Below are 266,382 nucleotides of genomic sequence, written 5' to 3'. Positions count from 1 at the left end.
TGCTGACTCTGTAAACCACAGAGTGTGCTGTAAAGCACTGTAAAGCAGTACATAAGTGTAAGTTCACTTTCAGGTTATGCAATAGTGAAATGTTTTCCTCTTTTTTCTCTCTTCTATTTTGTGTCCAGATATACAACTGAAAATTAACTAGGTTATGGATGTATTTAACTAGACTGAATAGGATCTGATATTGGATAAGAACTAAATGAAATGTAGTGATATGTATATACATACATTCATACTATGCTATTTCTTTTCAGGGTAGATAGCATTATGCAAGCTGCAGAAAAGAAACAACCAAAGAATGTAAAGGCATTTCTTAAATTAGCTAAATTGGCATTCATTATATTTCTCTGCCAACCCAGTGGTGGTGAGATTCTGGCAGTGGCCCAATATATTATTTACAAATTGCTAGATGCGGACAACGGAACCTGGATTACTCCCAAAGCTGACATGTAAAGCTGTATATACCAATAAAAAAGAATTATCTGTAGCCCAGGGTTAAACTGTGGGGTTCTTGGTGTTCTCTTGTTTTCTTGCAGATAATGCATTGCCACGCTAAGTAACATAACACCAATTATTATTTTATTAATTATTAAATTTATTTGCAACCCATCTCATTTTGAAGCAACTGTTGGCCTCCTACAGCATAAAAACATTAAACTCATCATCATCAGAAATAAATATTTCCTATCTGAATAAAATGACATTGTAATCAAAATAAAATCATAGGCACATGATGGGACAGGAAGGAGCCTGATGGGGGAGGTGACAATGGCTCTTAACCACCATTGGGGTCCCAAGCCATCTGGCAGAGTCAAGTCTTAAGAGTCTTAGGTCAGACAGGTGGAGCCAATTTCACCTCGGGGGGGGGGGAGATATCTCAAAGAGCAAGAGCAACAATGATGTTACCTAGTTTGGTAATGAAATGTCTGCAGGAAAACAACCAAGCTCGGAGAACACCAATGACCTCAAAAACTATGTGTAGTATTCCAAAAAGCAACACTCCACGAGTTCAGTTCCCAGTAGGGGATTTGAACCCCACAGAGTAATAGTTGGCTGTCTTCGTAGGATGAATCAAACGAGAATGAAAGCAGTCATGTATTGCTTTCTCTTGTTAACGGGTGATCTGAAAATAGAAATGTATCAATCCATTGTCACAATCAGGTCATTGTCATCTTAAGATTGATGCCCACCACTGACCTTTGTGGGAAGGGATGTGGTGGACCAGAGGTGGATTCCCAGTTCGGCCTCGATCAAGTGAACCAGTAGTAGCGGTGGCAGGAAGCTCTGCCCATGCACCCGGATTGCACGTGCCCAAACTGGTAGTAGACCTAGTAAATTGGCCTGTTCTAACCACTTTTGAGTTTCCAAAGGACACCTGAGAAGTTGCCTAGCAGGCAGTTCTGTTGATTTTGTTTTTTATAAAGATTTTTTTTTAATAAACACAAACAGGCAAAACACAAAAAAACCACAAAACCATCTTCCATTACAAATTGTAGAAAGTGTGTCGATTGGTTACAAAAACTGCCATGCATCCCTTCCACAGTCATCACCTACAATTCATAGCAAATCATATATTTTAAATCAAATATATTTATATATATTACTATCATACCTCAACCTTCATTTGACTATAATTGTTTTTACGTCCTTTTATATAAAATATTCCAGATTTAAAGCAAAACCACATAATGGCATTCCATTAGCTCTTCCCAATATCATCCAGTAACATTACGTCTTTATAACATGTTCTAAATAAAAATTGGTTATATTTAATAACAGAGTTTCTAAACCTCCTTTCGTAATCACTATTTGCAATTTATATCAAATTTCCTCATCAAACCAATACATACATACATACATACATACATACATACATACATATATATATATATATATGCATTATCATCAATTATTTAACTATCCATTATCACTTCATTTTATACATAATGCTCTAAATTTAACTAAATTTGACTTAATTTTTTATTATAAGCTTTCATTACATCAACCTGTGTCTTTCCAGTAATAGTGCAGTCTTATGTCTCTTACCATTTGTGGCATTAGTATTCTGGTTATTTCCTTAGTAAGTTTTGTATGGACTTCTCTTCACAACTTATTGCTTATTGCATATCTTGTATAAGCTCGAAACCCTCCATCTGCTTCTTCGATCAGCTTATCTTTGGTTATCACTAGTTCTGACAAAATTTCTCTCCTTACTCCATCAATTCTTCTCTCTTTTCTTCTATACTTTGAAGTCTGGGGTAGAGCTCCAGTCCATCTATCTCCCCTTTCCATATTCCACTCTTTCCATTTCCAACCACCTCAGTTCACTGTCAGTATCAACAATTTTCTTGTCTCTTTTTTATTTTTTCCTTCAGTTTTTAGAACTCTGACCTCCACTTTCTTCATTTGATGAACATCCTCAATTTTTCCATCAAATTTTACTGTTCTACGATCTATGTTCTCCAATCTCTTCTCAATTTTCTCTGTTACTTCTAATAATTTTTGAATTTCAAACATAATCTTTTGCAATGTTAAGGTTTCTTTTTCATGTTGCGCCATTCTTCCAACTTGTAAACACTGCCACTCTGGCATTGTAAACTTTTTATTAAATTTAAAGCAAGTTCATTTATAATCTTTCCAGACAAGGCTTTGTTTTCATTCCACTCCAGCTGTCAATAAAGCTCCCGAAGAGCACCTGTATAAACAACTCATGGTGTTCTCACTATCACTCTCTGTAAACAAGCTAAGGAACCTTGAAATGTAAAGTCAAATGGTCAAAGAGAAAAAAGAAAAGACAATATTTCCAAGCATTCCAAGCCTCCAGCCTCCAAATGGCAATGTTACTTCCTTTCCCTCTGTTTTTGCAGCCCTCTTTGTATTCCTTTTATATCTTCTTTATATTCCAGGCTTAAAGAAAAGAAAATTCTTAAATGGAGCAAAAAAGATCCCATCCAATCCAGAATTATAAAAATAAGGAAAAAGATTTTAATCCATAGGTATTAAAAAGAAAGAATATAAAAAGTAGTAGAAGAAAAACTAATCCGTTCAATTTAAAGAATAGGAAACATTTGCAAAAGTTCCATCCGTAAAAGAATTTTTTTAAAAAAAGGATAACACACTGCCTAATGTAGCTTAATTTCTCCTTGTTCTCTTCTGTTTTCAAATTTAATTTCGCTTTAATTTTTTTTTTGGGGGGGGGATAGTCTCTTTTATAATAATAATATTTCCTCACCAGATGGACACACTTTCTCTTTCCGTTTTCCTCCCGTTCCGGAGCTGTCCCAACTTCAGCAGCTTCAATGGCTGTGCTTCTGTCGCCGATAAAAAGTGATTCTCCTGGATCAATCAGGGACTTTGCGGTGTTCCTGAGATCAGCAGGATGTACTCTTCCCTGTCACCATCTCTTCGGGATGGTTTAGGTCCAAAAGGACTGTCTAGCGGCAAAAGTATCGACTGCGATCTTGGAGCTCCAAGATCGCACGTCGTGTCGTTGCAACGTCAGCTCCTCAGTTCTGTTGATTTTTATTGATTGGATTTAATTTGATTTGCTAAGGCTGTCCAATTCCAACCACCACCTCCTTTTCTCATAAGGCTGAAACATGCCTTTCTATTTTCTATACATTTTCTAATTACAAGGAAAGAACTTTGCTTCACCTTATATTGCTGTTTAATAACAGCACAGACTAACCCACTTCATTGAGCACTCTTCTTATTGATTTTATTTTTTATTACAATTTAATTACATGGCAACCAACTCCAGAACAAACTTGGATATTAAAAAGATAGGAAACAATAAGAAAGAAAAAATTTGCAACCAGAAAAACCACATTCTGTGTATCATAAAATGTAATGAACGGGCTCCATCAGTATGTTATCCAACACCTGGGAGAATAGCCAATTCCTTTTAAAGACCATCAAGTCATCATCAGGGTGGAAGCCATGTATCTGACTGAATTAATGGCTCTGTGTTTTCTAGGGAATTTAACTAAATTTGTTCAGTGAAAAGATCTGTCACAGCTTCTAAGCTTTCCTGGAGCAGAGGTTCTTGCAAACTGTCAAACATTGCTTAGGATGTACACTGTTCCTGTAGCTCATGGTTAACCCCATATTTGGTATATAAAAGAACTCAACTTCGTCTGGTACTTCCTGTTAAAAATCCAAGCTATAGAAAAGCATTTGCCTATAACTGGCAAATGTTATCAGTTTTTGAGCTTTATTATAATCTTCCTCAGTGAAACTAGTACTAGTACTCTGCTAACCTGGGACCCACAGGAAGGAAGAAAGAAAGGAAGGACAGAAGGAAGGAAAAGTACAGAAGGCATGTTGCTCAGATCCCCTTTCATCTAACTATACAACAGCTTTACCTATGTACATTTGATATATATAAATGGCAAATAAATTTATAAGTACTATTTCCCTTCATAAATGCAAAATTGAAGGATGTGAAGGCTTAAACAGAAGTTTCTAGACTACTTCACCTCCACTGCTGCAGTAGATATATTAAATTCAGCTGGAATATGAAATTCTGTGTCATCTCATTCAAAAGCAATCATTTCTTCTCCTTATCTGTGGCAAATTAACACAGAGCACTTTTCTTTCAACAACACTTTTAATTGCACTTAAAAATTTGACATCTGCAAGGTGCATTTTAGTGCGTTGTATCTTCTTCAAACCTAGCCTGTGTGGTCACTTTATGATTTAGGGGACCATACAAACCCAGAAAATAGGATTGAGTGAACTTTGGTTAACATGACATGAATAAACATTTTGTATTAGCACAGCTATTAAATTATTATGATCTGCCTTTACATTGTGAATGCTTTTCTAGCAAAAGTAGACTAAGATAAATATATAAATAAAAAAGAAATTGATGTTTTTTTTCTTTTAAATGAAGGCAGTGAAAGAAAATAATGGTATAATAATGTCAGAAAAAATTGTCATATTGTTACTATGATATTTTCTAATATTCCATATATTTTAGAGCTTAGGTATGGAATATAGAATTGTCAGTCATCTTGATGGATCTTCCAAAATGCTGTCAGAATTCTCTGAAACAATGTTAAGGCACAATTTTTCCTATACATTATTTTTATTTAAGTAGAAAAAAGATTGATGACTTTCAGGAAGATGTGAAAAAAAAGTACAAACGTTAATTTTATGACAGCAAAACAACAAATTATTTCCCGATAGCTTCCCCTCTCAAGATTTGTTACATTATAAGTCCCATCACTCAGAGTTTGGATGTAATGTTCACATGATTTAAAAATTACTCCTAGTGTAAGTGGTTTAAGAGCTATGAATGAGTGCTCTGAATCTTGTTCATAATATTGCATGCTAATTTGCTGTCAATAAGATTTGCAGGTATGTTTTGGGAAATATGGAGAAGAAATGAAAACATTTAGCTGGAGGTATAGCTTGGAGATAATTGCATAAGGTATTCTGTGGAAATATATGGGAACTACTGCATTGGCCTTAGGGCCAGTCACTCTCAGCCCAATTCACCTTGCAGGGTTGTTATGGGGAAAATAGAAGGAGGAAGATGTGTTGGATGTGTTTGTCTTTAATTGTTAGGACATAAATAAATAGGCTATCTATTGTTAGGTTTTTATTTCCTTCAAAATAACTTAGACTCTTTCAGCTAAAATTGCAGCCCTCTACCCATGCAAATGTATTTTGTATTGAATGAAGAAGTACAATAATGTTGATGTCAGGAAGACATTTTGCAGAAGAAACTGGGAATAAATCATACCATTTGATACTGTGACAGAGAGAAAAATTGACTCAGCCGTAGCTGGATGACTGAGGAAGTCCATGACGTAAGGAAACAGGTGAGGGAATACTACAAGTAGTCCTAAGAATCAGCTCACTTTTGTGGCCTAACAATGTTGATAGTACTGAATAACTAGAGTTAATCATGTACAGATTAAAAAGGGGCTGAACAAGAATTTGCAAAAACTAAAAGAGAAGTCCATCCCCCTTGCATGTGTACTATATAAAGGAACTGTGGTTGGGTCAAAACACTAAAATTGGGGAAGTTTTGTGTTAGATGAAAAGAAGACCACAAAATGCGAACATTTGCAAAAATAGACTTGATATAAGTATTAGGTTACCTATGATTTGGGTGAAGAAGAAGAATGGGAACTGCTGATGGCAAATTAAGGTGAAAGAACGGGAAATAATTTATTCCTCCTGATAACAAGGAAAGGCATCCAGATTTGACCCAGGCACTTAATTTAACAGTTTGGATTCAAACTTCAGTAAGTGCCAGGCTCAGGCACCTGTATGTGTGATAATAGGTGCAGAAGGATCTTGACTTGAACATTGGGTCCTATCTAACAAAATGAGGTTCAATGGCGAGAAAAGTAAGTTTCTACAATTAGGCAAGAACAACTAAATGCACAAATATAGAATAGGCGTAGAGGTGGGCATCACATAATATAACAATCGGTTTGCCCAGCAGCGAAAAGGTGAGCGTGCGCATATGCGCCGCCTTAAAAACATGGTGATTACATAGGATGGGATAGCGCCGGGGTGGGTGAGTGGGCCCAGCCGCTGGTCGGAACTACTGGTTCGCCCGAACTGGTCTGAACCGGCAGCAGCCCACCTCTGAATAGGTGGTTTCTTCTTAGTAGTAGTAAGTACGAGAGGGAGTCCTAGTGGACAATCACTTAAATAAGAGCCAACAGGGTCCGGCAGCTGCCAAAAAAAGCCGACGGAGTCTTAGGTTGCCTTAACAGAGGGATAGAATCAAGATCATAAGTGTTAATACACACTTGTAATATTGTATATAGTTTTGGTTACCACGCTATAAAAAGATGTGGAAGTGTGTAAAAAGATTCTGGGAAATGGAGTTTAGTAAAAAAAATTCACACTTACTGAGACAAATGATTGTCAAGGGGGCCAAAGCATGGCAAAACAGATAAATAAATTATACGGGTTATACGTTACATGTTGTAATACAGTAAGTCATAAAGTCCTTTTTTAATTTGGGATAGATGAAAATTGATATTGCAAAGCAAGTTTTATGACTTTGCTTGCATTTCAACCTCTGCCAACTATAGAGTAAATTACAAATAAGCAAACCATAGCTTAATGAAATGTGTGGACTCATCATTATGAAATGGGAGGTTGGACTTTGATGTAAATGTACATAAATGTATACCTATGCAGAAGAACTGTACTTTAAAATAAGATACAAAATGATCCATTGGAAACTATGGAAGGCATCTTAAATATAACACGAACTTTCAAAGAAGTTACTTTGCAATAACTATTTAAGGATTTTTCTTGACTTTGAATCAAATTTTGCCTCTAATTCACAGCAGTAATCATCTCAAGCATGTTTTGATGACTGAACATAAACCAAATACTTTTGAGTCAATGTCTGAAACTAAACCCATATTATATGTGTACAGGTAGTCCTTGACTTACAACAGTTCATTTAGTGACTGTTCAAGCTTACAGTGGCACTGAAAAAAGTGATTTATGACCATTTTTCACACATGACATTTCCAGCATCCCCATGATCATGTGATCAAAATTCAGAGGTTTGGGTGCTGGTTCATATTTATGACCATTACTGTGTCCCAAGATCCTGTGTGATCCCCTTTTGTGACCTTCTGACAAGCAAAGTCAATGGAGAAGGCTAATTCACTTAACAACCAGGTTACTAATTTAACAGCTGCAGTGATTCACTTAACAAAAGTTGCAAGAAAAGTCACAAAATGGGACAAAACTCACTTAACAATTTTTTCACTTAGCAACATAAATTCTGGGCTCAGTTTTGGTCATATGTCAAGGACTACCTATATTAAAAACTAAGGATTATTTTTAAAGGTTATACTAATAACCTTTATGGCGCATCAAGAACATGGTAATAATGGCGCAACAGTGGTTGCTACTGTTGCTACTAATTTGAAAAATGTCAAATTAGTTTGAAAGTTTTTAAAGTTAAAATAGATTCATTAAAATATTTTATTTTAATTCTACTGGACATTTTAAGGAATGTAATTGAAATGATAGATATCAGATTTCTTTTTGTTGGCAATGTTAAAAAAATAGGAGTTATTGATTTGTATGGTTTGGTCTTGTGAATTATTGACTTCTTTGGGGAAGAATAGTTTAATATTTTAAGAACACTTTAGATTTTTTTGTGTTAGATGGATTTTTTTCACCCCCTTCCGTATAGACAGTCTTGGATCAAGATAAACTTGGATAAGATTTTGAAGCCTAATCTTTAGGAGGTGCAGAATTTGAGATGGGTAGCAGACTGATTAGTATCAAAAAAGTGTGAATTAACAGCTTAATAAAATATTGGTCATTACTGACATACTCAGGCCTATTTATTTCAGTAAAGTTAAATGCCTAACTGTTTTTATATGTACACTTACTATAAAGCATCCCGAACCGTAATATTCAGAAGACTTTTGTAAGTATGGGTGATGGATTGAGAAAGAGAAGGGTTATATACATAGATAATGGAAAACCAATGTTTTCTTATCTGCTCAGAGTAATTCTATTTAGCTTCTGCAACAGGAAATTTCAATCTTTTGGGAACAGTAGCATTTCTAGAGAACGTTGAGAACATTGTGGAGATTCTCACAAGGATTTGCCATGGAGAATTTGACCAGTCACAAAACTGACTTTTATTAAGCCCAATTGCTAAGATTATTCACTGCCACCTATTCAGACAAGTGCATTCTGTTTGGAAAAGTTTAAAAACTTTCTCTTATAATTTTCATTCATCTCTCTCTGTTCAAAATACTGTGGCTTCCTTCCAGGCCGAGTATTTCTTCTTAAAATAAATTGAAGAAAGGAACAAAGAATAAATGCGTCTCCTGTTGTCTGTCCTATAAGTAATGGAAAATTGCTTTGCTAGTTTCAAAGAAATCCACTCTAAATTCCTTAAATTCGGTATGTCACTTTTGCCGTACTTTATAGTATACATTGCTTACACCACAGCAACTTAATTAGTAATTTTATAGAGTATTCACAGGGAAGGAAAGAAATCCTTTCAGCTTGAATGCAAGAGACTCTGAGGCACCATGAGTATAATACAGTGCTGAGCATTTCAGTTTAATCAGCAAGGCGTGCTTGGATCTTGTATAAATAATTATTTCTGGATGGATATAGATCCCTCTCAAAGGAGGGTCCCATTCAGCTAAGTCATGCAAACTTGGCGGAATGAGAAGTTCTGTTTCCTTCCTAACTCAATAAAGTCATGATTAGTAAGGAAAGAACAAGAAAGGATTATTTTGAATGAGTATCAAATAATTGAAAATAACCAAGGTCATGGGGATAAAGGGGTAAACAGAGATTAAAATGGTAGCACATATGACCAAAACCAAAGCATACAGCAATTATAAATGAGAACATGATTTTATTAAAAAAGCATAATTCATTATTATTATTATTATTATTACAAAGCCAACTAGACCTTTAGACCACATCTGGCATTTTTATCCATCTAGTGACCTCCCTGAAGACCTGGGATAGGCAAATTATTCTGGTATACTATCAGACATGAAGAATCAGGACTACACCTTTACTCAAGTAACAATCAGCACTAAATTGGCCCTAGATAAGAGTCAATGGAATTCGGAGGAGGGGTTGGACGTGGATCACTTGTGACAATGTAACAACTCTAGATTGATTCCTCTCTTGACACTGCTCATAGGAACTGCCTCTTCTACTACTACATTGTACTGAGAATGAAGTTGCTGTATTTGGAAAACAATGGTGAATTGAACTAAAAATTATTGAGTTAATCCAGTTTTCTGAGTTTATTTTTAAATTTATTTTAAAGATAGCTTAATGCAGTGCTTCTCAAATAGTGGGGCGGGCCCCCCAGGGGGGGCGCGAGGCTCCGTAAAGGGGGGCTCAGCTCAAATTATTTTATATATTTTTGTTTTGCAGGTTAAAGTTTTTTTTAATATTGTGTTCCTTTAAATCCTGTGCTCCTTTAAATCTTTTCTGCTACAGTTAATAAAGCTATTCTTTGTTGTAAATTGATCCACATTTCTTTCTTTTTTTATTCTCTTATACGTTAATAAGGATACAGTGTTATGCAGAGGTGTACTTATAACAATTTTATAGACAAATGATACTATTTACAGTTGCGCGGGGGGCGCGAAATGTTTTCTTCTTCCTAGGGGGGGCATGACAGAAAATAATTGAGAAGCACTGGCTTAATGGGAGACATGATAGAGAGTGGACAAACACACAAGGATTGGAGTAACAATGATTGCTCATCTTGCTGACTCCTACCTGTAGATCATACGCTGACTACCTTGAACACCAGTTGCTGAGGTCTAGAAATGGAGGAAAACAATTGATCTATCACAGGATCTAATCTGGGTCGGTCGCTGGGACCATAGGTTTGCCAGGTCAGATCCTGCAACATTATTCTGGGATACCTATATTTGCCTTCATTATCACCTCTAGCCAGGGACTGACTAGAGATAGGTGGCTGCTTTGTGGCACAGAACGTTGGATTAGATGGCCTGATTTAAACAGATCTCTTTTTATAATTTTAATTTACTGAATAAGTTCATTGAACTCTAGTTAGGGTGTTGGACTGTAGGAATGAGAGGTAAGGCTACGTAAAGGCATGCGTAGGAAATTACCATGATCTCAGTAGCTGGCTATCTTGGAAACCTACAAGCTCACCTAATTAGCAGAACCAGATGCGGGAATAAGGGAAAGGTGATGCACAGCCGGTTATCTTTAGCCCATTAATTCACCTAGCAAAGACATGAGTCAATTTTGGCCTGAATAGCATTCTTGATTCACTAGGGAAGATTTGGGGGAGTAAACCGAAAGCAATGTGTTGTTACTCTGTTCTTTGCTTGTAAAAACTTTATAAAAGCCAAATAAACTCTGCGAAAGGCAGACAGATATTTTGGACACAAACTGCGTGATTGATTTCTGAAACCTACATTGGACTACACTTAAATCTACCTTTAACCATGGAAACTCACTGGGTGATTTTGGATCAGTTGCTAAGACAACCCAATTCTCAAAGTAGTAGTTACAGCACAACCCAATTCACAGAGTAGCAGTTGTAGTAAAGATCATAAAAGAGTATACCATCTTCAGCTCTTGGAGAAATGATGGGTTTATGAATCTAACAAACAAACAAACAAGCATAAAGTAGTACGACTTGTCAAATTTATATAAAACACTAAATCACAAACTAGCTAGCTACGTTTTGGTCACAAACAGTATGTTGCATGAGATTGCCAGTGTCCATGCTTTTCCGATCCTCTTAGAATTTTAAAAAGATCTTGATTTGTTGATTTTACTTAAGTGTGTTAAGATAATGCAACCAATTATAACAGATTCAGTATCTTGTACTTAACAAAATCATTGGTATCTGCATGAGGTGACAAAATCATTGGTATCTACATGAGGTGACACATGTCTCACAATGCCATCACACAAATACTGTGACTCATATGCTTCCATCGGACACAAGTGCACAATGATGGGAATTGTGTAATTATGTCACCATGGGCATGCCATCATTTTGACATGATCTTGGTTTGCTGCAGATGTCCATTATCTAACCTAGGACAAATCAGCCGCCTGAATTTCTTCCCAACCGTTCCATCAATAGTGAAAAATACTCTATATCTGGACTGGAGGGAAGGAAGTCAGAAAACACAAAGACCAAAGCAGCTATAAGACATGCTACTACAGCTAAAAATAAAAAAAGTGTTAAGTTATTATCAAAAATGAGCAGCAGTGCCTAGTTACATTATGAGAGATGCAAGTGTGACTTTGAACATTTGCATTTGTCCCTCGATAACTTACCATTTGGTTGGTGGCAAGACGACCAGAACTGGCATCAGCAGGTTTTCATGTGTTTGTCTTTAGGCAATGGGAAATTGCTGGCAGGAGCAGTGTTTGCCTTTCTTTCTTTCTAGGGAAAAATCAAAAGAGTTAGATCAAAGCCTATAGTGCTGACTCTTCTTGCTGAGTTTGGCACTGTTAGGAGTCTGCTTTAGTACTATTGATATAACAATGCTTGCAGGCTTTAGTAGCATAAAAGATGACAAATGCTGGAAGGTCAGAATCATTGGAATGATTCTCTCTATTAATTCAAACGTTTAACACTATTTTGCAAGTTGTATATTTAAGAATCTTAAAAATTTACCATAATTGATAATTATGCACCCCAATGGTTGCAAGAAAGTTTTGGAGTTATTAATACAGTTAAAATTTTGATATCAAGGTTCTGTAACTGTAGACTAGAAGGGTGCTGTTGTTTAAAGCAACAAAAATAAATAAATAAAGGTAATTCTCAACTTATGACCACAACTGAGCCCAAAATTTATGTTGTTAAGTGAGAAATTTGTTAAGTGAGTTTTGCCCTGTTTTACGACTTTTCTTGCCACATTTTGTTAAGTGAATTGCTGCAATTAGTAATCTGGTTGTGAAGTGAATCTGATTTTCCCATTGAGTTGCAAAAGGTGATCACATGACATAGGGCACTGCAATTATCATAAACATGAGTCAGCTTTCAAGGAATGTAAAACACATGACGATGGGGATGGTCATAAGTGTGAAAAATAGTTATAAGTCACAGTACCGTTGTAACTTTGAACAGCCGTTAAGGGAACTGTTGCAAGTCGAGAACTACCTGTAAGACTTATGGAGAAGAACACTGAGTAGGGACCATAGACCAGGGGTGTCAAATTCACGTTGTCACGTTGTCACATGATGTATTGGGACTTTCCCCCCTTTCGCTAAAACGGGCATGGGTGTGGCCAGTGTGTAACATGGCCAGCCTGTGGGCCGGGAGTTTGACTGCCCTATCATAGACCATAATAACAAAATAAGCTGCTAAAGTGGACAGTCAAATTAGACATCTAAAAACTGAAGGGCCTCTTTCCCCAAAAAGTAAAGGTACAGAAATGAAACCTGGGAGCTAGAAAAATATAAAAATATGAACTGTGAATATGCAGAAAAAGTGACTCGTGGGATAGAAATCCAGCCAGGCTTGATACTATGATAAGGAAGGAGAAAGGAAGAATGCACACTAGGTAACGTATCATTCAAACATAGCCATAGTCAGTTGGAAAAACATTGGAAACATGTGTTTCATAGAAAACAAACGGATAAAGTTTATTGAATCTCAACAGAATACAAACTACTAATTGGAACCAAATGCATTGCTCAAGCTAGAAAATCCATCTTATAAAAGGCCATCCTTTTCTCAAAGGACTTCAATGTATAGTCCTTTGAAATTAATTCATTACCTGGAGATCACCTGGAAATTAGTTTCTCCAGGAACATTGTCCAAGTTAATCCTGTTCAATTAATTCTTGACTCAGACATCACCTTTCTCTCAACCAATCACCTCAGTCATAATTTCATCACTTTCTTCTCTCTCTCCTGTCTTTTCCCTATTACTCATCTGTAATATCTTATAGTACCACCCAACCATTGCTATGTAATGCCAGTCATAATTAGTGATATAGATGGTTGATTCTGTAAGACACTGTAAATATGAGCTAATGTGAAAATGGCCCATTTCTCTCTCGCTCTCTTTACACAAATAAACTTTTTCTCTACAAATATTATACCATCACAACACAATGGCCCTTTTCACAAAGTCGTTGGGGGTTTATTTATTCGTATTTTTACAAAAAGCTTGAGGCAGAAAACACACACAAAACCAACAAACGGTATACAAAGTGATGCCTTCAACCAACTGTATAAGTCCATCTGAAGGTGTCACCCTGTATCTTTCTTTGGTTCATCTTTTTGGATCCTTTGCTGGTTGTTAATATCAATATGAGCAGGTGGTACCTACTTGCAGCTTGGTAGACTTGAGAGAAGTGCAACTCCAGAATTTCTAGGCCTTTTCTTATTGACATTTGGCTTGCACACAATGCCAACAAGGATCTTGTTCATCTTTTGCAAGACCTTGACAAGGAATGCTGCTACCCCTAGGAGTTGACAATGTTGATAAAACAAAGACTGTTTTTTTTCAAAAATACCAAGGTCATATGTACCATAGTGTCTGCATGTGCCATTTTGCCAACCTCTGACTCCTGTGGTGAGCCTCAAAATCTTTCTGTGAAGTGGTCTAAATAAAGGATTTTGGTTAGGTGGCCTGATTCATACCAGGACTCCATGTACCTCATCGGAGAAGCGAAAACCTTTGGATGCTCAGCTCAGAGCTCCCACTAGGTACTAAGCCAAACCCAAGCAAATCATTTAGCACACATTAGCTGAGCTATTGTAGCTATGTAATAAATGGGTTAGATTGCTGGCTTTAAAATCTTATGTATATTGTATGCTTTTATATTTTTCTCTATTGGCGCACAACCCCTTATCCTACCAGGTAATCTTTAGGAGAAAAATGAAATCTCTAACGGTGACATTGAGTTCTGATGGCATCAATTTGTGTAGAAATGTCTACAAAATCTAGAAGATTTTTTAACATAATTGTATGGCAATTCAATGCTATGTCAGGGTTCCAAATTTAAATCAGAGTCTGAGGCAAAGAATTCCTCAAAGTTCCAATTTATTAAAAGAGCCATGTTGGCACATCTGGGAAAAACTCGAATCTGAAAGCTTCCAGGTTTTCCCCACCCAGTGGAAAGTTCAAGATCCTGCCCCAACATGCACAAGTTCTTCACATGGTCCAATCTTCCACTGCCACGAAGACAGATTCCTCCCATCCAGTTCGGGCCAGGTGCAGAGATAAAGATGACCTTGAGTTTCTAAGAAGAATGTTATTATGGCTACATATCATTCAACTCTGTATAATCCCCCCTCCCATTTTCCCATAATAGAAACTAGACAGTAGAAAGTGTGGCAGGTCTGAAGTCCAAAAGAAAAGATGGCTTGCAGACACGACATGCTACATATTAAAATTGTATAATAGCATATATTATAAACAACTTCAACAAGCAGGAACAAGGCAATAGAGATAATAGAAGTTGAATAATTCTCCCCCAGCGTCATAGAAAGGTTAGCTGTGACAAATATAATTGGAAGACCAAACATGCAAGAAAAATACCTGCCGTGAAGTTCCCCAGTCATTTTTAATTTCCCCCAATATCTGTCTTCCACACGTTATAACAGTTATTAGTTGAATTATTGTTATTTAACAAGTAAATTCTAAAGTGCTTGCATGAAGGTTTGAATTAATAACGCCTGATATTTATCCACTTAGAGAGCTGCATCAACACTAAATCTTACACTGAACAATACAAGCAACCTTTTTAAAAACTTGTTTTACTTAATTAACAGCAAGGTGCTACTCTGTTTTGTCTTCTTGCTTCAGAATTGTGGCATATTACTGTACTTATTTAAATACATATAGCCTTTCTTTATAAGAGACCCTGTGGCTCAGTGGCTAAGACGCTGAGCTTGTCAATCAGAAAGATCGGAAGTTCGGCGGTTCAAATCTCTAGAGCTGCGTAACAGGGTGAGCTCCTGCTACTTGTCCCAGCTTCTGCCAACCTAGCAATTCAAAAGCATGTAAAAAATGCAAGTAGAAAAATAGGGAACACTTTGATGGGAAGTTAACAGCGTTCTGTGCACCTTCGGTGTTTGGTCATGTTGGCCATATGACCACGGAGACGTCTTTGGACAACGCTGGGTCTTTGGCTTCAAAATGGAGATGAGCACTGCGCCCTAGAGTTGGGAACGACTAGCACATATGTGTGAGGGGAACTTTCACCTTTACTTTTAGCCTTCCTTTGTAGAAAAAAAAATGCAACTAGAAATCTATCTGGTATCTAATAATGCCAGCTTTTAAAGAATCTGTGAAGATTCCATACATTCATTTAATTTTTCCTCTGAATGCATAGGTACTCCTCGACTTACCACAGTTCATTTACTGACCATTCAAAGTTATAAGGACAGTGAAAACAAAGGGAGTTAAAACTGGTTTTCACACTTACGACTTTTGCAGCATCCCCTTGGTCACGTGATCAAAATTCAGACGCTTGGCAACTGGCTCATATATATGATGGGCGCAGTGTCTAGAGATCATGCGATCTGTTACTATTAGATAAATCTTTTTTGGCATCTACTCGGGGCTAACATATATGGCAGCAAGCTGGGGAAATTAATTCAAGGTAACGAAGTGGTAGCAAGATGTTTAGAAGCTGGTATTCCAATATTCACCTAATAGGTAGACAACAGAGAAATAGAAAAGCATTCTGAAGAGAGGTATTTGAGATATTCTGAATTTTCTAATCTAAATCAACATCACTCTGAACCAGCTGTCAACGTCTAACCCTTAGCCTGGAGCTGTTATTCAGTTATTCAAATACTTTTGACTCTTTATGCCCCAAAGAATATCATTTCAAAAGGGATCTGTCAGTAAGGGCTTGAGTTCTTGTAAATTTATGTTTTTGCATTATCAATGATAGCACCTCTTTTTCAATTGCCTTTGTTTTTTCCACACATCAAGTATGAGATCAATCAAGTTGGCCACGACCACCCCATCACATGACCACCTACCCCCCCCCTAACAGTGTGAGGGACTGTGTTCAAAAAGTTTGAGGACCCCTGTTTTAGACCATTCTCTGGAGAAATATGAGCAGAGGTCATGATTTTTACTATTTGCAGGATGCATCCCGCATAATCAAATTGTAAAGTTATTTTAACATTAATCTAATTAAACTGACTCATACACCTATTGTGTGCCTTGATTAATTTGTCTGCATTCCACTTCAAATTTGCATTTGTGTCTGCATATGTTAATATACTAAAGATGATATTTTATAACTATTTATACATTATAGTTCACACATACACACATCCATTTCTGCCATAAAAGTCGCTAGGATCATCCTAGGTGATCATGCTGTATTTCAGTTTGGAGTTTGGGCTTGTCATGGACTAATAATTCCTCAGCTGACCATTTAGTGAATGGCATTCATTCACACTATAGCATTAGTGAAAAAGGATGTGCCAATCTAAACATTTGGTAGTATCAAAAGTCACTTAGAGATAAAGGAGGAACAAAATAGGAATACTATCACTATTCCAATCCTGTCAGAAATAATAAGAATTACTTACAAGTGGAGGTAATGCCATTTACTATATCCAGGTTGAAAACTACACTGAAAGGAGTCCAGATAATTTGCTTCCTCCAGGACCTTCTGAAGCTGCAAGTATTTCTCCCAAGGACAAAATTTTTTACCATATACTGGATGAAGCAATGTTTCTTGAAGATGGAATAGATCACCCTCTCCTTGAATGCAGACAGGACTACATTCTCACTGAAGATGAATTTGCCACTGTCTGCAGTAGGCCCAACTACATGTCTTTTTTCAGATTGATTAGAAAAACGTCCAGCCAGGGAGAATATATAGCTGTACGGATTGAACCAGCTTAGTTTCATCAAAACTGATGTATCCATGTACTTCCCTGGAGCCATGGAACATTGCTTTCTTGCATTCTCATTTCTGAATCCTTCCTAGAGCACCACAGTCTGAATGCATTTGAATAATTTAAGTTTTGGTCGCCACAATGTAAAAAAGATGTGGAGACTCTAGAAAGAGTGCAGAGAAGAGCAACAAAGATGATTAGGGGACTGGAGGCTAAAACATATGAGGAACTGTTGCAGGAACTGGGTATGTCTAGTTTAATGAAAAGAAGGATTAGGGGAGACATGATAGCAGTGTTCCAATTATCTCAGGGTTGCCACAAAGAAGAGGGAGCCAAACTATTCTCCAAGGCACCTGAGGGTAGAACAAGAAGCAATGGGTGGAAACTAATCAAGGAGAGAAGCAACTTAGAACTGAGGAGAAATTTCCTGACAGATAGAACAATTAATCAGTGAAACGGCTTGCCTCCAGAAGTTGTGAATGCCCCAAGATTGGAAGTCTTTAAGAAGATGTTGGATAGCCATTTGTCTGAAATAGTATTTTCCTACCTAGGCAGGGGGTTGGACTAGAAGACCTCCAAGGTCCCTTCCAACTCTGCTATTGCATTGTTTGTAATTAGATCAAGTTTAATAGTGCTCATGCCTAAATTTCAAAGCCGCTCTACATGATAAATATATGGTTGTTTCCTTGAATTTAAAGAGAAAAGATTTTCAAATTAAGTGTTCGCTGGTGTCCGACATCAGGTAGTAACTTAGAAAAATCACAGTAGTCCTTAGCACGAGTCAAATGCCAGCATCTTCAGAAGATATTAATATCTTCTTAAAAGGATGTTTGTAAATAATGGCTTCCTTCATTCTTCATGCTAAGCCATAGTATAGATTGTTTTTGGCTTAATGTGATATGTAAATAATTTAGCTGTATCTGTAAAACAGGCCACTACTTCTTGCTCAAAAATCATTTTTTTCCTTAAAAAGAATCCTAAGTTGTCATTGTGGTTGATATCTGCTATTTAAAATGTTTTGAGTACTTTGTCATGGTTATTTATTGTTTGTTTGGATATGCAATCTTTCTGTGTTTGTTGCCCCAGGTGACTTCTATGAAATATGTAAAATCCATGTATTACAAGAATTATGTAATTCCCAGAGCCTTTTACAAATAAAATGTTACAAGTATTAGTAAACAGCAAACAGCAGACAGGATGACCTCTTTTCCAAGTACCATGGTGAGGACTCCATATTCATAACTATAACTATAAAAGCTCTGTGTTGTATACCTAGAGTAGAAACAAAGTATCTGCAAAAATTTGGATGAGCTGCAAAAATTTGGATGTCCACAGGATGGCAAGAAAGAGCCAAAACTCTTCCCTCTTGGCTGCAATCTGTATTTATGGATTTAGGTCTTCTTCAATGGCTGTGAAAATTGGCCTCCTAAAGTTCAAGATTGTGAAAATTACTTTATTTTTCAGAGTATAAGACACACTGAAGTATAAGGCACATCAAAGTTTTGAAGAGGCAAATTAAAAAAAAAAGTTTTTGCACTCTGCAAATCTCCCAAAAATGGCCCGTTTTTCGCAAAAATGGGCCCGTTTTTTGTAAAAAAAAAAAGGATATGAATAGCCCTTAGGAAGCTTGTAGAATGCTCCTGATGGGGTGGGGGGAAATAAGCAAAAAATGGCTCATTTTTCGCAAAAACAGGCCCATTTTTTGTCATAAAAAGGGCATGGATAGCCTTTAGGAAGCTTATAGAGTGTTCCTGGAGGCTGGGGAGGCAAAATTGAGCAAAAAATGGCCCACTTTCTGCTCATTTCTGCCCTCCCCAGCCCCCAGGAGCTCTCTGAAAGCTGTCTAAAAGCTATGCACGGCCATTTTGTTGAAGGGGTGGGGTTTAGGGAGGCAAAAAAATGCTGTATTCAGTGTATAAGATCCACCCAGATTTTCACACTCTGTTTTTGAAGGGAAAAGGTGCGTCTTATACTCCGAAAAATATGGTAGATGTTTTTGACCATTTTGGACTCTGTTGTACTCTTGATATCAAATTTCTGAAAAGGAGAACAGCAAAAAAAATTCAAAGCAGTAGTCAACCTGAATTTAATAAAAAGCAGACAGCAAAAATGTGAACAGGCCCATGATGGCGAACATATGGTGAACCGGCAAACTTTTTCAGGCACCGAACCGGTAGTAATGCCGGCAGGAATCCACCCCTGACAGGGACCCAATAGTGACAGTGGTAATCAAACCCAGTATCAGCAATCCTGGATCATACATCTATGAATGAATCAGTTTAAAGATGCATTGGGGAGATGTTCAATTTAAATGCAAGATGGCAGACTATATTACAAAAATAATCCTGAAACACACATATATACATCCAAGTTGTCATATATATTCCATATTCCATATGCAGTTTAAGAATCCATTGATTTATACCAAGGTTTTTAAAAGCAATTCTGACCAATCCCCATTTAAAAAATGAAACAGGACATATATGTTTTTCAGTTTAGATAATCATAATTTTATCTAGGTGGTCACAAAGTGTTGACATAGACTTGACCCCACATTATCAGTCATTTAAATCATAATTTATATACACATAAATTCATGTAAGAGAAATATGGCTCTTCTAACAAAATTGTAATATTGGGTTACACAAGTATATACATACTACTATCAGGTGGTTCTAAACTAGATGATACTCATATACGAGGTATCCCTCCTCCATAAACGAGAGGTAGTATATGGATAAGAATGACAATTTTGAATAGTCATTCCAAAAATTTCTCTATGTGCTTCTTTGATAACTGTAGTCCATGATACCAATATTTTCATTATATCACAAATATTCAAAATGTGATTAACAAGAAAGTTAATTTACAAGCCATTGTACTTGAAGATAAAACTATTCCTCACCCCCTCCCCGATTTATACACCATTTTACGTTGCAAGAGTTTAAGATAATATTCATAGTCCACATCTTCTACTGGCCCTCACATTAATTTGGTTTGATGAGATAGGCTGGACTGGTGAATGACCTTCAATCAACTAGTAAGAGCTTCTATGATGGACAAACTAGTATTTCTAGTTGTAGGCTAACACTTTAACAATTGTACCCTACTGATTCTTTAAAATGAGTATTTTAAATCTGTCCAAATATGATGGCTAGAGACTAATGTGCTGTGAAAATACCAGTATTAGATTATCAGGGCCCCGTTGAAGATACACAAATTTTGGAAAGGTTTGTGAGAATTATATGCAATATTTAGTTTTTAATGAACAGCTATCCCTTCTTGAAAGAAGAATCTACAAGATTTAAAATTATAATAATAAAACCCCTGTGCAATCCTTGAGAACTGTAAGAATGGGGGGACGGGACCCACCTTTCCTAATTAAGACCGTTTCAAGGAACAATATCTCATCAAGAAGCCTGGGAAATATAATTAAGGTTATGAACTGCCACATGAATACAAAAGACCTTATTTTTTAGTTTTTCAAACCACACATGAATGTTATGACTTCGGTTTTTGTCTGCCTGCATTTAGATAACTCTGAGCAATGGATGAGTCATTTCTTTTCATGTGTGAATTAGTGCTATTGTGTTCCATAATCTGTTCTCAAAGATGAAGTCTTCCTAGCTTGCTTTAAAGTTGTATATCTGTGTGATATAGTCTCTCTAGGCGAGCTTTCAAAATGAAGAGCCTTTCTTTCAGAGCTTCCAACAGAACATTTCATTGCTCCACTTAGGAAAAAAAAAAGGAGAGAGAAGAGTAGATTTTTTACAGCTTTGTTGGAGCCAGAAATCCAGCAGCTTCCAGTATTAGATGTACCAAGACAACACCATAGAATTATGGAATTGGAAAAAGTCTCTAGAATCATCTAGTCCAGGGGTGGTCAAACTCATGGCTGTGGGCCAGATGCATAATGTGCTGGCCACACCCATGCCCGGTTTAGCGAAGGGGGAAAAAGTTGCGATATGTCATGTGATGACGCTTTGACAATGCGAGTTTGACACCCTTGATCTAGCCCAACCCTCTGCAGTATGCAGAAAATCCAACCAAACTATCCTCAAGAATAGTGTCTCCTTAAAAACCTCCAGAGATGGGGAACTTAGAGCTGTAGGTAGACTATTCTACTACTGCACAGATCTCATTGTCAGGAAATTTTTTTTATTAAGACAAAATTTAGCTGCAACCCAAGAGCCGTTATTTCTAGCCCGAATTATGTAGAATGATACAGTAATTTGGACAAAACATACCTACAAATAAAAATACATACAATCTTTCCCAAAAAGAATTGTGATAAATCTAGATGATGATGCAGGCCACGTATCTGCTGATGTTGTTCTTCTCGCTACAGTCTGCTTTGCACGCTGCTTTCTTTTTTCGTTTCAGCCGGTGCTTCCATAACTAGATAGTGGAGGAATATCAAAAATAGAAACAAGCAGCTCTTAATTTTGGCACATTAACTTCCTATAGCAGGGGTGTCAAACTCAAGGCCTGTGGGGCTATCCTGGTCTACCCAGTCTGAAGAGGAAACATGCTAACAGTTTGGCAAGTGACGTCATCCCCCCAGTTGGCCACACCCAACCTGTTGCCCCCCCCGCCAAGGTCAATCACAGCCCTGATGTGGCCCTTAATGAAACGGAGTTTGACACTTGTTCTATAGCATGTCAAGATGAGGAAAGTAAACTAGCCACTTGGTTCAGCAGAAAGGATGTGAGAAGAACCAAAAGATTGAAGTATTTGGCTTCTGGAGAAAGAATAGTTCCTCAGGTGGAGGCGGAGTCAAAAGGGGCATTCACCCCACTACAACCCACTGCTGTGCAGCCACAGAAGCAGCACTACTAAATTGTTGTCACAGCACTTCTTCTGAACCACAAATACCCTCCCACTCCCACCCAGCCAATCATTTGGGCAGAGAACCGGTTGTTAAATTATTTGAACCCCACCACTGATCTCACCCCAATGGGATTGACCTGCCCCCCTTGTGCTAGTAGAAGGGCATGCTGTGGCCCCTGTCAGCCAAGGAAATCCAGCTGGCAGGGTCCAGGAGAAGAGCCTTTTCTGCTATCCCTCCCTCCCTTTGGCACATTGAACTCCTGGAGGTAAGTTCTGCCACCATCATCTTGACCTTCTGAAAGGGCCTTAAAACCTGACTCCTGCCAATTGGCCCGTGGCCTTAGATTGGCATGTGCCATTCTGGAAGTGGTTAGTGGATTCAATCAAAAATCCCACGTCCACCTCATTTTATAGTTCCATATTGTAGCTAATTCTCTGCATTTATTGTGTTTGATATTTTACAATATTGTTTTATCACGTTGTAAGGTGTCCAAAGTCAATGTGACGGTGAGATGGGTAGCATGCAAATTTAATAAATATTTTAAAATAAATTAAAAATGATCTCCTGCACACTTGCATCCTGTTTGTCAGGTAACCTGATAGTTCTAAAGTTCCCAGGGATATTTGCTTATCTGCATCGTACCAGAGATGAGCAACTGATGGTTTTTTTTTTTTTTTTACCTGACAGTTAATGCTTGAATGGAGATGAAGCAAACTCAGGGGAAATCATCAATAACTTCTTCAATTTGTTCAACATTAAAACAGTAAAGAGAAAATCATTCTCCAGCCTAATTATGGAGGCAAAATCGAGCCCAGCAATAATAGAGCAATTTATGCTCGTATAGGTTTCTGATAGATCGGAGATTGGAGGATAGAACTTTTTAACGTGGCCATTTTGCTGCGCCCATAGTGAAAGATAGTGGGTTTAACAGGTTCAACAACATTTGAAAGGGCAGGTGATGTATCTTCCTAAGTATATATTAAATCTGAAAGTCGAAGGAAGATATAATGAAGTGTCTACCATTGTATATAGTGTGTTTTATCAATAATGCTTGGAAGGTCTGTGAATATTCCCCTCACAAAGATTACTTTAATGGAAATGATAATTCTGGAAAAAAAAAACATTAAGCGAAGTCATTACCAAACCAATTTTCCTGATTATTCAGGGAAGGTTTTGATTTGCAGTGAAATTATATTCATCTATTATTAATCTAACCTAGAAGTAATGTATTACAGTACTGAGTGGAGCTGAAAGGAATTGACTTCTGAGACATGCTCATGATTGTGCATAGATTCAGTTGCAGTGGCGTCCTCCAGAGAATCTACTAATTCCCTAAACTTAAATTGGATCACTTTATAGATCAAAGGCCAATGTGATCTGCTTGATGATTGGTGATAGATCAGTTTCCTCCTAAAACTTTTATTTATGCTTTCATTAGTGAGTAGAAATATATATTCCTGCTATCTACCATACTTCAGTATGGTACTGCCTCAATACCCCCCCTCAATAGTAGAGCAAGAGTGTATATTTGTATCAGGCAGCTTCAAGAAGAGATGGGTATTTAAAGAGACAATGGCAGGAGAAGAAAAACTATCTCCAAAATCTAAGAGAAAAAAAATTCTTTTGCTACAGCCAATAGTGTGCTGTTGATTCTACATGTTTGTATTTAATTTTATGATTCACATCCAACAGATTAGAATGTAGATGTCTTCTGATTCAGTGGTGGCTTCCGGATCCCGTTGCAACCGGTATGCTGTGACGGGGCCGGGTGTCCACCTCAGGCACGTGTGCTGCGTGCGCATGCGCACATTACCAGCCTGCAACGCCCCAGCTGCTCATCGGAGGTCACGCAGGTGCCATACGCTGTGCACGCGTGCACAATTGGCCTGTTTCCCTCAAATGTGGCAAGGAACGTGGCCAGGTGAGTGAACCCAATGAGCCACCATTCCGGTACAGTAGCCACTGCTCCCAGCTGCCACCAGTACAGCCATACCGGGCTGTACCACCCGGAACCCACCACTGTTCTGATTTACTCATTTGTATTTTGAGTTAATTTTGGTTAAAGGCAATAATGAGAAGTGGATAAAAAGCTTGCATCCTTTTCAGCTGCAGAGAAATATGCCAAATGTATTCTGAGTGGAAAGGCAGCCAGTGTAGGCATTTTAAATGTCAGATTCTATAGACTTTCACTGAAGAGGTGGAGGTCTTCATACATTTTTACTATGCAGACTGCCTTTTAATCAAAAGAATGAGTCACTGGAGCCTCCTACTCTTCATTCACAATTGTCAATATGATACTGTGATTTTTCACAAGTGCAGAACTTCTCTTGGAAACAGGCATTTCTTTACATTTTCAAAATCTGCCATTGATTTTATAGCAATTATGAACAAATGTACAAAGCTTGAAGCAAATAAAAAAGCAGCCACCATAAGCTCAGAATATTTGGATGGCCTAACTACAAATGAAACAATTTCAGGTTTGGACATAATATACCCAGATATAATTTATCAGCAACATTCCTACTTTCTTGGTGGTGTTGTAAGACTGGGAAGACCTAACTGAATCATGCCTAGATAATTACAACTATATTGTATTAGAATAATTTTTTCCTAGTTACTCTCCATGGATGTACTGGGCAGACTCGCCCTTCCTTGATAAAACTCATTTCTCAGCAAAGGGTCTATTCTGAATAAAAAGAAATAGCTTCGAAGTTGAGCTCAACTGCTAGTGACTTCATGACATATTCATATAGTTTTCTTTGCAACCACACAATATATATATATATATATATATATATATATATATATATATATATATATATATATATATATATATATATATATATATATATATATATATATATATATATATATATATATATATATATATATATATACTTTATATTTTTTTATATTTATAATATAATAAATATATTATATTTATATATTTTTATATTTAAAATATCTTCATATTTTATGGTAGTCTTCCATCCAAGTAACCTTGAAGATCACTCAAAATGAACCAACTGTTATAAGAATTCCTATCTGGCACAAGATAGTGTATAATCCACACACACAGGCCATTCCTAGGGAGTGCCATGTCAAAAGTTTAATTAATACATATATTTACTTATAGTGTTTATAGGCTATGCTTCAAATGGCTTCTGGAGGTTTCCAATATAATACATAAACACATAGCACAATAAAACAAAACAAACAAAAATATATCAGAAGATCTGAATAATGGCAACAACTGTTGCACGTCAATTATTCTGGAACCAAAACCATTTTGCTAGCTTTCTTAAATACAAGCTGGGAAAGGCACTATAGAACTGGATTAGTGGTTGGAGATGATTATTCCAAATAGAAAAAGACATCTCTTAGTGCCTCTTCCACCAAATTAATGTTTCAAAGGTACTTTAAGCATCTCTAGTTGCTGATTTTATTCAAAGGAATCCATTTTAAAGGGAGCGGGGTCAAAATGTTCACTTTGAAATGGACTTGAAGAGTACTAGAAGATAATGTAGTGTGCTCAAAATGATGCATGATTAAGCACTCATCTGTCAGTCTGCGGGCCACAACATTTTGCAACATGTATAGTTTCTAATTAAACTTCAAAGGCAGCCCTGTATACAGGTGGCCCTGTTGCAGTAGTCTATCTTAGCAGCGATAAGGTGTAAGTAACTGTTGCCATGCTCTCCTGTTCTGGAAAGCCTGCAACTGGCACATCAGCCAAACTTGCAAAGGCTGTCAGTGGCAATCATATCCAACACTCTGGTTGCTTCTGAATTTTAGTTCTTGACTAAATACTTGGCATAATTGCCTGCCAGGTTGCCGGGAGAATCCCCAACAGCCACAGGGTACATGAGTTACTAAGAATTGGCCATTTGAACCCTGTAGAGATAATCATTGACAAACAGCTTCATTCAATCCAAAGGATGATTATGGCGAAGGATGATGGTGAGGATGATTAGGTTTGGAGAATGCCTCACTCTAAAATAACTCTTGCTGGTTTACAGTTATATCCCATATACAAGCGCACTCCATCAAAAACTAAGTAGCCAAGATTTTAAAGACTTTCAGAACTTCACCAAGGTGGGAGTTTCATGGATCTCAGGGATTAGGGGATATCATTCCAGAAAGAAGACTCCTTAAAACATTCTCCATCTTCAGATTGTACATTAACAACTCTGAGGTGAAAATAACATATATGGCTGATTGTATGAGCCAGGTTTGAAATTTCATGGGATAAGTTGATTGCTTTCATAGAGGCCATGAATTCCTCACCCTTCCCAGAACAACCTTTCTGCCTAGGAAGGGAAATTGAAAGCCCCAAATAGTCAGGAAAATTACAAAATCAGCCCAGCAATAAGATCCTGGTATTAAGGAAGGGATACTGCGATGTAACAGTGTATCTGCAATAATATTTGAACTTCAAGCTTTGTTAAAAACAGCAACAAAGCACAGAAATAACGGAGACTTAAAAATAATTGGTAATGGTAACAGATCTGTATTATAGATCGTTCAATTGGAACATCTAAAGTAGCCTTTATTGGAGAGCCTTTACATATTTTGAGCATTAGAAGAAAACAAAAGTAAATTCTTCCTTTTAAAAATTTCCTGCCTTTAATTATTCAATGCTCTCCCCTGTAGTCTACGGTACTATGAATAGGACAGTTACAACTGAACATGCTGATCACTGATTTCAAGACACAGCCATACATTACAAACCACAACAATTTATTTGCAATAGATTTATTATAAAATGTTAATCCAAACATCAAAATACATTATGACTTAATACAATATTGTATGTGAAACCTAGATGACTCAGATCTTATGCAAAGTCATTGCTTATTTTACCATGGTTGATAAATACTGGTAATCGTTTTCTATTATAGTAAGCCAAATGCCATAATAAACAATCAATAGCTAATTTCACAGAACACTTTAAGTTAAAATCAAATAAAACATATTACTAATGTGGTCAAGTGAGATACATATGCCATGGCATGGTTTGATTTTGGCTTAGTGTCTCATGTGATCCAGCCATTGTGGCTGGTAGACAGTAGTTTAGGCAAGAGACGTGGCAGTCAGTTTGCTATTGTATTTCTAGAATTAACTATTTTTGTCTCTTTATAATTTGTTGGGTATCTAAAATCCTTCATCAGTCTGCTTAGAATTTGAAAGCAATGACTGATTCCATGGTAATGTTCCCCATTTTATTAAAATAGCTTAATATGTTTTCTGTTTTTCTTGTAGAGCAGAAATGGACACCAGTGGATTAGCCATCTGGATCATAATGACTTTTGAAGCAGTTCACGATGACAAACGTTGAATGTCTTGTTATGCAAGCATAAAATAAGCCATGTTGTAAAATAGATTATTTAATTATGAATGCAAGCACAGAGGTAATTATGGTAAGCCAAGGTGTTTTTCGGGAAATTTATTGGTTTTATTAGCAGAAATTTAGGAAAGATTAGTTGATAACCAAATAAACAGTATGAATTCAAGTCATAGAACTAAAAACAACAATAACCCCAAGACTTAATTAAAAGCAGGCTCAGACTTCATTTAATTCATATTTGCGTCCATTCTTGCCACACTGTGTAATGATTTACATCCCCCCCCCCCTATCATTTCATATGTATTTAAAACATTTTAAATTATGGCTTCAGATATTAAACTATATCATAGGCACCCTACTATTACTGCAAAGAAACAGGGAAGAATTAATTGCTCTAAGTATTGATTGAAAACAATAGGAATAGATACCACCTACCACTGTGCTCATAATATTAAATGAAGTAATTTTTCCCCATTATATTAAAAAGTGACATTAAATAGATGGTGGATTTTTTTTCAATAGTGACCCTAAAGGCAGCTAGCCGGCAATCTTCCTATTGCTTTTATGAAGGCTAATCTTATTTTGAAGATTGCTATTTAATTACCAGTGAGAGAATCAGCATGGCATTGTGGTTATAATGTCTGTGGGAGACCTGTTTTCAAAACTCGGCTTGACCATTAAACTCACTGGTTCAGTACCGATCCCTTCCCCAGGATGACAATAAAATAAGTGAGAAGGAGAAAGTGAAGTATGCATATAAATTAGTTTCCGGGTAGACTATAGGAAACTAAATAAAAGATATCTAATGCTGGATGCTTTTCTTGAGAGGCAGTGGAAAGAAAAGGTGCACCAAAACGTGCTTTTAATTTAACATTTCACAGCTTAGTTGTGCAAATATGCTTTTAAAGTAAATGCTGAAGGTTAAAGCTGTCTTTCCCCACCCCTCCAACAGCCCAGATTTAAAGAAAAGTATGGACCTATTCCTCTTGAAGTGGAGTCATAACTGAGTACTAGAAGTTTAAATTTTAAATCAAAACAAAGAAACTGCAGCTGTAATCCTAAAGACATTTATTTTATTTATTATTCGTATTTATAGACCGCCCCCTCTCCCAAAAGGGACTCGGGGCGGTGTACAGTCATTAAAATGCGTTATAAAATACATACATAAAACAGTTAAATAATTAAATACGTAGGTGGAGGAGGTTGCAAGACTGTATATAGAATAATAAATATAGTACATTAAAAGCTCTAATAGCCCAGGAGTTAAAAAATTACCCAAAATTACCCATTAAAATATATCCACCAAGAGGTAAAAACTAAGAATGTGCCAGGCCAGCTAATCGAAACAGGTGAGTCTTTAATTTTTGACGGAAGGAACGGAAGTCAGTGGTAGTTCTAATGTCGGGGGGGAGGTCATTCCAGAGGGTTGGGCCCATCACAGAGAAGGTCCTACCCCTAGGCGTCGCCCGCTGGCACTGCCTAGTGGACGGCACCAGTAGTAGTCCCTCCCTGTGAGAGCGGATTGGTCGTAGGGATGTGTGCGGGAGGATACGATCCCGCAGGTAACTGGGTCCTGTGCCATGGAGCGCTTTAAAGATGGTAATCAATACCTTGAAACGCACCCGAAAAACCACAGGTAGCCAGTGCAGCTCGCGCAGGAAAGGTGTCACGTGGGAGTATCTTGAGCTCCCCATAATCACCCGCGCGGCTGCGTTCTGGACTAGCTGTAGTCTTCGGATGCGTCCCAAGGGAAGCCCCATGTAGAGGGCATTGCAGTAGTCCAGGCGAGACGTCACCAGCGCATGAGTGACCGTGCGTAGGGCATCCCGGTCCAGTAGGGGGCGCAATTGACGCACCAGGCGAACCTGGTGGAACGCCCCCCTTGCCACGGCTGCCACATGGTCATCCATAGTCAGCCGGGCATCTAGGAGGACGCCCAAATTGCACGCCCGCTCCACAGGGGGGAGTTGTTCACCCCCTATGGCCAGCGATGGAGTTAGCTGGCTGAACCGGGGTGCCGGTAGCCACAGCCACTCAGTCTTGGAGGGGTTGAGTTTGAGTCTGTTGTCCCCCATCCAGACCCCGACGGCTTCCAAACACCGGGACATCACTTCGACAGCCTCGTTGGGGTGGTTTGGGGTTGAGATGTACAGCTGCGTATCATCAGCGTACAGATGGTATTCAACCCCAAAACCACGGATGATCTCCCCCAGCGGCTTCACATATGCGTTGAACAGGAGGGGCGAGAGGACTGACCCCAGCGGCACCCCACAAGAGAGTGGCCTCAGGGTCGACCTCGGCCCCCCTGTCAACACACATTGCGTCCGATCAGAGAGGTAGGAGCCGAACCACCGTAGAACGGTGCCTCCGACTCCCATCCCCCCCAGCCGGCGCAATAGGATACCATGGTCGATGGTATCAAAAGCCGCTGAGAGGTCTAATAGGACCAGGATAGAGGAACAACCTCTATCTCTGGCCCTCCAGAGATCATCAACCAACGCGACCAAGGCTGTCTCCGTGCTGTGCCCGGGTCGGAAACCGGACTGGCGTGAGTCTAGATATTCGGATTCGTCGAGGTGTTGCGGAAATTGCTGCGCCACCACATTCTCAACAACCTTCGCCAAAAAGGGAAGGTTGGAGACTGGACGGTAATTAGCTAGTTCCGTTGGGTCCAGTGAAGGCTTCTTGAGCAGGGGCCTCACCACCGCCTCTTTCAAGGCAGTTGGCAAGGATCCCTCACCCAACGAAGCGTTCACCAGGCCCAGAAGCCAGCCTCGTGTCGTCTCCCAGGATGCCAGTACCAGCCAGGAGGGACACGGGTCCATTGAACATGTGGTGGGTCGCAGCCGTCCACGTAACCTGTCCAAATCCTCGGGGGCAACAGAGTCAAACTCCTCCCAGAGTGGTCTCACAAGGCTCGCTGTTGACGGCTTGTCCGGTCCACTGAAGGGGGCCCATCCGCTCCGGCTTTGTCCTGCAGATATTCCCCAAACTCCTCTGCTCTTCCCTGCAGGGGTGCCCCCCGCGTCCTCTGTGATAGGAGGGAGCGGGTCACCCGAAACAGGGCGGCAGGGCGGTTATCGGCGGACGCAATAAGGGCGGCACAATGTCTACGTTTGGCCGCCCTTAATGCCACAAGGTAAGTCCGCAAGTAGGCTCTTACCTGTGCTCGATCAGATTCGGAGCGTGAGGACCTCCACCTGCTCTCTAGACGTCTCCTGTGGCGTTTCATCACCCTCAGCTCCTCGGTAAACCAAGGAGCCCGGGTGGATCGCTGCCGCAGGAGACGTCGCAAAGGCGCAACCCGGTCCAAGGCCCCAGCCGCCGCCCTATTCCAGGCGGCCGCTAGGTCCTCCGACCGGGAGCGGGTCGGGGCTATAGGTATTGGCCCAAGCTCCGTCTGTAATCTATCCGGTTCCATCAGGTGCCTGGGGCGGTACCAGCTTAGACAGTCTGGTTCCGCCTCCTCGCGGTGGGAGGTAGCGCCAGGGAAGTTCAGCCAGAGAGATGAGTGATCAGACCATGACAGGGGCGTGATGACTAAATCCCCCATTCCCAGATCACTCGTCCACTGCTCAGATATGAAAACAAGGTCCAGTGTGTGACCACCTTCGTGAGTGGGGTCCTGAACTAATTGGGTCAGGTCCATGGCCGTCATGGAGGCCATGAACTCCCGAGCCACCTCAGAAGCCTCTCCCGTCGACGGCAAGTTGAAATCCCCCATAACCAGAAGCTTGGGGGTCTCAACTGCCGTTTCCGAGATCAGCTCGAGGAGCTCGGGCAGGGCTGCTGATGCATAGCGAGGAGCCAAGTATACAATCAGCAAGCCCCACTGCCTCCCTGGACCCCATTTCACACCAAGGGACTCACACCCGGGTATCTGAGGAACAGTGAACTCTCTCTGTTGGCAACCCCTCCATTAAATTCTGAGAGATTTAGTTCTAAATAAACAAGTGTATGGTTTTATTGAAATGTATGTATTTATTTATAAAATTTATTTATAAATGTATTTGTTAAAATAAAATTTAAATTGATTACATAAAAATTTGAATGCAAAATTAATAAAAGGTAAGCTGAATTTATGGCCAAACTGCATGCAATGCCAGTATATCTGTTTACAGCAGGGGTGTCCAAACTTGGCAACTTTAAGACTTGTGGACTTCAACTCCCAGAATTCCCCAGCCAGCTGGCTGGGGAATTCTGGGAGTTGAAGTCCACAAGTCTTAAAGTTGCCAAGTTTGGACACCCCTGGTTTACAGGGATTGTGCTCACTCAGTGATTTCTAAGCCCAACATATTGTTTGAACCTAGGAAACTAAACTATTCTGAGCCAAGAGCAGGACCATTCTAACCCCAAAGTGAATTGTTAACTAGAATGCTTCTGGCTGATGGCCCAATGTTGACTAGGGTCACTAATTCACTAAGGATGTGAGACTACAAATGCAAACTGTCACTGGCAAGATCTAGCAGTCGCAGGATATGACTTCTTAAACCCTCGACTGCAGCAGCTGGGAAATAGCCAAAGGCCAATAGACATTACTCTCACGGCACAACAATCATAGGATATAGGTAGTCCTCGATTTACGACCACATTTGATCCCAAAATTTATGTTTCTAAGGGAGAAATTTGTTAACTGAATTCCCCCCCCCCCCATTTTACGACTTTTCTTACCACATTTGTTAAGTGAATCATTGCAGTTAAGTCGGGGAACATCACTGTTAAGTGAATCTTGCTTCTCTGCCTGTCAGAAGGGTGCAAAAGGTGATTGCGTGACTCCAGGACACTGCAACCGTCATAAAAATACAAACCAGTTGTCAGACATCTGAATGTAAATCACCTGACCATTGAGGATGCTGCCACGGTCATAAGTGTGAAAAATAGTCATAAGTGTGAATAGTAGTCATAGGTCAGTAACATTGCTTAGTGAATTTGGCTTCTTCATTGACTCTGCCTGTCAGAAGGGAGCAAAAGGTGATCACATCACCCCAGGACACTGCAACCGTCATAAATACGAACCAGGTATCAAACATGCAAATATAAATTATGTGACCATGAGGATGCTGCCATGGTCATAAGTGTGAAAATCATCGTAAATCGGTAACATGGCTAAGGGAATCTGGCTTCCCCATTGACTCTGCCTATCAGAAGGTTGGCAAAAGTGATCACACGACCACAACCACCTTAAAAATACATACCAGTTGTCAAACATCCAAATGTAACCATTGCCTGACTAGGTGGCTCAGTGGCTCAAACGCTGAGCTTGTCGTTTGGTGGTTCGAATCCCTAGTACAGGTCTCCTGTGTGAGCAGGGGGTTGGACTAGATGACCTCCAAGGTCCCTTCCGACTATGTTACTGTTTACTAAATCACGGGGACGCTGCCACGGTGAAAAAATAGTCACGAGTCCCCTTTCTTTCGGCGCCGTTGTCACTGCGAACGGTCACCGAAGGATTTGTTGCAAGACGAGGCCTTTGTTAGTAAGACGGTAAGCTTCCAGCAGCATCTATGAGCTAGGGCGACGTGAGAGGCCGCCTGTCACCGTCGACTAATCTCCCCACAAAAAAAGGAGCGCGAAGGCAGCCGGCGGGCAGCGGGCCTTTCCGAGCGAGGAAGCCCTGACCGGGGAGGGGGGAGGAGGGGGGGCGAAACTAACCGTCTCGAGGGGGCGGGGCTCGTTTTCGGCCTGGTGGCCCGGCGGCACGTCGGGCGCGCGGTAGCCATGGCGACGGCTGCGCCTGCCACCCGCGAGCCGGCAGCATGTATGACCGGAGTCCCCGCTCCTTCCCTCTGACGGTGGGCTGCACGAGCCCCCACCTGGGCCCCGGCTGCTACGACTTGCCTTCCCAGAACAGGCAGATCCGAGGTGAGCGGCGGGAAGGCGGGGAAACGAGCCTTGCCCTTCCCTCCCGCCCCTCCGCGCGTCTCTCTAATAACATGGCAATTGTGTAGTGTAGCCGTGGAGGGTGGGTGGGATGATGGCTGAAGAGGAGTGGGCTTTGCTACCATCAACCTGGCCTTGGGAGCTTTAAAGGCCAGCAACGCGACGTCTGTTCCCAAACGACAGTAGCTATTCACTAAAACGGGGGTCCCCAAACTTGGCAACTTTAAGACTTGTGGACTTCAACTCCCAGAATTCTGGGAGTTGAAGTCCACAAGTTTTAAAGTTGCTAAGTTTCAAGACTTCTGCACTAAAATCTGCCCAGTCCTTAACTTTTAGACAAAGGGGTTCCTGGGAGTTGAAGTCCACAAGTCTTAAAGTTGCCAAGTTTCAAGATTTCTGCACTAAAATGTGCCCAGACCTTAATTTTCAGATAAAGGGTTTTTTGGATCTTTAGACTGGGGAGTAATTTCCACTACACCTGCCATGAATTTAGAGCAGTGTTTCTCAAACTTGGCAACTTTAAAAGCTTGGATTTCAAGTCCCAGAATTTCCTGGCTGGGATATACAGGTAGTCCGTGACTTACGATTGCAATTTATTTTATTTTTATTTATTTATTTAGTTTGTCACTCATGTACAAGATAACAGGAGTAAGAATAAACATGAATAAGAACAGAGGAAATGGGGACAAATAAATGGGCACAGTAGGACAGGGGCCTTAGGCACGCTGGTGCGCTTATGCACTCCCCTTACAGACCTCTTAGGAATGGGGTGAGGTCAACAGTAGACAGTTGAAGGTTAAAGTTATGGGGGTTTGAGGATGTAACAACAGAATCAGGTACTGCAAATATTGTACCCAACAGTTCATTTTTCTTTTTAAATTATAATCTTTCATTATAATCTTATTCAATGATTTTCATGCCAATCAAATTCTACATAAAGAGAACATCATTCTCCAGCCTAATTATGGAGGCAAAATTGAGACTAACAATAATAGAGCAATTTATGCTTGTATAGGTTTCTGATAGATCACAGACTGGTGGATAGAATTTTTAACATGGCCATTTTGCTGTGCCCGTTGTGAAAGATAATGGGTTGAACAATAAGTTCAACAACATTTGAAAGGGCATGAGATGTATCTTAATATCTAAGTATATATTAAATCTGAAAGTCAAAGGAAAATATAATGAAATGTCTACCATTGTATATAGCATGTTTTATCAATAATGCTTGGAAGGTCTGTGAATATTCCCCTTATTATTGGAGGCACAGCACATAATGGTGGTTACATATTAGGTCTGGCTTTTGTTTTGAGGCAGTTTCAATATGATTCGAAACATTAACATCAGTCCATTGCTGTGATTGATGCCGTTCACACTTGCCTTTATTTTCACTGGCATCACGCCTTTCTGCAGGAAGATAGTCTGTCTGATCGGCCCTCCTCAAGAGATCGATGGATCCAGTGAGATCTCAGAGACAGCCTGAGGTTATCCTGAGAATCAAGCAGGCAATTTGGCTAAGGTCTTACCTGCTGTTTGGATTGATGGGAGACTGGGATCTTGGGCCATATCACCTCTATGCAGTATCAGTGTGCTGATCTCAAGGTGCACATTGATCTACTGAGTAGTTTCAGGAAATGAAGGCTTCCTCCATTGTAGCGAATTATTGCCCATGGTGATAAGAACAGCACAACTTCAATATTTCTCCACCATGATTGTGTCCAATTCCCTAGTTTTGGATGACCCTGTCCCGGCTGTGTCCCAAGGTCTGCTCTGAAGAATATTCTGGGAATCTGGTGGATAAATTTGCTCAGATCCAACCTGGTGCCTTGGGCCCAGTCTTGTGATACAATCTGGAATGAGTTTGAACCAGTGTGCCTCGAGGAGGTAGACAGGGTTCTTTGTGCAATCAGGTTGACAGTCTGTTATTAAACCTGGTATCCTCCTGGATCATGAAAGTGGTCAGGGAAGCTGACCTTTGCTTGCATCCTTACTATCGTATTGACATCCTTAAGGGAGAGGATGATTCATCCTGTCTTGGAGAAAGTCATGTAGGGCTTTATGGATCATAATCACTAGCCTGAATTATACCTGGAACATTGGAACCCAGTGCAGTTCACAAGGTGTGCTTCTTATGTTCCATTTTCTCCCTGTAGCTTTCCCCTTAGAATTAGCGCTCTGAAAGATCCTCAGCTCTTTATCCTCAATAACATCTTAGGGGGCATGAGATTCCCATCCAGCCTGAGGGGCCACCATCCATCATTATATCATCAATCTGTTCATTAGGTTTTCTTAATAAAATGCAGGTGTGGTTTGATGCTGCTTTCCCCTATCCTGTATGAAATGATTTTTTTTTTATATTGTCACCAAAATGACATTGTGCTTCCATTATCTTCACATATTTCTGCTGCTCAGAAAGAACCTCCTTGCTTTGTTGAGCAGCTGGGATGACCTTCACACCTTGGGCGATAGCAATAGCACTTAGACTTATATACTGTTTTACAGTGCTTTACCGCCCTCTCTAAGCAGTTTACAGAGTCAGCCTATTACCCCCGACAATTTGGGTCCTCATTTTACATGGAAGGCTGAGTCAGCCTTGAGCCTGGTGAGATTTGAATTTCCAAATTGCAGGCAGCAGAAGTAGCCTGCAGTACTGCACTCTAACCATTGTGCCACCGGGGCTCATCATGACCCTTCTGACATTATATAATCTTGGCATACATTATTCGCTCATCCCTCCCAGGAGCATTCCCTTACCACATGAGGCAGCATAGCAGAACTTGGCGGGGGGGGGGGAGGGGGGAAGGGAGGTCTCCTTCATATTAATATTATTCACAGCTGAATAAAAAAACGGGAAAAATCTTTAAAATGTATATATGACTTGTTTTCTCTTCAGGTGGCTATGCTCCATTTCTTTCCCTGGCAAGTCGTGGGCTTGAAGTTATTTCTCAAAATGATGAGGATGATCTTCCGGGGCCAGGAACCTATGAGATTCATAAAATACAGGTAGAGCTATATCAATAAACCTGATATAAAAGATATAAGATACCAAGGAATAGTGAATGGATTTATGATATAGATAAAAACTTACATTTCTTCAAAAATATTTTTAATCCAGTTTTTCTATTTCTGTTCTAAATTAGTGATTTGTTTGGAGTGACAGTTCTAAACACAAACAATTAGTGGAGTTGTAAAATTATTTTATTTTCTACTTTCAATTTCTCACTCCTTTCTAAAACAATTGCCAAATTATTCTAAAGTTTTTTTCTCTATTACTAGGCGACTGGACTAAATGCAGTGATGGATATTAGAATTTGTAAAAGAATGGAGTGCCAAGAACTTTAGAGGAATGTACATCTATTACACTCTGAATCATCTTACTTTTTATACTCTTGAACTGCACTAACTTATGGCTATAAAATCCATGCTAATTTTTTTTTGAATGTTTTGTTTTAGTTACTAATCTTAAACTTTTCACTTAAATACCTCAGTGACAACAGTTCAATCAATTTGGCAACGTGTTACATTCAGTCTTATAATTTATTTATCTAAACAGAATATTATTATTTTAATTCACAAGATAATAAAGGGAAGATGGGAGTTGTTTGATTCATCTTTCATTTTTAAAAGCTTCACTGCAAAGCATTATTTAGCATTTATGAAACATGTATCAGCATAATTTTTGAAATATTCTATTGGCAAGCAATACCTCAAAGGCATTCATTTTAAACCAAGGCAGGGAAAACTCAGGTTCTAGTCCTGCCTTGGGCATAGAAAGCAGCTGGGTGACTTGGGATTAGTCACCAGAGTCTCTCTCAGCCCTTGGAAGACAGGAAAGAGAAAGCACATCTGAAAAATGTTGCCGATTAAAACTCTATGAAATTCACTATGTGCTCCCCAGAAGTTACTGACAAAAATACACACACAAACACACAGACAGAAACAGAATGTTTATACTCTCTTGTAGAAAAAAGAATTTAATATAATTGTTAATAAAATTATTCTTAAGTTTTGAATAACATTTTCTTGTTTTTCTTTTAAAATCTATTAAATATTGATCCATTTTGAAATTGTTGGTTGCTGTATTTTTGCTTAATGAATATTTAGAACCAGAGGATATTTAGGTTTAAAGTTGTATACAAAACAGATTTAAATGTGATTGCTTTCTCCAATTTAAAGAATAATATTAGTGCACAAATCCAAAATCAGAATTATTTTTTCTCACTAGGTATTGAATATCTTGGTGCAATGTTGTAAGTATGACTTTTTAACAGCCTGCACTAAATGCCAAGCGGTTTGCATACTAAAATGGCACTATAAAAATAGCTGGGCTGTAAAAACTTAGGAACTCTTTATTTTAAACATCTTTGTATTCTTTACTATAAGCTTATCATTACTATGAAACTACAGGTAGATAATAGAAATTCAATTAGACAATACCAAATACAAATAATGCATATAACAATAAGTAGCAGAATTACTAAGTAATAATTATAACTGTTATGGCTGACAATTAAAGACTGTCAATTTTGAGACTCAAACGCTATGTCACAAGGTGAGTTTCCTATTTCCCCCAGCTCCTGTCCACTTAGCAGTTCAAAAGCATGCAAATGTGAATAGATGAATAGGTACCACTTTGTAGAATGCATTCTCTGCCCATTGGCATATAATCATGCTGCCTACATGACCATAGAAATGTTTTCAGACAATACTGGCTCCCTAAGAACTGGACATGAGCATCTCCCCCCTCCTCAAAATCAGAAACAACTGGACAGGGAAAACCTTTGCCTTGAATTAGAATTGTAAGCTGCCCAGAGTTACTTGGTTGAGTTGGGTGGCTATAGATATTGAAGAAATATTAAATAAATAAAACTCAGTGTCCTGAACTAGCCACAAACCAATTCACAAGTACAAGGCTTCAGTGTTAAAAGCACTTGGGATTAAAAACAGCAGCTGCAGTATCTATTGCAAAAACATTTTTTTAATAACCAGAATTTTTTATTAGCTTCAAAAAACTGACAGAGGGAGAATTAAATAGACTTTGTATAGAAGCTATTCCTAAACGCATTGATGAACGCATTGTCCTTTATCTTCCGGTTCCTACTGAATAAGGGAACATAGATCAGATAAGATCCTGATCAGTACATATGGTATGGCGTGCATGAAAGAGAGAATGATTTTCTAGTTACTGACCATTTTTTATCTTTTAGCACTAAGAAAAAGCTCCTTTTTCGATCAGGAGATAAAACCCTCAATTTTTAGTTAGGCATGTAGGCAAAATATTTAATAATTTTAACTTTTATGTAGATGGAACCTGTGAGATTGGTTTTTGATTTATTGCATTGTGTGAATCCAATCTATTGTATTCATTTAAAAAGTCATGGCAACAGTGGGGTTGCATGATTTCTGAACAACACAATCTTCTTTCTTCTTTGATGAGTTTGATTTGTGTAAGCCACATGATAGGACCTATGTTTTTATTCTTGGTTAAGTTCATAGAGAGTACAGTATAACCAGTGATTACTGTTGCATCATGGATGATTTTCCTGTTTTGTTTTTTTTAACTCCAGAAAACTATTAAAGGAGGCAAAAGTCCTCAAAACAAGGAAAAGCGTTTCCAATTTACGATTAGTGATACACCTGGTCCTGGAACATACTGCCAACCTCCTTTACTGAGTCCAGAAGATAATAAGACAAAAAGACAATTGAAAACGCCTTCTGCACGGGTACGGCAACATAAAACTGAATATTGTTATTTTTTATATGATCAGTTGACTCTGATAGTAACTGCTACGTAAATGTTTTCTGTAATCAGGTACTTTCTGAAAAAAAGTCTTGTAAAAAACAATACATTCTGGACATTTCTGTGTTGTTGAAGTTGCAAATGTAAGGATTTTGAAGCTGGTATTATATGGAAATGTGTTATTAGCTATGTAGATATTTGTATGATTTTTGTTCATCTCTTGCACACATTTTTGAGGGCAATGGGCTGAAAAAATTATTATTTTATTTCTGTAGTGGTTACCAATATTTCTGTTCCAACCACCAATTTTATATGGCGGCAGTATGGTTTTTTTGTATGGTGAGATTTTTGCTCTGACAATTTTCTTAGAGAAAAATAAATGGATTCCCCTTCACTGAAAATTTGCTATCCAAACATGAGCCTCTATTTCAGGGTGGTGTGTTTATGGCTGCCACTTTCTTCTTGAAGGGTTTTCTGAGAATCTCGGGCAATTTTTGGCAGACGTATAATTTCTTTCCTATAAAAACTACTTCTAAAACTAAAACACAATTTCTCTGCATTAGGGATGTGCAAGCTGGGAATCTAGTGAAGGCAAACATTTTTGATGTAGATAGACCAAAGAAAGAATTGTTTCAAGAATGCCTGAAAAAAGCTGGATAAAATGTTTTGCAAAGATTTTTAAAAAATTAATAAAACAATTGAAACTCATCGCCTAGAAAATTGCAAAACAAGGTATTTTTGGCTTGGAAATGAAATTACTCATATTTTTCAGAGTATAAGACACACTTTTCCCCCTCTTAAAAGAGGCTGAAAATTTGGGTGCGTCTTATATGCCAAATGTAGCCCCGCCCACCTGCCGGCCCCTACCCTTTGGCCTCCACTTGTCCTCTTCCTGGCTGCAGAGATTGCCACCCACAATGACTTGTGTTTTTGGCCTCTGCACGTTGCACTAAAAGTCTACCCGGAACAGCTGCTGCCTTCTCTTATCCCTTCCCCGCTTTGCCTGCTTTAGTCACTGGAGCTCCCTCTGAGGATCAGCTGTGCTTTTAAAGCTGTTTTTCAGCTCAAACAAGAGCTAAGCGATCTTCTATGCTCTGCCTGCTTTTCTAATTGCTGTTCCCTCCGACAATCAGTTGTGCTTTAGAAGGACAGCCCCCTCCATCCCAACCTCAAAACCAGAGAGCGAACTAATGTGCTGAAGCTTATGCCCCACCATTCCCAATCTCAAAACTGGCGAGCGAATTAATTTGCTGAAGCTGACCAGACTTAAGGACTAGCCAGATGAATACCTGGTAGGCAGAATCCCTCCTCCCCTATTTTCCTCAAAAACTATCGCTACTTTCAGGTTAATCCTTCTCCTTCATCAGCAATTTCTTGATTTCATGGCATTGGAAAGGAGGTTCAGAATGGAATGGAGAATGAGTGGCTGACTTTTTATCAGATCCTGGATGAAGGAAATCCATCCTGGTCCTTTTAGACATCTCAGGGGCCTTTGATATGATTGAATATAGTATCTGTTTAAATAGTTTGCAGGAGTCAGGGACTGGAGCTCTAGGTTGCAGCAGTTCTACTTTCTTCCTTAGTAGATAGTTCCAATCAGTGGTGTTGAAGCAGGAGTATGGGATGCTGTGGTGTAGGGAGATTCTCCGTCATCTCTTTTTTTAACATTTATATGAAGCTACCAAGAGAGGTCATTCAAAGTTTGAGGGTCAATATCATTAATATGCTCATGATACTCATGATACTCCAGTATCCCAGTCAGAATGGTGATCCATTTGAGATTTTATCCCAGTGCCTCAAGGCTGGGAGGTTTAAACTAAATCCCAGCAAGACAGAGTTCCTGTTTGTTTGGAGTTCTAAAGAGGAAATCTGTTATTTGTGTTTCTTTTGGACTCATAAATGCTGATAAAAAGAAACATGTGGAAGTCATAGAGAGGGGAACTTCCCAGCTTTGGCTGGTATACAGTTGTAACCCTACTTGGTTTGGGAGGAACTCTACAGAGGTCTTCATTCCATGTCTGGTTAAAGTTTGGTTTAGTTAATTTAATTTAATTTTGTTCTTTTATTCATCTTGGAACTTTTATTACTGTATATTTTGTCTTGTAAGCCACCAGGAATCCTTAGGTTGTTTATATGTGGGAAAAACAAACAGTAGGTAATTTATGAAAGATAGATCAATGGAATGCAATCAAGAGAGCCAGTTTTATATGTAAATGTTCTCAGACAAAGAAAGCAGTAAATTTATGTATTTTACAAAGGCTTTCCGGAACTGGTATGTTTTAGCGGTAAGAGACCTCATCTCCAGTTTTCCAAGCTAATTTCCAAGTGCTAAATTCAGGGCACAACAAGATAGTAATAAGGCTGCCTTAAAGAATGAAGAAAGTGGTAAGATACAGAAAATTTGTGTATGCCCATGTAATAGAGCAACCATAACACATGCGGCTGTGACAATGATCAAAATAGCTAATCTAATTTTAAAATTTTTTAAAAAATGCTTGATTTTGAACCAGTTGGGAGGTAATTAAACAGTGAACTCTCTGAAAATCTGGAACATAAAGCATTAAATGAAAGATATTATTGAAATGGAGAATGAGAGAAGACATTCAGCATGGTCATCAAAGGTGAAGTGTCAGGTTTACTGTTCAGAAACTCAGTTACTAGCCTTTAAAAGGAAACACAAAAGCTAAGCTCTGTAATAAGCAGATTTGTTGTTTTATTGTGCCACCAAGACAGTGTTGAGTCTTGATAACTCTCTAGTTTTGGCAAGATTTCAGAAGTGGTTTGCCATTACCTTCTTTCTAGAACTGAGTAAGAGAGTGAATGACCCACAGTCATTCAGCTGGGTTTGTACTTAAAGCAGGAATAGAACTCACAATCTCCTAATATGAAAAAAAAAACCCAAGTTCACCTATAATGTTTTCCGTGGTTACTCTTGCCAACTAACACATAAAATTCCCAATTCTTTCCAGCAGTGGCAATAGAACTTGTGCATTTTCTATAGCTCTTTCCATGGAATAGATAAACCATTGGTTTCAGCTAAGAAAATTCCTCACTATCCAAGGAATCACTTGGGCAAAAGAAGCATTAGACAAAAAATAATTCCATCCTTTGATAGAAAGAATGGTATTAAAAGAGATTACTACCAATTGATCTTTCAAAAATCTGCAAAAATATATTTCAAATTCATTAAGAACATGTTCTTCCTTAAATTGGGCTGTTGAGGTTCAGAAACTGTGGATGAAATGAAATGGAAAATAAATGATATTTTTATATTAAAGGACTATAGTTCAAAACCAAATATACCCTGTTCTCTTTGTGATGAAGTTCAGTTGTGTAAATTGATGTTCCTTTGTAAAATAAATTCCAATCTTGTATTATCGAAAGAAGAAAATATTTGTAGCTCAGGGTTCAACTGTGGGCGCTCTCTGAATCTGGCATGCCACGAAAGTGAGCACCAAGTACTGTACCTCACAATCTTGTATTATGATTTATGGTTAGAACAATGTGTTGTAAAGGAATTAATAATACTGTGTTTATTTCCATAGAAAATTGCAGGCTGTATCAAATATTTTCGAAAGTCAGAGGCTCCATCTATTCCTTCCCAAGGGCAAGCATTTGGTTATGAAGAGGCTGAAGATGGGACACTTATAAAATTTAACCAGCCTGTAAGAGACAATACTTTGGGACCAGCATACTATCAATCAGTATATGTAAGTAATTTTAAAAGATGGGACACTGTTCTTGGCCCTGTACGATTATAAAGTTATTACTCAGAGCTTCTAGAACCCAAGAGTTCTAAACTACCCCAGTTTAGGGCAATCCCTATCAGGAACAAAATTTATGTTAAACTAGAAATAAGTGATTTTCTTAATTCTTATTATCCAATGCATTTGTCAAGCGAGATTATAGGGTTCTTTCTATTTATGATATTTTACTTTTCATTGGGAATCTCAGTAGCTTTGGGCAATTAATCAGTTAAAGTATCGCTGAGTTTTAGTGCTTGCAGTGTTTAGCTTGAAGTGACCTCTCCAAGGTCCTGAAACTATTTGCTTCTTACAGTACTGTGTGGCTTCACTACTAAATCTTGGGCATTCCTTTATATTTATTTATACATGCAGTCCTTGACTTATAACCATTTGTTTAGTGACTGTTTGAAGTTACAGTGGCAATGAAAAAATGACATGACCGCTTTTCACACTTATGACTGTTGCCGCATCCCCACGGCCACGTGATCAAAATTTGGATGCTTTGCAACTGCCATGTATTTATGATGGTTGAAGTGTCTCAGGGTCATGTGATCTCCTTTTGCAGCCTTCTGGGGAGGCCAGATTCATTAAAAAACTATGTTACTAATTAAACAGCTACAGTGAATCATTTAACAACTATGACAAAAGAGGTCATAAAATGAGGCAAAATGTATCTAGCAACTGTGTTACTTAGCCATGGACATTTTGGATTCAATTATGGTTGCAAATCAAGGAGTACTTGTAATCTAGGGTTTTGTTCACAGATTGGATTCTCTCTGTTTTTTTAGGTTCCAATCATCTTTTTTTAGCCGATGACAATCCCACTTGTTCTCAGTAAAATCATTAGCTCTTCACTAAATCTGAGATATTTGCCCTCTGAGTTGTTACATTTCTGTGCTTTTTTCAATCTACCCTTGATCAGTTGTATACATAGACACATGGTTATTTTTGCTTAGCTATGACTTGGATATTGTAGTCAGGCATGAGATCATTTATGTATAGCATTGCTTTATGTTACTTTGTTTTAATCAGTAGTTATTAATTCAATTAATATTAATGTATTTTCTGTCCCCGTCTTAGTCTTTTTTGGCATGTTTCTGGCATATTATAGATATACATACACATTTAAATATACACATACTTACAACCATGTATCACTGGCACAAATTCATAGTGAGCTGGTAGTAGAAATCTTTATATCTTAATTTCAAGTAATATTAGCAAGTATAGGTTGACAATGTGGGGAAGATAGGAGTTTTATCTGTGTGGGTTTCTCTCTCTCTCTGTCTCTCTTTCTGTCTCTGTCTGTGTGTGTGTGTGTGTGTGTGTGTGTGTGTGAGTGCCAGTGATGGGTTGCAGGCGGTATGCCCCAGTACGGGTGTACTGGTGCCTGCCGGGAGCACCGGGCACAGTTCCGGTATGGTGGTCCCATACACCCGCCTGCCATCCTTACTTGTATTTGAGCTCTTCGGTGCTTCCGCGCATAGAGAGTACGGTGCCTGCGCAACGCTCTGCCAAGCAGCTGGAGTGTCACGGAGGCGTCGCAGGAGGTAAGGATGCCTGTGCATGTGTGCATGCGTGCTGCATGCGTTCATGTGGACGCTGGGCCCCATTGCACCGTACCGGTTGCAACGGGATCCAGAACCCACCACTGGTGCTTGTGTGCATTCTTGTCTACTTTTCCATTTTAGGAAGGATTCACTTAAATTCTGAACCATTTTTCTAGCTATCTCTGTAGAAATGCCCTCTGTACATAAATAAATGCTCAGAAGACTTGTCAAAGGCCTTGAAGTCTTGTCAGAAGCTTTGAAGCATCCATGACAAATGTTCAAGCAACTGCAACTGTTTCATGGATTCGAGAAATGGACCCAGGAGGGTCACTTTGCTCACTGAATTATTTTCATGGAGCTAGTTATTTCTATGTGTAATGAAACAATTTAAAAAAAGGTTTGTAGATATTTCATTGTATATAATCGCTTTTAATATTTACATCTTTTTACATTAGAATCTAGATAATATAGAATATATATTTACTTACTAAATGTATATGCTTCGATATTTTCTTAGATATAAATCTATGTTTTTTATTCAATAAAAGATTTTACTCTAAAAGCACACATATTGCACCTTCAGCACTTTGTGGAAGTCTTGAGGCAACTGCAAAATAATCTTTCACAAGCTACATCTTTAACAATAGAGAACAATAATGCAACCTTTGTGCTTAACTAAAATAAATATGCTGTCAATATAATACTGCTTGTAATTCTATGAGCTGTAGGTGAAAAGTAGTAGTGTTTTGTTATTCTGTTTCTGTTGCCTACTGTCAAATCAGTCCCAAAAGGTCCTCTTTTGAAAGGAGGACCTTTTAAAAGACTAACCACCAACAGAACTTCATGTTGCCTACAACTTCAATCTTAAGCGTCTATGGAGGTTCTCATTCATCCAGGTCGCGGTTCTCCCAAAGGTGCTTTTTCAAGAGGTAACTGGTTTTTCTGGTTTTTCTTTGAAGATGTTTTACTTCTCATCCAAGAAGCTTCTTCAGCTCCGACTAGATGATGGGGAATGGAAGGATTTGCACTCCTTGCAGGCAGCTGGTCGTTTGCATTCTTAGATCTTAAGCTATTCAACCTCATTCTTACTAAGCTGCAGCCCATACAAGATGACTCTGCCCTTTCTCAGATACTGGGTGGAAGGCCCATATTTGCACACAATCACCAAATCTGAAGCAGGTTCTCAAAAGCCACACCTTACAGCAGGACAAATGCCAATATGGGAACCAGATCCTATAAAACCCAGAGGTCCACTTTGCCCTCACAACAGCACCATTACAGGCCCCAGCAAGTACACAGGATTAGAAGAATATTCTTCTGCTCGTCCTCCAATGTAATAAGTACCATCGCTGGCCAGCAATGGATTCTGCACAGGACAGGTGGGACAAATTTTTCATAAAAGAATTAACGTGCACAAGTTTGACATCAGGATTGAAACCAATTCTAAAGTAATATCAGAACATTTGATATTGAGTTTCCCAAGTGCTCCATGGCAAATTGTTTAGAAAAGAATATCATAGTACCATTGAGCAAGAAATTGTTTAACTTCCATAAATCAGAAGTTTTGAGCAATCTTTGAAAGTCTCAACTGGTGTTTTAATGCATTACAATTGTAACTTGCAATACATAATCAAACTGCCACACCAATCTAGTCCTCTGTGCATATGATGAAGTGAGTTGCAGCTCTCTAAGGCTTATACCTTTTAATAACATATATTGCCTACATACAAAAATCCGCCTCTTAATTTTAAATTTTCAGGCAGTGCATTAGAGGGCAGCAGAGTCATTCGATGGAGCTGCATGAATTTGGGACTGTAAAGCATTTTGCTATGAAAAATTGCCTGCATTAGATATTGCAAAAGAAAAAAAACAAATCTTTAAGCTTTTAAAAAGATTAAGGATATCTTATTAAGAATTAAATGAACTACAGTTGATTCTATTCCTGCATCCGTGTTTTATTTTGTATTTATGAATTATTTATGTTCCTGGCTTTATTTACAAAAATGATTTGTTTATTTATTATGATATTTCATAGTTATCATTGAGTATTTCTCCTGATTGGAACGTTTATGCCCAGGTTTCATCTTGTTTATTGCCACTCCTTGGTTTTACTGCAGAATGGGAAGAATTATGGTTGCAGAATATGGAGTGGAAAAAGCTGCTACGATAAGGACAGGACTGCTTTGTCTTGAAAATCGTACATTTTATAAAAATGATGGGCTACAGAGCCTAAATAGATACTGTGGAGTTTCATGAGGAAAGAGAAGAAATAGAACATGCACTTAGTTATTTGTTCTAGAGTAAGTTGTTTCAGTTGAATTGTTGCTAGTTTTTTTAAAAAAGCAGAACATACTGTAACCTGTCCTCAAATCTGCTAGATTTTAGTTATTAATTCAAGGAAGGCAAAAGTCTAAAATCTGCTAAAGCATCTATGATTTTTTTTTTGTTGTTGATTATGAAGTCAAACACCAAAAACCAATTCCTGATTTCCATCCAAATTATTGCATAACACCCAAAATAGACATAGGTAATTGTATCTGGATTCCTCCTCCTCCTCCTCCTCCTCCTCCCCTCTCAGGACAGATTTGTCAACAAACTGGTCAAAAATATAAATAGGACAGCCATTCATTTGTACTTCAACTGTGTCTGGGTTTAATATGCCTGAAGCACAATGAATTTTACTTGGACCAGGAAGAGCTATAGTTAAATCCTTATCAACCATAGGGCACAATAAATGAGTTTGGGACAATGACTTTCTATCAACCAATCCTATTTCACAAGGGTGTTTGCAACTGTTCTGGCCCAAGGGGGAAAAATACAAATAGGTCATGAAGGTGAGATTGTCCTCGTGCCAAATCTAGTATAGTATCATATAATATTTTGATTTATTCTTTCATTGTAGGCAGGGAACATCATACTGTTATGAGTATTCCAAACCAGTATTAAGAGAAAAGCATAGAATGCAAGGCTTTTTGTTTTTTTTACCATATTGGAAGACTACCTGACACCCAGAATCATTTTTGGCAGTTATATAAATTTAATGCCCACATAGTTCCAGAATGATAATAGGAGACCTGCTTCAATTTTCTTTATTAGTATATTCTACCCAATGCACCTTGTATTTGTTTTGGAGAATTGTCTATGCAGCTATGACAATGATTCAAAGTGTTTGCAGTGCTTTCATGTTTCTGAAAGCTTCCTTTCCAAGCATTTTTAAATATGATAAATACTTATTTCCACCTGAGGCAGTATGGGATGTAATCTGAAATCTGTGTAGTCTATCTAACATATTCATGCTAGGAATTCTGACACTGATTAATTACCTAATGTTCGGAACATGCTGGGAAATACCTGGGCTGCTGCTGTAGCACTGAAAAGACAGTCCATTAGTATCAGAATTAATGCACTCTGGGACTTTTAATTCTTCATGGAATCTATTTCCATATTTAATTACTGGAAAGTCGTGGAAAAAAGTTCTAAAGCACCTTCATCCATTTTTATTGTCAACGGGAGTGTCGATTAGCAATTCTTCAAGTTATATTGCAATGTTCACTTAAAATAATGCACCTCCTTGCTGAGTTTGCTTCAATTAAATCATATTTTATTTGCTAATGACATAGCAAGACGGCAGCGACCTTGAAGTTGGGATTGTCAAGATTTCTTGGCAAAAGAGGATGATGATTGAGAGTAGAGAGGGCATCCATTTATTCTGCAGTCTGTTTTAAAAGGTTTTTTTTTTTTTAAAATTCCATTAGGAATTAGGATTTTCTGTGAGTAATGCACAGGTTAGTGAGTTAAGTAAGAGTCAATTTTATATTGTTTTTAATGCTAAGATTAACCTGGGTATAGGAAGGGAAATAATTATAGTCAATTTATTGAGTCTGAGAAAGAATAGCTCGTAGTCAGAGTGCCTCTTAAAATTGCTTTCAGAACTCAATTGCTAAATATGCTTTTTGTAAATGTCACGAAGAGATATTGACTGAAATGTTCTTTCATAGATACCAAATTTAGTTATTGGATTTTTTTAGGGTTTGTAATGAAACAAAATACCTTTTGTGCATATTTTCATAACTGCAGAAAAAAACTTATAGAATCAACTCTTTAACATCAACCCTTTTTTCAGCAAAAGCTGAAGCAACATTTCACAGCAAACAAATGTACAAAAAGCAAATAATATATAATCCATGTTTTTTAAAAAATCTTTGATACTATATCTGCTGCCAGAGAATTGCTGTTAGTCTTCTGCTACAGCAAAAAGATACTAAATAAAAGATTTATAGGACCCCAGTGCTAATACAGATATGATCACACATGCTTTCTTAAATGTTCATTCATTAAAAGCATAAGTACAAGAAGTACACATAACTTTGTACAGTATTTTTTTAGGGGGAATAATAATGTAAAGAAATGAATATAGAAGGTACACAAGTTGAGTGTGCCTTTATTCATTTTTCCCCATTTAGGCACAGTTTTGTAATTGTTATATAGTTGTACTGAGTGAGTGAATTATTGAGATGTACTTTTTCTAAAGAGACACACGGTGGCTGAGTGGCGAAGGTGCTGAGCTTGTTGATCAGAAGGTCGGCAGTTCAATGGTGCGAATCCCTAGCACTGCGTAAAGGAGTGAGCTCCCATCACTTGTCCCAGCTTCTGCAAACCTAGCAGTTCGAAACCACATAAAAATGCCAGTAGAAAAATAGGGACCACTTTTGGTGGAAAGTTAACAGCACTCTGTGCACCTTTGGCGTTGAGTCATGCTGGCCACATGACCACAGAGATTTCTTCGGACAGCACTGCCCCCTAGAGCCGGGAACGACTAGCATGCATGTGTGGGGAAGAACTTTACCTTTACCTTTTACTTTTTCTAAATTCATAATAAAAAACTTCTTACATGTGGAAAATATGAGCTAAAGAGGAGCAATCTTACCTAGGATAAGGAAATAGATCTTCGTCTTTTGTTTGTTTGTTACAAAGACCATTGTGTTTTTCTTCAGGAGGATGGGTTTTAAGGTTGTGTCACATATTGCCTATAGAGCTGCAAAAAAAGTACAGTACTGCTAACATAACTATGGGGAGCTTTGCCTGCTATTTCCACCAGCCTGATTATCACTCTTATCAGGTGATTTTGGCAGAATAAATTTGCTATTTGCCCATTATCATTAGCTGTTTGAAATTAATTACTTGTTCTCCAGCCAGTGATTGCCCTGCTGCTACTTATTTCTTTTTCAATCCGCCTTTTGCAACTGAGTTCTTCGAAAGAGGAAGTGTCCTCTCTTCACCTACGTATGCGGACACATTGCATGCACAAAATCTTCCCCCACACCCTAAAATAAGCATTGCCGTAGAGGAAACATGAAGTATTTTTCTCTTCAGGAAGGTAGGCACAACAAAATTTGAGGAAGCTCCAAAGAAGGTGCCTTTCCTTTCTATTGCCCTTGCTTCTAGTTTTGCCGCTATTTCATTCTGGGATTCCATGTTGCTGCAATGAGAACAAATATCCTAAAATAGCCTTCACTGACAGTATATATATATTTTTATAAGAAAACACATGTTGATTGACATCTCTTGCTACTGTTGCCAAAAATGGGTTTGGAAAATCTAGCCTGCATTTGTAGTGATACGAGCACTTTTGAGTGAGTTTCCTTGTTAGCAGCCCTTGCTGAAATGGCTACACGAACATAAGACATCTCGAGCTTTGTATTCATTTGAAATAAGTTCCTTTAAACTCAGTGGGACTTATTTTTAGACACACAATGTTGTTGTGTCCTGCCAGCGGCCAGCAGAGAGGATGGGGTGGAACATGGGCCAGTCCTCGAATCTGGGGAAGGCTCTGATGGGGCCAGGGCTGTCTGACAGTTATTGGCTGCCTTCGGAGTCAGACATCAGTGAGGCAGGAGAACAGCTGGAGCCTGTTCCCAGTGTGTACATGCTCAGAGTTGCCAGACGAAGGGAACAGCTAAGGAACAAGGGTCGACTGGGGAGTAAGGCCCCAGGGGATGGTGAATGGCCCCGCCCACAATGAATAAAAGAGGAGCGAAAGGGGGGTGGAGTTTGCAGGAGACAATTAGTTCGCTTAATTGGTTCGTGACTCTCCAAGGCACTTTGTCAAATTTTGAAGATCAGCTCTCCAAGCCAGATAAGGCCTGTGACTGTAAACCCTCCCTTGAAAGACTTTGCTGGATGTGAATGAGAGGAATTCACAGTAACTTAATAAAAAGGGTCTTTTGTTGGGATAAAGAATCTGCTTCGTGGTTTGGAGAAGCCTAGGTCAGAACAAACATTAGAACTGCCTATTTGGTGACCCATACAATTAATTCTAAATCTTGTTTTCTGTTCAGATTTGAATAAAGCAAGCCAAAACAGAAGGGGGTCATGATAATATCATTCAGTGTAGAGTAATATATGGCTCTTCATATATGAGTGGGCTGTAAGAGTTTTAATACATCTTGGTAATACAAGTAATCCTTGAGTTATGACCACAATTGAGACCAAAATTTATGTTGCTAAGTGAGACATTTGTTAAGTGATTTTTGTCCCATTTTAGGTCCTTTCTTGCCACAATTGTTAAGGGAAGCACAGATGTTGTTAAGTTAGTAACACGATTGTGAAGTGAATCTGGCTTCCCCATTGACACTACTTGCCAGAAGGTCACAAAAGTTGGTTACATGACCTCCTGCGACACTGAAACTATCATAAATATGAGTCAGTTGCCAAGGATCTAAATTTTGACCATGTAACCATGGGATTGCTGCAATGGTCGTAAGTGTGACAAACGTCATAAGTCACTTTTTCCAGTACCATTGTAACTGATGGGACACTAAATGAACTGTTGTATGTGGAGGGCTCTCTATTTACTGCTTATTTGGAATTTTCTTAGATTTGTGAATATACCTTTTAGAAACCACTGGGTGGTGCTCTAATTCCATTCCTATAACACAATTGTATTTTGTGTTCTTTTTTCTAGTTTTGCAAATAGTTACAAACTACTTCATATGTAGCACTGCCATGTACACAGAAAGCAGTTGTCTATGTTCAGATTTATTCAACTGATTCACTGATCCAAAGAAAAAAAGCGTTGGCAGATATTTTCTGCTTTATCTATTATAAATGTATTTCTACCACGTCTGTGCTTATAACAATGACTGGTTTTATATATGCATCAATTCAATTTACTGAGAAGAAAAATATAGTAGTTGCAGGATATGAATTAATAAATGTGTATTTTTGGATTTGTTCGTGTACATAAAATGCAAATTTTCAGTTTTGGGCAGTGGCACGGATTATTCATTTGTGTCTGAATTATGCAGTATATTGATTAATTTTAATATTGCCTACAATTACTGAACTTATACTATGAAGTATGTAGCTCAAACCTTACTTATGTCTTGTGGGGAAAAAAATGAGAATAAACTCTGTATTTATTTTCTTTCAGAATGAAACCTACCCAACTTTGAAATATAAAGGAGTGCATTTTGGCAGTTTGAGAGAAAAGCGTCTTGAATTTAAGCCACATGAGGGCCCTGGACCTGCAGACTATGATATCATGCCGTATGTAATTCAACTGGTGCTTTGGATCATATTTGCTTATTGTAATACTGTAATCAACAAATGTGTAATTCGGGGTGGGAGTAGGTGGGAGAAAACGGGGAGGACACAATTGCCTTTTGAGGGTTGTTTGGAGGCCCTATTCCAAAACCAGGATAATGAAAAGTGAAAAGTTGAATAATTCTAATTATATAGTTCACAGACTCCTAAAATCGAAGTAATTTAAAGGAAGGAAGCTCATCAGTTCCCCAGTAATTGGTTCTGTTGTTGAACTAATCTTAACATTATAACATATTTTCCCTAAGTTCAACAAGAATGACTCTTGCTTATCTCCATTGTATTTTGTCTTGCTCCTCCCCTGTGTGTGTGTGTGAGAGAGGGGGGGGGGGAGAGACAGACAGGCAGACAGGAAGGACAGACGGAGAGAGAAAGGGGGAAGAGAGAGAGGGGAGAGAGTGAGAGCGCAGATCTTGGTCTTTTTCTATTTCCAACACTTTCAGGTTTTTTAAAGGTTCTTTCCTAATCTCCCTGCTGATTTCCATATGTTAAATACACCCAGAAGTCTCTCCTTTGAGCCCTTGTTCTTAGTCTTTTAAATCATGATAGACATATGAGTTGGAAAATCTTTTTCAGGTCTCTCACATTTATATCTACAGCTTACAACGGTTAGATGTAGTCTTGAGGTTTCAAGTTATGCACTTCTCATTCAACCATGCCCCTCATCAGCTTGAAGATAAGCAGCTTCTAAACTTTCCTCTCCCCTCCCTCTCTTTTTTCATGCCACACAATTAAATGGTTCTCAATGGTTGCATCATCTCTCTTGTCTCCAATGATCTTAATATTAACTATTGTTTGTTTCAAAGAAGCCAAACTTCGTTATTATCACCTGCTACTATATACTGTCAATTTAGTACTCTGCAAAGTAGCATGTTCTAAGAAATGATAGAAGGCAGGAAATTTGTTACTTATTCATGTTGTCTGTAGATAATGTTAACTTGTCAGCCCATCTGTTTTTTTTATGATCAGTGTTACTGATAGTTATCTCCTTAGGTCCCTAGACTAAATCTGCTTTTCGATATGTGTATGAAACCCCTTCTAGTCAGAATTTAAAGAAAACCGAAAGGTGATTTTTCTCGATTACTTTAAGTTCTGAAGGTCATCTTGCACATGAAGATAAGATATTTGAGTGTTGAAATATGCTGATTCCTCTATCATACAATACAATAGCAGAGTTGGAAGGGACCTTGGAGGTCTTCTAGTCTAACCCCCTGCCTAGGCAGGAAACCCTATACCGTTTCAGACAAATGGCTATCCAACATCTTCTTAAAGACTTCCAGTGTTGGGGCATTCACAACTTCTGGAGGCAAGCTGTTCCACTGATTAATTGTTCTAACTATCAGGAAATTTCTCCTCAGTTCTAAGTTGCTTTTTTCCTTGATTAGTTTCCACCCATTGCTTCTTGTTCTACCCTCAGGTGCCTTGGAAAATAGTTTGACTCCCTCTTCTTTGTGGCAACCCCTGAGATATTGGAACACTGCTATCATGTCTCCCCTAGTCCTTCTTTTCATTAAACTAGACATAACCAGTTCCTGCAACCGTTCTACATATGTTTTAGTCTCCAGTCCCCTAATCATCTTCGTTGCTTTTCTCTGCACTCTTTCTAGAGTCTCCACATCTTTTCTACATCGTGGCGACCAAAACTGAATGCAGTATTCCAAGTGTAGCCTTACCAAGGCATTATAAAGTGGTATTAACACTACACATGATCATGATTCTATCCCTCTGTTTATGTAGCCTAGAACTGTGTTGGCTTTTTTGGCAGCTGCTGGTCATCTTTGAACTGTTTTTCTTATAGTCTTATTTATTTTGGCTAAGGGTAAAATACTTTTTATGGAGAATAGAGGGGAAAGGAAATGAGGATAGAGTTGATTTGAACTCCTATCTTCTTGTTTGCTCCTTTTACTCCTTAAATTACAGGATGCCACAAGAAAAATGCTAAAAGGTTTTGAAATAGGGATGCATTAAGAATACAAACCACAAACAGATTAGTAAAAGTAAATCCAAATGGTTAGAGTTTAAATTTCCATAGTTTTATAAGGCATTAATTATTTTATTTCTTTATTTAATTGCTATTTTATTAATTTGATTTTGATACCAACTAAAACGGGCTTCATCTTATTTAAGTATCTAAACATCTAATTCAAATTAATCTTTTTTAAAGGCATATTATAAATAAAAAAAGATATCTGGGAGATAGGAATCGTGCCTTGAACAATTAGTTATACTTTTTAAAAAAATATTTTTTCCTGTGATAATCTGTGGTTTTGGAAAGTAATATGACCTCAGAGTAAAACAGCTAAAAACACAAAGAAGCTTTTACATGTTAAGAAGAATGTTAAAAAAAATACTACGATATTTGTAAAGAGCCAGTTTCATCCAGTGGCTGAGGCTGGAAATGGGGAGATCATGAGTTCTAATCCCGCCATGAAAGCCAGCTGGATGACCTTAGGCCAGTTATTCTCTCTCAAGCAATTCACCTCACAGGATTGTTGTTGTGGGAAAAATAGAAAGAAGGCATGTTAAATTTGTTTGCCACCTTGAATTATTTGTAAAAATAATAAAAGCAGGATATGAATACATAAGTTAAACATTGCTAAATTATTGTAAGAAACATGATTGTATAGCATATAGTAGTTACACAGCTTTCTAGGCTTCCTCAGCCTCGACTGCAGTTTGATTAGTAATTTACCTGTGGGAAAAAAACTTGAAAATGAAAAATAGATCTTATTCCATTATATAAGTGAAGGCAAGGCTATTAGCAAGCAAACTTGGCTTTTCATTTGTTCTTGCAAAAGCAGCTGTTTTTAATGTTCCTCTTGGGGGGGAAAAGGGTAAAAGCATTTTGTGCATGTTTTAGGAGCTTAGGCATTTAAAAGGCAACTCATAAATCTCCTCGAATTTTCTAAAGGGAAAGCGCAACGTATTGTGAAAATGTCAACATCAAAAAGGAAGACAAGAAAAAATGTGTTCTCTATATTCCACGGTATCATGAAGAAATAGTACTACAGGAAGGAAAAAAGGTAACGCTAACTGAACATAGTCATTTGCAATATGTAGAAAATTATTTATGACAGGATTTGAAAGTCCCCATTCGAAACAGCATGCGTTTTTTTTTTTTAAAAAGGAGCATGAGCTGTGGAATAAAAATAATTGGTGGGCTTTACAAACCAGTGCTTTCAGAAGATGAATTTGCATAGACTTAAGCAATCTTTGCAAAGTATGATATATTCTTGTTACATTTTTATAACATTCTTTTGTATGACTTCTGAAAGTCATAGGAGAATTGGAGAAACAACAGGAGAAATGCTGTGTCATATTTCTTCCAAATAGGAAAAAGGCACAGTTTTCACTCTTCTTTTTCTAATATAGCCTTAAGAAGATGGTTTTCACTTTGGTGAGTCATACCTACAGCTTATGGAGGAGTATCCACCTTTGAGGGGGGGGGTCTAATTCTTTAAGCACTCATGCTGTCCCTCTGTTCCATCTATTTATCTATCGTGCCCATATTGCTCCAGTATGTCAAACAATAGCTTGACTTGCCAAGTACTGAGATTTAAGAGGATTATTGTGTAAGCATTATAAGATGAGTAAATAGGCTTTTCTTGTTTTGTTCACGTGGTTCATTCCACACACACACACACACACACACACACACACACACACACACACACACACCCTTCCTACAGAGAAGCAGGCCTTTGCTGTAACACAGCCTACCCTCTGCAGTGCGGCTCCCCCTAAAATTTAAATGGCTCCTGCCCTGTTGGTATTTTAAAGAGTGCACAAGATATGACTCTTCACCCAGGCTTTTGGCAAGATTGATTGATGTCCCTTTTCTTGTTCCCATCTGTGCTTGTTTTCTCTCTGCCTTTGTTTGTATTTCTTGAAATGCTAGTTATTTTTAAATGTTTTAACAATTCATAAATTGCCCAAAGTTGTTGGGAAATGGATGGCATGCAGCTAATGATGATTATACTTTATTCATCAAACATGAAACTCAGCCAATTGAACATTCAAAAATGCATCACAAATACCATTGACTGGTGCTAATGGCTGATACGGGTTGCTGCCAGCGTTCTAGGTATCAACCAACTACCTTCATAACAACATCATTATTATTATTATTATTATTATTATTATTAATAATAATAATAATAATAATAATAATAATAATAATAATAACAGCAGCAGCAGCACTTACACTTATATACTGTTTCACGGTGCTTTACAGCTCTTTCTCAGTGGTTTACAGAGGAAAACTTGGACCGGAAAACACACAAACTTTGGACCGGAAAACAACCAAACTTTTGAATATGTACCACACTTTACATCCACGAAGTGACATCGACAGGTTGTACCTGCCAAGAAAAATAGGGGGCAGGGAGCTATTGCAAATCCATCAAACTGTAGAAGAAGAAAAACGAAGTATGAATGATTATGTGAACTAAAGTACAGAAAAATTGCTGCAGGCTGTGAAAACGGAGAACAGCATAAAAACAACAGAAACAAAGGCAGAATATAAGGAAAAACAGCTGGATGACAGATTAAATAGATGGAAAACCAAAGCTTTGCATGGACAGCACTTGAAAAACATTGAAGGAAAATGTTTATGACAACTTGACATGGACATGGCTTAAGATGGGAACTATCAAGAAAGAAACGGAAGGTTTAATACTGGCTGCTCAAGAACAAGCACTACAAACTAATGCCATGAAAGCGAAGATACAAAAATCCACTGACAACCCATACTGCCGACTTTGCAATAACAAAGTCGAAACTGTTTCACATTTAATATGTGAATGCAGCAAAATTGCACAAACTGATTACAGAGCTAGACATGACCGAGTTGCTAAATTAATCCACTGGTCATTATGTAAAAAATATGATTTACCTGTATCCAGAAAGTCATGGGAACATAAAGTGGAAAAAGGTATCGAAAATGAGAAGGTGAAGATCTTGTGGGACTTTCGAATACAAACAGATCGTCATTTGGAGCACAACACACCAGATATCATGGTTGTAGAGGACCGAAGTATACAGTTTATTGATATCGCTGTTCCTGGAGATGCCAGAGTTGACGAAAAAGAAATAGAAAAAGTAATGAAATATTGCGACCTGGCCATCGAAACTACACGGCTATGGATGAAGCATGTAACATTGTCATCGGGGCACTTGGCACCATGTGCAAGAATTTTACAAGATACATCAACAAATTGCAGCTTCCTGCAATAACACCAGCTGAACTGCAAAAAACTGTGCTACTTGGCACATCTTATATTTTAAGAAGGTACTTGGCTGATACCTAGGATGCTGGCAGCAAACCGTATCAACCATTAGCACCAGTCACTGGTATTTGTAATGCATTTGGGAATGCTCTGTTGACTGAGTTTCATGTTTAATGAATAAAGTATATAATAATAGCACTTTGACTTATATACCGTTTCACGGTACTTTACAGCCGTCTCTCAGCAGTTTACAGAGTCAGCATATTGCCCCCAACAATCTTCCAACCTCGGAAGGATGGAAGGCTGAGTCAACCTTGAGCTGATGAGAATCGAACTGCCGAAATGCTGGCAGCTAGCAGTCAGCAGAAGTAGCCGACAGTACTGCATTCTTACCACTGTGCCACCATGGTTCATACAGGCACTTAAAGGGTCTTATTAAAGACTATATAGCAGTGATGGCAAACCTTTTTTGGCTGCCATGCCAAAAGCGGGGGATCCACAGGGGGGGTTGTGCGCCGGGGTACTTCACTCATAATGCTATGCATGCGCCCCGCATGATCAGAGCCCCCCTGCTTTTGCCACGGTTTTTTCACCTTCCCAGGGTCCAGAGGCTTTCTAGGAGCCTGAGGAGGGCAAAAAAAGCCTCTCCGCCCCTCCCCCCCAGATGCCCTTTGGAGGCCTCAGGAGCTTCCCTGAAGCCTCTGGAGGGCAAAAAACAGGCCTACGGGGAACCCGGAAGTTCGGGAATTGTGACTTCCGATTTGTCCATAGGGCAAATTTTCGACCTCCGGAGCCTTCAGGAGGCTTTCTTGAAGGCTCTGGTCACTTTTGGTTTGTTTGTAGGGCTGGTTTTTCCCCTCCGGAGCCTTCAGGGAAGCCTCTTGAAGGCCTCTGAAGACTCCGGAGGTCAAAAATCAGTCCTATGGACAAACCGGAAGTCACCATTCCTGAACTTCCTGGTTCCCCATAGGGCTGATTTTCAACTCCCGGAGCCTTCAGGGGCTTTCAGGAGGCTTCCCTGAAGGCTCCGGAGGCTGAAAAACGACTCTACGAGCAAACCGGAAGTCCATTCCCAAACTTCCAGTTTGCCCGTAGGGCTGGGTTTTTGTGCTTTGGAGGCTTCAGGGAAGTCTCCGGAGGGCGAAAAACGGCCTCAAAAGATGGCCGAAGTCAGCTGGCCTGCACACGCGTGCGCGCTGGCCAGCTAACAGGACAACACCTCACCATCATGGCTATATAGCATTGATACCATGGATAATAGAATAACAAAAATGTTAAGTGGTTTGTTAAATTAAAATCTTGACAATTGCAAGTTTATTTTATTAGTTGTTCATTAAAATTGTTTCCTTCTTTTTATTTGTGAGTTCAACATAGTGTATATAATGATTCCCTTTATTGTTTGTTATCATTTCAGTTTCAGAGACTCCTAAATTTGAGGAGTAATTCCATTGCCTTTTCTAATTCTTGGTGAAGACTTATTTTTATTGAAAACTATTGTCAGCTGGATCTTCCTGAAAATAATATAAAGGATGGTAAAGGTAGTCCTTGATTTACAGTCATTTGTTTAGTGAGCATTCAAAGTTACAATGGCACCGACAAAACTGTCTTATATCTGTTTTTCACACTTACAACCATTACAGCATCCCCACAGTCACATGCACTGACCTGGGTAATGTCAGAGGTACGTTGCTGTAGTTTGGCTTGGATTGGGCGAGTTGGTAGTAGCGATGGCGGGAGGGTCTGCCCACCCGCCCGGACGCTTCTGCACATGCCCAGAAGTGTTGCGTGCGTGCGGGAGCGTGTCCAAATCAGTAGTAAAAAAATTAGCAACCTACCTCTGGGTCATGTGATGATGATTTGTGACCTTCCCAACCAGCTTCTGAAAAGAAGAAGTCAATGGGGGAAGCCAGAGTGGCATGATTTATTTAACAGTTGCAGTGATTCATTCAATTACTATGTCAAAAAGGTTGTAAAATTGAGCAAAACGTATTTAACAATTGTCCTGCTTAACAAAGGAAATTATGGCCATAAGTCGTGGACTACCTGGTTACTACCTATGGTTGTACATGAGAAATTTGTTCACTGAATTTCACTTGATGTTAGCAAATAACAGTACGTATAGCAAATAAGCATGGGACAATACGGCACATAATTTAAAAGCTAGGCTTTTCCTTTGTACTTTTTCTTCATTCCCATTTTATCTATATGTAGCATTCCCCCCAAAAGTGTAGTTGAAGTTTTTTTATTGATACAGAATGAAGTTTGAAGGAGCAGTCTTTTGAGAACACAAGTAACTGTATCTATTCTTCAATTAATTATCTTCTATCTTCTTTGGGGTGTTTGCTGATTTTGCTAAGTGTCATACCACCAAATTTTCACTTGTATGTTCCTATTCCTGTTGACAGAAACAAATGGAGAAAGAATAATTACCTTTCATGTTGTGTGCTTTGATATATGTGATCTATTTATCTGGTGGATATTTATATATTGTGATAGCAGGTTAGAGTTTTGCTGTAGAATTTTCTGGAATTCTTTTCTCTAGTGTAGATGAGAGATACAATTATTTTGTAGGATAGAAGTGACCTCTGAATGGCATAACATACTGTGCTGATTGACCTCCATCTTATAATAACAACTAACTTTCTCTCCTATGCTTACAAAGTCTGTAAGATTTATAGTCAATCACCATGCAATTTGACTATTGTTTTACACTGTGCACATATATTGGAACAACTATAGGAACAAAATCTTGCAAATCTGAATGTGATTCCCTTCCTTCCCTGTTTATTTTCATCTGAATTGGGAGAGTGGTTGTATTCGAGATATTTTTCTAAAACACTTTCTTGGTCTGAGTTCAAGCCTCACTTATATGAGCATTGCCTCATAGGTAGGTAGGGAGAGAGAGAGAATAGTTAGGTAGGTAGGTAGATAAAGGGATAGAGAGAGAGAGAGAGAAATAGAGAAATACAGTAGGTAGGTAGGTAGAGGGATAGAGAGAGAGAAATAGAAAGAGATAGAGAAATACAGTAGATAGGTAGGGAGAGAGTGAGTAGGTAGGTATGTAGATATTTCCAGGTATATTTATCCATATGCTGGAGAAGGAAATCGCTGACAATCTGCAGCACCTAAGACTTTGTTTCTGCTGGCACAGCACTTGATCAATCTAATTCTCATCAATCACTCTAACTAAAGAGATTTCCGAAAGGGAAAAAAAAGTTTTTGCACTCTGCAAACCTCCCAAAAATGGCCCGTTTTTCATGAAAACAGCCCAGTTTCTCCCCCCAAAAAGGCATGAATAGCCTTGGGGGAGGGCTTGCAGAGTGCTCCTGGATGGGGGCAACACTGAGCAAAAAATGACCCGTTTTTTGTGAAAACGGGCCTGTTTTTTGTCAAAAAAATGCATGCATAGCCTCATGGAGGCTTATAGAGTGCTGCTGGGGGGAGGGGAAAGGCCGATTTTTTGCTCATTTCTGCCCTCCCCAGCCCCAGGAGTTCTCTGAAAGCCTTCATAAGGCTATGCACGGCCATTTTGGAGAAGGGGAGGGGCTTTGGGAAGCAAAAACCGCTATATTCGATGTATAAGACGCACCCAGATTTTCAGACTCTTATACTCGGAAAAATACGGTAATAAATGTTCCTTTTAACTTTGTTTCTGTACTAACAAATGTTTGGTGAAATGAATGGTGGATAGGTAAAGGTATCTGGAACAGGAAACATTGCATTGCAAGTAATTTAACATTGGATTTTAGTTACAAATGGCTATTTTTATGTTTGGAAAGACTTGATGAAGCAGTAAATTGTAAACATATTGCTCCTGCACTTTCAGTGTAGTAGAGCGGTTCATCTAGTAAAAAAAACAACTCTCATTCATTCTCCAACTTGTGAAAGTAAAATAATAATAATAATAATAATAATAATAATAATAATAATAATAATAATAATAATAATAATAATAATAATACGATTGTATCACAGCGGCCAGTTGATTCGCCGGATTTGGCATTGATTACTAGTCGGGCCCCACCCAGGGGCCTAGGACGTCGTAACGTATTTTCGCAATATACGTGCAGATCCAAGCAGTGCAGCTTTTTGCATTTGACTGATGGTGATTTTGTCAAGTTTTAACTGTTTTAAATGTAATTCCAGTGCTTTTGGAATAGCACCCAGTGTGCCGATTACCACTGGAATTACCACTGCTGGTTTGTGCCATAATCGTTGGATTTCGATTTTTAAGTCCTGGTATTTTGTGATTTTTTCATATTCCTTCTCGGCGACCCTGCTATCACCTGGTATTGCGATGTCTATGATTGTAACCTTATTTTTCTCAACCAGTGTGATGTCTGGTGTATTATGCGCCAGTATTTTATCCGTTTGTATGCGAAAATCCCACAAGATCTTGACCATCTGACTCTCGATGACTTTTTCAGGCTTATGTTCCCACCAGTTTGTTGCTGTTTTAATATTATAATTTTTGCACAAATTCCAGTGGATCATTTGTGCCACTGAATTGTGCCGCATTTTATAGTCAGTCTGCGCGATTTTTTTACAGCAGCTGAGTATGTGGTCAACAGTTTCATCAACTTCTTTGCAGAGTCTGCATTTGGCATCATCAGAGGATTTTTCGATTTTGGCCTTAATGGCATTTGTTCGGATAGCTTGTTCTTGCGCAGCCAGGATTAGTGACTCTGTTTCTTTCTTTAATGTACCTGTTGTTAACCATAACCAAGTTTTTTTACTGTCCACTTTATCTTTTATTTTTTCCAGAAATTGACCATGTAATGCTTTGTTCTGCCAACTCTCCATTCTTGATTTTATCACATCTTTTCTGTATTCTTGTTTCGTCTGTTGGGCCTTCAATAGATTTTTGTTCTTTACTTCGATTAATAGATGTTCTTGACTTTCTTTTAAATAATCAGCCAGTGCATGTTTTTCTTCTTCAACTATTTGCTTCACTTGTAATAATCCTCTGCCACCTGATTTTCGGGGCAGGTATAGTCTATCAGTGTCACCCCGTGGATGTAAACTGTAGTGCATTGTCATTAGTTTTCTGGTTTTTCGGTCCAAAATGTCCAAATCAGTTTGTGTCCAGTTAACTATACCAGCTGTGTATCTTATAACTGGTATTGCCCAGGTATTTATGGCCTTGATTGTATTTCCACCATTTAATTTGGATTTCAAAATTTTCCTAACTCTGTTGGTGTACTCTCTCCTGACAATAGTTTTTACTTCTCCATGTTTGATGTTATTATTATTATTATTATTATTATTATTATTATTATTATTATTATTATTATTATTATTATTATTATTATTATTATTATTATTATTATTATTATGCTTCAGAATATATCCGTATAAAGCTCAAACTGAGAAAGATGACAGGAAAAAGCAAGGCTGTCAGTGTAGAAGAGATGTTGTAGTAAGAGTGATGATAGTCCGCCGCACTCATCTTAGCTCTTCAAGCTTAGCCCTTTTGTTCATCAATCAGTTTAAAGTGGCAGGTAGTGACCATTAGGAGGATTCATTAGCACCCTGCAGCACGTTTGAACAGGGTGACCCACATCTGTCTTTATTAGAAGTTTGCTAGTTGCCAGTAGTGAACAGATGGATCATTATTGACTATGTTGCCCTTTGGGTGTACCTGGAGGACAAGCAAAGTCATCCTGAGCAGGACACACAGTGTTACCTCGCAAAGAGGAAGAATTTGAATAATATTATTGTAGGCACCGATGGTTACTGCTGTGGAAGTGTGTCTCTTTCACCTTGGATGAAAGAAAAAAAAATCCAAAGATAGCAATTACCGATATTTGCAATTGCTTCCCAAATGTTGATAACTCTTTTTTCCCCCTGAGAAATAACCTAGCGGTGAGATGTTGCTTGTTTTGCATGATAAGCTTTTTTTTTTTTAACCCAACAGTTGTGTTTCCTACTTTTACATTTACTAAAGATGGGACAATGGAAGGAGAAAGTTTTAGACGGATATGGCAGATGCTGGTGAAAGTAGTATTTGTCAAATACTACTCATTTTTTCGTGCGCTGTTGATAAAAACAGGATTGCCAACATGATTGCCAATGTCCGATGATGGATATGGCACAACAAGAAGAAGAGATTTGTCAAAAGAAATAAAAATGGAATGGTTCTGCCCATTTTCTTATGAGGAAGTGAATGTTGGACATGTTAGGAGAAGCAATCAGGTAATTTAAATGGGAAGAGAGCAGTACCTGAGAAGTGTGTCTGATTGTTAAAAGAAGACTTGTGGTCCAGAATTATGGGTGATCAGTGCATGTAGGCTGAAAATAGAGTGAGTTATCTCAGGTGATATAGAGAGAGTGAATGAGAAATGAATTGCAAAAAGAAATATATGAAGGATTAGTGATCAATAGAAAAAGGAGGAGAAAAACCCAGGAACATATAGCTAGAGGGAGCTGATGACTTTTTCAGAAAGAGGAAGGTAACAACTTCAAAGAGCCAAATGTACAGCATGGAAGCAAAACGCATGGAAACAGGCAAAAGATGTTGCACACAGCAGCCCTGTGACTGTGGGATGCAATCTTAACTTTAAGAACAGGTTGTAAGTAGCTTTTTAAAAGTGTCTTGAAATTTTGAATGGCTGTTAAGCAACTGGTCATAAGGACTTCCTGGAATGTATTAATCAGTATATGGATTTGATGGAAGCAAGGATGGGTGACAACGGAGGAAAATTACAGAGGGTATATAATAAATAGTCTGTATATAAATTTAGTTGGATTTTTTTCCTTTTGTCCTGCTTTTGATTTGTTCTGCTACTGCATCTTATCTTTCCCCCCCTTTTTTTTTACACAATGTTTGTTCTAAAAGGGAATAGTCCAGATTTGTTTAGCCTTTTCAGATCAGCTTTAGCAGCAGGGCAGCGCCTCGTGTGCCCTGACAAATGGCTCCGTGTGCCACTTGTGGCACGTGTGCCATAGGCTCGCCATCACTGAGCTATAGCATGTATTACAGGTAGTCCTCAACTTACTACCACAATTGAGCCCAAAATTTCTGTTGCTAAGTGAGACAGTTATTAAGTGAATTTTGCCCCATTTTATGACCTTTCTTGCTAAGTGAATCATAGCGGTTAAATTAGTAAACGGTTGTTAAGTGAATCAGGCTCCCCATTGACTTTGGTTGTCAGATGGCGATCATATGATCCCTGGACATTGCAACCATCATAAATTACCATTTCCCAGGCATTCAAATTTGATCATGTGACCATGGGGATGTTGCAATGGTCATAAGTGTGAAAAACAGTTGTGTCACTTTTTAAAGTGATATTGTATCTTCGAACGGTCACTAAATGAACGGTTGCAAGTCGAGGACTACCTGTATTCTAGAATAGGGATATGATGTTAGTTTTCTGTTGCTAAGCTGTTCCAGGTGTTAAGTAGTCTTGGATGGGAATTTATCTTGAAAACATACACTTCAGAATCTCAGGTTTGATCATGAAAATGTGTTGATGCAATTATAGATATAACAAAAATGGAGTGAACAAATTTCCACCTAAATAATTTATGGAAAAAGCTAATTAAATAATAATTGTGAGTTCTGGTGGAATTTGTGTCCTCTTGATCATAGGAATCAGCATACTGCAACCTACTTATGAAACGGAAAATAATACGAATTGCTCAATTCTTTTTTAAATTTTCAAAAGAGAGAAATATTTTAAAGAAGCCTTACTTTATCACCTAATGAAGTTGTAAAATTGAGTACAATGCCTGGGGTTTTTTGAATATACCTGTTAAGGTAGGGTGACATTTACAGCTGTTGCTGGCATTTTCAAATTTATATCTAACCCCATCTTGTGTTATATTGTCAGCTGTGAGTGAGATTTGAGTAATTCGAAGCAGCAATATACAAGAAACCATAAAAACTAGTTATAATGTCAAAGTCATACATGAACAATCTGCATTTATCTAAGTCAATACTCCTTGTCTTTTCTTTGAAGTCGTATAGCAAAGAAGCTTCCTTTATGATTTTTCTTAAGAATCTTAATATTTTACATCCACATCAGGGGTGAGTTGCTGCCGATGTTATTGCTGGTTCGCTTCACGTGTGCTTTGCTTGCGCATGCACAGAGGCCTGTAAATTATAAAATGAGTAAAAAATATGCTGGCAACAGCATGGGAGACTGGGGAACTGGTTCGGGGGCATGGCCAGCCTGCTGTCCCTACAGGTTTGGAACCTTGTCCCAATTTCTACTACCGGTTCACCCGAACTGGTGTGAATCGGTAGCAACCCACCTCTGATTCACATGAACATCATACTGGGTAACTATAAAATATAACCAGTGGCTAAACTTTACCAAGTTTTGATTTTTTGTTTATAAATATATATGATATACTGTATTTTCATGATACATGATTTTTTTTTAAAAAAGTGCTATGTTCTGTCTCTTGTTTATGACTATGTATGTCTTGTGATTTCTAAGTATGCCTTATTGCAGTGGTCCCCAATCCCCGGGCTACGGACCGGTCCCGGTCCGTGGATCAAACGGTACTGGGCCGCCCAAGGAACATTAAATTATTTCCATTTTATTTACTGTGGTGTATTTCTCTCGGGGCTGTTCGACTTTCCATGGACGAGAGGTTAACCGGGAGCTGAGAGACGTCACCTAAAGCCGCACAAATACCGCTCATGCGCAAAATATCGTGATATCGGGGCGCTCTTCTCTCTGTTCACCAGTACTTTCTCATGTTTAACAGTGCTTGGTAGACATAAGCAACACACTTCGGGTGTCATTGTCTCCTATTACCCCCAGATAGAACCGTCTCGTCGCAAAGAAACAAGCTCAGGGTTCTCATTGATTTAACATTCTAGTGAGTTAAAATGTTAAATCACTTTATATTCATTTTTTGGTGTAACTGTATTTTATTTTGAAGGCATGTTTAAATCCAATTAAATTAAAATTATTAAATCAAAACAATCTAAAATATAAACAATCAATGTCCCCCCCCTCAGCGGGCCGCGGTAAAATTATCAAACGTTGACCGGTCTGCGGCGATAAAAAGGTTGGGGACCACTGCCTTATTGTGTTTTCAGATGGATTGCTACCTTTCAGGTCTTTAATTTCAATTGTTAAGAAGTCCAGGGTTCTAATTTTTCTTTTATGCCGTATTCTTGCACAGCTGGATAACAACTGGATATGCATGATTGTGTCTGTAGGCACCGTGCTAGACCTCCCCTATCTGGTCTTATCTAATTATATGTTAGTATTACATGCAACCGATTTTTTTTATTTAAACAAAGCAGTGAGGGGCCAAATTTAGGGATCATATTATCACATGACTGTTTTTAATTCTACCTCCAAGTTTGCCCAATTAGCCTAGAAATTTTGGGGGTTCCTCCTTGTGGATGATCCAGGGAAAGCAAAAGGCCACTCATAGCATCTATGCTCTGGAATAACCTTTTACCAGAGATCTGAATGGTATCTTTACTCCTGACCTTTAGGAAAGCTGTGAAAACAGCTGTTTGAAGAGGCTTTTGGTGATTAACATCTGTTTATTGGGATAAAGGAAGAGATAGATAAGAGAGAGATAGGTAGATACTGGTACAGTAGGTAGGTAGGTAGATAGATAGATAGATAGATAGATATAGACAGACAGATATAGATATATATACACATATAATGCAGTACTATATATATTTCCTTCTACCCCCCAAAACAGATGTTAATGTGTTTATAATGTGATATATGTCTTCCTCAATCTTGTTCCTTTACCAAAAGTCTGGGAGTTTGAGGGTTTTGCATAATATCTTACCTGGTCCTAATTATGTGCTTTTCTGGATAGATAGCTCTGATTTTGTTCCTGGGATCTGTTGGAGCCACTTTATGTCTGTGTGTGTGTGTGTGTGTGTAGGTGTGTGCATGAGTGGTATATATATCAATGCATATATTGAAAAAGGTTCAATACAATGTGAAAACACTTGGAAGAAAAAGCTGATTACCAGTTTAGTGCTCATTTGTGATTTATTTTTTCTAACAGGTGCCCTCAAGAGGTATTAGAATTTAACTTGTTTAATCATAATGGCTGAAAATTATAGGAGTTGAAATCCTACATTTCTGGAATGACTTAGATAGGAAAACATTAAATTAGACTAGGAAAATTGATGGATGTTTTCTATCCAAATGAAGAATTCATCACACTGTCATGGTTACTGTTTTCTTATTCTCAGAATAATTCTGCTCATCTTGTAGATGCAGAATATTTACTATATATAATTGTCCAGGATATCCTCTGCCTAAATTATAGCAGAAACAAAGGCATATTTGCAGGAAGTATTAGAACACATACATATATTCAAACATAAATACAAGATATAAAGATTAATTAGTGTTTTCCATTTTTTAAAAATAGATGATTATATTTTGAATGTCAGGAAGGTATATAATCTCTGAATAGGTTTAGTCCACTTAAAAAAGAATACAGTTACCCTGATTGTCAGAAATAATATACCTCAGAATGAATAAAACACGCACTTGTAAAGTTACAAATGCTGCAAATTAACAGGATAATAAAGGTACACATTTAATATTTCATGATAGAAGTGATTTATTTAACAGTCACTTGGCCCATAAAAAGTAGCATTAATTGTTTAACTTGGGTAAGGTATGATGCTGAAATTTATTATGTCTTACAGTGTTATTTCAGTTGATTAAAATATATTCCACTTATAAATGATATTTAAATAGTATTTTTCATTCACTTTACCAATAAAATAAAATAAAATTTGCCACTGTGTTAGAATCACACAATAATGAACTGTGATAAATATCAAAGCTTAACTGTGTGTGCTCATATATGAGTCAGATCCTAGATTGTTTAACCCAGTTCTGTCTATTCAGAAACTCTTCAAAACATCAGCAGTGGCCCTCCCGAGGCTTGCTGCTTAAAATTATTTCAACTGGAGATGCTAGACATGGAATTGACTTATGCTTTTGATTCTAAAAGCCACTTCATTTGGGACTTACTTATATTCCCTGAAAATAATGTATTTTCAAAGATACATTTTCCTTTCCACTTTATCTTGGGATAAACTGTTAAGCCAAATATCTATTGTTATCTATTGTTACCTATTATTTTAATGGTTATTATTTTGTCAAGATAAAATTCAAGTTCATCTTGGCAAATGTACTTTACTGCAGAGTTCCCCAACCTTTCTGGCTTTGTGGACTGACGGGGTGGGGGGTGGGGAGATAAGAGGGATGGTTCCACGCAAGAGGCAGGCAAGCACACGTGTGTCCACGCAGCTCCATTTGTATGGTTCCACTTCTGCGGCTCAGTTTGAAGGAATCAAGGCCTGGTAATGGGCCATGGCATGGGGGTTGGTTTACTGTATACATTTGTGTATAAGTTATCAATAGATAATGTGACCATCGAATTTTTAACCAAACCACCATGAAGAATGGTAAATAAGCCAGTCCTCAAAAGTTTTGTATGTTTAAATTTTTACGACTGGCTTACCACTGGGTGGCACATTTTTAAATGATATTTGGGCTTATATGTGTACTTGAAAAAAACATTACTGTAAAAACTCATGGATAAGCTCATTGGATAAGATGAATTAATTTTTTGGATGTATTTTGGCACTTAAAATTCCCAGCTTATCGGCAAGTATATGTAGCGTAGTATTTTGACATCCCAAGCTTTCTAAAACTTCATTGTATATTATTGTATGGATCATAAAGAAACTGAATTGGTAGAGTCCTAGTCAGTGAATTAATTTATGGGAAGATTGCTTTGAAGAAAGAATTGAAAAAGCTATTTTGGCAGCATCCTCTGATAAGTCAGGGACAAGTTCACAGTGAATACTTCAAGTTCTCCTTCAATTTTAGGTTTCAACTGGTTTTATTCAGCAGATTAATAGATACGGTCTGTTTTGTTACACATAAGTACATCACTAACCAAACAGAATGGGTTCTCAATGGCTTCCACTGAGTTTTGTATGACACAAGGACAAAGATGCATTCTCAATAAATTGGAGCAACAAGGAAGAGATTGTTTTTCAATACAGAGTTTCCAACTTTCTAATAGATTAGTTTTCAAAAGGGAAATACTTTCAATGAACAAAACCTCTTTCACCTTTTTTTCTTTTTTAAACGAAAAATAAGCTAATGAGTTCTGTTTTTAATTCAGATGACCTTGAATTGTTTTTGGTTCCATTAATGGCTTTTAGAAAATGAGAAAAAAGCAGTGGTACTGCAACAGTTCTGAGAGCGGTTTAAATGGGGGGAAATGATAGAACTACTGTGAAAGGTAAATAGTAATCATGGTTCATTAGTGATTACTGAGAAAGGCTTCTTACAAAGGATAAAATATTTATCTCCTGGTGGAATTTTCAGTAGGTAAGGTCCCAAGATTAATTTTATTTTGATGCTAATTTTCTTATTAATATTTATAACTTCTTAAGTACGACATTCAATCCCTTTAACAGTATCTTTGTATTGGTAGTTCTTTTCTTTATGTCAAAAATACCCCATCCAATGAGTTTATCTACCGTTCTGTCTAAAATAAAGATGTATATCAAGCAATGCAAATAAGCTCTCAATACAAGAAATATGTATTTGTGTTTGCGTGAATTCGCCAGGTAGTTTAGAAACATGCTATTATTATAAAGGGTTTAGCACAGTAATCTGAATGCCATCCTGATATATTAATATTCTTTTGGGTGGTGGGTTCCTCTCAGGTTGGCAATTGATACATATTCCAAAGGCAATATTTTATACCATGAATCATTCATAACCTAAATCTGAACACATTTTCCCTTATATAATTTGATTGATTGCCACAATATGCTTCAGTGCCATAGCTACATAGCATACATTTTACCATATTTAGCTGAATTCAGTCCTTTAGAATTCAGTTACCTTAGTTTTGTCCATATACATAGGTTCACCTCTTTTATTGAAGCACAGGATAGATTTCAGTCTTGAGTTAAGTAAATTTTATGTGGTGATTATATAAATGAATATTGTCAGTTGAAAACTTTGTTATGTTGTGAAGTAGAAGGCATGTTTTAAATAATAACCAACTAAACATTGGAAGCTGTCCACTAAAATTCTTTTTACATCCAAAACTCTCTTATTAACTTAATACAACCTACCTCCAAGAACTCCAAAACTGCCAGAGACTGCTTTTTTGCACACCTCCTTGTGAGGAGTAGCTGTTCGGAACACTTTTGTGATCTCAGTTCCTTTCCTTGTCTTCATTCCAACATGGTCATGACTCCACTTTTTGCAAATCATCTTCAATCTGCTATCTACCTATCTACCTACATTTGTATGCAGTTCAGTCTTTCAGATTTACAGTGACTGACAACAATGTAAAAACTATTAAATATTTACAGTAATTCAACTCTATTTAATTTCACAGATCAAAGAAAAAACTATAGACCTAATGTAGAATACCAAATAATCCACAGGCAAGAAAATCTGGTTTCATATGGTGCACATTCACCTCTAAAGGAGCTTCAGACCTTCTGGAAGATTAGTACTGAAGGGCTCAGCTTGACTTCTAGAAAAAGACTATTCTAGAGTATAATGCCTTTCCCGAGAAACAATGTTTGCTCACTTTACCTCCTTCTTGAACTTTGAGTATCATAAGCAACTTCCCTGTAAGGATCACCTCAACTTTAGTTGGAGAAGGAAGTCTTGAAAGTGCTTGGAAGCAAAACCATGTAGAACTTAATTGATCAAACTAGCATTTTGAATTCGTCTGGAAACTCATTAATAACTATTCAGGACCTGCAAGTGAGACATAAGCACAGCAACTAAACACAGTTAAGATCGGTTTTGGGCCAACTATATTTTTTGAGTATGTTTCCAAAGCAGTCAGACACAGCACATTGCATAAGTCTAACTACATGTTAACAAGGACATGAGTTACAATAGTCAGATTTTCTCTCCTCTGAGCAAAGATCCAAAGTCTCCACCTGGCCATTCAGAACTAACAATGTTTCTTAGAGGACTTCTGAACTGCAGGCTTGCTGCTTCTAAGATAGTACTACTCCTCAAATGACAACTGATAGAGTGTCAAGGTTCCAACTGACAAACCAACTAAGCAAGCACGGTTGAGATGTTTTGAACTCTGAATGCAAAACTTCATTGAGTACATCATATTGATGCAGATTGAAAGAACTCAATAAAGTTTTGCATTCAGAGATGGAAACGACTTAACGGTGTTTGCTTGCTTGGGTTCATCAGTTGGAACCTTGACACTCTTTCAGTGTCATTTGAGGAGTAGTATTATCTTAGAGGCAGCAGGTCTGCAGCTCAGGAGAACCAAAATAATAAATAATAACTATTTACTTTACTGTATTTTGTCCCATCCAGCCCTCAACAACCTCTAGACCAGTGGTTCTCAACCTGTGGGTCGGGACCCCTTTGGGGGTCAAATGACTCTTTCACAGGGGTTGCCTAAGACCATTGGAAAACACATATTTTCGATGGTCTTAGGAACCGAGACACCAATTTTATGGTTGGGGGTCACCACAACACGAGGAACTGTATTAGAGGGTCACGGCATTGGGAAGATTGAGAACCACTGCTCTAGACACTGGAAAAAGATTTTGATGGCATCTTCAGCTGGGCCAAAAGTAGCACTATGAAGCTGGATATTACTAGCATATTGATGGTAGCAACAGCACAGACTATATACCTCTTCACAGTGCTTTACAGCCCTTTCTAAGTGGCTTACACAGTCAGCATATTGTCCCCAACAATCTGGGTCCTTAGTTTACCGACCTTGGAAGGATAGAAGGCTGAGTCAACCTTGAGCTGGTGAGAATTGAACTGGCAGTCAGCAGAATTATCTTGCAGTACTGCATTCTAGCCACTGCACCACCACAGCTCTATGGCAGCATGCCATAAATTGGCAGTTGTTACCTCTCAGTGGCTTCATGTAAATGTTAAGCAGCAATGATGAAAGAACCAACATTGTGGTACCTCATAAAAGAGAGGTCATTAGAGTGACGTCATCCTTCACTGGCACCAGAACTCGCTTCTGAAGTAGGAATGGAACTATTTTGCTTCCAATTCCCAATCCTCTTAGGTGATCCAGGAAGATATTTCCAGTGACAATGAAGGAAGATGTCAATCTAATGGCATTTCTCTTATGGGGTATCACAAGGCTGGTCATTAACTTGGCTAGACAATGTGCCAGTCAGTCAAGAGGAATCAAGACTTTGGTGAATATGAATATTCTTCTTGGCAGAATGCTGATTGAAATGGGCATAGTTGCCAAGCAGGAGCAACTCCTAAACATCCCTTCACGAAGGAATTTACTAAACTGAACAATGCAGCTAGCTGACTGTTGTGGCCCAGCCGGTGCCGCTGTCACCAGACTCCGAGAGTGATACTCCATACGAGTCAGCTACAGAAGAGATGTGCGATCCTGGACAGGATTCGGAGGCTGAGCAGGAATCCGAGAGTCTGGTCGGCCACCAGGTGGCGCCAGAGGCATGGAGCAGCGGTGAGAGCGAGAGGAGGAGGACTCCCGATGCCCTGCCTTGGAGCAGCGGAGAGGATAGTGACTCAGGACTTAGTAGGGCGTTTCGGGATGCTCGTTTCCGGCGCGCCCACAAACGCAAGGAGCGTGGGCGTAATTATAGGCAGTAAAGAGCTCTCAGGTGCTGTTGGGAGACGCCCTTTTTAGGTTTTAAAAGGGTTGACTCTGGACAGGCTCTGCGTAGCAATCAACAAAGGACTTTGGACAGCAACTCTAGTCTGGGATCCTGGCAAGCTGGATTGCTGCTTTTGTGTGTTCTGTCTTTGTGAGTTCTGTCTTGGTGGCTTGCTGCCACAAAGCCTCTTGTCTGTTGGTGTAATAAACCTTGTTCCCTTGTACTGTTCCGGAGTGTGTGTACTGTGTGGGCAACGGAGGAAGGGGGGTCAGAACACTGACAGTCTGCTGACACAATGTGATACTAGGAAGGAGAAGCATTGGAATTTCGTCTCCATTATTGTTACAGTGTAGAGTTCAACTTGAGCTTGTATTTATGCTATTAAGTTCATTATTGGCCTTTTGCTACTAACAATTCAACTGTAATTTCTGATATTTCATCACCTATAGCTTTTTGATAAACCAGTGTGAGCATTTGAATAAACCAATGATTGGTACACAGAGATCGTTCGGGTGGAAACTTGTTGAGAATCCAGTTACCGCAGTTTCTAGAAACTACCTAGATCAGATTGCTGAGCATCAACCACAGTGCAGTCTAGAAGTTCTTTAGGTCTTATTAGATTTCTTGGCTGGACTTGCCTAATGTTTTCTTCTCAACATTTTGAGAGTTTATGCGCCTATCAGTTTCTGTTCTATACATGCATGATGCATCAATCTGATGAGAACTTTTATAGCAAACCTTCTATACCCCACAGTGAAGAGCTATTTTTTGTAGGGGGCATCCAGCAAATGCAAAAGAATTATAGCATATGATTGAGTGAAGCTGATTTGGTGACTTATTTTTGACTTGACATTTGTTGATTAACTTGTATTACAAGTGACCCAAAAAATAACTGCAGTTTTTAACTTCATAAACATTAACAATTGTGTTTAAAAACTTCAGTAATCCTTCAGAATTAGGTCACCCTGAAATTTTAATGGCTGTCATACATTTGGATGTTTCATCTATTTCCCCGCCCCCCCCTGTTTTTCAGGGTGTTCCAGGTCCTGGCCAATATAATATAAAAAGTGAGTTTGGGAAGGCAGGTAGCATCATGAAAAGTGAAGCTCAGCATGTTCCTTTTCTTTCTCTTTCGGAGGTAAGATGTCTTATGTCTCTTTCTTATTTGCAACTTCCTTTAAATATCATTGTTATTAGCCTATCTGGGAAATTTGAAGAACAGTTTTATGGGATTTTGTTTGCAGAGGAATGTCTGCAGTTGTTTTTTGTGTGTGTGATATTTACAAATACGTTAAATAGAACATGATGGCGGCAGATAGACTATTTGTACAGAAGTTCCTATAGATTATAATTATTCACTAGATTATTTATCAGATCCATAATTAGATGTACATTAGATATACAGTACATCAGATCCAAAACACAACTATAACCAGAGATAATTCCGTTACATTCCATGAATTTTTTTTGCTCTTTCTTCCTCCCTCCCTCCCTCCCTCTCACCATCTCCCTCTCTCTCATTCTCTCACTCTCTCTCTCTCTCCCTCCCCACCCCTCTCTCTCTTCCTTTGGAAAGCTAGGAAAGATTCCTAATCATTGAGGCTCATCAATCTGTTAATGGTTCTAACTGCTCTTATGGTAATGTTACCCAAAAAGTAGCGTGCTTGCCAGAATTTCTAACAGTTTCTGCATGCATGACACTGTGCAGAGAATGGAAATGTCAATTCAAAATGTCAAAAGATTGAGAATTATATATAAATAATGAACAGACAACAGAGGAACAAGAACACAAACAGCTTATTTCATTTCATATTCAAAAGCAACCCCTCCCCCCCAATCCCCATTCTGGAATAGCAGTGTAAGGCTCTCAAGCATTATTCGATTTAATTATATGGATCCTTCTTTAGGGTGTTGTGTTCTCTTGGATTCAGGTACAAAAGAATCAGAACTTTTTTTTTTTGCTTATTCTTGGAAAGTAAATTCTTTCCAAATTTGGTTTACGCATTGAACAGAACAGGTTATAAAATATATTTGTTTGATATCATTTCTTAAGTACGGTTTATAATTAAGCTAGGATAAACAGACAGTGAACTCTGGATATGAAAAGTCATAATGTGATTAATATATTTCTTAGCAGTGTTAGGCCCCAGAACTTGAGCATGAAGCTGTCTCCAGTCACCAAACATCTTGCCATTTTTAAATTGCCTTACTTTTGCAGAGTGTTTGCTCATGCCTGTTTTAATATAATCAGAATCATGCAGATGAGATGGATGGAATAGAAACTTGATAAGATATAGATGGATGGATGGATGGATAGATAGATAGATAGATAGATAGATGATAGATAGATAGATAGATAGACAGATAGATAGAGATAAATTTTAATCTCTTATTGCAATGTAGATTTAATAATTATAATAATTAACAAGAATATATAATTAATAAGAAGCAATGGGTGGAAACTAATCAAGGAGAGAAGCAACTTAGAACTAAGGAGAAATTTCCTCACAGTTAGAACAATTAATCAGTGGAACAACTTGCCTCTAGAAGTTGTGAATGCTCCAACACTGGAAGTTTTTAAAAAGATGTTGGATAACTATTTGTCTGAAGTGGTGTGGGGTTTCCTGCCTAAGCAGGAGGCAGGGGGTTGGACTAGAAGACCTCCAAAGTCCCTTCCAACCCTGTTATTCTATTCTATTCTATTCTATTCTATTCTATTCTATTCTATGCTATGCTATTCCATTCCATTCTATCTTTATGCATCTAGCCCTAGTAGCTTAGGAGTGGCTGAAATCCCAATACCCACTAGGTTCTTGCTTCCATGACAATGATAAAAACAGAAGTGGTTTTGCAGGATTGAAGTGCAAGCTGTGCCCCAGTTCTCTGGGGTATGTTCAGTGTCATAATTTAGACAGAAAAGTGACTTATATCACAGTGTTGCAGTGCTGCTTCTTGTCACTAGAGACCAAAGCACTCCTGCTCAAAATGGCTGGTCATGCACTATAAAACATTGCATGAATTTATATAATAAATGTACTTTATGATGTCTCTGAAAGCAAACTTTCTTGGCTACATAGATGAATTATCTGCAAACATGCAGCCTGTGGCATTGTACAAATAGTCCTCAGTTGACCACAAAGGGGAATGGCAACTCTGTGGCTGAGCTAGACATTATGTGACTGCAATAGACTTACAACCTCATTTCTGACACAGTCGTTAAGCAAATTAGCCATAGTTGTTAAGACATTACGCGATTATGAGTTGCAATTTTCTGCCCAGCTTCTCCATTGACTCTGCTTTGCTTATACCGTACCAAAATAGGTCTCTCTTTACTCGGTAACTATATAAGTGATTTGCTTGCTAATTCTATATTAATATTCTCTTGCATTTTCTTAGAGGTTTGCCCCTTCGAAATCTTCTACTCCAGCTCCTGGCACATATGATGAAACACGGTCTGCTCTTGAATGTCTGAAAAGACCGTGTAGATCAAAAAGCATCCCATTTGGCCATACCTCAGTTCGATTCACCGGTGATTCCAGATTGCAGACATCACCAGGTATATCAGTATATCTTCATCCTCTATAATCTGTTAGAAGAGGAACCCTGTAGAGTTTATTGGGCTTCTGATGTCTTTCCCCCTCTCAGTTATTCTTTCGGTCTATTGCCCATGCTTCAGGTTCATAGGTCTTATGAAGTAATTTAGGTTTTTGAACTATCTCTGTTGGTCCATAAATTCAAGTTTGCTTTGACACTGGTAAAATATCACTTATCCAAATTTTCTTTTAAAATGAATACCATATTTTTCAGAGTATAAGAAGCACCTTTCCCCCTGCTAAAAGAGTGTGGAAATGTTGGTGCATCATATACACCGAATACAACAATTTTTGGCCTCCCGAAGCCCCGCCCCCTATTTTTGCAAAAAAAATGGCCTCTTTTCCTCCCTTTTTTTTTCAAAAATTGTGTTTTTGTCTTACTTCAGCCCTGCTAAAGTCTGCAAAGTGCTGCTGGGGGCTGAGGGAAGGCAAACACTTTTTTTCTTACTTACCTCTTGGAAATCTTGGTGCGTCTTATACACCGGTGCATCTTATAGTCCGAAAAATACGGTATGTATGAAATCCATACATACGATCCATTCAGTAAGAAATATGATAAATAGGATCTCATAAGGTGAACCTTTTCAGTTATAGACGTGCAACCTAGCCTTATGCCTTCAGGATAGAAAAAGATGACAAATATCAAATTAGCAGCTCAGTTTAACGGCCCCAACAACACAATAATGTTGTGTTCACTGTAATTTTAGACAATGAAAGTCCCATGTGTCTTCAGTAATCCAAACTTCCAAATCTAGATTTGCTTCCATTTATAGAATAATAGTTAAATAAGTAGCAATATACTTGCATACTTTAATTAATCAATTTTTATTCATGCTGATATTACAAAGGGATCAAAAGGAACATGGTCCTTTACAGATTATATTTATGTTATAATGCTACTTGCATTTTGAGAACACTTTGTGCAGTTGACTGATTTGATAATCGTAATTTGATTTTAATATTTTTTTGCATTGACTTTGGGGCATTATTTATTTAATCATTACTTGAATAATAGTTAGTAAATAATAGTATTTCCTTCCTTCCTTCCTTCCTTCCTTCCTTCCTTCCTTCCTTCCTTCCTTCCTCCCTCCCTCCCTCCCTCCCTCCCTCCCTCCCTCCCTCCCTCCCTCTAACATTTCATGGCTCTTATTAGAAGTATGCTACTACATTAGGCTGCTAGGTCAAACACGACTTCCTGAATGTCAGTTAACTTTCTTGTCATTCAGTCCTTTTCTGATTTCAGAGTTGAATTTCTTACCTCTTTAGCTTGCTACTCCTCAAGGGTCAGATTTTAGTCATTAACCTCCATCTGCTTCTCTTCACATTTTAGTTTTTGTAACACATGGTGGAACGGATGCAACCACTGGGTGCATTTGCCCTTTGGGAAATTAAGAGCAAAATTGGAGGTTGTATTCTTTGCTATGGGAGTCTGCCTGTTTCAGCTGTGTTCTCTTTTTTATATCTCTAGAAATGATACCATAAAATTTTTAATGCTCTCTGTATCAAAGGAAACTTTATTCTGAATATCTCCTTGTGAGAGAAATTGAGAATCAATTTGCAATCAGTTTCAACTAGCTGTGTGTCTTAGATAACCAAACATTGCAAAAGCAACAGAAAAGTTATTAAAAAGGATATTAGAATGCCCAATTATCGGTCTGGTCTGGTCTGGTCTGGTCTGGTCTGGTCTGTCTGTCTGTCTGTCTGTCTGTCTGTCTGTCTGTCTATCTATCTATCTATCTATCTATCTATCTATCATCTGTCTGTCTTTCTGTCTGTCTATCTAATTTCTATGTTGCCTATCTCACATAAGCGATTCTGGTTGGTTCACAAATAAAAAGCAGAATTAAAACAGAATTAAAATTAAATTAAAACCAACTTAAAATTAACAATGGAAAGGTTGAAAGGTTAAAAAGGCCCCGGGGGGGGGGGAAGGGGGAGTCCTTAGGCCATGAACCCACCCGCAGGATTACATATCACTAAATTCTAAGGAGTAGATAAAAGATGAGCTTTTAAATGTAAGTGCATAAGCTTTTGGTCCCAGAATTTTCAAAGTAAATAACTTATTATTATCCAAACGTGGAAATATTCTAGGCTATCTGAAAATATGTGACTTTATTTTACATACTTGCTGCAACTGTCAATGTCACATCTCCATACTCTTTCATCTTTGACAAGGTCACCTTTATTGACAGTCCAAAAGAGCTATTTATCCTTGTGTTGCAGATCATGCTAGTTATCCTAAGATTGTAGAGATCATCAGCACTAGGACACTCACTCCTAAGACAAATAGTATCTATTAAAGTTATTCTCAAGAGTGCTGTCTTTTTTTAAAAAAAAAACACATAACAAAACAAAGCAATGAGTGAGGCTTGTATAGGTAATCAACTACTGAATAGCCTAGCTGTAGATTTTTGGGATATGTTATGCTACGAATAAGCATTCCTTCCACTGTTTTTGAGGGTGACCAAATTCTATCAGATTCTATTTTTGAATTAAGTCTTCATTGTAGAAATGTTTGTCTGCAAGCAAATGTAAATGAAATTTATCATTAAAGGACAGAATGACCTTCCTTCGTTTATTTACCTTGAAAACAGCTTCTGATATATTATCCTTTCTACATTCTTTCCCTTGCTGCTGTCCTTCTGTGTCCTCGAGGACATACCTTTGCTTATGTCCTCTAACCCACAAGAGGTTTGTCATTTATCTTTAACATAAACCTTTTTTTTTTGCTGAACACAACATTTATTGTAACTTTGGAGGAACTTAAATAAGGAATTTCCTGCCCGATGAAGTTGTGTATCACAGGTTCCAAGTAGTTACAGAGTTTCTGCATCAGTATTTTTTATATTTTGATTTATAGTTTTCTTTTCATCTGTTGAAGTCAAGATGGTGTTCAAGGTCTCTGCAGATGGCTTCTCAAGCACGCCTTATCAGATCCAAACCTGTTAAGCTTCAGCTGTTTTGTGACAGTGTAAGCTTTTCTCTGCCATAGTAATAAAATATAAGATGAGAAAGTCATCTAATCTATTCTTTTTCCAGTTTACATTGTGCCTAGAATTAATATTTCGATGGTCTTTTTTGATAGTTGGTTCACTTTTAATACTGAAGTTGATATAAAGTTCTTTATTGATAGGATTCTGTGGTTCAGAGCAATCTATATAGAATGGGTTCCTAATCAATACTCAAATGAGCATTATTGTAATTTGAAATAGGTGGCATATGCTAAAATTGCTTCAAATTGTAATTTAAATTACTGTAAAACTTAAACTCTGGTGCTGGCGAACACTTCTGCGAGTCCCTTGGATTGCAAGATGGTCAAACCGGTCAGTCCTAGAGGAGATCAACCCTAACTGTTAATGAGAAGGAAGGACTCACTGGAGAAGAGCCTAATGCTGCGAAAGATTGAGGGCAAAAGAAGAAGGGGACAACAGAGAAAGATGGAGTCACTAAAGCAATAGGCATGAGCTTAAATGGGCTCTAGAGCATGGTAGAGGACAGGAAGGCCTAGAGGAACGTTGTTCATAGGGTCGCAATGGGTTGGACATGACTTTGCAACTAACAACAACAAAACTTAAACATTTGTACATTAATGTTTATTTGAACCAATATTATTGTACATAATTCAGAGTCACTTTTGGTGAGATGGGTATATAAATTAGATAAATAAATAAATATTCAGGAAAAAACTCTTCATTTATTGGTATGAATGATATTAATATGAAGTATATTTACTTTAAAAAAAATAAAAGAGTGAAGTTATTATATTTTACAGGTTTTTAAAGGAATAAATCTATGAATTATACAATTTATTCCATATAATTATGGAACACTATAGTTAAAATTATAACAACGAAGAAACCTGGTTCTATTCAAATCAAGAAACTCTTATGTCATAAACATGAGTAGAATTACTGTAGCTGTACCTCTGTCAGCTACCCAGAGTCATATTTGTGAGATGAGTGGCCATTTAAATAGTTTTCAGTGAAATAAATACCTAAGGCTGCAGCTCATTTCTCAGCTCCTATCACTGTATTCTGATTCACAAATAGCTAATCTTAATTCTAAGGGCTCAGTATCTTAAACACTGAGCTTATCGATCAGAAAGGTCAGCAGTTCAGCAGATAATAAATCCCTAGCGCCGCATAACGGAGTGAGCTCCCGTTACTTGTCCCAGCTTCTGCCAACCTAGCAGTTCGAAAGCATGTAAAATGCAAGTAGAAAAATAGGAACCACCTTTGGTGGGAAGGTAACAGTGTTCCATCCGCCTTTGGCATTTAGTCATGCCGGCCACATGACCACAGAGATGTCTTCAGACAGCGCTGGCTCTTCAGCTTTGAAATGGAGATGAGCACCGCCCCCAGAGTTGGGAACAACCTTTACCTTTACCTTAATCTTAATTCTAATTGATTTAATCTTATTTGACTGAAATTGAATTATATTTATAGGTTTCAGAAATAATGGTAAATGTGTATACATTATTTTGTTTATGATTTTGGTTCAAGTGAATTTGCTTAATGTAACCAAATTTCATTGTGCACTTGCAGGTCCTGCATTTTATAATATTCTCAATTACCGAATTGCAACGCCCCACCTTAAAAATGTTCTCACAGAGACCAAAAAGAAAGGAGCATTTGGATCTACAGTTCCCCGATTGTTATATTTAGTTAACAGGCAAGCTTTTGCTACACCTGGACCAGCTGATTATCAGGTAACGTTGTTTTTGCCCACCTATCTTTGCTCTTAGAGCAAGGTAATTCTCTTCATGAAGAATCGGTAGCTCAACTACGATTTAACTAAGAGAACCATATGAAAGTCCTACATTTAAAATCTTTCCACATCTGAATGCCAGATATTATCGCTTTCTTATTTTTGTAATTTCTAATAAGAATTATGGATTATTAGGCCACTGATGTGGTCCAATATGGCTTTGTTTATGTTCTTCTGCAAAGAGGCAGACACATGGAGTGATAACTAGTTATTCTGAGTCCTGTGTAAACAGATGCAAATTTATTGTTGTGCTCTCATTGCCTTCATTGTCAATGGTAGTGCAGTGGTTAGAACGTAGTATGGCAGGCTGCTAACTCCGCCTTCAGTTTCGAATTCTATTCTAACTGCCTCAAAGTTGACTCAGCCTTTCATCTTTCTGAGGTCGGTCAAGCGAGGACCCAGATTGTTGGAGGCAATATGCTGACAATGTAAACCTCCCAGAGATTGCTATAAAGCATTATGGGACAGTATATAAATCTAAATGCTACTGCTATTTAGGAATTAGTTTATGTTATTGCCAACTAATATTCGTAGATTTTCTTACACGGGAAAAGACCCGAATACAACAAAACCAGCATATATATATATATATATATGTGTGTGTGTGTGTGTGTGTGTGTGTGTGTGTGTGTGTTGCATTTGTACTGATAAATAAATAAAGGGAGACTGGTATAGATCTATTTCGAGCTAATTAGCTTTCATCAGCTAGCCATACCCTTACTGGGATTTGAACCTGGGCTGTATTATATATTAGGCAGGAGTCTTAGCCACTAAGCCACAGGTTCTCCTCCTTATCAGCTTTAAGCCCACACTTGAAGATGGCAGGTGAGATCCTGCCGAAACGTTGCAAAGACAATCTCAACCTTACACGGGAAAAGACCCGAATACAACAAAACCAGCATATATATATATAGATTGGTGCTGATTATATATATATATATAATCAGATGCTAAATAAACAATTGTGTGACATTTTAAGAATGAGTAAAGGTATTGTCCATAAAACCTTATGCTGCAGGGAACCTGCAATTTCTACGTACATAGAAAGCAATATTTATAATTTGAAAATTCCTAACATTTTAACCCTTGAGAATCACATCCCTCTTCAAAAATGTATTTGTGAGTGGCATAGTTTGCCTTTCTTAAATGATATATTTTTTAATTAGCATAGAAACTCTTATCTTTCACACACATACTCTCATATTATCAAACATATTAAGAATGACTACCTCGGTGTCCATTAACATTCCCTGACAGCTTAATTTAATAGAATTATAATCATGAGAAGGAGGAAATGAATACATATTACCAAATATATTAGATGTAGGGACAATTTTCTTCGGAATATTTCAGATGTAAATACTTTCCTACTTTCCCTTAGATCCTAATCAAGGTGAAATCAAGCTAATATTATATTATAGATAAATTTATAAATGGGTCTCTTGATAGCAGAGGGTAGGAAGTACTTTGAAAATAGGATCATAAAATATTATAAGCCTGTCCTTCAAAATTATCCAGATGAAAAGTTACATAAACGTTCTCCAAGCAGGTAAAATATCACATAAGGAATATCATATAATTATGAGAAATAATATGCTGGTCTTGTTGTATTCGGGTCTTTTCCCGTGTAAAATTGAGATTGTCTTGGCAACGTTTTGGCAAGGTCTCACTCGCCATCTTCAGGCTGGTGTTTTCGGCTTAAAGCGTGGTCGGAGGTGCAATCTTTTTATAAATATTGGGGTGTGTGTGTGGAGTGCTGGCTTTGTTTCAGTAAGTGGATTGATTGGCTGTGTGGTTGTATCATGATTGATAGATTGGTGCTGATTGGTGCTGGCTGTGTGTCCATTGTTGTTTTGTGTTGTAATGGCCTGGGTGTTGGGTGGGGCTCGTTTGTTGACTAAGGCTGGTTTCCAGATGTCTGGTAGGCGGGAGGTATCGTCACGTTTATTCATATTGTGGGGGTGTTTCTCTATTTCGATAGCTTCCACAATTAATCTCTTGTTGAAGTCTTCAGTTTTGGAGATTAATTTGATTCCTTCAAAATTAATTTCATGTCCTGTAGCTTTAAGGTGCTGGAAAAGGGAGGAAGTTTTTTCTTTTTTTTCTTACTGCCCTAGTTAACAAACGAGCCTCACCCACCACCCAGGCTGTTACAACACAAAACAACAACGTACACACAGCCAGCACCAATCAGCACCAATCTACCAATCATGATACAACCACACAGCCAATCAATTCACTTACCTAAACAAAGCCAGCACTTCACCCACCCCCACCAAGATTTATAGAAAGACGGCAGCTCCGACCATGCTTTAAGCCAAAAACACCAGCCTGAGGATGGTGAGTGAGACTTCGCCGAAATGTTGCCAAGATAATCTCAATCTTACACGAGAAAAGACCCGAATACAACAAGACCAGCATACCTACACCCGTGAAAATCTACCAAAACATGTGTGTGTGTGTGTGTGTGTGTGTGTGTGTGTGTGTGTAGCCTTTACATTGCCTTATGAATACTAAGCAGTTTTAGCTTTATATAGAAATCCTTCCTTCCATTTAGCCAAATGCAACTTAAATACATACCTTGGTAGGAGGAAACGAATGAATGTATCACAGTGGGGAACACATGTCCTAAAGATGGGAGAGAACATCAGAGATTTCTTTCTAAATCCTCTCATATACAATATGCTAGTTTTGATGGAATTAATCTGATTTGGGATTTTATAGGTTTTACCGAACAGTACAATACTCATACAAGTGAACTTACAATAAAACCTAATTATTTGATAAACAGTAAAGGCACATCTAGACTTCAAAGTATTGTTATATATTCACATTTCAGATGAAACAAGCTGTGGAAGAATCACATAAGAAGAAAAAGGAATTGTCTGTTTTTGTATCAACAATTGAGAGAATTCCAGTAATCCACTCGGTAAGCTACTTTCAGACTGAATTTCTTTCCTGAATTGTGCAGGGAATAAAAAAAAATGGAGTAAGAGGTAAATTTGCAAGTCATATACTTAAACAGAATGACTCCACTGAAGTCAATATTTATGGGGAACAGGAAATTTTTGCAAGTGTTTAATAAAAGAATGAAGGTAAAATGCTATTGAAATGTGAGCATATTTAAACTATACCAGTAGCCTATAAAATAATGTATTTTTATGAAACTGGTAAACACTGAGTAGTTAAAATTATTGTGACATACACATCTAGCATATTTCTTCAGCTAACAGCTGAAGTGTTAATTAGATAAACATCTGCCTTCCCAATGGTATATAATTGAGAGACAGGTGTTTAATTGAGGCTATTTAAGAAGGGTGTTAATTACACTTCACATCTTAGTCCTCATCCTAACTTGGATTGAAAGGCAACAATTTATCTCTTGTATATTTATTCAAACATGAAATTATAAAATGTAATTGATTATAGGTAATCCTCAACTTACGACCACAGTTGAGCGCAAAATTTCCAATGCCAAGCAGGGCAGTTATTAAGTGACTTGTTCCTGATTTTACAACTTTTCTTGCCACAGTTGTTAACTGAATCAGTGTAGTTGTTAAGTTAGTAACATGTTTGTTAAATGAATCTGGCTTCCCCATTGACCTTGCTTGTCAGAAGGTCACAAAAGATGATCACATGACCCCAGAACACTGCAACTTTCATAAGTACATGCCAGTTGCCAAGTGTCTGAATTTTGATCATGTGATCATGAGGATGCTGCAACATCGTAAGTGTGAAAAATGGTCATATGTCATGCTTTTCAATGCTGTTACACGTTTGAATAGTCACTAAATGAATGGCCGTAAGCCGAGGACTAGATGTAGGTGTAGGAACAATGGTCAAATAATATAGGAACAAAAATTAAAATGCTAATGGCCCCTTTATTTATGGAGATAGAGTTTTAGGATGGATAACATTACATTCTTTAAGGTAGCACATCAAAACTTGATAATTCCCATTCTGATAAATTTGTCAGCTGTTCAAATATATATATATATATATATATATATATATATATATATATATATATATATATATATATATATATATATATATATATATATATATATATATATATATATATATATATATATATATATATATATATATATGCATGTTTTAAGGATGTGTATTTGAAAAGTCAGCCATAAAACATGAATCTGAGGCCCCAAGCCAAGAATGATACATGGTAATTCTTCAGTGCTAAGTTCTTTATTGTTTCATACCTATAGATAAAATATTGCAAGACTTAAAACTCCATTACCTGCATCTACAATATAATGTGTAAACTATTAGGGAGGGGCTGTCTGTACCCTCTTTCTCTCACAGGTAATTTCTGCGCTGATTTGCCTATTCTCTAGAATGCACCCCCTTCTTCCTGGGGATTCATTTCCTCACTGCATCCCATTACAGAATCTTTTGACGAATTTGCTAATTCAACAAGAATAATAATATTTGGTTCTTTATTAAGTGGTTTCGCTAAAGCCAGGCTACTTTTTATAACAGGTAGTCCACCATTCCATATAGTTACTTCTGGAGTGCAGAATTTCCGACCTTCCCATGGCTTTCACATCTTGCTATCAGATTGCATTTGCTAAAAAAACGTTGTAGACTTATATAGTGTTGTAGACCCTTCATTTCCTTATCATGGGACACAACCCAGTCTCTTTATTTTCAAAGCACAGATTAAAAATTCTTTTCTTTTCAGTTCTTAGTATCTGATTCATTACTCAAAATTTAAATATGATTTAATCTATGTATGGATTTTCAAAATGTTTATGTTTTCTTCAAATGCTATGCTTTGTTTTTTTGAAGCACATGGAAAAACAAATTCTTAAGAGCTATACATATACTGTATATCTATATCCATATCTATATATATTTACATCTCTCTCTATGTAACTATATCTATATCTTTAAAAAAAAGCAAGATTGATTTAAAATTATATCATGAATGTCTTGCCTACTACTAGAACTTTGTATCTAATGAAGAAATCTTATATTTTATTCTTGTAGAATTTTTTCAAATAATGCATTAAAAAGGAAAGATAAGATACAAATGAATAAGATTTATAATGAAAACCAAGTACTAGTTTTCTTCCCCCCCATTTCCTATTCTTTCATTTTTATCACTATTTAAAGCTCTCTAAGTAGTTTATATGTTAAAACAATGCACATTATGTATTAGAATAGAATGTGCACTAAAAAATATAAAGTATATTTGGTAATCTTAACAGTATTTTCATAGACAGTTCTGGGCATGGTTTTCAGGTACTAAAGACTAAAGTATATCAAAATACTGAAAATCAGTAGAGCCAGTATTTCTTATTGAAGAAAGAACATATACACTTAAATCCCATTTCAATGTGCTTAAACTTCATTCAGCTCGTATTGTTGAAAAATAATATCCTCGCATTTATATTAATTAACAATATATATTAGTATCTGGCCTCATGCGATAAGTTATGACTTATGATGTTTTAATTGACTATAATGAACATTGATGTGATGGTTCATATAATAATGTGCCACAAAAATAATATGTTGCACCTGACCTACTATAGTTTTTTAAATAAAAATATAATTTAAAGGTTTTTTGAAAAAAACAACTTATGTATAAAAGCCATTAAAAACTCTGAATACAATGAAAATAGAAGCAAGCTGTATGTGCTGTCCCAAAATTAATTACAGAAAATTGCCATATAAAATTCTTAAGATGGCAGAATAGAGTGCAAGTCCAGCAGTAATTATAAGGGCAGGAAATTTATTTATCTATAATTTTGATGTATATCTACATTATTAATATTCATAGTACAGTGTTTAAGTACCCTATTTGGATTAGGGAAGCTATGTTCTTGCAAATGGCTTGAGGCGGCATTGCCTTTTTTCCTGTGATCCTCTAAAGAATAGAACTCTATTACTGCTGTTAATAGCAAAAAGATCATAGGACTCCTCAGACCATACAAGAATACCTTATTAATAAAGGCAAGGTGAGGAACAGGACTGTTGTAGCCCAGTGGTTCTCAACCTTTTCTTCACCACATGACCCCCCTTTAAATACCGATTGTGGCCACGGACCATGGCCATGGTCCCCCAAGACTTAACTCAAGATTTACATCATAACATTTCTTCAAGCCTTCACAGATCCCTTGTGATGATATCGTAGTCCCCCCAGGGTTCCACAGACCATAGGTTGAGAACCACTGTTGTAGTCAATTCCTTTAATTTTACAATTACCTTAGGTCCATGTCCTAATTGGAATTGTGTACATTATCGATTATTTATATGTACCTATTTTTGACGAGTGAACGACAACCTTACTGTCCATGAGGGTAGTTTTTATCTGTTGTATCCGTTTTATCAGTTCTGCCAATGCAAACAAAACTATGATTTTCTTACTTTTAGTGGGTAGCCTAATGGGATTCTGCTCCTTCCCCAGGGTTGCGTGTCTTGCATATTTATCTGAATTGGTTGTTCTCAATATTTCTAAAGTATGTATATAATAAATCAAAATTGTGGAGCAGGATGGTTGAAGATTGGTTGATATTTGGATTCAAGAGCAAACTTGAATTAACATATATCTCAGGGATTATTGTTTTACCTGCAACATTTTCTCCCTTTTGTTCCCTGAATAAAAGATTATATGCACTTGCTAAATGTTCTACCATTCACATCCATTCACAATTGTCATGGATTGAGCATCTATTCACACAATTGGAAATGAGAAAATAATTTATATTGAGTACATGGGAATGAAACAGTATCTTCGTACGTATATGCATATTTTTAAATCTTGTACAATATAGGAAGCTTCCACATTAACTAAATACACTCCACTGCACAACATTTTCCCCGGTATCACCATTTCTTAATAAGCACGATAGCATGATAACTTGATAATAAGTTAATTAAACAACATTTAGGCACATTTTAATGAGGTTAATGTTATCTCTGCACACCTTTGGTGAATGTGGGGATTGTATGAAAAGGTTTGTTGTGGGTTCCAGTAGTTAGTTTATATTTCTAGATAGCTAGAATTATTGATAAAATGTTTCTAGATAATTTTCATGAAAACCATAGTTTTCCTAATCCATAGAATGTAATTTCCTCAGTTCAGACCTTTACAGGTTAGATGAATCTGGTCAAGAACATTTTTATCAATTAAAATATATTTATGATCCAAGACCAAACATGCCAAAATTAGCATTTTAGCAAATGATATCCTTAATTGAACATCTTATTATTATTTATTTAAGATATAATCATGACTTGATGATCAAAAATCTAGGCGTTTGGTCTTTCACAATAGCTTACAATGTTAACTGCTAAAATAATGAAATACGATTGTTAAATCCAATTGTATTCACTAGTGGTATTTAACAAAACAATGTTTGTAAAAATTAGATGTTGTGGATGAAAACAATCTAACATTTATCACTCACATATTGGTTTGTAATCCTTTTGTAACATATATTATACTGTAAATTAATAGAAGAGATTTATTTATATCAAACAAAACATAATACCGTGTTTCCCCGAAAATACACCATGTCCTGAAACTAAACCCTTGCGACATTTTTCGCGTGCGCAAAAATATAAGCCCACCCTCGAAAATAAACCCTCTGGACAATCCCCCCCCTCCGACCAGGCAGAGCACCGCTCGCCGACCTAGCGGTATCCCGAAGGCACCAAGCCACGGGAATGAGGTGGGGGCAAAGGCGCTTGCGTTGCTTGGTGCTTTCGGGGTACCACTAGGTCAGTCAGCGGCGCTGTGCCCAGCTGAAGAAGGGGGGGTTGCTGGGCAGCTGCTCTCTTGCGAGCGGGCTCCTGAAGAGCCGGGCACAGCCTCAGGGTCGAATGGCTGTGTTGCGCTGTCGCAGCAGCAACGCAGCAGCCATGAGGTGACCAAGCTTATGAGCAGCCGCCCGGCAACCCCCCTTTCCAGCCGGGTACAGCGCCGCTGACCGACCTAGCAGTACCCGGAAGGCACCAAGCAACGCGAGCGCCTGTTCACCGCCCTCCGCGTCCCGTGGCTCGGTGCCTTCGGAATGCCCCTAGGTGAGTGAATGGGGCTCTGCATGGCTGGAGGGGAGTTTCGCAGCGGCTTTTCCTCTCCCCGCTCGCGCGAAGGGCATCTGCGCTGCTGGCGCCGTCCGCCGCTTGGGTTTTTTTTTCAAAGCACGGCATCCATCCTCCGTGCTTTGAAAAAAAAACCCAAGCGGCGGATGGCGCCAGCAGCGCAGATGCCCTTCGCGCGAGCGGGGAGAGGAAAAGCCGCTGCGAAACTCCCCTCCAGCCATGCAGAGCCCCATTCTCTCACCTAGGGGCATTCCGAAGGCACCGAGCCACGGGACGCGGAGGGCGGTGAACAGGCGCTCGCGTTGCTTGGTGCCTTCCGGGTACTGCTAGGTCGGTCAGCGGCGCTGTACCCGGCTGGAAAGGGGGGTTGCCGGGCGACTGCTCATAAGCTTGGTCACCTCATGGCTGCTGCGTTGCTGCTGCGACAGCGCAACACAGCCATTCGACCCTGAGGCTGTGCCCGGCTCTTCGGGAACCCAGTCACAAGGGAGCAGCCGCCCGGCAACCCAAAAATAATAAACCCTCCCCTTTAATAAGCCCAAGGCCATATTTCGTGGGTCAAAAAAATATAAGCCCCTGGCGTATTTTCGGGGAAACACGGTAAGTTGCAAATTTCCTCTGAAGATTTTGAATCTCAGTACATCAAGAAAATGTCTTTCCTTAAAGGCAAATATACATATTAAGATCAGTGCAAGTAGTTGTTATAAGTACATTTATTGATAGATGCGAACTGTTCAGTAATATTAATCTTTCTCATAACTGTATCTCTTCTTTTTTCAAATCTAGGCTTGAACATCTTTTGAAGTTTTATAAAATAATGAACGAATACACACTATTTTTATATTGTAATGAGCTAATTAATTTTGGGCTGACTTTTAATTGTCACATTTAAGCAGCTTGGGATTTATCTGCAACCATATTAATTATTCATTCTTTCTGTTTGAGCAAACCACTCATCGTATTTTTCCCACTCATTTTTGTATTCCAATCACATCCATTTAAAAATCATTTACTTTTGATCCCAATTCTTCCATTTTACTATGCATACGTCTTAAATTATCTTTTCTGCTTCATGTAACTTATTCTGACATGCCCGACTTTTACATAACAGTGGGTGGAAAAATACTCCTATTCCTCACTATTTTAATCACAACATCACAACTACCTCCTGTATGCCTTCCATATATTAATTATCTAATTAGAAATATTTTGCTACTGTTTGAAGAAGCTTCTTCCATACCCTCATTTGTTCTTTTTCCTTATACTATTTGGTTGCAATTAGAAAATTTTATGGTCTTTTATTGCTTTTTTAGACTAGACATTATTTTTTTTTGTAATCATTCTATTTTGCTGCAATTCACTTCTTTGTTTTTCTTCCATATCAATTCCCCTCCCCCTCCCAGTATCCATGGTTGGTACTACCAAATAATGGTCTCTCCTACGTTCAGAATTTGTTATAGCTCATGAATCCTTCACTAATCCTTTCAGCCTTTCATCATCAATGCTGTTCAATTCATTTCTTTTCCATGGACATGCCTGGAAAGACTATTATTCAATTATATATTTGTAACTGAATCCTCCCCGCCCCCGCCCCCCATCAAAGCATCCATTCAACAATCATAAGATTGATTCAGTTTACCATGTTCTGATATCTGTTTCTGTCTCATCTCGTTCTCAGCCACTCATGTTGACTAGTACAATACAATTTTCTTCTGGATCACATTAAGTTAGAATGCCGCCAAACTGTCTTCATTCTACCATTTTTCTCTATTCGCTGGAGTATAACATACAACTTAACCAAGCAATGGATTCCCTGTTTCATATAACCCAGAACAACATAGATGGTATGATATGTGCATAGCCCAAAGGTGAGATAGGTGGCAAATAAATTTAATAATAACAATCATAAATATATTGTATTCCTTTCATTCATAATTCAACTTACATACATACATACAATATATATTCTTTTCTTATTTCTATAACTTTTCTTATTTCTTATTTATTTATTTATTCATTCATTCATTCATTCATTCATTCATTCATTCATTCATTCATTCATTCATTCATTCATACATTTTCTATAGCCACCCAAGTCAACCAACTGACTCTGGGCTGCTTACAGTTCTTAACTATAGAATGATTGAAACATTTTAAAACAATAAAACAATGCCATTGTCATTAATATATCTTTGGACAATTAAGGCATTCAAATAACAATTTTAGGAAGATAGAAAAGGTGATTGTTCCATTACCAACCTTAATCACATCTATGTTACAGAGAGCATTTCTACTATTAAGGACAGTGCCGATCAGTTTTGATACATTATTCTGCCTGTCACAAGAATAAACAAAGGCCATTTTATGCAGGCTAGGATTTTTAATTTAAGAGATTCTCTTGCAAGCCAATATACTGTTGACTTCATCCCATCAGCTAGCAGATCATATAGCATGCTGATACACTCAAGATAATTCAACTAGGACAGTCAGCAGAAACTAGCAGACCTCATCCATGAGCATCAACTAGCAGTCAGAAGATAAAAACTTCTCACAACACATGGACAGATGCAACCACAGTTTCAACTGGAAAGCACCTTAAACCAGGGGTGTCAAACTGGCGGCCCATAGGCCGGATGAATCACATGCAAGCCACACCAACCCCAGCTCAGCGAAGGGAAAAATGTTGTGGCACGTCACATGATGGCAAACACCCTGAGTTTGACATATGTGCCTTAGACCAAGCCAAATTTATAAACACTACAAAATTCTGGAAGTTTAGCACTTAGACAGATCAGCTATCAGTACACACATAAAATATACATAACTGAAAAAGGATTTAAAAAGTTAAGAAAATACCAGAAATATTAGAATGCATCTCCTCCCGAAGCCAACACTCAAACAGGATTAACACCTGTTAAGGATAAACAATTAAGCCAAAAAGAATACCCTAATCAAGGAACTACCAAGGAGAAAACAACAGCCCCATTAACCCTAACAGGGCAAGCTACTATATGAACAAGGAGTAAATCCCACGTTCGATAGTACTGATCATGTTATCTAGCTGGATAATGAATCATCTGCAAGCAAATAATTAAGCTTAGAAAGCACCAAGGAGCTGAAAGTTTAGCTAAACATGTTAATTTAACATGTTTAATTATAGTTTAATCTAACTATATGATTTAGAAAATTCTAATTCTAATTAGACGTTCTAAAAAAGAGTCTATGTACTGCTTCTACATTTGCTGTACTAATGAAGGAAAATATATATATATATTTGTAACTCTAGCTATCTCTATGCTAATTCAAAGACATTATACAAATTTACCTATTTTGCCAACTTTATTTCAAAACATGAAGTGAAACCCCTTGGAGTTATTATTCTTGAAATATCCTTCTTACCTTAAAAAACTGTTGGTTTTTGCTCTTTCAATCAATTAGGTATCTTGTACGTATTGCCTTGAATTGATATATTTCTTTGCTTATCAAAGAAAGCCCTAAAGAGAAAGTTCCAGTATACTCCCCTATGACTTCTATAACAGACAATGATTGGATGAAGGTAGTTCACTTTTTTATGACTCAGTTTAATTTAATTCACTTTCAATTATTTCTGAAAGTGTTACAGTTTTATGTGTTGTTCCCTTTAAGAATGTTTCAACTTTTGATCTAAATGTCAATATGAAAACAGGAATCATCAATTTTGATCTTTATGCAAAAAAATTCAGCAACATTTACACTGAGGAATTGACATGTGCCTCTAGCAACCAGCTGCTTAAGCTTTGTGCATCTTGCTATTTAGAAAGTCAATTTATTTTTGTAAAACTTATGCACTTATATAAATGAATTTGAGACTGCGGCAAAATGAGACACACTAATCAATTCAAACTCAGCAGTTGGCAGCTATTAATTGCCATTTACACACATTTAAATGCAAGACTTGTGATTGCTTTGATTCATAAAATGTTGAAGATGCTTTTTAATGTGAAAAGAAATCCTGCATTCATTTGGAATTAATGAATGATGTTCATTACTTTTTAAAAACACGAAGTCAAATTTCTGAAGTATTCAGCAGACCAAGCAGGTCTGCTTATAAATATGAGATAGTAGCCGTGTAGTATGTAATTTGTAATGGATTTATTGACTGCAGAAATGGGATGATTATTGAAACAGCTTCTATTAATGAGATATTAGTGGATTATTTTCTAGAAGGGCATTTTTAAAAAGCATGTAGCTGCTTAATATATTTGCACTGAGAACTAAGTAATACAGCACCTTTCCTACTTACTTTACTGTTGGCCCAGACGTTGAGGAAATGAAGGATGATCTAAGTAAAAAATACATATTAGAATGCAATGTTTTCATTAGCACAAAAGAGTGTAAAAGATAATAACAGTGCAGTGATAATGATTCACATGATAATGTCTCTGTGAGGGTGAAATTCATAATATATATTATTAGCCTAGAAATTTGTATACTGTTTATCAGAACTAAATGTGGATTTGTATACGTAAAGGAGAGTCAGTTTGGTGTAGCAGTTAAAGCACCAGGCTAGAAACTAAGAGATTAGGACAGGGGTGTCCAAACGTGGGAACTTTAAGACTTGTGGACTTCAACTCTCAGAATTCCCCAGCCAGTCCACAAGTCTTAAAGTTCCCAAGTTTGGACACCCCTGGATTAGGAGTTCTTGTCCCACTTTAGGCATGAAAGCCATCTAATTGACTTTGGGTCAGCCACTGGCTTAGTTCGACCCCCCTTACAGGGTTGTTATTGTGGAAAAAATAAGAGGAGTAACGAGTATTAGGTATATTTGTTGCCTTGAGTTATTTATAAAAAACAATAATAGTGGGATATATAAAAATAAATAAATAAAGCTCGATCAATATTTTTGCATATATCAATTACAGTTAAATGGGATGACAAAAAAATCTGAATCTTCTTTATGCTTGTCATCCAACTCTTCCCTCTTCAGCCCATAATTCATAAATATAAAATGTTGTTATTACTGTTATTATTATTCACTAAACATGAAACTCAGTCAACTGAACATTTAAAAATGTATCATAAATACCATTGACTGGTGTTAATGGTTGATGCGGGTTGCTCCCAGTATCCTAGGTATCAACCAAAGTACCTTCTTAAAATATATGATGTTCAGAGTAGCGCAGTTTTTTGCAGTTCCGCTGGTGTTATTGCAGGAAGCTGCAATTTGTTGATGTATAAAATCAACAAATAAAACTTATAAAATTCTTGGACATGGTACCAAGTGCCCCGATGACAATGGGTATCACTTTTACATGTTTCATCCATAATCGGGTAGTTTTGATAGCCAGGTCGTGATATTTTGTGATTTTTTTCCAGTTCTTTTTCTTTGACCCTGGCATCTCCTTGTACCGCGATGTCAATATATTGTACGTTTCAGCCCTCTACAACCGTGATATCTGGCATGTTGTGGTCCAAATTATTATTATTATTATTATTATTATTATTATTATTATTATTATTATTATTATTATTATTATTATTATTTGATTGTATCACAGCGGCCAGTTGTTTCGCCGGATTTGGCATTGATTACTAGTCGGGCCCCACCCAGGGGCCTAGGACGTCGTAACGTATTTTCGTAATATACGTGCAGATCCAAGCAGTGCAGCTTTTTGCGTTTGACTGATGGTGATTTTGTCAAGTTTTAACTGTTTTAAATGTAATTCCAGTGCTTTTGGAATAGCACCCAGTGTGCCGATTACCACTGGAATTACCACTGCTGGTTTGTGCCATAATCGTTGAATTTCAATTTTTAAGTCCTGGTATTTCACAATTTTTTCATGTTCCTTCTCGTCGACCCTGCTATCATCTGGTATTGCGATGTCTATGATTGTAACCTTATTTTTCTCAACCAGTGTGATGTTTGGTGTGTTATGCGCCAGTATTTTGTCCATTTGTATGTTGTGTTCCAGGTGATGATGATGATGATGATGATGATTCTATTACATTACTGTAATTACTATTATTTATTAAATTTTTATGACACTCATAAGGTGATTTTATATATAAATTGACATTTATTTAGTTGTCCATGTTTATTTTTATATTTTCTTTTGCTTCATTTTAATTAAATATGTTTGTAAGGAAGAGACTAGAAGGAAAAGATATAAAGAAGAAGGGCTATGGCTATTGTTTTTCATATCCAATCAAGTGTATTGTCCACTGAAATCTAACTGTACCAATAGCAATTACTTTGCATTGTGTTATCCATGAGACTCATATGGCTTTCAGGAATGCTGTCCTGGAGATACCCAGATGTGACATCTTATTTGTAAGGTTGGGGTCCAGTGAACAAATAGAATTACTTCTTTTGTGCCAGTTTCCTTGCTGTGCAGTAGCATTCCTGCCTGAGTGCTTGATTCAGTTGTTTGCTGATGGAGTTTCTTGGGCCAATGCTCTTGGTTTTTGTGTCTAGAGTTGCTGAGGAGTTCATGGCCATCATCGCTATCATTTGGGACCTCTCCCAAATCATTGAAGGTTCAACACACAGTGGGGAGTTTTGTCTTGTATGGTAGTGGTGATATAATTTGAAGTTGAGATATGTTTCTGTTTATTTCTTGTTGTGAACAGTGTACTTGATGATTGCTTTGGAAGTGTCTCTAGTTGTTCCACCTGCTGGGAGATGGGACATATTCCTTTGCTCTGCCTCAGCTTCCTGATGAACTCTCAGCAGCCTAGAAGCCACTCATCCTGGTCTCTTTCTGCCTGTTCTTGGGGATTTGGAGTAGATAGCATGGTGCTGAATTGATGTTTCTTTTGTCCAGGGCTAGTTTCAGTCAATATTTATGGGGGTGGGAGGAGAGATTTTCCCCTTATGTCCTTGCATTGTGGGGGCACCTCTATGTTTGGGGATCTCCTCTTTATGTAACACCTATATGAGACTACTTAGTGAGATCATCCATAGGCAAAGGCTAGATATCATCAGTATGTTAACAGTACTCAACTGTGCATCTCAGATGTGGGTCTTCCAAATGATGTTGTCAAGGTTTTTTCTCAGTGTCTGGATGGTAGAGGACCAGATGAGGAAAAACAGGTTCAGACTCAATGAGTGGCTGTGGACTATGGCAGTGACATGTGGTGAGGTTTATGGCTGGTGAGGCACTGACACAGTGGTGGGTTTCAAATATTTTTAGACTTGTGGACTTCAACTCCCAGAATTCCACAGCCAGGCATGCTCAGTTCCAATTTAAAGCAACAGCATTTGTTTTTCTCCTTTGCGAAAAAAGGTTCCTTTATTCGTTTTCTTTTTCTTCTCCCTTCCCTTCCTTCCTCCCTCTCTCCCTTCCTCCCCCTCTCTCAAACAAACAAACAAACACACACACACACACACACAGGTTGGATTCAACTATCTCTCCTACCCCCTTCCCTCTCTCACTCACTCACTCTCAAACAAACACACATACACAAAAGTTGGATTGGGTATCTTTTCCAGTGGCTTGAAAGCAGCTCCTCTGCCACCACCACCCATTCCCTTGCTGCCTTCCCCAAACACCTCCACCATTGCAAATGCAGCCTGCTGTCTGGGTGGGAAATGCCTGGAACGCAATAAATCCCACCCACTCACCTCCTGCTGGCAGACTGGAGTGAGAGGAGAGGCAGAGAAGCTGGAGGGGAGCCGACCCGAACCTTCCAAAAGAAAGAGGCTGGGGGAAAGTGTGTGTGCTACAGCATGGCTCTTTGCCTGGCTTCCGTGGATGACTCTGCTTAACTATTAAAAAAAGCCTCTTAAAAAGCTCCCTCTACTATGAGGCAGGAGAACTGCGTGCCTCACCTACGTCAGGAATTTTTAGGCTTTTAACCCTTGCTTAACTCTGCTCGAGTGATCATAAACTGCCTAAAGTCAGACTAGAGGAGGCATGCAGTTCTCCTGCCTCATAGTAGAGGGTGCTTTTTTAGAGGCCTTTTTTAACAGTTAAGCGGAGTCATCCACGGTGAGGCAGCAACTGGCTCAGCTTTTTCCTTTTACATTTTTTTTTCTTTTCATGATGAGAGCGATGAGGCTGTGCCTCACTTGCCTCACCTGACTGCACGTCACTGGACTGTGCGACCCTAGGTGTGGGGATTTTCCATCTTTCGTCCTAAAGAGGTTGCATTGCAATTAAGAGCAGATGATAGCCATAGCTCAGACTCCATCTTGTGCATCAGTTTAATGTATTCATGAATTGCTAGGCCTTGTTCATGGTCACTCATACCTTAATCATCTTATGTGCAGATTACTGCACACAATTCTTCATGGGGCTGTCCTTGGAGGCTTCAGACAGTTATTTAAGATAGGGTTATCAATCTTGTGTTCTTTTATAAATGCAATTCAGAAGTCTGTTTTATAGGTGAATCGCTCTCCCGGGAGATCTGTATTCCTATGAGAAAAAACATGCACCAAGGAATTATTAAGGCAAATAAATGATAAAAATTAAGGCAAGTCCTGCCCTGCTAGATAGTAAGGAAGGTGATTGTTGGTTAGTTTTCCTACAGTTATCATCATTTCACCCTAGCATGAATGACAGACTCTTGTGCCCACATTGGAGTACAATAAACTATGATATTCAGAATTAGGCATGGAAAGTATGACCACTTAATAGTTTCTGTGTATTGTCATTGACTAGTCTGAATTATATACAGTTTAGTTTCTATTAAAGAAAGCTTAAAAATGGGACTTCCTTAGAAATGCTGACAAGACTCTTAATGTCATTATTTGAAAAACATAATGATTGAGTATGATCGCTATTAATAGATGAAGCATTTTAGTCATTTACCATTGAAAGTCATTTAATAATTCCATGCTGAGTCCCTTTCAACAAATTTAATGAAAACCAGCATGATATTCTGACAGCTTCTATTGGATTTTTCTGCCATTTTTGTATGCTCTGTGGCATGAGTGATTAATATAGCCTCTATTAAACTAGCATGAAAGGCTCTCCATCTTTCTTGCATCTCCCAAACTGACAGACACTTTAGACACTTTGTCCTCCAATTCCAAAAGGTGTATTCTTTTAATTTTTTTCTCAATTGCCTGGGAAATGACATTGGCAAACAAGAATTTTTGAACTCTCTTCCTTACCTCTTCTAATGGTAGTGCAATTTTTTCGGAGACTATCTGAGCAAGGAATATTGAGCTGCTTTTCAACTTACTGTGAAATTGTATTAATCAGGGGAGAACATTCTGAAATCCCCCTGATGAGCATGAAAATAGCATAGCTGTACATCATGTCATAATTTATTGATCTCCTTGGATATGTATAGGTGGCATTTTAAGCTGGACTACTCCCACAATGAAATAGTTTTTTTGTTGTTGTTTGCTTTTGCTTCTCCAGTGCTGTTTATTATTATAATTAATATCAAACGAGTTATGTTGCTTAATAAATCAACAAATATATATTGACTTGGACAGAATGAAAGATTATCGCATGTGTTTTTTATTCTTGATGTTACTTTTTGTGCCTCTCAGACACCAGGACACAGCACTAAATCTTAGCTCTCAAGGTATTTAACCTCTTATTCAGCAATTGGTCCATCTTGTTAGAAGGCTCTTAGACACGACTTAACTAGATTTGAATCTTTATTGAAGACAAGAATGAAACCAAAGGATTTGACTTCTACAGTGTTTAGATATGTTTTGACTTAATGGATACTGGCTGGTTCTCTTGATTTCTTTGGAGGCAGCTGATCTATATGTATGTAACGGCTCTCTGGAGTCCAGGGATCACTGGTTATTGCTTCGTCAGACTCAGTCTTTACACCAACTCTGAGAAACCATTTGAGAGAACAGAGGGCCCATTGAGTGATATGCCAATGCAGCAGAAAAACTGTAATATAATGGGAGATTGGATGCCATTGGTCCAGTTACCGAAGCGACTGGGTCTGCATGTATAGGACACTTTGAATCTCTAAGTATTTAGAAATGAACTGATGGTTTCCTTCTCCAATTTCCCGCCAAAATTATTTCAACTTTTCTTGAAATTCTGCAACATACCTCAGGTGGAATTTTGTGAAATCACTAGATGTATGTTTTTATTTTTTTTAAAAAAACCTTTAGCTTGCTTTAAATCCCTACTGGGGTTGCAGATGCAGTTTTCTGCCTTACAACTCTAAACTTGTAATAGGCATTATTAGTGCTTCACAGTCAGTATTATGATAGAAAGTAAACTAAAAAGTAGTAAGAAACTCTGGTTTTTGTAATCTTCGCAACAGAGAGGACCAATGTAAAGTAGTGATAGGGGTATTGAACTAAGACAATGGAGTCGAGGTTCAAGGCCAGATTTGATTACAGCAAATCTCACTCTATCGTTTTGAAGATTCAGATGAACTTAATTCAGAAGATATTTGTTGTAGGATTAATATTGAGGAAGACTCTCATTTATACTACTCTCAGAGAGAACCATGGATATAAACATGTCAATGTTACAGGATTCCAGAGATCATTGATGACCAACCTATAGATTACATATAGTCCTTAGTTTTTCTTGTAGCCTAAAACAGCTTGTGGGAAGGCTTGCCCACTTTTCCTCAGCATTTAGAAGATTGGCCTGTTTGAGCTGTGAGGAATAAATTTCTAATAGCCGTGAGGAACCAGTGATCCTTATATATTGTTATAAAAGATAAAGCCACTAGTACTGGAAACCAAATTTTCAGGAGAGCAATCTGTGAGAAGAAAGCTCCTCTTCCCTTTAAGTGATGATGTGTGGCCTGTTGCCTCATTTGCACCTTCAGTTTTGGCCTTCCTATGCGCATTATGCAGACCCATCCATTGTGTGTCATTGATTCTATCTCCTCAGGCCTCCTCAAAATCTCGCCATGTTAAACTCAGCCCTTGTGTATTAAAATGCAGGAATTGCTCAGATAAATATTGATGGGGGCTATATCAGCCTTTATTTCTAGTTCATCAAGTATTTTCCTTTCCCCCTGTGGTAGACAGAACTATATTGTACACCTTAGAGTATTACATTCAATAGGGATGTCCTTTGGGTGAAATAAATGCTAACTTGTCCATTAATAACCAATTGTTCCCATAGTTGCTTATAATGATGGATGAGTTGCACCGACCTCTGACTACTGATTTAAGGAGCATTGACTGGCATCAGGGGAAATCCCTGATTGTTCCAGATTTCAGGTGACATAAATCAAAACAGTCAGATGTCATTAAATGCTCTCAATACCAAGAAGTTTAGCTGTAGGCAACAATGAATGGTTCTACAGAGGCCACTATTATATATCCCAAGGAGTTGTCATCTGACAGCTTTTACTGTTTGTGCCTTGCTTTTTGATAAATTGTTGGCTCTTGATAAAAACTAATTTTCAGATATTTCATGAGAGGGTTCTTTTCCTGCAGCTGCTCCCACCAAGCTCAGTCATGCAAGCTTAGAAATAGAACATTGCTATTCAAATGCGAGGCTGTCTGTATGGTAGTGTCTTTGGGCTCTGTTATAGTTATGAAGGGAAAATTTGCAGTGACAGTTCTCTGTGCTTTTGGACAGTGCTGTATGGAAGTTGAAAACAGCATTTCGTGCCAGAAAGGGGTGTGTGTGATGTTTGGCAGCGGAGGAGGGAGACATTTCTATTACGGAGAACAGGGGAGGGTGGGGGTCTGTTTTTTTGACAGCAAGCATCAATATGGGTGGGGAATCTCGCTGTACTGTAGTCTTACCTGGCTTGGAATATAAATTTGTCCAATTTGTAAGGCTTGGATTATATTTATGAATAGATCATTCTTTCTCACAGCAATTCTTCTCTTCTGGGAATATAAGAAAAGAGAAACAGATTATTCATGAAAAGCTAAGCTTTTAGAAGTTCTTGTATCGTTATTTTTGATTTGTCCTGTAGTCTTTTTTTCTTACAGAATTGAGGGTTTCAGGATCAGTGTCAGCCACGTCATTTTATGGCAGTATATATTCATACGTTATTCTGGTCCGTTGATTTTGTTCTGACAATAGTTTAAAAATGTATCCCAGAAATCTTCATGTTTTGTGGTGCAGAACTTTTGGGCAGATGTTTGATGTGCATTTTTTTTACACATCTTTCAGAAGCACCCCTAATTTATATAGGCAAACAAGTACTAATGCACATAGTTTAAATGCAACATTTTTTTTAGTTGTGTAGGGGCACAGTGCCAAATATGTGGTACTTATCTGTGTTGTGAATGGGGCTACAGTTTCCCAAACTGAGCAGGTGTGTTTTTTGGAGGTTCTTCTGAATAGGATTCCCTCTTAGATCCCTGACTGAGATATTAACCAGGAATCATTTTTATGTCCACTGTGGTTGACACAGTGACTCCATTTCTTTTTGGGGGGAAATGTCCTTAAAACTGTAGTTTTGCACTGGTGACTTCTAGGGTTACTTTTAAAAAAAGTTCCAGTATTACATTAACTAATTTGGAAATCACAACCATCAGCAGTCAGATTGCTCTGAAACTGTTTCTTAACCTCAACCACTTTTAAAATGTGTGGCTTCCCACTCCCAGATTTCCCCAGCTAACATCTTAAAGTGGCTGAGGTTAAGAGGCACAATTCTAGAAGTACGCAGCATCCCTATTCTGCCTGTGCTAAAAGGATTGCAGTGGCTGCCAATTTGCTTCGGAGTGAATTATGGGTGTGCAGTAATGTGATTTTAAGGAAAAAAAAGATAATTCAGAACATTGAAAATAGAATGGCTTTTTTGGCAATTTAGTAAGCAGTCTTGCTTTTTCTTAGAATCCCGCAGCTGCAAATTCACTTGTCTTTCACATGTACACAAGTTCAAGTGACCTCCAATAGATTAAGGGAAAAAGTGGTCTGGATTTATAAGAAGCCATTCTGGAAAGGAGCAACTTAGTTGGTTTCTTCTATTCCAGGTAGAGAAGAAAAGGAAAAGAATTGTGATTTCAATAATGATTTAAAAATTCAAGACCTTCCGACATGTAGGTTCAGTTTGTGTAGCAAAGAATTCAGTATTCATATTCAGTATAATCTTTTTCTTTGCCATGATAGTAACAGAAATCACATGCCTAACTGTGCAAATGTTTGGGTTTTCATTGTTCAATTCTTTGCTAATTACCCCTGCTAATTGTCACATGTTTAAACCATGCTGAATATAAATTGAATTAGAATATGTGAACCCATCATCATATTTCTCATGTTTATCTACCTCCACCTCCACTTCCATTCCCTGGAAGTTTCTTTCGCCCATCAGAAATCACATTAACATTCCTTATAGGCATTTGTTCATATTTTAGAAATGCACTGTACAGCAGTCCTCACTAAGCAACCACAATTAGGACTGTCAACTTGGTCACTAAGCACTGCAGTTGCTAAGCAGAAAGTCACATGACCGCAGTGGGTTTATGGCCTTTGCCTTTGGTTTTTAAGTGATGCTAATTGAAATATCACGTAACTACAATATAATTTGTCTTCAACTTTGTGGGCAATCATGAGTGTGGAACATTGTTGTAAATGTGATGATTACTTGCAAAGTTATTCTTTTAATACTGTTGTAATTTCAAATGGTTGCTGCACAAGGCAATAAGTAAACCAAGTATTTATTTGCTCTTCTTTTCTATATTCACAGAGGTATAATATTGGAAAACATTAATTACTGTAATAATTCCCTTGCTCTTTTAAGTTGTATAGTCCATTGCACTTATTCTGTTGCACGCATAAACCAAACTTTTCTGGTAGTGTGAAATACCATCAAATGTTAACTGTTTAGATAATCCCAACATTTCATTCACAGTATTATTTTGTTATTCCAAAAGGAGATATTTACAAAGATTAAGCATCTGGGTAGGCAGAATATGCATGCTTTGTTTATACAGTTGAAACTTTTAAAAAAAGTAAGTTGCTTGGGATTTTAGTACCTTAAAATAATAAAGGAAGATATTAATTTGACAAAAAGGTGCAATCATTTCATATTGTTATTTTCTCTGGAAGAGATGGACAAGCTAGAATAGTATGTCTGCTCGAATTACATTCTGAGAATTATCTTCATGGATTTATTTTCTTTACTGGAAGAGACATGGTTAGGAAAATCAGAACAATATTTAATTTCTTTCCTAGTGAAGATTCATTGCCCTTAAACGTTTAGACAATAATTAAATCTGAAGGCTCCCTTGAATATCAGTATCTCACAGAATGTCATAAATTACTTTCCTAAATCTCATAAATTGGTAGTATCATCTTAAGACTTATCTTGATTGGGAGACAAAGTTGGTGTAAGCAGATCTTGTGCCTGATTTTTCTGCAAAACCTGTGAAGTGGCATTTATAGTAGCCCCACAGGCAGAAAAAAATTAATATCCTGGATATAGAGAAATACTTAATGAATACACCTGTAGATTTCTGGTTGCAATGCTAGAAAGCTTCAGTAAAGGAAACACCACCTTGTTGGCAATTCATCCAAAGTCTGTTTTCCAATTCTGTTCTACTAAACTTATTTAGAAGATTGACAAGGATAGAGGGGTATTTTGAGAACTACTTAGTACAGGCTTATATTTCGGAAAATTGGTATTCATCACCTTTATGGAATTCCTTTATGGAACAGAGGAGAAAGTTAACATAACAAAATATACTTAAGAACTAGCCCCTGATTACAGGAAGATGACATGACTTTCATGTGTATAGAAAATAATGAAGATTATGCTGTAATTTATACTGGTATTTTCAAGTAAGTTTATTTATTTGGAAAGAAAAAAATACAGCTATTAAGAACCTCATATATTGCTGTATTGAAAAGATCAGCATTCCAGCTAAGAATGATTCATTTCTTTCCTTTGCTTATTTATTTGCTTGTTTTGGATGAGCCTGGGTAAGCACTGAAAACCAACCAAATAAAGTGATAGCTAATATCCATCCAGTCCAGTTGTTGACTGAAATGGCAGAGAACTTCATTTTTCTAATAAAACAGGGATGCCTCTCCAGGGATCATAAAATAAGCTATGTTAGCCCACTTATCAAAGCAATTTCTTTCTTACTTGTTTCCTCCTTGTTTTGGGGTTATTCAGTTTAACTATTTTGAACATTTCTGCAACAGATAAACTTTCAAAATAAATGTCTTCATGCCTTAGCACTTTTTTCTTTTGAAAAACCAAATAGATTGCAGCTGTTTGTTACATGTTAAGTCTGAAAAGCATGCTCATTTCGTATTCTGTAGTGCACTGGATTTTGTTCTAAACTGCAATATTTTTTCATTCATCTGTTTTATTTTTGAAGAAATACAAACATTCTAGAATTTGGTGATATGCAACCTTGACCATTAAACATAGAAAAATGTTAAAAGTTTGAAAGTTTTTCAAATTCAAACACTAGCTCCATAGCTTTCATTGTTAGAGTTACCTTGATATGTTACGACGTAGCTTCTCAGGAATGCTTAATAATGTAATGCTTTTTTATAAAGTACTTCAAACTTCTTTCTTTCTTTCTTTCTTTCTTTCTTTCTTTCTTTCTTTCTTTCTTTCTTCCTTCCTTCCTTCCTTCCTTCCTTCCTTCTTTCTTCCTTCTTCCCTGGGGACAATTAGCCCTTCAGATTTTGTGAGGCCATTTTGACAGTCTATGAGATGGTTGCCTAGGCACAATAATGGTAAATTCTCTTGGAGTTTGCCATGGAACTGAAGCCTTGTTTGGGTTCATATATTCATATATTTTGGTTTGATGAGTTATAGTTGACTGAGGTCACATACAGCCCATGGTTTATAAACCAAAATAGCTATGTTCATGAATTATGCTAAGCCAAAAGCATTTCCCCCTCCAAAACCCCACACTTATTTAGAATCAAATAGAAGCATATTACATGCCCTGTGTCAATTATCCATGGGTCATTTTCCATTGTGAGAAAGCATTACAAATATTCAATTTAAAGTTGAACAGAAGGCAAGAAGTAGAGCTGAAACAAAACTACAAGATGTCATTTTAATTCAGTCCCAATCTAATCTGAAGTAGAATGATAGAGGCCCTAAAACATGCTATTTCAATATTTTGAACAGTTATTTTTAAAGTTGCATTTTTATTACGTAAGCGACTTTGCTTGTTCAATTTTGAATAAGTATCTCCAGACCTATAATTGTTTATTATCCCCAGATGTCATCAATAACCCAGTGGGTACAATCCCTCTTGCAGTTGGTACATTATCAAGAAAGGATGCAGTCTTTGCTGACCTGACCAGTTTTAAAAATGTGCTTGAATGAGAGTCTACTTGGAAGTGCAGGACTATAGACTAGATCAGTGATGGCCAACCTTTTCGGCATGGAGTGCGCAAACTGGAACGTGCACGCCGGAGTGCCAGAAACTGAAGACCAGCTGGTCTTTGGGTTTCCGGTGCTCCAGCATGTGCAAAGACCAACTGGCCAGTGCACATGCACGCACCGGAAACCAAAACTGCACCTGGCAACAGCAAAGACCAACTGGCCGGTGCACATGCCCACAGAGACGGCTCTGGGACTAGGTCATGCTGGCTGGGAGCTGAAGTCCTCAAGTCCTAAAGTTGCCAAAGCTGGACACTCCTGGGCTAGGCTGAGAAGGAACCATTGGTGAACTATAATTCCCAGAAAATCATGAACTGATCTCAACTTGATTGAGATTTTCCTTTTATTTGATGCATTGAAACTTTTTGTGGGGATTTCCCTAGCTAACCAAGTCTAGGCAGTTGCCATGTATACATTTTATTGTGAAAATAAATGCTACTATTTACATTTCCCCCCATGCTTAACTGAGTTTATTTTAGAGTTCAATATGAAATGTGGGGACAAGATTCCATAAGGTTAAAAAGGGACCCTGTAGGACTGGGCTGTCATAAAATAATGTCATGCTATGTACTTTGGTAAAGCAGAAAAATAACTGCTTAAATGTGGGAAAATCTAAATGCAGAATTAAAGTTTAATGGGCCCACAGCTCAGATAGCCCATACCTCAGAAAATCGAAAAAAATAAATAAATCAATAGAACAAGAAAAAAAATGATTGGTGGAGTTTCTTGTTAGGCTGAGCAGGAACAAACTGCTGACAAAAACATGGGAAAAGCAGAGTTTCTTCTTAGGAATATGTTTTTAGTTCCTTGCAGTCATCCAGGGAAGAAAAGTGTCATTGGAATAAAGTGTCTTTTAAAAAAATCACATTACCACCAATAAAATACAGTATATGTAGCTCAGCAGTGGGATTTACTTACCTTCCCTATCGGTTTGCAAATCTGAGTGTGCACATGCACTTGCTTCGCTTGCGTGTGCCGCATCTGCGCAATGTTAATTGGAATTTGACTACTATAAGAGTCACATTATCAATTGATTTGTTAAAGCAGACATATCTTTTTTCATGGAAACTTGAAAAAAGGAGCCGTTTTAAAGAACCGAAGTACAGTGCTCACACTTGTGCAAGTGAGAATCTCTTCTTTCTCATGCTTTTTGCTCACCACAAATAAAAAGGCATCCTTAAAATATCAAGTAAATGACAATAAAAATATTTCAATCCTTAAAAAAAAATAACAGTGAAGAGAATGTGCATTTAAAACAAAATTATGTATTTGCATATTTTGATGGAAGGTTTAGGCGCACTTAAACATTTTATCAGCTCCTTGCAACTGATGATAGTTAATTTCAAATTATTATTATCATTATTAATAATAATGTTTCTGTGATGTTGATTAATATACTAATAGAACTTAGCAGAAAAAGTTTAGAAATGATGAAAGCCTAAATGTTTTAATTTAATTAGAAATTATTAAATCTGAAATAAACAGGTTCACCTCGATAATAAATTAACACTTCAATTGGAATCAAGCAAGAACTGTTCAATTAAGAAGTGCTGAATAAGGAAATACATTATTATCTTGCACTAAGAATATAAACATACATAATCATCTGTCTGCTTTCTAAAACTCCTAATATAAGAGTTGAAAATTGTAGCATAGAAAGAAATGAGCATAGCAGTAAGTGAATCCTAACTGCATTTAAGGCCTTTTTGCTTGAAATACAACGCTGTAGCCAGATCCATGATTTTGTGGCCAATATATAAGAATACTTTACTAAACTTAGCATATTGATATTATTTAAATCTTCAAAGATCTGCTTTCTAGTTTATAGAGAGTGGCAAATAACTCTCTCTTTAGTGCATGGAAAGGGTACTTTCCCGTTTGCAAGAGTCTGTTAATGTAACCTTACAATATAGATAGAGCTTTATCTGTATTCCTGGCTGTGCTGCTTGTCTGGACTAATTCGTAAGGCTAACATCAGTCTTGCCAGTCTCATAAAAACCCCTCCCATCCCTCCGTTTTACTCTTCTGAAAACTAGAGAGAGTCCTTTCTAAGTTGCTTTCATTACCCCTCCTCTTTCAGACTCCAATTTTGTTCATCAGGCCATTGTCTAGGCTGCAGCTCTCCTCTGGTCCCCCAAAGTCATTCCCACATTCCATTCTGCTAACAACTAAATAATAAAAGGGCTTTCCAAAGTGAGTATGCTGCCCAGAGATGTTATCATGGTTCATATCACAATTCAAATGGAACAGCATGGATGTGGCAGTTTCTGCACTGTATCCTTTCCTAAACTTTAATTACAATATGCATGTTTTAAAATATCAGGTGCTTTTTTTTTTTTTTTAAAAAAGCATTTTTCTGTTCATTGTAGCTTTTCTACACTAACATAATTTGTGGTGCCCGTTTCATCTTATACTTTTTCTTAATTATAGGCCGTCCCACCTCCGGGTTCTTATGAGGTTCATAAATCATTTGAGAAATCACAGGGTAAGAGTGAATACATGCCTCCACGAACTGTGCTGGCTAGAAGAAGGCATGCATCTTTTCTCAGTGGAACGTTTAGGGAAGAAGCATTAAAGGCCGAGACAGAAATACCAGGTAAGTACATTACGTAATTTTCAAACTGAACTATAACTACATACATTTTAATGATGATGTGTCATCTACATATTCATCTGCCTGTTTACCATCTATTATTAACAGCTTCATAAGATGTAATATTTGCTTCTTAGCTGGTTAAAGAAATGTTAGGAAATTTTAATTCACCTCAGCAGACGGTAACCCTTGGCTAAATGTGCTGTACGTGGAAGCTAAAAAGGGACAAATACTGGTTAGGCCTTGATGACATTAGGCCCAGATTAGAGACCAGTCGGTCAATTTTTGTCACAACCTGTGAATCTACAGTCATATCCGTAAAAATCAGACATGACCTGGATGCTGTGTATGATGATGTTCATTGAGCGAACCTAGGGGACCAATGCTATGATGATGATGATGAAGAAGAAGAAGATGACTAGTTAGGCCCTGAATGGAAGACTTTCAGATAATATAAGGGTTATAGCCTAGGTCAGGAAGTTAAACAATTAGTAACTTTTTATTGTTGCCAAGAAAATTGCTTGAATATATCCATGCCGTCACTGGGACTTGACCTTGACTTGAATTTTATAGAATGATAGAATTTTAAGAATGTGATTTAAGTAGTGGAATGTTGTTCACCCCCCTTTGTAAATTTCCCTTTTGCTGATTGCTCAGTCTCACTGATGACGTTACCTGATTGCACGATTAGATTTAGAATAACCTTATTGTCGTTTTAAATGTACACTAATCAGCATACATTAAAATGAAATCTCGTTGCATACAGCTCTTAAAAGGTCACTACCTCCAATATACACTACATAAACATGACAAAATAAATAAATATAAAATTATGCATATACTCACATATATTATATGACAACAGAGAAACAACACAGTCTCTTCTGGATGTATGCATGTACATGGCGAGAAAATCTTGTGAGTTGACCAGATGGATGGCATAGGGAAAGCTGTTACAGAATCTGGTAGTCTTACTAGAAATACTTCAAAACCTCCTCCCAGAAGGGAGCAACAGAAACAGACTGTGAAATGGTTGTGTGGGGCAGGGGTGGGTTCCGGCAATCAGTATTGCCAGTTTGCTCGTGAATACGCTGCACATTCATGAGTGAATAAAAATTGTTCTGTGCATGTGCAGAAGCAAAAACCAAGAGGGAGAATTGGTTTGGTGGCGTGGCAGGCTTGGGTTGCTGCCGGTTCCAGCGACCCAGGCTGCCAAATGATTACCGGTTTGGGCGAACCAGTCCAAACCGGTAGGAACCCACCACTGGTTTGAGGGTCTCTAACAATGCTTTGAGCTCTAAGCACATAGCACTTATAAGCAGTATCCTGAATAATAGGAAGCGAGCTTCCTATAATCTTCTTGACTGTTCTTACCACTCTATGGATCCTCTATCTGAGACACTCTTCCCACCAAACCAAAATAAAACATTTTCATGATATGAACAAAACTCACAAAATACTAACAACTGAACAGTTAATCCCCTTGCTACGTATATCTAATCTATTGGAACTCTAGCATTATCCTTTGTAAAACAACAAGACCGGGTTCATATATAACATGCTAAATCCTAAAAGCTGATGAGGAATCCAAAACAGCTCTTGCAATGATAAACACTGTCTTCCTTACTTGGAATTTGTAGTTTCAGGTGATATTCGCTATATAATAAAGTCGCGCTATGACTTTGGTTTTGTTTTTTCTTGTCAGAATCATGATATATCTAATTCATATTTGACATGTGTATTCTAAGTTAATTAGTTAAGACCTTTAAAATATTCCTTAGCCTGTTTCAGAGATAAATTCAAAGTGATGTTCAGTAAGATATGAAACCACAAATAAATCATATATAAAACAAAATATTAATAACACTATAATAAAATAAAGGATGAAAACACAAAATGGAGCTCCATTAAATTTTGACTCAGTTATCTATTAAAGTAAACTTCTTTGAAGGCCAGTAATAGTATAGCTGATAGGTATCTATTGGAAAAGAATAAATCACTAGGTATTATCACAAAATGCAAGTTAAAATTATAAGTTCCATTTCATTTCCTTTTTGCCTTGATTTTATTTAACTATTTAGCTTTTCTATTAACTAATACTTCATTTAATGAATCAAATTACATAATTTTAGTTTGATTCTTAAGACCTAATTCAAGGGTTGATTTACAAGACAGTAAGATTAATACATTTTGATTCCAAAAACCGAAATTCACACACTTTTCACAGAATAAAGTTGTTTTCATTCTATTCAGCAGTCAGTAAAATGATAAGTAAAATATATACTATGAATATCATTAGAATACAGAATAAGATAAGAATATTATAAGATCTGGGATAAATTTTATCGATGGTTGGAATATAAAAGGGAAAGCTCAAAATAGACATGAGCCAAGATTCATAGAATGGAGACTAGAATTATCTATGAAATGATAAATGTGAGAATGATAAAACACAAACCAACAGGGCTGGAAATAGGCTACTTTTTTTCTTTTTGTAAATATGGTATGGATCAAATGTTTAAAAAATAGGGTGACTACAATGTATAACTGAATAGCATGTATGGCATAGATTCTGCCAGGACGGTTTACACTGTGTCTAACGTTTTAATTTATGTTTAATAAAAAACTTTTTAAATTAGAATATAGAATAACAGAGTTGGAAGGGACCTTGGAGATTTCTAGTTCAACCCTCTGCTCAGGCAGGAAACCCTATATCATTAATTGATATACCTATCAAGAGTTGAGTTTATGTCCATGGGGCTTGTATCACTATCACCACTAAGAATACTCAGAAACTGGAATCTAGTGCTAGTTTTTGTCATATATGACAAGATGAGAAGTTTCTAAATATGAAGAGACATCAAATGCAGAAATGAGAACTATAGACAAGATTTCTTTGTATATTATTCCATAGTTTTATATATGGGAAATGATCCATTTGTTCAGCTTTCCCCCTGTAAAGGCCATGCAAATTGGAAATGATGGGAGTTAAAATGCAACTCAATGCAATTTATGCCTTATGCTGAGCATTTGTTTACAAAACCAACAGCCTTATCTTACCCATTGAAGTACTGCTGCATCTTCTGCTGTGCTATTGTAGAAAAGTCTTTTTGAAGGTTAACTTTGCAACCTGCTCTAGCGAAAAAAATATGCCAGATTGTTTAAGTAAATCATTGTAGAGAGCCTAATCTTTTACTCCAAGACATAAATCTACCTCTTTGCATTGTTACATTAAAAACACACACACCTCTTAATGCATCAGTGGCAATCACTGTTCTGAGACTGAGGTGGTAGGATTCATTGTAGACACAGTTTGTCCCAACAAATAAAGGCCATTGGTACAATGGAAAGATCTTGTGTTTCCTAAATGATTTTTGGATATGAGTAGGCATTTTGTTGATATGAGACTCTTGTATATAGAAATAACATTAAAATATAGTAATGGATCAGCAAATGTTCATTTTTATTTCAGTAAAATTACTGCCAATATAAAATACAAAGCTACTTTATGATATTAAATACCATCTTAAAATATTCAACATTATTAAGAAAATATTTGCTTTAAATGTTGCTTCTATGTTGCTACTATGAAAGAATAGGTGTGTGTGTGTGTGTGTTTGAGAGAGAGAAAGAGAGAGAAAGAGAGAGAGAGAGAGAGAGAGAAAGAGAGAGAGAGAGAGAGAGATGCAGCCAACTCTGCTTTATCATTGTTAACATTGTGTGTTTAGTCTCATCTATCATTATTTCTGTTACATTGTATTTGGTAGATGATATGAGCTTTGCTTAGTGCAATTTTTATGTGATTGATGTTTAACACTTAATTAATAATAACGTGAAACAATGTACAGCTATTCATTCATTGCGTTGATTCTAAGAGCTATCCTTTGAATCATTGCTAAAACTCATTATGTTTTATGACACATTCACACAGGAAATTACTTGAAGTAACAAATAAATTTTATTTTCAAAATTAATTGGACAGATCACATAAATGTAGTTGTGTCCACTTTTTCTATGACTTTGTCCAGTCCCTTTTAATAATACAGTTACTGTGCTGTGAAAACTAATTATATCTTCTGTTTAGTTTTTGGCTTGTAACATTGTATTTCAAAATAGCTGAAAGTATTTAAAGCTTTTAATCTGTACTCTTAGGCTGCATAAGTAAAAGCACAAGTTGGCCTGAAAACAAAGTTGCAGCAAACCTCTATATTATTACTTGATATATTTAAGCCACCAATCCCACCTAAGTAACTAAGTAACAATCCAGTAAAAACAATATAGCTAAAGATAAAGGTTCTCTTCGCACATACCATATGTGCTAGTCATTCCTGACTCTAGAGGGTGGTGCTCATCTCAGTTTCAAAGCTGAAGAACCAGTGCTGTCCAAGACGTCTCTGTGCTCTGCTGGCATGACTAAATGCCGAAGGCGCATGGAGCACTGTTACCTTCCCACCAAAGGTGGTCCCTATTTTTCTGCTTGGATTTTTACATGCTTTCAAACTGCTAGGTTGGCAGCAGCTGGGACAAGAACGGGAACTCACTCTGTTACACGGCGCTAGAGATTTGAACCGCTGAACTGCCGACCTTTCTGATTGACAAGCTCAGCATCTGAGCCACTGTGTCCCTTATATAAACATATGAAACATTAATAAAAGAAAAATAATTATTGTTAGTAGCCAAAATCCATCCTTCCGTCTAGCTTATAACACCATTGTAAGAATTCTTCACCATCTCTGGATTTCCAAACACAGTGACAGAGCCATGTCTTTAAGGGCCTTCTGAAAGCCTGGCATGGTCAGGGGCAATCTTAAGTTCTGGGGGGATGCTATTCCAAAGGATGGGTGCCAGGGTAGAAAAGGCTCTCATCTTTTCCACAGACGAGACCCATAATATACCTCGCCTGTTTGTCTGGCTGGGGTGGGAAGATTTAACCAAGATGAAGTAGTCCCCCAAATTAACCTGGTCCTGTGCCTTATAGAACTTTATAGGTCAATACCAAGACCTTGAACTGAACCTAAAAATATACTGGCAACCAATGCAGCTCGTGTTGCTCAAGTGTAATGTGTTCTAATGAAAGAGTGCACATAATAGCATATAACCATCAAATATTGTGCCCACATGTGCTTCATATTGCTATTCCTCATAAGGAGGCTACAGGCAGTGTTCTTGTGTGGGTTTGAGCTCCTAGAGATGAAGGGATCAGTCATCAAGGTCACAACCACAGTAGAGCCTTTTAAAGGATACTAAGTTTGCTAACTTCGGTTTCTAACCATTTTAGGAAATTGCTTATTTAACCATCTTAAAAGCTATTAGAGATATTTGGAACAACAAGTTTAAAAAGCCACCTAGTGAGCTCATTTTTATTTCTGAACAAAAGAAAATTAACTATAAGTTTAAGAACTTGAAAAAATTAAAATAAAAGGCAAAAAACAAAGTAAGATTTTGAAGCAAGAATGCAAAATTCCAGACAAATTTGGAACATTAAAACTTTTACAATAAGATTTTGGAACTTAGTATTTGGAACTTATTATATAAAGTAAACAACATTTTGTAGAAAACAATTTTTTGTCCACTATATGTCAAAACAGAGATTAAAGATACAAAGCTTTTGTGATGAGACAAAGAGTTGAGAGATCAAATGCTATGACAATATTAAAGATTTTCAGAAGTAAAAGAAAGGAATATAAAGTTGATTTATTTGATCAAGGTTAAAATAAGACATGTTTTTATAAAGGGTTTATAAACCCTTTATGGATTTTTGGGTGATACCAGGATTGAAAAGTTGGTATTTTATAGATTTCCTTACATATAACGGATGCACATTGGAATAAGAGATACCTATTTATAATCTTGAAAGAGTGAAGTGCTACTAAACTTGTTTAGACTTGTGAGGAACACTGGAAATCACTTTTTTATATGCCCCCCCCCTTATCTCACTTTTTTCTTTCTTCCTTCTTTACAATCTTTTTTACTTTACTTTCTATCTTAGTTTACTTTATATTAGTTTTATTACTGTAATTAAAATATTCATTTAAAAAAAATGGAAGTGTGACAGCGACATCCGAAAGAAGGAGTATGAGAAGCAGGAGAAGTACCAGGACCTGAAGGAGGAACTGGAGAGGGTGTGGAAAGTAAAGACCAAAGTGATCCCGGTAGGACCACTTAGGGCAGGGGTGTCCAAACTTGGCAACTTTAAGACTTGTGGACTTCAACTCCCAGAATTCCCCAGCCAGCTCTGCTTGGACACCCCTGACTTAGGGCATTGACTCTTAAGCTGGAACTATGAGTCCAGCACATTGGGGGTTTCAATTTTTTTTACTACCTATTCTGTGGGTGTGGCCTATTTTGTGGGCATGGCTTGGTGGTCATGTGACTGGTTGGGAGTGTCTTGGCAGTTGTGTGACCGGGTGGGCGTGGCCAACTTGTAAAACTCACTTAACAACTCTCTTGCTTAGCAACCAAAATTTTGGGCTCAATTATAATCATAAGTTCTCTCCCTCCCTCCCTCCCTCCCTCCCTCCCTCCCTCCCTCCCTCCCTTCCTTCCTTCCTTCCTTCCTGTGTCTGTTTTTCCCTCTTTCTTTCTTTCCTTCCTTCCTTCCTTTTTCATCTCTAGGTAGTGTAGGTATGTAGCCAAATCTTCTGCTCCTGTCCTTCCTCGGCTGTTGGAAGAAGCCTGCACACACTTCCTTCTCTTTGACAGCTGCCTGATTTCTAATGGGGTGGGGAGAAATCCATGTGTTAGAGGGAAGAGAAGGCCAAGCTTCTTCTAGGGACTGCCTTTCCTCCCTCTCTAATGCATGGATTTCTCTGCACCCCATTGGAAAACAGGCGGCTGTCAAAGAGAAGGAAGCGTGCGTGGGCTTCTTCCAACAGCCGAGTCCTCCGCTCTTGCAAAGGAAGTGGGTGGGCGGGGCAAGCATGGTGCGGACAGGTGGGGCGAGAGAGTGAGTGGTGACCGGGCAGGTGAGGGGAGTGAGCGGGGGGGGGGGCAGGCCAAGGGAAGGACCGTACCGGTACAGAGCCTCTGGGGGCCCCAGTACACAAACGGATGCCCAATTTCCGCCACCGGTACGTGCGTCCCAGGGCGTACTGGTTGGAACCCACCTCTGGTCCAGCAGATCCCAAGAACAACACCAGAGTTTTCTGTCCAAAAGCTTGCAATGGTAGGAGCAGCTAAGATACTATGCAGAACTCAAATTACCAGGCCTCTTGTAGAGGATTGAGAAAGACATACCACCCGTAAGTGTCTGAAGGCATTTTTTTAAAAAAAGATGGTCATTTTGTTTATTTGTTCTTTGAGTTTTTTAAATGTCTCTTACTTGTGCAGCAGTGTCTTGTACTATATTCCATTATACTCAGATTGATATTAAAGTAGTAATTATTAGATGCAATGGGGAATTGCTGGTGGGGAATGGAGTTCCATTTGAATTGAGCAGCATTGTGCTATTGGAAAATAATAGCTTTTGCAATAGTTCTCAAAACATTACCTTGTTTTGGTCTGTGCTTGTAATAAGTAGTGAGTATTTTAATGTCTTGTGCCATGAAAATATGATATTGTTGGATTTTCTCCTTTCCTAAAACTTGGACCTTAGCATATGTCTCTTCTAATTTCTGCAGTGACGTGCAGTCAGGTGAGGCAGGTGAGGCACTCTCATCATGAAAAAAAAAAAGTAAAAGGAAAAAGCTGAGCTAGTTGCTGCCTCACCGTGGATGACTCTGCTTAACCTCACTGGTGCTCTCCCTCCCCAAGTGTAGTGACTTCCTCCCCAGGCCCCCATTCATTTCTCACTCTCGCACACACAGCTGGATAAAACTATATAAAAATCTAGCCCAGCTTCACTGATTACAAGTTTGAAAAGGCAACGTGGCTCCACCTGCAATCAAACTACACTTGGGGAGGGAGAGCACAAGCGAGCACTGAGGAGACCACAGGAGGAGGCAGGAAGCCAGGCAAAGAGCCATGCTGTAGTACACACACTTCCCCCCAGCCTCTTTCTTTTGGAAGGCTCGGCTCCCCTCCGGCTTCTCTGCCTCTCCTCTCACCCCTGCCTGCCAGCAGGAGGTGGTGGGTGGCCTTTATTGTGTTCCAGGCATTTCCCACCCAGACAGCAGGCTGCATTTGCAATGGTGGAGGTGTTTGGGAAAGGCAGCAGGGGAATGGGGGGGATGGCAGAGGAGCTGCTTTCAAGCCACTGGAAAAGATATCCAATCCAACTTTTGTGTGTGTGGGGGTTTGTTTGAGAGTGAGTGAGAGAGGGAAGGGGTAGGAGAGATAGTCCAATCCAACTTCTGTGTGTGTGTGTGTGTGTGTTTGAGAGGGGGAGGAAGGGAGAGAGGGAGGAAGGAGGGGAAGGAGAAGAAAAAGAAGGAGCAAAGGAGAAAAACAAATGCTGTTGCTTTAAATTGGAACTGAGCATGCCTGGCTGTGGAATTCTGGGAGTTGAAGTCCACAAGTCTAAAAATATTTGAAACCCAGCACTGTGTCAGTGCCTCACCAGTCATAAACCTCACCGCACGTCACTGAATTTCTGATTCTGCAGAATCTGAGCCCATGAACATGCCATAGCATAGAATGATGCAGGATGACAGACTAAAAAGTCTGGATTATTTTTTCCTGGGAGAAGTGCAATGACATTTAAGTTGACTTCTCTTCTCCTAAAGCAAATTTTGAGGACACTGTGAAGTTCTTGCATGAAGGGGATTCACAACAGGGGTGGGATTCTACCGGTTCTGACTGGTTCAGGCAAACCAGTAGCTCCGACGATCAGCTGGGAGTGAACCGGTTCGCTCTGACTTTCAGCTGGGCCTGCCCACCCGCCCCTCAGAGCGGATTGCCACGCCTCAGCTGCTTTGCACTGGGGCTACAGTAGAAGGTAACTTTTCAAATGCACTGGGCACACGTGGAGCACGAAGTCTGCGCTCCCCGAACCGGTTGTTACACCAGTTGAATCCCACCACTGATTGACAACTTTTGTTCACTAAAATGCTAATCTTGCCTGGATATGAGAGAGCTCATCAAATTCAGAATGAAACGTCCTATAATCCATTGAACAGAGTTTTTGTTTGTTTTGGTTATGTTTTCAGATAATAATTCCCTGGTTATTTGTAATAAGTATGCCTTTCTCTTTTGCACTGCATTTTGTTGGAAATGAAATATTATCTAAAGGGACCTCTACAGTGGATCCCAGTGCTTCCCTTGACTACTGTATCATATCTCTTAAAATCATAAGTGGAGGCTTGAAGATCTCCAGATACTTGTTAGTTGGAGTAGCAGGATCTGAAGGCTCCCGAGGTATTCAAATTGGTCTGTGTAGAAACAACTGCCAGAGAAAGCAATTATGGCTTGTTCCAAGCGAACATTTGAAAACGTTGGCACAGTGCTTTATGCAGTCTTTTTTTCCTACCTTTCTTTTAGCATGGAAGAAGTTGCTAGAGATGTTTTAAAAATGTGTGCTGAAATCTCTTGAGAAAAGCACTAAACTGCTTAATATTTTGGACTACAATAGTATTAATGAAGAACTCCTGTCAACTGCCTTGTTTAAAATGCTCCTGAACCACATTTAATATGAGTACAGATGCCCATTTCTCTTCCTCTCATGAGAGAACTTCAAATGTTAATACAGTGTGGAAATAATAAGAAACAGAGAATAGGAATATCAGATGCAGAGGAGTATGCTACATAAGAATTCTTTTTTGCTTTAACGCATGTAGATTAAGTTAGTAATAAGAGCTGCTTTTTCCCAAGCTTTCCGTACATGATACATTTTTTTAGTTGAATATTCAGAGCAACGGATTCTCTTAAGTACAACAATTTCATTGTAAATTGAGATTTACAATGTTCCTCAATGTTTTCATTGTTTGTTTCTTTTTTGTGAAATTCTAGATAACCTTCAAATTCATTTTAATTACCTTACATTTAAAATTACTATGATCATAGTTAGAGTGTTAAAGATAGACATAAATCAGAATATTAAAATAGCTCTAGATCAGAAGTATCAAACTTGAGGCCTGCGGGAGGGTATGTCACATGTTGGTCACACCCATGCCTAGTTTAGCGAAGGGGAAAAAAGTTATGATACATCATGTGACGATGTGACGACGCGAGTTTGACACCCCTGACCTAGATCATTTCCACCTTCCTCTAATCTGCTACTCTTGCATCTACTGTAGAATAGTGGACTAGATGTTTTTGTGATGTTTTCAGAAGGCCATGATAGGTCTTCAGCAATCATCACACGGAGATAATATGATTTCAGTAGGGAGAGTTTCCTTAGCTATTATAGTTACCAGTTAGATTTGACTTGTTCCCAAAGGGAATAATTGACCACATGACATTTAATTAATGCATGCTTTAGTTCTCATAATTTCTGTTCCAAAACAATAGACAATAAATTAGAATGAAATTTAGATAATCACCCTGATATATAAGCTGTGCTTCTAGTACACTTTTGAAATGTTTGCTGAAAATATTGGCCTTTTCATCAGAAAAGAATGAAAGATTCTATATCTTGGAAGTTCTTTACTTGTTTAGTTGTCTATGGAACTGATTTTCCTGGTAGGAGAGAATCAACACCATTAACTTTCCATTGTATGGCATGTCATGTTTTTCCTTTCATTGAGCCCAGTAATTTTGCATAATTGGACTAATATTTGTTCTTTCTGATGTTTTTTTGTGAACTTGGCAAAGCCTTTCAAAGGCAAAATAAAAAAAATTTACTTATTATTCAGCTATGTATTTAAGACCATTGAGGTGCATGAAACCTGACAAAGAACAAATTGCAACCTAACATTTTACATACTGTAGATAGTATTAGCAAAGGCCACGGAGACAATCATATTCAGGCTCAGCTAGAGAAAAAATTGAGGACTTTACAGTTGGGTAATTACCATCACAAGAAAGATGGGCATTGAGGAACGATTGAATTAAGAGTATTTAGAAGCAGCAAATTATAATCGTAATTACCAAAGGTGAAGGCCATTTAAGAAAATATATTGATCGATAAGAAGTATTTAATATTTAAAAGCACAGAAATGAAGTTATAATGTCAAACATGTCTCTTCCCTTGTTCTCATAAAATGATTGGTAATATACTTGTTCTGATTCTGAATAGTATTGTGAATATATGTAATTGTAAATGTCTGGGTCTTGGGATACTTGTGGTTGTTTCTCACATGGCAAAGTTTCTTATTGAAACTTTGCTTCCATGGATGAAGCTTCCTATGCATATACCATCCTAAGTTTATGCTTATAGCTTCCAATGCAGACAAGGACAGGTTGATAACTTCCTGGTGCATGGAAATAAGACTGTTTAAACAATTATTTTAAATAATACAATCCTATATCTAAGAATCTACGTGATCTGCCATACTCCACTGTAACAACATTGCCAAAAAGACACTAAGAGTTGTTAACCTAACCCTGTGTAGCTTCTTCTCTGGTAACACTGTATCACTAAGCAGAGCATAATAAACATTTGCTGGACCAAGTCTCGAATACAGCGCATCTGTTTGGAACCCGCACTGCATATCAGAAATTGATACAATTGAACGAGTCCAGAGATATTTCACGAGAAGAGTCCTCAACTCCACTGCTCGCAACTGAATACCTTATGCTACCAGACTTGAAATTTGGGCCTAGACAACTTAGAACTACACCGCTTTCAGTCTGACCTAAGATAAAATTATCTGTTACAATGTTCTACCTGTCATTGACTACTTCTACTTCAACCATAACAATACACGAGCACACAATAGATGCAAATTTAAAGTAAACTATACCAAACTCGATTGCAGAAAATACGACTTCAGCAACAGAATGGTCAATGCCTGGAATGCATTACCTAACTCAGTGGTTTCTTCACCAAGCCGCCACAACTTTAACCTTAGACTGTCTACTGTTGAACCCCATTCCTAAGAGGTCTGAAAGGGGCGTGCATAAGCGCACCAACGTGCCTAGTGTCCCTATACTAACAACTCCATTCGTATCCATTTCATGTATCATAATTTATCTACTTATATCTATTATCTTATACATGCTTGACAAAAATAAATAAATAAAAATATACTCCACCATCTGTATTTATAATATTTGAAAGAGGAGGTACCACATATACAGAGGTTATTTATAGAATACAATTATATAAACCTTTCTAATTTCATTAAGTTATTGTCCATATGTGTTTGGCATAGAATACATGGAGATTTCCTTTATTCTTTCCTAATGCACCAATCTCCTGAGGTGTTTTTGGTTAAAGGAGAAGGATTGGGTCAAAGTTGTCCAGAATTTTCATAGCTGAGTGTTAGTCCTAGGCCAACATTTTAATTAATACAGCATTTTTGGTGTCAAGGAAGAGTTCTAAGGCAACTATAATGTCACATAGTGCAATACATGGTGCTCATATTAGAGTTTTTAGTCAGTCAAACTTGCTTTGGTTAACATGATGCTATCCTGCAAAAATCTCAATAGATATTCAAGGAAGGTTAGAACTCATTATGCTGTTTGGAGTCTTTTTGGTATCCCTTAAATTTGCTTTTCCTAAATATTTTTTTTGTAGTTCTGCAACATCTGTGTTTCCTTGAGTATGCTGAAACATCCCCCTTTCTCAGTATGTAACAGAGGTGGGTTTCAAATCCCGGCACTACCAGCTCGCTTGTGCTTGCGCGCATGGTCGCGCGTGACACTTCTGCGCATGCACAGCATCCGGGCGGGTGTGGGCAGAACCTCCCGCTGCTACCACTATCAGTTCGACCGATCCGGGCCGAACCGGGAGTAACCAACCTCTGGTATGTAATGCTGTATGCAATGGCAACATGTCTCTAATAATTCAATATCTGAGTCTGCTACTATAGCATGAATGTTATTTTGGTAAAATAACCAGGCTTTTTGTGGAATTTAGTTATGTTTATCTTTAAACTATGGAATAATAGCTTTCTCCTGCAGCTCTTATACAAGTTTACCTATCAAAATACAGTATGTGCTATATCAATTTCAGTTTTTCTTTGATGTTCTTTTCTTGAAACATTTACTGTTACAGATAGTCCTTTTCTATAACAATTTGGCAATTTGTTGTTTGTATGCAGCCTGATAAAAATAATACATTTTGTTCAAAGTTATCTTTCCAAAGAGATCAAAATACATTTTCACTACTGGTTCAAACAAGGAACAGAGTGGAAGGTGTAGCTGTATTAATAATTAGCAGATTTTAGAATTCTCTGTACCAGGGAAAAGCAGGGGGCATTCTGTGTTGGAATTTTAAATGAAACATCAAAGCTAGTGAAACAAAGAACCCAAGACTACTGCTGAAACATAAAGATCCACTATTCAATTAGACTTTTTGCAACATGAACTTAATAAAACAAACTGAAGAAGAAAACAAATTTTGCTATGAATAAAATCTTACAGTTTTAGAATTTTATGCATTCTAATAAGTTTCTCACTTGCAAAATTTGAATATGATATTAAAATTTTACAGTAATGCACAGCTTCTGATTTTTTTTAATCTGTAGAAAGACATCTTATGAATTCTTAGACTAATATATTGTCTTCTTGTCATATATGACCCATATTGCAATGGTCGGCAGTATACATTGTAATAATTTTGTTGGTCAAATTGTTTGGAGTTCATCAAAGGTCTTTGAGAGTTTTTAACACTACGCAGGGTTTAAATCTCAAAGTAATAGAACCGTGAAAATATCTCTTTTGGTTCCTCTTGAGATGTTTTTATACTAATCTTGATAGGAAAAAAATCTTGAAACTTTAATACGAGCTATTGAAAATGTTGATCATGACTCTCAGGAAATCTGTTCTTAATTAGTTTTTTTCCCTCTTTTCCCTCCTGTGTTGTTTTGCATTCTAGTATCATGTTAGGATTTTCAGAATTTAAATGTCAAAAATATTATGAGAATATTCATTAATTAATGTAGAGAAATAAGTCCGCTCCTGCAACAAGGTCTTTTTGTCACAATTTGTGCAGCGGAAAAATCAATCTTAGGAGATCGTGAAATAATTAGTATGAAGCTTATAATCAAAATAGGACTTTAACTTTTTTTCCCCCCTGAATTGAAACTCAGACATTCTAATTTTGTGTGAGGAAAAAAATGTTTCAGCATTGACAGATCTATAGAACAACATAATAAGCTAGTTCCTCTTTTGTGCAAATTTCCTCCCTCCCTTTCTGATAAGCTTCATGTCCCTCATAAGCTTGCATTTGCCTTTTCACTCACAAAATTGCGCTTGAATGAATGATGAGAGGGAAACTTTGTTGATGTTTCTTATTTAGGAATTTGTTTTATGTTTCAAATATACAGCTTTGGGGCAAACAGAGTGACGACAAACTCTCTTGATGAATTCCAAGTCTCATTCCCTTTCTGCAAATGATAGATAATGGTATAGTTGAACATTAATTTCATAGACTATTAAAAGTTATTATGATAATATAAAATAATAATTATCGCCTCATTGGTATGTATGAAGATATGTGTACATTTTTCTGACCAGTAGATGTCACTCATTGTAAAGTGAATGAAGTTTCAGCTTTCATGGGAAATATTAACAATCACCACATGAATGAAATCACTTGAGTGAAAGTTTTTGAAAACTGTGGCATTGCTCTTGGGTTTTGTATTTATGTTCATACGTACATTAGGTTCTACTTCATAGAGGAACTTTTATTTAATTACTCACTAGATATATTTTTATACCATACAATCACAAGGAATCCGGGAAATTTTCAAGGACAGTATATGCCACAGAACATAAATACCATGTTACCCATCAGTAAAAATGAACATCCTACTAACCTAAAACAAATAGCCTCAAAAAAATTCCAACGAAGAAAAAAGACAGCGCATGTGCTTGCTTTCTAGAATAGAATTGTTTGTACAGCTTTACATAAAACAAGAAGGCAGGGGGCCAGAAGACCCTAAGTCAGGGGTATCCAAACTTGGGAACTTTAAGACTTGTGGACTTCAACTCCCAGAATTCTGGGAGTTGAAGTCCACAAGTCTTAAAGTTCCCAAGTTTGGACACCCCTGCCCTAAGTGGTAAAGGGGCTGTCATTGAGGAAGTCTGCCACGAGACCCACAATGCTTTAATTTCATGGTTGGAGAGCCAGACTATCACTTCTTGAGATGATAACTGAAGACAGGTGGATTTTAGATAGAGAAGACAGGCCTGAGATTAAGTGGATGCTGAGCCATGCAGGATTTCATTATGGTTAACTTGCAAGTCATGATAGTCGTAAAGCAGGTCTCCAACTGCCTGCACCCAATTTTGTAACCCTTTCCAAAGCGATTATTAAGAGAACATGGCGGTCATTAAACAAATGTGGCTGTCTTTAAGCAAATGAATTGTTTGATATGGGGGTGGTCTTTGCCAGAAACTGGAAATAAACTCTGGTTTCTAGGAAAACTGTCATAAAACATGATTATATGATGGCCAGGGTTCTGCAAATGGCTGTACATGTGGCTGGTTGCTGAGTATCCAAAATGTCATGTGGCCACAAGGTGGTGACATTGAAACTTTGGGTCATAAGTAGTTTGGGGGAGCGTCCATCGTAACTTTGAAAAGTCACCGAGTGACCACTCAAGGACTACCTATACCATCAGTTTGTATTAGTGTCAACCAATACAATACAGCCAACCAAACTCAGTGTCAACAATACCTACAATGTAGGTTCCTGACTTAGATGTTCTTCAAATATATATGTATGTATGTATGTATGTATGTATGTATGTATGTATGTATGTATGTATGTATGTATATATATGTTGTAATTGTACTGATAAATAAATAAAGGGAGACTAGGATAGATCTATTTCGAGCTAATTAGCTCTCATCAGCTAGCCATACCCTTACTGGGATTAGAACCCAGTAAGGAGCTGTATATATCTTAGGCAGGAGTCTTAACCACTAAGCCACGGGTTCTCTTCCTTATCAGTTGAATCATACCAGGGGTTGTAACATAAATACATACATACATACATACATACATACATACATACATACATACATATATATGTATTTGTGTTACAACCCCTGGTATGACTAAATATGGGAGGAAGGTCACTACTCCCTCTTTCTGTCCTTCGGCTTATCACAAAGACCATGCAGGCAGAAAACCATATTTTTATTTTTACTGTTGCCTTTTTATATTTATGTTGTAATTGTACTGATAAATAAATAGATCTATCCGAGTCTCCCTTTATTTATTTATCAGTACAATTACAACATATATATATATATATATATGTATTAGTGTTACAACCCCTGGTATGCCTAAATATGGGAGGAAGGTCACTACTCCCTCTTTCTGTCCTTCGGCTTCATCACAGAAGACCATGCAGGCAGAAAACCATATTTTTATTTTTAATGTTGCCTTTTATATTTGTGATGTATTTGTACTGATAAATAAATAAAGGGAGACTAGTATAGATCTATTTCGAGCTAATTAGCTCTCATCAGCTAGCCATACCCTTACTGGGATTTGAACCCGGGCTGTATAAGACCCGGGCTGTATAAGATATATACAGCCCGGGTTCAAATCCCAGTAAGGGTATGGCTAGCTGATGAGAGCTAATTAGCTCGAAATAGATCTATACTAGTCTCCCTTTATTTATTTATCAGTACAAATACATCATATATATATATATATATATATATATATATATATGTATATGTATATGTATATGTATATGTATATGTATATGTATATGTATATGTATATGTGTTAGTGTTACAACCCCTGGTATGCAAATATAGTGTTATAGTGTTACAACCCCTGGTATGCAAATATATAAAATATTTTTTGCAAAATATTATCTTGCTTTCTAGAGAAATCACTATGGAAGAGGTATACCATTATGAAATATTGGAGTTGGAACAGACTTCTTATCATTACAGTTTAGGAATGGATTTTCAAATGTTTATATGAACCTTTAAAGATGGGGTTTGCGTCTGTTTATTTTTTTCAATCTTTTATATTATATTTTTGTCCATTTTTGTAAGCTACTATTTGGACTGAGTAATACAGGGGTGTCAAACTTGATTTCATTGAGGGCTGCATCAGGATTGTGTTTGACCTTGAGAGGGTGGTGGGGCGTGGCCAGCTCGACATTCATGTCAGGGCACCTGTGTTGGCCCGAGCATTCTGCCAGAGAAAACGGGCTCCTGAGCTATGTTTTCAACTGCGACGGCTTCCTGCATCCCTCTGCCAGCAAAAATGGAGCTGGGGAGGGCCGCACATGTTTTTCACTGGCAGAGGCAGCGCAGGTCGGTCCTTTGCTGTTCCACGGGCCAGATCTAAGCACCCTGGGGGTGCTAAGCACCCTATTTCTTCTTAAATATTGCATAACTAGAAATGTGTGAGCAGTGCTAGATGACCATGGCTATGTCACAAACTAAACTACCATTCTATAAATATAGAAGTTGTGCTGCAGAATAATATCTGAGATTGTTTTTGCCTATTAAACATGTGTTTCTATAAAGAAGAATCATTATGTATGGGAGTCTTCAAGATGCTCAGAATTACAATGGTTATTCATTAATAATAGTGGGAATGCGGGAATGGTCTATGACTACTCAATAAGTAAATGAATAAATAAATGGCTTTGTTTATTTTTATCATGCTGATTGTACCCAGTAAAGAGTAACTCCAAAGCTCTATGAAATTTCTGAAATGATATTAAAATAGTATTCTAGTAAAATTAAAATGATCAGTTTTACTGAAAGAGCTGATAACATTAATAACATTTTTTATCACATCTCTAAGCATTATTTTTCTTTCTGGAATTTTATTGAAAATTGGTTTAAAATGAATATTGAAACAGAAATGTCTATATTTTTTTAATGCCACTAGATGTCCATATTTAATAAGAATTGTATTTCCACCGTTCTGTTAACCAAAACTGCAATCAGCTATTATGTTGAGTGGTCCTTACAGAAACATAATTATATTCTTTATCTCACAACCAAAGTTATAGGATAAAAAGTGCAAATAATGGGGAATACTATATAGGTAATAATGTTGTATTATTGGATTTGGATGATAAACAACAATAATTATAGGAACAGTAACATTGAAGGACAAAGTAGGGGCAGGTTCTAGGAACAAAGAGTCATAAATTAGGGTCAAAGCCCTAGTAGGGTATGAGATCATGGAGCAATAATACAGAATAAAGAATAATCAAAGACACAAAAATACTTTGTTGCTTGAACAAACCTGAGCTAAAAAAATGAGCAACTTATTCTGTCTTGTCTAACACAAGGGTCTCCAACCCCTGTCCTTGGACTGGCACTAGTTCGCAGCATGCCAAAAACTGGCCCGCGCAAAGCCCCATCCATGGGATGCAGGCAGCACATGAAACCATGTCCTCTCTGGTCTGCGGAAAAAAATCTCCACGGAACCAGTTCCTGGTGCCCAAAGGGTTGGGACTACTGGTCTAACAAGTCTAGTCAGTTTTTTCAACATTTGAAGTTACTTCACTGAAAAGCTATGTATTGTATTATTTTACCCTATATGAGCAAGCACACTTGGATCTAGCAGCAAAGTCAGTTATAAATTAACCGAATCCTCAAGGTTAAATCCTGCTCTATATTTGCTTCCATATATCCTGATTAATGAAGACTGCACCCAAGTAATGTTGCTTGCTCAGCAGAGATATATCTTGTTTATGTCTCATGTTTATCCCTGGTTTACCATGAGACTGAACTATATGAAGCTGAGTGCTGACAACCAATGATCTCTGTTTGTTTTGATAAACAGAGGCAACACCTAGAAAGTGCTTTTAAAAATGAGGTAGCAGTTTCAGCACATTAAAAGCAAGCACCCTGACAAATAAATTGTGCAGAGGGTGACAAAGATGACACAGGTAGGTGTTGCCTTGAAAATAACTTTGAATATATTATAGTACTTTTCAATGTCATATGATTTTCTCTTGGATACAGTTCTTAAAGTTCTGGAAATATTAACCGATCGGGACATTCAACTCATTTAAATGTAGTTCAGATACTATGCTTCCAAACATATACTGGTAGTTAACATCTCTTTGATTTTTTAATTTGGTTTTGAGACACACACTCTAAAATACCCCATTAGGGATGTAACCCTAGGCTTGACTTGGCAATGTATATAAGCTTATATCACTTTATTTGTTCCAAATAAATGGTAGACAAGTGATAGTTTAACCTGGACACTCATAAAACATCATACTCAAGTAAGTTTTGGATTTGCTTTAAGCTTAAACAACCACGTTATTCAAATGGAGGTAACGTAGGTGAAATCTTTTTGCTCTTAGTAAATAGAGATTTTCTGCCCTAATGAATTTTGGAAACTAGGATGCCTTCCCATATGGCTCACAAATCTGTTATTATGGAATAAGGCCCATTTAAGTTTGGTCTGTGGAAGAAAGAACTGCTTTCTATTGCCATTATTGAAGAATGATGCTGTGTCACAGCCTATTAACATATGAGAAACTTAACATGTTCTTCTCTATGAATTTTGAAAGCCTTATGGGAGTTGAGTATAATGGATAGCTCCATTTTCTAGCTGCTACAGTGACAGTACATAATTCAATTGTTTTTGTGGTCAGGAAATGCAACAGTAGGAGCCTTATATCTGTATCTGTGGAGATGACTACAATTTATAACTTCAGCTCACAAGCATGGATGATCAATCTTTTGTCAAGGTATGAGAAAGAAAGAGAAAGGGCAGAAATACTTAGTTTCTGATTGGTGTGAAGAAAAAGCCAACAACTAGTTAACTTCCCTTATCATCCACCTAGAGATAATTAGATGAAAAACGTCAAATTAGACCCTTTGGCCTATCCCTTTGGGTTTTTAAAAATAGCTTTATTGATATTATTGATATTATTATTATATACTTTATTCATTAAACATGAAACTCAGCCAACTGAAAATTCAAAAATACATCACAAATACAATTGACTGGTGCTAATGGTTTATACGGTTTGCAGCCAGCGTCCTAGGTATCAACCAAGTACCTTCTTAAAATATAAGGTTCTGAGTAGCACAGTTTTTGCAGTTCTGCTGGTGTTATTGCAGGAAGCTGCAATTTGTTGATGTATCTTACAAAATTCTTGGACATGGTGCCAAGTGCCCCAATGACAATGGGTATCACTGTTACATGCTTCATCCATATTCGTGTAGTTTTGATGGCCAGGTTGCGATATTTCATTATTTTTTCTAGTTCATTTTCTTTGACTCTGGCATCTCCAGGAACAGCGATATCAATAAACTGTACACTTCGGTCCTCTACAACTGTGATATCTGGCGTGTTGTGGTCCAAATGACGATCTGTTTGAAAGTCCCACAGATCTTCACGTTCTCATTTTCGATAACTTTTTCCACTTTATGTTCCCATGACTTTCTGGATGCAGGTAAATCATATTTTTTTACATAATGACCAGTGGGTTAATTTAGCAACTTGGTCATGTCAAGCTTTGTAATCAGTTTATATGATTTTGCTGCATTCACATATTAAATGTGAAACAGTTTCGACTTTGTTATTGCAAAGTCGGCAGTTTGGGTTGTCAGTGGATTTTTGTATCTTCGCTTTCATGGCATTAGTTTGCGGTGCTTGTTCTTGAGCAGCCAGTATTAAACCTTCCATTTCTTTCTTGATAGTTCCCATCTTAAGCCATGTCCATGTCAAGTTGTCATAAACATTTTCCTTCAATGTTTTTCAAGTGCTGTCCATGCAAAGCTTTGGTTTTCCATCTATTTAATCTGTCACCCAGCTGTTTTTCCTTATATTCTGCCTTTGTTTCTGTTGTTTTTATGCTGTTCTCCGTTTTCACAGCCTGCAATTTTTCTGTACTTTGGTTCACATAATCATTCAAACGTCATTTTTTGTTGTTGTTGTTGTTGTTGTTGTTGTTGTTGTTATTATTATTATTATTATTGTTATGATGATGATGATGATGATGATGATGATGATGATGATGATGATGATGATATGATGATGATGTAGCTGTTTATATAGGGTAGAACTCTTTTGGCTCTGTAACTTCACCCTTAGTTTTCATTCCACTTTTAAATCCTTTATTCTACCTTTTATCTGCTATTCACCATATTCTGGTTCTCTAAAACTTACTAATTGATTCTTTTTTCCCCATTCTTCTGCTGCTCCCCATGATTCCTTTTTGCCTATTCTGATTTTTTCCAAGCGCATTCATTTATAACATGTGGTAGCCTTGAATAACTGACTCCATTAACTATAAACAATGATACTATATTGTCATTTATTTAAAATACTCCTGTTCCTGCCTTCTGAGGAGTGTGGAAGGCAGTGAACAAAATTCATAATAGACTATAAGAGTTACAATTGCAGTCATAATAACTGAAAACATTAGTAAAGTTTTCTGACATTTGTAGGTGCTAGTCAAAAAGCAAGGAATTTTCTGTTCACATTTTTGAACATTGTGCATTGTATGTCTGCCATATAAGAAAACTCTCATATGTATGAATATAACTTTCTTTAGTATTCTTTTATAACTGTACTGGCTCTGATAAGTTCTGTAACAGACTTGCCTGTCTCCATTGACTAAACAGCCTGGGTTCAAAGAACCAAAGGCTGTGCAATAGGATGAGTTCCTGTTAATTGCTCCAACTCCTGGCCACCTAGTAGTTGAAAAGCATGTAAATGCGAGTAGATAAATAGATACCACTTTGGTGGGAAGATAATAGCATTCCTTGCACCTTGGCATTTAGTCATGCTGGCCACATGACCACATAAATGTCTTCAGACAACACTGGCTCCCTCGACTAAGAAATGGAATTAGCACCACCACCTAGAGTCAGACACAACTGGACAAAGGAAACCTTTACTTTTCCACTTATTTTATTGACTAAACTATGCATCTTGTGTGAAATGGTTTTATGTTTCCATCTTTAATTCAATATGACTGTTTACTGCAAATGTGCATGCGCGAACTTGGATATACGCTAAATAGTGACATACTTTGCTTTTCACAATCGTGGATGTATCCTCAATTGTACCCATAGGTTATGTTGACCAAAGGTCCTCAGTCCTTGGTCTGTGGACGGATACAGGTCAGCAGCATGCCAGCAACTGGTCCACGCAAACAAGTGAAGCATGAAAACCCCTTCTGGTCCACGGAAAAACCTCTCTCCATGGAGCTGGTCCCTTATGCTCAAAAGGTTGGGGGCTGCTGGTAACGATCATCATTTTTTGCATGATGCCTAACTGCAAAAGTGTTTCATGTGATTTTAACTGATTCTCTACTTCCAGAGTTCAATCATCTCTTCAACCCCCACCCTAACACATGCTTTGCAGTGTTAAGTAGTTTGAAAATGACTTCATCTAACTTTTTTTTTTTTTGCTACCAGGTATCCAGTTAATCTTATAAGATTTTTAACACTCCACACCAGTACACATAAAACAATGCCACTGGGACTAGCATACCGTGACTCACCTTTGTAGCGTGGTTCCTTTACTCTTGAAATTTGTGTTCTATCATATGCCTCTTGCATGCATTTTTATCTTTCCCAAACTGGAACAGGGAAGCAAGTAAATAGAAATATGGTTTGGTCATGTAGAGGGAACGAATGAATTTCAATTGCAAAATGTCAAGAACAATAATGCTGGATGATGATAAAGGTGATGACGTGTCTGTTAAACAAATCTACGTGTAAATGAGTCAAAAGGAAAGGGAAGATTGAGAGCTCATGCTTAAATGGATCTGATGAGATATTCAAGAAAAGAGAAGCGAGAAGGTCAAAGAATAAAATGCAGTGTGTAAAGGAGTGGATAGATGTGGTAGAAATAAGGATGGCTTGAAAGGATATGGAGCAATATATTGATTTATGTTCAGTTACATTTGATTCTATCTCCTTTTATTATCTTATGATTTCTATTTCTTTAGCTTATTATTGCTTATTCCCTTTCTGCCATTTTCATAATATTGCTTTCCCTGAAATTGAGTACTGTATTTTTCAGAGTATAAGACGCACCCATTTCCCTCAAGAAAGAGGGTGAAAATCTGGGTGTGTCTTATACACCAAATACAGCATTTTTGGCCTCCCGAAACCCCACCCCCTTCACAAAAATGGAGGTGCAATGGCTTTGGGAGACCTGCAAAGTGCTCCTGGGTGCAGGGGAGGGCAAAAACGAGTGAAAAATGGGCCGTTTTTTGCTTGTTTTTGCCCCCCCCCGTCCCCAGGAGCACTCTACAAGCCTCCCAAAGCCTATGCATGCCCTGTGTTTTTCCAAAAAAGGGGGCCGTTTTTGCAAAAAAGGCAATTTTTTGCTCATTTTTGCCCTCCCCCCCCAGTCCCCAGGAACACTCTACAAGCTTTCTAAAGGCTATGCATGCCCTGTTTTGGGCAAAAAATGGGGCCGTTTTCACGAAAAAGGGCTGTTTTTTGCTTGTTTTTGCTCCCCCAGCCCCCAGGAGCACTTTGCAGGCCTCGCAAACTCTCTGCGAGGCCTGCAAAGTTTTTCACAAAAAATGAGGCGTGCAGAGGGTTTGAGAGGCCTGCAGAGTGCAAAAACCTTTAAAAATTACCTCTTCAAAATCTTGGTGCGTCTTATACTCCGGTGTGTCTTATACTCTGAAAAATATGGGAATCTTCCCCCTTGTCTTTTCATGTGGGAAACTTGAAGGAAGAAAGTCAGTAATGTAGCTGTCAGGGAAGGTCGCAAGTTGCTTGGCTAAGTCTTTACCTCTCAGTCTCCCTGTACTTGTATTGTGCTAGCCAGTTTTGTACTCACCAAGTTATGTTGCACCCCTGTATATATTCCCAGACATGCAGTCTTGCATACCTTCTCCGATCTGTTCTGTACTCTCACACATCCTCTCTGATCCCCACTGCACTTCTCATGTAACCCTTGGTCTCTGCCACCTGGCAGCAGCCACTACCACATTTCTCACACATCCATTGCTCTCTTCTTCCATCTGGCAGCAGCCACTTACTTATAAGGCAAAATTCTTGCCTTATAATGTAATATTTCACCCAATTGAAGATTATAACCAGACAGTCACAAGAGCTTTAGTACTAACAGAATAACAGAGTTGGAAGGCACTTTGGAGGTCTTCTAGTCTGACCCCCCTGTTCAGGCAGGAAACCCTAAACCATTTCAGACAAATGGTTGTCTAATCTTTTCTTAAAAGCCTCCGCTGTTGGAGCACTCACAACTTCTGGAGGCAAGTTGTCCCACTGATTAATTGTTCTGTCAGGAAATTTCTTCTTAGTTCTAGGTTGTTTCTCTCCTTGAGTTTACTAGTTACTGCTTATTGGTTTTAATTTTCAGTTAACCTTGCCCCTCTTTATAAATGAGGACTAGTAAGAAGAAACTAGATTTTTTTGGTATGAGTTGGTATAGAGAAAAAGGTTCATGGCAAATGTAAACAGTAGGGCTACCACAGTGAATGTAGGTGTCATCTAGCATTAAGATGGTACTCATTTTCAATGCTGCAACAATATGAAATGTCAAAAAGCTGAGCTGAAGAATAGACTGGTAGACTATGGTGTTGAGCTACAATTTAGTTCAGTCTGGGAAATAGTTCTGTATTAACTTTTTTTCTCCCAAGCCTTGGAAAATTGTCACCTGTAGTACCTAGAGTGATGACCTGCTACCTAAGCTGTTTTTTTTTTAAAGCTGAAAAGAAAAAGAAAATGATAGAAAGAAAATTCACATTTTTTTCCTGAAGAATTTTCAGTCCAGAGAGATGAATTTAGTCCTCCTGGTAACTTGCTTACATAGCCCTGCATTAATTCCCAGGAGACCATCCGTATTTGCTTTATCGTAAAATTACTCATAAAAGAATAACCCTAGTTATCTTGTCACAGAAGAGGTAGTTCTTTGCTGTTTCAGATGAATTATCTTGACTCCTAAAGGAAACCATATGCAAAGGTTTTTGTCCTTTCTTTGTGACAATAACTGGGCCACAAATCAATAAGATTAATAGTTGTCCAGTAAATATTCAATATTCTTGACACATGTGACACATGTGAACTGCAGACTAGTGTTTACATTGCAATACAAGTAATTACTCTCAATACAGTCGGATTGCAGAACTGTTATCAATTTAATTAATTTATATAGGTCATGGTGTAATTATTACACAATGTAATCCGTGATTATAGAAATAAGGCGGCATGTATGTTTAGAAATTACATATTTAACAGGCCCTATCCAGTACAATATAGGCCATATGGGCTAGTGCAAATTCCATATGAGGTTTAATCGTGTGCCTTAATTTTTCTTCTAATATGGAGGAAAGGGATTTGCATACGTTCAGAGAGAATGTTATAGCAGCCATTAAATTTCTGTCCTTCATCTTTAATGTTGCATAATCACTTTTCTCACCCCCACCATTATTCATATTTAGCATAAGAGCTATCTGGAGAATACCTACAAAATATCACTTGCACAAGGCCAGTGTTCTACTCTACATTAAAGGTCTCCAAGCGTTTCTTTTATGGACTTAACCTAGAGTGACTTAGAGTAAAACGTGATTTCGGAAGTGCTTTGTGGAAAGCACTGCTTTCTTGAAAACTCAGCAGGTTTAATCATATCTTCTTTGCACAGATTGTTGTGAATACTCCATTGAGTCCTATTAACCTAAATGTTTTCCTTATCCAACATTTATAGAGTATGGTTCTAGAAAACAAACTCTCTTTGTTGAATTTGCCTTCCAAATTAATGGCATTAAGAAAACTTACAAGCATGCTTCATCCTTTGGGAGAGACATACTTTATTGGTTTTCAAGACTTCAGTATGAAAAAAAGTGCAACAATTACCTAAAGCAAATTGGAATATTTTCTTAATGCTTTTTTAAACATTCATATTTGACGGTTGTAATATTAAAAAAATAAATTACAGCTAACTATACATTTGGGACATCTCACAGAGAGAACCTACAATATCAGATTATATGTGATACAACATACTACATATTATAGTGAGATTTGAGCAAAATCTTTTTTTAAAGTTTTTTATTTTTATACATCTCATTGTATGAATGGTTTGATTCCTGGGTGTCATACAGTTCAATACAAATAAACATACCAGTATTATGTTCTTTACATTCTATGTAAAGAATGTTCTTTTGGCAGGCCAAGAATCAACTTCTCTTATTTTCTATTTGTTTGTTTCTTTTTACAGTTGCCTTGTTTTGGGAATTACAGATTTGTGTATATAATACAAAATGTATATATTACTTTCTATAATGCATTTGTCATTTAGTGTGCATTTGTATACATTTACAAATAAAATGTAAATAGCAATGAATCAGTTTGATATTTTTTCCTTTCTCTATAGAAGAATTACATTAACTATCATGAGGGTCAACTGGGGTAGAGTGGGGGTCATGTTCTTGTTTTGGGATTTACTACCAAGCCAACGGATGTCCTTAGTTTCCCCAAAACGCCAATTTGATGAAGCATATTTAGGGTGATTGAGACACCCCAAGTTTTATTCAAGTGTTATGTCTCTTAATTTGCCACGCAGCATTAAAAATGACTGAAGCACCTTTAAAAAAATACCTTCACCTGCTGTGTGAATTATTGGGGAGGGCACATTATCAGTTAACTGCAGCACTCATCACCCGAGAAATTGATAAATTTATGGCCATGTTCAGTGTAGTAATAGTGCAACCATATTGGAATGCAGACATTATATGAAAGAGATTTTTACTGAATTAGAGGTGGAATCCCAAAGATGTGGTTGCAGTTTTTTCATATTAGCTTATATGCCAATGAATTGAAATGAAATCAGAGTGTCTTACAGCAAAATAAGATAAAATCAATAGACATTAAGAGTATCGGCAGATCAAATTGAATTACAATAAATAGATTAATTCATTAACTGAGAGCCAGTTTGGTATGATGGTTAAGGCACTAGGATGGAAACTGGGAGATTGAGTTCTATTTTTACAGTAATTTTATTAAAGATTATAATTATAATTGCAACAGTAAAAACAAATACAAACTAAAAAAAAGAGTAGATGGTACTGAGAAGAAAAACAATAGAGAAATGGAAAAGAACAAAAAGTGAGAATATAATCAAGAAAAGAAACATAAAGAGGTGACTTCTCACCTTTATCACAAGTATTAGCAATTTTAGTAACTTATCACCGTCTCCTAAAATATAACAAATGATCTCTTCTTTGTGTATCCCATCTCTTATGTATAAACAAAGCCATACAGCATTCTTAATTCAGTCCTTATGTCCGCAAAAGTCCATTAACGGTGACCATAAATAATAACATATCTATTTTAACCTTGATCAAATAAACCAACTTTACATTCCTTCCTTAATTTCCATTTCGCTATTCAAATATTTCAGAAGTTGATTTATTTTTATTTTTCCTTTGTCTCTTCTCACAAGATTCTTCAGTATTTTAACAAGCCTCTTTTGTAAATCCAGTGTAAGAAAATTATCCAGGTCATCTACATATGCAGAGCTGATATGAGGGAATATCAAATATGTGTCTACACAATATGAAGTCAAATGGGAACCATTCGAATGTTCATGTCCATATGTATATTGAAATATGGATATGTAATTTACTTTAATATGGGAATATGGAAATATAATTTACTTTACTTGTCATGTATGACCAAATTATTTCTGAGATTACCGTATTTTTCGCCCTATAAGACGCACTTTTTTACTCCAAAAAAGAGGGTGAAAATCTGGGTGCGTCTTATTCGCCGAATGTAGCCACCTGGGTCATCTAAAAATGGGGCAGGCAAAGCGGGCGTTGCAGAGATCGTGATGGCTGGAAAGGAGAGAGGTTTCGCTTTCAGAGCTCCCGCTCGGCTGGGCTCCCGGGAGGGCTTAGGCGGGGGCGGGGGCAGCGGCTCCTCACATTGCTGGGGAGTGAAGTTGTTATGGCCATTGTCTCCCCTGAGCTGCCCCCCGAATCTCTGAGGCACCTTTCGCTTGCAGGAGGAGGAGGGTGAGCTCCGAGTATACCAAAGCCTCTGAGTAACTGGGAAAGAAAGCCGCGCTTGGAACCTGCCGAAAACTGCCGCCCGAAAAGCACGCCTTTCTTTCCCAGTTACTCAGAGGCTTTGGTTTAAGGAGGCGCTGCTTTAAGGCTCCTGAGAATCAGGAGAGATTGTGGGTGGGGGGAGGAAGGCAAGGGAAGAGGAACGATCTCCTTTTTACAAAAGCTTTTCTCAGAACGCTAGATTGGGAAGTTAAAAACCTAGAAAGGGATACGATCAAGCTTGATTCAAAGGCTTTGCTTCCTGAGAATCCGGAGAGATTGGGGGTGGGGTGGGGTGGGGGAGGAAGGCAAGGGAAGAGGAACGATCTCCTTTTTACAAAAGCTTTTCTCAGAACGCTAGATTGGGAAGTTAAAAACCTAGAAAGGGACACGATCAAGCTTGATTCAAAGGCTTTGCTTCCTGAGAATCCGGAGAGATTGGGGTGGGGGGGAGTGGGGGAGGAAGGCAAGGGAAGAGGAACGATCTCCTTTTTACAATCTCCTTTCCAGCAGCATTCACTCAAACCAGATGCATATGAGGGGGTTAGAGACCACCAGATGAAATATTGGGTTAGAGAGCACCAGATGAGATATGAGGGGGTATGAGACCACTAGATTCACTGTTTACTGACTTTACTGTTAATGAGAGTAAAGATAGTTCTTAATATGTTACATGGTTGACATAAAATTGTTCTTAAACTGCTTTTAACTTTATACAGTTGATATAAAGTATTTTACTACAGTATTTGGTTCAGAATCTTTTTTTTTCTAGATTTTCCTCCTTTAAAATTGGGTGCGTCCTATATTCCGGAGCGTCTTATAGGGCGAAAAATACGGTAATATTTTTGCTTTGGGATTTATACAGATCCATAGATAATTTCTTGGAAAGGATATTTTGCATTCTTTCTGTTGGAAGCCTTAGAGCTATTTGGTTTGCATAGTTCTTCATCGTAATTGAAAGTGCATTGATATAAACGTGAACTGACAGCACAGTGCAAAAAACAGAATGTCCACAGAGGAGGCAAAGGGTATTAGAAAGGCAAAAGCAGCATTTTGGCATCATGTTTCAAGACCTGATAGAAGCAGAGAGAGGCTGCAGACGGATATTTTTTAGTATTGTTAGCAAGTTTTTAATTATCACAGGAGCGGTTAGAGCAAGCAGAATCAAGCTAAAGTTATGTGGTGCATTACATTTAATGTATCATGGATTTTTGATGGCACAATTCTACTTTTATGCAAAGATGATTAACAGGTGAAGCAAAGCTCAAAGAGTTTTATATAATAACTTTAGCTCTGAGGAAAAATGGGTTACCTATATTATAGTCATATATGTAGTAACCCATGGTTAGTTGGCATTTGTTTCTTCCAATGTCACAATGAGATACAACTTTCTCCCCATAATTTTTCATTCCTTCTCCAGCAACAATGTAGTGACATGGTAGTATCTCCTGTAAATACCATCTCACTGATCTTTCCACCCTTAAACATGTAAGTGCATTGTCCTTTTATCTCATTACTTTACCACTCAAATCTTCTTTCATATAATTAACGACATAAATTCAAGCCTATGCAACCTTAAATTCTTCCTTAAGATGTCACGACTAGGAATTTCCAATATATTTTAGTTATTTAAATTAAAAAAAAAACAATTAGAGTTAATTCTTAACTGGTATTACATACAATAATAAAATGTATCAGATTGCATCATATGTATTATATGTATAAAACATAGAATATCATATGTATTATATATGTATGTATGTATAGTGAAGTATAAATTGTTATAAAATAAGCAATGTACCTCAAAAAGGGGAAAAAAAACCAAATATGACCTGTTTAATTTAGATAAAAGTCCTTTGTTTTTGCAACTCTTGATTGCAGACTGTATATAAACATTTTTTTTTAACCTAAAAGTAGTAGTGAAATGATTGGCAATTTAATGGTACAAGATCCATATAGCTCCTGTAACAAAATTTGCACAAATGCTTCATTCTGCAAAGAATCATTTTTCACTTCCCCTTGACTGTAGTAAAAAGGTACTCGGTGAGGTTTTACTGCAAAGATATCCACTTTAAATTACCCATTGTTCATGTTCTGGGCTTGTTTGCCCTGTAGCAGTGGTTGACATTTCATAGAGATTGAACCTGCATAGGACCAGAAAATATATATAATTATAAGAATCACCTTTTCTTGATTTTTCCATTATGTACCAATCATGGGAAAGACAGGTATTTCTTTGCTACAGTAAGAGGAAAAAAAGTTTTCTTTACTGACCTGTAATTAGAATGTGGCATTTTGGTAAATTAATAGAAGATAGCTTTTGTATAATTTGGTACTCAACAGGCGCTGCAGGACGTGGTAATGCAAGTCTTTGGTCTGTTTCACATAAACAGCAGGATGTAATAACTGAAACCTTCCCAGTATGACCCCCCAAATAAATTTTCAGATTTTAAACATGCTAAAACAGGCTTTTATTAAGGATTATAACAATATAATTATTTGTTTATATTTAACAATACATTTGTTATAATTATAATTTGTTAGAAAAAATATTTTGAATATGAAGTCAGAATTACTTTATCACTTTTGTCATCTTCCCAATTAATGTAAACTCCAGGTCACATTTTGACCCAATTTACATACAGTGAAGGATGCCTGAGAACCACTAAATTTATTAAATTTTCCAGGCTTTGGATTAAACATAAAGGGGCAGGCAATAATCATTATGATATGCATTATGTCAATCACTCTTCATCAACCCAACTCATCTCATGGGATGGTTGTTGTGAAATAGGAGTATTAGGTAGGTTTTCAACCTTGAGTGTGTGTGTCTGTGTGTCTGTGTAAGAAATATCATGAACACTTACCCACTTAGAATCAAAGAATTAAAGAATTATACTATCCTGTTTCCCAAAAAATAAGACCTCCCTGGATAATAAGCCCAATTTTGAGCACATGCGCTAAAATATGCCCTCCCCCAAAATATTGCAACACAGAAGCAGCCATGAGGTGACCACGCTTGCCGCCTCCTGCATCTCAAAAATAATAAGAACTCCCCAAAAATGAGGGCAAGCGCTTATTTCGGGGGTGTGTGTGAAAATAAAATAAAACCCTGCCTTATTTTTGGGGAAACATGGTAGGTTTTTTAAAAAAATTAAACAGTAGCATCTTACAAGAGATGTGCCTTTTTTGTTGTGGCTCCTATATTGTGAAGCAGCAGCATCTCTCCCTAAAATTGGCATGACCCTGATCCTGTTGGCTTTTCAGAATTTTCCTTTGAATGTAGTTTAACTTGTTAGGTGAGTCTGGCTTTCTGATTAGATAGAAAGAACGGATCAATTTGGATCTCTGGCACCCAATGTATTGTAAAGGAATGTGGAGATATACTTGACAAGAAAATGGATGAATTGTTTAGGGAAAACTGGCAACCTAATGGGAAAATAAAAGGCATATGACAAAAAACAAACAATATCTTGCCTCAAAATAATTCTGTCTTGTTTCTATTAGTAGTGAAGTGATTCTAAGAGTAGTAAAAAACTCTGGAGGCTTTCAAAATTCTGTTATTACACCCTTCAGCAAAAGTTGCATTTCTGTAAACATTTGCATTGTCTGTTTCTTGACCTCATTTAGCAATATGGCAGCTGTATACATTTTTCAGACAGAAAGATACATAAGATAGATGATGATGATGATGATAGATAGATAGATAGATAGATAGATAGATGATAGATAGATAGATAGATAGATAGATAGATAGATAGATAGATAGATGATAGATAGATAGAAGTCAAAGCTACTATGGAGAAAGTATGCAGAGGCAGCTTCCTTTCTGGTCTTTTTCAGCCTCACCCAGTGTGGTCTCAGAATAAAATCAAAGAAATATATAATGGAGTCTGTAGGTGTCCTCTAAAGCCTCATTTCTCTATAACCTACCTAAGTACATTGTGCGGAGATTAAGTCTAGGAAAAAAAAACATTACAGCACAGTTATTACTACTCATAGGGAGGGAGGAGGTAGTTTAAGTAAGTACAATCATGCCAACAGAATAAGGGAACTTTCTGTTCATGTTTAATTGGACAAAATTACTTGGGCTGAAAGAAAGCCTCTTAATGATTGTGCCATTTACTCTAAAGGATTCATGAGAAATTTGTGAAACTCAGTTGAGTTAATAGGCAGACAGAGTAGTAAATATCTATTGGATTTTGAAGCTTGAGTGTTGTTCCATACTTTTAATCTCCAAGGTATTTAAATTGCATATAATCCTATGTATTTGATCCAAAATAATGTTCAGAATTAGCTCCTGTGGAAATAGGTTCACTCATGGATATCTGCAACTGTGATGTTGCCCAGAAAATAACTTATTTTGTCTCTTCTTAACCTATAAATGTTTCTGACATTGGTTGAGGTTTTACTGCCTATGTCAGTGAATTGTTCAGTCTTAACTATTTTGAGCCCCATGGAGAAAAGGTGATTGTAAATAGAATAAATACAAGCAGTGAAGTGTATTCTGCTAAGATCACCGCTTATTGTCACTGTACAGTCGTCACATGCTGATCTTTGTTACTGTGAGCTTCATCTTGTAGTTTGAGAGAAAGAAAGTCTACCTGCTCAATGAAATTCTTTGTTGTTGTTGTTGTTGTTGTTGTGGTTCTCTTTCCTTTTGCACCTTAGAATTTGATAGACACCTACCACCAAAAAGAACAATTTGTTCATTCCCTGCAGATAATATTTCACAAAGGAAGAAATTATTCTTGGCAATGCCTGAGAATGTCTTGCAGGCATATAATGCTGTAGCATTGTTGAGACCGAGTGCGGGTCTTTGCATGGTCTGGTTTGGACAGTACGGCCTAGACTTCCTAGGTAATTCTGCTAGTAACTTTCCCTCAAAGAAGTCTATTGTAAATGTAGAAAACATATATCAGCCTGTTTATGGATAATTTAGGTAAGACTTATATTTTCCAAAAAAAGAAAAAGGACCAATACACATGAGATATTATATTCTGATAATAAAATAAGGGATTGTGGTAACGCTGTGAACTGTTTTCATTTTATGTTACTCTAGAATACTAATTCTCATAACTTGTTTCTCTGTCACAGCCTGTATAGTTTGATGATAAACCTCATGTATGAAGAAAATACAAATTTATCTTCCTGCATTTCCTTTTTTTTTATTTTTAGGACCAGGGACCTACAGCCCAGTGGACCAGCCAGGAGCAAAATTGTCTTCTGGAATGACAGTCTTGGTTTCTCAAGAAGCACGTTTTAAAGATGCAAAAAGCACCAGTCCTGGACCTGCTTCATATGTGGTAAGTTGACAACACAATGTTATTTGGCAACTGGCTAAACCTGGTCAACCCTTATAATTATGAAACACATACATAATAATCTGTAATAGTGGTGTCATTTCGGTATCTAACATCAGGAAAGCAAATGGGTTTTATTTTTTCAAATCAGGAAGATGGCAGCCAAAGAAAGCTGTGTTTGTTGTATTTATTGCAGTGTCAAGTTTGGGTTTACCAGCAGGTCTTCTGAGGGAGTTTGCAGGCTTCATTGGAAGCATTTGATCCAGGAAGGAAGTGTACAGTTAGTTAAAGGGCAGCATATAGACATTCACATCCTGGCCAGTGTCTCTTTTCACTTTTACTATTGGCAGAAGACATTGAAGTATAGCCAGCCAGACAAACAGGTTTAAAAATAGCTTCTACCCATGGGCTGTCAGACTCCTAAACACAACACAATCATTGCGGAATGATTGTGTTGTGTATATGGAAACATATGGCTAGGTTTTGTTTTTGCCAAATTACTTGTATAAGGATTATTCTCTATACTATTTATGTTGTCTTGTATTTTGTCTTATGAATTGCACCAGTAGAGGCTAAACCAATTTCATTGTATACATGATGTACAATGACAATAAAGGCTATGATGCTGCTGCTGGTTTTATCTTGTTGATGAGATGCTGATAAACGATCGTTATGTAAATGATATGATTGAACATGTTAAAATATGGTTTAAGTGCCTTTTGATTGACATGAATTGGCTAGAGTAGATGTTTTAATCTGGTGTTCCAGTTATGAACGTGCCTTAACTTAAACTTTCCCCCAAAAGGTTAGATGATTTCCAAAGCTGTCACATAAAGGACCCTCATTTACAGAATTTTTGATTTTATAAATGTATGGCATTTTCTGCACGGTAAAGCTAGTCAGATATTATTCCATTTCCAAAGACATTTATTCTTTTGCAGTTGAACTGAGTAAAATAAAATATACGATTTGTGTTCTGGAGCCCAAGTTATGTTATCTTACCTAAGGTAAAGGTTCCCTTCACACATATGTGCTAGTCGTTCCTGACTCTAGGGAGCAGTGCTCATCTCCGTTTCAAAGCTGAAGAGCCAGCCCTGTTTGAAGACGTCTCTGTGGTCATGTGGCCGGCATGACTAAACATGCACGGAACACTGTTATCTTCCCAACAAAGGTAGTTCCTATTTTTCTATTTGCCTTTTTACATGCTTTCAAACTTCTAGGTTGGCAGAAGCTGGGACAAGTAATGGGAGCTCGTTCCGTTTATGCGGCTCTAGGGATTCAAACCGCTGAACCGCCAGCCTTTCTGATCGACAAGCTCAGCGTCTTAGCCACTGAGCCACTGCATCCCATCTTGCCTTATCTTATCTTACCTTGGGTCTACTTATTACATGTATAGTTTAATCTTGTATGGTATAACCTTATTGTCAGCTACTAAGGAATTGGGTAAAGAAGTAGGATGTGAATTTATGTATTGATTTATTGATTAAATAGCCAGGGAGCCTTTATCCACCTGTTGTGATCTTACCTGAGGATAACACATGCCCCATCACTATTTACTAATCACTATTTGCTTGGATCACTGCAATATACACCATCTTTGAAGGCCATTTGGAAATTTTAACTAGCACAGAACTCCGTAGCCTGGTTGTGTTTGGCCATCCACCATCAGGAATATAGTATATCTGTGTTTTAAGCTCTACACCTGGTTACTATTAGCTTCAAAGTGAAGTGTTGGCTTCGCACTTTAAATATCTCCAGAGTACTTGCAGAAATGTCTTCTATGTTTAGCTGTCCTGCCCTCTCCAAGTTCACTCCTTGGAGAACCTCATATGCTCCTTCCCTTCACATTTTGGTCAGAAAAGGCATGACTACACATTGGAATGCCATTTCTCCAAAATTTGATCTGATCTGATTCAACTGAGTTTCTGCAAGCTAAAAAAGAGGTTATTTCAGGTAGTCAATGGTGGGATCAGCTGCCTCCCATCACATGGATTAATGCAAGTTAACACATTAATTCTCCCCCCCCCCCATCAGTCCATAAGAACAGATAAAAGCTGAAACTACATGGACGGTGTGGAATAAAATGATTTAAAAATGACAGAAATCAAACAAAACAGGACTCCAAAAACACAACAGTATATTAACTCTAGGCCTTGGGAGTAAGGCCTTATTTTCCCAGAAACCGATAGCAGAAGAGAGCATTGTTTTTAATCTCTGGAAGATGCTATTAAATTTTGTAAGCCAAAATGTTGAGCTGCTGATTTGGCTATAACTGGTAAATGCACATAAGTGCTTGTTCATGCCTGATAGATTAAATAGTACGGAAATTAAAAGCATCAAAGCCCTCCCGTATTATGTATATTTGTGGCTTTCAGCTTGCTTGAATATTCTCTTGCAAAGTCTTTGTGGCTCTTTGCATATAAAATTGCCCAGAATTTGGCCAAGACTATACTGTTCAAGGAAAGCTTAGAAAAATATCACAGACTGACTCTTTTTTTTTTTCCTGGCTATGATTCCAGGCTACCCGAAATGTATTTCCATGTAACTCTTCTGCTTCAATTATATTTTGCAAGTTTTCATGATTACAGCTGGCTCCAGGCCAGATATGAGGTTAATGACACGTTTTCAGAAGGCAATGAAATGTTCATGTATATATTTTATGTGTCTTTTTTGTTCTAAAATGCTGTCAGTTTTAATCTGAAAAATAGTCAATATTCTTATTATATCAGTGCTCTTATATGGACCCTTATGAATGGAGTAATCCTCCTTAGCCATCCTGGTATGGGTATGAATGAATGTTCCTATGTTTTTTTGAGACAGAGCGAAGAGAAAAGAGAAAATGAGTGATTTAGCCAATACTAGCTAAAGTATAGGCATTTATTTAAATCAATTTAATAAAACAGTGATTGAATTTTGTTACATTGAGATTTATGCTTAGTTCATACTGTCAATGAAAAATGTGAATAATAGTTCTTATTGCCAAATGTATTCTACCCTTCTGATCTTTTCCAATGTCACTAATATCAAGCATAGCACAGTGTCTGTTTCACTTAATAAAGACACTTTCAGGTACATTCATTCAGAGTCATGTTTTTAAAATTAATATACTTCAATTGCTCTGTATGAATACTATGCTGGCAATATTCCTTGAAATGGCACTGCAAGTCACAGCAATATGCACTAACTTCCTCTTCATTTATTTTAGTCAGAAGGCCTGATGCAAAGCATTATGTAGAAAACCAATTCCGAACTGGTCTAAAATGGAACAAATGTAATCCTTTTCTTTAAATCGTCTTTAAGTCAATCCACAAAAATGCAACTGTGAAAATGGACGGATAAATCTATACAACAAACAAGCAAGAAGACAAGCGTAATAATTTTCTTTATTAGAAAACTCTGTCCAGAGTTTTTCACCAAAGACTTAACTTGTTCGGTGTAACCTTCCCTAGTTGATGTCCATATGGATACTAATGGATAGACTAGACTTCTTAGAATAACCAGCCTACATGCATGGCTACCCAAACAATGTAGGCTTTATCTAAGTCATATGCAAACATGCAAAACTGGGTTTCATCTTATATCTTATTTATTGCTTATTTTATTCTTAGCCATATCATTTATTGCTTCTTTTATACCCAGCCATTCATCTTGAAAGTATCCCAGATTATTAAATTAAAAACTAGAAAGCAATCCTCTTTCCTCAGACCTACTATATTAAAAGACATGTTAAAGAAACGAAAAGAGTTAAGAATGGGAAAATACATCAATTCTTGAAGTGTTACCAATTGTATAATAACTAGCTGTGATTACGTGGTTTACTTAGTGAGGCCAGGTCACATCATCAGTCAGTAGTAGTTCTTCCCCATCAAGTAACTAGTCTTGATTGCTTTAGTGGGACCCCCAAGCTTTAAGTCAGTGTTTTATTATGTCACATGAATGTCACATCTCTAATTTGCGACTTTGGGATTATAGTAATAATTAAATATTCAATAGGCTATAAATACTAGAGATGGAAAGCAAGTGACTTACAGACAGGTATCCAAATACCAAGGGATGCGGTGGTGCTCTCACGGAGTGAGCTCCCGTTACTTGACCCAGCTTCTGCCAACCTAGCAGTTCGAAAGCACGTAAAAACGCAAGTAGAAAAATAGGAGCCACCTTTGGTGGGAAGGTAACAGCGTTCCGTTCACCTTTGGCATTTAGTCATGCTGGCCATATGACTATGGAGATGTCCTCGGACAGTGGTGGCTGTTTGGCTTTGAAATGGACATGAGTACTGCCCCCTAGAGTTGGGAACGACTAGAACATATGTGGGAGGAGAACCTCTATCTTATCCAAATATCTTTTAAAATAGTAGCAATAATAATAATTATACACACACACACACACACACACACACACACACACACACACACACCTATTAGGCTGTACATTAGGGGATATGCAAGATGTAAAGCAGAGAGTAAAACATTGTAAACATAAGAAAAATTGGGTAGATATTATCATCAAATTCACACCAGCACCATTCACTATACCTTTCCAGATCTTTCTGTTGTTACATTCTTATTTTCACAAATCCATATTCTGCTCTCTACATTGAATGTTGTTCTTTATATCTCCTTTTAATTGCCTTTCAATTTCAGCAACTTAAATCTAAGCACTTTTTGAAAAAAATCCAGCAGCATAATTTATATTTTATTTTCCCCAAATATGCAAGTATTTAATACAAACTGCAATGGTTAATTTATATACTGTACTTACAAATTAGTCTATCATTTAAAACAATTTCTACCTATTAGCCAATTTTACAACACTTCTGTCCTGTTGACTGACTGTCACCTCTTTATTTTGACAATATACAAGTTATATTAATATTCTGAAAGATCAACATGACTGTTTTTAATGAACCTTTTTTTAATGAAACATCTTTCTGCTGTTGGAAAAATATATTTTTAATTAGGTCTTTGGCTTAACATGAGCTATAATATTAAAACCTGGAAAAATATGATTGAAATAAAATAATTCTGAAGTAGGATATTTTGTCATTTGGGAAATGTTACTACTTATAGGCAATATATTTGAGCTTTTGTTTACTAGTTTATCTAATATTTATTCTTAAATCTGATCCTGAAGTAATGTGGGTATTTATTACATTACATCAGTGTTTTTCAACCACTGTTCCGCGGCACACTAGTGTGCTGCGAGATGTTGCCTGGTGTGCCGTGGGAAAAATTGAAAAATTCAAAAAATTCCACTTTTCTGATGTCCGGGCTGTGATTGGTCCAGACTCCAGCCTTCCTTCCCGCCCGAGCACAGTGTGCGATGTCGCGACTTGAGCCACCAGGAGGACCGGAGCAGGAGGAGACGGAGTAAATATAAAAGTAATAATAAAAGTAAGGGCTCGCCTCTGGCACATGGGCGTTCCGATCAGATCCGCCTGGCGGGGACGAGAAGTGAGGAGGCAGAAAAAGAAATGGAGGCTAAGGAGCTTCCCCCCCGCCTCCTCCCAGCAAAAATCTAACCGGGGAGCTGGGCGGGCAGTAGCAAATTAGCCGATCACGCCGCGTGATCAGCTAATTTGCTACTGCCGGCGGCTCCCTTTTTCTCCCTCCTCGCTTCTTGGGGCTCCACCAATGGGGGAGCAAGGCCCGCCCAGTGCCAGGCTTTGGGCTAACACAGAGGTCTGCAAAGGTGGCTGTTTTAAGACTGGTGGACTTCAACTCTCAGAATTCTGGGAGTTGAAGTCCACCAGTCTTAAGAGCCAATTTTGCAGATCCCTGCCTGGGCTAATATGATTGATGCCCTTGGTGGACTTCAACTCTCAGAATTTGATTCCAGCCAGAATATCAGCTTTGTGTTCAGCCAAACAGGCCCAGGTTGCGTACTGAATAAAGTATTTTATAATTTTTCATATTTCTGTTTACTTACTATTTCATAATAAAGTAATTATAAAATACTTTCTTTGTGTTTATTTGATTCCTATTCAAGAGAATTACTTTATATATAGTCAATATAGGCACAGAGTTAAATTTTTTAACATTTTCTAATGGTGGTGTGCCTCGTGATTTTTTTCATGCAACAAGTATGCCTTTGCCCAAAAAAGGTTGAAAAACACTGCATTACATTATATACCAGACATAGATTTGTTGAAAAGATAATACTTAAATGTACTTAAATGCTTGATTTATCAGTATGGTTAACCATATGGAATATTAAGGACATAGAATTCTAAGCAATGCTCTGCTAATTTATTTATTAAACAAATTTAGAAGGCCACTCAACTGACACACAGGTGGTTTCGGATGGTTTACAACATTAATGTACTGTTAAACGAACTTTAGAACTAATGGAACCTTCCTCATGTACACCCACACATTTCCATAATAAAAACTTAATGTGTATTCAGATGATTTTTAAAAATGTATCCTTTCTCTTTAATCCTCCATGTATAGTGCCTTTGTGGTGCACTAATAGTCTTAAACCTGATTTGCTCATTTGCCTTTCATAATCTGTGCAATGGATTACTGTCTGAGAAGACAAATGAAGACAGACAGACAAATTGGAATTCTGTAATTGAACGGGCCAGAGCTTCTCACCAAATTTATGTTATGCACTAAATTGCTTGCCTGTTCTCCCGTGAACTGCATGTACCCCTTTCAGTATACTTCAGATCTTTGAAATGCAGTGACTTTGGTGCTCAAAACATAGAGGTTTGTGAACAAACGAATCAGAATTACACCATTGAAAGACTGTAAAATATGCTTTAATGGAATGCACAGAGCTTTCTACAGCATCCAAACTGCATATGCTGGTGAGATGTTAGCTTCTGCTATTTTTTGAGAGCGAGAATAAATTATTAATTCATTTTTCCGGGTGACTCTAATGGCATTCTTCCCCTGACCTTTGTTTGCCAAAATGTTGTGGATTTTAGATTAATTGTCAATGAAGCTTCGAAAATAAACCTATCATCATGCTGTAAAGACTTAAACCATGAGTTAATGCTGTGTTGATGGGCTGAAAGAAAGATCAACTGAGGCTTCAAATCTCAAGTGCTGTTTGTTACAGCTACCACTCCAAGTATTGCTCAAGAGATGATTTTATTATACAGATAAATAATTTGTCCACAACCATGTCGCGTAAATCAAAGAACTATGCTTCTACAATGAGCAGCTGTGATATTGAGCAGAAACCTGTGGGTTTATATCTACATTAGCAGTCTCTTGCCTCATTATAATGTACTGTACACTGTGATTTGCAAGTGTGATGAAGCTTGGCCTGATAACTTCCTGCAAGTGAAATGAAGCCTGGTAACTTCTCATTCCCATTGGTCTAGAAGGCACCTTTTAAGGCATTTCTGGGTTGAAAGGATTAGTCAGTGACATCACCCTTGCCAGGGGGCAGGGGAGGGCTTATTTCATGTCCCTGACAAGGAGCTGGAGCAAATGATGGGAGCTCACTCCGCCACATACCAGCACTTGGGTCTTGAACTTGCTAACCTCCAGCCCAGCGCCCTAACCACTTGAACCACCATGCTCCTCTGATTGTAACTGAGACTTTTAAACATAGTTTTGACTTTCTTTCACAGGAGAAGTCAAAGAATGAAAATATGACTTGCTAGATACTGTACTTTAAAAGCAAATATAGACAAAAGGCTAAAATGTTGCCGATTTTCATTGGCAGCAGCAAAGTGAATTGAATTAGCAGGTAACCTTTGCAGCATTTTGGGGGAAAAATAGGAAGAAGGTAGATGCCTTTTTAAGAGTGTTGATGGATTGATTATGCCCATCAAGTTGTTGCTGACATCTAGCAACCACATAGATAGATTTTCTCCCTGAGGAACAGTTCCTAATCTGGTCTGGTCTTTCAGGTTTTCAAATGGTACCCTCTTCACACTGTAACTTGAATCCCTCCATCTTGCTGCTCCTCATCCCTTCTTTCTTTCCACCTATCTCAGCATCAGAGCCTTCTCTAATCATCTTTGCATTATGTATCTGAATTGGATCACTTCCTATTACACAAAGTCCTAATTCTGATTTATCATATTTTTATTGCCACCCATCGCATGTCTCTGGGAAATATACACACAAGCCATAAAAAAAGAAAGGAAAGGCCCACCTCCTGATTCTACCAGATACAACTCCTTAGCAGATGGGACCCACAACATACGTACCTCTTCTGCCGTAACTGATGGGATTGGCAGGCGTAATCAGCAAGAGGTGATCTCTCAGATAACATGGCCCCATGCCATGAAGCTGGCAATACACCAAACTGGCAATTAATGCTGTTCGTGGAGAGGTGTAACACGTGCTGCTCCAGGGTCACACATAACTGCCCATGTTGCGGCATTCTGTACCAGCTGAAGCTTGTAGATACTATTCAAGGACAGCCCTGATAGAGTCTGCTTGGGAGATGACCAGGGCATGAGTGAGTGTGAGCAGAATATACCAAACCAGGAATGGGCACCACTTATGTTTGCTGAGCAAAGGCTCTTTGAGCCACAACTACCACCTTCTCTTTGAGCAGGAGTCCCAAATCTAAGAGAACTCTCAAGTTGTGCGCCAGGTCTGTTTGGGGCAATGCAAACGCCATCTAATATTAAAGATGACATTAGGACAGGCAGCTCCAAAACCCAACTCAGTCTTGCCAGGATTCAGTTGAAACCTGTTGTTCCACTCCTATCTCCAGGCACCAGGATAAGGCATCCATAGCATCGGATGGCCATTACTATTGATGTAATATTGAATATCATTAGCATACTGATGATACCATCATATAGATGTTAAAAAGAAGCAGAGAGAGCACTGAACCCTGTGTGTCTGGGCCGAAAGATTGACTAATATCAACCCCAGGACAAATACAGTGTCACACCTCCCCAACTTGCAGAGCCAGTCCAGAAGTTACTATGGTTAGTGAGGCCATGAAAAGGCTGCTAAAAAGTCAGGCAGAGCTAGAATGAATGCTCAAGCCCCATCCTACTACCACCAGAAATGATTTAAAAGCTTAATCAATGCTATTTCTGTCCCATACCCAGGCCTGAATCCTGACTGAATGGGGTCTAGATAATACGCTTTATCAGGATCTTCTGAGGTTGTTGCACAACCAGCTTCTCTAACACCTTCCCTAAAAGGGCTGGGTAGATACTAGATAAATTTTGTTTGATCATCCACTTTGTTTCTTGGCTGTCCATGGTACTCTCAGAATCTTCTCCAGCATCAAAATTCAAAAGTGTCAATATTCTATCTTCTTCTGTTTCTAAGACCAACTTTTATTTCCATAGATTGTTACAGGGCACCACTTATGCATGGCTTGTCCAATTTTGATCTTGGTAGACATAGAGCCATTACAGCATTTGAATATATTATCCAAGGACTTTATGGCTGCTCTGCCAAGGAATATGTCTGTGGCATGTTTCTTGACTGCTTTTTGCTTTACTATTGATAGTTGATCCTAAAAGGCAGAAACTCTCCACCAGTTAGTTATTTTTCTACGACTGGTGATTGTACTTGGCTGTTATACCAGTTGCCATGAGTTCGATTTACTTTATTTTACTTTTAATTATTTAAATTATTTTAATCCATTTCCCCCACTTTTTTTTACTAGAGTTTGCAGATCCTTTGCATTTTGGGCCATCAAGGTACTGCCATTGGCATAGTGCATGTTACTGATGTTTCTTTTTCCCGTTCTAAAACCCTGCTCATCATCTCTAAATTTGTTATTCTCAAGGGATAAAGCATACCATCATTTTCTGATTGTTCAGTATGACTTGCATTTTCTAGAGCACTGAGAATTATTTTTGAAGAAGAAAAGAAAGGCAGAGAAAGTAGAATGAAATGTTATTATTTAGCTCTTTAGGAATCCAAACAGAAAACCCAAACCATTCTTCCTCTCTGTCTCTGTGTGTTTGTGTGCATTTCAAGAACAGCAAATATTTATTCTTTTAATCTGTGCTACAAGTGCAGTTCTCTGAGAGATTGCAGATTATATGGTGTACCTTCATGGAAAAAAGTTTTGTGAAGCATAAAATGTATGTAATTTTCTTTCCCCCTTCAAATAAAACATTTGATCAATATTATGCTTTGAAGGCAAGGGTACAATTTGGTGATTCAGTGTTCAACAGTGTATTTCACCAATTACACTTTTGGTATATCAGCTATATATTTTCCCCGAAAAATACTGGCTTTTCTTACTGGCAACATCCAAGTTATTTGTTGTGATGGAGTATGTATAGTCTTTGAGTGTCCTTTGGGTACTTGATGTAGAACAGAATATGACATATTATTGACAGCAGCTAGATGAGCATGTTTCATCTTTAAAGGGACTTGACTCCGGTTTCTTTCTAAAGCGGATCATGATACTAGGACTAGCAGACCTGAAATAGCCCTGTTTCTGTATTAATGTGCCCATAGCCATCATTGGAAACATTTGCTAGTAGCCACTGATTAGAAGAGACTTTCTGTAGTCAACCCAAGAAGTTCATTGGGCACTCTGATTCATTCTTTCAAACACTAGAGTTATTTACATTACAATATCTGTTATATTTATTTGTGCCTTGGTTAATTACTGTAGCTTATTGTTTTTATTGAATTTGAGTGGTTTACATATTCAGTGTATAAGCTATATATTAACTGACAGGGACATATTTGAAGGGCTAACACATAGAAAACAGCAGCCATGCTCTGCTACCTCACAGGGTAGGATTAAGTCTAATGGGCCTGAGTTATATGCAAATGGATAGCTTTCGATTGTCAGAAAAAAAATCTTGTTTATCAGTATAGATATTTGAATTTGCTATCAGTTCAGAAAACTTACCGGTATTTGCAATGCAACTGAGTTACATTTTATATAATGTTTGTGTGTGTGTGTGTGTGTGTGTGTGTGTGTGTGTGTGTGTTGTCTTGCCACAACCTTCCATCACACAACTAATTATAATTAGTTTGGGATGTATAATATAAGTGTCTTTGAATTTTAACAATATGCTTGTTTATTTATTTATGCAATTTCTATAGCCACCCATCTCAATCAGCGACTCTAGGCCGTTCATACAATTCTACAAAATATAAAAGCAATTAATGTAATAAATAAATGGATAAATGCTTTTGTATGGAATGACCAATGGCATTCATTAAAGCTGATATTGAAGAAAATGCCTTTGCGGGTTCCTATATTTTTGATCATGCTACAGTTCAAAAACCAGTGATCATTTGTACGTTTTTCTGATCAAGCTAGCTTAATAACTACAAGCAGTTTTGAACATCTGTTAAGAAAATGGAAGAACTATATAAAAATAGCAAATTCCTTGTCAGTTCAATACATTTATTATTTATCTGTTTCGTTAAAAACATTTTAGCTGGCATTCAGCTTTATTCCAAAATGCATTTGGTAGCATACGTAGAACTTTTAAAAGTTTATGTACTTCAAAAACTTTCAAAGAGCTACCTATGAATATAGAAATTGTCAAGTCTAATGTTTCTCAGTATAATGAACTGATTGAAATACTGGTCATTTAATTTCTCTCTGCTTTCTTATCGTTAATGGCTCAGACTATATTTATTCCCAATCATGTCCATATATCTTCTGCTAGAATTATAATGAAATCATTTTGTTGCAATTTAAACATGTCTGAATACTTGACAACAAAATTTACGGGTGCTGATTGTGTAGCACTTTAATCAGTCTGCCCCTGCAGTAATCTTTTCAAGGATCATACCACATGAGAAGATACTTAAGTGCCATTAATTGTAAAGTAAAACTTTGACAGAAATTTTATGCTTTAGATACAGGACTTGATCTCCCCCTCCACCCCCCCCCCCCTTTCTCAAATGTACTATGCCTTTAGAGGACTGGAGATACACATATATACCAGTGGGGGGATTCAAATAATTTAACAACCGGTTCTCTGTCCTAATGACCAGGTGGGTAGGCGGGGCTTGGTGGTCATGTGACCGTGTGGGCGTGGCCAACTCAACATAACTCAGGTCGATGGGCGCTTTGCCTTAGCTGTTACAATGTAATAAGGATTAACCGGAGAGGCAGTTTCTGTAAGCAGGGCAATAAAGATTAAGCTAGAAACAACACCAGAATGTTTCCTTCCTGCCTTCCTTACAGGATTAGCCCTGTAAAGTGGGAAAAAAACAAAAGAAGATTTCTTCCAACAACCGGTTCTCCGAACCTCTTAGAAAGTTAAGAACCAGTTCTCCCGAATAGGTGCGAACTGGATGAATCCCACCACTGATATATACATACATATCATGGTGACAGTTGGGTATATAGTTACAAGTTAGAAGAAGTACAGACCTTTTAAGTGTCCAGTCCTTAAAGCATCTATTTGGAAGTATGTTTCTGTATAAGGTTTCTTTTGGATTTTTAAATCTATGGCAGTAAGACCATCTTTCCAAACCTGGTGCCTTACAGTTGTTTAAATTTCCACTCTCATAGCCAGAGCTAAAGTTGTAAAGCCTAGTTTATCCAGAAGGCACCAGCTATAGGAAGACAGAAGTATCTAGAAATAATGATCATAGTCCTTGGGCAAAAGTATTTGTTACAAAACTGGTCTATGAAATCTGGGCATCAAAAAACTGTATAATTATTAGATGGCAGTTAAATTCTACAGAAAACCCCAACTTTTGCTACCATATTTCCCTGAAAATAAGACAGGGTCTTATTTTCTTTTGACCCCCAAAATAAGCGTATGGCCTTATTTTCAGGGAGGTCTTATTATTTTTGAGGTTCAGGAGGCGGCGAGCATGGTTACCTTATGGCTGCTGCTGTGTTGCAATGTTTTCGGGGAAGGCTTATTTTCAGGGGAGGGCTTATTTTAGCGCATACACTCAAAAGCCCAATTGGGCTTATTATCTGGGAAAGTCTTATTATCTAGTGGTTGTCTGAAATTTTTGCAGCCTCAATCTGATATCTGCATTACAGAGGGCTATAACAGAATTGATTCCAGGTTTTTGTAGATAGTAATTTTCCAACTTATTCCAAGGTCCAAATGACTTACCTAGGTCACCTTACCCAGGGTCACCTATGTATATACGATAGTTCTTCTGCTTAGTCAGTATCAAAAAGAATTGTGCAGCCAAAGAAAAATATCTCCTTCCCATTTAGATTCAAAAATTCTGATAAATAAAAGAAAAACTCTAGAATGTTTTGCCACTGAATCCATCTTCCAAAGGATAGCTTATGGCTCAAATCTATGCACCACTAGGCACTTTCTATATATATAAAAGTTGTCGAGGAAAGGGAAATACAGAGAAGCAAGGGAGTGCAACAGACAAGTCCAAATAAATCCATGCAATCAATATCTGCTACCTGAATTAAGTGTACGATTTCAGCACACGTTCAGAGTTGTTTGCAGAGGAGACTATCAGATTTCACACCCATACTTGGCATTAAATGATAAATTCTCCAGACATTTACACTATGATTCTTTTAAATTAGAATGTTTACTTCAGACAAGCCTTAAGCACGGCTGATTATCAGCTGCAGTGCAAAGAAGTCAGAAACTTTATATTATGCTGCAGGATTTAAATATTAGGGTGTTTTACAGATATTGGGATGGTCTCATGATAGCACTGGCAGATATGTTTATAAATTATAACAGCTCTCCCGCGTCTGGAAATCACTACTCCTATGATATTAGCCCTTAAAAGAAATGAGAGATTTTCAGAGTCCACTCTTTAATTGTCCCAAAGGTGCTTCCCCCTTCCTCAAAAGGCAACTGGACTTTCTTGGGTTTTTTCCCCCTCTCCTTTGAACAAGTTTTGCTTCTCATCTAAGAAGCTTCTTTAGTTCTAACTGGTGTGAAATAGAAAGTATTGTATGAATCTATATAATTTATATAAATTTCCACAGAGATCCCTCTTGTGATTAGGATGGTCCTTCTTGTTCTTTCCTTTTCTTTGGACATAATTCTCACGTTTATAGAAAACTAGTTGATAACCTGACATTGCTCGGGTATTAATTTATAGGCGGAAAATGTCCGGATCAAACGTAATTTCTAATGTTGGATTTCCCCCCTTATCAGAGGGAGCCCCCTTGTGGAGTACTTTAAAGCTGTTACCATGGCAACTCCACTGCGCTGCACAGTAGAAGCCATTTTATGGCAGTATAGTAGAAGCCATTTTAAGGCACAACAGGCTGTATCTTAAGAGAAACCCCCCCACCCCCAAGGGTTGTTAAGGTGTCTTACCCCCACAGTATTTGTTTCCAGAGAGTAAGTCATCTGTGTACCAAGTTTGGTTGAAATTGCTCAACCAAAGTTATGCAAAGTTAACTTTTCCAGAGTTATGCTGGAACACACACACAAAGGAGAAGTGAAAACTGGCCCAGTCAAGCAAATGCTCTTTCTTTGGATTTCTAATGGCTGGCTCATTTAATGACTTCGTGGCCAAACTCACCTTTCTAAAAAGGCTTGGCTGACGAGAGAGAGAAGCAAATGGGGGAAAGGGGGGAGACAACGGAAGAGTTGTTGAAAAAAAGGAGAGAGATGATCTGAGCATGACAGCTTACTAGAGATTGAGGAGAAGACATAATCTGAGGCAGGCGGCGTATAAATAAATGCCACTGAATGTCTTGAACAGTACCAAGAGAAGACTAGAGACTCGGTCAGGGACCGAGGGACCAAACATTGCCAAAATCAAGAGGAGGAATGCACAAAGCCAAGATCTGAAGTTGCTTCCAACAATGGAAGGCAGTCCCTGCACAATTTAAATCTTTTCCCTTCCAATTGTGCATAGCTCAGACTTTCTTGCTTTCAGTTGCTAATAATGAGGCACCAGGCTTGCTTGCAGAGTCAGCATCTTATGTTCATGAAGCATTTATTTGAAGGGGTGCAGGATTTTTAGGCCAGGGTATTTACCTTGCTTCTTGTCACAAATATTGGCTAAAGAAGGATAATTGCTGGCTGACGAGGGCCCTGGGAGGGTGTCAGTGTTGGATTCATTGAATGTAATGCATAATGCAATCTGATCCACTTGGGTCTTGGAGCTGGTTCTGAGACCATGGCATGACCATAGCTGTTTTTCTCATATTAAGCATGACTGTGATCTTGTTTGTTTGTTTGCTTGATTAGCTTATCTCAGTGATGGCGAACCTTTTTCTTACAATGTGCCAAATTGCACACTCACGCGCTATTGCCCATGCGTGTGGCCCATTTAATCTCCCCGCCCACCTGCGCATGCACACGCGATCCCTTCCCAGGCTCTGGATACCTTCCGGAAGCCGGATACAGATTGTTTCCGAACTTCCGGTTGGTTCGCTGAAGCCTCCTGAAGCCTGGGGAGGGTGAAAAATTGCCACAATAGCCCAACCAAAAGCTAGTCCCCAAACTTCCGGTGCGCCCGTTGGGGCTATTTTTTGCCTTCCCCAGCCTCCGGGGGCTTTCCTGAACCTGGGGAGGGTGAAAACAGCCCTCCAGAAAGCCAAAAAAACAGCTGGCTGGCGTGCGCATGTGCACCAGAGCTGACGGCTGGCATGCCACCAAATATGGCTCCGCCTGCCACCTGTGGCACGGGCCTATCTAGTACACAATACACAAAACAGTCATTCAGCATGGTTCAAAGTTAAGACAGTGCTAAAGGGGACTTACAACTCTTAAGTTTCAACCATTGCAGCAGCCCTGCAGTTTGCAATTTGATACTTGGCAACAGCCACAGTTACGATAGTTACAGGGTCTCATGGTCACGGAATCGCCTTTTGTGACTTTTCCTGCTGACTTCTCACAAGAAAAGTCAATTTGTTCCAGAGCCCATTTCATTTTCATCCACCGTCCTGTGCAGGTAGCTCTTGACTTTATGACTATAATTGAGCTTGGAATTGTGATTGTAAATCCTTGCAGTCATAAGACATCACAAGATTAGAGTTGATTTTTGGACAGTTTCTGTAGTAGTTTAGAATTAACATCAACCCAATCATTGGTTAAGTGGAAAACTCTTTTTAAAAACGTCTGATAGTAGCTAGGCAGATTTGTATTCTCAACGTTGGAACATACTTTTAACACTTTTATAATAAACATTTTACTAGGATACAGTTGCACTTCCTTATCAAGCAGAATCCTATGTTACCTGTGATCTGAACATCAGAATAAAAACACACTGGGTTGAGTAGGGGAGGGGGGGGAAGCTACATTTTGCCTCTGTTAGAGCCATTAGCTGCAGTCAAGGTGCCTTTCAGCAGGAAGGGATGACAGATAGATAACATTCACACCATCAGAGGCATCGGGGACAGCAAGAGACAGAGTGCACTGGGATACAGGTGCTCCTTTTCCAGAGCACTGGCAAGACAAATGCACCTATTGTCATCGCTTCCCTGCCTCCCCTTAGCCATTAATATGACAGCATTGTAATTGATGGCCTGGCATGGAACCTGTTCTGAGATTTCTTTTCTCTCTTTTGAAGTTACCCCATGTAGTTTTTGGATAGCACACAGTTGTCCAGTGTGTCAACCGATCTGTCTTCCACTTTCAATCTGTATCATCCTAGCAATGACAGGAAATCATACATACTTGTAACACGAAAGACATTTCATTATTATTATTATTTGGGCTTGATGGTAACAGGAGAAATAGTGATGCCCTACCTGGTCTGTTACACAGTAGTGTCTAAGTTCAGAAAGATATTTATCAGGGTAGGAAGAAATCTCAATGTAATTTAACTCATCAATCTATCGTGACAAGATATTTTGCATTTTAATGCTCTTTGTCTTATTTAAATGCTTTCTGGATGCATATCCAAATAGGGGTGGGGTGAGAAAGAGAAAGTTCAAAAGCTACGTCAAAATAGGTATGGACTTCCTTAGTCTGTCAGTATGCATTAAACTGGTGAGATTTCCTTAAACCACGGAGCGATCCATAAGTGAAGGTGTGATTTCGAGAAACGCCACTCTGTTTCCATTCTAAGTTTTAGAAAAATACTGGATTTGTGAGAAATTAGCAAGCCAAGTTAATGCGGAAGCCAGCAGGGAAGGTCGCAAGGTCATAGGCCATGTGATGTCTCACTAAACCGTGGTATTTGCTTAATAACATTGGCAAAAAAGGTCATAAAAATCAGGTGCAATCATGTGATCCCTCATGTAATCACTTCACCACTTAATAACCAATTTTCCAGTCCCTATTGTGAGTGCAAGTCAAGGACTACAATATCTTTAATTTGAAACGTTGAGCATTTCTGCTTAAGCGGATATTTCTTGACTGGTGAGGGTGTTTTATCATGAACAATTGCACTAACGTCCTCCCTCTCTTTTTGTTTGTAAATCCCATGCCATCCAAGTAAGTGCCAATGTAATTGCTGCTAATGATTGCTAGTAATTAGTAATGGGTTTGCAGTTACAGTGGTGTTATTATAAATAAATAGGGGCTTTGTTTTATATTTCAGGCAAACAAAAAGTGCTATAGCAATAATATGTATGTATGTATGTATGTATGTATGTATCTTTGTATCAGAGGTGGTATATTCAGCAGGTTCTAGAAAACCAGTAGTGGAAATTTTGAGTAGTTTGGAGAACCAATAAATACCACCTCTGACTGGTCCCGCCCTTCTCTATTCTCTACCTCCTGAGTCCCAGCTGATCGGGAGGGAATGGGGATTTTGCAGTAACCTTCCCCTGGAGTGAGGAGGGAGTGGAGATTTTACAGTATCCTTCCCCTGCCACACCCACCAAGCCACGCCCACAGAACCGGTAGTAAAAAAAAAATGCACCCCACCACTGGTATGTATCTATGTATGTATATACAGTATGTATGTGATGCATGACGGATAGGCAACCTTGTGGGACCAGTGTTTGGCATACATATACACAAACAATTCCACTAGAGAAATTCCATGTCACAAAGCATCTACATAGCATCCACAGAAGATGTGCTCCACCATCCACTGAGACTTTATTTTGTTTCTTAGCAGTGCTGTGAATAGCACGTTAGAGATCGTTACTTTGGCAGTTGTCAATTTCCGAATTAATTTAAATAATCCTTTAAAAAAGCCAGATGGAGCAGGAAGTCTGCTTGACATCATGAAGAGTATCTAGAGGCAGACTGGTGCGGCCTGCTCCTGGTTTATACAAACTACTGTACTAAGTTTGCATTACAATTGTTAAGTATTTAATTCCTGAAGTGTAGGTGTTTCCAGACTTTATTTTACATTTGAAAATTGTCTTCAAAAAGAACTGGAAAACATTTTTTGTTGATTTTGGTTGGCTGGCTAGATAATTCTCAAAGTAGTTTAGAAATGCACTCCCTGGAGTAGATGTTTGACAACTAAATATGTTTCACATGTTGACATCTGGAACCTCTAGCAACGCTCGATAATAAAGCATCTATAGAAATTGACAGCAGGTGCCTGGGTGGAATGCTGATTTGGATCAGATGCAAATCTTCAGTGATGAAAGGCTAATAAAGCACTTTATTCCGAAAGGTATTATGTAGTATAAATTTTAAACTCCTTCATAAAATTGTTTTGGCTTTCTCCATCTTCCATCCCAAGGTGGATATCTCTAATCATGCATAGCACTTTGGGAAAAGAAATACTGACATATAGCATCTCTGATTTACGCTTCATTTTGTACTTTTAATATGTTGAAGAAATAATTCTAGATTCAAACATTTCTGTACAGTCATATGAAGGTATTTAATGTATTTAAGAATAAGAATTCAAAGCCGTGATTGATGAATAACAAGTCAGACACCAAAAGACTTTTTTAAAAGAAAAAATAAGCCTATTCAACATCTTTCTTACTGTATTAATTCAAGAGATACATTCTGGCTTTTTAGAAACAGAGTGGTTTATTTGTCATTTGGAAATGTTTTGACAAAATAATAATATTAATTATCTATTTTATTTGTTGGTTATAGCTGAAACTGTAAGAATAGCCATAGGCAGCCTGGAAGAGTTGTTTCATAAATTCCTATTCAAAACATCAGTATCAATTATAGGTAAAAGTTCCCCTTGCACATATGTGCTAGAAGTTCCCGACTCTAGGGGGCAGTTCTTATCTCCATTGCAAAGCCGAAGAGCCAGCACTGTCTGAAGATGCCTCTGTGGTCATGTGGCTGGCATGACTAAATGCCATAGGTGCACAGAACACTGTTACCATCCCACCAATGGTGGTCCCTATTTTTCTACTTGCATTTTGTATGTGCTTTCGAACTGCCAGGTTGTCAGAAGCTGGGACAAGTAACAGGAGCTCATTCTGTTATGTGGCATTAGGGATTCGAACCACCAAACTGCTGACCTTTCTGATCGACAAGCTCAGTGTCTTAGCCACTGAGCCACCGCGTCCCTTGTATCAATTATAGTAGAACTAAAAACAAATAAATAAAAAACAAATAAACAAATAAATAAAAACAATAATCAGATGTGTGTGTGTGTGTGTGTGTATGTGTGCGTGTGTGCACATGCACCATTGTACCAAACTATATTCCTAACAAATCCTTGAACAGATCCCTGCAGTTTCCTTGACGATATGTCTCTTACCTTCTTCCTAGGGCTTGTAGATAGGGACTGGCCCATGGTTATCCAGCTATCTTCACAAATGGCCATTGGCCATTTTCAAAAAATTGTTTAGACTGATTATAGTTACCAATATTTTGGATAATCTGGAATAGAAGATTTTGGTCAGAGTAACAACAGTGTTGCAGTAACTAGACTATGTGATTGGAATTAGCAATAGCATTGTTTGCAATATTTATATTAGAATTACAAAGTAGTTTGTAAAGTTCTATAGCTTTCATTTTTCTCCATTACAGTTTGTAAATAGCTATTGCTTGAGTTGCCTCTGGCAAGTAAAGATTAGCTGTAGGCTCTAGACAAACCATTCCTGGAAGATTTAAATAACCACTTGTCCAGTTCACTTGGTAAGGAAGAATGACTCCAGATGACTGCATTAAGGAAAGATTACAGAAGTTTGTAGCAGTTTATATACTTTTCCTTATGTGAACAAAAGTTCACATAATAGCTATGTGTTCATTATTAACATCATTTGAGAGGTAGCAACTTTATTTATAAATCTGGACTAGTCAATAATTCAGTCTGTAACCCTGAATTACTTTCATGAAAGTGGAGTTCCCATTGAATAATACAGTTCAACTATTTATATTTTTAGAGAGCCAGTTTGGTCAAATGGCTGAGGCAGTGGGGTAGGAGGGAGGAAATCCAAGTTCTATTCCTGCTTTAGTCATGGAAACCTTCTGGGTGACCTTGAGTGAATCACTGTCTGTCATCCCTAGAAAAAAGCAATGGCAAACCATTTCTGGAAAACGTTGCCAAGAAAACTTCATGGATTTGTCACCAAGGGGCAAGACCCAAAGATCCTATGTAGCTATGGATGCAACTGTTCTGACCTAGGCTTCCCAAGATCATGAAGCAGACTCCTTGTCCAAATAAAACCTCTTTTGTTTAGATTAAAGGGAATTCCTCTCCAGCAAAATCCTGGCAAACAGTCTTTCAGGAGATTGCACAACTACAGACCTTTATGAGGCTTGGAGAGTTGCCAGGCCGATATCTTCCAAACGCCACGCTGTAGCAGCAATTACTTGGCAAGAAGTCTGGAACAGATCTTCACCCGAATGAATTGAACTAATTGTTTTCTGCAAACTCCCCTCCCCTTTCGCTCCTCTTTATTCCCTATGCGAGGGGGCATTCACCTGTGCCTTTACTCCCGAGTCGACCCTTGTTCCTTAGCTGTTCCCTTCTCCTGGCAGCTCTGCGCATGCGCACATCGGGAACAGGCTCCAGCTGTCTTCTGCCCCACTGATATCCAACTCTAAAGGCCAATGATAACTGTCGGACGGCCCCATCTCTGCCTCCGATGCCAAGCACTCATCAGAGCCTTCCCCAGATTCCAGGACTGGCCCATGTTCCTCCCTAACCTCCTCACTGTCTGAGTCTGCCATCAGCTCCACTGGCCGCTGGCAGGCCAGTACAGCAACTGTCGTAATCAGATAATTAGATGGAACCTGCCACTCTAGATATATAATAATAAGTATAGTTGTTTTCTGCCTCTTAGACCTCCAATTGCCATCTTTGAGGCTTTTGCCACTACTAATTTAACATATCACCTATAAATCGCTAACATAAAAAGGCAGAAGGTCATCAGCTGGATACACCTAGAATGGCAGCTGGGTCTGAGAAAGATGATTCTATGTTTTGGATCACAGAATAAAGTTATAGCAGCTGCATTCCCACGACTGTATTGACATATATTCCTCTTTCCATTGTGCCTCTTATTCTAAGTCTTGTGTTACTTAAAAGTATATATATTTATTATTGATCCAATAAGATAGCGTGTTGTGCTTCTGTATTTTGGGGTATCTGAGAAAAACTGGGAAGACGTGCTACATAGGGAGAAAATTTCCTTCCTATTTTGCTATTGTCTCCCCTGCCTGCTGTTTGCAATGTTGTAAAATGATTCTGACAAGCTTGATGTGTGCCAGAAATCAGCAAGTCCACTGTCGGGAAGATTATTATCATCCCAATATAATAAAACACATCTTGAAAAATATCTTTAGTATGGACTTCTTTCTTCCTGGCACCGACAAATCATTCTGTTTATTTTAGTACTATCCACTAGCACTATTGTGTTGAAGTCTTAGCATTTTCTTTCAAAGTTCATTTTCTGGAGCTTTAAAATCTGCAGGAAACACTTTACTTGTAGATGAAATGTGGCATAGAAGAATTCTGCCAGGAGCATCTTCCTTTTCCCTTCCTCCAAAATTGAAGATGAGATTTCTGAAAGTTCAATCATTTATTGTTTGAGGGTTTTTTTTCTCCCACATTAACCAGTAATACCTGAATTCACTTCCTCAAATAATAGCGTTTTTGAAATAATGGCATAGAGAAGGTGTTGAAGCTGACACTTTCAAGGCTTGCTCTAATGACAAGGAAATGCAAAGGATGTTAAGTTATAAATTTAGTTTTGAGGAAAGGTCCATATATGCTCCGGAAAAGTCAAGAAGAGTTAATTAAGCTATCCATCTACTTCAGTCACTTTTCTTTGAGTTGATTTATTTCCTTTATGGGTCCCTAACCAGGCCTGACATCTATACTTTATGGATCCCAGGTAAAATATACTATGGTATCTTTGTTCAAATTTTCTTAAGTCATTTATTTATTAATTAATATTTTATACAATTTCTGTAGCCACCCATCTCAGTCAATGACTTTGGGTGGCTCACAAATAAAAGCATATTATAATACAATCAAAAGCACCGAGAACATTTTAAAACAATGAAAACACTAAAAATGTCCAGATTAATGTGAATAGAGTGGAAAGAGCTCAAAGGTTCTCCAATATAATCTCTTGTCAATGCCAGAAATCTGCTGCCCCTGCATCCCTGTTCAGTGGTATCTACTTAAGCATCCCTCCCTCCCTCCCTCCCTCCCTCCCTCCCTCCCTCCCTCCCTCTCTCTCTCTCTCTCTCTCTCTCTCTCTCTCTCACACACACACACACACACACACACACACACACACAGAGGGGGGGAAGAGAGAGATGTAAATTTAGACACATACACATATGCTAATAGCTCTGGATTTAATAACTGGAAAACAATGGATAGCCCTTTGGCAGGTATGTGTTTTTTATATTCTCAGAATTGCTTCTGAACATGTGTCACAACAATAATTGCCAACAGAATAGCAACAAAAAAATATTGCCTGGCTTAGTGGCATAAATACGAAACATGGTGTTAATTGGGTGTTGCCTCCTGGATAGTTAGGCATGCTGAAATAGCACATTTGCGCTTTTAATAGTTATACTTTTATAGACTACAAGTAGGGAAGTCCTTTTTATTCAGAGTTTACTCTGGTTAAAAAATAGTTACACATGAGAACCAACATATTAAGAGGGCAAGGTTTTAATTATCTCCCTGTTGCCAGAGCTTTGACTTTGTCTGCTTGTGTACATTGTGAATGTACGAAGGGTGATTTAAAAGGAGATACTTTCAATTATACTATGGATTGCCCAGGTTTGATGTCTAGTGGTTAAGGCACCAGGTTAGAAAGTGGGAGACCATACATTTGAGTGTTGTCTTAGCTATGAAAGCCAACTGGATGACCTTGAGCCAGTCACTTTCTCTCAGCCCAACATACCTCACAGGGTTGCTGTGGGGAAAAGACGAAGAGGAAGGTGTATTGAATAGGTTCGCCACCTTGGGTTATTTGTTAAAGTAATAAAGGCAGAATACAAATAAATGTGGGTACAGTTTGTCTGCTTTAAGTATATTTTCATACAATCTCAGATTCATAGAGATGGAAGAGACTCTAGAGGACATCTAATCCAACCCATTGCCCAATGCAAGATCCACTAGAGCATCTCTGAGGCATCCAGACTCTTTGAACAAGAACTCACCACTTAGTCTGTCAGCCTGTTCCACTGATTAATAGCTTGTAGAGTCAGAAAGTTGCTCCTGACATCTAGCTTGAATCTACCATGTTTCCCCGAAAACAAGACAGGGTCTTATTTTCTTTTGACCTCCGAAATAAGCGCTTGGCCTTATTTTTAGGGAGGTCTTTTTTTTTTTTTGAGGTGCAGGAGGTGGTGAGCGTCGTCACCTAATGGCTGCTGCTGTGTTGCAGTATTTTCAGGGAGGTATTATTTTCGGGGGAGGGTTTATTTTAGTGCATGCGCTCAAAATCCTCATTGGGATTATTATCCGGGGAGGACTTATTTTTAAGGAAACAGGGTACATCCTTGTAGTTTTAAGTTTTGATCGCACGCCATCACCAGCTGCTCTTCTGGGTTCTGTTGTGCGCATGTGCATCAGACAGCTGGTCTGGTGCGCATGAGCACCGGCCAGCTGCTGTGTTTCGAGTTCTGTCACGTGCATGCACACCAGCCAGCTGGTCTTTGTGCGAAGACCAGCTGGCCAGCACTCATGTGTGTGATGGAACCCGAAAGAGCAGCTGGCCGCTGTGCACATGCACATTGGCCAGCTGCTCTCTTCCAGGTCCTGGTGCTCCCGTGCGTGCTTGTGCTCAGGGTTCAGCATTCAGTGGCAAAAAGGTTAACCATCACTGACTTAGATGCTTTAACTATTACTCATGGGGCTTATTTTTCAGGCCCTTACCATCTTGATGGTTCTCCTCTCAATTTGTTCCAATTTGTCACTACACTTTTCAATTCCATTGCTTGGAACTAGACAGTGTTCCAACCCCCAACCCCCACTGTAGTGAGTGACTATAACAAATAACAACGACCAGTAGAACAATTGCTTCTCTTCATCTGGTACTCCATAATAGAATAACAGAATTGGAAGGGACCTTGGAGGTCTTCTAGTCCAACCCCCTGCTCAAGCAGGGGACCCTATACCATTCCAGACAAATGGCTGTCCAGTCTCTTCTTAAAAGCCTCCATGATGTAGCACCCACAACTTCTGAAGGCAAGCTGTTTCACTGGTTGATTGTTCTCACTGTCTCATTGTTCTAAATGTTCCTGTTAATGTATCCTAAGAGAACATTTACCTTTGTAGCAGCTGCATCACAATTGTGGTTCATGTTTAAGTTGTAATTAACAAAGATGCCCTGATTCGTTCCACGTTTGCTAGTTCCAAACCAGATTGTGCCCTTTCAGATTTCTTAAACCAGTTTCAGAACTTTACATTTCTTGCTGTTAAATTTCTGTATTTCTCTAAGGATTACCAAATAGAAAACATAGTGTAGTCCTCTTTAATGTATGCTCTTGAACAGCAAATCCTAATTTCAGTGTAGTTCCTCTTAATAATAACATTTCCAATGTGTCACAGTCTCACTTGATGTTCTTTATGCTGTCTTCTATACTGGTAGTGTAAATGTTTATTTGTTTCAATTATGTTTGATTAGAAATGGAATCTTACATTTAAAAAATAAATGTTCTAAATGCTGTACTTAATGCTGTTATGCATTATCTTTACTTTTAGCCAGTGATAAGTGCAGTTTCACATAAAGAATTTTTAGTAACTACTTTTCTTTGGACACTTACTGGATTATATTACATTTGGTTTATATGTACTAGGAACATTTCAATAATATAAATGTCTCCAAACTGTTATTTAATACGTCTGTAACAGCTTCATGAATTGGTATCCATTAAAACCTTTTAAGCACTAGAAAATAAATCGTGCAATGTTATATAGTCACATAGAAAATATTGTTAAGACGTAACTTGTGTTTAGAGGTGCATGGTAAAGGCATTTCACGTAAGTGAATGATTTTATCATAAAAATGATCACTTTTAAAAATCTGTATTTTCCTCACTTTTAAAAATCTGTATTTTCTATTAGTATCCATGTCATATGTTGTTGTTGTTGTTGTTGTTGTTGTTGTTGTTGTTGTTCAGTCACTAAGACATGTCTGACTCTTCGCAACCCCACGGACAACAGCACACCAAGCCTCCCCATCTTCTACTGTGGCCCGGAATTTGCCTGAATTAATGTTCATTGTGTCAATGAAACTATCTAACCATCTTGTTCTCTGCTGTCCCTTCTCCTTTTGCTTTCAATCTTTCCCAACATCAGGACTTTTTCCATGAGTCCTCTCTTCTCATTAGGTGGCCAAAGTATTTGAGCTTCAGCGTCAGTATTTGTCCTTCCAAAGAACACGGAGGGTTGGTTTCCTTTAGGATTGACTGCTTTGATCTCCTTTTAGTCCAAGAGTCTTCTCCAACAGTACAGTTCAAAAGCATCACTTCATCGGCACTCAGCCTTCCTTATGGTCCAACTCTCACAGCCATGGGAAAAACCATAGTTTTGACCAGGGGTGGGTTCCGGCAGTTACTACTGCTGGTTCATTGTGGACGCGTCCCGCATACGCGCTTGCTTGATGCACCAGAGAACCAGTTCGGGGGTGTGGCAGGCCTGAGTTGCTGCTAGTTCCAGTGACCTATGTCGCCAAACCATTACCGGTTCAGCTGAACCGGTCGGAACCAGTAGGAACCCACTACTGGTTTTTACTACATCTATGTCATATACAATCTTTAATTAAATACTTAACATAATCTGTTAAGATTTTTATGCCAGTTTAGGCATGCGACGCTTCTGCGCATGTGTAGAAATGCCCGGGAGGGTGGGCAAAGCCTCCCACCGCTGCTACTACCGGTTCAGCCAATCCGGGCTGAACCGGGAGCAACCCACCTCTGATTTCTCTCCTGTATAGTAGAAATGAACTCTGTGACTTCAGCAAGGTAGATTACATCAGATTACTCTTTTTTGTTGTCAAAACAAGACAATTTAGAAATTCCTTTCATGTTCTCCATCTATATTCCTAAAGCATCATGAAAATATCTGGTTGGAAAAGGCCTCACCATAGAGAGAATCCAATGAGCTGACCAGTTGACATCAAAAGTACTTGGAATGATTGGGCACATAGAAGAATAATTGGTCTAATATCCTGGTTAATTTGTTTCTTAATTTGTTCCTTTGGAAGAATACATACATTCTTCCAAAGAATTGTCTTTTGTTTTTCAAGAATATTAGCAAAACTGCTTTATCAAAGGTCAAATTAAGAGAGGGGGGGGGGAGGAGGGAGGGAGGAAGAGAGAGATAGTGGTTTCCATTTTTCTACTTGCATTTTTACATGCTTTCGAACTGCTAGGTTGGCAGAAGCTGGGACAAGTAATGGGAGCTCACCCCATTACTCAGCGCAAGGGATTCGAACTGCCAAACTGCCGACCTTTCTGATCGACAAGCTCAGCATCTTAGCCACTGAGCCACCACGCCCCTTTTTATCTATATTTCTCTAACTTAAAAGAGAAGAAATTTCACTGGCAAATATTGATGAATACTTAAAGAAGTAAAATTTGCTGAATTAACACAGAAAAACACAAGCAATTAATGAATAGAACTATAACAATAAGGGAAGTTTTTGAAGCTATTAAAAAGTTTGTTCCTTTGTCTTGAGCAAGTGTATGAGAGTTAGAAACCGAGGTTCTCTTCAACTTTTTGAAAAAGAGTGGGAAGTGATATTTTCTCCTTTCCTGGTCTCCTTTAAACTTGGCTATATTTTTCCATGAACAAAAGAAATCCTTAGCGATCGAGGATAAAAGCGAAAGCAGCGAAATAACACGCTCTTAAATCTTGAAATAGATTTAATTTTGAAATGTAACAGTTTGATACATTCGAACATTTACCTGCGCCCCTTTGTATTCATCCGCCCTGGGTGAGAGGAAATTATCTTCAATAAAAGACGTAGTCTGCAGTAAACAGGAAACATACTAATTTTTAAGAAGCATATGTATGTACACTACAGAAACACCTAAAGTGTTTTCTCTTTTAACAAAATAGCGGGGGTTTTGCCAGCCTTTGTAACACAAAAAACACTTTTAATTATACATGCATTCAAGCAGCTGCTCTAGCACAGCAGTTTTGCCAGTTTTTGTGGCCACAGATGTCCTTCACAGCCAGCTGTGTTTGTTTAGTTTGAAGTTGTGTCATTACTTGTAATTATGGTTATTTTAGCCTCCAGCCTTGTTTTTTTTTCCTTTTTTCCTTTTCTTTTTTCAAAGAAACCAAGTTCAAGATTTTTCTGCTTAAATGAAGAGATGTACATCTTTGTTACTTTCTGGGTTATTTTGCCAAATCTTTTTTGTTAAGCATGACAATACAGAGTAAACTAATTAACTAGAGAAAAGAACACAGATACTGGTCGCAATGAATGGAGAAAAGGAAAATGCATGGGACCTGCCCTGAATATATTTGTAGTGAGAGGCCAGCCTGAATACTTGGGCATAACTAGGCTCACGCCTCTTGAGTAATGGCTTTTATCAGTTTTCTTTTGACTTTAATTTGACAGTTACACAAATATTTACCTGTTTGTAAGCGCATAACAAAAAGTGTCTGTTTGTAAAAAAAACAAACACTAATAGTACCTATTAGAGAAAAATGAAGTGTTCAACAGGACAGCATTACCAGCTATTATGCTGATAATTTTGTTTGGGAACTGAAGACTGACTTTTGAAAGATTTGCAAAATTTGGGAAATTATGGTTTGTATATTTATCTTCTGGTTGGAGAGAAATGCTGTTGATGCTAACACAGTTTTCCAAATAGTTGTGACTGGAGTTGATATTTTTGGCTTTCAAATCCTTTTCAAGGATCGAAGATCAACTCCTCCTCCTCCACTTCCTCTATTACTGCACTGCTGATAAGTAGATTAGATTTGAGACATGTTGATTTGCTAAAATGATACAGAACTCGGGAGTTCAGCCTGATTTCTTCAGCAATAATCCACTATTCTAGTTATTCTAGAAAAGGTAATTAGTATAGCTAAGCATAAGAAATTAATATAGAGAAGAAGAGTGGCATGATGGAATTCAAAATTGGAAAAAAGATTTGGATATATTCAAGTATTTTGAATCTTTGTTCAAATAAGATTTGATGTATTAAACTAGACAAAGAATAAAAATAGTTGCTGAACAATCATGGAAGACAAGTGAAGTGAGATCCTAGAGAAGTAGCTGACAGAGAAAACAAAACCATTTGACCTGATCTTTTACTCTTTTTTAAACGATTACTTGGGAAAAAAAGCATATATACATACATATGTACCCATCATCTTATTTCATTTCAGGAAAAGCAATGTTATGCAAAACACAGGTGAGATAAGCAAAATAAATGCGTAAGATAAGAAGGGAAGAAAAGGAAAATTAACCAAATCTAGTTTATAGCAAGAATATTCATTATACTTCCCATACTTTTCTATAATTTCAAGGGATGTATTATATATGGTTTTAAGACACACAAATTTCTTTATCTTTATTGAACATTCCAAACAATAAATAAATAAAAAATGTCCATCAGACTTACTATTGTGTTTCCCCAAAAATACAACATGTCCTGAAACTAAAGCCTTGCTCCGTCTCCAGCTCGCATGCCTCCCAGCCTCACCATGCCCTGAGCCAGCAGCCGGCCTGCCCATAACCATAGAAAACACTCCTAGAGCGGCTGCTTCTGGAAGAATCGGAAGCAGAGTTCCGGAGTTTGGAAGCCGGAGAAGAAGTTTTACAAGGACAGCTGGTCCAGGGCATGGTGAGGCTGGGAGGCATGCGAACTGGGGGCGGAGCAGGCGCTCGCGCAACCCCCCTCTCCAACCGGGCAGAGTTCCATGCACTGACCTAGAGGGTATCCCGAATGTGCCAAGCCGTGGGAGCTGGGTGGCGGGCAGAGTGCCACATCGCTTGGCGCCTTAGGGATACTCCCTAGGTCAAGGAATGGTGCTCTGCCCGGCTGGAGAGAGGGTTTTCCGGGTGGCTGCTCGTGAGCATCGTCACCTCATGGCTGCTTCGCCCCTGAGGCTGTGCCTGGCTCTTCGGGAGCCCGCTTGCAAGGGAGCAGCCACTCGGCAACCCCAAAACAATAAGCCCTCCCCCTCTAATAAGCCCAAGGCCATGTTTCGTGGGTCAAAAAAATATAAAACCCTGTTGTATTTTTGGGGAAACACGGTATGTTGGATGAAGTAAAATGCAGAAGAGATCAATTAATCGCATAAGATGAACTTGTCCCCAAATTGCTTACTTTGAGCATTCATAAATTTGTTAATATTGTGTTAGAGATTAATACTGTTTAAAATTAAAGAGTGTATTCTGCAATTATTTATTATATTATAATTTATTGTTAGGTCAACAACTATGAATTTATCATGAATAAATCCTAAAGCTAGAACATGAAATTAAGATATTTTGGATATTCCTACTATTTAGAACCGTGATGGTGAACATATGACATGTGTGCCCGAAGTGGCACGCGTAACCATGTTGCCTGGCACATGCAGCATCGCCCGTTCCTCTTCCAGATTTCTGGCACGCATGTGCACAGACACACAGACACACACACTTTTCGGCACTCAGTGCCGAAAAGGTTGCCCTCACTGATTCTTAATGTACACGTAGGAATGTGTTGTTGATATACTGGCTGGAACTGAATAATTTCTTCTAAAGAGAATGAGTGTAATTACTTTGTTCTCTCTCAGCTTTGACAGTGAAGCATAAAATAAAGGCATAATGGAAAGAGATCCTCTTATGCATTGTGATCTTAACTAAATGCCTTTTATCTATTAGAAAGGAAAGGAAAAAAGCAATCGGCTGGCAGATTGAAAAGCTTCTTTGACGTCAACATTGAATTGTATTTATGAGGCATTAAAGAGAGTCCTCTTTCCTTTTGTATTTCATTTTAGAATGTGTTTGAAACAAAGCCTATCATTTCCTTGCCTTTTTTGGAGGAGGGGGAAACAACTTTCATCTGTTTATGATATTACCGGGATGAGTTTTCTTTCATAATCAATTACATCCAAAAAGCAAAAGGTCACAGAATCACAGAATCAAATAGCCAAAGAAATATTGAAGTAGGAAAATGCCAAAATGCTTTTAATCTTGCCCACTTATGAGAAAACTGAAAACTTCAAATGATCGGATCTCTATAAAGTTCGTCTAGAAATGAATATACAATTAGTGCAGCACAATGGAATCTTTCTATTTTAAGTTATCGGCACCACAGGGCAGAGGAGGAATGGACAGGATAGGAAAAGAGAAGAGAAGATTTGAAAGTCAGATACTTCATGGTTTGAATTGCAATTGGCAACTGGATATGTTTGGACGTTGAGAACTGAATTGGGCCACCTTGTTACAATCGACTCCTTAGAAACTGTGTCTGCAGCATGAAATACAACATACTTCAATCCTTCCCATTTATCCTGTCTTGGGACCGGCATGCAAGTGTATGGCTAACTTTTTCTACATTCTGTAATTGTCATTCTCTCCAAGGCATTGGAATAAGAAACATTGCTTTAGTGCCAGATGATTGTAAAAATATTAGGTCAAATGGGCTTTAGACTAAACTATAGGACAGCGTTGGTGAACCTTTTCGGCATCGAATGCTGAAATGGGCGTGTGGGTATGGGGAAGTGCTGAAAACTGGAAGAGCAGCTCTCTGGCATGCACTCGTGGGAGCACCAGAAACCTGGTCTTCTGGTTTCTGGAATGCACATAAAAACCTGCTGGCTGGCGCGCAAGTGCATGCTGGAAAACAGAAGTTCAGTTTCCCGGCACGCACATGCCTGTCAGGGAGCTGCTCTTCAAGTTTCCGGTGCTCCCCTGTGTGCGAAGACTAGCTGGCTGGCATACGTGTGTGTGTCGGAATCCGAAAGAGCAATGGGTGACAGCTGGCGTGTCCAGAGAAATGGCTTTGTGTGCCACTTCTGGCACGCATGCCATAGGTTCACCATCACAGCTGTAGGACATATTGGTAGAACCATGCTGGTTACATTGAATACTGTAAACAATATTGGTCAAGGTATTTCTGTTTATTCTTCTGGAATTCTCAACAGCTTTTGCTATCAGTAATTCAACTGGGTTGCTGGGATGAGGTGAGATCAGTGAGTGAGAACCATTTGGGCACTGAATGCCAAAAAGATAGCACGTGCGTTCACGCGCAGCACCAAATGTCAAAAAGGGAGCACTTCGTGTACGCGCTTGTCTGGGCCGTGACCAGGAAGAGGAGCTGCCCAGGGGGCATGCACATGCCAGAAAATGAACTTCTGGTTTCTGGTACACGCATCCATGCCAGTCGGCAAGTCTTCTGGTTACATGCGCTGATCAGCTGGCTGGCACTCATACTCACGCTGGAAAACGGAAGACCAACTCTTGCGGTTTCCAGCACTGCCAGCTGATTGGCACGTGTGCATGTGAGCCAGAAACCTAGAAGAGGAACGGGTGACACCACGTGTGCCAGGCAGCATCGCTCCACGTGCCACTTCGGGCACATGTGCCATACGTTCGCCATCACGAGACTAGATCTTAATGGAGTGAGATTTGACTTGAATCCATGAAAAATAGTTCTGTCTTCATGAAGTAGTGATGTCATAATGGGGAACTCCTATTTGATGCTCTAGGCCAGGGGTGTCAAACACACGGTCTGTGTGCTGGATGCGTTACGTGCCTCCCCAATTTTATCAAAGAGGGGAAAAGTTGCGATATGTCACATGACAACAACGTGACGATGTGAGTTTGACACCCCTGGTCTAGGCAAAGGGTTCAAGGTTTTTTTAGCTGGTGTATCAAACTATTAACAGCTGTAATTAATTGGCCAGGAAAGATTATAGGAAAAACAGTGCAACAGTTTTTCTTGGTATTAGTTTATTTCCAGGTACAATTCAAATGTGGCTATAATCTACAAAATCTAAGTGATTTTTTTATCAGCCTGTTTGAAAAAATATTCTTCCATGTTAATTTGCCAGATTTTTGGGAGAGATTCCAATTTTCCTTTCTATTAAAAAAAAAACTACTTGTAAGTAATTGCTCACCTACGCTTTAATCAGGTAGGTATTTTACCCCATAGGTGTGTTTTGGCATGTGTGTGTGTGTGTGTGTGTGTTTGTTTGTTTGTTTTATTGGATTTATATGCTGCCCTTCTCCCAAAGTACAACATTAAAAAACACATATCGCGAAAGTTAAAAAGAAATTAGATACATATCCAAAAAACAAACCCAATTAATAAGACAATAACATTTAAAAATGAGATAAAATTAACAGGCCAGGCCGGCTTGCTGGAAAAGCCAACTTTTTAGGACGTGTCGGAAGGACCGGAGGTCAGGGATTATGCGAAGCTCCGGGGGGCAGCTCATTCCAGAGGGAAGGCGCTCTGGGATGAGGTGAGATCAGTGAGTGTGAACCTTTTTGGCACCGAATGTGTAGGCTTTAATGCTTATTATTTTACTTATATTTGTGTTTTACTGTTAGCCATCATGAGTGTCTTCTTTGCTTGATACAGAAAACAATAGCGAGGGGGTACTATTCAGTCACAACTCAACATGTCTTGTAGCAGCCTTTCTGATTTTCCAGCCATCTCTAACCGTGTTTCCAATTTTTCATCATCAATGGTTTGAAGCGCTCTTTGATGAGAACAGATTGCTGCTGTTGCTGAATTTTTCTTTCACTGAATTGATACTAGCAGATACCTTGTACAGTCATGGCAGCTGCTGATGTTGACCAGCTAAGCCTAATCATGACTTTCGGTTCATTGGTCAAATGCGGAATAGATTTTTTTTTTTACGCAGTAGAAAGTGAAGCGCAATCCTTTGCTAAGTAAGAATGTAGCAACATCATTTATTAATGCTATTGTTATTTTCCCCTGTCAGACTAGATCATTCATCACGTTATTAAATCACTTATCTTGAGCACCCTTTCATTTTATGTTGTTTTAACAATATAGAGTGTCTAACTATAGTCCTGCTTTGAAGTCATTTAATATCAGCTCTGTTATCTTTTCAAGCACTGACATTAATAGACATTCGTAGTATAATGAGTAATTCTTAGGCTGAACCTATCCATCTTCCGGAGGAGCTTCCGGAGGAATGGCGGTCGGCCGCTAGAGCTCCGTGTTCTGCGGGGCGCTTTCCGGGGAACTAGGAGTGCTGCCGGTCCCCTTCTCCAGCATGGGGGTCGGGTCCCCAGTAAACAGCTACCCTGGTTTCTTTTATGACCCGAATGGGTCTTCCAGGGTAGCTGGGTGCCTGGGAAAAGCTTGAGGAACGAAAATGCAGCCGATGGGGGGAGGCACCCGGAGAAGCCGCAGAGAGGCCGTCTGCGTTTGGAGCTGATTGAAGGAGAGGCAGACGGCCTCGAAATGGCGGACGGAGTGTGAGGAGACGCGCCGATACCAGCGATGCCGAATTTGGACTTCAGGTTGGAGGCTGGTGACCTAGGACCATCTGGGACCGTGGACTGAGGTGGCGAAGGCTAGAAGCGCCGGACGCCAAATCCCTCGGCTTGCAGCTTGTTGTGAGAGGTAGCTGTGGGAGCTATGGGAGGTTTGAAAAGGTTTAAAATCCATGTTGGCTGAATTTGCGAGGATTGGAGACCGGCCGGGACTTTTGAGGCCGGTAAAGACTGGATGGATAGGCCGAGAAGGAGTTGGAGGAAGGAAGGAAGGAAGCTGGAGGAAGGAAGCTGGAGAAGGAAGCTGGAGGCCGATGAGAGGCCGGTGGGAGCGGCGTTGGGGCCTGGAATGGTGGTTTTGGGGGCCAAATTCGCAGTTGCAGGCCAAGGCAGGATTGAAAGCCTAGGACCTGGTAGGAATAGGACCACGACTATGATTCAGGAGGCTGCATAGAGACTGGGGGGGGAGCTTTGTTGGTGGATTGCCAGGAGGCCCTTGTCATCGTGCACTTGACTGCACCCCACCTACCCCGCCTGCTGACTATTTATTAACAACTGCCCCGGATTCCATCTGCGTGAGCCCTAGAGGACCTCTTCCTACCCTATATGATTCACTGCTGATTGACCATCTGCCCCCTGCCTATTCCAACTACAGTCCAACTACCCCTTGCCATTTGCCACCTACCACCCACCGCCCCCACCTCTTGACTGTCATCTAACCAATCTATTACCATTACCCCCCCATCTAAGTCTAATGACTGGACTATTCTGTTTTGCTGCAATTGTGTTCTTCAAATTTTTATTGGATCATGACATCTTCAGCACAGACCCTAAGCCCCGACGACGAACTTTTTAACATTTTATGTATTTAAGGTCAGACCTTATCCTACTGCGAGAGTCCCCCCTCTCGCAGGTGTGGCCCTCCGCCCTTTCGAGGGCCCACCTTGATGACGGATTTATTAATCCCGAGAGGTGGAGGAAGCGGAGACTCAGGGGTTTTTTAGTTAGTTGTTTTTAAAATATTTGTAGGGGTGGGATTTCAGGGGTTGTGGGGCGGGTGGGTCAGATCAGGAGCGATGTGAGAGCCGGGCCCCCAGGTGTGGTCACGAGCAGAAGGGGCGGAAGGGAGGAGGAGGGGGAGGACACCATTCCTATACAGGGCTCTTTAATTCCAACAGTCGCAGGGAGGGGCAGATACGAGGACAGTTTAAGAACTTACAGTCGGTTGGGAGACCGTGGTTGCTGGTTACAGCCGGTCGCTTGTACCAACCCCCGCGTTCTAGGTGGTCAAGAGTTACAGACCCAAGGCCTGAGGCTGTTGTTATGCAATGCGAGGTCCGTTGTTAACAAGGCCCCCCTCATTCACGATCTAATTTTAGAGGGGGAGCCGGACCTCGCGGGAATAACGGAGACCTGGTTGGGCCACGAGGGAGGTCTTCCCCTCGTGGAAATGTGCCCACCAGGATACCGAGCATTTCACCAGCCCCGGGCCCAGGGAAGGGGCGGTGGGGTGGCAGCAATTATTCGGGAGGACTTAGAGCCGAGGGAGTCTACTGTGCCACAGACGTCCGGATGTGAAGCCCTTGTTGTGAAATGGGGGCCTGGGAGACAGTTGGGCCTGCTGATAGTATACCTGGCTCCTTGCTATACATCAGCGGCCCTGCCTGAACTCCTCGAGCTGATCGCATCGGTGGCGGTTGAGACCCCCAAACTTTTAGTGATGGGGGATTTCAACCTGCCGTCGGTGGGAGAAGCATCAGAGGGGGTTCGGGAGTTCATGGCTTCCATGACAGCCATGGACCTGACTCAAATGATTCAGGGCCCAACACACGAGGGAGGACACACTCTGGACCTTGTTTTTGTCTCTGGCCAGTGGCTGAGTGATCTGGGAGGAGGGGACTTAACCATCACTCCCCTGTCATGGTCAGATCACTCACTCCTTCGCCTTGACTTCCCTGGTGCTACCTCCCGCTGCGGGGAGGCGGAACCGGAAAGTTCCAGATGGTTCCGCCCCAGGCGCCTGATGGAACCTGATAGGTTCCAGACGGAGCTTGGGCCACCTCCTGTAACCTTGACCTGCCCCCGGGTAGAGGACCTGGTGGTTGCATGGAATAATGCAACTACCGGGGCCTTGAACCGGGTGGCGCCTTTGCGGCCTCTCCGGCAGCAACGATCCACCCTAGCCCCTTGGTTTACCGAGGAGCTGAGGGTGATGAAATGCCGCAAGAGACGTCTAGAGAGTCGTTGGAGATCCTCTCGCTCCGAATTTGATCGAACACAGGCACGAGCCCATTTAAGGACGTACCTTGTGGCATTGAGAGCGGCCAAACGCCAATATTGTGCCACTCTCATTGCATCCGCGGAGAACCGCCCTGCCGCCCTGTTTCGGGTGTCCCGCTCCCTCTTGTTTCAGAGGCCGCGGGAGGCCCCTCTACAGGGCAGGGCAGAGGAATTTGGTAAATATCTGCAGGATAAAATCGCTCAAATCCGGAGAGACTGGGTTCCTGTCAGTGATCCAATGGAGACGCCCATGGCGAGTCTTGAGGTATCGATCTGGGAGGAGTTTGACTTGGTTGCCATCGAGGATTTGGACAGATTGCGTGGACGACTGCGACCCACCACATGTTTATTGGACCCGTGTCCCTCCTGGCTTGTACTGGCATCCTGGGAGGTTACACAAGACTGGCTCCTGGGCCTAGTGAATGCTTCGTTGGGCGAGGGGTCTCTCCCGGCCGCCTTGAAAGAGGCGGTGGTGAGACCCTTGCTCAAGAAGCCTTCCCTGGACCCTTTGGAGCTGGCCAATTATCGTCCTGTCTCCAACCTTCCCTTTTTGGCGAAGGTTGTAGAGAGTGTGGTGGCCTACCAGTTCCCACGACATCTGGAGGAAAATGATTATCTAGACCCGCGCCAGTCCGGCTTCCGCCCCGGTCACAGCACGGAGACGGCCTTGGTCGCGTTGGTGGATGATCTCTGGAGGGCCAGAGATAGAGGTTGTTCCTCTATCCTGGTCCTATTAGACCTCTCGGCGGCTTTTGATACCATCGACCATGGTATCCTGCTGCGCCGGCTGGAGGGGTTGGGGGTCCGGGGCACCGTCTTGCGGTGGTTCGGCTCCTACCTTTCTGACCGGACGCAGCGTGTGTTGGCAGGAGAAGAGAGGTCGACCCTACGCCCCCTTGTGGGGTGCCACAGGGGTCGGTCCTCTCGCCACTCCTGTTCAACACATATATGAAGCCGCTGGGTGAGATCATCCGTGGTTTCGGGGTGGGATACCATCTGTACGCTGATGATAGCTGTACTTTTCCACCCCGAACCACCCCAACGAGGCCATCGAAGTGATGTCCCGGTGTGTGGAAGCCGTACGGATCTGGATGGATGACAACCGACTCAAGCTCAACCCCTCCAAGACGGAGTGGCTGTGGGTACCAGCCCCCTGGTTCAGCCAATTAATTCCATCATTGGCCATTGGGGGCATTCATCTTGCCCCCGTGGAGCGGGCGCGCAATTTGGGCATCCTCCTGGATGCCCGGCTGTCCATGGATGACCATGTGACAGCCGTGGCAAGGGGGGCGTTCCACCAGGTTCGCCTGGTGCGCCAATTGCGCCCCCTACTGGACCGGGATGCCTTACGCACAGTCACTCATGCGCTGGTGACGTCTCGCTTGGACTACTGTAACGCTCTCTACATGGGGCTTCCCTTGAAATGCACCCGGAGGCTACAGTTGGTCCAGAACGCAGCTGCACGGGTAATTATGGGGAGTACTAGGTACTCCCACGTGACACCGTTCCTGCACGAGCTGCACTGGCTTCCTGTGGTCTATCGGGTGCGTTTCAAGGTTTTGATAACTATCTTTAAAGCGCTCCATGGCTTAGGACCTAGTTACTTGCGGGATCGTATTCTGCCCCATACATCCCTGCGACCAATTCGCTCGCACAGAGAGGGCCTCCTCCAGGTGCCGTCCACTAGACAATGTCGTGGGTTGGCTCCTAGGAGTAGAGCCTTCTCTGTGGCGGGCCCAGCCCTGTGGAATGACCTCCCTCCGGATATTAGGAATACCTCTGACCTCCGCTCCTTTCGTATTAAGCTTAAGACCCACCTATTCCAAGCAGCTGGCCTGGCTCAACTTTGATCTAACCATATCGCTCCTGACGGGTTTTTAACTGGGTATTTTAATTATATTTAATTTCTAGGGGTTTTAAATACTGTATTTTAATTGTTTTTATTTATCAGCCGACCTCCTCCTTGTGTATGTCTCAGTATATGTCTCTGTTATATGTTTGTTTTGTCCACATATTTATTTCGTATGTTTCATTGTACGCCGTCCCGAGTCCTTCGGGAGAGGGTGCGGCTAAGAAATAAATATATTATTATTATTATTATTATTATTATTATTATTATTATTATTATTATTATTATTATTATTATTATTATTATTATCTTGGGACTGTTGAAGCTTCATCCTTAGACTGTTATCTTTAGAGATGAAAGGTGCATGGCTTTATCTGTACACAATAAGGCTTATTGTACTGGTAGCAAAGATGCAAGCTAATTTCTCTGTGCACATTTTAGAGTTCAATACTTTTAGATCAATATAGCTAATTGACTTAAATATTCAAGACTTTGCATAATGAGGAATCTAACTGTTTAAAACAAGTATGAAAGAAACAGCTAAACATCTCATGTTCCCAACTTCCATCACTATGTAGGCAACCGGTTAGTTTAGGAATATGCCAGTTAGCGATCAGAAGCAACTCAAAGTCCATTAATAATCACACACATATACATGCGCTTATATTGTATTTGCAATGCCAAGTTCATGGTTGGTTAAACTCTGTGTGTATGAGAAATTGGCATCTCCTCTCCTAGTTTGATTACAGAACGTCCCCAGGCTTGTTATGATGCTTTTATGAGATTTTTGCAAATATAGTTTCTCACATTCAGAGCCATTCTGGGTGCCACCATTGATACAGAGTCAGTTATAGAGATATTCGGAACATTCTCCAGTAAAATTAAATTTGCTCAGCTTCTATTTCCTGAGGACATCAGCCAGACCTGCGGTGCTGCATGCCATCATTTTTCCTCTGTAGTGTCTGTGTGTGTGTATCTGTCTATCCGTCCACATACCCACCAATCTAATCTAATCTAATCTAATCTAATCTGACAGAATGTTTAAATAAGTAATTATTAAACCACTTGGGATCCTTTGGAGACAGTCTCAATGTTTAGACAAAGTATTGGTTTTTCTAAAGTTGGATGATTGAGTAAGAAGATCATAACAGTGATGCCTTCTCAACTATAGATAGTCCTGGAGAAGCAGATTATAGGTAGTCCTCAATTTACAACAGTTCAGTTAGTGACTGTTCAAAGTTACAACAGCATGAAAAAAAGTGATATGACCATTTCCCTGTTATTTTCAGTGCCATCCACCATGCAGGTTTTTTCAATTATCTAAATAATATGAAAATAGGAGGTACTGTTTTCAAACAGCTGTTTCCTATCTCTCAGCAGATTTAACTAGTTTTTCCTTGAAACAGGTTTCAGGACACAGAAACAATAATAAGATGCCTTTTCAGGCTCCATCCTATTTCCAACGTTCTTCAGTCATCAGAATAAGTAGAACTGGTGCTATTACAATATTTCTGACATTAAAATCAATTTCTCTGTGACATCTTTAGATCATGATGTATCTCTCCTTAATATCTTCATATATTAGGTATGGATGCTAAATTGAAACTATTTCCAACCAAAATGGAGGAACTTATTGTTAAATGTCACAATTGCAGAATAGTAAGAGCCTTTTCACTATTTAAATTGCTTTAATTGTTAATATTTTGACTTTATATATTATTGTAAGATTGGAGGAGATAAAATAAAAAATATATATCTGCTACCAGAATATCACAGTCACCAGTTTAGCACTATTATCAGCTGAACCAGTTGATAATATCTTGATATCTTTAGATTGTTTACTTCTAAACTTATTGCTGATACATTTATAGAAGCTTAATATAGTCTACAAAGGCGCAGAGATATAATATTCATTCCCTGTTATATTAATTTATATTAATATAAATTGCATCAAGCATTTAAGGTTTACACATCACTCTTATCACTCTTGGGCTATCATTTGATAAGATGTTTGTTACAACACAAATCAGGGACTGGGACCATTTTAAAGAAATGATTTAGAGCAAATTATAATAAACCTTCATATTTTTTTACATGTCATGCGGAAAAGTCAGGATGCTGAATGCTGATTTTCAGTCGTATAAATAAATAAAATATTAAAAAGTAATGAATATGCTTATGTAATGTTCTGTTCTATTTCTCTTTGCTTTCTTAATGTTAATGTGATACAAGGAAAGTAAACTGTCAGTAGAGAAAATTACGGGTTTTTCTTTTTGAAAAATTCTGACTTTGGACAATTCCTTTTTGGGAAGAGCAATCGGAGCAACTAAAACAATTTATTCCCCGAGTATGCCTTTTTGTATAAAAATATAAATTGTTTCCTTTGAGGCATTATGGGTTGGATGGATTCATCATTTTTTTCTTTTTCATTCCACCTGCCTATCTTTGTATGTAGTATTTCAAAATAAGCAAATGCAAAATCAAGGAATAAATATTCAACCTTTCTCACAGTACAGTCTTGCACTGTCAAAATGTCACAGGTTAATGGTAAAACTGAACTTCATTTATCTTATTCTGACAGCTCAACCAACCTAACACAATCTAACAACCACATCTCTCCTGAGTGAGATGATTCCCCCCCCCCCCTGCCTTTGTTCTTCCGTTGAAACTACTTGGGACAATTCAGTGATTTTAAAGAATTCAGGTGATTGTTAGCTGTTGTATTTCTTTAATTGTTCTTCAATGGGATAGAGAGGATGGAGATAGCCAGGAGAGAGGGAGATGCTAAATTATTTATGCATTGAAATGTTTCAGCATGAAGTCCTTGCTATTTTAAAACAATGGATTTTTTAAATAAAAAAACCAGGAATTACAGGGAATATCAAGAAAAATGATAGTTATGTATTTTTAATTTCCAGATCTTTCTATTATGCTTCTTTTATTATTCATTAAAGTTAAAAGGCTACTATGTGGAGTTCCAGCTAATTTTGTCCTGCAGACTGATAGGATTTTTAATCAAAGCTGTCTGGGACGGGATAGTAAGTGAGATGAAAAGAAATGTAATGCAGAAATTTGCTAGTATGAATGGGAATATAAGAGAATAAGGTGCCCAATTAATGTAACTATTCCCCTTTGTTACAATTTGTGGATAATTGATAAAAGCAGAAGATCTGATGACGGCCATACCTTTCCTCATTTTTTGTCAATTTCAGTTAGTAAAGTGCTATTGAGTTGGATACATAGCTTTTCTCCTTTGAGCAGCACCCCATCCATTTTCAAGAATGCAATAATATATAAGAAAATCTCTTGGATGCTTCCAAGTATCCACAATATTTCTTGGATTTAGATCAATTCTACTGAATAGTGTCAACAGAAAATAATTGAAAAAACTAAAAAGCAAAACAAGCCTAGCATTCTGCTTTCCAGTGAGAAATGGAAACCACTTATATGTCAGATGCGCAGTGTGACTATTTTGAGACAACCTAGGAGTAAAATAAAGTAAGCAGAGGTTTGTCTTTCAAAATGTGATTTATATATAAGGAATATATACATACACGTACTAGACACATTCAGGCAATCAATCATCAACTACAGCATGTAAGCACACACGGAGAGATGGATACCCTCACAGGGCCTCTCTCATATATACAGCCTCTTAAAGTCGTCTCAGCCCAAAAACCTTGCTGACTCATTCCCTGCCTTATATCATTGTAGCAGCCGGTCAGCTCTTAAAGTATTTCCCTGACATTATCGGACAATGTCACTGTTCCATTGGTGATGTTCAGTAACTTGTGTTGAGATATATAACATCTGTGAATACAAATCTTCTCTAGAACCATCAAGACTAAAAACTGTTGAGGCAAGATGGTTCCGCTCCAGGCACCTGATGGACCCTGAAAGGTTCCTGATGGAGCTTGGGACTTTTCCTGAATCCTTTGCTCACAACTCGACTGAAGCCCTAGTGGAAGCCTGGGATAGGGTGGTCACTGGGGCCTTGGATCGTGTTGTGCCTTTGAGGCCTCTGACCCGATGTCGATCCCGGGTAGCTCCCTGGTTTACCGAGGAGCTCCGGGAGATGAAACACCAGAAAAGATGCCTAGAGAGTGGTTGGAGGGCCAGCCGATCCAAATCTGATCGAACACTAGTAAGAATTCATATTAAATCCTACTTAGTGGCGATAAAAGCGGCAAAATGGCAACATTTTTCCGTTCTTATCACGTCTGCAGACAATTGCCCAGCCGCTCTGTTTAGGGTGACCCGCTCCTTACTTAACCAAGGAACTGGGAAAGACCCCTTGCAGGATAGGGCTGAAGAATTTGTTCAGTATCTGCAGGATAAAATCGCTCAGATCTGGACAAGCTTGGACTCTGACTGGGTAGATTTAGGTGAGTCGATGGGGATGAATCTTATGGAGATAATCGTGGATGAGTTTGACCCTGTGACCCTCGAGGGCATGGATAGGATTATGGGGAGACTCAGTGCTGCCACTTGTGTGCTGGACCCGTGTCCCTCTTGGTTAGTTTCAGCTTCCTGGGAGGGGACACGAGGCTGGCTCCAGGTGATTACCAATGCTTCAGTGAGAGAGGGGTTCTTTCCCACCGCCTTGAAGGAGGCGGTGGTGAGGCCCCTCCTTAAGAAGACTTCCCTGGACCCAGCTTCTTTATCCAACTATCGTCTGGTCTCCAACCTTCACTTTGTAGTGAAGGTTGTCAAGAGTGTGATAACACGTCAGCTTCCCCAGTACCTAGATGAAGCTGTCTACCTGGATCCCTTTCAGTAGGGTTTCAGGCCCGAGTACAGCATGGAAACGACATTGGTCGCGTTGGTCGATGATCTCTGGCGGGCCCGGGACAGGGGCTGCTCCTCTGTCCTGGTCCTATTAGACCTCTCGGCGGCTTTCAATACCATCGACCATGGTATCCTACTGTGACGACTCAGGGGGTTGGGAGTGGGGGGCACCTTTTTACAATGGTTCTCCTCCTACCTGTCAAATCGGTCCCCGTTTGTGTTGACTGGAGGGCAGGAACTGACCCCGAGGTGCGTCACTTGTGGGGTGCCCCAGGGGTCGGTTCTCTCACCCCTCCTGTTCAACATATATATGAAATCGCTGGGTGAGATCATCCGTAGTTTTGGGGTACGGTATCATCAATTGCTGATGATACCCAACTTTTCATCTCTATCTCAAACCACCCAAACAATGCCCTCGACATGATGTCCCAATGCCTGGAGGCTGTGCGGATCTGGATGGGGAGGAACAGGCTCAAGTTCAATCCCTCCAAGACTGAGTGGCTGTGGTTTCCGTCATCCCAATTTGTGCATCTTGTTCCATCTTTGATGATGGGGGAGAAATTTTAGCCCCCTCAGAGAGGGCCCACAATCTGGGAGTCCTCCTGGATACGGGGCTTAGTTTAGAATAACACCTGACGGCCGTGACCAGGGGGGCCTTTTACCAGGTTTGCCTAGTACAGCGATGGTGAACCTTTTTTGGCTCATGTGCTATAAGTGGGGGGAGCGCAGGGGGGTCGTGTGTGGGTGTGCCGCATCCATAATGCAATGCACGACCCCCCAGTGCGCATGCGCACACTACAGGCGCGACCCCCCCATTTTTACATGCTTTTTTCACCCTCCCCAGGCTCTAGAGGCTTTATAGGAGCCTGGGGAGGGAGAAAACAGCCTCCCTGCCCCCCAGAGGATCGTTTTAAGCATTCCGAAGGCTTCAGGGACTGTCCGGAGGCTTCCCTGATGCCTTCGGAGTGCTCAAAACGACCATCCGAGCAAACCGGAAGTCACTTTCAGTTTGCTCGGAGGGTCGTTTTAAGCGTTCCGAAGGCTTCAGGGAAGCTCATGAAGCCTCCGGGTGGGGTGGGGTGGGGAGGCTGTTTTCTCCCTCCCTGGGCTCCTATAAAGCCTCTGGAGCTGGGGTGGTGGTGAAAAATGGTTTTAAAAAGGGTGACAGGGCAGCACCTCATGTGCCCTGACAAATGGCTCCACATGCCACTTGTGGCACGTGTGCCATAGGTTCGTCATCACTGGCCTAGTACATCCGTTGCGCCCCTTCCTTGATCGGGATGCTCTGTGCACAGTCACTCATGCCCTCGTCCTTCCTCGCCTGACTACTGCAATGCTCTCTACATGAGGCTGCCCTTGAAGAGCACCTGGAGGCTTCAGCTGGTCCAGAATGCGGCAGCGCGGGTTATCATGGGGGTACCTAGGTGCTCCCATGTGACACCCATTATATCATTCCATACTGCTTTCCAGTACTGTCTAAGCAATTTACAGATTCAGCATATTGCCCCCAACAATCTGGATCCTCATTTGATGAATTTCTGAAGGCTGGAAGACTGAGTCAACCTTGAGCCAATCAGGATCAAACTCTTGGCAATGGACAGAGTCAGCTTGCAATACTGCATTCTAACCACTACGGCTCCTGTAGGCTATATTTAAACATAAGTGGACTTAATTTAGTACATGGAAATATTTGGCACAGAACTGTATAAAAATATTATTAAAGCCGCCTCGGGTGCCAAAAGCATTTCCCTGAAGCCTCCAGAGGGAGAAAAACAGTCCACCTCGCAAACCAGAAGTCCGTTCCTGAACTTCCGGTTTGCACTTTGCCTTTTTTTCGCCCTCCGGAGGCTTCAGGAGGTTTTCCTAAAGCCTCTGGAGAAGAAAAACGGCCCCATGTGCAAACCGGAAGTCTGTTCCCGAACTTCGGTTTGCGTGTTAGGTTGTTTTTCGCCCTCCAGAGGCTTCAGGGAAGCCTCCAGAGGGCAAAAAATGGCCAAAATGAAGGTTGAACTCAGCTGACCAGCGCATGCATGCGCGCTGGAGCTGGCAGGGCAATGCCTCGCGTGCCCTAAGAAATGGCTCCATGTGCCACCTGTGGCACGCGTGCCATAGGTTCACCATCACGGGGCTAGACAAAACTGGCTTCCACATGAACACAGTTTCTGAGTAATTTCAATTGAGATTTTTTCATTGAACAGGCTGGACTGGATGGCCTAAATGTCTCCTTCCATCTATACGAAAAAGATGAGTGACTTCAAGTTAGTCTTAATTTCAAGCAACTGCCTGGAGAAGTCCTTCTAGCTTTCTTGGCAAGATTTTTAGAAATGGTTTGGTTTTGCCTTCTTGTTAAGGCTGAGAGAAAATGAGAGGACCAAGGTCATCCTGCTGGCCTTGTGCCTGAGGCAGAGTTGGAATTCATAGTCACCTTTTTTCTTGCCTGGTACTTTTAACCATTACATCAAATTGGCTCTCTGCCTACCTTTACATTAGAAAATTCTTTAGAAAACATTCAATCTGGTTCTAAATGCCTTCCTTATTAGATCAATGCTGTTTTCTTGTTTGTATGACTCCCACGGCTTTATAATAGGTGAAAGAGTATACTTTTTTTTCCCCAGGAAATTAATTAGGGCATTGAAAAATCTGTTCTGTAAAATCTTTTACCATGTTTACAGTATTTGCCTTAAAACCTAAATTTATGCCTCTGTGAACCATTACAGAATTCTGACTATAGCCGTATTTCATTTTGTATTTTCTCCTTAATCTCAGCAGGCAATATTTATGCGGTAACGTGTTTCAAAACTGCCCCCTGCCCCCAATAGAAAGGTTCAGAATGATGCTGAAATTAGGAATAGACGTGCCCCTGAAATAAATGTAAACATAAATAAAATCAACACAGATGGCTGACTCTTATGGCTTATATAATTAATAATGAAGAATGGAAGGAATATAACACTAGGTTTCAAGGTGATGTCATGTTTACAGTATATTTTTAAGTAATTTATGTTTGGCATAAATTGAAAGCATTTTCTCTGCTGAATGGCAGCTAATAGAGATCTAGCATAATGCAATTTTTATGACAATAGTTCAAGTAGCTTGAAATATAATATTTCTGCAGATTGGCCCAGTAATAATCAGTGCTGTCATTAATAAAACCTAAACAATTTATAAATCAACTATAAAAAATGCTTTTACTTATACTTTCTGTAAAGTGTTATATTATATTGCAGGGTTGCTGTGAAATTAATATGGCAAACAGATGAAATTGTACTTGCAAAAAATGGTTATGCATACTAGCATGATTGAAAACTATTTTAATAAAAGGAAATATATGTAGCTCAGGGTTGAACTGTTGAATCCTTGTCGAGTTGGTAACAGAACTGTTGGTAATGAAACACTTGGGTAGTGTGGGTTATTTTTCAATAGACTTTAAGTTTCTAATTTTGCATTGTTTCTTCTGCTGAGAATATCCAGGAAGGATTATATTGTTGTTGTTGTTTTGTGTGTGTGTGATTTCACCTTTTCGTGGCTAAGTCATTGAAGGTTCTTTTGATCAGGTCACCCAGTTTCTATATTGGGTTGTTATTTACTGGGATGTAGATCTCTTTATCCTCCAGTAATTCTTTGGCTTTTTGTATGTATTATGTTTTGTCCATGATAACCATGATTTGGCATTTGTCTGCTGGGCGGATGGTGATAGTTTGATTTTTCTTTAGCTTTTTTAAGGGCTGCTCTGTCCTCTGCTTTGAGTTAGATCTGATTCTGTGTTCAGAATAGCAGAATAATAGAATTGGACCTTGCAGGTCTTATAGCCCAACCCCTTGTTCAAGCAGGAAACCCAATACCATTTCAGGCAAATGGTACTCCAATCGCTTCTTAAAAACCTCCAGTGTTTTTCTGGTCTATGCTATGATTGTTTGCCTTATGTTTTATTTTGTCTCCATGGGCAAGTCCTATGGCTTTAAATGCTGCTTCTAAGGCTGCAGAGAACTCTGATTAGCATCATCTGTGTGAGGCCTTTTGTGAGAATATTGGATTTTGCAATGGATAGTGGACAACCACTCAATTGTGCTTGTATAGTTTGTCCAATTGCATTGTCATTCATTGCCATATACCAAAAGCATCTCAGAAACAACCAGCACACTATTATAAGCATATGGCATCAACATGGCACATAAACAAAGTAAAACTGCTCAAATATCTACGTAAATAAAAAAAAACCTCAATAGCCCAAGGAGAAAAATACAAGGGTCATTTACCACAGGGGTGTCAAACTTGCGCTATCACGTTGTTGTGACTGGGTGTGGCCAGCGCGTGATGCCGTTTGGCCCGTGGGCCGCGGGTTTGACACCCCAATCTACAACATACAGTGTAAGAATTGTAACACTTCTAGCACAGGAAGGTCCAATTCTGAAGGAAAGGAAACGAAGGAAATAATGTAACTGCACGTGTGCATATATAAAATCAGGTGTATGGAAAACCATATCTTCTAAGTCAGGAGTGTCAAACTGGCAGGACGCTGGCCAGATGCGTCACACCCAGGGCACGCTTAGCCCAACTCTGTGAAGGGAAAAAAACGTCGCAAAATATCACGTGATGGGAACATGACGCCATGGGTTTGACACCCGTATTCTAAATGAACTGCCCATTTTCCACCAGAATTAAACAAGAGCAGAAATACCAATCCTTTAACTAACTTAAATCAAAATGGTATCAATAACCTATATTTGAAGAAAATGTTTAGGTTTTGGCTCATGAAATAATAGGTCTTCCTTAGGAGTGTAGACATTGTTTAGCAAACTAAATAGCGAAAGGCCTGAAACGGAAAGGCTAGTAGCCTGTAATTTTATAACTCATATTACAATAACAGTTTTTGAAAAATGAGAATGAGCTGTGGTTGCTTAATAACTTGAGAGATAAACTTATTTATTGAACTCTTTGAAAAGTATATTATTCTTTGTTATGTAAAGCTTTTTTCCTTCCCCTATTCTTCTATAAAAAGAGGTAACCATAGCAATAGCTCCTTGCTTTTCCAATTTTGACCTGCAACATGTTTTCTTGTCAATAAACACACTACATATACTGAAAGACTGTACGAACAGTAACTTGAGAATGACCCTGTAGAAAAAAAAATGTACTGAAAAATTCAAAGGACACAACATTTTTCAAAACCATTTTTTCCCCTTAGAATTCTCTACTTGATTCAGGAATAGTTTAATGTAACAGCTTTACTTTTGGTTAAATTTGACCTTAAAAAGTAATTTTTGAAGGAAGATTTCCAACTCTATGAATCTATTTTGTCATAACAGTCCTTACTTCAAAAGAAAATAATGTGATCAACACAAATTTATGTATGTATGCTGTTTTATTTTGTAATGTAATAAAGTATAAAAAGATTAGAATGAAAATGTAGATCAAATTGTTTTGTTTTTTCTTTTGTCTCTTTAGTGAAGGTAGACATTACTCCCCATCGGGTCTTCTGGGACCTCACTTCATCTGTCTTCCATCCTTTTTCCAGATGTATTTTTATCCATTTTCTTCAGTTGTCTAACATAATGTATCAGGTATCTAGTGTGATACATCAACTCTTACTTGACCTAATATTCAGGTTGCCTGAGCTCCCCTCCCCCATTGAATTATACCATACCATTCCCCCCTGTCTATGCTATTTTTTTTACATGACACTAGCATTTTTTTATAGTAGCTTGAGAATTATTATGGTTGCAATACTTCAAAAATGACTAGTGTGTAAGCAATTCGGTGGCCAAGTTTGCAGATTATACTAAATTATTAAGAATGGTAAAAAGTGATTGTGAAGAGCTTGGAAAAATCTCAGTTTCAGGTGAGGCACACAAGGGCAGAAGTATTAATATTACATATAAACATTGTAAACTGAGCTATTTGTAATTAACCCAGAAAATGCAGATCCCAGATCATCTCATTGTCCTCATGCAAAACTAATCAGAGGTCAGGATGCCATAATCTGGTTGGGATCTGGTGAAGCAGACGGGCTGCAGGTCAGCAAACATGTAAAACAAAGCGTATAGTCTCTTTAGTCATTCAAACTATATTCTGAATATATATTGGGGGAAGATGGATTACAAGAAGACAGGCAAGATTTTCACATTGGAGGAAGAAACATCAAGAACCTGTGTTATTCTGATGACGGTACTGGCAGCTGAAAATATAAATGATATGGAAGCTCTAGTAATGAAATACAAGAAGGGCAGAGAAAAAGAAATGGAGTTAAGATTAAATATAAAGACTAATAATAAACATGTATAAACAGGGTCAGAATTGAGAGTGAAGGAATTAAAGCAGTGGATAATGTCTGCCTTTTAGGATCAACTATTACTGATCCCTGAAGAGGTTAGCAGTTAAGAAATCTCTGCTCACAATAGAATCCCTTATGCCACCAGGCTCGAAATTTTGCGCTTGGACAACCTGGAACTATTCTGCCTATGCTCTGACCTAAACATAGTACACAAAATTGTCTGCTACTGTGTCTACCTGTCAACGACTACTTCAGCTTCAACCTCAATAATACACGAGCAAACAATCAATACAAACTCAAGGTTAACCACTCCAAACTCGATTGCAGCTAATATGACTTCAGCAACAGAGTGAGCAACGCCTGGAATGCTCTACCTATCTCTGTTGTTACATCCTCAAACTCCCACAGCTCCAATTGTAAACTGTCTACCGTGGACCTCACCCCATTCCTAAGTGGTCCGTAAAGGGGGCGTGCATAAGCGCACCAGCGTGCCTACCGTCCCTGTCCTACTGTCCCCATTTATTTGTAGTCATTTCCTTTGTTCATGTCCATGTTTATACTTAAACTTGTTATCTTGTACATGTTTGACAAACTAACTAACTAAAATAAAATAAAATAAAAATACAGTGCAGGAGTAACAATGATATTCAGGTGCTCAGATGTGTCTATAACTATAAAGATCAATACCATGTAGGCAATGGTTTTCTCTATGGCATTCTATGGAATTGAACTTAAGGACGATGGAAAGTCTATTAACACTTTTGAACTTTGTATTGGAAAAGATTTTTGAGAATACCATGGATAGCCAAAAAAAAACCCTAATAGATCACTGAAAAAGATCAGCCCAGAGCTCTCAGTCAAGGCACAAATGACTATTGTCTATGGAGATTCTCAGTCATCCAGGTCATGGTTGTCCCAAAGGTGCTTTTTCAAGAGGCAACTGGACTTTCTGGTTTTTTCTTTGAAGATGTTTCAAAGAAGCAAAACATTTTCAAAAAAAAAATCAGAAAGTCCAGTTGCCTCTTGAAAAAGCACCTTTGGGACACACATGACTAAGAACAAATTATCAAAGTCAGGGCATATTATACAAAAGCTTAACTCTTTGGAAAGGTGGAAGTAAAGAGAAAGAAATGACCAACATCACTGCAAATGCACTTCATTACAATGATAATGTTTGCACCATGGGAAGACTTGAAGGACCAGGTTAGGGACAGAGTGTCCTAGAAGAAAATTCGCTGGTCAGGAAGAGTTGGCCCCAAACTGATGGAATATTACCATAATCATTGATTAAAGCAAAGCAATCTGTACTGGGGTCAAAGTTTAGTTTTACTTGATGTAGCAGCAAACTATGACGTAATGAATTAGATAAGAGATATGGATTTTTTTTTTGTATTTCTGTTCTCTTTACGGGTTTCCTTTAAGCTTTTATTTGGCCTTTGGAGGAACTGAAGGCTGAACTAGGAAGCTTTTGGTGTAATACAGCTGTCAGCATTTAACCAACATTCAACTGCCAGCTTGATTAGAGTTTGTACGTGATGAGAGTATCTTGTTCTTAATCTCAGTGGCAAAATTACTTTGACTGGTTCTGCCCAGTATTGATGGAATCCCAAAGTCCCTTAAAAAAGTAAGAGGTTTTGCAGCAAAAATAAATTAAAAACCAAAATAAAACTGCCTCATCTAGATCACTGATGCAAGCTAACTTTTTAAGTTGCTGTAATAACATTGACAAGTATAATACCTGATTTTCCCATTTGTGTGCTTTTATAGAGCTGAACTTTTCAGAGCAAGATGAAATTTGAAATGTGACAAAAGGAACCCAAATTATAATGATAAAAATAACGAGACTATAATAGATACAAGGTAAAAATATGAAGACCTGCAATTATAATGTCAATGTAGTGATAATATAGTTTCTGGGGGGAAGGCACAGGGAATTAATGTGCAGCAAATGTTTTCAATAAAGCTATTAACTTGACAAGGTTGGAAGCATAGCATAGCATAAAAATTAGCAGAAATGTGGGACAAAAGGATAATACTGCATGGTCAACAATTGTAATGGTATGTGGGGAAAACCGTGGGAGATTGGTTGAAGAGAGGCTGTTTAGAGAACAGTCGTTAAGGATATGGCATAGCCCTCAGCTGGATAGTAGGTAGAGCAAGAGGATAGAAGGGAAGAGTCTTTCAGGCTTGAAAGCTTGATAACAGCCTTACCAGGTAAAACAGACAGAAAACACAACCAGGTGAGCTATTTCTATTTATTGTAAAGCTACATTAATAGACTCCTGCAAGTCTAAAAGTAAAAATCTCCCACCATCTCATTTACAACCTGAGAAACTAGACAAGATCCCTTCTGAACCTTTTAGTCCACCTATTTGTATAAAAAATGGACCAAATTTTCAAATCTGTATTGAATTTATTCTATAAATTTATTAAAGACCTAAGATGGAGAAGAGATTCAACTGATTGGACTTTGACCATTTGACTTCTAAATAAAGCTAGCATCTTTTTAAAATCTTCAACTTGTCCTTTTAAATCTCAGTACATCCCAGTATTGGTTCAAGTTAGATTCAATTCATTTAATCGGAACTTTGATTGATTGACACCGACTTAATGGCACACAATCAGCTCGTTGCAACTATGTAAGTAGATTTTCTTCATGATGATCTGTTTTTAACCTGATCTTTCAGGTCTTCCAAAAGTTGGGCTTTGTATATACAAACAATTATTGTATTCCAGGGAAATGGAATCAATTATTACACCTAATGGGTCTTTAGAAATACCACTGAGAAACACAGTCCATACGTTATGAACTGAAAAGGGAAAAAAAAATCAATTTCTGTGACAAATTGGATGGTAGTTTTCACTGTGTAAATAACTATTTTTCTCATTGAGAGTGGATTGTCCCCATACAAGTTATGGTTTCATGCTTTGGTTTTTTTCTTGTTTTTATAAATTTTATTAAAAGTTTTAAAATAGAACATAAAACTATCACAAACAAATAAAGAGCAAACAAGGAAAGAAAAAAAAGACAGAAAAGATTAAATATGCAGAAAGAGGCAACCCCCCCCCCAAAAAAAAAGATTTAAAAAGAAGCTTCCAATTTCTTCTTCTGCAAATATAAATGCACTTCCAGTATTAACTCTCATTTCATAGTCTGATTTGGAGCTCCACATCTTACTTGAACATCTGACTGAAATGAAATATGTTTTTCATTATATTTACATCCTCCTGTCTTGATATGCTTTTCTCTAGTGCTGCAGAGAACAACTAAAGTACAAAAGGTTGAGAAAGTTATTGGCTATGTTGATTAAAGAAGTTGGTGCAGAGCTTTACAGAAATGGCCATATTATTGGAAAGTACATAGAAGCTGACATGTTGAGATTGCAGTCTGTTTGCTTAGTTAAACTTTCATGTAGTGTACTGAATGAGAATTATAACCTAAACAGTATAAGACATTTGGACAAATTATGCTCGGAGCATGGACCATTGTACTTTTCACTTTCTTTATGGGGTATATATTTAGACCTGTGGTTGCTGTTCTACCAAAGGGCTCAAAGATGGTTACAATATTATACACAAATATAGAAAGGTTAGTTCCTCGTTGGGTCCAAATGTATAAAAGCAAACTACAGTAAAAAGGAAATGTGGTAGGTAAGAGTGAAAGAAAAAGCAAGAGATTATGAAGTTATGAAGGAAAATAAAACAGCTGCTTTTTCAGGTCACTTCAAAATAGATCATTGAGATTACTATTAGGGGTCCTTAGTGCTCTCTGAACTTGCTTGTTTTCTTGCAGATGTTTTCTTGCAGATTGAGAGTGGGTGTTGCCTGCATGTGATGCATCTAGCCTGCAGGCCGCCAGTTTGACACTCCTGCTCTAGAGTATTCAAAGTAGTTTTATGCAAGGACATTGCTACCCTTATCAACAGTGGCGGGATTCAACCAGTGTAAAAACCAATTCGCTGAGTGTACACTTCGCTTCGCTTGTGCGCGTGCACAGTGCATTTAAAAACTTACCTTCTACTGCAGCCCTGGTGCAAAACAACTGAGGTGCGGCAATCCGCTCTGCCGTGCCTATTAGCTGGGCTTCAGAAAAGGGAATACAGGTGAGTATAGCGCAGGGGCAGGTGGGCGGGCAGGCCCAGCTGAAAGTCGGGGTGAACCGGTTCACTCCCAGCTGATAGTTGGAGCTACCGGTTCACCAAATCTATTTGAATAAGTCTTATGAGGAAGTTCTGACTCCCTGCCACCAGGGAGTGTCATGTTCTTTCATTAACATACTTTCTATCAGCTTAACATGGTTTTTAGGTTTCTTATCTAACAAGCATGAGATTGTTTTTGAGATGATTGCAATAACATGAACTTGAAGATATGTGATCCAGTATGGGTAGATAATCATTAAAGAATTATTTTAATTGAATTAGAAAAAGGAGCTAGATGAATGGCCTGCTTTTAGTGGAAATATCAAGTGTGCACATTTAATATGATCAGGGAAGCAAGGATTTTATTTAAAAAATAATCCCTGCAATATTATGTTTTTGTTGCCTTCTGAATTTTGGGAGGACTGCTCTTTATTTTAATGTGTACCTTAAGTTTAAGAACTTGCTTTGATAATTCATTCGAAGTAGAACGCTTTAGGGAGAAAACCAGACAATGATATTTAGTTACATTTGAAAGTTTTATAGTAGGTTGTTTGCCATAATTGCCATTCAAATTATTAAGTGATAAAAGTTAATGCGTGTTTATTGATTACTAGAAATAACTACAAAACATACCTTGTTAAGATTTATATTCTTTAATTTGTTTCTGAATAATGAATAAGTGAATTTAAATGTTCTTCCGCTCTACAATCTAAAATATTGGCTCGAGGTGTTGTATCTATTTACACATATAAAAGCCAATTTTCTTTTCTTCACACACTTGAAAAATGAGGTATACGTCTGTCAGTCAGATTATTTCACTCCATCTGGATTAAAAGACTGTAGATAAAATTGGGCATTCAAGAATGCAAGTTGTCCAGTTTTAAAGACAAGAACCTTTTTTTCCAGTAACCTGTAAAATTGTACAATTCTTTCCTGAAACAATCTAGATTTTATTTTAAAGGAATAGGCATATCCAGGTATTTTATGACATACTGATATTTGACAGCACAGCTTTATTTTAGACAGATATATGAATAGTGAATGGCTTAAGGGAAAGAGATAGAGAGAGACCGTGAGTGGATGGACTTGATGAGACCCTGAAAAGTAGAAAGATGAAATCTTTAAAGAATAAAAGAATAGTACATGGAAGCAATAGTAGCAGTTTGCTACCATTGCATAGTGTCGGTCTGAATTAGTTTTTCATTTTCTTGTGTTTCTTTTAGTTTCTTCGGCTTATTATTTCTTATATCTATTCTGCTCCTAGCATTTCTAGGCCAAGATAGAATAGCATAATGTGTACATACTGTTTAGTGTATGTTGGATTCAAAATGGATCCATCAGCCAGTGTTCTGTGCTAGCCCCTTTCCTCCTCTGTTAGTTCTCTTTTTATTTTTGCCCGACTTTTCTCATCAGTACTGTGCTTTATATATTGTTTTGGCCAAGATTAAATATAAACTGGAATATTAGTAAAATTAAGGGAATCGTGTAGTTTAGGACAAATGCTTCTATGTAATATAAAAGGGACGTGGTGGCTCAGTGGCTAAGATACTGAGCTTGTCGATCAGAAAGGTTTGGCAATTCGGCGGTTCGAATCCCTACTGCATAACGGAGTGAGTTCCCATTACTTGTTCCAGCTTCTGCCAACCTAGATGTTTGAAAGCATGTAAAAAAGCAAGTAGAAATATAGGGACCACTTTGCTGGGAAGTAACAGCATTCCGTGCACCTTCAACGTTTAGTCATGCCGGCCACATGACCACGGAGACATCTTCGGACAAAACTGGTTCTTCAGCTTTGAAACGGAGATGAACACCGCCCCCCTGAGTTGGGAACAACTAGCACATATGTGTGAGGGGAACGTTTTCCTTTACCTAATGTAATGGTACCTTTTCATAGATCTAGGCTAATTAATATCAGTGTGTGGGTGAGATGTTTTAAGTATTGCCAAATTAAGTATTTTGGTTTTATACTGCTGATATTCCTGATAAAAGCAAGGACTAAGTTAAGAGATGAGTTGTGCTGTGTAATTGAAACCTGTATTTCAAAGCTGATTGCTGTGGATAAACAATATGAAAAAAAATTAAAATATTATAGTAAAATATTTACTGGGAAATGTGACATCTCACAATTTAATTAGAACATTTTAAAAACTTAATTTTAAATTATTTAAAATGTTATAGGCACAATTTGTACTTTTCTAAGTTAATTTAAGCAATCTCAGTTCTTAATATTGTCATTTGAATACGCATCATGATTCCATTAGGATTACATTTAAAACTATGTTCATCACTTTCCACTGACTAATTACATAATATTTTGCTGTAAAAAAAGGTCAAATTTACAAAAAGACAGAAGAGTGTTAAATCGGAAGATAATTTTGTAATAAACTAAGTTATACTGTTAACATGATTGTAATTATACTCCTGAAGCATTTCAGAAATCAGCATTCTGCTTCTTCTGAATAAAACAGCAATTAACTTAAAAACCTTTCTTGCCCTGAAGGAATGAAAAATTACATTTCATAGTACAGTACCATGTGGATTTGAATTTACCTCTTCCACTCTCATGTGAAAAAACTACATTATATGCTTGCTGATATTGCCATAGATTGACCTTAATGGAAAAAGTTGACTTTTTCTAATATCGTATCTTGAAACTGCTCAGGTAATGTAAAATATTGCAAGATGGTTTTTATACCACTATTAGTTATTTAAATAAACATCTGTCTCAAAAATTGTTACTGCTAGCTATTAGGTGAAGCTTTATATCATTCTAAATGGTATGTTTGCACAATTCTAATGTTCTTTTATAACTTATTCATAATAGGGTTGTTGATATTTCCAAAGGCTATTTTAATTTATTCTTCATCAAGTAAATGTCAGTGTTATAAAATAACCTTCCTTTCTAATCACGGTATCTTATCTTGCGCTATGGGTTAGGAGATAATATAAAAACCCATCCGTCCTGTTTTTAACTCTGCTGATAATTTTCTGCTCTGCAGTATCTTTAGATACACCAACACGATACTACTGGATGCCCTTCAAGTTGCTCTCTGAAAATTTGGGGAGTTCTAGTCAAAACAGAACTGAAAGCTGTACTGTATGCAGCATGCTTAATCAATCAGACTGACCCAAGATGTATATCAACTTGAAGTATCTGCAAGCACTCAATGGAGAGGCTAATTGTAGGCTTAACTCCAATGTCACCGCATAAAATTCTGCTTTATCTTTGGCATTGCAGAGGATTAAGAAGTGGGGAACATTTTATTAATGCTCCAGAACTGTTACTGCTGCAGAGAATTGCTTGATTTGGTTACAGAGTTGTGGTAGATATTTGGAGTGTACCAGAGGTGGTATTCAGCCGGTTTGGACTGGTTTGCCCATCAGCCTTGAATAATTTGCTCAGTTGGAAGTTTCACTTTGGTACAATTGTACCAACCACAGTAATTCTAGGAAGTGCCATTGTCACCCATTAAAGAGATTAGATGTATCTGAATGCCGTTTGTCTACGAAACACTATTTTTTTTTACATTCCTCTTGTTTGGGCTCTTGCTATAACTATTTATACAGCAAAAATGTCAGTGAAGTCACAGTTTGCTGTTTATATATTGACTTTATTCCTGCAATGGCCTGCTGGGTTGGCTGTATTGACTCAGCTGGTTGAAAACATTTGCGATTGATCCTGCTTTTCTGTTGCTTTATCTTTCTTTCAAAGGAAGTCACTTAGGGATAAGAAGACACTTCATTGTAAAAGAGAACATCATTATTGTTGTGCAATTTAAGTCTTTAAACAGTGCAGGGAAAGTAGTGATTGTACGCCTAATATACATGGCCTGAATGTTTTTCTTGATTGCTAAATGGTTTCCTTTGCTCTTAGAACAGTGTAATAATGCTCTGATTGAATGGGGGAACTTAAAGTGTTCTCCCGAGTTACATAAATCACAAAATGCCTTCTTCAAACTGTGAACACTTTCCGCTGCAAAGTATATGCCAGAAAATGGCTTACAATATTCTGTTCGGTGGTTTTCTTGGGTGGTTTGATGTAATTTTGTAGTAAATTGTTTTTATTTAAAACATTCAAATGAAAGTTTGGGGGAAGCTGAAATTACATCACTTTGATTATGACAAAGTAGACAGGAAAACAACCGTTTTCAAGCCATAACAACAAAGTGCTGCCTTTTTAAATTAATTTCAAAAATCCTGTGTTAGCATCATTATCTACAAAGCAAAATCTTTTCACTAAACTTGTTAGTAACAAGTCTCATTTTACTGATGTTATTTTTATTCCAGCTTTAATTCTGACTATCAATACTATTAAAGATGTGGTAAAAATAGGATTTATTTTGATCAGGCCTAATTTAAAAAATTCATAGCAGTTAAAACTGTATGTGCTGAGAAAAAGAATACTGCTACCCAGTAGTTTCAGGAAGTTTCAAAAGAATTGTATGTTATCAGTATAATTTTAGTGCTATTATTATTTATTGACATTGAACATTTTAATGCAATAACATAACCAGTTCAGTATTCAACGTCAAAGTTCTGGAACAATTTAAATGCTCTGCTTTTTATGATATCCGTGAATACATGGCAAGTTCGAGGCCGTCTGCGTTTGGAGCCGATTGAAGGAGAGGCAGACGGCCTCGAAATGGCGGACGGAGTGTGCGGAGGCGCGCCGATACCAGCGATGCCGAATTTGGACTTCAGGTTGGAGGCTGGTGACCTAGGACCATCTGGGACCGTGGATTGAGGTGGCGAAGGCTGGAAGCGCCGGACGCCAAATCCCTCGGCTTGCAGCTTGTTGTGAAAGGTAGCTGTGGGAGGTTTGAAAAGGCTTAAAAACCATGTTGGCCGAATTTGAGAGGATTGGAGACCGGCCGGAACCTTTGAGGCCGGCAAAGACTGGATGGGTAGGCCGAGAAGGAAGCTGGAGGCCGATGGGAGGCCGGTGGGAGCGGCGTTGGGGCCTGGAATGGTGGTTTGGGGGCCAAATTCGCAGCTGCAGGCCAAGGCAGGATTAAAAGCCGAGGACCTGGTAGGAATAGGACTACGATTCAGGAGGCTGTATAGAGACCGGGGGGGGGGAGCTTTGTTGGTGGATTGCCAGGAGGCCCTTATCATCGTGCACTCTGACTGCACCCCACCTACCCCCCCTGCTGACTATTTATTAACAACTGCCCCGGATTCCATCTGCGTGAGCCCTAGAGGACTTCTTCCTACCCTATATGATTTACTGCTGATTGACCATCTGCCCCCTGCCTATTCCAACTACAGTCCAACTACCCCTTGCCATCCGCCACCTACCACCCACCGCCCCCACCTCTTGATTGTCATCTAACCAACCTATCACCATCACCCCCCCCCCCCATCTAAGACTAATGACTGGACTATTCTGTTTTGCTGCAACCATGCTTTTCAAATTTTTACTGGATTATGACATCTTCAGCATAGACCCTAAGCCCCAACGACGAACTCTTTTAACACTCTATGTATTTAAGGTCAGACCTGATCCTACTGCGAGAGTCCCCCCTCTCGCAGGTGTGGCCCTCCGCCCTTTCGAGGGCCCACCTTGATGACGGATTTATTAATCCCGAGAGGTGGAGGAAGCGGAGACTTAGGGGGTTTTTAGTTAGTTGTTTTTTAAAAATTTGTAGGGGTGGGGGCTCAGGGGTTGTGGGGTGGGTGGGTCAGATCAGGAGCGATGTGAGAGCCGGGCCTCCAGGTGTGGTCGCGAGCAGAAGGAGCGGAAGGGAGGAGGAGGGGGAGGATATCATTCCTATACAGGGCTCTTTAATTCCAACGGTCGCAGGGAGGGGCAGATACGAGGACAGATTAAGAACTTACAGTCGGTTGGGAGACCGTGGTTGCTGGTTACACCCGGTCGCTTGTACCAACCCCCGCGTTCTAGGTGGTCAAGAGTTACAGACCCAAGGCCTGAGGCTGTTGTTATGCAATGCGAGGTCCGTTGTTAACAAGGCCCCCCTCATTCACGATCTAATTTTAGAGGGGGAGCCGGACCTCGCGGGAATAACGGAGACCTGGTTGGGCCACGAGGGAGGTCTTCCCCTCGTGGAAATGTGCCCACCAGGCTACCGAGCATTTCACCAGCCCCGGGCCCAGGGAAGGGGCGGTGGGGTGGCAGTAATTATTCGGGAGGACTTAGAGCCGAGGGAGTCTACTGTGCCACAGACGTCCGGATGTGAATCCCTTGTTGTGAAATGGGGCCCTGGGAGACAGTTGGGCCTGCTGATAGTATACCTGGCTCCTCGCTATACATCAGCGGCCCTGCCCGAACTCCTCGAGCTGATCGCATCGGTGACGGTTGAGACCCCCAAACTTTTAGTGATGGGGGATTTTAACCTGCCATCGATGGGAGAAGCATCAGAGGGGGTTCGGGAGTTCATGGCTTCCATGACAGCCATGGACCTGACTCAAATGATTCAGGGCCCGACACATGAGGGAGGACACACTCTGGACCTTGTTTTTGTCTCTGGCCAGTGGCTGAGTGATCTGGGAGGAGGGGACTTAACCATCACTCCCCTGTCATGGTCAGATCACTCACTCCTTCGTCTTGACTTCCCTGGTGCTACCTCCCGCTGCGGGGAGGCGGAACCGGAAAGTACCAGATGGTTCCGCCCCAGGCGCCTGATGGAACCTGATAGGTTCCAGATGGAGCTTGGGCCACCTCCTGTAACCTTGACCCGCCCCCGGGTAGAGGACCTGGTGGTCGCGTGGAATAATGCGACTACCGGGGCCTTGAACCGGGTGGTGCCTTTGCGGCCTCTCCGGCGGCAACAATCCACCCTGGCCCCTTGGTTTACTGAGGAGCTAAGGGTGATGAAATGCCGCAAGAGACGTCTAGAGAGTCGTTGGAGATCCTCTCGCTCCGAATTTGATCGAACACAGGCACGAGCCCATTTAAGGACATACCTTGTGGCATTGAGAGTGGCCAAACGCCAATATTGTGCCACTCTCATTGCATCCGCGGAGAACCGCCCTGCCGCCCTGTTTCGGGTGTCCCGCTCCCTCTTGTTTCAGAGGCCGCGGGAGGCCCCTCTACAGGGCAGGGCAGAGGAATTTGGTAAATATCTGCAGGATAAAATCGCTCAAATCCGGAGGGATTGGGTCCCTGTCAGTGGTCCAATGGAGACGTCCATGGCGAGTCTTGAGGAATCGATCTGGGAGGAGTTTGACTTGGTTGCCATCGAGGATTTGGACAGAATGCGTGGACGACTGCGACCCACCACATGTTTATTGGACCCGTGCCCCTCCTGGCTTGTACTGGCATCCTGGGAGGTTACACGAGACTGGCTCCTGGGCCTAGTGAATGCTTCGTTGAGCGAGGGGTCTCTCCCGGCCACCTTGAAAGAGGCGGTGGTGAGACCCTTGCTCAAGAAGCCTTCCCTGGACCCTTTGGAGCTGGCCAATTATCGTCCTGTCTCCAACCTTCCCTTTTTGGCGAAGGTTGTAGAGAGTGTGGTGGCCTACCAGTTTCCACGACATCTGGAGGAAAATGATTATCTAGACCCGCGCCAGTCCGGCTTCCGCCCCGGTCACAGCACGGAGACGGCCTTGGTCGCGTTGGTGGATGATCTCTGGAGGGCCAGAGATAGAGGTTGTTACTCTATCCTGGTCCTATTAGACCTCTCGGCGGCTTTTGATACCATCGACCATGGTATCCTGCTGCGCCGGCTGGAGGGGTTGGGGGTCCGGGGCACCGTTTTGCGGTGGTTCGGCTCCTACCTTTCTGGCCGGACGCAGCGTGTGTTGGCAGGAGTAGAGAGGTCGACCCTACGCCCCCTTACTTGTGGGGTGCCACAGGGGTCGGTCCTCTCGCCACTCCTGTTCAATACATATATGAAGCCGCTGGGTGAGATCATCCGTGGTTTCGGGGTGGGATACCACCTGTACGCTGATGATACTCAGCTGTACTTTTCCACCCCGAACCACCCCAACGAGGCTATCAAAGTGATGTCCCGGTGTGTGGAAGCCGTACGGATCTGGATGGATGACAACCGACTCAAGCTCAACCCCTCCAAGACGGAGTGGCTGTGGGTACCAGCTCCCCGGTTCAGCCAATTAACTCCATCATTGGCCATTGGGGGCATTCAACTTGCCCCTGTGGAGCGGGCGCACAATTTGGGCGTCGTCCTGGATGCCCGGCTGTCCATGGATGACCATGTGACAGCCGTGGCAAGGGGGGCGTTCCACCAGGTTCGCCTGGTGCGCCAATTGCGCCCCCTACTGGACCGGGACGCCTTACGCACAGTCACTCATGCGCTGGTGACGTCTCGCTTGGACTACTGTAACGCTCTCTACATGGGGCTTCCCTTGAAATGCACCCGGAGGCTACAGTTGGTCCAGAACGCAGCCGCGCGGGTAATTATGGGGAGTACTAGGTACTCCCATGTGACACCGTTCCTGCGCGAGCTGCACTGGCTTCCTGTGGTCTATCGGGTGCGTTTCAAGGTTTTGATAACAATCTTTAAAGCGCTCCATGGCTCAGGACCTAGTTACTTGCGGGATCGTATTCTGCCCCATACATCCCTGCGACCAATCCGCTCGCACAGAGAGGGCCTCCTCCAGGTGCCGTCCACTAGACAGTGTCGGGGGCGGCGCCTAGGAGTAGAGCCTTCTCTGTGGCGGGCCCAGCCCTGTGGAATGACCTCCCTCCGGATATTAGGAATACCTCTGACCTCCGCTCCTTTCGTATTAAGCTTAAGACCCACCTATTCCAAGTAGCTGGCCTGGCTCAACTTTGATCTAACCATATCGCTCCTGACGGGTTTTTAATTGGGTATTTTAATTATATTTAATTATTTAGGGGTTTTTTAATCACTGTATTCTAATTGTTTTTTATTCATCAGCCAACCTCCTCCTTGTGTATGTCTCGGTATATGTCTCTGTTATATGTTTGTTTTGTCCACATATTTATTTCATATGTTTCATTGTACGCCGCCCCGAGTCCTTCGGGAGAGGGTGCGGCTAAGAAATAAATATTTATTTATTTATTTATTTATAAGTTGGGTCAAGCAGATCTGATTCTTCTGTAACTCTGCAAATTTGTAAAAGTACAAATTTTCCTTCATACTGCATTTAAACCCCTTCTGTTCCTACCTCCACAAAATCAAATCTATTTTCAGGATAGCTGATTTGTACTAGAATTGCTTGCTTTTCGTGAGGTCCGGATGCCGTTGAACTGAGCTCCTTGCCTTGACTTCCCCTTTCTCTCCCCCCCCACCGACATAAACTACCTTAAACTAGGAGAAGATACTTCTGTTATGTCCCGTTCTGATCAACTAACCTGGTACTATACCGTATTTAATTCTGCCTGCTTACTTTTCTTGTTTTATTTTTGATGAGACAGGAATCAGTAACAAATGGTTTCTTCTCTTAATCATATAAACTGGATAGCCATTTGCCTGAAATGGTATAAGGTTTCCTGCCTAGGCAGGGCGTTGGACTAGAAGACCTCCAAGGTCCCTTTCAACTCTACTATTGTATTATTGTATTGTATTGTAAACTGAGTATTCTTCCAGTTCCTACAGTTCTATATTCCCAGATGTCTGATTCATTGTAGATTTGATTGCTCTGAAATCATTGTAAATTAACCACTTCCAGCTTTGGATTATGAAAATCTCTATTTTTATGTATTTATTATTACATACCGTATTTATCGGCGTATAACACGCACTTTCCCCCCCGAAAAATAGGGGACAAATTATGTATGCGTGTTATACCCCGATATAATGTTAAGAAGCCATGTTTTTACAGTATTAACAAGTACCGTATACACCATATATACCGCGGATATAATGTACATACCGCACAGCAGCGAGTGGATCAGTAGCAGCGTGTGGAGTGTGAGTAACGGCAATCAGTAGGCAACGGCAAGCCCAGGCAACCCGCGCCTTCCTCACGTCTAATTCTCGCGGCCGTCGGAGCGTAACCACGGTAACGCTCTGCACTGCGAGAGTTTGCAGACTCGCGAGAGTTTGCTGTCTGAGGCAGGAGAACTTGTACCCGTCAGGTATACCACTGCAGTGTGACTCATCCTGACACTCTGACGCTGAAAAAAACTGCATTCAAAACCGTACTTACGGTATTTCCCTACTACTGGTATCCCTAATGGATTTAAAACAAAAGCGTGGAGCATATACAGCTGCTTTCAAGTTGAAGGTTGTGGAATATGCCAAGCAACATGGAAATAGGGCTGCAGCAAGGCATTTTGGAGAGCCACCAACAGAATGCACAATACGAGAGTGGCGAAAAATGGAAGAAAAACTCAAGACATTATCAAAAACAAAATGCAATTTTCGCAGTGGTATTGCTAAATGGCCAAAATTAGAAGAACAGGTGAAGGAATTTGTACTTAATCATAGAAAAGCTGGTATTGCTTTATCAACAAAAATGATCATTATTCAAGCAGTGAAAATCAGCAAAGAGTTGCAAATACATGATTTCAAAGGAACAGCATCATGGTGCCAAAGATTCATGAAGAGGTATGAGCTTCGGATGGTGAAGAAGATGAGCTGATTTATGAAGATAGTAGCAGTGAAAGCAGCAGTGTTCATTGCGATTTTGAAGATAGCAGTGAAGATGAAGAGTTTCTTGGTTTCCCAGATAGCGATTTCTGAGTAAACTTTTGTAAAAACAGAATATCCAAGTTTCTTTGTTAAAACAGTTGCTTTTACTGTCCTTTTACATTATTTACCTTATAAGTGGTAATAATATTAATAAAAAAAAGTTCTGAGCTACCCTTATTTTGCTTCAAAGTTCTTTATTTGAAATTTAAATTTTTTTCCTGAAATTTCCCTCTTAAAATGAAGGTGCGTATTATACGCCTGTGCGTGTTATACGCCGATAAATACGGTAGATCATTGCTGTTGCTTTGCCTTGTATTATTTCAGACGGATGGATGGATGTATCAAAATGAGATGGCAAGAATACATTGGATTTAATATGGATTCCTTGGAGAAATGATCCTTTACAAAAGACTGAAAATGTTAAATGTTTTGATTCTAGACTTTTGCTTAATGTAAAATGTAGGTCACATGAAATTAGAATTTGAACAACACTGCTTCAAATTATATGAAGCCCTCCCCCCCCCTCAATCAAATGCAAGGTAGAGCACAGCCCTAAAAATTATTGTCTCTTTCCCCCTCATTTATCCATCTTTCATAATTTCAAAACATTTTGCTTTATGCCACAGAGCTGTGCCGTAGTAGTACTAAAATCTGCCGTACCTCACAGCAGATGACCACGGCAAATTGTATTGTTTATAATCCAATTTGTAAAAGAAGTTAAAATAGATGAGTCTGCTGAGGACAAGTACCAGGGATTGCCAATACCAGTGCTCTGTTGATATTTGAAATCAGATTAGTTTGAAGGCCTAATTCACTAAGCAACAAATATGTTCTTGTGATTGTCATTTAATGACCAGAGAACAGGAAATGAGACAGGTTACCTACAGCAGACTCCCATGCATGTTTGCTGTTCATTGGAACTTTTAAAATAATCTATATATACAGACATGCACATGCACTAGACATATATGTGTGTGTTCATGTGTGTATGCCTGTCGGTGTTCCATTTTTACATAGCATAAACGTGAAAGAAAGAATAGACTGTAAATGTAGGGAAAGAAAGAAGTTCATATTGCTTTTTATGTAACTTTGCTAACAGATTTTATGTATCCAGAACTCTATAGTTTTATACTTTTTTTAAAAATTACTGCAAATGATAATCAGCCTGACATACAAAATGAGATGTTCTCCAGCTGGTTGTATATCATAAGGTCAATACATGAAATTCCTAATATACTTGTATTAGTTAGCAACCAAAGAATATTCACAATCTGACGTGTTTTTTTGCTAACAGTTTGTAACATAGTGTAGTAAAAGCATAGATGAAATTTTAATTAGCAGTATATTGGCTTTAATTGAATTTTTGAATGTTTGAAGAGTATTTCTGTAAATAATGATATGCTGTGCCTTTTTTTTTTTTTGCATTGCTTTGATTCTCAAAGCCTTAGGGTGCCACATTAAATCTAAAGCAGAGTAATGAAGACAATTGAGACAATAGATGCTTGGCTTCCTATGCTCCTTTATGTTTTATGATTAAATTACAATCTATCATTCAGGATTAATGAGCTAATCCTGGGAGCCAGTTCTGCATTTAAAAGGACCATAGGGTATAATCTAGCACTGTCATTAGTTGTATTGTATTGGAATCACAAACTTTAATACTATGCCATTTTTCAGTATAAAGTGAGATGAGCTCTTGCTACTGATGATCAACTCTGGTCATGTTATCTCTTGGGGAGAGAAGGTTGATGAGATAAGTTTGCCAATCATCGTTGGGTTCTATTATATTTCATAATTTATCCTCTTACCTATCAAAACTGCAAATGCCAGAATTCCTGTAGTATGAACAATTGGTACAAATTGTGATAATATGTGTTCTGCAGGTAACAATCCTACCATATTTGGGCTGCAAAATGAAAAAAGAGAAGCATACCTTTTATGTACAGGATGATTTAGTCTCCAGGATGATCTAGTGGAGGGGTGTCAAACTCAATTTTATTGAGGGCCCTCTGCCAGCGAAAACAGAGCTTGGAGGGGCTGTATGTGCCCCCCCGGGGCCTCGTTTTTGGCTAGGACCGCCTCCTGCAGCCCTCTGCCAGTGAAAATGGAGCTCGGGGGGTGTGTGCGCATGGCCCCCCTAAACTCCGTTTTTGCTGGCAGAGGGATGCAGGAGGCTGTCCCAGCTGAAAATGGAGCCTGGGAGGGGTCCCCCCAAGCCCCATTTTCACTGACAGAGGCACTATGTGCCGGTCCTTCACTGTTACCAGGGCAGCCCTGCGGACCAGATCTAAACCCCCCCATGGGCTGAATCCAGCCCACGGGTCTTGAGTTTGACACCCCTGATCTAGTGTTAAGTTGCTGGCCAAGTAGCATTATAATCACTGCTAACAATGAATTGTACTTGGCTTAAGCTGAGTAAATGTTGGCTAATATTTTGACCCAACTAACATGTAAAGAAATTATATGTGCAAGGATAAACCAGCATCAAGAATGCTGGGAAAATGTTTCCAGCAATGTTGTATCTGATCTGTTGTCAGTAGTTAGCACATTCCTTTGCATTTACAGAAATACAGCATTGACTATAAATATTCTTGTTTTGATTTGCCAAAAGAACCAATCAAAACCCTTTGATTTACACAAGAATGGTTACTAGCTAATACACGGAGTCTAAGGAGAAAGACCTTGCATTTCTAGCAGGAAACATTCTGTGCTACTATGAAATATGAACACGATGGAAGGCCGAGTCCCAGGAAAATTTATTGCTTCCTTGGCAGCTGGTCTATTTAGCCCTGCCAATCATTTCCTCTCCTTTCAGTTCTGCAAATGCATGTAGCATTGTTGATTTCCTACTGTCCAAGCAGCCTCTAGAAGTGTTTTGCTCAGGAGTAAGTAAGTAAACTTCTTTACCATAATGCATTTCACAAATGAAGTACATTATAGAGTTCTGTGGGAATATTTTCTTTCTGCACTACATTTATAGATTTATTAAAATTTCTAAAGGTAGTCCTCAACCTATGACCACAATTGAGTCCAAAATTTCCGTTGCCAAGCAAGAAAGTTGAGTTTTGCTGTATTTTTACAGCCTTTCTTACCACTGTTGTTAAGTGAATCACTGCAGTTGTTAAGTTGCTAATGTGGTTGTTAAGTGAATTTGGCTACCTCATTCACTTTGTTTGTCAGAAGTGACCCTTGTCACATGACCCTGGGACACTGCAACCATGCCAGTTGCCAAGCACCCCAAATTTTGATCACAATACCATGGGGATGCTGCAACAGTTGTAAGTATGAAAAACTGGTCATAAGTCACATTTTTCAGTGTCATTGTAACTTCAAATGGTCGCTAAATCCGAGGTGGTTGCTTCTGGTTTGTCCCGGATTGGGCAAAGCGGTAGTAGCAGCAGCGGAAGGCTCCCCCCACCCGTCTGGATAGTGTCGTGCGCAGGAACATGCCCAAACTGGTAGTAAAAATATTAGCAATCCACCACTGCACTAAACAAATGGTTGTAAGTCAAAGACTACTGTATTAAGTTTGTTCTCAGTATACAAGTCCTATAGACAAGAAACAAATAGTGAATTCAATAGTATTTATTCTCAGGTAAATTAATAGCAATAGTACTAAGACTTATATACCGCTTCACATTAATGAAACAATTTACAGTATGGTTCATATTCAATATATAAGGAACGATATCATCATTATCATAGTCTTTATTGTTATTGTACATCATGTATACAATGAAATAGTATAGCATATACTTATCATTTATTCCCTCAATTTAGCATGGGCCATTTGTGTTCATAAATAAATAATGATTAATATTGGATTATATAAATCTGTCCAGGAGTAAGATTTTTTCGGGGTCCTATTTAAGTATTTGGATGAGTCTTTCAATATGTATGAAAAGGATCATGGACATTTCCCCCCATACATTGGAAAAAATACATTTGGCCACGTACATTTAACCATGTATGTGCCAAAACTCAATTGTAGCCATTTGTTTGTGTCTAGCAAATCTTCTAGAGCATGAAAAGTATGCTGTTCACTGGGGGAAAAAAGCCTTAAAGGTATCTTACAATAACTATAATTATAACTAATAATTGCTGCCAAAGTGCTATCATTTTTATAAAACAGAACTCCAGTAAAATAAATTGGTATGCAGCAATATGACTTAAATTACCTAATTTCCAAAGGGACATTATTCTTCATACATATTCAGGGCATGTAATAAAAATTGTATGTTTCCTATGGGAATGCAACTGAAAGGCAAGCAGATCCTAGTTTCCACATGACACGATTAGGAAATAATTAAACTAATTATCATTGCAGATAATGCAGTTTGAAAGGGAAGAAAATCTAAAGATGAGCTTTTGATATGAGCTCTCCTTCATGAGATGATGCATTCTGTGTTGTTGTTGAGCCAAACCCTGGCATAGACAAAATGCTACAATGTGGTATACAGTACCTACTTTTGATTGGCAAACAAGTCAATGTATGTTTCTCTCAGATTAATTTCTTTTCTGGAACAACGATGTCATTCTGATTTTTTTGAAACTGTAATAGAGAGTGAGTGGAAATGAAAATATAGAGAGAGCCAAGAAAGAATGATTAAAGGACAGTTTCCTACATGTCGGACGTAAAGGTTCTCCTCGCGCATATGTGCTAGTCGTTCCTGACTCAAGGGGGCAGTGCCAAAGAGCCAGCACTGTCCGAAGACGTTCTCTGTGGTCATGTGGCTGGCATGACTAAACGCCAAAGGCGCATGGAATTCTGTTACCTTCCCACATATTTGGGGTTCCTATTTTTCTACTTGCATTTTTACGTGCTTTCGAACAGCTAGGTTGGCAGAAGCTGGGACAAGTAACGGGAGTGCACTCCATTATGTGGCGCTAGGGATTCAAACCAGCAAACTGCTGACCTTTCTGATCCACAAGCTCAACATCTTAGCCACTGAGTCACCGCGTCCCTTGCATCCACCGTGTATGGGCCTATCTACTTTCAGAATTGAGGTGCTGGGTGAATAGCATATTCAGTCTTTCCTCTTCTTTCCAGAGAAGAACTTGAGCAAGTAAATATTGCTGATAGATGAATCATAATAGGAAGAAGAGGCTAATAATATATTGGAGGGAAACCTATATTAGGTGATTTTTATGTTAAATAATCACAGCCTAAAATAAGTATATAAGAGAAATATAGGGTTGACATTTATTTTGGTAGCGATGTATTTGTTTGCCAGATAACATCTATAATTTTTTTCAGATTTCAGGTTTGCATTTTATCAGTTTTAAGTTATGTCACACTGTACTTGTCCAATGAACTTTAGGATTCAATAATTCGCTTGAACTATTCTAGTAAATGTCACCTGCTCTGAAACGAAAGGATTTCAAATGATTAGCACCATGTATTAAATGCTTTCAATCCTTAAATGGTGAAATCTCTCGCAGAAAATCTCTTCGGTTTAATTAGATCTTTAGTAGGTGTACTGATGTGGGGGAAAGACCTTGGGTGACAGGGCAAAGAGATACTTCCTAAGGAATGATCACGTAAGAGATGGCATATCTTATGAGCCATGGTAGCGCAGTGGTTAAGTACTGCAGGCTACTTCTGCTGACTGCCAGCTGCCTGCAATTTGGCAGTTCAAATCTCACTGGCTCAAGGTTGACTCAGCCTTCCATTCTTCCGAGGTGGGTAAAAATTAGGACCCAAAATGTTGGGGGCAATATGCTGACTGCTTAGAGAGGGCTGTAAAGCGTATATAAGTCTAAGTGCTATTGCTATTACTATATCTGTCAGCAACATAGTTCCTCACACTTTTTCATAATCAGTAAGCTAATTCCACTGTTCAGGTTGGTGAATTTTCATTGACTAAGAAAAGAAGTTAAATATGAATGTACAGCAAGCAGAAAACAACTATGTCTAGAATTTCACAGGATAATTTCCATGAGTTAATCAGGCCAATAACACTATAAAAAACCAGATTTGGAACCTCTGTAGAAGTAAAGCGATAAGTAAATTTTAGTTCTAGAGTATGTCATTTTATGTTTTAAATTACAAAATCTCCAATTACACTTAATAGAAGCTACATTCCTATCAATTACTGATCTGCTAGATCATTCAGGATTACTTGGTAAACAATTAAATCATTATTTTTTTCTCTAATCATGTACCTGCTTGATGACATTTATATTTTGCCAGTCTTCTCTGAAACTCAAGATGACGCACAAAGTGGTCTCAAGGGCTGCAGATTTGCTTAATTTCAAGAAACTATTTGCCTTCAGTCTAAACTTTTTGAAATCATATGAAATGGAAGGATCATAAGTAAATGATAGAACATGTTTTGAAGCATAAGATTTGGGTAATGTATCTTGTGACCTTGGCTTGTTATTACCAATCAAAGCAGACAATTGTAGATCAGTGGATGTTTCAGAAATGTGTTTCTGAAATCCTGGATGTAGAAATGAGTTCCTATTGGCAATTAAATTTATCTAGATATACATGTAATAATAATGCATTATTACAGAAGCTGTTTGGTTACTTAGTTTTGACAAAAATGTCAATAAACTTATCTTCCATGGAACGAAGCACCAGAATCACATTGAATAAGTAATTATAGCCACTGTAATATTTATTATCTTAAATCTACATGCTGTAGTCACTTTGCTACATTGTGAAGCCGTTCTGATAAATTTTGGCTCATTTCATTGTTCCCATTATCCATTATCATTTTATTAATTGTGAAAAATATCTATTAACTTTTAATTGTGCTACAGGTATAGAAAATAGGTAAGACTGCTCATATAAAATTTGATTATATGTGTTCTTTAAATGTCCTATCTGGTGTCAACTAAAATGCTTGGGATTACCTTTTTTCTACTAAATGGGCTAAATTGTAAGAGTGGGAACAATTAACAGTCCATTTAAACTGGCTTTGTTCCACTGATTTCAACAGCATGGTTCCTTTGTGAGTCATTTGTGATTAAATCTTTTTGTGTAATATTAAGAAATCTTCCCACTCAGACTCTTAAAAGAAAGTAATTCCATTTCAGTGCTCTCCATTGCTAGTCTGTGTCATTCTTAAAAGAATTTGACTTTGATCATAACAATGGCTGTGCTTTTAAGGTCAAGAGCTTAGGCATCTCCATTCTTTCCACTTTCTGAGAACTGGACCTTGAGATAGTGAAGTAAATGAAAAGCAAGTATTATATTCATATTTGCAATTGAAAACCCTGAACAAAATGCAAGTCAAGAGTAGCTTTGATATCATGCTTCAATAGCATGATAATCACACTTCCATCTAGGTTCTAGAATCAATATCAGCTGATTAGTGCAGCTTATTTCTTTTTCATCTGTGCAAAGAAGTATATCAACTGAGTTAATATACATCCGGGAGGAAGTCAGCACGATTATTGAAATCTCTGAAGTTTTACATAAGTCATGTGTCCAACAATGGCAATACTTTTTTCTTTTAAAAAATGCACTACGAAATCTGTTGTTGTTGAAGTTACCGTATGTAATTGAGAAATGGCAATGCATTTGAAGTTCTACCAAAGTGCTGCATTTGGATCATTTTGGTAAGAACTAACACATGACCTTGAAAGAAGAATAGCTCATGTATCAGTTATCTCCTAAGACAAAAGCAAAGCTGATATTTTTTTGAAACAAAACAAGATGGCCTTCATTAAATATGAATAGGAGGTCTCCTCACATATATTTTCCAATACCAGAATAAACATTTTGATCAGTATTTTTTTCTTGAACAAGAATAATTTAGGCAAGAAAAAGAAAAAGTTAGAAACAAAACCAATAGTCTCGAATTTCACAGACAAAAGCGAAGTTGGTTTTAGGTTTTCAGATACTGCTTAAAATGGTTAATGGATTCCTAATTATATTGTATAAGGCAAATGCCATATTTGCCATATTTCTGAGAATTTTATCTTTTCCATTCTCTTTAATTTTTATTTCCTTCAAATTGATGTTCGCCATTGGGTTCGAAGAGGACCTTGACATCAATCAGTTTGTGGGCTGTCCACGATGTATCTGCAGGTGGCTGGTAAGGCCTATATGGGCATGAAATCTTCTACCACATGTCAGGCGGATATGTGTGGGCACCATTGTTGCAGCATTTGCAACTCTGGCTTTGCGGAGTGCTCGCTTCTCTTGTGCTATGGTTGTTCTTCTGTCATCAGATGTCCGGCAGCCTTGGTGGATCAGCATGTGCCATGTCGATCGATCTTGTGCCAGGGTTTCCCAGGAAGTGGTGTCAATTTCCAGGGACTTGAAGGAGGCTTTCAACATGTCTTTGTATCACTTCCTTTGTCCCCCTTGTGATCGCTTTCCTTATACAATAATACAATAGTAGAGTTGGAAGGGACCTTGGAGGTCTTCTAGTCCAACCCCCTGCCTAGGCAGGAAACCCTATACTGTTTCAGATAAATAGCTATCCAACATCTTCTTAAAGACTTCCAGTGTTGGGGCATTCACAACTTCTGGAGGCAAGCTGTTCCTTGAGACAACTCACCACAGAGGAGCTGTTTGGGGATGCGATGGTCTGGCAGCCTGCAGATTTATTACTGCAGAATTACAGCAGAAATGAATAGCAGTATTTTTTACTAAAATTAAATGATTTACATTTGCTTTAACTAGGTTATATTATTTTCTCAGAACTGAATAATCTGAACCCCCTAAGGGTATATGTAATTCTTCATGTGACTTTTGATGAATTGAATGAATCCAGGAATCATTACCAAATAATAATGCGTAATGTAACAGAAAGGAAATTTATAACAGGCATTAGTAGAAAACAATCACATAGTTACAGGAATATTTTTCAACAGAATAATTCCTGATACCACCCCAATGTAATATTAGCATTAATATGGATGCTTAACACCATATGTGACATAGAGCACTGAGCTGTTGATCCAGAATGTAGATGCATTCAGTGTGAGGTTTACAATGGACTGAGATTGGGAATTATTGAATATTTTAGCTAGTCGGTTTGCTGACTGTTTTGTGGGGTTTGTCAAGTGCGTCCCTGGATGGTATGGATTGCTTTGGGGAGATGAAGTTTAATAGCAGAGGAGTGGATGTGTGATTAGAATGGCAAAGAATAATAACGGAGGGGGCTCCTTCAGAGTCCCTCATGGGTTGAAAAATTCCAAATTAGAGGAAAAATGGAAATCAAAGTACTGATGGAACAAAGGGAGATTAATTTTGTTTTATTATTATTTTCAATTTTATTTACATGCCATCCATATCACTGTCTAGAACAGGGGTGTCCAAACTTGGGAACTTTAAGACTTGTGGACTTCAACTCCCAGAATTCCCCAGCCAGCTGGCTGGGGAATTCTGGGAGTTGAAGTCCACAAGTCTTAAAGTTCCCAAGTTTGGACACCCCTGTTCTAGAATGACTAGGGGAAAAGGGGTAGATTATTTTGAAGGATGGGAAACTGAACATCAGAGTCCAGTTCTCATTTCTGATACCCTGTCCTCAAAGTTTTTCTCGTTCTAGATACAAACATGTACAAAGGAATTCATTTACAAAGGCATTTACTTAATCATACTATCACAAGCAATGGCAGGCAGAGTGTGCTCAAAACATGCAGTTTTGAGCACTCCCAAATCTCTTTCAAACTTGCCTACAAGACCTTTCTTGTAACTGAAGTCCAAAGCAGCAGACAGAAGTGTCACTGGACAGAGCCCAATGGTCTCATTATCATAGGCAGATCATTGACTGCTCTGGAGTCTGAGGATATCCGTTTCCACAGGCAGGAGTCAGGACACAAATCAAGTTTCCTATAGATGGATCACTTATTCCCACATGGAAATTAGGTCACATCTTAAGAAGTTATCTTGTCTAAGCATGAGACTATAAGCAACTCCAAGGTCTGCAAAGCCCTCAAAGTCAGATATGATTGGACTGGTCTAATTAATAAGGGAGGACAAAGGTAATTTTAAAATTCAAAACATGAACTTTGCAAAGCACTTAGTTACATTGGTGGTGTGCAGGAATGGGTCTCAACAGGATAATCAATAATCTTAGCCTGTGCAATGAAAATAAATCCTAGAGAACTGATTGGGAGAATAATACAAAAAGCATAATGCACAAAACAAGTAGGTGTCACTGTGCAAAACACATAATATCATGTTATACTTACCCTCGCTCAGGTGTGGGTTTCTGTACTGGTTGGTACCAATTGCTTTGTGTGCACACATGCTGCATGTTGCTCACACATGCACAGTTGACTGTAATTTGTTCTGCACATGCGCAGAAACATGCCAGCAATGGCAGAAGAGACTGGGGAACTAATTTGGGGGTGTGGCCAGCCTGGGTCACTGCTGGTTCTGCGACCCAGGCCGAATCACCACTACCAGTTCAGCCGAATTGGGAGCAACCCACCTCTGCCCTAGCTGGTTTGCCTTAGATAATATGGAAATTTCAAGACTGGGCCATTTTTCCTTGTGGGGAGATGCCTTGTTCCTGAGAGTTTGTTGCCTAGCTGTTAATTTTGCAGTTGCATTTAGGAAGAGTTCTTTGGGAGTAGTTTCTTTTAATTAATATAAAAAAGTGCCAACAATTAGACTGTGCCCATATTCTCTGCTCAAGGATATTATTCTTTCTCCTATCCTATTCAGACTTTTTGGCATTCCCCATTTTTCTTTATTCATTTCCTGGGATCTCAGAAGAAGTCAGTTAATAGGTCACACCCCAGTTTTGCTTAAATGAAAAAAGAGGAACATGAGTAGGAATGATACTCATTTGATTGCATAGCCACTGGCAAACCTTAATTGCTATACTTTAAAAGATTATATTTTGTTATAATTATCCTAGGTTAAATTCCAGTGGGGAACTCTGTTATAGCGTGAAAAATAATACAAAATCTGCCACTCTTATTATTAGTTTCAATTTATAATGGACTTTTTCATAATAGGTCATCAGGAATGTAGCTTTGTAATTGTTAAGGAACTTAGTAGACCATAAAATCTGATAGTCTTCACTACATTGTGGCTTTTCTCTCCTGAAAAAAGACTAGATGGGTATACATGTCATCATTTTCATGCAACTCTCCCCTTGTTCCATGATTATTTCCTTTGATAGAATTTCTTATATTCCATACTGATATCAAATATTTTTAAAAAGCTTCCTGATTGTGTGCTGTTGGTAACAAATGAATGCTCAAAGGATGTCTTAATATTTACATACTCCTTTGTTACCATTCTTAATTTTGCTGTCCAGTCAAAGATGTCAAATAATTACAATAATAGCATTTCAGACAAGTTATGTCAGCCTTATGCATACCATTAATGCATTAATGTGTCAAAACAATAGTGAATGACACAGCTCTAGGCAGTCTTAAAAGCTACTAATGGCTGCCCCACTCCAAGGAATTGATTTGCAAGCAACCCTAAAGCTATAAAACTTTCTCACTGATATATGGTTTCACAAGCTTTGTACTTACGAGTTACCTCACTTTTGGCCGATAGCTAATAGTTGCTTTAATATGAAAGCCATCCACAGAAACAACATGCTTCATTTTGCCCTCTTAGACAATTAGTAATGAATGTCACTAGTAAAAAGACATCCCTTGTCAAATTCAAATATGCTTTTCTGGTATTTTGCAAGACAAAATCAGATATACAAAGTTGTTAATATTATAAGGTTTTCTGTATTTTTATTAATTAAGTTCAGTTTATTGGATAACCAAGCAGAGTTAAACCATTTGTAATATTAAAGCATTGAAATAAGATAAAGCACAATATGAGAAAATTTGGTACTCATTGTTAATTGGTTCCGGTAGATGCAACAAGTACTAAAAACGACGAGTGCCAAACAAACCACAAGACTTAACATGTGATATTTTGTTTCGGCTAGGAAGGACTTCTTTTTCCTATATCAGGTATTTTCCCAGCACGGCTGACTTCCTGTCTGTCCTCTGCAGCCATCTTCCTCCTCCTTTTGTGACAACCTTCCTAGCATGGCTGCCTTCCTGTCCATTCTCCACTGTCCCCATTTTCTTATCACAGTGTGTCAAGTACCAAAGAAATGATGAGTACCAGGACATTTTTGCGTCAAAATGTGTCAAGTACCAAATTTGACAAATTTTTAAGCAGTCAAGTACTGAGGTGCCACTACAATGCTTAATACAGATTTCAAAGTTAATAAGCTACCAATTGAGCTGCCATTAATTTTTAAAATTTCTAGTATTGGAAAGCATTTTCTTAATACGTTGAACCTATAACAGCCGTAACGTATTATCTTTAATTTAATATTATCAATTCAACTTGAATGTATTAACTCTTTTCCAGATGATAAGCAGTCATCTTTATCAGAAAGAAATCGATCAGATTGAAAATGTATATCAGATTTGAGAGCTTTGCATTATGTAATACCACAGGATAGGCATCCTGTTGACACTTGATTCTCTAGGCCCGGACTATGTAGACTCTCATTCAAATGTCTCAGTACTAATGGACTGCAATCCCTTCTGCTGATAAATCATTGGGGAATATAGGAGACTAGAATAATTAGGTAGCTTCACCACCTTGAGTTGACCAAATGTAAAGGTGGTATAAAAATCTCATCATCATCATCCCTAATTTTAATATCACACATGGAGTTGCTGATTAGAACATAGAATAATAAGAGTTGGAAAGGACTTTGGAGGTTTCTGGTCTCGCTCCCTGCTCAAGAAGGAGCCTCTATACACGTGATGGCAAACCTATGGCACGAGTGCCAGAGGTGGTACGCAGAGCCCTCTCTGCAGTCATGACAGTTGTCGCCCTAGCCCAGCTCCACTGCGCATATGCACATGTCTTGGCTTCCAGGTTGGTGCAGGAGGCCTTCCAGACCCAAAACAGGGCGCGGGTGTGCATTATGGGTGTGGGCACATGCACCCGCTATCGCGCATGTGCATGCACGCTTTTGGAACGCAATGAGAAAAGGGTTAGCCATCACTGCCCTATCCCATTTCAGACAAATGTTTGTCCAGTCTCTTTTTGAAAGCCTCCAGTGATGGAGCATCCCAAACTTCTGAAGGCAAGCTATTCCATTGTTCCTCTGCTGTTCTCTTCTTCATTGTTCTTTGGTTCTTCCATTCAGGCCACATGTGAGCCATAACTCAACGGAGCAGGCATGACAATTATGAATACAGCCCTATAAGGGAATATGAGATGGGATTAAAGAGGAGGATATAAGCCGGACAGCAATTAACTTAAATGTTTACTGTTTACTATTTTCTATGGCCTACTTGGAATTGTAATATTTGGGTGGCATGTGTTCTGAACTCTAAGCTCTAGATTCACTCTGTCTGAGTCTTCATAATCCTTCTGCTTCTGAAATATAGTTTCCAATTAAATTTGGACTTATTTTGGATTTCAGAGGCAGAGCCAGGATAATTTAAAAAGAAAGAAAGAAAAACCCCTACTATATAATTCCAAGTTCACTGTGCCATCTAAGGTGTGAATACATTTAGTTAATACTTTCTCTGAGGCAGCTTTAATTCTCTCAGCTCCATAAACAGTAGAATTTCAAGTGCTATACTTCATTTTCAGTTGGGTTTTGCTTTCAAAAGTGCTGAAAATATAATTGAAAAAATCAAATTAGAAGTGCTAATTGTTTCTCTGCTATTCTCTTGATGCTATATATGCTGTTGGGAAAGATTGCTTCTTCACTATTAAAGAAATTTGTCATTTTCTGAATCTATATCCCGGAGTCAGTAACCTGTGATAAAATGACAAGCATAAAAGAAAAAAATAAATGATGGAATTAATGTAGGTTTTTTTTTTTCCATTTCAAGAATTGCTGACAATTTGTAGATACTTATCAGCTCAGTTCATTCAACCTTTAAATTGTCTCTCATGTTGTACATAGCTCACATACTGTATGATCAGTAAAATTGTACCATAGTTGTGTATAATATTTGGGAGAGAATATTATTTTATCTGCTTCTAAATACATGGACTGAGCCTATTGAAATGCATGTAATATAATAATAGTATTTCCACTCTGCTCCTGAAGGTGGTCATTGACCATGGAAACACTACAGAAGCATTCAGGCAATCATTTCATTTCAGGAAACAGTTGAGGTTTATGAATTGCATTTTGAATTCATATAGTGCTTATTGCTATATTGTATGCTACAACAGAGGCATCAAGCAATCATTTAATATTCTGTGCAAATCACTCCTACTCATCATGCAATAGGAGAGAATCTCAACTTATTTCCTGTAATTTCTCTAGGGCCTATAAAAGTTTTAATACATTTAAAAATAATGCAGTGCAGTTTGGTTAAAAAAATAATAATGCAAGGAACCAAAAAGTTCTGGGTAGAAACCTGAAGGAAGTGGGAGGGCCAAGTTATGCCTATTTATTCATTCCTATTGGAAGATATGTTATAGAATAGTCATTGAAGAGAAAGAGCAATATTGAAAATGAACAGTCAGCTACAGAGAGGATGCTGACAGGAGCGATTTGGGTTGTTTGATCATGGGATGTGTGTTCCATGATGACTCTGGGCAATATGGGATCCATTTTCCAGAACTGAGAAGAATTTGTTGGGAATGTACCTTGTAGACTTGATTTTGAATGAAAAATCTCTGGAAGAGATAAGCGAATTCAGAAAGTATATTAGGACTGGGTCTGGATCAGTGTTTCCAGGATGTGAAAACACCCAACATGGAAAGGAATAGTTCAAACTACTTAATTTTCCAAGGTGGCAGATGTGGCGCAGTGGTTAGAGTGCAGTGCTGCAGACTACTTCAGCTGACTGCTAGCTGCAGCTCTGCAGTTCAAATCTCACCGGCTCAAGGTTGACTCAGCCTTCCATCCTTCTGAGGTGGGTAAAATGAGGACGCAGATTGTCGGGGGCAAAATGCTGACTCTGTAAACCGCTTAGAGAGGGCTGTAAAAAGCACTATGAAGTGGTATATAAGTGTAAGTGCTATTGCTATTGCTATTTCACTCCCTATCAAACACCGATAGAAATCAGAGGATGGAGGTGAACCAGCACAAAACTATGCACTCCCAACCTCAGGTCTGAAGCCAACTCAAAAGGATACTGTGGTCAACAGTAATGAAAGCTGTCGAGGGGTCAAGAAGAGTTGGAATGGACGCTCTATCTCCATCTTGCTCCTGTTACTCTAAAAACAAGACAAATGCCATATCTGGCCATATCTGAGCCTGAAACCTGGCTGTAAAAGGTCCAGGTATCTCATCCAGGAATTTTTGTAGCTGCAGTTACCTTTGTAGTAACCTTCTCAACATGCCATGAGTTTTCATGGGTAAGAGGACATTTGAAACTGGGGCTCCCCAGACCTTATCCAACACCCATGTCACTATACCACCCTAGATATGGATGGAGAGAGTAAAGAAGATGATCTTTGCAGAGATATGCAGACTCTATTTGACGAGGTAAAACATTTTTAAAAGACCGAAACATTCAGTAACATGGAGAAGAGGTTCAAACAGACACGTCCCCCAATTCACTGAAATATAAGGAGGAGGAGAAGGAGGTATTGCACAGTCAGACATTTCAGTTTCTGTTGTCCTAGCCCCGTGATGGCGAACCTATGGCATGCATACCACAGGTGGCACGCGGAGCCATATTTTCCGGCATGGCAGCCCTCAGCCTTCTCAAATTTGTGGTTGGGCCGTTGGGTCGTTTTTCGCACAGGGGGTGTTGCACACACATGCAGGGAGGGGGTGTCGTGCACGCATGCACAGGTGGGCGAGCATGTGTGCACATGCTATAGGGAAATACAGAACCACCAAGTGGCTGGTTTTGGCACACCTTTAGAAAAAAGGTTAGCCATCACTGTCCTAGCCAGTCTGTCCTATGATGAAAGAAAGGGACAAAAAGCACCATGCAATTTCTGTTGCAGAATGTATAGCTCCCTAGGATATCTGTAATCAAGTTCAACATATAAAGAAAGTGGCATTTCAAGAAAGCAAAAGCCTGCGTGTCCTTCCTACACAGACACATTGCAACAGATGAAACAGAGAGTGCGCTCAGAAGGGATCAAAATGTTTTTGAAATGTCAGATTTTTTCTTATATAATTGTGCAGGGTGTGTGCACAATCCAAGTGCCATTCATTTGTTTATTTATTGAGATAGTTATTACCCAGCCTTTTCATCATGTCCTCAATTGCTGGTAATTAAACTCTGAGGATGAACAAATATGTAAAGTCTTATTTTAATTGTTCACATGACAGAAGGGGTATGAATGAGGCTCCTGACTGAACCAATATACTCAGCTTCCATCTGCATTCTTCTTCAAGTCAAATTGAACAGTTTGTCTTCCCAATAATAAGAAGATATCACCAACCTATGTTTGAGAGACCTTAAGAGCCTATTTCTGCAATTACCAGTATGGTTGCAAATATGAATAATAGATATTTATCCAAGGCAGTATATTTGATTTCATAAAGCTGATGAAGCATTGGGACAAAGTAATAGGTCTGGTGGGGAGGGCTGGAGATAATTTGATTTTTGAAGGCCAATTCAGTCTTATGTTCACCTCCCAAAAACCAAACCAGACCCTGTGGATATTTGTATAGTAGTAGAAGAATAGATTTATGTATATGTAGGAGAATGAAGTAGAGCATGGCCAAAAAAAACCCATTAATATGTATGCACTTTTTTTGCCTTCTATTTTAAATAATGCTCAATGAAAAAAAATTAAACAATATTAAATTTAAATACCAAAACCATGTTATCTTTTTGCAGCTAGCAGAATTGCATAGCCGAAGGCTACAGTCTCAGAAAGGCTACATCTTGCATCCTTTTGAATTTTTATGAACTGCTTTTTGATTGGCTGCAATTTAATAGGAATGTAGACTATTGTACTGACAAAAGGATCTTGGTGTCGCTGCAGAATCCATTGTATGTGTTACCATTATGCCGCAGTAAGCTTATAATTAACTAATAACCTTTATCTAAAGAGAGTTTGTGTGCGTATGAAAAAGTAAATTTCAGGACCACTACTGTTTCACGAGATGATGTTTTGTATGAACTCATTAATTTGGGAATGCTGGTTCTCAAATATATTCTATTTAAAGCTGAAGGCCAATATGTTCTTTTTTTTTGTTTGCATATTAGCATCAAACCTCCACAAAATAATGACTAAATCATATAGCATCATATAGCAAACAATTTAAATATTTGGGTGGGTGCAGTGATTTAGCTCATGAGGGCAATTCAAGGTTTCACCGAACTTTTTAATGTGCTTTTGTATAAACTGGTATGCAAAATGTTTCTGCTTTAATCAATAATTACTTCTAATAAGTTATGGCAAGCGTGAAACCCAAGGGCTGGTTCCCTTCAAAATAAATTTGAAAGCTACTGGAACTTAAACTTGAGTCAAAAGTGAGACTTTGGAGGAAGTTTGAATCTTTTATTTATAGGACAGCCAGTAGTCGATTTTACCGGTTCTCCGAACTGCGCAAAATCATAACAACCGGTTCGCCTGAACCAGTCCGAACCAGCTGAATCCCACCTTCTGAGGCCGTCCCAGCTGAAAAAAGAGATTGGGAGCCTGTTTTCGCTGGCAGAGGCACTGTGGGCTGATCCTTCACTGTTTCCAGGGCAGTCCCATGGGCTAGAACTAAGCACCCCGCACGCCAGAACTAAGCACCCCGGGCCTTGAGTTTGGTATCCCTGCTCTAGATGCTAGTGATCCTCATTCAGTAGCTTGAAAAAATATTTTTTCCTCTCTTGGACTATCCTATGATTCCCCTCAAACAATTGTAATCTTCTGATTATTCTTGAAGAAATTTCATAAAAGCAAATAGGTAGCAACTGCTACAGTACTATTAACAAAAGTATTAATGCTGTATCCTATGTACCTTCAGTCAAGTGAACAGAATAAAAATATATTTGATCTATCCTAAAGTTGTTTTTTACCCCCATAAACAGATTTTTTATTAAGTTTCAAATTGTATTTATTGTTGGCCACCTTGAATGTCCTATAGCTAGGAATAACTGAGACAACAATAATAATGGTTACTGGAAATAAGCTAATGAAATTCCTTTGCATTTTTCTCCTTATTTATAGTTTTTTGTTCCAATTTGCAATTCTAAGCCAGTTTTTCACTCTGAATGTATAGCTATAGGCCTCACTCTCTAATTTAGGTAAAACACTAATTTTGGGGATCTTTGATTCATTGTTGATTTTTCTAATGCACAATTTTTTTGCTGACTGGCTCTGTATGATTTTGTTGTGTGCATATTCGACAACAGATTTTATCCCACGTTTTACTCACTTTTAGAGGAGAGCAGCTGCCATTGCTTTTACACGGATATGGACCGTTATTCAGGGCATTTCTGTCTAACATTTGGATTATGTGTAACATCAAGGCAATTGTTTTTGCACCTATGCTCTGTTCTTCAGAGAAGCACATATACTCTCAGTGTACATAAAGTAAATATAAAATTGAGTACATTCATCAAGAATCATAAGATACAACACTTAGTGATATTCATAAGCAAATCATACTAGAAAAAAATAAAACAATATAAATTGTAAAGAAACAAGCAACATAGTTATAGTCATAAGTAGGAAGCGATAGGTATTAGGAAGGAAGAGAAGAATAATAGTAATACAGTCTTAGTAGATAATTTGACAGTGTTGTGGAGAGTGATGGTATTTGGGGAAAAACTGTCCTTATGTTGTGTTATTCTGGTGTACAGTGCCCTATAGCAGTGATGGCGAACCTATGGCCATTTGTCAGGGCACGCAAAAAGCCATTTTTCACCCTCCCCAGGCTTTATAAGAGTCTGGGAAGGGCGAAAACAGCCTCCCCGCCCCCCCCGGAGGCCCTCCGGAGGCTTCATGAGCTTCCGTGAAGCCTCCGGAGCATAAAAAAACGCCCCTATGGGCAAACCGGAAGTTCGGGAACGGACTTCCGGTTTGCTCGGAGGGTCATTTTGAGCGCTCCAAAGGCTTCCCAGATGCCTTTGGAGCGCTCAAAACGACCCTCCGAGCAAACCCGAAGTGACTTCCGGTTTGCTTGGAGGGTCGTTTTGAGCGCTCCAAAGGCTTCAGGGACCATCCGGAGGCTTCCATGAAGCCTTCGGAATGCTTAAAACGACCCTCTGAGCAAACCGGAAGTGACTTCTGGTTTGCTCGGAGGAGGCGTCTGGGAGGCCTCCGGACGGTCCCTGAAGCCTTCGGAGCGCTCAAAACGACCCTCCGAGCAAACCGGAAGTCACTTCGGGTTTGCTCGGAGGGTCGTTTTGAGCGCTCCAAAGGCATCTGGGAAGCCTCTGGACAGTCGCTGAAGCCTTCAGAGCGCTCAAAACGACCCTCCGAGCAAACAGGAAGTCACTGAAGCCTCCTGAATGCCTCTGGAGGGCGTTGGGAGGGGCGGGGAGGCTGTTTTATAGGAGCCTGAGGAGGGCGAAAAAAGCTTGTAAAAATGGGGGGTCGCGCCTGTAGTGCGTGCATGCGCACTGGGGGGTCGTGCATTGGATTATAAGTGCAGCATGCCTGCACATGAGCCCCCTGCGCTCCCCCCACTTATGGCACACGAGCCAAAAAAGGTTCACCATTGCTGCCCTATAGCGTCGTTTTGTGGGCAGAACTTGAAACAATTTATGTCCAGGATGTGAGGGGTCTGTACATATTTTTACAGCCCTCTTTTTGATTCATGCACTATACAGGTCCTCAATAGAAGGCAGTATTGTATCCATGCAGATGACGTCAGGGAATTCCCCCTGACAGCCGGCATCTGCACTAGCAACAGCCAGGTCGCGTCTGATTGGCTAAGACGCGACCTGGCTGAGAGCGGGGAAACTCCGGCTTGTGGATTGGCTGGTTCGTCTGACAGCTTCATATAAATAGCTGTCAGACGAACCCTGCTTGCTTCTCTCCTGTAAATACGTTAGGATTGTTGTATTCAATAAAGCCTTGTTAATTCTCCTCACGACTCTGCTCGCCTTTTTTGCCATCCTAACACTGGCGACGAAGGTGGGATCTGGCTGCCGCTAACCCACCGAACGTTCCACCTCGGCACAATTGTCCTGGCGACCTGTTTTCCGTTCCTGCCTAGCTTTTGAACTCTGAGGAGACCATGTCGGCGATGCCAACTTTTGTCCCCTTCGGCTGCGACGGCGAGACCTGGGAAGCGTTCCTGGAGTGTTTCGAGTGCTACCTGATCACCAACGGCTGATGCGATGTGCCGGACGACGAGAAGTGTAGCTTCTTTCTGAGCTGTTGCGGCACGCCGATGTTCAGCGCCGCTCGCTCACTAGCAGCTCCTCAGCCAGTCCACTCACTGGACTGGGCCACCTTAACGGAGCATCTACAGCGCCACTATGCCCCTACCCCATCCTGGGTGGCGAGGCATTACGCTTTCAGACGCTGCGTGCAGAAGCCGGAGGAATCTGTGAGCCAGTTCCTCCAGTCGCTTCGCACAGCGGCGATGAGGTGCGAGTTCGCCGATCTGGACCGCAACCTCACAGAGCAGTTTGTCAGCGGCATCAAAGACTTGCGCCTACGCCGGCGGCTTCTGTCCCAAGCGGACATCACGCTCACTGGGGCCATTGAACAGGCAAGGGCGGCCGAACTCTCCGACGAGTCCATGTCGGAGATGTTCAACCTGCCGCCTCCGCCAGGCCGCACTTGCCTGGTGGACGAGTTGGTCCCTCTGCCAATTGACTACCCTGAGGAGGGAGCGGTGGCTCGTATAGGCCAGTCCTCAAGAAGACGCGCCCCTCAGCGAGCCCGAGAAGCCGTGACCGCTTGCCTGGGCTGTGGAGGCAACCATGACCGCTCTGGTTGCCCCTTTAAGGCTGCGGTATGCCGCCGCTGCCTTAAGAAAGGACATTTAGCCCAGGTCTGCAGAGCGCAGTTTCCCTTGCCTCAGCGCCCAGATGACGTCTCGACCGCAGCCGCCGCCAAGCCGCGACCCGGGAGCCGTTCTGGACGACAGCAGCAGCAGCAGCAGCAGCAGCCTTCGCGCAGAGGCTGCTACGCCGTGGACGCTGATCAACACGCCAGCCCCGCAGAGTTGGCCTTCCACACTGGTGCAGGTGCGGAGCGCATCAAAGCGTCACTCCTCATTGAAGGCTCCCCCTGCACCATGGAGGTGGACTCGGGGTCTTCCCGATCACTCCAGGCATCTCCAAGACCCAGCTCTCCTCCCCAGACGCAACCCTACGGGACTACCAGGGGACTCTGATTCCTACCCTGGGTTGTCACCTGGTGCGGGTGGAGTATGGGGACTTTTCGGGATGCCCTCCCCTTTTGGTAGTAGAAAAGCCTTTGCCAGCCCTCCTGGGCCTTGACTGGTTCCCGGCACTAGGCCTGTCAGTGCACGGGGTAAGGCAAGTGATGGCCACGCCTCCTGACGTGGCCGATGTACTTGCAAGGTTCTCTGATGTGTTTGATGGGCAGCTGGGGGCATATAAGGGAACTCCCATTTCCTTGAATCTAGATCCCCAGGTTGCCCCCATTAGGCTGAAGGCCCGTAGGGTGCCTTTTGCCTTAAGGGCAAAGGTTGATGCGGAGCTGGACAAGCTCGTCGTGCAGGGAGTCTTGGAGCCTGTGGATTACTCCAAGTGGGAGACCCCTTTGGTCATCCCAGTTAAGGCGGATGGTTCCATTCGCCTCTGCGCTGACTTTAAATCCACCATTAACCTTGCCCTCCAGGCGAACCCCTATCTAGTTCCGGTAGTGCAGCACTTGCTCCACTCTTTGGGACAAGGCTGCATTTTTGCGAAACTGGATATGGCGCAGGCCTACCAGCAGCTCCCGGTGGATGACGAGGCGGCGGCCGTGCAGACCATCGTCACCCACCATGGAGCTTTCCGTTGCCGGCGCTTGCAATTCGGCGTTTCCGTAGCCCCGGGGATCTTCCAGAGCCTTATGGAGCGTTTGCTCCATGGGCTCCCTGGTGTGGTTCCGTATTTTGATGACGTCCTGATCGCCGCTAGCAGCCGATCGGGCCTCATCGAAGTACTGGTGAAGGTCCTCGAGCGTTTCAGGGGCACGGGATTAAAATTGAAACGCAGCAAATGCTCGTTTGCTGTGCCGCGGGTGGATTTCCTGGGCTTCACCATTGATGCCCAGGGAATTCACCCCACCCCTTCCAAGGTAGCAGCCATCAGGAACGCCCCCACGCCTGCCTCCAAGACGGAGCTGCAGGCGTTCCTTGGCTTGCTTAACTTTTACGCGCCATTTTTGCCGCATAAGGCGTCACTAGCCGAGCCGCTGCATCGGTTGCTCGACCGATCGGCAGCCTGGCGCTGGGGCAGCCGCGAAGCGCATGCGTTCGCGGCTGTCAAAGACATGCTGACGTCAGAGGCAGTCCTCGTCCAATATTCGGACAAGATGCCTTTGACTCTTGCTTGTGACGCCTCCCCCGTGGGTTTGGGGGCGGTCCTGAGCCATGTGCTGCCCAATGGCTCGGAGGCCCCCATTGCCTTTTATTCCCGGACACTGACTTCTGCGGAACGCAACTATAGCCAGATTGACAAGGAGGCTCTGGCTGCAGTGTCAGGGATTAAGAGGTTTCACGATTACCTCTATGGTCGGCACTTTACTTTGTTCACCGACCATAAGCTACTCCTTGGGCTTTTGGCTGGTAACAAGCCGACCCCTCCCATCCTGTCACCTCGCATGACTAGGTGGACAGAGTTCCTAGCTGCCCCCCCTGCCAACTTTCCTGACCGGCGCCACCGGCAGCCGCTCCGCGGGAATGGGAATTGCCTCGTGGGCCTTGGTCCCGCCTTCACGTGGATTTCGCGGGCCCCTTCAGAGGCCAGGTCTTCATGGTGGTGGTGGACGCATATTCGCGCTGGGTGGAGCTCATTCTCATGAGATCCACCACAGCCGAGGCCACGATCAGAGAACTGACTAGGCTTTTCGCCACCCATGGCTTGCCGGACGTCATTGTCTCTGATAACGGGCCTCAATTTGCATCCACCGTTTTCCAGTTGTTCCTGGCCTCTCAGGGCATCCGCCATGCCCCGGTCACCCCATACCATCCAGCTAGTAATGGCCGGGCGGAACGGGCGGTCCGCTCGGCCAAGGAGGCGTTAAGCAGGATGGATGGGGCAGACTGGCCATCAAGGGTGGCTGCTTACCTTTTGATACAGCATGCCACTCCTTGCCCCCTGTCCGGGAAGTCTCCAGCCGAGCTGCTGATGGGCCGGCGCCTGCGGACCACTTTGGATAGGTTGCACCCGCTCTATTCAAATGAACAGCCTGGCAACCTGGGGCCCCCTCCCCGTTCCTTCGCAGTGGGCGATTCCGTGTGGGCTCAGGCTTTCTCAGGGGCGGTTAGGTGGGTGCCTGCCACCATCACCGCCATAACCGGCCCCTGTTCTTACAGGGTCCAGCTACATGATGGGACCGAATGGCGGCGGCACCTGGATCAATTGAGGCGCCGCCTGCCGTTCAACAGCGACAACAACCCTGCAAGGTCGACCGTCGACATCGCTTCACCTGAGCCCACCAACACATCGATTCCTGGTGCCCTTACACCAGTCATAGTTGACCCGGTCTAGCTGCCCTGGGCCGTTCCGGCCTCGGACACCGCCTCCCGGCCGTCCATAGTTGGGGGTGTGCCGCCCATCAGGCGGATTCCTCCCGGTTTTCCGTTGGCCTTCCCCGAGTCAGGCCAAGCCTACCCTGTTGTTCCCTGCTCAAGCCCGCCTTCGGCCGCGCCCCCTCGGCCCTGCCTACCTGATCCTTGTAGTTCTTCTTCCGTGGTAGGCCTCCAAGATGGCGCCCGGAGCTCCACTCCCTTGCGGGAGGAGCTTCGACGAGCACCACCTTCTCCTCCGGCGCCTCCTGTCGAACTGAGGCGTTCTGGGCGGGTCCGACGCCGCCCAGCCTATTTGCGTGAGTACGTATGTGCGTCGTCTACACATGCGCACTCACTGGGGGGGGGGAAGGAGTATTGTATCCATGCAGATGACGTCAGGGAATTCCCCCTGACAGCCGGCATCTGCACTAGCAACAGCCAGGTCGCGTCTGATTGGCTAAGACGCGACCTGGCTGAGAGCGGGGAAACTCCGGCTTGTGGATTGGCTGGTTCGTCTGACAGCTTCATATAAATAGCTGTCAGACGAACCCTGCTTGCTTCTCTCCTGTAAATACGTTAGGATTGTTGTATTCAATAAAGCCTTGTTAATTCTCCTCACGACTCTGCTCGCCTTTTGTGCCAACTTAACAGGCAGGTTGGTAGCAATTGTTTTTTCTGCAGTTCTAATTATCTGTTGAAGTCTGAGATGATCGGCAACCAACATTCTTTTGTCAAAAATGTATACTTATTATAAAATCAATCCTTTTATTATGTTTATGAGGACATACTCTGTTTACAAATATTATATCCTTGCAAGAAAAATATATATGAAGTGGTACTTTGGCTACTTATTTTCATTATGCTTAAATTATTTTGCTGCTGATTCATTAAAAATATGAAGCTGAATAGTTCATATAAATTCACATTTCTTTGGAACAGTGCTTACTAGAAGCCTACAGGGTTCTAATAATAATGTTTTGATGCAAATAAATAAATAACTGAGTTGTTGTTATGGGTATATACCAATTAACTCTCAAGAGGTTTAGTCTCACAATAATTTTATGTTTTCACTAATGTTACTGTATCTTATTGTCAAACAAATTATTAATTTAAAAATGATTCTATTTTTCCTGCATTCTAGAAGATTGTTAGAAGACTTCCATATATAAGGTTAACTTTCTTTTACAAATAATGTTTTTCTCCAAAAAACTTTCTCATATTCCTATCACGATGCATGTTTGTTTTTAAATTTTCCACAGCTCAGTCCACTTTTAAGAGATACTGTCTTGAAGAGAACATACAACGTTACATTAAATAATCCAGTTATGATTCGAGTGAGAAGTGCCATCTTTAAATCTGCAAGAGACAGAGAAGACCTTTTTTGTACATCTGAGCAACAGAACTCCAAAATGTGAGTATGGCAGCCTTCTGCTTCTTTGTTTATTGATGTAGCTAAGACCATCTCAAGACAGTTTATTCTGTGAGGGAGCTTCCATTTGCCTCACTTCTTTCCCAATGCTCCCATTTTCTTCAACCACACAAATGTCATCTCTACCGGTGGTTCTCTGTGTATGTTCACAATTGAGACCAGAATTTCTATTTTTAAGCAGCCAGTTGTTAAGGGAGTCATGCACAGGTGGGTTGCTCCTGGTTCGGCCCAGTTTGGATGAACCGGCGGTGGCAGGAAGCTCCACCGACCCGCCCGGACGCTTTTCCACATGCGCAGAAGTGTCGAGCCGAGTGTAAGCACGAGCGAACCGGTAGTGACGGGATTTGCAACCCACCTCTGGAGTCATGCCCAATTTTACAATTTTTTTGCCATGGTTGTTAAGCGAATCACTGCATTGTAAATATGAAGACTCGTCATAAGTCATTGTTTTCCATGTCATTGTAACTTTAAACAGTCACTAAAGAAATGGTTGTTACGGGTTAACAAAATCAGAAATGAGGAGGTGATAAGCCGCCTGGGAAAGCCAAGGGAAATCATGAAAACCATGAAAAAATGAAAGTTAGAATATTTTAGACATGTGATGCGACAACCAGAAAAAATACGGAATACTTCACTTAATCCTCCAAGGAAAGTTTGAAGGCAAACGAGGTCCAGGCAAAAGAAGAACATCATGGCTTCCAAATCTGAGGAACTGGTTTGGACAAAACTCAACAGCACTTTTTCGTGTGGCTGTTCCGCTGTTGATAAAAATAGGATCACCAACTGGCATCTCCCCCCAGCACGGCTTTCCAAAATGTTCAAAAATCTGGCCCCAAACTGTTGGAAGTGTAAAAAAACACTAGGCACTTTCTATCATATGTGGTGGACGTGCAATGAGGCAAAAAAATATTGGAAAGGTTTAAGAAAGATACACTTTATCTAATTATACATATACTAACTGCAGCGCGCATAACCTATGCACAGCATTGGAAAAAAGAAAATACACCATCAGAGCTTGATATAATCAGAAAAGTGTTGGCCTGTGCAGAAGCAGATAGGCTCACTCTTGAAATCATGAAAACCATGAAAAAATGAAAGTTAGAATATTTTAGACATGTGATGCGACAACCAGAAAAAATACGGAATACTTCACTTAATCCTCCAAGGAAAGTTTGAAGGCAAACGAGGTACAGGCAAAAGAAGAACATCATGGCTTCCAAATCTGAGGAACTGAAAATACACCATCAGAGCTTGATATAATCAGAAAAGTGTTGGCCTGTGCAGAAGCAGATAGGCTCACTCTTGAACTTAAAAATAAAGGGGAATCAGAATATTTTGAAGTATGGAACAGATTTTATGATTGGTATAAGACAAGATGACAAGACTGGAACAAATGTATATATTGTGATTGGACAGAAGGATAGACAATGTATTAAGTAGATTAATTGTTAATGGTTGAAACTAGCTGTACATAATGTGAATATATGGTCACTCCGACTCCGCGGTATTGCATTGTTTTAAATGTAAAAATAATAAAAATATATTTAAAAAAAATAGGATCACCAACGTCCGATGACGGATATGGCACAAGAAGAAAGAAATGGTTGTAAGTTGAGATCTATCTGTATTGTTCTGCATGGATAAGGAAAGGTGCTGGCTAATGGTGGAGCAGAAAATGTGATTCTCCAGATAATAACCTTCTCTCTTTGGTGGTGGTGTGAAGGGTTAGGGTTATTTATGAAGTCCTGTGGCCACCAGGAGTCAAGATGGTCTTGAAGGCATTTTTAAAAACTTTAAATAAATAGAGGAATAGCTTTTCAGTGGCTTACAACTCAAGAAAATACAATTTACTAACGTAAGAGCAGCATAATAATTTTCCTTTTAATTCATTAAGACAAAGATTCTGAGACTATTATATGGAAAAGGAAAATATCATAATTTTGAAAATCAGTGTTAAGTATTTTCATACAGTTTTTTAAATCTCTAACTAAGGCTGGGCTTTTGAGATATGTAAGTACGATAACAAAGAAGAAGGAACAAAATCCTCATTCTCACCTAGAAAAGGTCACTGAGGAAACCCATGTTAAATGTTCAATCCTTTTTGTTCTGTCTCTTTGCAGGCAAAATGAAACTTCCATATCTGATAATAAGTCATACCATTGAAACGTCTGTTGTAAAGAGAACCATGACTTAATGTCTTCCATCAACTGCTGAAGAACAAAACACTGACTTGCACTCTTCAGAAATACAGTATCTATTCTGAGAAGATTTTTTTTTGTTTCCTAGCTTTTCTTGATAACAAATGCTATCATATTTTTTTTTCTACATTCCTGATATGTATTCTTGTGTATCTATAAGAATTAATAAAGAAACCTAAAGGCAGTATTCCCTTTTAAATTTATTATTCGAGTGTAGACATATTGTAGTTTTGGATAGATAATTTTTTAAAATTTATTAAATTTATAAGCCACTTAACCAGAGATGGGTTGCTCCCGGTTCGGCCTGGAACAGGCGAACTGGTAGTGGTAGCGGCGGGAGCCTCTGCCCACCCGCCCGGACGCTTCTGCGCATATGCATGCGAGCAAATCAGTAGTAAAAGAAATGGAAACCCATCACTGCACGTAACCCTATTTAGACTGGGCAGAATACCACATTAAATCATATTAAAATGAACAAGGATGTGAGGGCAATCTATCTGTGACATCTATCTTCCCACTGAGTGCCAGAGTTGATTCAGTTGACCTGGTGGGAATCCCCTTCCTCCCTCATGGCTCTATGTGCATCCTTCCTCAAATGGCCCGTTTGATGGAAGAGGACAACCATTCCAGATAGAATAAATGTACCAATCTCCAGTCAAGGGTATATACAATAGCTGTGGTTTCCCGCTAGGACCTCCAAACAAATTCAAAAGAAAAACAGGCATCCAGGAAAAATATCCCCACAAATTCAAAATGAACAATATAACACATGAGATGCCACATCTACTCAAGCCCAAAGTTTGGGGAACAGCAAATTTTAAGCACCCTTTGAACAAAGTTAGGGTGAGGGGCCGAACAAATGTTTCTGGGGGAATGTTGTTTCATGGAGCAGGTATTGGAGGCTTTCAAAAATGAGAAAAATATCTGGGGAAGAGTTTATTGAAATTGGATTTGTCCATTATTGTGTAGATTGACAAAAACAGTTTCATAGCTTTAGATGTGTTCATATATTCATACTCTGTTTCCCTGAAAATAAGACCTCCCCCGATAATAAGCCCAATCGGGCTTTTGAGCTCATGCGCTAAAATAAGCCCCTCTCCTGAAAATACGCCCTCCCCGAAAATACGGCCAATCGCTTATTTTGGTGGAACAAAAGCAAATAAGACCCTGCCTTATTTTCGGGGACCCATGGTACAAACTCAATTAAATCTTGAAAGTACAAATTGGTTCTTATCTCTAAGTCAGTGAATAGCCGGTCCAGATTTACCCAATGCAAATGGGTACCATTTTAAGAATGCCTAAAAGATCTAATATTCCTGTGATAGTGATTGCTCAATGTGAGAAATAGAGTATCACCTTCTTGAAATCAGACACAACATTGGATCACCAGATGCTACATTTAGAATATAAATGAAGGGATTTTATTTTGAATGCAAATTACCACTAGCCGGCATATACAATAATGTGTCCAGGTTCTTCCATTATCTATAATAGTAGAATTAATTACCATGACACTGTTTTGAAGAAAACAGTTTCTAGCACTTAACAAGGTGTTCATAGCAATGCAGGATTCATAAGGGATCAACCACGCAATCTGTTACTGTTGGGCCTTTCTCTCTCCTAGTTTAATGATGAATGAAACTTAATATTTAAATAGGCTGTCAACTGATACAGAAATGAAAACTATTAAAGGAAGAGTTGAAATGCGAAATCTGCATAATTAGTATTCTTGAAAGGAGACTCAAAATGAGTTTTATGTAGACAATATACAGATGTAAGTGCTAGTCTTAACAAAGCACAAAAGCTAACTACCAATTAAAAAGCATACTGAATCTATCATTACTACAGTCAGCAATCAAGTGCCTTAAACTCACTGTAATCCTACTGATAACTTTTTTTATCACATACTAATAAAGAACTACATCACAATCAATTATGAGTCATCCACAGTAATATTAGAGGTATGTTACCGGCAAAATGTGACAGCATCTGTGCATTCACGTGCAAATTCCACTTTAATTAATTAAAACATTTATGTGCAACTGGCAAATTACACCATGGCAAGTATGAAATGTTATCTTATTTCAAAGTAACTATATTAAGACATGGAATGAAGTTTAAAAAGATACGTCAGGATGTTAAGAAGGAAATGGTTTACATATAAATTACAACAAAGAAAAAATATATTGAAATTACAGGAGGAAGAACTGTATTAACAGATAACATACCCATGCAAAAAAATATTCATCAATATTATTCCAGTGTGTAAAAAATAAATGACATTGAGTGGTTTTTTATCAGGGCAACCTGGTCTATCTAAATATGGGACGGAGCATACTGCTTCCACTTAATCTCTCCCCTGGTATAGCCTACAAAGCAAGGAGAGCCCGTGGCTTAGAGGTTAATACATCTACCTAATATGTAAGTAACCCAGGTGAGAATCCCAGAAGGGTATGGCTAGCTGACAAGAGCTAAATAGCTTGAAATAGATCTATAGTAGTCTCCCTTTATTTCTTTGTTGGTGAATATAAATTTAACAGAAAAAATATTTGTCACGAAAGTGACTGCTTGCAAAGGCTCCTGGATTGGGGCTGAAAAACGAAAGTGGAAGCAGTATGCTCCATCCCATATTTGGGTAGACCAGGTTGCCCTGATAAAAATCACTTAAGTTTAAGCTATTAAAAAGATTAAAGCATGAAAGGTGCCTGAACCAGATGGATCATCAGGTATTATATGTTTTGAGGATGAATTTTTGCAATCTTTACAAAACATGGTGAACTCTTCTCTACATAAAGGAAAGATGCCAGAGAATTGAAAGAGGCCAATAGAGTACTAATAACCAAAGAGGGACAGGATTTAACTTTGACAAGAAATGATAGGTCAATATCATTATTGAATAATAAATACAAGTTGTTTACAACTATTCTTACTGATACTGAAAATAATTTTGCAAAAACATATTCATGAGGATGACTATGGGGTTTTACCCAGAGGTGGCATTCAGCAGGTTCTGACCAGTTCTGGAGAACCAGTAGCGGAAATGACTGGCCCCACCCCCATCTATTCTCTGCCTCCTGAGTCCCAGCTGGTCGGGAAGGAATGGGGATTTTGCAGTATCCTTCCCCTGCCATGCCCACCAGGCCACGCCCATAACCAGTAGTAAAAAAATTTGAATCCCACCACTGTTTTTACCTAATGGATGAGTAAAAGACAATGCTAGAAATGTGGATATTTTGGAATATTTGAAGTAACATAATGAAAAATAATCTGGATCCATTTTCTTAGATGCAGAGACGATCTTTGATCATTTTAACTGGTCTTTCTTGTTCAAAGTTTTGGAAGATATGAATTTTGGAGAGAACTTTGTAAAATGGGTAACTGATTTTTTTTTAAATGGAAATTCCCTAGCATTCTGAACTTCAGACAAAACCTCTGCTGTTTAAAAGCAACAATTATATCCTCCAGTTTGTACCATTGAAATAGAATCTTTTTTCTACTTTAATCTAGCAGTAAAAGAAGAAAAGTACTGTTTTGTCTAATGCATGGTTCTAATAGGAATTTCTTTTAAGAACTATTATGATTGTTATCAATCTTCAGATTTATATTAAAAATCTTCAATCAGGAAATGCTCTATTCTTAAAATCCAGAAAAAGAAGGATTATTACACAAGCAATTGAAATGTAAGGGAACAGTGACAAGATTATAATTAATTTAATTGTCAACACCATTTGTGATATGGTAGAAGAGTTAACTACTGTGTATAATTAGTAGATAATGTTATGTTTTCCCCAACTCAGTTGTTTAACTAAGAACACACCTTAAAAACTGACAGAAAACTACATTCATCACACCCTTCCCAAGGTTATAATTATGAATTAAAGCAGGCAGCACATCATAGCTTATACTGTGCTGGTAAGTGTCATCTTTGAAAAAGGGGGAAAAATCCTAAACCCACAGACTTGCCCTTGTTTTAAAAGTAAAACCAACTATTTTTTTTTATTTTAATCACATATTTGCACAGTGAAAGTGACATTCTCAAACTCTTTCTTCTACAAAGCTTAATTTGTGAAGTCAGGGCATCATCTAGTTTTGATGACAGGTGATAACGTCTATGTAGCACTGGCTTTTCTTCATCGCTAAAACATTTTGTTCTCTAAGGATATAATTCCAGTAAGTGGAGAAAAAGTTCTGTTGACCTCATTTGGACTTATGTTTCAGTATATAGGCCTTGAAGTCTGCTATGATGTTGTTTTGAAAGCTTCAAAATCATACTTCATAAAATACTTATAGAACATACTCCGAATGTTTAAAACATAGCCAAAAAAACAACAACAACATAAGCACATATATGCACACACATTCATATATGGTCCTTAATTACTGTGCCTCATAAGGTGACTATTCACAGTTAGAACAATAATGAAAAAATGCAGGTAGATCTTGACTTACAACCACAATTATTGCTATTGAGACAGTTGTTAAATGAGTTTCACCCTATTTTACAATCTTTCTTGCCACGTTGAATTGCTGCACTTGTTAAATTAGTAACAAGATTGTTAAGTGAATCTGGCTTCCCCAGTGATTTTGTTTCTCAGAAAGTGATCCTGGGATACTACAACCATCATAAATAAGAGTCAGTTGCCAACAGTGGTGGGATACAACCGATACGCCCTAGTACGGGCGTACCGGTACCTGCTGGGAGCACCAGCTACCGTTCCGGTATGGTGCTCCGGAGGGTACACCTGCCCGTCCGCTCTCCTTACCGCTATTTGAGCCGATCGGGGCACTTGCGCATGCGCACAGAGCGTACGGCATCTGCACAACGCTCCGCCAAGCAGCTGGAGCATTGCAGGCGGTGGGTACACATGCGTGCGCTGCTCACGCGTGCTGTGCACATACATGTGGTGGGCGCCGGGCCCCATTGCACTGTACCAGTTCGGAACCCACTACTGGTTGCCAAGCATCTGAATTTTGATCCCATGACCATGCTGCAACCGTGGGGTTGTCATAAGTGTGAACATCAGTCATAAGTCACTTTTTTCAGTGCCGTTGTAACTTTTATTAGTTGGGGGTTACCTTTAAGTGTATGACCAATCCTCACATTTAAAACTTTCACAGGTCAGCAAAGCAAAGCAGAGCTGAAGTAAGAGCAGAAGCACAGTCATGATCGCACCCAGATAAAGTTTCACTTAACAACCGAGTTGCCAGTCCCCCAAAAGTGCTAACTTGCAAGTTAAGAAGCTCAGCTCTGTGGCTTCCAGTGGAAAAATGGTGGTTTTAGCCACGAATACAGAATAAACAGAATACAGAATAACAGAGTTGGAAAGGACTTTGTAGGTCATCTAGTCCAACCCTCATGCTCAAGCATTTCTGACACATGGCTGTTCAATCTCTCTTGAAAGCCTCCAGTGATGAAGCACCCACAACTTCCGAAGGCAACTTCTGTTCCATTGGTTGGTTGTTCTCACTGTCAGAAAATTTATCCTTATTTCTAGATTGAATCTCTCCTTGGTCAGTTTCCATCCATTATTCCTTGTCTGGCTTTCAGGTGCCTTGGAAAACAGCTTGATCCTTTCATCTTTATGGCATTCCCACAAATATTGGAACACTGCTATCATGTCACCTTGGTCCTTCTTGCATACTTCACATATATGAGTATATGAGCAAATATAAAAATGGCTTCCTAAACTGTTTAGATTATATTTACTGTTGTAGGACTAAAAGACAAGATTCTTTGATGGACTTTTCCTTTCCTCTCTTCCTCACTGCATTAACTGCCTTTGTTGGTTCTTTGTTGTCCTACAATGTTCTGCTAAATTAAAATTGGGATTAAATGTATAGAATTTATATACCTGCCATTTCTTAAAGTAATTATTCTCCACTCTGGAATGATCACCGAATGAAACGGGAAGAACATTTTATTTTTTGTGGGAGTAAACTTTGCTTTGACCTTCTCTTCATTTGCTCAATTTTTGGTAGAGATTTCCTTTTCAGTTGCCCAGTGTTTGGAATTTGGTCAATCCACAGGCATTTGGATCAGCATTTACGAGCATCTAATCTTTTGCTCATGGGACAGAAAGGCTGAGTGGTTGTTTCCAGGGTAATTCTTCAGCCCTTATCTTCGGCCTCCAGGATTAGTGTGCTGCTGGGTAAGCATGCAGCTAAGACATATAAAACATATCCATTAGGAATATAGCCCCCAAATTAATTTAGACCTGATGATTTACATGGATATACAGGAGATGTAAAATTTGCATCCATTGTAATGTGTTTTCTACTACAAACTTGCTACCAATAAAAAAAAAATATCAGACCTAATATGTTTTTCGAGTCATTGGGATTTCACTGTATATTCCTTGATACAGAAGAAAAGAATAAAAGGTGCTATTGTTCATTGACAAGTGAATTTGGGCTGAAAATTAGAATAGAATTACATAGTTGGAAGGGACCTTGGAGATCTTCTAGTCCAACCCTCTGCTTAGGCTGGAAACCCTACACTATTTCAGACAAATGGTTATATAATCTCTTCTTAAAAACTTCCAGTGTTGGAGCATTCGCAACTTCTGCAGGCAAGTTGTTCCACTGATTAATTGTTCTGTCGAGAAACTTCTCCTTAGTTGCTTCTCTCCTTGATTAGTTTCCACCCATTGCTTCTTGTTCTACCTTCAGGTGCTTTGGAGAATAGCTTGACTCCCACTTCTTTGTGGCAGCCCCTGAGATATCGGAACACTGCTATCATGTCACCCCTAGTCCTTCTTTCTCTTAAGCTAGACATACCCAGTTCCTGCAACCGTTCTTCATATGTTTTAGTCTCCAGTCCCGTAATCATCTTTGTTGCTCTTCCCTTTTTGCATAAACCGGGCCATTTTGGGGAGGTCTGCAGAGTGCAAAACCTTGTTTTTTTAATTGCCTCTTCAAAATCTTGGTGCGTCTTATACTCCGGTGCCTCTTATACTCCGAAAAATATGGTATTTGAAACCTCTGTTTACTGTATTTTGCTCCTGGGCTGTCTCATACTGTGCGCACTCTGACACTCAAAGTATACAAAATTGCATTTAAAAGAGGAAGGGAAGTTTATGCTTTCAGTAATTATGATAATGAAGATGGAACAGAAAGAGGTGAAGCTTTACTTAACTAGGAGATTAAAAGGGGCTTCTTCACTGCTGGACTAACATTAAAGGTACAGAAACATGAACAAAAACAAATGTGTGGTGCATTCATCTCGTGGGAAGGTGATGGAGATGATATGCACAATTTTGTCCCTGCTTTAAATCAGGACAGTAGAGGAAGAAGAGTTCCCTACTGCATCACTTTTTCCTTCCACCTTGCAGCTAAGAAAGCCTTTTTCATGATGAACCCTGCGAAGAAGAGGTCAAGCAGTTTTACCGCTGTCATTTTACCCTAGCGACAACTTGCTGGAGTGAAAGTGTGAGTTCAAAGTGTCAGCTATCCAAATCATATTACTCTTCCTCATCTAGACTTCTGTTTGGTCCCTGCCCATCTCTGAACTGCATAAGGCTGTCTAATGGACACTTAGACTAATTATGGCTAACCTATTATCCTAGCTTAAGCACCAATTTTATCCACCCATTAGTGAGAGGAAGGATGAGTTTTTATGCTTTTTGTGAGAGAAGGCAATTTGCCAGTTTTCCATTAGAACCCTTGGGACTGAAACATATGTACAAATCTGGATACAAGGGACACAGTAAAGGATGTTGGCATCCCAGCAGTTTATAATATATAATATAATATAATGAGGGTCATTTTCCATCTCAGTCTCCCTGATTTCTATTTATACACATAAAGCTGAGGCATATACAGTACAATATGCAAAAGACGGCATTCATTTCAAGGGCTGGTACATATTGATATCCAAAGTTGTAACAATGTAGTCCTTGACTTACAATAGCTCATTTAGAGACCGTTCAAAGTTACTCCCACACTGAAAAAAGTGACTCATGACCCTTTTTCACACTTACAACCGTTGCAGCACCCCCTTCGACATGTGATCAATATTAGGACGCTTGGCAACGGGTTCATAGTTATGACGGTTGCAGTGTTCCGGACTCATGTGATTTCCTTTTGTGACCTTCGGACAAGCAAAGTCAATGGGGAAGCCAGATTCACTTAGCAACAGTGTTATTAACTTAACAACTGCAATGATTCACTTAACAACTGTGGTAAGAAAGGTCGTAAAATGTGAGAAAACTTAACAAACGTTTCAGTTAGCAATGTAAGTTTGGGGTTCGATTGTGCTTGTAAGCCGAGCACTACCTGTATTTACATCTATTTGCAACGCCAGAGTAGTTTAATTTTTCTGGGAAGATGATTGCTCTAGTGCAGAGGTGTCAAACTGGATATCTTCAAGAGCCGGATCAGCATTGTACTTCTCCTCTGTGGGCCGGTTGGGAGAGGGATGGGCAGGGGAGATGGTATTGACGTCTCCTGCAGCACTTGGCAGCCAAAACAGTGCATGGGGGAGTCCCTCGTTGTGCCCCCGTGGCCCTTTTTGGCTAGCAGGGTGTTGCAGGAGGCCATCTGTTTTGGCTGCCAGAGGCACTGTGGGCCGGTCCTTTGCTATTTCCAGGCTGGATCACTAAGCATACCATTGTGAAAACTCATTTTTTTCCAGGTTCTTGACAAAAAGAATGACTGTTTAAGTCCATAATGTCTGTACATATTTTTGGTTTCTGGTAAAGAACTATTTTTAGGTTTTATTCCATTCATTTCTTTTAGGTATTGTGATTAATTTAACAACAACAACAACAACAACAACAATTCCTGATAGGATTAATACTGAACACTTTCTGTTATGACATCTACTTTTTTATAGAATGAAATGTGATTTTTTTTCAGTAATATTTACTCCTTTGTTTCCTTTCTGCCACAAAGTACATTCATAATGAGTTTAATTAAGTGCAAATGAATGCTAACCTATAATGTTACAAAAGGTTGCTATGCACCGATAAATCATAATTAAATGTTTTTAGGCTAATAGTAGGAGCAATTTACAGTTAGGCTGCTTCCAACAAATGTTAATTGTTGCTTTAACTGACAAATATTCTCAATTAAAAGGCCAACAAATCTGAAACCTATTTTTAAAAACCACTGGAGTATATACTTCTTGAACGAACAGCATGCTCTTTATTCACCAGGAGCTATTCAAAAAGGGGGAAATCCTTAATGGCAGCTTCCCTGGCTTTAAGCTGAAGAGGCTGGATTCAGTGTGACACATTTGCTGATTACTTTGGTGGAAGGTATTTTTTTGAACATGTCCTGAATTGTTAAGAAAACATGACCTCTTCCCAGAAAATGGTATCAACTGGATACAAAAATAATGAACAAAGGACAAAATGGTCAGACATGAAGTTTTGGCTATCTGATCTTCAAGGTTTATTAATATACATTATATTTACTAATATACATTCTGACCTGAGCACAAGATAATCTGCCATAACGTCCTACCAGTTAATGACTATTTTCACTTCAACTGCAATAACACAAGGGCTATCCATAGTTACAAACTAAATGTAATCCGTTGGACTCTTGATTGAGGGAAAAACTATTTCAGCCATAGAGTAGTAAATGTGTGGAGCATCCTACCTGATCCTGTTGTTAGTTCCTCTAACCCCCATACCTTTTACCTTAAGCTGCCTACCGTTGACTTTACGCATTTCTTAAGAGGTCCTTATGGGGGCATGCATAAGCGCACCAGCGTGTCTACCGTCCTTGTCTTACTGTCCCATTTTTATGTACTCTTTTTATGTGTTTATGGCTGTGTTTTGCTTATTTTATCCATTTATTTGTGCCACATTTTCATGTGTTTTTCATTCTCGTTTCCTTGTACTTGACAAATAAAATGAAATAAAAAAATAAAAATTCAAGGCAGACTCGGAACAGCAGACAATTAGCTAATAGATGGTATTAAAAAGACACGATGAATTGCAACCTCTCTTTCCTTTTACTGTATGTGAGATGTGTGCTTGATTTCAACGATCATGTTCTAATTTATTAATAAATATAGGCTTCAGGCACTTATACTCTTCAAACGTTCTCAAAAATGTTTCCAAAATTTTGTGGGTTTTCATCCTTTTAGGGAGATGATTGAAGGGCAAGATAGGCACCTTGAAATTTATACCCCCAAAGCTGAAAATGCTAGGGTTCTGGTAATGATATATCAACAGGGATGGGTTGCTGCCGGTTTTTCTACCGGTTCACACCCCGCGTGCAATGCATGCACGCCAGACACACACTGCACACGCTGTTCAATGTAAATTGTTCTTTGTGCATGCACAAAGCAATTTACAGTGAACTGCTCTTGCGCAGCCACTAAAAACCAAAATGGCGGCGGCCCAGCAGTGGCAAGGGAACTGGTCCGGAGGTGTGGCAGGCCTGGGTTGCTGCTGGTTCTGCGGCCCAGGCCTGAATTCCACTACCAGTTCAGCCGAACCGGGCCGAACCAGAAGCAACCCAGCTCTATATATCAACTGCCATAGTCATCTGTGAACTTTCCCCTGATGTGAGAAAGCTTTAGATAAATGTGGATGGAAGTGAGGAAAATATATAGATACTTTCCAGACCAATTTTTGTGTTATGCAATACAGTTTAATTTAATACAGTTTAATAATTACAGTTGGGTAATACGTGCTTGGAAAGGAATCCAAGGAAGTAATTGTTTTTTAATTTCCTTTGTTGCATTGCTTTCTAGATGAGAATAAATATGATAATAAGGTATTCCTGCTTATTTCATTCTCAAACTCATCCCCCCCCCCCCCGCAGATTTTCACCTGTTATTTGGTTGAACCAAATTTCTGGACCCATCCCCTATTGAAATAAAAGAAAAGAAAAGAAAGAAAGATAATTCCTCACTTTGTTACAACACCTGAGTGAATAAGGGATCAATAAACAAAAGTATGTTTTGGTGGTCTAGATTGTTTACCAAAATATTAGATATCGAAAAGCTGGTTGCTAGTTTTTCATTTAACATTATCCAACCATTTGTTTCGATTATTTCCTTCTCTGAATATTTAGGGTTTTCTAATGCATTTTCTTAGTTTGATCAATTTAAACTAGGTCTGAGCTTCAGCAGACCAATTTAAAAATTAAAGAAAGAAACATTTCTTATGTAAGATACTACGAATCCTTGGGTTCTTAAATAATAAATTACAAATGTACAGAAATAGGGAAGGGAATAAAAATGTCCCACAGAGAGTTTTCATATGACTTGTTGCCCACAGAAGTTCCTTCCAAATTCTATTTGTTTTGCAATCCAATTATTATCCTTGGATTCCAGCTGAATGAACGAGGACTTATTTTTGAGTACATGTGTATAAAATAGCACCAACAGTTGTTTGAAAAAAAAACCAGTAAAATGATAGGACTGGGCTTTAGCAAAGCCATTTTGTCCAGTGTAAGCCAGAGTATCCAGTTTATTTTCTTGCCCTGAAAGTTCAGAATTGTTCTATTTCTTTATTAAAAATATATTTTTTCTTTTAGCTTTTGTCCAAATAATTCTGAACCACATCAGTTTGAACATGCATAATGAGTGAATCAAGACACAGTTGTTGAGTGAGCCCCTTCTGTTGAACATATTCATATTTGTAATATATTGGGTCATTCAATTATTTATTGATTAAGCATGTCTGTGAGCCACTATTGTGACATAATTACAGTTGTTGTTGTTGTTAGTTGGGAAGTCGTGTCTGACCCATCGTGACCCCATGGACAACATTCCTCCAGGCCTTCTTGTCCTCTACCATCCTCTGGAGTCCATTTTAGGCTCACGCCTACTGCTTCAGTGACTCCATCCAGCCACCTCATTCTCTGTCGTCCCTTTCTTCTTTTGCCCTCAATCTTTCCCAACATTAGGCTCTTCTCCAGTGAGTCCTTCCTTCTCATTAGGTGGCCAAAGTATTTAAGTTTCATCTTCGGGATCTGATCTTCTAAAGAGCAGTAAGGGTTGATCTCCTCTAGTACTGACCGATTTGATAATTACAGTAGAAATAAATATTCCTGACCCAGCTTTTCTTTGTTTTATCAGTACAAAAGGGACAAACAATGTTATAAGGAATTGTATGCATCCACACCAATCAGGGATTAAGATTAGGTTTACATGCTTTCTAAAAACTTTAGGTTCAAATCCTGAGCCCCCCAAAGTTCACCGAAATGCAATCTTATGATGTTACTGAAGAAAAAAAATATTGAATGCATGGAAATAATCATACTAAATGTATTTAATTTCCAGACCGATTTGGCTAGTATCTCAGAGCACTTTAAAGATGAACTGATTTATTATTGTGGAAACCTTTTGGATTATAATACACTTTACATGATACATGGATTATAGAGAAACTCTTTAATTTAGTAAATTTTTCTCTCTAACCGCTCTTATTCCATGCTTTTGGTTTTATTCATTCCTAGTATTTAAAGGACAAGTGTGCCTTTAGATGCTCACAAGCAAACACAGACACACAAAGATTTTACAACCTGAAGCATCTACTAAAACAATCAGATGGAAACAAGACTTTAAAAGAATAACATTAAATTTGTATGCTATCTAACTCGTCAAGAGGCAGCCCTAGGTGGCTTAAAACTAATGGCTTCACGTGGTACTGTTTATGCATTGAATCTAATATAGGGGTGTCCAAACTTGGCAACTTTAAGACTTGTGGACTTCAACTCCCAGAATTCCCCAGCCAGCAGAGCTGGCTGGGGAATTCTGGAAGTTGAAGTCCACAAGTCTTAAAGTTGCCAAGTTTGGATACCCCTGATCTAATACATTAACTATAATCCCAAATCAGCAATATTAATCTTTGGAGATTAAAACTCCACCTCCAAACCATGTGCATCTTCCTTTCTTCCCTTTCATCTTTGATGACTTTAGTCAATTTTAATGTTACTATTTATTATTTTAACATTTTACTGTTTTCACTTGATTGTAAGTCACCTGGAGTCACCTCTTAGCGAGATAGAGGGCATTCAAAATGAAACAAACAAATAATAAGTAAATAAATAAATATATGTTCCAGAGGTGGTATTCAGCAGGTTCTGACCAGTTCTGGAGAACCAGTAGCGGAAATTTTGAGTAGTTCAGAGAACCGGTAAATACCACTTTTGACTGTCTCCGCTCCCACCTATTCTCTGCCTCCTGAGTCCTGGCTGATCGGGAGAGAATGGGGATTTTGCAGTAACCTTCCCCTAGAGTGGGGAGGGAATGGGGATTTTGCAGTAACCTTCCCCTAGAGTGGGGAGGGAATGGAGATTTTAGAGTATCCTTCCCCTGCCATGCCCACCAAGCCGCGCCCACTGAGCCATGCCATGCCACGCCATGCCTATCAAGCCATGCCCACAGAACTAGTAGTAAATGTTATGTCTTAGCCTTGGAGACGTGGCTCCATCTCCGAGGCTCGCCATTGGTCGAGGCGCGCGCATGACAAGACTGGGAAAGTCACTGTGCTCTGATTGGCTAACTGTGGGACTGCCTGCATATAACTTGCTGTCAAGCGGGAACTGTTCAAGCTGACTGGTTCTGGAGTTGCTGTTGCGTTAGCTGTTCTAATAAAGCCTTGTTCTCCGACTCCTGCCTTGCCTCAGTCATTGCCACCCCTTTGAATATAATAGTAAAAAAAATTGAATTCCACTGGTATGCTTATAGTCTGAAGCCTCCTCTTTCTATTTTTACAATGCTTTATGCAGTATGTCTAGCTGTTTTTTTTTTGAAAATGCTCCAGAATTGAAAAAGAAAGAAACTTCTGATTAAATTGTCCATGGAATTACCTGAATACCATCCAATTATCATACAAGAGGAAAGATATTTCTAGGGATGCTCTTTTTTAGGTCTTTACATTATTATTGTCCCAAGCACTATGAACTGTTCTTAGTGGGTTTTTTTCAAAGCCATATGTGGCTGTTCATTTACTTTCTCTTCAAATGTATGCTATTATTGCTATTGTTTCTAGTTTTGTTTTACTTTTGCTGTGATGTGTTTTTATTCTCATTAGGGTTAACTTAATCTTATATTTTATATTCGTACGCCGCTTTGAAAACAGTAGTTCTTGGCTGCTTACACATGCATGAATCAGTATTACTAAAGTGGAAAGTGTCTAATGTACACCCTGTAAAATCCAATAATTATGAATTTAAAAGGACTTTAGATGTGTTGAACTATTGTAACATACTGAAGTTCCTTCTCTGAGTCCATAAATGAAATAACATTATTAAATATATCTACTATCATCCTCCATTCTGACTACCATAGGACGATATTTGTAATTGCTAATACCAACGGGAGCCATTCTTATAGCAGACATATAAATACTTATGAAATAGATAATTGCAGTGCTTAAGAAGGAGAATGGAATAATCTAGAGCAGAAAAAAGGGATAAAAACTCCTCAACTCCTATATTATGTGAATTCAGACCAATGCATCTGTGGTATTATTCCGAATTATGCTGAAAGCAAGCTAAATACTATCATTTGGCCAAGCACTTTAGCATTTAGCTGCCTCTGTTTGAAACTGAAAACTTGCATTATTATTATAATGCTTCCCTGACTGAGGGAGGTTTTTTTCAGTCCTTTTCAAAGTATTCTTCCACTTGTGTTCAAATCATCCTAAATTATAACTCTGTGGGCACGTATGGATCACATCCAATACAGTAATGCTAAAAACTGCCCTGCGAAAGTTCTTCCCCTGTGTTTTTCCAACCTTATTTTTATACTGTTTGAGAATATCATTGGAATTTAATTAAATTCAAATCTTTAAATTAAATGTAAAATTTAATAAATTGTTACTCTTATTTGTCGTGATTTTTAAAGCTTCATTTAACAGTGGTGATAGAAGAGAGGGAAACTGCTACTATCACTGTGGTCTGGTGCACCTCTTTCAATATCTCTGAATGATAGATAAACCAAAGGTACATTTGGAATGTTGAGTCCATACAATGGGTACACACACACACAAAATGGCTGACATGAAACTTTTGTCTGTTCTTAAAATGGCCACCATCAAGGTATACCAATACAGTATACCAATTTATCAGAAGGTGAACTAGCTTGTTCAACATGTTCTGTACAACCTCAGAGGCATTCCTATATATAAATGCAATTGTGCTTTTCTTTATAGCATGCTCACTTTATTTTTCTTTAATTAAACCGCTCTTTAAAAGTCAAATGGGAAAGGGAGCCCGTGAGGCACTGTGTGAAGTGATTGGAGCATACTGCTGCCTCCTGCAGCCTGAAAATTCTCTAGCTGCTCATACTTCTCCATCTTAAAAAAAAATAATACTTTCATGGTGCAAATCTTGGGATGCAATGAAGGATAGGAAGAAAGAGAGGATGCAAACCAAGGGTAAAAGTACAACAAAATTAAGATTTACCACATCCTTAGGCCATCTTATAATTAAATAGGAGGAAGAAAGCCAGATTCTACACAACATTCTCTTCCTCTTTGAGAGAATGTTCAAAAAATAAAAAAATGGAACTTTGATGTCATATTATGTTGATGGGAGCAAGATTACTTTATGCACGAAAATTGAAGGACACTTTGACTCCTACAATGGATGGATGGCTGCAAAAGTTGATGGAGACAGCAGAGATGTCTAAATCGATTGCTTTGATTAAAGAACAAAAACACAATTACTTTTGTTTCTACTTGGAAACCACTTTTGGACTTTGTGCTTGAGGTGGAGGAAAATGAAACTTCGATTTTGGGTTTTGCCAATTAGATAGCTTTTTGTTACAGAAATGGCTAGGTTATGTAAAAGTAGAAAGTTGAGGTTTGATGGTATTATTTTATTTTACTGCAGTAAAGTCAGAAGTCAATGCCTTTTCTTTTCTACCCCCCCCCTTTCTCCACACTTTTTCCTTGCCTTCTCCCTGATTTGCACTCATGTCTTTATGCTAAGTTGTCATTTCTCTATAAAAAGGTTGAGAACTTTGGTGGCATTTTACATCTGTTTACATTTTACATCCCCCAAACAACCCACCCATGATTTTTTTACTCACGAATTTAAAGTTAGCATACGGTTTTCAGTTTTGCTCTTTTAATACAATTGGTTTCTGCTCTGGAATAGATGTAAGTCAGAAACAATAACTTCCAACTTCTGTTGGAACTTGTGTTTGTTGTTAACTCCAATGCCTGTGTAGAGTATTGATACTAATAACAGACAAAAATGAAACCAAAGGACTTATTTTATGTTTTACACAGGTCATAAGTTCCCCTTCCAAATGCCAATAAGAGAGACAATTTGTAGCTCAGGGTTGAAATGCTGGGTCCTTGGTGTTGTCTGAGCTTGATTTTTTTTTTCTTGCAGACACGTTTTGTTACAGGCAAGCTATTGCTTTGCTCGTTCCACTTATTATGTTTCTTCCATTGTGCAATCTGCTAATTTAGCCTTGAGATAAACTAAACAAACAGGAGATAAACAGGACAAACTCTTCATTAATTGAGTAGATTACCCTGATGGTAGCATTTTTTTCCATGATGTAAAAAAGATGTGGAGACTCTAGAAAGAGTGCAGAGAAGAGCAACAAAGATGATTAGGGGACTGGAGACTAAAACATATGAAGAACGGTTGCAGGAACTGGGTATGTTTAGCTTAAGAGAAAGAAGGACTAGGGGAGACATGATAGCAATGTTCCAATATATCAGGGGTTGCCACAAAGAAGAGGGAGTCAAACTATTTTCCAAGGCACCTGAGGGTAGAACAAGAAGCAATGGGTGGAAACTAATCAAGGAGAGAAGCAACTTAGAACTGAGGAGAAACTTCCTGACAGTGAGAACAATTAATCAGTGGAACAGAAGTTGCCTCCAGAAGTTGTGAATGCCCCAACACTGGAAGTCTTTAAGAAGATGTTGGATAGCTATTTGTCTGAAACGGTATAGGGTTTCCTGCCTAGGCAGGGGGTTGGACTAGAAGATCTCCAAGGTCCCTTCCAACTCTACTATTGTATTGTATTGCATTGTATTGTATTGTGTTTCTATCTAAGTTCAATACAAGATGTAATGTATAAAGCTGGAACTGCTTATGGTGGCATGCTTATTTATATTCTTTAACCATGCTTACTTTGGTATCTTTCTTGTGAAAGCTTGAAAAGTAAGCGAGGGTTATTACCCAAGTGTTGTTCTGTGGATATAATAAGAACTGTAGGTTCTAGTCAAATGGAAAAATATGTTTTTCCCTTCCATCGATATTTCGGCAAATCATTTGTGATCAAGACCTTGTTCATTTTGACTGACTGCCTCATCAACTCTAATGTTCTCTCAGTGGTATGGACAACATTTGGCAGCAGAGAGCATGGAACAAAGGAAGAAAACATGGGGCGCACCAATGCTAATGAAGATTTATTCCAGAGTGACATTTGATCAGAACTGCTGGGTGAATTCTAAGATTTCATTAGTTAAAGACAGAGAGGCGTCTGTCTGATTAAAAAGTGGGAAAAAACCAGTAGGGGGCTCCCATAAATTACCACAGCTCAATTAGGTGCAGACAGTTTAGTGAGTGTTTATTACCGGCAGAAATGACAATTTTTTCCAATTAGATTAAAAGGTTTGGAAAACAACAGTTCTAGTGCTTAGTGATTTAAACCCTTTGGTAGAATAATGCATTGTGAGAAACAGCATTGATTAAAAGCAAACTGATAAGTTATTTGGGCTGCCTTCTTGTTTAGCCATGGAGCTCCTGCTGCTGCAGTACAATTTACCTCTCATGATCAATGCATGGACTTGGCTAATTTTCTCCTTGGCCTGAAGATTTATATAAATGTAAAGGGCAGCTAAATCACTGTGAAAAATACCAACATGATTTATTTGAGGTAATCATGAAGGAAGCAGAGCTGCATAAATCATAGCCAATGTATCCCTGCCACACTGAACCCTTCAGGCTGGCATCTCTGCCCCAGACATGGGTTGGTGGGAAAAAAATATCAGAAGGAATCTTCATTCTAGGGGCCCAGAGCTAGACATAAAAGAGACACTCAATCAAAAGTGGGAGTTTATTGGGTGTTTCTGAAGCAATTACTCTCTGTCTCTAGAAGTGAGTAACGTCATTCAGGGTTGGACAAAATCCCACCATTTAAGTGTCTTTCTTGTATTACTACTATTTCCAGTATTGTTGTTATTAGTTTCAAAGTCATGTCTGACCCATCGTGACCCCCAAGGACAATGTTCCTCCAGGCCTTCATGTCCTCTACCATCCTCTGGATTCCATTTAAGCTCATGCTGACTGCTTCAGTGACTCCATCCAGCCATCTCATTCTCTGTCGTCCCCTTCTTCATTCGCCCTCAATCTTTCCCAGCATTAGGCTCTTCTAGCAGTGAGTCCTTCCTTCTCATTAGGTGGCCAAAGTAATTGAGTTTCATCTTCGGGATCTGGCCTTCTAAAGAGCAGTCAGGGTTGATCTCCTAATACACACACACACACACACACACACACACACACATGTATATGTACTGTATATGGAATCATATGTTGATTTTGACCTTGAACTACTCACTATTGTTTATTTATAGTGTGGTTCCTAGCACAAAACTCAAATAGGTCCTGAGTCCAGAAAGAGTGGTATCCTCCTTCTGTAACATATCTTCCAATTGCTCTAATCTCGTGGGAAAAGGAAGAGGAGATTTGGAGTTGGATAAGGAAAGAAAGAAAAAAGAATGATAGCTATATTTGTCATGCATCATGTTTGACAGGTCCCTTTCATACTTGTATCCCACAAGCACTTCAGCTAAAAAATTGGGGGAGAGCCCAGTTATTTATTCTATCTAAAGTCCTCTATTTTCTTGACACAAAGGGGATCTTAAAGCACACATTTACCAAGCATTAAATCTGGTTTTTGGAACAAGTAAGCACAAATGCTTCTGCCACAGGTATAAGCATGATGTGAAGGCATCAGTAATTTACCACTGTTGCTTCTCAGGAAACTGATATTTGGAGCTGCCCCAGAAGTTAGAGGGAAGATAACTTTTAGCAGAACCCTTTCTTACCTTGCATCTTGTCAAGGCATAGCCATAGAATGTCTAAACTCTGCATCTACTCATGAAACGTGTATAGGAGCATCCCTGCATAAACAAGGATTCAGAATGACTATTGGAATGGGATAGCACCATCTATCATCATCTCCTACTTTCTATGTTCACTGACCTGGTCCCACATCTCCAACTTTGAAACTTTGAAATGCAAACAAGATTTCTACAAGCTTTACTGGGGTTCATGATTGTTCTGACCTCGGCTTCCCCAGCAGCACGAAGCCGAGTCCTCGTCCCGATAAACCCCTTTTAATTAATTTACAGTGAATTCCTCTCCAGTAAAGTCTTTCCTCTCCCACAATCTTTCAAGATAGTTCACAATTACCGACCTTTATCAGGCTTGGAGAGTGGCCAGGCCGATACCTTTCAGACACTGCAATACTTGGAAAGAATGCAGGAATGAACTAATTGCCTCCTGCAAACACTCCTCTCCTTTTGCTCCTCTTTTATTCCCTGTGGGAGGGGCCATTCACCATCCACCTGTGGCCTTACTCCCAAGTTTACCCTTATTCTTTAGCTGTTTCCTTCGTCTGGCAGCTCTGCATATGTGCACACTGGGAACAGGCTCCAGCTGTTCTTCTGCCTCACTGATGTCTGACTCCAAAGGCAGCTGATAACTGTCAGATGGCCCTGGCCCCATCTCCCCTAATCTAAGCCAATATTTTGACACTGACTGTCAGCAGTTTTCTAACCTCTAATTACAACCATCCAGGGATAGCGACTCATTGTCAGATGTACTCAGGCAGATTCTGGACAGCTGTCAGTCAGATAAACTTTCATTTGGATTCAGGCTGTGAGCAGAGTAGCATTTGGCCTAAGTGGCCCCTTACAGCTATGGTTCTATAAAATGTCTCAACAGAGCTATTTATTTTCATGCATTATAATGAAGTGGGAAGAGAGGAAACAGATGGATTGTAGTTCCTTGTTTTACACATCTGTTGTGATACACGAAACGATCCATTTGTTCCATGTCCAAGACCAGTCTATTTACAGTAGCTCATAGGTTTTGCATCCCCAAACTCATTTGCACAAGCAGAAGCAAATAAAAACGGCAGTTACTATTTATTTTTGTCATGCCGTGTTCTTATCCTTCATGATTATTTGTCTGAATGCCAAATACGATTAAACAAACAATTTCCTCCAAAATTGCCTTAGTGTACCTTTTTAAAAAGTGATTTGATATTGGAACTTAACATTTCCTATATCAAATCTTCGCAGATACAAGAAGTTCTGGAGAATCTCCATGCTGCTGGGTCAATGCATTTTTATGCTTTCCTAAATTAGTGTCTTGTGCAATTATCAGCTTATCATATAATGAAGTCATCGAATAATAATAACAACAACAATAAAAAAGCATTTAGGCTGACTTGAGGTACTGGGAATTAAGGGATCATGTATCCTTTTGACAGCTAACCATATACATATTCAACACCAGATGTTTGAGACAAAGGGAAAACCCAATCTCTTTTCAGCATCTGTAAAATCTATCAGGGACAAAGGTATGACTAGGCAAAAAACCCCAAAATAACTTCCAGAGGCTGTGTGGGTGGCAACCAGAGTAGCCGAAAAGTTGAAATGAGGTATTTGTGCTGAAATTGCAACTTTTTAAACATTTTGCAACTCACACATCTCAAATGTTTGTCACTTCATTACAGGTACTTCCCAGTTAGTAGGATGTAAGCAATGGTATGTGGGCTTGCAAGTTAGTTTTTGAATTAAGGATCCCAGTTAATGGGGAGTACGGGTAGTCCTCAACCCACAACAGTTTATTTAGTGACCGCTCAAGGCAGTGATGGGATGAATTTTTTTTACTACCGGTTCTGTGGGTGTGGCTTGGTGGGTGTGGCAGGGGAAGGTTACTGCAAAATCCCCATTCCCTCCCGATCTGCTGGGACTTGAGTGGTAGAGAATAGATGGGGGTGGGGGCCAGTCAGAGGTGGTATTTCCCGGTTCTCCGTACTACTCAAAATTTCTTCTACCGGTTTTCCAGAACTGGTCAGAACCTGCTGAATGCCACCTCTGGTTTAAGATTACAATAGCAAAAAAGTGACTTATGACCATTTTCCACACTTTGTAGCATCCCCATGATCATGTGATCAAAATTCAGAGGCTTGGCAACTGGTTCATACTTATGACCGTTGCTGTGTCGTATGATCACCTTTTGCAACCATTTGACAAGCAAAATCAATGGGGGAGCCAGATTAATTCAACAACCATGTAACTAACTTATCAACTGACGTGATTCACTTAACAACTGCGCAAGAAAGATGGTAAAATGTGGAAAACTCACTGAACAAATGTCTCACTTAACAACCAAAATTTGGGGTTCAATTGTGGTTGGAGGTCAAAGACCACCTGTACTACATGCACCGCAAATATAATTAAGGTTGGTAAATGTGTGTGTGTGTGTAGGTGTGGGTGATATATGAATGTGGCAGTTGAGCACAACCACAGTGGGGGTTAGAAGTGGTAACTAGGACATGTGGAAGGCAGCAGTGGGATTCACTTACCTTCCCTACCGATTCGCAAAGTTGAGTCTGCGTATGCGCACTGCCTTATGCACCTGCACAGTGCTCGCACATTACGTCAGGGTGGGTGGGCAGCTCCTCCCATGGCTGCCGCTACCAGTTCTTCCAAACCGGAGAGAACCAGCTGAATACCACCTCTGATGGAAGATTATGCCATAAGAGGACAAAATAGTATAGCATAAAGTAAGGAAAAGAAAGAGAAATAGCTATATTGTGTCCCGGTAATTGTGAAACTAAGAGAAAGGGCTGGATGAAGATGTTATGGAGTTAATGAATTGATGCATGGAAGTGAAGTAACTTTAATTAATAATAAAATGGCGAAAGTGGATATCAAAAAGTAAGCATTAGTTCATCTAGTTGTTGTGGGTACACATGAAAGTAGGAAGCCACCATATGTTACATTCTAGTTTCATGCTGTGAAAACATCACACAACATTCGGAATGAATGCAACCCTAAAAGGAAAAAATATGTATTTGGTTAAGTGACTTGAACCGATCAGTGGAAACAGATGTGAGAATACAGAAAAAGTAATAAAGCTGTTCAGGGCCCCAAGAAATGACAGGGATGCTCCTTGTTGGTGAATATCTGCCAAAGTCTAATTGTTTCAAGTACATGTATTAAGCACATTCATCCATACACATGAAAAAGGAATGAATATAAATGTATGAGCTGAGAGAGATTGATTGATCCAAATTTCTCGGTAGCCAAATGGATGTCTTGAACAAGGTTCCCCTTGTTCAACAGCTTAACTGCTATATATAACTAACATTAATGTACAAATTACCGGCACATTTTCACTGTTTTCCCTTTGAAACTCAGAAAGTAATGGAATGGAACAGGGGTAGGCTGCTGCAGCCGTTACTGCCGGTTCGGTGCGTGCACAATTTGTTCCGGGCATGTGCGCAGTTGCCTGTAAATAGATATGCGCAGGCGCAGAAGATTAAAAATGCCAAAAAACATGCAGTAGCGACTGGGGAATCAGTTCGGGGGCGTGGCAGTCTGCCGTCCCTACCGGTTCGACGACCTAGTCACAATTTCCACTACTGGTTCGCCCGAACTGGTGTGAACCAGTAGCAACCTACCTCTGGAATGGAATCAAACATTAGGTCCATAAAATTAAAAAGAAAAAAGAAATACAGCTGATGAGTTTGACTCTTGCCTCAGTCCTTCTATTCTCCATTGTGTTTGATTTTTATCAAGCAACCCTTCTAAGCAACTCCTTTTATGGTGGGAGCCTCTGGGACAATGGCACTTTTTAATTTAGGTTTGGTTTTTTTGAGCATCAGGTTAGAGAGAAGCTTTTTCCCCGATACAAAGGCACTCTTCCACTGCAGCTCTTTGATATACCTTCCCCGCTAATCTAAATGTGGTAATAAATCACCTTTTCTTTTGGCTTCGCATCTTGATGTGAGTAGACAGCAATTCCGTTAGCTTCGGAAGGTTATTATTTTATTTCAGTTTTTTTTTAAAAAGGCCTGTGAATAAGCCTCAACCTGACCGTCTGATTGTGTGTCCTGCTCAGCTAAGCAAACTGAGCAAGTGTAACTGTTTTAGCAAGACAATTTGCTGAAAATTCTGAGCCATGCTATACAATTGCCATACTATAAAAGAGCTGGAGTTACTGTTAAGGGCCTACAAAGATTTCAGTCAGGGTAAAACTAATCAAGGAAGTGACATTAAACTTTCTTGCTTTTTTTTTTTTAAGTTTGGGTTCCACTCATAATTAACTGGGTCTTTGCCTATGGAACAGCCAATATTTGATTCCTCCATCCCACCCTTCATTAAAGAGACCCAATAGAATGGGCTGATGTTAAAGTCTCCTTTAATGGCACTGTGAAAACCTGAGGCATCTGGGAAACGTAGCAGTGCACTAGATTTGATCTATATCATCCTCATCTCCTCTTTATGATGCCATAATCAGGGATGGGGTTGAAAATTTTTGGCAACCGGTTCTCTGCCCGGTTGCTGGGTGGGCATGGCCATGGGGTGTGGCCTCTTTGGCCTCCTCGGCCTCCTCACTAGGGGGAGGGATTTTCACCCTACCGAGGCTGCAGGGGCTCTCCTCGAGCCTCCGGGAAGACGAAACGACCTCCCCCAGGCTCTGAAGGCCCCCTGGAGGCTGGGAATGGGCCTGTTTCTTGACTTCTGGAACTTCTGGTAGGCCCATTTTTCACTGTCCCCAGGCTTGGGAGGTTTTGGTGAAAACGGTCTCTCCCAGGTTCTGGAGGCCCCCCAGAAGCTGGAAATGGCCCTGTTTCTGGACTTCCAGAATTTCCAGAACTTCTAGTAGGCCATTTTTCACCCTCCCAGAGCCTCCGTGTGGGCCCTCTATTTTCCTGGGATGATATATGGGCCACGTGGAGATTCCTGGGAGGGGCAGGGTGGGGCCAGCAGGTCCTTGCAACAGCCGTTTCAGCGAACCAGATGCAAATTTGCATCCAGTTCACCCGAACCAGTGCAAACCGGATGAATTCCACTCCTACCCATAATCCTTTGTGGGGTGGAGTCTGAGCAACTGAATGGAGCAGAGTATTTACTGGCAGGATGCCCTTTCTGTTGCCAATGCAGAATTTTATTCAGCAGATAAATTCTCATTGTGCCCATAGAGAAATAACTGCCTCTACCTAGGATCGAACTCACAGGCGAGAACGAGCTCCACCTCTAGGCCACCATACTACTCTACTGGATTTGATCTATATGATGCCACTAATATCTTATGAAAATGATGGTGGTAGTTCTTTTCCTGACTATTATGCGTGTTTTAGGGAAGGAGAAAGCAAGGAGGGAGATGAGGGATGGAAAGACACCCAAACACCCTTATTTGGAATCGTGAAGGAGGCAATTAAACTGAAATGTTGGATAGCCATTTGTCTCAAACGGTATAGGGTTTCCTGCCTAAGCAGGGAGTTGGACTAGAAGACCTCCAAGGTCTCTTCCAACTCTGCTATTGTATTGTATTGTATTGTATTGTATTGTATTGTATTGTATTGTATTGTATTGTATTGAAATCTGGAAATTGGAAATTGTCCTGTGTTCCTTGTTAAATGTGGAGGAAGATCTGCTTAATTTGGAACCAAATGAACCAAATGTGTGACTTATCCAAATAAAATCCAATTCTCCATAAACTCAATTCATAAACTCACCAAATACATCTAAGGTGAGTTTATGCCCAATCAACACCAGCAACACATAAGGTAAAAGGTAAATGTTCCCCTTGAACATACAGTATGTGCTAGTCATTCCTGACTCTAAGGGGTGGTGCTCATCTCCGTTTCAAAGCTGAAGAGCCAGCACTGTCCGAAGACGTCTCCATAGTTATGTGGCCGCCATGTCTAAACACTGAAGGAGCACGGAACGCTGTTACTTTCCCACCAAAGTGGTCCCTATTTTTCTACTTGCATTTTTACATGCTTTCAAACTGCTAGGTTGGCAGAAGCTGGGACAAGTAATGGGAGCTCCCTCCATTATGTGGCACTAGGGATTCGAATTGCCGAACTGCCGACCTTTCTGATTGACAAGCTCAGCGTCTCAGCCATTGAGCCACCGCATCCCACTGCGAGCAACATATAGCCACATCAATTTTATATCAGCTCGTTTTCCTTGTTTTGGAAAGTGGCAGAAAATAAACTAATGAGAAATTGTATATCAATGGTTGGCATAATACTAATAAAAACAACCATGCAGATAACTGCATTTGAGAAGAGACATATTCTGTTTTCTTCATATGTAGCTTTAATTACATCCATGATCTTACAGGTGCATACAAAAGCATTGAAGGTGGCAGATCATTTCCATGGTCTCCATCTGCAGCATATATTAACAGATAATGCCTATTAGAGGGGAAAAAAGATGCTTAGAGTAATGCTTGAACTATCCTTTGATTCAACAGCTCTTGAATAACTTGGAAAGCTTCTACTGCTTTTTGCAAGCTTTATGCAAAAACCAATTGCATCAATTGCTTCTTTTCTTCACACATGTCCATTCGACACCAAGGAGAGTAATCCTTTCTTACAAGATACTGTTGTGATGTTAGAATACATCTCTTTGCTTTATGTTTACATCACTTCACCACTATAATTCATATTGCATGCTAAATAACCCCATTAAGTGGAAGTAGAAAAAGTGACAAGCCATTTATGGATTATGTGAAAGTAATTGAAGAGGGTGATGGGACAGCTCCTTTATTTAATTTAGCTTTAAACCATAGAAGATGTGTGTGTGTGTGTGACATTTCTCAGGTCATTTAATTTATATAACTTTGAGAGTCTGACACACATGATGGATTTTTGCTGCAACACTGGTTTATTTTAGAAGCATATTATTTATTTATTTGCTTACTCTATTCTACAGGAGTTGAATCACAGGGTTTTGGGGCTCAAAATAAACACAGGATGTTGAAATGTATCTGACATTCCATAAGGATATGGTTGTAATAGTAGGAGAATTGTGTCTCCCCCTGTACCCATTCATGATTATGTATTAAAATCAAACACAACATGGCAACAGAGACTGGAGGGCTCAGAAAACTGAATTTTTAAACCCAGAGAACGTATTTCCCATTTTCCCATGTTCAGTTTTCCTTTGCATTACAGAGCTATGAATGTCACCAATGCAAACATTGGTGACAAAGTTACTTTTTCATCACTCTTGTCATGTGAATGGGTGCTGTTTAAGTCAATAATTAAGCAAGGATATATGCTGGGGGAAAAGGGAAATAAAAGATTAGCACAACATCTAGTATGACAGAGCAAACTTGCAATGAAAAGCCAACAAAAATGGTCTCACAATAAAGCCACAACATTTGTCTAAGGAACCGGCCATAACATTGTCCTTCTGTGGTTGTTCTGTTCCCTTTCGAACCCCCTATTTCACGTTTTATGGAGTTTTATTCAAATTTATCAACCCTCACACAATCCCACTACAAAAAGTTGGCTTCTGCAAGCACTTCAATTCTTTCACATTTGCCATCTTTCTAGATGTTTGTGTCATCTGCTTATAGATAAAATTTAGTCAGTGAGAAAGAAATCTCTCTTGATGTATGGTATAATAAAGATAGAAGGGAACGTAAATATAAAATGGTGAAAAATTACTACGTATGTGCAAGGCTTCATGTTTTTATGCTCCCATGCTATCTCATTCAACCCAGTCATTTTTAAAAAGCCAACGTCTTCCCTATATAGATTTGTAGACTGTTTCCCATGCTATATGATTCGCAATTATCTGTCATTTATCTACTGGAAAAGTTCCTTTCCTGCCATTCTTCAGAAGCAAAATGCTTCCTTATTCATGTATATCCCTGCATTTGGAACATGAATATACATTGAATTCTGAATCAAGGACAGCATCTCTTGGGCGGCTGGGGTCTGTATTTAAAATCCACATTTCAAAGAGCGCTCTGGGCCAGTTTAAAAAAATAAATAAATGGGCCATGACATGATCTTTATTTATTTTTAAATTTAATTTAAAATAAATGTAATTAAATACAGATGATGTAGTTAATCTCAATATATTTACTATATATACTTGTATACAAGCCCATCTGAATCGTTTTAAGTCAAATAATTTCTTTGAAGCTTTGTGCAGCCTAGATGGGCAGGAGGTAGGCAAGCAGGGAGACAGGCAGACAGGCAAATGGGGATAGGTTTGGCAAGTAAAAATTAAAAAGTTTGGTACAGATTTTAAAATCCATAAAGTTTCCTTTCATTTTTTTTATCCGTAGTTGAGAATTTGAAATGATTAGCTGGACTTCCAAAACTCCTCATCAAGGGTCCTTTTAAAATATTTTTTGAACCTTTTTTTTTTCAACCGTTTCGGTGATCGCGTGTTTCACACATGCGCAGTTTTAACAAAACTTACCTTCCACATTACTTCTGAGGAGTAACACAGCTGAGGCGTGGCGATCAGCTCTGCCGCACCAATCAGCTGAGATGATATAGGTAAGAAAAGCGCAGGGGCGGGCCAATCTGATTGTTGGAGCTACCAGTTCATCTGAACCAGTCCAAACTGGCTGAATCCCACCACTGTAATCTGAATGCACAGGGAGGGGCCCTCTCCATAAGGATCTGTTTGGAACTTTCAATCTGAGGAAGGGGCTTTTATTCCTCATCTTCTCATTGTAAAGTGAGATGAGTCAGCTCATTATACAATAGAGGGATTGTGTGTGCAACTGTGGAATAAGCTTATTCCAGCATTTCCTAATTTGAGTACTTTTTGTAATGGTCTCTTTTCTTGGATTTTCTGGATTCGCAAGTCTGCAAACATTGAATTAGCATGCATTCCTCCTCCCCTTCTCTTTTGGGGTACTTGTAGTGATCCAACCAATCTCGGTATTTCCTTCTGCCTCGGCAAGGAGTGAGAAATAATAACTGATCTCTAAGAGCTGAAAAGTAAAGCTGAGGAAAAAAACACAATGCAAAGACCCCAAAAACGCATGGATGGAAAGCATAAGTTTCCTTTGATCCGTTCTTAGCAGTCATTTGTCAAAGAAGAGCCAGCAATAATGTAAAGTTCAGTTCTCTTCCCTTATGGTCATGATATTTTTATCATATCCAGCACTGCTCAGTCACGTGATTTTATCTCAACTCCTCCTCACTCATAGCCATTTAAAGAAGCACATAGATACTTTAAAAAAAGATTTTATTTTAAACACGTATAGAAAGTTAGCATCCACCCCTCTCCTAGAAGAATGACATATTTTAGGAAATATTAAAAAGGCAGAATATTATATTTCCCTAAAGGAGGAATGGAGAAACATGCTCTTGGAGACAGAAAGCAGTCTCCACCTTTCTTAATAGCCCTCAGCTGATGTCAGCACTTAAGAGATAAAGAGTTTACTAAGAACTAGATAGCTCCAGTCGTAAGCAAATACCCTCACCCAAGAGCCAAAATAGGACTAAAGCCATTAAACCACCATAGGAATTATTGCACCACCCTCAGAAACTTCAACCAAACTTAGCTCAGGCAAAGACCTAGGATTTGTACTTTGCCTATGGAGCCAGCTATGACCCCTACATGGACCCATGGGAGCCTGACAACAGCCAATAGAATACATGTTCTTGCACAGGAACAGGAAGCGCAAGCGCAAAGCCCAGGGAAGGTATAACCCCCTTCTCAACTACATGTGGTCAGATGCACCAGAACCACAAACATATGGTCCTGTTCATCAATAAATGGACCCGCTTTCCAATCAGCTTCCAGCCTCCATTTTGTCTTCAGTGCCTTTCTCCCGGGTTGGAAGTGAACCAGATGGATATTTCAAGATGGATGATTTCAACATGGTGATATTTCTTCCAACACATGGATCAGTGAAACTAGGGGTGGGTTCCGGATTCTTTTACTGCTGGTTCACTCAGGGACGGGCGCATGAGCAGAAGCAAAAATCAAGATGGCAGCACCTATGGTGCCGCTGATAGAACTGGTTCGGGGACATGGGTGCCAAGTTACTACCTACTGGGCCGAACCAGTTCGAACCAGTAGGAACCCACTTCTGTGTGAAACACTGCAAAACACCTTTTTTGCAGCTGTGCTATATACCTCTTATGGCTGGCTTTCTTGCCTCCTTTTCCTTCTCACTGTTCTGAATTAAGACGAGTTTCTCTCCTTTCCTCCCCTCCCCCCACCCCAATGGAAATGATGCCATAGTAATGCATCCTCACATTCTGTCTTCACTGTGGTTTTGCTTCCAAATCAACCCACTATTGTGACAATTTTTTTTATTCTGGTTAGAGGTGAGTTAATCTTTTTTGGCTTCCATATTGTTTGTGTGTATATGTTTGTGTGTGTCTCTGTGTGTGTGTATTATACATTTTTCTTAAACATACATAAGTGCTTAGTAAGCAGCAGTGAGGGGTTTCTGCCGGATCGCACCGGATCGCATGATCCCATTGGTCAATGAACCCGGAAGTAAGTTCCTGCCCCGCCCCTTTCACCAGATGGCGCTTGCCTGCGCTCCACCAGCTCGGGCGCGACCGGAGAAGTTTCTCTTCTCAGAAATGTCTTCAGTGGAGCGGTGGCAGCCTGCGTCCCTTTCAGGAGCTTCACTGAGGAAACTTATCTGGTCGTGCCTGAGCTGGTGGAGCGCAGGCAAGCGCCGTCCCATCGCCAGGGAAACAGTGAGTAAGGTGAATCACGTGGTTGCTCAGATCACACGGGCGCAGCCCGAGAAGACATTTCTGAGAAGAGAAACTTCTCCGGTCGGGCTGCGCCCGTGTGATCTGAGCAACCACACGATTCACCTCACTCACTGTTTCCCTGGTGATGGGACGGCGCTTGCCTGCGCTTCACCAGCTCAGGCGCGACCGGAGAAGTTTCCTCAGTGAAGCTCCTGAAAGGGACGCAGGCTCAGCCTGCCAGGCTGCCACCGCTCCACTGAAGACATTTCTGAGAAGAGAAACTTCTCCGGTTGCGTCTGAGCTGGTGAAGTGCTAGAAGGGGGTGGGGGGGGGGGGAAGGAGCAGAAAAGACAAAAAGGAGAATGAAAGGGAGAAAGAGGAGGTGGGGGATAGGGGATCTTTGCTGCTTTCTGAGCTTGGTGGTTTTCTTACAGACATTTCATTACCAAACTAGGTAACATCATCAGTGCTAGAAGGGGGTGGGGTGGGGAAGGAGCAGAAAAGACAAAAAGGCCTTTTCCCACCCAGTCACATGGCCAGCAAGCCACTCCCACAAAGGAGGCCACACCCACAGAGTAGGTTCCAAAAATTTTTGAAACCCACCACTGGTAAGCAGTGTATTGTCTAGGTCAGTACTTCTACATAATAATGGCAAAATAATATTATTTACTTATACTCTACATAGTAAAATCTTTCAACTTCTAATTTCTACCTCTATTATCCAACCATTGATAGAACAAATCCCATGTTGAAAAATATTCTATTTCTTCTTTATCCTTTATCTTTAATGTTAACCTATCCATTTCTGCACAATTAGTTTTTTTTTTTTATTTTTTCATCTGTAGGAGTTTCTTCATTTTTCCAGTGCTGTGCAAATACAATTCTTGCTCCTGTCAAGACATGTAGTATTAAATATACATTCCCTTTGTCATATTTTTCTGATAATATACCTTAACAAATATTTTTGGCTTTAAATCTATATGTTGCTTTATCATTTTCTCTAACCATGTGTGTATTTTCGTCCTATATATATTGTATTTGGGCATGTCCACCACATATGGTAGTAGGAGCCCAGTATCTGATTACATTTCCAACATTTAACGGACATGTTTTTAAACATCTTTGCTAGCAAATGCCACTTGTAATACATTTGATACAGGTTTTCCTTATATGTAGTAGCCATTGTCAATTTGTAATTTCTGTCCCAAAGTTTTTGCCATTTATCTAATTCTATAATATATCCAATTTTTTTGCCCGTACTATCATGCAACAATTGAAATCTTGACCAGAAGGTGCCCCCTTAAAAAAATCAGTACTTGGTAGTATGGAATTATGTGTTTGGAATTCTAAAAGAATGCCGAGTTTAAGTGTGGATGTTGTGTGCTATTTTTTTCAATATGATTACTGTCAAGATCTGAACCCTTTGGGTTATGACTTGAGATGTGGAACTGTCACAATAAAACTGCAAGAACTTTGTGGAGGCACCGCTTCTTTTGATTTATTGTTGTCAGCTTTAGGGCGTTTCTGATTTTGTTCTCACACATGGAACGCAGCAGAGATGTACAATCGTTTTCGAGTTGGCAGGCACAATAGGAGATCTTGGAATACTGAATACTAATAGGTGCAGCCAGGACAAAAGTCAAATCTGATGCCATGTGATTTATATTTAAATGTAATAAAATGTCAATAGGTTTAATCGAATTATTCTCTGGTTATATGGTCAACAATTTTCCCTTTCTGTCACATTAAAAATTGTTACTTGGAAACAACATTTGGAAGTTCTCCAGGGAAAGAAACATACTGAACTCTTTCAGTTTTTTCCTTTTCCTTTTTCCTTTTTCCTTGCTTTGATGATGTTGGTTCTGATATTTATGATCAGGAGAAGAAGAAGGAAGGGAGAAAGGGAGAGATAATATATCATCCATGTAGTGATTAAGTTGATCGTCTTCTAATGGATACTCTCAGGTTCTACTCCATCCTTAACCAAGGAAGATGATTGGGTGACTCTGCTCCAATCACTCTGCCTCAAAATGGGAGAGGGAAAAAAAATCTACCAATTAACCCACATTGAATCCATGTGGTAGATTAGTTCTTAACCTAAAGGTAGTCCTTGACTTATAACAGTTCATTTAGTGACCGTTCAAAGTTAGAGCGGTGCTGGCAATAGTGACTTTTGATCATTTGAGCATCCCCATGATCACGTGATCAAAATTCAGCCACCTGGCAACTGGCTCATATTTATGACAGTTGCAGTGTCCTGGAGTCATGTGAGCCCCCTTTCCAATCTTCTGATAAGCAAAGTCAATAGGGAAGCCAGATTCACTTAATAACCACGTTACTAACGTAAGAACTGCAGTGTGTCAGGGTTCCAAGTTTTATGCCCATAGCAAACAGAACTCCAAGGCAGGTAGGAAAGAATAGTTTTAATTGGACATATCATATTGGCACAGGCTCGTGAAAACCGACTGAATGTTCCTGCGGTTTTCACATAATTAAAAGTAAAAGTCCCCCCCCTTCCTTACATTTTTTTTCCGCATTTCTAAACCGCCCACTCTCCCAAAAAGGGACTCGGGGCGGTGTACAGTCCACACAAAACATAACAGATAATAAGTATAAATATAAATATAAATATAAATATAAATATACACATGGAGGAGGTTAAAAAATTAAAAGAACTGTATAGAAGAATAAAATATGGCTCTAAAAGCCCTAAAATCAATTAGATTTAAAACACTACCCTTAAAATAACCAGTTGAGAGTATACTTCCAGGAGGTAGCAGTTGTAACAATTATAATTATGCCAGGCCAGCTAATCGAAACAGGTGAGTCTTCAATTTTTGTCGGAAGGAGCGGAAGTCCATGGTGGTTCTAATGTCGGGGGGGAGGTCATTCCAGAGGGTTGGGCCCATCACAGAGAAGGCCCTATTCCTTGGCGCCGCCCGCTGGCATTGCCTAGTGGACGGCACCTGGAGAAGGCCCTCCCTGTGAGAGCGGATTGGCCGCAGGGATGTATGTGGGAGGATGCGATCCCGCAAGTAACTAGGTCCTATGCCATGGAGCGCTTTAAAGATAGTAATCAGGACCTTGAAACGCACCCGAAAAACCACAGGCAGCCAGTGCAGCTCGCGCAGGAGCGGTGTTACGTGGGAGTATCTAGAACTTCCCATGACAACCCGCGCGGCCGCGTTCTGGACTAGCTGCAGTCTCCGGGCGCGTCCCAAGGGAAGCCCCATGTAGAGAGCATTACAGTAGTCTAGGCGAGACGTCACCAGCGCATGAGTGACTGTGCGTAGGGCATCCCGGTCCAGTAGGGGGCGCAATTGGCGCACCAGGCGAACCTGGTGGAACGCCCCCCTTGCCACGGCTGCCACATGGTCATCCATTGACAGCCGGGCATCTAGGAGGACGCCCAAATTGCGCGCCCGTTCCACAGGGGGCAATTGCTCGTCCCCTATGGCCAGCGATGGAGTCAGCTGGCTGAACCGAGGTGCCGGTAGCCACAGCCACTCAGTCTTGGAGGGGTTGAGTTTGAGTCTGTTGTCCCCCATCCAGACCCCGACGGCTTCCAAACACCGGGACATCACTTCGACAGCCTCGTTGGGGTGGTTTGGGGTTGAAATGTACAGCTGTGTATCATCAGCGTACAGATGGTATTCAACCCCAAAACCATGGATGATCTCGCCCAGCGGCTTCACATATGCATTGAACAGAAGGGGCGAGAGGACCGATCCCTGCGGCACCCCACAAGAGAGTGGCCTCAGGGTCGATCTCTGCCCCCCCCGTCAACACATATTGCATCCGGCCGGAGAGGTAAGAGCCGAACCACCGTAGGACGGTGCCTCCGACTCCCATCCCCTCCAGTCGGCGCAGTAGGATACCATGGTCGATGGTATCAAAAGCCGCTGAGAGATCTAATAGGACCAGGATAGAGGAACAACCTCTATCTCTGGCCCTCCAGAGATCATCAACCAACGCGACCAAGGCTGTCTCTGTGCTGTGCCCGGGTCGGAAGCCGGACTGGCGTGGGTCTAGATAGTCGGATTCATCGAGGTGACGTGGAAACTGCTGCGCCACCACATTCTCAACAACCTTCGCCAGGGAAGGTTGGAGACTGGACGATAATTAGCTAGCTCCATTGGGTCAAGTGAAGGCCTCTTGAGTAAGGGCCTCACCACCGCCTCTTTCAAGACAGTTGGTAAGGATCCCTCACCCAACGAGGCATTCACCAGGCCCAGAAGCCAGCCTCGTGTCACCTCCCAGGATGCCAGTACCAGCCAGGAGGGGCACAGGTCCAATGAACATGTGGTGGGTCGCAGCCGTCCACGCAACCTGTCTAAATCCTCGGGGGCAACAGAGTCATGATCCAATCAAAGTACCATCCTGGTTGCCTAGTAACTTCACTCCTCCTCTCTTTGACCACCTGTGGCAATGTCCTTGGTCGCCAAGAGAAAGTATTTTGTTTTGACTACAAAACCCCAGCTATTTCTATTCCCCCCTCCCTATTCTTCAGCTCCAGTGTGGCAACTCTGAAGCCTCAAAATGGCTAAGAAAAGTCATAAAATGGAGT

General features: G+C 39.3%; 1 protein-coding gene across 2 annotated transcripts; it reads left to right on the top strand.

The window, feature by feature from the left end:
* Positions 1-33,293: 33,293 nt before the first annotated feature.
* STPG2 (sperm tail PG-rich repeat containing 2) lies at positions 33,294-232,334 on the top strand. Of its 2 annotated transcripts, XM_081960212.1 has the most exons (14): positions 33,294-33,407; positions 36,319-36,428; positions 38,993-39,148; positions 42,711-42,875; positions 51,894-52,009; positions 54,975-55,086; positions 73,962-74,066; positions 76,325-76,484; positions 81,066-81,229; positions 84,128-84,217; positions 108,040-108,205; positions 141,361-141,488; positions 229,783-229,934; positions 232,073-232,334. In XM_081960212.1, the coding sequence occupies exons 1-14, from the start codon at positions 33,302-33,304 to the stop codon at positions 232,113-232,115; spliced, it is 1,773 nt and encodes a 590-aa protein (XP_081816338.1). In that variant the 5' UTR covers positions 33,294-33,301; the 3' UTR covers positions 232,116-232,334. The 2 variants fall into 2 exon arrangements, with proteins under 2 accessions (XP_081816338.1, XP_081816339.1); XM_081960213.1 differs by lacking the exon at positions 73,962-74,066.
* Positions 232,335-266,382: the final 34,048 nt, after the last annotated feature.

The sequence above is a fragment of the Natrix helvetica genome (assembly GCF_964273705.1).
Source record: "Natrix helvetica genome assembly, chromosome: 7".
In the NCBI taxonomy this organism is placed as follows: domain Eukaryota; kingdom Metazoa; phylum Chordata; class Lepidosauria; order Squamata; family Natricidae; genus Natrix; species Natrix helvetica.
The sequence above is the reverse complement of the archived record's forward strand: the minus strand, read 5'-3'. Positions and strand labels throughout refer to the sequence as shown.

Coding starts and splice junctions, on each gene's coding strand:
- STPG2 (XM_081960212.1), top strand. CDS start 33,302: ATGTATGACCGGAGTCCCCGCTCCTTCCCTCTGACGGTGGGCTGCACG. Junction 36,429..38,992: donor ATGAGATTCATAAAATACAG/GTAGAGCTATAT, acceptor TTTTAACTCCAG/AAAACTATTAAAGGAGGCAA. Junction 55,087..73,961: donor TACTACAGGAAGGAAAAAAG/GTAACGCTAACT, acceptor CCTGTTTTTCAG/GGTGTTCCAGGTCCTGGCCA.